The sequence below is a fragment of the Passer domesticus genome, chromosome 1 (genome assembly GCF_036417665.1).
Source record: "Passer domesticus isolate bPasDom1 chromosome 1, bPasDom1.hap1, whole genome shotgun sequence".
Classification (NCBI taxonomy): domain Eukaryota; kingdom Metazoa; phylum Chordata; class Aves; order Passeriformes; family Passeridae; genus Passer; species Passer domesticus.
Window position 1 is genome coordinate 138,013,529 of NC_087474.1, and position 275,826 is coordinate 138,289,354.

Here is a 275,826-nt window from a genome sequence, read left to right on the forward strand (position 1 = left end):
CTTTATTAATTTTTCATATTGCCATGGATTCAAGTCTGCTTGGGGAAATACCAGTCGTACACAATGCATTTCCCTGCAGGGTCCTGTGGTGGGAGGAGGGAGTGGAGAAGAGGGGGAGGCTTTCTGTTATTTCTCAGTAAGATTTTCAAAGTGCCTGAGTACACTCACAAGTGTATAAAACTGTGCAGCTTGTGCATAATCAGTTTGAGTGCCTGAGTGCTGGCCTGTGGGGCCTCTCTCCCTGCCTGAAGCATCATTCCAAAAGCTTGGGTTCTTTTCTAGGTCATGATCAATTTTATATATTGGATTACATGTTGGATAATGCTGGTGCATTAAAAAAAAAAAGTAAAAATCACCTTTAAAATTACAAATATTAGACAAAAGTTTTTTTCTCCCTGGAAAGTGCAGTGCTTTAATGCTGTGCAAAAAGAGCACAGGCAAGGGGCTTAATAAAGAACAAGGGAGATTCTGGTATACAGAGCTGAGTGCTCTTGGCATGCTGTGGAGAGTCTTCCAGTGTGTGTGACCAGCTTTCCTTTCCAGGAATCTTGGGAACATGTGACATGGTGTGATGTGGCTCTGTAATCTGCTCACAACATCAAAGGTGGATCCAGCTCCATGAACAGTTTTTGCACTGGTTCTTTGACAAGGGAGAGATCTGCCTTGCATTCCCTGGACTCGGCTCCTCCCAGAGCATCACACCCCTGTCCTGCACATTTCCACATTTCTCAGGGCTCAGATAAGGTCACCAAATGTTTCTTTATTTGTTTATCCCTTTCTTCACTCTCAGGTCCTCTCAGGCCCAGATATTGAGATCTGTGATCTCAAGGAGTGTGAGCCTGGAAAGAAGCAAAGTCAAAAACCTGAATTTTGCAAGAGCAAACTTCCAGCTCTTTAAGGAGTTGGTGAATAAGATTCACTGGGAAACTGTCCTTAAGGACAGAGGTGATGACCAGTGCTGGCAGCTCTTGAAGGCCCCTTTTCTGAGAGTGCCAGAGTGCTCTTCCAGTGCATTGGAAATCAAGCAAGGCAGGCCAGAAACTGACATGGATTTGCTCCTCAGTCTGAGGAGTAAGAAAGAAATGCACTGCAGTGGAAGCAGAGACAGGTGACCTGGGGAGAGTACAGGGACACAGTTCACATGTCTAGGAATGGGGTCAGGACAGCCAAGGCAAAGCTGGAACAGGACTTGGCAAGAGATGTAAGGAATTACAAGAAGGGATTCCATAAGGGCATAGGTCAGAAAAGAAAAGGCCAAGGAGAGTGTAGCCCCTGTGATAAGCAAGAAGGGTGACACTGATATGGAGAAGGCTGAGGCAGTCAATGAGTTCTGTGTCTCAGTCTTCACTGACAGTCAGGCTTCCCACTTCTCTCAAGTCCCTGATCCTTTGGGTGGGTAGGGGGAGTGAAGCCCCACCCTCTATAAGTGAAGAGCAGTTCAGGATCACTTGGTGAGTCTGAGTAGCCATAATAGCTATGTGACCTGAGGAGATACATCCCAGGGCCCTGAAGGAACTGGTCAATGTTGTTGCTAAACTACTCTCCATCATATTTGAAAAGTCATGGTGGTCAGGTGAAGTCCTTGGTGACCAGAAAACTGGACACATCACTCCCATTTTTAAAAATGGGAAAAAGGAAGATCCAGGGAACTATAGACCAGCTGATCCTGGGAACAGCATGGTGCAGAACCTGCTAGAAGATCTGCTAAAGCACATAAAAGACAAGGAGGTGTCAGCCAGCACATCTCTACTGAGAGAAAATCATTCCTGACCAGTCTGGTGGCCTGTGTTGGAGTGATGGCAAGAGTTGATAAGAGAAGTCCAAAATACATCAGTTATCTAGTCTTCTGTTAGGCCTTTGGTATGGTCCAACATGATTTCTTTATCTCCAGATTGAAGAGACATGGATTTGATGGGTGGACCATTCAGTGGATAAGGAATTGGCTGGATAAATGCAGGCAGACAGTTGTGATCAATGGCTTTATGTCTAGGTGGAGACCAGCAATGAGTTGTGTCCCTCAGGTCTTTGGACCAGTGCTCTTCAATGTCTTCATCAGTGGCACAGGCAGTGAGGTCAAGTGCACCTTCATCATGTTTGCAGATGACCTGAAGCTGAGCAGTACAGATGGCACAAAAGAAGGACAGGGTCACTTCCATGGGGACCTGGACAGACTTGAGAAGTGGCCCATGAGAACTTCCTGAAATTCAATGAGTCCAAGTGCAAAGTGCTGCACCTGGTTCAGAGCAATCCCAGATACAAGGACAGATAGGAAAAAGTCATTGAGATCAGTCCTACAGCAAAGGACTTGGATACTCCCAGGGATGAAAGCTGGGCATGAACTAAGAGTGTGCTCTCATAGCCCAGAAAGCTGACTGCATCCTGGGCTACCTCAAAGGAGGCATGGCCAGCACATCAAGGGAGGCAGTTCTCCCCCTCTACCCTGCCCCACGAGGTCACCACCTGGAGTACAGCTGAAAAGAAAGATATGGACCTGTTAGAGTGGGTCTAGAGAAGGGCCATGAGTATGGTCAGAGGAATAGAGTACCTCTACTACAAAGACAGGCTCATGTTCTGCCTCAGCAGGTCAGAGATAGTAAAAAATTGGAGAACCCAGAGAAGGCACAGTGCTTTGGGCACCTGAAGTGCTGCCTGCCTCCCTTGCAGCCCTGCTCCAAGTCCAAATGGCCTTTAATGCTGCTTTTCCATGAATCTGAAGGAAGTAACCTTATCAAAGCCTTACCACAGGACTCTGCAGTGTATGTCCTACTTGGATTCCCTACACTTCTTCTGAGAAAGAAATATCACTTAAAAATTGTTAGCAAAAGGAAGATGGCATGGCAGGGCAATGAGATGGCACAGGAGGGTGAATGCCAGAGTGCAGGATTCAGCTTTAACACGCATGGAGGTGTGGGAGGGAACCACCAGCTGCCACAGGGCAACTTATCCTGGAGGGTTATTCAGGGTTCTCTGAGATGCCATGCACTCTGTAAGTATAGATACCCCCCTGGCCCCAAAGTAAATATGTATCTGTAAAAATACTGCACATTTCATAGGTGACATTGCTGAAAGGAACCATGCCTGTCAGTGTTGTGCTGTGTTTGGGTAGCCCAGAGACCTGAGAGATGCTGCACAGCCTGCTCTGTGACGGGCTTTGTGGCAAGATCTTTAAATGTCCTGGCCTCTCCATGCTGATATTTAAAGGGCAGTTGTATTCTGAAAAGTTATCTTCATAGGCATAGTGAAAATTTGTCTTTCTAATCATCAAATTTGCCTAGCTAACAACAGAATATGTTAATTTCCAGATGTGCCAGTTCAGGGTAAGTTCAGCAGAGAGAGCCAGAGCAGCTTTTTCTGTGTCCTCAGTAGTAAGGTCTGCGTAACAAAAGGCTTCCAATTCTGCAAATGTGACTGGAGTAGAAATGTGCCATCTTGGGTGAAGAAGTTCTGCAGCCTTAGCTGGCATAAAATGTAGCAAATCCTTATTTTAGTGAGTGAATTCCCCAGATGTGCTTGGGAACAAGTCAACTGACTACAAAAGATCTATTTATCCATCATGACTATTTAGAGTAAAACTGCACTTTGAAGTTTGGTAGGCACTTTCGCAATAGAGGGGTTTGCCCTGATGTCCTTGGCCAAAAATAGTGGCTTATTTTTGTCCTGCTAACACATGCCAGCTGGCTGCCACCCTCCATTCCTGACGCAGCTGCATTTCAGTTCTGCTGTTTGTGTAAAGTTTGTGCAGTGTGATTTAGGGTCCTTTGGGATGAAATGTACTATGTAAATATAAACTCTTCTTTCCAATGTCTTTCTGTAGCCATTGAGGGCCTAATTCATCCCACCATGCAGAGGTTTACACCAAGACTTGGCCAAACAGATGCAGATCCCAGCATTGTCTGGCACCTAGTGGGTTCAGTCTCTGGAGGAAGCTCCCATGAGTGGCTTCTGGAAACACCACAGTGCTGCTCAGTGTCCCAGCACTCAGCCCCAGCTTGGCCCAGGCTTTGGAAGATCTGAGTGGGAGACTCTTTTGAAGACAAGGGTTTAGTTTGGCATTTTACTACATAACCTTGTTTGCTAGCAGACTGGAATCTGGATTTGGAGTTTTGCATACTCCTTCACACTAGGCTGTAGGATGGTTTGGATCCATGTCATTAATTCACCAATACAGATGAGCAAGTGATAAGGAATAGGGTGTGCTGCAGCCATCTAAGTGCTTCTCTTGCAAGGTGAGATATCCCCATAACTGGGAATAATGTGCAAATATATTGCTTTCACAAAGAAATAAGCCCTGCTGAGGAATTGAGAGAACTGTGAATCTGGTCCAGTTTGATTATATCTTGCCATCTCTTGACAAGTATGGGCCTATCCCAGACTATATGCAACACATATCCATAATTCACAGTACACAATACCAAATGCAACATTTGCAACATAGCAAAGCAGATGATCTGCAAGATATAGCTGCCTATTTAAATAGAGTCCTGAATATTTATCCATAAGAATCTCCATGTCACTTCAGCTGTAGAGAGAGTGGAAAAATGTGGGCAAAAAAACCCCCAACAAATTAAAGGCAAAGTTTGGAAGTCCAGGATGGAAAACACAGGGGTCTAGGATCACATGCCAGCCATAGCCTCCCAACAGTTTAGTTAGGGATGTTCAGCATCCCCTGACTGCAGCAGAAATGACATTGAATAACAAGAGATTTCCCATAGATTTTAGAAGCTACAAAACATGGAGCAGACTTCATGTGCCTTAACAGCAGGTGAGGTTGAAATTTCACCTGTGCCCAGCCAGCACCAGCTTCTGCCAGCCCAGGCAGAGCCTGTGACATGAAATCACATCCCCATATTTGTGAGTTGATAAGCAGAATAGTTTCCAGACTTCCAGCTATACCTCCTGCAGATGATTCAACTCAGGTGAATGTCTCTGCCTCCAAGAGCAACAGTGTGGGGCAAACCTGAAAGTGGGTCTATTTCCCCACAAGTCTCTCTCCTTTTCAATGAATTCAGTTTTCACATGTGCAAGAGCAGCAGCACATACTCTCAGGCTAAGCCTTTCATGTGCACTTAGAATTGGCACTGCAGCCACACAAGGGGCAGGGAAGGGGAGCTGCCTCAGACAGAGACTGCTGAGGATCTCCTTGTCAAAACTCAAACACAAAAGGACACTTGTGGACTTCTGTCCCAGGCAAGAAACATTACAAAAAGAAGGAATTTGCTATGCCTGGTGTGAAATGCTGATCATTGCTCATTAGAGCAGGGAATTGAGGTCTGCTCTGCCAGTCCTCCTTGCTTCTGGGAACACCTTGGTCACCCACAAAGCTCCTTGTAAGCATTGGGACACCATTTTGAAGATGACTAGACACCTTTTTCAGACAGGCTACTAGGACTTCACAAAGTGGGTGGGAATACTGCTCCAAGAATTAAAACCTGGAGCTGCTGAATTTACAACAACCAGCAAGACTAACCTGAACATTGAAAAGGCAGAGTAAATATAATCCAGATCTCCAGGCCAGAGATGCCATCCTGCTGCATTTATGGGGCGATGAGCCCACTCCAGCAGAACCTGTCCCCCTCCTGGAGATGGACTCACTTGTCTGAAGGCAGAGGAGACCATGCCCATCAAACCTGGATCAACCCCATCCCCAACTCCACCTGCTGTCAAATCCCACCAAAGCCCATGTAATCACCTTTTGCAGTTTCCTTGAGCCCAACTGGATTTCCATTGGGTTCCCACAGTATGTGCTGGAAGGTGAGATCTGCTCCCTATGCTATTCTCAACAGTGCCTCTTGTTTTCCCCTTGCAAATTCAGAGAAAGAGGGAAATTATTTGATTTCTTCAAAGGTGCCCAGGACTGTTTGAGGATATCTGATCCCAGGGAAGAAGATGGAAATGTTCTGTACCCTTTCCCATTTTTCTCTGTATCTCCATGCCCATTACTGTTGCACCAATCTTAGAGAATATTAGTTAAAAAGGAATTGCAAAGGAATTTTCAGAGGAGATTAGGAGAGTATTTTGGGTCCAAATGAGCTCAGAATCAGTGAGGAGCAGAGACTGTCTGCAATGGTGATGCTCACAGACCTCCAGGGCTGGGGTGACTATGACCCCCGTGCTGGTCCTTTGGTTTTAATCTGGCACTGTGAAATGTCAACCTGTCCTTCAGCAAAAACAAAATAAAGTGTTGCCAGAACCCTGTCATATCCAGAGAGAGATGAAAGACTGTACTGCAGAATTACCTGTGCCTTGCTGCTACAGAGGTTGCTGCTTCACTCACGGTGAGCACATCACCATCACCAAAATAAGGAACTGGTGCCAACATAACACATTTTTACCAAGTGCCCAAGAGGGAATGATCTCTTTTAAAAAACCCCTCTTCCTCTCCCAGGAGCAATCCTAGCTCATTTTTTGTCTCCAGGATTCCCTCTCCTCCTTACACTCACAATGTTTTTACCTTTTTTTTTCCCCTGTTTGGCAAAGAAAAGTTGTTAATCCTCAGGGGAGTTACAGGGCAGCAGACGATGTACCAGAGGCTGCCGAAGGGGCAGTGGTGTGTAGTTTGCCTGTCTCTGGTGTCAGCTGGGTTTGGGATGAGTCAGGAAGATAAGTTAGGTAACAAACAAGTGGGAGAGCTAATAGACCATGGCAAGGGTGCGTCCGCTGCTGACTCAGAGACCTAATCAATGCCTTATCATTTCTCGCGCCCTCCAGCTCCAGCATCAAACCTCCAAGGGTTCTCATCAGGGGATTAATTCCTCCTTCTCATCTTCATCAGGAGCATGCACTTGAGCCCTCTGCGTGGGAAATGGACACATCTTCTCCATGTGGCAGAAACACCCAGCCATTGATTACACCCATCAGCTAATGGATGGACACATATCCCAGCCAGTTGTACCTAAGTACAGAAGGCAGATTTATTATCCTCAGTTGCAAGCACTATCAGGAGCCCAAGGAATTATTAGATATATTTTAAAATAGAATAAAGAGAATAAAGGGAAATGGAAGCTCAAAGGAAGAAGTTCGGACATCCTGAAGACAAAAAGCAGAGGAACTTAGGAGGATGCATATTATGCTTAAACACAAGTCCATTAGAGGCAGCTGAGTCCCATGTCAGAGAATAAGATCTTGAATATCAGAATAAGATAAGATTTCTCTTGCTGTCATTCTATGAGAGCTATGAAGAGTCACCTGAAGATCCATTGTGAAGACTGGAAGTCATGTTGTCAAATGACTTGTCCTGAGAAGAAAGACACAGCATGAATTCTAGCCCAGTGCTGTGCACATGAGCCTTGTTGTCTGGAAGGGAGCCATACTGCAGGACTCCAGCACCAGGCTCGAGCAGGGCCCTCTTTGGCTCCTTGGTGGCACACACCAGCACCTCCTAAGGCTCTTGTCTTGTCCTTGTCTTTTTCCTCACCTGCTCTCTGTGGCTCTTCACTCTGGGCAGGGTTATGGTGGTTGCTGATTGCTGCTGGTCATTTCAGACAGACTTTTTAGCTCCCTCAATGTTTCTGACCCTGCCCCATCCTGGACGTGGCTATAAATTATGTTCCTTCTTCCCATCTTGTCCCAGCTTTTGTTCTATTTTCTCTCCCTCTCCCTCAGTCTCCAAAGTGCTTGGCATATGTCTTTCATCTACCTGGTGTGGGCTCCATGGGATGCAATGGGCACAGCAGCTAATTAGTGACTGATGGGTTTTAAATTTAACCTCATGGTGCAGCCATGCCTTGAATGTAAATAGGGCACGTGCTTTTGGGTGAACATGTGGGGTCCTTTGAGAGCACTTCAGAGGAGACCAACCTGCTGCTCAGGCCAGGTGAGAGCTCTGCAAAAAACCTCTGAAATACTCAGAAGACTTAATGTGTGCTACTCACACACTGCTTTGAAAACTTCCCTCAGTGCTCAACTATTTGCAGCAGCAGAATTGCATGAAAATGTGAAAAGTGAAAAATTCACTATGAATCTTTAGAAAGTGATCTATAGGCAAATTTGGAGGAGTTGGTGAAGCTTTTAGATGACATCCATTTCTGACCCTCCTCTGGCCCTATTTACTAAAAGAAATTGAGTTTGAACAAAGGGAGTAAAATCAAGGAAAAGATGCTTCTAAAGTGAAGCTATTAACAATAAATAAAATGAGAAAACAAATCAGAATAAAGTAAGTGCATCAAGATGATCTCAATAATCTCAACACAAAACCAGTTAATCCTTATAAGCATTAAGAGAGGCTCTTCAGGAAGCAGCTGTCCCTTTGGTTACAAACACACTAGAGTCAATTTAGCATAGAAACTGGAGCTGCTTAAATAGTTTACTTTTGAGACATTACTATCTAATGTTCACATCACAGAGCCAGTTATAAAGCTCCCATCTTAGATTTCTGTTCTCACATAGAAGGTAACCCTTTCCTCCCCTCTGCTGGCAGATTCCAACCCATGACAGATTTCAACAGAACAACTCTAATAAACAGACTTTTGATAGGTCATATTAGCCAGAAACTATGTGGTGCAACGGCAAGGGCCTTTTTAGCACAAAATATTTTTTCTTTATGTGTCAATATTTCAATCTAAAATATTTTCTGCAGAGTACAGATTTTAGGGACAGACACATGCACACAGCAATGCTTTTATGGCATAGAGTGAAGTCTAAGAAAGTCCAGAAATTTCCCAGACATCAAACACAAACAGCAAACATCAATAAAGAAGCCAATTCCCAGAGGACTGGGCCTGGAGCTGCAGTTGTGGACGCAGCAGATGTCCTGTTGGCTCAATGCTTCGCCTGCACAGATCTTGTCTGGGCACTAGCTGGGAAGCAGGAGGCAGAGACAACATAATCAGCAGAGTTTTGACAATGTCTCTTTAAAACAACTGCGTTTGGGGGAACTGGAGAGCCAGTCTTCTCTCAACAGGCTCATTGACATTAAAGGTGAGATATCCCAGACTGGTCCTTTGGGTTCATGAACTTTGCTTACTTGGCCTGGTGACACCTCCCACCCCTGGCTGCAAGCAAATCTGCTGCAAGGAGTGATTTGGAGTTACCCCAGATCTGAACTCAGTAAGTGGCAGGTTTGGGAAAAGTCCCATTTATGTCCACAGAATAAAAAGCACTTGGTGCCTTATAGAGAAGACACTGTATGTCTGCAAACGTTTCCCTAAGCCTTCATTTCCCTCCCTCTCCCCTGTTTTGTAAGTAAAAAAAATTAACATGCAAGATGTTTCCTGAAGATTTTGGCATAGTCTTATCTGGATAAAAGGTCTCATGATGACTCTGTTGCCAACTTATAGAAATTTCAACACAAAACTATTCTATAAAAATAGCCGCTTGCCAGGGTTCGTTTGTTTTCATCCCAACCACTGCTTGACATTCCCTCATCTGCAAAAATAAACATGTACAATTTATTACTTCTGTCATAATTTTTCTCCTAAAGAAGGCAACTTACAGTCAGCGTTCTATTTTGGAAATAAGCTAGAAGTCAAGCAGTTTGTCTCTTGTACACTTTGAGAGTAGCAAAACTTGCTAGTTATTTCTTTGCTGACTTAGCCTCTGAGCAGTGCTGGGCATGCTGCCTGAAGCTTCCACAGCTGATTCCTAAACCTCTTGTACCCCACCAAGAACAGAAGGAGTGGCCTTGGGGTTTCCAAGGGGCTGGGATCTTTCCACCATCCCCTGAGGAGACTGAAGGGCAAGGGACAGGGAGCTGGGGCTGAGCCCTGAGAGCTCTGTCCAAGGGTTTGCTCCCTGTCCCTGAGCACAGCCCTGCTGATGGGCACTGAGCAGCAGTGAGACAGGGTCACCCTGTGCCCCATTTTGAGGGAAAAGCAGAGGGAGAGAACAGAGCCGTCATGTTTCCCCCTCCACAGCTGGCTGCCCTTCTTTCCCACATTTTGGAGAAGCAGTGATGATAGCACCACTCCAATACTGTCCTTATACTACAAAGTAATAAAAATGTTTATTCTGTGCTCTGCAATCCTACGTTTTTGGCTTTGCCCTGCAGGATAGAATCCTTGTTTCTCATCCAGACAGCGTGGAATCGGAGGCTGAACAATTCAGTGAGTGTTTTCTATCCTCCATCACAGACTTGTTTTGTGACAAGGAAAAGATGTCCAGAGCTACAGAGAAGTGCCCAGTTGGCTCATCCTTTGAAAACCAGACCCTAAACTTCCTGGGCCCAAACTCTCCATCTCCAGTTAGTGAAAGAAACACTTCCCTGTGTCCTGTTGAGAAAAGTATTCAGAACTGAGGAGCACTTGGTGGCGGGGACAGATGCTCCCTGTAACCTGGGCTTTACTGCCTTAGAGTGTCTGAGCGCTCTTGGTGGGTCAGGACCAGCCACACTGGTGGACACTGAGCCCCTGCTGCCACTCTGGCTTGGTGGGGGCACGGGGAGCTGAGGCTTTGGCTGGGTGAAGCAAAGGCTGGAGGTGAGCTTCACCCAGGGCTCGTGACAGCCCCAGCAAGAGGAGGCAGGCCTGAGGCTTCCTCACACCAAAGAGGAGGGAAAGAGAAGATTCAGACCCAGTTGCCTGGTATAAATGTTAAAGGGATTTTGCATGCTTATATTTTTTCCTCAGAGAAAAATTATGCAGCTTTGGGTTGCCATGGTTTCTGGTTTCCCTGGTTACCTCTCAGTATGGAGTAGGGAATGAGAGATGAGAAGAGGGAAGGAGGAGCCAAAAAGACAGGGGCCAATTACAAAGATCCTGAGCAAGGCAGATGATGTCAGCAGGCCTTTTTTCCCGGGAAAAAGAACAAAAAGAATGGATGTTTCTCGGCAAGGATGGTGGCTGTGTTTTGTACCCTTTGATGTCTTATAATTCAAAAGGCAGAGAAGATTTTACAACAAAATGAATCCCCAGTGATTAAAAAACTACAGCCCAGTGTTTAGTACCTCCTTAAACTTAGAAGCAAGAGGATCACTGGTGAGAGAACCATGATGGAAAATAAGAAATCGCAGCAATGGGAGTACCTGGGACCATGTGCAGATTGGCAGGCAAGGCCAGGCTGCTGGTAATGGCTTTTGCAATGGACCATTGCAGCCAGGCAGGAGAAAAGTGTTGATGCAACTCCAGCTCCAGAGAGCTCCTGCACAGCACTCCTGGCCAGGGGGACCTGCAGAGCCTCATGTGGATCATCCCCTTCCAAAAATTAACAGGACAATGTATGCCAGAAAGGCTTCCTTACACGGCCGAGTCCCCAGTCCTCAGTGAAAGTCCCATACTGTTTTCAAGTGGTCAAGCTTTGAGTAAGAACTAAACCAAGCCTGTGTAAACCCTCTTTATACAACCACATGTTTCAGTGGTTGGACAAGAAATCCAATCTGATCCCAGTGGCAGGGTGCCAATAATCCTCTCACCTTTCTCTTAATATCCTGTGACTCAGTGATATATGTCAGGCCATTTAAACCCCAGCAGCAGAGTTCAGGTGCTGTGCCAATTATACTGAGTGGATGGGGAGATATGCTAGTTGAACAAGAAATAGGTCAGAGGAACGATTTAGCTAATAAATTATATTAATGAAAAGTTCTTTTGGGAGCTGTTTGGTTTGTAGTTCTGCGGAGCAGAAGAGGGTCAGCAGGAGCAAAGAGAAAAATGGGAGGACCTGGCAGTAGATCTCAGTAGAGCAATGAAGGGGCAACAAAGAAGATGGGAAATAGGATGAATGGAGCACGTCTGGTCCTTGTGGCAGAGACCCTGCTATAATGGCACTGAACAGTCTCCACAGGGCACAGAGGTGCTTGGGCTAGCTTGTGTTGGGGACAAGACTGCTGCCCTAACTGAGCTTCTCTGCCCAGGTCAAAATGAACAGTTTCTCATCAAGGCTACTTAGTTGGGATTCAGTGTCTAACCAGCACAAGCACTATTGGCCTCCAGCCCAGGCAGTGGCTCACTCAGCACTGGGCATCTTTGTACAGCACTTCATTCACCCCATAGAAACATCTACACCCCTGTCCAAAATCTGCTCATGTCAGGTCTTTCCAGTGCTGGGCTTTGAATCAAATCCAAGTCTGGTGTCTAGATAGAGAGTCAGAAAAAACTGAATTCACTGCCAGGAGCACACAGAATCCTTAGGCTGCCTTCATTACCAGCTCACTTTGAAATGATTCCTAAGGACTACTTTGTTGGATTCTAATTGATGGGGTTTGGAAGTGCAGGGGAGAGTTTCTCTGCAGAGTCCTGTGGCTGCATGTGTTCTACCTGTAGATAAATCAAGACAAAACACACCTTCCAAAGATACTAACGGCAATCTATTGACTGATTGTTCTATAGGACAATACTGCATGTTGGGAAAAAATTACAAAAATAAGTAAACAAGGTATCTTTGGAGTTTTGTTTCTGTTAGTAATAACAGAGATAGCTTCAAAGTTAAGTTGTCATCACTGCAAATGAAGGCATAGAGATTAGTGACATCTAATTTTAGGTGTTTTGAAGTTAGATGACTGTTGGCAGCCAGGGGCATTGAGAGGAGGGCAGCCAGGACTGCACACCTTGGAGCTGTCTCTCCCAGGCACCTCTTGTAGGATGGGATAAAGCCTCTCATAGTGCTGCTGTTTCTTTCCACCATTTTCAGACAAAGCCCAGCAAACTGATTTTAGTTATCTGACTGCTGAGTGCACCATGTCAGACGTACAAGGTTCCCCTGTACTTTTGTGATGGCTGTTGACAAAGTAGCTTCCCCTGTCCCCAGAGCTCCTGCTGACTATGCCCAAGCCTGAAACTCCTCCTGGCAGCCAAGGACAAAACTGATGCTGGCAGGAGATGGGCAGAGAAAGGAACACCTCCCTACAGAGAAGACATTTTGGATTTCTGGTTTCTCATTTCTCTCTGCCATACAGCATTCAGTATACAAAGTTTATTGCATATTGTTGGTGAATTTAATTTAGGGCTGAGGCTGAGTGAACAACAGAAACAGAGCGTTCATCAGAGCATTTATTTTTGTAGTGAGATTTGAAGAAGTAGTTTGAAAAATAATCTTCAGCATTCATGAGCTGTTATAAATTGGTTCTTTTATGTATTAGAGACAAGGCAATAAATGCCAAAGGGGATTTACTGGTTATTGCTGCTCTGATAAAAGGGTCATTAAGAGTTGTAAAAGCCTAAACGATAATGGGGAGATGTTGTAAATGCTGTAAGTGAATAGAATGAAAGAACATGATATACCCATCAGCTGAGGTCACTTCCTAATAGTTTATAACCCTCTTCCAAACACTGAAGAGAAATCTGGGTTTGTCCAGCCAGGCAACCGAAAATTCCCATCAGTCACCCCAGGCTGAGCTCCTGGATCTTCCTAAGCAGCAGCTGACTGACAAGCATCCTGAAAAAGCCCAGGCCTGCAGAGTGAGTCTCTGTACCATGTGGGGACTGCTCTCTGAAAGGACAAGTATGGGGCACAGGGGTGTGTCATATGTGGTACAGCACCAGGGGCTCTTTCGAGAAAGGCCCCAAAACAGTCGTGGGGAAGAACAGACCTACATGCCCCAAATCCTCACCTCTGATGCAGACAAGCCTCATCCTCCTCTTAACCAGCAGGTCTGCCAGCTATTTGCTTTATCTGCCCTGCACACAGCATCTAACCGATAAGTCCCATCAAAATTTAAATGTGAAAATAATTTTAAAATGAACACCATCAATTCCCACAGCTTATTATTAGCAGAGCTGCTGAAAGCATCTGTTATTAAGGCCTTCAGCATGTCCCTTAGGAGCCTTGTTTTCTGTTGTTTATGATTTTGTCAAACTTGAACTGAAAATGTTCATTCTGAATCTCTGTCTCCTGCTGAATTACTGTGGAACATTTCAGACAGAACAGTACAGCTGTGAGGCTGGAGGAAAAGACATAATTTTTTCTGGGTTAAAGTAAGACACTAGTGACTTTTTCTTTGAGGAAGGCTAATTTCTCTGTACTCAGAAGTCTGTCATGATAGCATGAGTTCCTTTCAATAATCTGCTTTTCTGCAATTTCACAGGTAAATCAGGGAAATCTGGTGAATTATATTCTTCAGCAGTTAAAAAAATCAGCAGTACATGACATCTGATTTCCTGGGTGTGCTCCAGCCCAAGGTGGCCATGACCTTACCTGCAGTTACAGGAGAGAATGTCAGTCCAGCAAGGCCTAGATGTCAGATCTAAGGGGAGATTGTAATTTTAGGTCTCTAATACAAGCTGTGAATGTAGCCATAAAGAAGTTGGCCATCATGAATGCAGAGCTGTGAGAGATGTAGGGCCTGATTTAAGAATATAGGTGTTATAAGTTGTGGGAAGAGGGAGAGGAGGTTTACATCAGGGCAAGAAATTGTGGATGGAGGTGGAGAGTCAGTGCTGGAGGCTTTGAATTTGCTGGTGAGTTGGGTGGGCTTCTCTGCAGCAGCACCTGAGGGAACTGCCCTTGGTTTGTCCTCCCCACTCCCTTGTGTGGGTAAAACACCCCCTCTCCTACCCCTTGGGAGTGTTATTGCAATTGTCAGGTCAAACATCTGCAGATGGGAAATGCTGAGGACTCTGCACATCTTCTATTTTGCTGAGCTGCTCCAGCAATACAATCATATGAAAAATCCTGAGTAAGAGTAAGTAGCTGTCTCTAAAGCAGGGTTTGAAGAGTGTACACTAACCAAGGGCTGGGCACACTCAGCACAGAGTAAACAAACAGCTCATCCTGAGCACCAGAGCAGGAGAAAACATCAGTGGGTGATCACGTGGCTAGAGGTAAATGTATCATAAATCATTTGCTACCAGGAAGCAAATGTCAGTTGAGTAAGTATCCTAATTCTGGCATTTCTTAAATTTTCAGTGTTTGCCTTTGTAACCTAATCATGCCTTTGGCTTCTGTGATACATTTGATATCACTGCATATTGAGACACTGCAAACTGTCTCTGACCTAGTAAGTGAGGCACGTCGCATTTATTCCCATAACAAGACTTGAGCAGGCACACTGCAGTCCTGTTCTCTGCAGCAGATGAGCTAAGGCGCTTGGCATTTCACCTGGCCTGAATTCCCCCAGACCAGCCAAGGCTCCTTCTGACACCTGATGGAATGCAGAAACTCTGTGGAGCCCGCCCAGCTTGGTTGGTAACTTGTTAGTGTGCTCTGGGAGGTACTGTAAGTACCTTGAAATATCCATTTCACACACGTAAACTAATCTGAAGAGGATTAAAAGATTGGTTGGCATTTGAGCAAACAAGAAGGACAGTTTTTTTCCTAGGGGGATTGGGATCTATGAGTTGTCTTTTATTTGGCAGGACAGACAACTTTCAGATATTAAAATACATCTTGAAAATACTTCTAAACCCTTATTTTAATCCAAAGAGAACCGTTGTTGGCTATACCTGGTTTTAAAATATTTTCATGTTTTGGTCAGGAGCAAGTACAATGATAAGAAATAAATAATTGCTGAACATCACATGAAATGAGAAGTTATTCTTTGAATTATTTACAGAACACTCACAAATAAGGAATTTGTGTAGAGAAAATAGGGACAACTATGCATACACAATAGGGAAGAAGTTTATCAATAAAACAGTATGAACAACTATAAATTGTAAACAATTGTAAACAACATTTTAAAAACAAGTAACAATATCAGAGGTTTCTCAGACAAATATCTTCAAGTAATTGACTAATTATGACATTAGTCAGAAAAACATCAGACCAGTCCCAGCCCAGCAAATTATCAGCATCCTCAGACAGGATAGCCTCATTTCCAGGGCACCAACAGGAACAGCCAAACAAGTTGGTTCTGTTTTACATTTAATTTTTGCTTTCTTGTTGTTATAAATTGTATGCTGTGGTTTTGGTTTTCAGTGCTTATGGTTACATTACTTACAAGCAGCATGACTGTAACTTCATCCAAGAAAATGATTGTGGATTTATTTACAAGATATTAATTTACACTTGTGTAATTGAGTAGAGAATTCTCCTCCAACCTGTATGTTCTCACCTGGCATTCTTCCTGTTTGCTTGCTTTTAATTACTTCTAATATGCATACTAATGCTCCTAATAACTTGGCTCATGAAATCTACACCTTCAGCGGGCTTTTAATTTACAGCTTGAGTGGTATTGTTTTAATTCTCGTCTTTCTAATACCAAAGCAGCTACTGATGCTTCAGATGTGATCGGAGGATTCAAACATTCCTTGGGTGTGCAATGGGATGCTCGTTGCTATACCAGTACCTTTCCTGGAGTGAGCCTGGAACACACACAGGACAACCCTGCACTTGTAGTGGTCAGCACTTCATCCACTGACAAGCCCTGAGCGTCCTTCTGCACAAAGGAACCTTGTTCCAACCCCTGTTCTCTTTCTCAGTTCTGCTTCTTGACTGCCGTGTACCTTTCCTTTTCCACACTTAATCTCACAGCCTTCACAGAAAGCCATCTGCCACCTCTAGCCCAAACCCGGCCGTGATTTCTGTTTGTTCCTTTACCCACGTGGCAGTCTGGCTCTCACAGCTCACAGCAGAGCAGGAGCCTCCCATGCACCAAGGAACCTCTCATTCAGGCATTGGCTTAGAGGGCACAAGCGTAACACAATGGGAACACTTTTGCTTTCATGGTTTCATCTTTCCAAGTTTCTATCTAATCATGAAGGCTGGGAATTTGCTTGCATTTCTTTTTTTTTTTTTTTTAAACAGAAGGCAAATCAGAAGTAAAACAGATTATTCACCAGGCTCAAGACTTCAGGAATGTGAGTTAAAAGCAAAGCATAAAATGAATATAATGCTTTAGAAGTCAAGAGAAGCAGAACGACTGCAAAGAATAATTTGTGGATTACTTTTATTGTGTTGCACAGTAAATAATAAAAGTAAATAAATTCTGAGGTCACATAGCAAATAATGATTGTGACAGATAATCTACACTGTAAAAAGTTCTAGGTTTGGCCCAGATTTTTAAATATAAACCAGTTTTCTGAGAAACAATGTTTCATATACATGCAGTTTAAAAGTTCTTTAACTCTGTTGTACTATGTGGAGTAAATAAAAATCAAGCTCTGTATTTACATACACTAAATGTGCGCAGTAATGCGTTTTGAGAGTTAATAATGCATGAAGAGTGCTCAGGGTAGAGGTGGAAGCTTGGCCTCTGGTTGCTGAAAACTTCTCAGATGCAAAAGGGGTCATGCAGATTTAACTGTTACCTGAGAACTTCTTCTGGGGTTTGCTGGTTTGTTGTTTAAAAATAAAAAACTTTTTTAAAAAGGTTTATAGAATGCAAAGTTAGAGAGAGGTTCCAAGTGAAACAAATACCAGCTTAAAGAAAAATTACACACCAATTTAACAAATTTATATTTATTTACCTTCTATATTAAATATATTGTAATAAAATAAATCTCTTAAAAATAAACTACTGAGATGTTCATAGAAGATTTGTGAACTTCTTCATCAACAACATACTAGACAATCTATGCTGTATAATCTCCTTTGTCCCCTATGTTCCTTTGCCCAATGTACCCTTGACCAGCAATCTGTTCTTGCTGGTGTTAAGTATTTTTCTCCCTTTCTAAACCCCGAAGTTGTGCTCCTCAGGCACAATTCATGTGGTTCCTCACACCTTTCCCAGCCAGCTCTCTCAGAACGGGGTGAATGGCCCAGGAGACTCCTCTCTCTCTTCATTTGCTCAGCTGGAGCCGGGAAGAGCTGGAGCAGCACACAGGCACTCCTCTCAAGATAGGAGAGAGGAATCCTACCCCTTCTCCCAGTCACTCACATTTCCTGGTTTTCCCAGGATTAAACAGTGCTGAACTGTTTAGCCCCAGAGGAAAAAGGAGGAAACAGAACAACAAAGGAGAAATCTGATTCCAACGGGAGCTGTTGATGGAAAGCATTTAGGCAGAGCTTCAAAAGAGAGGCAGAAATACTCACTTGTGTCTCACTTCAAGTGACACACATCAACAAAGCAGTGTAGAGGCAAAGGGATCTGCTGACCTTCAGAGCAGATCTTCCATGGGAAACACATTTTCTGATTTGGCTCAGGTATGTCAGGAGTCATTAAATCAGGAAATTACAGAACTGGAGGCTGGTGCTATTGGGAATCAGAAGCGAGCACAAAAATGGATGAATTCTGTACTGATCAATTTAATAAAAAATAGTGGCAGTTTGAGAGCTGACAAGCAATCAAACAAGATCAAAGTTCTCCCACAATGGCTGGCATCAGATGGAGCATGGTGTTTGCTAGGTGGGAAAGGCTGCCCTGCCCTTCTCCAGCAGGAACATGTTTGTGGACAAATATATTAATTCAAGGTCCCAAATGACTTCAGTATTTCAGGCCACTAGCCTGATCCTCAGCTCCTATTGAAGCTTTGTTTATCAGTGCTAACAACCTGTTTCGCAAGGCCAGCCTTTATTTTGGCTGACATACTGTATTCCCAAAGGCTGATGTAACATGGGTCACAAATGTCTGGTGACAAATCTCTTCCATCCTCTCTAATTTCCATGTGAAACCCACTTGCATGTATCCCAGATTATATACAGTCAAGCAAGGAGATGGTGTCTTGGCACAAGCACGTTTAAATCCCCCAGGTGCAAGGAAGGAGAAACAAAGATTCATTACAGTAATAAACTTTCAGCCTTCTAGGGATGAGGTCAAATGAGAGCAGCAGAGCACTGGCTAACGGGAAAGCAGATCTTATGTACAAGGGAGCTACCAATAAGCCTTCTGACACGTGTCTGTTGTGTAGGGTCCATTGAGGGAAAATACCTACCTTATCACTGAACATTTCACAGGGCAAGAAATGTTCATTGGACAGTGTTGCATGCGCAGGATTTTTTTTTTTTTTGGTCTAAATTATCTTTGATAGCTTATTTACCTTTTAGCCTGGTCAGCAAGTAGTGAGTTCTGTCAATCTGTATGTTTACTCCAAAGGAAAAACACTGTATCATTTTGGCACTTAGCAATTTTGTATTTACTGAAAATCCTTTCTTTGTAATGATGGAAATTCAGTGTTTAGGGTAGGAACTGTTCACTGGAATCAAGCCTGGAAAATGCAAGGGTGCATGCCAGAATGCTGCCCACTTCTTTAGAGTCAATGAAAATATGCATTCTCATTAATACACTACCACACATTAGTATGGTTTTTACAGACAAAAAGCTGCTTCTGAAAATGACAAAGCAAACTGAAAAGTGCCACTAATATCTAGGTTGCAACATGTTGCCAGAACATTCCTGAGAAACAGGAGCCTCCTGGGAGCAGTGTAGGTGGCATGCACTCACTTTGGAGCCCCAACGTTTATACCAAACTGCATTTCCTTGCCACTGCGCATGCCAGAGCCTGCCTTAATTTAGACTTTGCCCTCATAAGAACCTGAACTCCCTCCACTGCTCCCTATTGCAGGCACAAGCTACAGCCAGAATCTCCCAGGACTGGTCTCAAAAGCCTCTTTCCCCTTCACTCGGTTCAGCAGAATTTCATGACATATACATTAACTTGGATTTAATTTGATACTTCTCCAAATGCCAACTGTGAAAACAGGGCTGAGGAGGAGGTGGGAAGAAAACTCCACAAGCAAGTGTGATACCTGCAGGCCAATAGTTCCATTAACCTTTCCAGGGAAAGACAGGCACTCTTGTTTTCTAGCAGTCTATCAGTTTTCTCCCTATTTATATATGTACTCTTTGTCTAGGTCATAAAGTGTCTAAATGAAAATTTATTGCAGGGACCGGCTATTGATTTGCAATCCTGCACATCTGGAAGACATGGCCCTAAAAGAATGTCCATTCTTTGAACTAATGAAAATTTAAACTCTAGCATAACAGAAATTGTTTCAGAATAAAATTACCTGACATTTTGAATGAACACCATCGATGAACACTGTGTTTGTTTTATAGGTAAATCCTCTTTACAAAATACACCAGAGAAGTTTCAGTGATATTTGTGGGGCTGATTGAATTCAGTGAAGCCACACTGGAGGGTTACAGCAATTAATTACACCCTCCCAAGTATATTGCAGAGAATGGTTACATGACAGCTGCTTCGCAGGGTCCCTGATGTCAATGGGATGGGTACTACAGTAGACTCTTAAAGATCCAGAATTCTTTCTGTGAATGAAACCAGCTAGTCCATGACTGAGCAATTTGAGTAAACTCTCCCTCTGGGAGGGAATCCAGGTTTCTCCCTCTGTCACTTTGTGTTTCATTCAGTCATATCTCTGCCAAAACCACAGAGTTCAAGGACTAAGCGTAAATTTCCTGTCAATTCCTGTCCAAGTCATTGCTGCTGACATCCTGACTCGCTGAAGAGGAAGATGTTATCTACCTTTGTCAACAAACATCACTCTTCTTGCAGTTCCTAGGGCAGGACCAACTCTTCACCTGTAAGGTCAGAGTTATGTAAAGTTGGGAAGGATATTTAACAAATTACTCTAACATGACGTACACAGGAAAAAAACAGTGCAGCCAGCTAAGGCCAACCACAAAGCCTGGTTTCCTCAGATTCTCCCATCACAAGAACCATGTAAACATTTGGCACTTTCACTAGCACTGTGCACCAACATGTAGACTCTTTGATCATCTGAACTGTACATAAATCAATTTCTCCATGAGTTTCTTAATGATAGATCTTGCACCTACCTACCTACCATCCAGGCTGTTTTATATGTGCAGATTGCACTGGCATCAACTCAAAACAATGCAGATTTACAAGGAAGCAAAGAATCTGCTGCTGTTTTGAGATTCATAGAATATTCTGAAGTTGAATAGACTCAAGAGTCCAACACTTGAGTAAATGATCCATCAGGGGGGATTGAACCCACAATCTTGGTGTTATTGTACCACACTCTAATCAACTGAGCTAATATCAGAAAGATGACTGTACTTTGATCAAATGTCAAATGTAACCACCTTTTGCTTGAGCAAAGCTATAATTTTTCTTCCCTCCCTCCACCTGCCAATGCATATTTCTTCTGGTGCAAGTATTGCAATAATGTATTACAGCAACAGTCACTATAACAGTGGTGATATCACTAATAATAATTATCTTGAACTAATATAGTACTTTTCTTCTGGAGATCACACTGTGCTTTAAAATTATCAAAGCTGCCATCTCCTCTGGAGCTTCCATCTGAGTGAAAGAAACTCAGATCCCTGCCTAGCCAGCTCCTCTCTCAGGACATTGCTCCTTTTGTGAATTGCTCTCAATCTAAGCAAGAAGGTTTCATCCAAAGCTGAATGAGCTAACAAGCTAGAGGAGGTACCAGAAGTGGTACAATGACACCTACTAAGAGCTGAGCATAAATTTGCTGCATTCTACACCCAAGGTTTGACCGACTTGATGTATAACAGATGGTGGGACAGCTCAAGAAGAAATAAACAACTGCAAAAATGAGGCCAAGGCAAGTGACATAAAGGGAAGGAGGGGAATACTTCACATGGAAGAACAAAAGAGTCAAATCATGGTTTGTATGCTTAGATCTGTTACCCCAACTGATAAAAATGCATCTGTCAAGAAGTCTGCAAACAAGTTAGTGACATTCTAGTAACACTATGAGATTTGACAAGTGGAGTAAATCATTCCACTTCTTCAGACAACCCAATTTTATCACTGCATCTATCGCTCATCTTCATTAATTACTATTGAAATTGCAGGCAGTAATCCATTTACCATAGAACAAGCAGGAAACTGAGTATTCAAAGTATGATGAATCAGTGCTTTAACTAGCCAAAACATGACAGGCAAAGCTTGCTGCCGTCACTGGTGATTCCCCAAGAAAAGCATTTATGTAACTGTACAGTTATCCATAATTACACAGTGACAGGCATCCTGCTCACACATTAGGTGTGTTTGTTCTCTGCATTTTTCATAGTGCCCTGTGTCTCATAAAAGCAGTTATACAGACTAATACAAGTGCCAGTAAAATTAATCATTTCAAATGGGGCTGTTCAACTCAGACAACTCCAGGCTTGGAAAGCATCAGCTCTGGAAATGAAGTCAAAGCCTGGCAATGCTGGCTGGGATTGAAGAAAAGCTCAGGAAACAGAACTGCCCTTCCTGGAGGAATCACACTTCTCTGTAACAAACAGCCTGGCTTATGTTTGCTCCTTGCAAAATTACAGCTCGGATTATCAGAGTTGCTTCAGAGTCTAGAATCTGCATCCCAGATGGAAGTTGCACCCTTCCATCCCTTGCCAAGTATAGTCCCATCCACTTCTTTTTCTGCTGTCTAGGAAATCCTAGCAGACATGCAGTAGTTTGGTAACAGCTAATCTGCCTGGTCAGAATGCATTTTGCCTGTGCTGGAGTAGTTTCTACTCGCTCCAGTGAAAAGCAGCACCAGCTGCTTCAGCCCAAGATGTTTTAATAACACTAGATGCAGCTTTTGAGAAGGGATCTCATGTCTGCTTAGTGTTTGGGCTATGACTTGTATTACTGATTTATAATCTTCAAGTATCAGGCCAAATTGCTTCCTGCTTAAAGTTGGAAACCCATCAAAAGCAGTGACATCGCCCTTTCTTCTGCCAGCTGTAACATGGTCAGACAAGAATGTGGGGCTAGGACTGCTGGTTGCTATGTTGGGATAGGAGATGTGCCTGACTAGTGTATTTACTAAGGCATTAACACACATTAAAGATCATATTGCTCCACTTCTCTGAAAAATACTTATATAAAAAAGGCCAGCACAATATTCCAAGAGCAATTTCCTAGATGTAATCAGTCATTCCTGCTGATGTCAGTAGCAGGGATGGGGTTTCAGTGACTCCAGTCATGCTAGGCCTGCCCTTCAGGGACAACACAGTGCCTGAAAAGAGACCTGAATTCTGGTGCTTGCTTTGCAGCAGCTGAAATGTTTGCTAAGCCCTCACGATGAGCACCTGTGTGATGACACCAACTCTCTGCCATCACTCAAGGGATGCCACTGGAAGCTGGGGAATGTGCTGCTCCTGGTCAAGCAGCTGATGAACGGTGAGGATGCTGCATGGGGAGGCAAGGGATGAGGCTGCCTTTCCATGCTGGCAGGACAGGCTGTGTGGGGAGCAGCACCTTCACCCTCAGAAATGCAGCCCAAACAGCTGGGCACCAAAGACAAAAGAGCCTCCAGACTCTGAAATGTTTAAAGGGGGATGTTTAAAAAACCAAACAACTTCAAACTCAGGAAGAGGGAGAAAGGGGAAATACAGCTCTGACCAATCATAGAGAAAACAAGCATAGCTCTAACCCAGCAGAAATGAGAGTGAAATCAAAGATGTGGGCAGCAAGGATTGTCGTCATTAGCAATAAAAAAATCCAAATTGCAGTTTAGTAAGAGCTGACCAATATACTAGGTGGCAAAGTGTGAGTCAAAGCAAGTGCAGGGCTGTGAGTCATCCACCTCAAAGGGCTTTATCCTCGGATAAAAGTCAAAGAGACAGCTCAGGGAGAAAAAAGGGGTGTAGGAAAGGACAGAGACAATAGCAGAGCAGCAGGCCTCCTCACAGAGCAGAGGCCATGTGCAGGGCAAGGCAGCTATCAGCCAGTTATTCTCCCTTACTGTTATTTCTGTATGTGTCACAAATACAGGGGTCAGCCTCCTGCTCTGGGGAACTTCACCTGCAGCACAAACAAGAACTAGAGCAAGAGCAGAAAGAGGGAAGTGGTACAGAAAGCAAGTCATATCACTAAGGGTGTGTGTTTGTGTGTGTGTGTGTGTGTGTTTAAATGAACAAACATTTATCAAGATTTTTCTCCTGCAGTCCATTTACCATGACTTTATTACTGATACAGGGCTCTGCAGGAGCAATACAGCAATTAGTCAGCTGACTAATGGCTTGGTCTTATAAAGTAAGATGAAAAGCAAGAAACTAAATTACAGGTCAGATAAAGGCAACTGTGATATGGATCAATGCCATTTAAGAGGGTGAAAACACAAAGAAGGAAGTCTTTCAGGTGGGATGGAGAGAGGCAAAAAGGGGATGGAGAAGATGATGAGATGGCTAGAAGGACGTAGAAGAGAAAGTGTACAGGATGAGAGGCTGTCGAGCATCACACACATCCAAGCACAGGGTGACATGAGTTAGTTCTAGATGACAGGAAAGCACAAGGAGTGACAGGAAGAAGCAAAGAAAATGAATATGCAGGATCTCATGCTGCTTCAAGGACAGTAAATACAAGAGGCAGGTAGAAAGAACAGGAAGATAGTCATGGCAATCATATCTGTAGTGTCTTCCATCTGCAGAGGAACACTGTTTAAAGAAATTCCAAAGGCATCAGGACAGATCAAACCACGGATTTACCACCAGAGGACTGAACCTAAGAGAGAACTGAGCCAAAACATGTTTCCATGCCCCCAGCTCAGTTTCAGAGTGCAAATCTAAATCAGCTTCCTCGATTTAATGTGTATTTTCCATGTTTTGCAATACAGCAGATGACAACAGAACCTGGCTCACTTATATCCTAGGCAAGGCAGGCGTGAGCTGAAGCAATCAAAACCACTGGAAGCTGTGCTGAAATAACAAAGGAAAAGTGGGAAAAAAATCCCAAAGGTTCTATATATTTTGAGTAATTTCATTTTCTTAGGACTTAAGTCCAGTTTTAAGTAATGCTTCCACATTATCATTATCCCTCAATATCCCCTCACTTATTTCCTTGCAAGTCCCTGTATCAGGTGGGAGAGCACATCTTTTCAACTTTCAGCAAAATTTTGGTCTCACGAACACTTTTGTAGGCACTACTTTTTTATACTTTGACAGAAGATATACAACTTTGGAAAGGGAAGGATTGAAATAATTAAAATAAGCACAAGCTCTGGATACTGACTGATACAGAACCATAAGTTAGCAGCCTGAAAATTAACCCTACAAAAGGCTGAAATTAGGAGAATGGGTGAAATATCCACAGTCGTTACCTGACTATTGAAACATTACAGATATTTTTAGGCATGGGATCTTTAACATACAAAAATATAAACTGGTTTGTTTACAAATAAACCACATTTTTTAAAAATTCTGTGTAATGACAAACATGTCTAGTATTAATGCATTATACTAAGATCTGTGTCTGTCTCCTGTCAACAATCTCTCCAGGAGAGAAAGAATGATTGTTAAACTGGAAAGCATCAGTACCATGAACTTGTAAATAAAAAGGAAAATTATGTCTGCAAGGCTTAGAAATAATTAAACAGAGTACAAATGCCACCATGCAGCTACATGATGCATGTTTGTACAGAGAAAGCTTAGAAAAAGAACACAACATCCCTGTATTTATTCATTCTAATGTATTACAGCACAATGTTTAGGCCACATAATAAGCTGTCAAATTAAATAACTTTCATATAATATCACTTGAAGAAAGCATTTTGGAAGATTGAAGTGCAACAGTAATAACATTTTCAACATTACTTGAACAATCATTTCAGCATGTTCACTGGAAGAAAGAAACTTGCATGAAAAATTATTTTTGATTCTCCCACCTTCAAAGGTGCAATTTTTTTCCTTAGGAAAAAAGGAAAATTGAGTGAGCAGGCTGGATTTTTCACTTCTTTGCTAACTGTGCATGTAAATAACTTGATAAGCATTTATAATTTTACTGAAATCAAGGTGTGGGATGATCCATATTGGAGCATCAGAAGAAAACTTAATTTGCACAATAAATGCAACAAAGTACACTATAAAACGGCAGGTATAAAAAAGGCTTACGAAAAACCATCTAGAGCACAACTGAGCAATTGTTTATTTTATGCCTGTCCATGTACTGATGGTCTGAACACAAACATTTAAAACAATTACTGTTCTTTTCATTGCAATGATTATGGTTACTTATTCCAGTAACTTTAAAAAACCCTACACTACAAACAAACTCAGATCAAACACGATGCATTAGAAATGCAATGGATAATTTGTGGATCATTAAAAACATAAGCAACTCCTGTCACTATCCAATAAATCAACAACTGCTGAAGTATTTTACATTTTATTAAAAATCCAGGAAACTTAAAAATCCCATTTTACACTCCAACAGGACACACATATTGGTTTAGCTTTTCCTTGCAGCTGCCAGACAAGGAACCAGTTTTCCAGGAGGTGCTCGGCCACTGGCCTGACAGCAGGTCAGGAGACATGCAGCCTCCAAGGGGCAATTCCCACAAACCTCCAAGGGACAATGCCCATAAACCTCTTCCACAGAAGAGTTAGCAGCTCTGTAATCCCAGAATCAATTAGGTTTGAAAAGGCCTCTGAGATCATCGAGGCCAATCTCTGACCCAACACCACCACATCAACCAGACCCTGGCACAAAGTGCCACGTCCAGTCCTTCCTTAAACACCTCCAGGGACAGCGACTCCCCCACTTCCCTGGGCAGCCCGTTCTAATGTCTAACCAGCCTTTCTGTGAAAAACTTCCTCCAGATGTCCAACCTAAACCTCCTCTGGCACAGCCTGAGGCCATGGCCTCTCGCCCTACCTCCGGCTGCCCAGGCAAAGACGCTCCCCTGGCTACAACCTCCTCACAGGTAAGCGTAGAGAGCCACAAGGTCACCCCGAGCCTCCTCGGTCCAAGCTCTCTGCAGAGGCCCGGTCCCCCCGGAGCGGCACGAACGGCGGCCGCGCTGCCCGGGAGGTGCCGCCCCGGGGGCTGCGGGCCGGGCCGGGCGGCGGGAGCGCGGAGCCCCCGCGGGGGAGCCCCGACGCCGCCCCGGTGCGCCCCTGCACGGTCGCTGTGCCCCGGTACGTCCGCTGTGCCCCGGTGCGCCGCCGCTCGGCTCCGGCCGCCCCCCGCGCTCCGCAGCCGCAGTTCCGGCGGCGGGAGGAAGCGCGGGGCCGCTCCGCTCCGCTCCGCTCGCCGGGGGATGCGGGAGCGCTCCCGCCCCCGCGGCCGGCGGGAGGCGGGCGGCGGCGCGGGCGGGGCGGACGCGTCGCCCCGCAGAGAGCGGCGGGGGGAGCCAGCGGCGGGCTGCGGGCACAGGCCGGCGATGGAGGAAGGTGAGGGGCGGCTCCTCAGGCCGCGGAGCCGGAGCCGGGCCGAGGCGGTCGGGCCAGGCCGCTGGCTCGGGCCGGCGGTGCGGCCGCCCCTCGCGGTTTGTGCCAGGGCACGGACGGAGGTGAAGCGCTGGGCTGCAGGACACAGGCGGCCTCCCGGGCCCGGCCCAGCCCGAGGCAGCCCGTCCTCTGCAGCCCCTGGAGGGAGGCCCGGCCGGTCTCTAGGGGACGCGGGGTCTTTTTCTCTTCCCTCGCCTGGCATTGTCTCTGGGCAGAGCGCCCGGGGCAGCATCTGTGGGCTCCATGGATGCTCCGTGAGTGTACTTTCTCTTTGGCATCCTTCCGTATGTTTTAGTCAGTCTTCTTTCTCGTTTCGATAAGTATTAGAGAGCATCCAAAAGAGGGCTACGAAGGTGGTGAAAGGCCTTGAGGGGAAGCTGTGTGAGGAGCACCTGAAGTCACTTGGTTTGTTCAGCCTGGAGAAGGCTGACGAGGTCTCCAGCTTGCTCAGGAGGGGAAGAGGAGGGGCAGACACTGATCTCTTCTGTGCTGACAGTGACAGGACCCGAGGGAATGGGCTGAAGCTGCGCATCGAGGGGTTTAGGTTGGTAATTAGGAAGGTTCTTTACCCAGAGGGTGCTTGGGCACTGGAACAGGCTCCCAAGGGAATGAATGCAGCACTAAGCCTGACAGAGTTCAAGAAGCACTTTGACAGGGCTCTCAGGCACATTGAGGTGTCCTGTGCAGGGTTGAGAACTGGGCTTGGATCATCCTTGCAGGTACCTTCCAACTCAGTGTATTCTGCGATTCTGTTTCACTTTTAGCCCCTGCACAAGCAATTTTCTCCATGTCTTTTCAGTGCAAACCCCCTTTGTAGGGGGTATGAGATGGCATTTTCTTGGAGAAATCAGCAGAAACAAAACTGTTAATAGGTACCCCTAAAAATGCCGGAGTAGAACAAGCATATGCAAATGTGTCCCATGGCATGTTCCAGCCTCCCAGCTGTTCTCAGCAGGGGTACTTTCTGAGTTGCACGGTTTCTGTATATTTAGGAGTCTCCAGTTGCTTCTCCTCCATAACTGTTTCCGTATTCTCATGAATCCGTGCAAACTCTTGGTTTACAGAACATTCTTTGGGTAGGAGTGTTCTGCGTGAAGGTGATGTGCAGTGAGCTGGTTCTTTTTAGCCTGACTCATTAGGTTTATTTGAGAACTTTTTGTATTAGAAAAGGTGAATCACTGCTCTCTATTCAGTGTGTTTGTGCACTTCACTAACTAGTAGATGTCTGGCATGTTTCTGTTGGTCATCCTCTTTTCTAGACTGAGGCATCTTCAGTTTGCTTCCTTGTTCCTTGTATGGAAGCCATTGCACAACTTAAATCACCCTCATGGCCCTTCTCTAAATGTTTCCCAGCTCTATCTTACCCTTCTTTAGATGAGAAGGCAAAAATCACAGAGAGTGCTCAATTAGTAGGTGAAAAGTAGATGAGTGTAGTGGCACAAAGTAGGAATGAGTTATGTTTTTCTGCAGTAGAAGTACAAAAATAAGTGGAATGTATGTTTTCTGAACAAGAACTTGTTTGAACTGAGGACTTACATGGAACTGAAAAGCAGATGAATTATATGCTGGATAGAGAGTTACTAGAGGCTGTGTCATCAGTTCAAAATTCTAGATAATTCTTATTGTTACCTTGTTTGACTTTCATATCACTCTGAAGGATTCATTGAAGTGAAAACAGAATTTTTTCTTGTTTGTGGCAGCAGCAAGAAACAGAAGTAATGCACTCGCATCTTTTTGTGATATTGCTTTGGGGTGGAATATGTAGAGCAGTCTTCAAAACTGAGGTGAAGATCTTTTGCTGATTGAGATGTTGTTTCAGAAGTAGAATTTTAAACTGTTCCTTCTTTGGGAGCTTTCTCTTACTGCTGTTAATGCTATGCTTTATAAGTTTGTTACACTTCTGCTGTGATTCACTTCTCTGCCAGAGAAGCAAAGGCCTTTTCCTCCAGTGTTCTCAGTGTTGTTGCTTTGATCATACCTAGAATGACAGGGGCACTCAGTTGTCCTTCCAAGCACATATCTGCCCACTTTTGTGATCTAGGGTTTTCTTCTGCTGTGTTTTATTTTGCATGGTACAAATTATTTTAAACTGCAGTGCACTTGGTGTTTGCATTGCTGATAGACTTCTCATATACGTGTCATGAAGACATGCTGGTATACATTTCATTTTGGATTGACATGAAGATAAATGTGATACTAAACACCCTAAACCTTGTGGTGTTTAGAATCTTTCCAGTTCTTGTCTTGTTTAAGAAGGTAGACATTTTCTGTTCATTCTGTGAAAAATGTTACCATTGAGATCAGAGTGATTTATAATTTGCTCTGTTAACACACTGGTGTCCTGATACAGGCAGACATCATTTTAACCATTTCTATTTCTATCTCTAGTTTCTAACTTTTAGATTTAATAGCCAGGAATTAAAAGCAGACTGAATTAGAATTGAAGTCATTAATATACAACCAGAGTACTTAAAAGCTTTGTTCTGGGGTGTGAAGATTGACGCATCAAGTTTGAAGTTGGATGGATTTATGAAGGAGCTGTTTTAAGTCCAGAGGAAAACTGGTGGCTGCCAAATTTCAAGCAATGTTGGACAGTAGGTCGAATGGGAGAGCTAAAAATTCTGGAGCATGAATTACAGTTAAACCTTTTCATTGCACTTCCAGAATGACATAAATGTTGTGGGGTATCTTTAATATAGGAATTATAAAATACTTTTTGTAATGAGTCTTTTGGTATTCACAGACCTGCAGACTGTGAATTAGCCTCATTGCCTTTCAGACTGTAAAATAAATGGACCAGGACTTCAAACTGCTGCTGCTCACAAAAAAGTGAACAGAAGCCCTTGGTGTTGTGGTGTGAACTATGTGGCTGAGCAAACTGGGCTTTAAAATTATGTGTTAGACTAAATATTCATAAATTGCTTAGTTCCAGTAGATCCAAAAGCAGGAAAAAAAGTTATATTACATTTGCTTTATAAAAGCCTTTGCCAAATAAATAATAGGCATCTCAATTTAAAAGTAATGGGCTAGCCCAATTTTTGTATTACACTGCTATAGCAGCAAAAAAAAAAAACAGGATGAGGAATTGGTACCAGTTTCTCCCAGTGTCTGCATTAAATTTATCTAAACTACTGATTTCCTTCATTTGTGTTCACCAAATGGAACAAACCAGTTAGCTTCCAGTTTGGGTTCTGGGTAGTCCCAGAGTATGGCCTCAAGAGAATACTGTTGTTTTTTCTAAGGAATAACATAAGAATTGATTTCTGTAGTGTTACATTGTTATTTTAGTTGGGCATATGACATACTTTAATTGAGCCTTTGTCAAATATGTCTTCCATGGGATTGAATCAGTAGCAGTAACTGGGTGCTACCTGCTGCTGTGTGGATTTCCCAGTGTGATTTTATGTATTGTGTTGCAATAACTTGAAAAAAATGTCTTCAGGGGCAGCAGACCTGCGACAGAGAAAGAAACAAAACTGCACAGAATCTGACAAAATGGCTCCAGAGGAGAGAAACAAAGAAAATTCAAAGCTGGGAAGGTCGCCAAAATGTAAGCTACAGAATTTTTAGCTGACTTTTGATTGTTTTTTCATTATTCTCTTACATTTTATGGGAAGATATTTGTAGCATGGTAATGTATAACAGACTTACTTTGAATTAGGGTTTTGAATATTTCAAGGGAAAACAGGCATGCACACTGGAGTTCTTTAATAATGACATTTTATGCGTTGGAGAGTGAAATGGTAGTCTTGGACTGTTTCAGGCTTGGGGAGGTAGAGGCAGGGGAGTTAAAAATTTACTATTACTGTTTGCATACAAATAATATTTTTATTGCTCCTGGAATGATGTTCTGGTTGGAAGCTGATATGCATGAAGTAATGGTACTGAATCAAGAGCAGACAAAAAGTCCTTACAGCTTTTCAAGAACAGAAGTAAAATTAGGTATAATTTTAGGCAAGTGCTCACCAAGCTACCAAAAGCTTTTGTGTTAAAAGTACATACTAACTCAAGGGAGCTACAGGTGAAGTAAACACCCTTTGAATGAGTTTGGTAAAATTCAGATTAATTTGTTCTTATATTCAAAAACAGAATGGAAAACAGAACGTCTCAGAAATTATGTTAGATGTGCTATGCCGCCTCTGTCTGTTAATGTCTTTTAGAAGTTTGTGGTGTTTTGGGTAGAATCTAGAGTTTGCTCTATTTATCTGGAAGAGGCTTTTCCTTCTTGGAATTCATTTGACAACAAAGCTTGCTGGATAAAATTTGCAGTGTAGTGTGTTGAGTATTTTGTCTGAAGGTCCTGTGAAGCAATGATAACAACTGGGAAAGAAAACTACAGGACAGGAGTAACAAACCAGTTTTCAATGTATCTGTGCTGCTGATGGTATGATAATTCTCATGCCAGTGAGGTCGCTTGTTGTTCAGAAATAAGAGTCATGTGTAGGATGTACTGTTTGTTTCTCAATCCTCTGGACTATTTTGTGCATTTTCAGATATGTTAATCCAGCGTTTTGCAAAGCTTTTCTTTGGCTGTCTGGCGGCAGTCACCAGCGGAATGATGTATGCTGTGTACCTCTCCACATATCATGAACGGAAATTCTGGTTTTCCAGCAGGCAGGTAAAGATAAACTACTGAAACAAAAGCCAAATTGTGTCCTTGAAATCAAATCTGATCCATGTCATGTTGAAACTACTTGCAGTCCTGTGTCCTTCTACTGAGGCTTCTGTCTTTGAAACTGGTTCATTTTTTTTGGTCTTCTTTATTTTCTTTTTGTTTCCTCCTGCTAACAGTTGTCGTGGCTTGTCATGCTCTTGTATGTTTTTCCATACTACCCTTCATCCTTAAAATACCTTTCTAAAATATAGAAAAATAACTGAAGCATACTGGGATTGCAGAAGCTAATCAACAGGAATATGTGTTGGGCTTTTTGGATTTTTTTTTTTTGTGTTTGGATTTTGGTGGGGTTTTTTGTGTTTTATGGTTGGTTGGTTTGGTTTTGTTTTCTTAAGAACTCCATTATTAAGTGAAGTATAGAAAGTTGAATGAAATTTGGGTTTGTGAATATGAAAAGATCCTGTGGATTTTGTGCTGACTTATAGTGTGGATTTGAGTTGCTCTGATTCCAAGCATGTTTGCTAAGTTACAGAGAACATTATATACCTGATAGAAATGCTGTGAAGATTAATGTTTTGTGGAATATTTTGAAGATGTACAATGAAGTCATAACCATGTACTGTGTTACAAAACTGGTCTATCTAAAAATATATTGTCTTCTCTGGAAGGAGATTGCAGGTGATTAATATATATTTTTTTTCTAGGAACTTGAAAGAGAAATTACATTTCAGGGTGACAGTGCCATTTATTACTCATTCTATAAAGAACTGCTAAAGGCTCCTTCCTTTGAAAGAGGTACAAAATTCATTTGTTTTATTAGCTTTGAAGAGTCCTGTTCACTTTGAAGACAGTAAAAAACTCCTGCAGACTGGGGAGACTAATTTTATTCTCTTATGGAGGTATATTGGTCATATTAATTAAAAACCACACACTGTTCTAATTTTTCAGTGCCTTTTCAACAACAGTATTTAACTACCCTGTATTCCAGCAGATTGCCTTTAATCAATACTCTAGGATAGGGTTAATATTACTCTTATTATGCCCTGTGTCAAAGTTATCATTGGGTTTGCCTGTGTCACAATAGTGGATTTTCCTGCCATATAAATGTAATTTATGTTGAATTTGGGAATGAGGGATGAAAATTACTGTTTTCCATCCTCTGTCAAAAGACAGAGCAGTTTCTGTCACAAGCTGATCAGTTCCATCCTGTCCCTGCCAGAAGTTTTTAATCTTGTCAGCTGCGATGGGTAGATGCTGATGAGCACTGAGTGGTGGGGACAGAAAGGAACAGGAAGGAGAACAGATTGGATGACAATGATCTTCCTTTGTGCTCCTGCTCTTTACCCTGCACTGGCTCTGGGGCTCTCTGACCCTGGGTCCCTGAACCAAAAGGAAACTAAAGCAGTGAAAAGAAGAAGGAGCACTTCCACGCTTGTTCAGGGAGTTCAGAATGCACTGCACTAGCATGGGGCTGGAACTCAGGAGAGAGGAGGATGAGCTGCCCTAACTTGCAGTGGTCAACCACTGAATTAGTTCTGTCCCTTTGTGAAACCTCACTGAAGCCAGTAAAACTAAACTTTGTGATTAGTGTTTTATTGGTTGAAGAGTTTCTCAGCTGAAGTGCAGCACATCAGCAATATCTGAGGTCTTTGGTACACTCAGTGCCTCATGTCCTCTGGGGATATTGCCCATGCTGTGAGTGGATGGACTGCATGCCTTATTCAGGGATGCTGTCTCTGCAAACAGGTAGACTCATGTCTGCAAGGCATTACAAGGCATCCAGTCTTCAAGAGGGTACTACAGCTGTGCTGAACCCAGTTGTAAGTCCTGAAAGACCTGGTTTGGCCTACAGGGAACCAGCTGCAGACCATACACCAAGATATGCTCAGAGCTGGAAACAGTTGTCTGGTTTGACTGTTGCATTGTTTTTGAGGCTTTTGTTCTCCCCTATATCTTGATTTGGGTTGTTTTTGCTCTTCCCTCTATTGTTCTAAGTATTGACAAGTCTTTTCTTTATTTATAACATTTTGGAATGGTCTTGGAATGATCAATTTTAACCCCATAGAAAGGCACATTGTGTTTGGTGAAGGATTCTTAGAAATCTCAGAAATGCAGAGCTGAAGGGGGTGATGAGGCTGTCATACCTGATGTCCTTCTGGAGACAGGTTTAATACATCCTGCTCATCCCTGTTAGATCTGTCTCACTCCTTAAGGTCTTCCTGTGAAGGTGATCTATAGGTGTGTAGTTCCAGGACTGCATCAGACTGTTACTGAAAAGTCAGATTATAAATTCTGGGCCTTCTATTTAAAGACTAGATAAAAAAAAGGGTAATAACTTTCTAGCTAGATCAATAGGTGGAATGATATCTAACTCAGAAGTTTCTTCTTCCTTTTAAAATTGGTGTGGTGAATCAGTCAGTAGCTTTAATGATCAAATCTTATTCTCCCTGCCTTTGAATACACTTCAGTCTCTCTTAGGAACAGCAGTAGTAAATGATTCCAGGAATATTTTTTTTTTGTCTGTAGGTGTTTATGAATTGACACACAACAATAAGACAGTATCACTGAAGACCATAAATGCTGTCCAGCAAATGACTTTGTACCCAGAGTTGATTGCCAGTGTTTTATATCAAGCATCTGGTAGCGAAGTATGTGCATTTTTCCTATTTTCTGTACTTGCATTTTGGTTGTGTCTGTGTGTGTGTATGAGACTTTCTGTGCTGTATCCAACTAATACATACATTTTTTGTTGAATGAGTTGAGCTAAGGCTCTCACCAGGTCCAGATTCTCCTCAATTCTGATCAGTCTCTGGCATAGGATTTTTGGGGTTTAACACTAAGCAGTAACTTCTTCTGTTATTCTTTACTTCTACAGACTGCTTAGAAATGTCAGGAGTATCTGTGCTATCCATTGAAAACAGGAGAGTTAGTTCCCTCTTTTGGAGTACAGAAGTCTGTTATAGTGGTACCTGTCTGCCCATTCTCATAGGGAAAACCACTTCTGTAGATTAACCTTTTGTCAGTTTCCACTTTACTCAGGCTTTGTTCTGCTTATGCTGTGTACTTGTGACCTCTCTCATTATCTTTCCTTTTTTATTATTTACTTATTTTGGAACCATTTTTGCCACATCTTTACTTCTTCAAGTTCTTCTCTTTTATAACTTCTCCTAGTAGTCCTCTGAACTTTATATCCCATTGCAGCATAGATTGTTAAATCTGACACATAGAGTGTTCAAGCTAAAACAAATTCAAAAATCATGGCACTGGCAAGCTGAGTCCTGAAGTGTGCACTTAATTCACACTGCTTTGTTCTTCCCCATGTTTTATAAAAGCATGCCCAGTACTTTTCTAAAATAGGAGGCGTCTCTTACCTGTTTGTAAAGCACCTAGCACATTGTTAGCAGTAACAAATTGTAAATAGTAATAATTTCCAGCTTCAGCTCAGTTGCCACTATGTCTCTTCATTTTTATTTGTAATTTCAGGAAGTTATTGAACCAGTGTATTTCTACATTGGTATAGTTTTTGGACTGCAGGGAATTTATGTGACTGCATTGTTTGTAACCAGTTGGGTTATGAGTGGGACTTGGCTGGCAGGAATGCTGACTGTAGCATGGTTCATTATTAACAGGTAAGAAAAACATCTTTATACAATCTAGTTTGTCAATAAGGAATTTTAAAATATTAGTGGATTGAAGTGATTTTAATTAGTGGATTGAAATGCTTCTATTAAGCTTTGTGTTCTCACTGTGAGAACAAAATCTTATGGTGAATAGAAAACATTTCCAAGAGCTTAATTGATTCTCATGATGTTTGTTTTTTTTTTTAATGGAAAGGCCTCCTGTTGTCCAAACCATCCACATTACCAGCTGAACTGACTTGATGTATGTGTGTGAATACAGGAGTATTCACACACAATTTCATTTTTCAAAAATATTCCTCAGAAGGTTTGGTTTTGTGCTGATGAAGGATGAAGACAAATGTTCAAAACAGAGCTGTGCTCTCTGGCCAGCTCTAAATGTTGTGGCAGTTGTGTGGTAGCATAGAAAGAAATTATCAAGTGCATTTTTTTTGTAAAGAATATTTGATTTTTTTTAAGTCTTCTTTTTGTAGTGGGTTTTTCTGCAAATTGGAATTTTCTTAGATGATCTTAATATCAAGACTTTTTTATTTTAAAACAATTCACTTGGAATTCCCCTTCCCCCTATGAAGTGCCACAATAATAGGGAGCCTCATTTGGGCAATGAAAACATATGTTCATGCTCTTGGTTTGTCACCATGGAGCTTTGGGGCTTTCTGAGGACTTGAGAGCACTTGAAATAAAAGAACTATAGGGCAAAATGTTAGAGATATACCTTTAAAGTTGAACTGTTGGGAAGCATCTTCTAGGAGTGTGAAGTCGTCATGACAGAATCTGTGATTAGAAGCTGAAAATACTGTTCATCAAGCTGGTGTGAACAGTCAAAAATAGGAAAAATGGTGAATAGATCTGTAATTTTTTTCAGCAGTGAATAAGATTAAACAGTGTCAACAAAATGAGAGGTTTAGTAGTTAAAAAAGCTCCAAGTATGCCTCTGTAAGAGGCTTCAGAGGAAAAAATGAAAGGTAATGCTTTTAAATACCTAAATGATAAAGGAGCTTGAGGTTCCTTTTTAAAGGCATAGTAGACACAAAGCAGACTCTGTACCTCTGAGACTGATATCTTTGATCACATTTGAAAGTGTAGCTTGTGTTTCTGAGTCACTTTAGCACTTTTAAAAACTTTCACCTACACCTCTAATTGTGTGGATACTGTCAAGTCATTCCATGAGAAAACCCTGCATGCTCCCCATCCGTCTTTAATCTCTTGTTTTGCTGGGCAGAATTTTTCCCTGTAGACAAAATATTTGCTGCTGCTGCTTGAGGGAGCACCAGTTTATATCCTAAGTATGTTGTACTCAACTACCTAAATCACTTGTTTAAAACATATTGTATGAGAACTGAAAGGAATCTTTTCTCTCAGCTGTGAGCTGATTTTCATTGCAGGTCAGAAAAAGCTCGAGGCAGATGCTTTTTGGCTTCAGTCCTGTAAATGTCAGCTAACATGAAAACCTGCTAAATGAATGAGTAAAGATTGGGCCTTCCATGCTGTTAATAAATTTGTGAACTGTATCAGCAGCAAAATTGTGTCAGTGTTACTTTGCAGCAAAATCAGGAAAAGTTTGCTTGCAAGGCCACATTTACAACTAGAAGTGGCATTTAGGCTTTCCTTGATATTTTTGTACAAATATTTTAATATTTCTGTTTCTTTGTACTTTATTCTAGGACAGACACAACAAGAATTGATTATTCCATACCATCAAGAGAAAATTGGGCTTTGCCGTATTTTGCATGTCAAGTGGCAGCTCTCACAGGCTATTTAAAAAAGAACCTAAACTGTTCTGCTGAGGTAAAGCAAAATTAGTTTCTTAATAAAGAGCTGTGGACAAAACTGTACTCTAGGTTAGTTACTTCTGCTATTGTTGCCCTTCTGGGCAGAAAACAGTAGAAGTTTTGTTTCTTCTTTTCAAAAGAGCCAGTTGGATTTCACCTAGGCATGTGCAGTTTTTGCTAAACAACTTGTGCCCTACCTTGTTATGCCCCCAGGAGGGTTCAGAGAGAACAGTGTGGTAATGGGCCCTGTGCTGCTTGGTTTTGAATAAACCTAGGCAGAATTTTTCTCATGTAAACTGTTTTTCTTGAAAAAGGTTGTTGTTACTTTCTTACCCTGACTCTGTCTTAAAAATACTTCATCTGATTGGCTTGAAATGTTTTTGAATATTTCAGTAATCTGAAAGTTAAGCACGTCTGCAGTCAGTATTTTAATTATTTCCCAGGACAATAATTAATTTCTGTAGTTTATGTTATAATGACCTCTCAATTACTTGGTGACAGACATGCATGGGTACAAAATTAATGCTTTTTCTTTTCTTTTTTCCTTCTAGAAGTTTTGTTATCTTTTGGTGAATGCCTCAACATATACCTTCATGATGATGTGGGAATACAGTCATTATCTCCTGTTTGTCCAGGCTGTTTCTCTTTTCCTGCTAGACAGCTTTGCCCTAGCACAGACAGAGAAGGTACTGGAATTTTTCAGCCTACTGACAGTTGGGGATTTACAGGCAGCCTTTGAGGTGTCTGCCATTCATACTGCTCAGGAGCTCCAGAGGGCACAAGGCTGAGAGATGAGTGTCTTGTAGCCTGGGCCCAGCTGAAGTGCATGTGATACCCATCAGAAGAATAAAACAACTTTAAACTGAGTCTCTTCTGGAGTGCTGTTTTTGGGATAGAAGCTAAACAAAGCTTCTGAGACCTGAAACATCCTTGGAGAGCTAAAACAGTGATGAATGATACTCCTCTGCTTTGGGCTAGCTGCCTCTTTTCTTTCTCCTATTCACAGCAGGGTGGGCAGACCAAAGAAGGGCTTTGTTGGCTCTGTGCAGTTAAAGGGCTCATTTTCACCCTCAGTGGCCTGTCCTGCACTGCTTTCGCAATAGATAGACTAGACAGATGTTGAAGGCAAATTGATTTTTGAATACAAGAAAGTATTTAAATTTATTCTGCAAAATGGTTCTTAGAAATGTTGCAACAAGGTGGTTTTATTCTGCCTGCTGCAGTTGTATATATGCTTCTTTGTACATGCATGCCTTTTGATTTTGTTAGATATCAAACTGCATGCAATTCTAATTCTCCACCTCTTCTTTCAGTTTCTTTTTATTCTGTTCCTAAGCAGTGGGAAATGTTTGATCTATTGTAGTTCAAAGCAGAGTGTATAAGGCAGAAAATGGGTGTTTTTGTAAAAAACTTAAGAATCAAGAATCAAGGTTTATAACACCTGCTTGTCAAGTAGTAAATAACAGCAAGTGTAGATAGCAGTCATTATTGATTCCTGAGACAGATTAATGAACAAGTTATTTTGAGGGCAAGGAAAACACCTGTTTACACGTGATCTCTGTCACAAACTCTGTGTTCTTACTGGTGCCTTGTACTTACTGCTTCATGCTGCATCACAGGGGGATGTTACTGAATGGGGAGACCTTGTAAAATACTCCTGTTTCTGGCATTTTTACAGAATTCTTGTGAAGTAATTGTCCATTAGATACCAAGGCTAACCAGAATAATTTTCATGTGCAATGCTTTCCAGAGCCAAATGGTGCCCTGCTAGATTCATGAGTTGAAGGATTGAAATCAATTAATCCCTGATTAAGAGAGGAAGTGAGCTATCTACTGATCTAAAAACTAGGATTTATATCCTAGTTTTATTTTATTGTTTATTTTTTTCTTCAACAGGTGCACGAGGTATACAGAATCTACCTGTTTTCTGTCATTGTGGGGTACCTTCTGCAGTTTGAAAATTCAGCCTTACTAGTGTCACCATTACTGAGTCTTGTGGTAGCTTTAATGCTCTCCAAATCCCTTCAGGTAAGTAGACTTTCTTCTAACCCTGAGTGTGGTTTTAAAATTTAAACTGAACTCCAAAAATTATACAGAATTCTTTAAATATTTTTGCAGATGAATATGAAAAAAAGCACATTTGTGTCAAGATTGCTGAAAATAATGTATATTTATTTGGTACTTACAGTAGCAGTGACACTAAACTTCTTATTAAAGGTAAGATTCCTCTAAAAAGTGATTTTAATTTCAGAATCTAAATTAAAAGTCGCAGATACATCTTGAAAAAATTTTGTAAAATGTTTTGTAAAATGTAAATTATCTTATTGATATGACAGTTCATAGCTTAATTCGTAGTTAGTATGTAACAATTCAAACAGCTTCATCTTGTTGGGGTTTTGGTCTTCTGGGTTGATACAGTATAGAAATACTCTTTAAAAGATGCTTTATCTCTTTTATAAATATGGGATTTGTTATAACTTGAATGGCCTCCACAGACTAGTCTGAATATTAAAACAATATTCTTGTGCACGGTGACACAATAGCCAGGAGCAAGTATGAGTGGTCTTAGGGTAGATACTGCTTTTCATTTACATTTCAAGTAGAACATGGGGACAGAGGCTTTCCCTTTGTGTAGGGGTCAGTTAGGAGTTGAGATGACACAGTGGGATTTTAGCCTGGTCTTGTATTTTGATTAGGAATTCCCTCTTGCTGGCCTTTCACACATATTATTGTGTTTTTCTTCTATGCCTCAAACTCACCATGGTTGTGTTAATTAACAGTATTAACTTAAAAGTAAAGAAACTACTGAGGCCTAGAAGGCTTGAAAGAATGCTCACATGTAATTATTTTCCTGTGCAATTTAGAATGACTAGCCTTGTTGTATCTCCAGGAAAATAAAATCCAACCTTGAAAAATATGTGTTAAATTACAGTTATGAGTAAGTTGCAGAACTTTAGGCAGCTCAGACAGTCTGTGTGAAGATTACAAATGCTCATGACTTCTGCTCAGCTGCTGTCCTATTTTCTAGCGGAGCCAAGTGCAGCACTCTTGGGCTTGCTTGGGAGTAAGTCTGGGTCTGTTTTTCATGATCCTTTTGCACTGCTCAGTAGTCTTTTGACAACTTATTGGCAGCTTTTCACTTGCCCTCCTGGTGTGGTATGGGAGTGGAATAAGAGAATAATATTCTCAAGGAAACCCTAAATGTAGATTTATTGAAGGTTTACAATGCTATACCAGTATACCTTAGTTAGCACGCTTAATCCATTTTGTTAGTTTTAACTAAGTCTTGAATAGTTGATTGTCACCTGACATTTTGTAATCTGAATGACTATGTGAAAACTGCTTCCAGCTTTTTGTGTGATTTTTCTCTGCTAAATTAATTTTCAGATGTTCATTCCTCATAAAGAAAATGAGCATTTGCTGAAGTTCATTGAAGTAAAACTTGGCTTAAACACAACTAAGTAAGTTTATTTAAACTCTTTACACCTCCCAAGATATTAAAACTTTTGAAGCTGCTCTGAGAAGTGTAACATTTCAGTGGCTTGTGAGAGTTTTATAGAGGAGCTAGGGAAATAGTTTAGTTATTTGTTGTCTGGTTTTAAGATTGAAGTAAAAAAATATGCACATACAGCATTTACTTAGGGTATTGAGGTTTCTGAGGCACTTCAGTATTTTTCATGCCTTAGGGTGAAAGCATTTAATGGATTTTTGTTCTTTTATGATGTTGAAGAGTGAAAACTTTCTGTATCCTGTCTAGTGTTTCCAATAAGACTTGAAAGCAAAGATAATAGGGTAAAGGTGGCAGTATGAGCTTTTTATAGCCTGGAAAAAAGGCTCTGGAAAGAGTCATGAACTATTGATACTATCTCAAAAGAGGCTTGGCTTGTGGCTACCGCCGATATTCCCTGTATGTTTTGGAAGAAATTAGGACAAGGGACATCTTAAAAGTCAGAGGGAATTATGATTCTAAAATAAACATTAGTATCTGTAAAAGAGTTGGATGTTGCACTACAAGAAGATGTCATGGCAACAGATTTTCTGGAAAACTTCCAATGGAGTGTTAGTAAGGACTGACACACTCCTGGACCCAAGCCAAGACTTGCAATTCTGTGCAGGAATTGGAACTCTCTCTGAAGAACTGCATCTTTCTTACAAAACCCTACTTCACAACCTTTCAGGGGAACAAGTGGAAAATGGCATCACACCCAACTGAAACTGTTGAGGAACTTTTGGAAGACAGATGTTTTTTACGATGCATTGTTTATCACACACTCATACTCATTCTTAAGAGTGTTTTGCAGGAAAAGAAAGGACTCCTGGTCAGGATTTCAGTTTATTCAGCTCCCAGGTATTAATGGATTTCCCTCTTTTTCCCCCTGGGCCTTGCTAAATATCACTTTTCAGACTGTCAGACTCTGCAATGAAGCCAGAGATTGAGACAAACTGGGTGCATTTACGCCTGGAACACTGTGTAACTGTGTATTGGAATTATGACTTGCAGCACAAGAGCTTCAAGATCAGTCTTTTAAGACCAGTTTGGACATGCCCAGCTGTTAATCTTTAAACTGATTCTGTCTAATTGAAAGTGGTTCTGTCCTCTAGTCTTCCCTTGGGAGAAAATGAAAGAGGGAGGGAAGCAAAACAAAGTAAGACAAGAATGCATTCACAGGCACCACATGCTGCACCAGTTCCAGCTGACAATACACACTGACAGTGCTTCTGAGCAGAGTGTGTTATCTTCCTGCTTGCTAACTGAGAAAGAAGAATGATGAAGTGGCTTCAGCTACAGAACTAGAATTTCAACATTAAGGATTTTATTCCTGGCTGTGTCTCAGGCTTCTTTGTGATCTCAGATGACCACTTTCCTTTCTTCGTCCTTGTTTGGAATGAGGACAAGCATACCTTCTTGCATCAATATCTCTGAAATCTTAATCCACCGTGACAACAAGATTCCTTTGGGCCCCATAATGGAGTTATGTGGGAGATTGGGCTTTTGTGATATAAAGGATTCGTAGTCTGGTCTCTTCAGATCGCAGATACTTTTTGGGAAGATAGACTTTTGACAGTTACCTTAAAGAGTATTTGTAAAGCAGTTTCAAATGATAAAAAGATAACGTCAAAGATGAATTTCAAGTAGTTTCCTATGACATGAATAGGTTAAACTGCAATTGTTTTGTGCTGGATTGTTGGGTTTTTTCCTAATCTATGGGGTATTATTACTGTTTTTAATGGAATGTTTTTGCCTTACTAGGAATTTTACAATGAATTGGCTCCTTTGTCAAGAATCTCTTCAGGCACCCTCCCAAGACTTTTTTTTGCGACTAACACAATCATCACTGTTGCCTTTTTATATTTTAGTATTAATTATCTGCCTTTTTTCTGTAACTCAGGTCATTTTTAGGAGAATTTGGTAAGTAACTTGTTTATGTGAAAAGTAAGTTAAAAATAAAAGGTTTCCTGGATGCCTCAGGGAATGGTTTGTTGCTCCAAAGTTTGTTTTACTATTGAACTTGTCAGGGTGTGAGCACCAGTGGGAAGGCCCACCAGAGCCTCCTCAAGAAAAGTCCTTTAGTGAGGAGGTTCTTGAGCATCCCTCCTGTCAGGACAGGGAGTTGTCATTGGTTTGTTTCCCTGCAGGTGCAATTCCTGCTGAGCTCTGGCTAGTGTTTGCTGATGTGTTTATGTCTTCCCACTGACAGAGAAAGATGCTTTATCTGTAATTCTCCTTCCAACAGCAAAGTTATCTAATTGTTGCTAGAATTTGGTTTTCTGTTTTGGATTTGGGGTTTTTGTTTTTTTTCCAAGTTTACATGTTGAGAAGGATGAGATGAGTGGAGCTGAGAGGGCTTTGGATTTCTAATGCTTCACTGTTGGTTTTTTAAAACATTTGTTTACTGTGATAAAGTCCACTAGCCTTTGCTGCTTGGAACAGAACTGAAGTAAAACGGACTCAATTAGTTTTAGTTCCACAGTGATTCACAGTTCCCTCAAGAGAAGGGGTAGTGGAACTGTCTTTGTAAAAAGACTAAGAATACCAACAATATAGATCCTAGCATAACTTGTCTTGGAAATTCAGTGGTTAGGAAATTATCTCTTCCTGGTAGGAGATGAATGGTGTAACTTCTCAGATACTGGAACAAATTTCTCACTTGTCTGCAGCAAAAATCAATAGATTTATTTCAAGGATGAAGGCTTCTAACAGATAAAGATTATGCTGCTGTAAATGAAAATGTTTGTCAGGTTGGACGTGTGATAGGATATTCAGAGCAAATTTCTTATTGTTTGCCAGTGGTTGAAGTAACTATTTATTACTTTGTAATGAGCAGTGACTACATTATGTCCAACACCTTTTTAAAGAAAATCTTAAAAGAAACCTTTTCCTTTCTCTTTTTAAATTTTTGAATCATTTAATAATCTCAAAATATTTTTTCTCATTTTCATAAGGAAGCTTATTATAAAAATGTAAACAGAAATCACATCATGATAGAAGGAATTGTTGTCTATTCTGTGCCTTGCTATGTTAGTAGAAAACCTTTCACTGCAAGATTTTGGCTATGATTTTTATTTATTATATATAATTAGAATTTATAATAATGTGACTAAAAGCTACTTTTGTTGTCTTTGTTGTACACACATTCCATACACAATTATCATCCTACAGATTCCATAATTCTTTACCATGCTAATGGGATGAAGGAATTTAAAATGCATGTTCAGCATGATTTGTCTAAATGTTTGTAGAGTGTACATGCTCTTAAATTAGACTGTCTCTTGGTGCTGGATTACCTTAAAGTAAGATTTGTGGTCATAAGCAGTGATCCCATTGTATTAATTGACAGCCATTGCTCCAGAGAGGTTGCAATCTAAATCAAGGGACAGTGGGTACTGACAGATCATTGATCAAGTACAAAAAGCAAGCAAATAGTGCAGCAATATTATATGCTGTGATATGGAATTATCTCAGTGCACTGCTGACTCAAAAGTATTTTTATTGGCACCTTTTCCTGGGATAATATCTGAATTAAGTGATGTCTCATTTTCTCCAACTGCAGTGGTGAACCACTGAAAGAGACAGTTAAACTTGAGGATGGTCGAATTGGAGAGAGGCCAGAAATAGTTTATCATGTAATTCACACAATTTTGCTGGGTTGTCTAGCGATGTGTTTGGAAGGGTAAGTCTGATTTTGATGTATCTCTTTTGAAAGCAATAGAGTTCCTTACTGGACATGATGCACTGTTTACTCCTTTAAAATCACCCTTTTTCAGAAATAATGTTGGCATATAGTGATGCTACTTAGGAGCAGTCAAAGATAATTTTCATTATAAGTTGCATATGGTTATATGAACACTTGTACTTGGTCTCTTTAACTTCCAAGCCTTAATGCAGCCACGATCCAAGATATTAATTGAATCACATTTTAATCACTTTCTTTATGGTATATAAGTGTAGAGCTGTGCTGCAATTATTTTTAGCAAGAATACGTGTAGTGTTTTGATGAACAGAATAGTGCTGGAATATTGGGACATGGAAGATTTCTTATCCATCTTCTTGTGTGTAGGCTACCACAAAGTGTACTTTTGCTTGACACATAAAAGCAGTAGCAGAACCAATTTCAAAAGTATTGTGTTAGTCCTTAAAGCTGGAGAAGCTGATGTTTAGAAGATGTTGTTGTTCTAATCTTGTTTCTCAGCTTAATCAGCTTGACGATGTCAGGTTGTGTTTTTATTAGGCTCCTCATCCTAAAATCTAAGTATTCACAAATATTCCTTAAAGTGAGCAGACTGTTGTCTTGTTCTGTAGTTTTTCTAAGTTAACTAGTCTACCCTTAAGAGTTAATTAAATATTTTCCTTTCCTTTCCTTTCTTCTGGAAGTCCCTAATAGAACATTGTCTGTACACCTTAGCTGATTAGCTGCTTTTTATTCCTTGTTGGCTGGAAAACCAGCCAAGTGACTTTACCATTCTCTTTGTTTTTCTTTCATCCTCCCCTGAACTCTGTGAAGGATTTTGTCATCTTTTACCTTGGATCTTGCTCCTCCATCTCACAGCAGATAATCAGGTGCCAGCTCTTCTGCTAGAGATTTCCTTGGTTTACCCTCCAGTACCATCAAAGCTGACCTCAGATTGTTTGAACATCCAGACTGTGTCTGACATAAGAAAGAGATCTGAATGTTTTTATAATAGTTTGAGTACAGAAGCATACACAGGGTCCCAACTAAGTTATTGCAGTGTTTTTCAGAATGAAATATCTATGGACACCTTATGTTTGTATGCTTGCTGCATTTGGTGTGTGTTCTCCTGAACTTTGGATGACGCTTTTCAAGTGGCTTCGACTGAAAGCTGTGCACCCAATACTGCTGGTGAGTTGCTGTTGCCAAAGTCTTGGAAAATCCAGCTAGCAAGTATATAGCTTTGCAAACAAGAAGTACCTAAAACCCATGAAAGAATTAATGAAAACAGCAGGTTGTTCTGTGAGCAGTGGATTGCATATGGTCTGCTTTTTCTGTCTTTTCTTCTTAGTATCACTTGTTCTCAGGTACCTGGTGATAAAGTTGCATTCACACTACAGTCTTTTCTCATAAAAAAGCACAGCTGTCTTCATCTCCCTTTCACTCTTCTCAATTTCTTTTAGCAAATATTTGAGACCTCAATCTCTCTTTCATATCTAGTTGGGATTGGTCAAGAAGGTCATGCACTTTTTAGGAGGAATGCAGGAGAAAGAGAACTGGTGCACAGGGAAGGCATAAGCTTTGTTTCACTGAGAAATGGGTCTTAAAATGGTGTAGTAAGGTGAATTTAACTGCTAAGAGTAAAACTGCTTCATAAGAAATGGTAAGTTGAATTGTTTTTTATAAGATTAGTTGATGTATGGCCATTATAGAGAAGTGTGACTCAAGATAAGCTTGTGTTAAAGAGCAAACGACTCCCCTACTTCCAACCCTAGCTTTATTCTCAATATGATAAGAGTTGCTTTCTGTGATTTAGCAGCTTTGTGCATTGGTTTTACTAATAAAATAGGAATAGGATATTGCTTATCCTAAATTCAAGAGGCTTATAGAAATAAATATACTTAGAGGTTCATTATGTTTCCTGTGGAAATACCATACAGTGCTATATCAGAAACATTGACTGTGTTCTTTCAGTCAAGGGGTAACAATATGTTCAGGTACATGGTAAGCACATTCTTTTATATACTTCATGTTTTCTGTGATGTCGACCTGCTTTTTTGCTATTGATATAGTAGATGTGTTAGTAGCTTAATATCAAAGGAATGCCTTGTGTGCATTCCTTACCAAATGTTTTCTGTACCATAGAACCTATTTTCTCCTTCTTGCAAAGCAAAAATTGTATCAGCTAGAATGATGGTATGCTGAGAGATAGGTTTCTGTGTCTTGCATATCAATAATGCTAATCTGAACAAGGTCAGAGGTTTGAAATGCTTGTTTTTTTCCTTTCTCATAGCATTTGAATGCGAGGTGTTTACCTTCTTCTGTTCCCTATGTCATGTGCACATGGTATCATTGTTACTTGGGAAGTAATTAACTGTCCCTAGAATTTATGGTAAAGTTTTTATGAGTCACATGAAGCCTTCCATGCTAAATTAGGCATGGAAGTTTTTTGCCTGGTAGAAAACAGTTTCACCTACTGTCATTCTTAAGGTTTCAGGCATAAATATTGCTCACTGTATGAGCAGAATCAACGACACCTCAATGCTGGAAAAGGTGCATAATCCATTTTCTCTAACGTGTACTTTCTAGGCTCTTATTCTGAGTATGGCAGTTCCCACTATAATTGGATTCAGCTTGTGGAAAGAGGTAAGAAAAGTACCTTTGTGGAGTTTTCTTTTTATGTAGGCACATTATGAGTCAAAATGATCAGCAAATATGATGAAATGTACTCAGTGAAATTAAATATATCTGATGAAATTGAAGCTGTCATTCATTGAAAATATCTTTAATTAAAAGAAAAACACTTCAATTTTTTGGTATAAGGTATTTGACAATTTAATTTTTTAATGATCGCTTATTGTAATTAAATTTAAATGAAGACTTTATTATATTCAGCTGTTAAGCTTTGGATGTATCAACTGACTCAGCAAAGAAAATACTTCCAAATGAAAACTCAGTATATTGAAAACTATGTTGCCTCAATCTTAGTTTTAGTGAAAAGGAGTAAAGTTAGATGAAGTAAAATAACAGGAGGCCATATGCAAATAAACTGAAAAGTTCCCATCAAATTATAATGGAGTTAAATTCTTTGTGCAGACCATTGTGTCGAGGTGTGTACCTATTACAATACAGGGAAGAAAAGACACAGATGTTTCCATATTTAAAATGAATACTTAGTTCTTTATTGCAAGTCACAGACAGACTGGGGGTAGAGTATTTGGAAATTATTTTCTAAGCTTCTGTGAGTGCAAAAAGTATGTGAAACGTCTCATGAAGTGTAATCCTCTGCTATACTGGCACAGCTTTAAAATAGTTTGGATAGTCTGAAAATTCATATATAGAAGCTGGTCTTGCCCAACAGTATTTTAATGGATTTTGTAACATCTATCTTACATTGCAACCTAATTTTCTATTGTAGCCTGACTTTTTACACGTTTTTGATGGAGCAATGGATACTGTTTGTAAAAAAAGCTAGAGTTGCTCAAAAGAGTTATGAAATCTATTACAATAGAGGAAACTAATTTAGTTATTAACCAAGTAATTCCTTTCCAGATTATTTTAATGAAAGCAGTGTGGGGTTTTAGACTCTAGAGGGCTTCATCCATTGCTGATCCAGCTTCTGCTTTTAAGCAATGGTGAACAGTTTGTTCTCCAGGCTCATAACTCATCCCTGAGGTTGGGAATGTTGATTGGAAGTAACAGAGCAGCAAAATTGCCTTGAGACTCCTAATCTGTTACCATGGCTATAAAAGGCCAACTTATAGCTCGGCATCTTTTTGCTTGGCTGCCTTCTGACTGTGTCTGGCATAGTCCCTCCTCTGATTAAGTTTTCCAGGTGCTGTGATTGATGAGTGAGGCAGGTTCTCCTTGGGGTGGCAGTAGCAGTTCCTCTTTCCATCACTCTGTTCTGGGAATAGTTCCAGTGTATTTGTAACAGCAGTGCTGTTTGTCCCTGACACAAACCTATGGCAGCTGCTCTTATGCTGCTTGTAGACTGCTGTCACTTGACAGCTGAGTTGTCCAGTTGGACAATGGGGGTGGAAAGTCCTCAGTTAAAGGCAGGCTCCCACTTGTAACTGTCTGTCCACTGTGGCTGTCCCAAAGTAAGTTGTCTCTTTAATCTGGCTGAACCTCTAAACTTTGTTCTTTTCCAAAAGAGCTGACATCCAGTAACTTTCACTTAGCATTTACAACAGCATGTACATGTACCTGTTCCAGCCCCTCAAGGCTGGCCAGTTTCCAGCCATGGCCTTTTCAGATAAATGCACCAAATGGCTCAAGGACTTACAAAATGTCCCATCTTAATAAAGAAGGACCTCAAACTTGACAGGGTAGGGAAGCCATGATGCAGGGTTGCAAGCTGGCCTGGTTTGAAAGAGGTGGCATTCAATCTCAGAGAATCCCTCCTTTTCCCAAAATGTTTTTCAAGAGCCTAAACTGAGATGTCCCACTTCATGCAATGTAATGTGCTCTTCTTCACTGCAGTGATTGAAGTCAGAAGCAAATCTGGGCCCGTTACCAAGGTCTTCTAGGAAATTTCTTCCCTCCTGTCTTCCTTGCATAACACCTTTCCATCAAGTCACAATAGTCCAATCATTCCTGCTCAAGCAGATTTACCATGAGGGATTTATCATCTTCTTGGTTCAGTGCCCTTATTTGTAGACATTTGCATATGACCACCTGAACTATGGTTTTGATGCATTTAGGGCCACTTGATGTTGATGAATGTTATTGCTGCTACTTATTTATTTATTTTAATTATAAGTATTCTAATGAAATAGAGAGAAAGATGAGAACTTCTGTTTAACATACTTATTTTGGAGAGGGTCTCCTGCTGTCAGGTAAGTAAATGGAAGCTGAGTTTTGCAAAATATTCGAGCAAAAGTAGCAGTCAGGGGGAAAACTGTTGAAACCCATTTCTGTTGTGTCACTTAAGGCCTTAATGTAATGAGATGCTCTATAGATAATTTTTAAACTGTAAGTAACCAAAAACATTTCCATCAGTTTTTCCCTAGAATAATGACAGAGCTTACAGAACTGCAAGAATTCTATGATCCTGATACAGTAGAACTTATGACATGGATAAAGTAAGCATGAAATCCAACATTTCTATTTTACTGCTTTTTGTAAGGGTATTTTTATCTCAGCAGTTTGTACAGCTACCTCTGTCAAGCTGGGTTTTCCCTTGGTAATTATTCAGTGATGCATGGGGGAAGAAGTTTTGTATTTTAAGTTTGGTATTGTTCCCATAAAAGAAACAGGAGTTTATCATGGATTACAAGAGAAGATCCTGGAACACAGAAGCAAGTCATGTTTAATGTCATTGCAGACCTAGTTTCCAAATAGAGGTGGAGATCTTAGATCTTGCTAACATTTCATTAGATTACAGGATTCATGTAGATTGTAATGCCAGTGGTGGACAAAAACCTGCAATGTTATGTGCCTGAGCCAGTAAAATGAATTGCCTGAATGTGAGGATTTAGAGACTTTTGTCAGGATACATGTGTTATTCAGACTTCCCCTTTGACCACAGTGGCTATGGAGCTACCTTATACAGCTCATACTGAACATATACACAGCTAATACCAAGTCATTTTCACAGATTTATTTGCCTTACCAATAAAGGTTTCAGAATTGCATTCTGCCTCATTCAATTTAACTTCAAGCTGTGTCATTATATGCTTTTCTGAAAATTAGATCCCTTGTGTTCAGATAACTTAGCTTTACCTGTATTTTTTTAGAATATTGCTTTCTGTATTTATGTAGTCTTTAATGTCAACCTGTTTGTCTTCACAAAAGGTAAGGCTGGTAATTAGTGTTGCAGCCAATTTCTTCTTGCTGTTGTAGTAGTGTATGTTGTTTGTCACTGCTGTAGCTCTTCAAGGCAGCAAGTGGAATAATGCCAAGTACCTAATGGCTTTTATGTTAGCCTGCATATACTTCAAGTGCGTAATTAATCATGGTGAATTTCATTGAGATTCACTCAGCTACGAGCAATTTGACTACCCTTATCTGTAGCAGCTGTTCTTATTTTTAAGGAAAATAAAGATTTTTTTTTTCTCATGGATATACTTAAGTTATCCACATTGAAATTTTAATTCAATGTCATTATTACAGTATATTTTCTCAGTCTTCTCTCTGATAATATGAACTTAATTTGAATTTTCTCTACAGAAGTTGCTAAAGTCTGTAATATAGTGTGACAATGACTGTATTCTTTCACTATTACAGAAATACAAATAGTAAAAAAATTATACCAAACCCAGAAACATGATTACTGTAGACATTATTCTGTATGCTGACATTATTTTCTCATAGATGATGAAATACATGATCAGAGCTTACATATGAAATACATAATAGAGATCAAGTTACAACAGTCACAGATCATTCCCTTACAATCATGTTGTTTCTCCTTCTACCTACCCTCTCTCCCAAGCTTGTTTTGTCACGAGTTGGCAACCATTCAGAAAAGCAGGACTTGGATCCATTCCAGCACCACTCTGAATGGTGCTCTGTGGATTGCAAGGAGGGGAGAACAACCATCAGCCCTTGCCCCAGCAGGAACCCCTCCTCTCAAACTCTGATTGCTGCAGGTCTGTGCTTTCCCTGGCCAGGAAAGTACTGCCACAGCAACACCATCAGCAACTGTAATGAGACCCCAATGATATCCTCACCTACTCCAGTTCATTCTGCAGCACCCTCACAGATGCTACAGTGTATGAAGTTGTTCTGTTGAGTGCATCCAGTACTCAGAGTGTGTGTTGGTGTTGCTTTTGCAGGCGCCAGGCTCCTGTGGCTGCAGTGTTTGCAGGCAGCCCACAGCTCATGGGTGTGATTAAGCTCTGCACAGGATGGATGGTGTCGAGCCTGCCTTTGTATAATGATGATGATCTTCTGAAAAGAAATGAGAATGTAAGTATCCAATTCCATAAATGTGACATCTCACAGGAACTGTCTTCCTCTTCACCCAAATGTGATGTAAAAAAAGTTTAATGTATTAGAAGGGAGGAAGACACAGAAGTCCAGTGGACATGGAAGGGATTATCAAGTATATTATCAGTGCTTCACTCTGCACAGAAACAAATATCAGAATATTGTTTCTGAAGACTTTTCAGGCCTCTTGGAATATGTAAGATGAGAACTTGCCATCATCAGAGACAAATACTTCCCATTCAGCTGGCCATTGTCTCACTGTTTTGGAGATTTCAAAACCAAACTTATTTATAGCTTGATGTGTACATATAGTTTGTCATTGCAGATAGGTCATTGTTGGGGAGTGTATGTGTCCCAGTATTTAAGGTATCACTGATTCTTGCATTGCATGAACATGTTTTCTTAATTTATAGATTTATCAGATCTATTCCAAGAGGTCAGCAGAAGATATTTATAAGATACTCACATCTTACAAAGCCAACTTTCTGGTTATTGAAGATTCAATTTGCAATGAAGTGGGACCTGTAAGAGGATGTAGAGTTAAAGATCTGTTGGATATTGCTAATGGTCATGTAAGTATTGGTGAGAAAAAATAAATACTTGAATGCATAAATAATTAAATTGAAAATAAATCTTATAATGCTGGTCTTATTTTTCTCATTGTAATTGACATATAGACAAAGACTCAGGTTTTAAAAGTGATCAGTTAAGTTTTGGATTGTCTGTTTCTTAAACTTGTCATCTTACCTAATACTAATAACTGCTCTAATCCCTCCTAACAGGAGTATCTTGCTGTGCTGCTTTTCTGACAATCATTAAATACCATTTAACTATATAGAAATGATCAAGACTGACACCTGAATAGGTTGTCACAAAAGCAGTGAAGTCCTGCCTCAGAAGGCATTCTTTACTAGCTTTGAAGATGAAATTCTAGAATGAATAAACTGAGTTCTTCTAAAACTCTGGCTGGGATGAGGACCAGCCTGCCATTTAGTTCAGTACAGAGTGGTTGGTTCTGATGAGGGTGCAAGTCTATTCAGTTCAGCCTTGCAGATAGGTCAGCACACCAACAGATAGTTTAAACCACATCTGCTAGAAAGATTGGTTGAATAAACTGCACCATGAATGCTGCTTCAGTCATTGATGTGTTCTGTCTCTTTGGATGTTGGTAGTGCTGCTCTTGCTGCTTAAGTAGGGAGTAAGATGGGGTTTAATAAGGTGATCTCACTGTCACTTGTTCTTTGGCTTCCTGGAAATCCAGCAAAAATTTTGGTTTTAGAAAGGCAGGAAGCGGCCTTAAACTCACTTAGAGTTTCATTGCTTATTCTCAAGTCAATAGGAAAGAGGGAGTCACCTCTCAGCAATATAGGAGTGCTATGTTATTAGGGGATTACTCTATATTTCCCCAGAAATCTACAGCTGGTGTCAGTTTCACTTCTAGGTTTCATAACTACTTTATCCATGAAGGATATTGTCTCCATTTTTCTATTAACTTCCTTACCATTGCTGAAATCTTCTTATTTCTTTCCTAGTCTTGCAGCTAAAGTCATGTATGCTGTGATTATTCCAGGATATATCCAATATACTGTACCATAACTAAGTGTGTGTGTCTGAATAACCTCCATGCATGTTACCTCAGTTTCTTCTCAGATCTGTGTTTGCATGAGTGAGTTCCTGTTTCCTCTTCACACTTAGGATCTCCACTGGAGCAATTAACCACAATTTCTGGATTCCATGCCCTCATACCCCTGCATCTCTCATCTCCATGCTTCCTGCATGCTTCTCTCTCGTACATAAGCTTGATAATCCTTCTTGTGGTTTTTGTTGTGGTTTTTGTTGTTGTTGTTGTTTTGGGGGGAGTGGTTGGTTTGGGTATATTTGGGTATTTTTCAGAAAACTGACATAATTTGTTCTGTAAAGTTAATAAAGTGTATTGTCTCAGGAAGCTTTAAACAAATCTCTCAGTTTGCTTGCTAACAAAATTTGTTTAAGCTGTATTGGTAGATTATCAAGATACTCCAAAGTAGAGGAAGCTAGTGAATACAAAATTGGAGACTGCAATGCAGCGTTTACTTACTCCCAAAGTAGGTGAGACAGTGGACAGACAGTGTGTTGACAGGTCTGTGGATGTGTTTTGAATTGCTGTGTTTAAGAAGATAAGTACTACTTTACAGCTTGTGCTACATCCTGTAGTCCTAGTCCAATATCTTGTTTCTGACACTGGCTGAGAGCATAGGTTTACTGATAGGGAAGGACAAATGTTTCCCAGCAGTCTGTTGCCCTAGGACTGTAGCTCAGGGCAATTATCTTTGTGTTTGGAAGCCACTGGTGGATTTTTGTTCATGAGTTTGTTCTACCATGTTTTTTTTAAAACCATGTAAATTTGTGGCATCAGAAGGAATAATGAAGGGATTTCTTTAGGGATATCAGACAGTAGATCCTAGAAAGCAGTTTGCTTCCAAGTCACTTGATTGGAATTTGTTGGGAGATGTGTGTGTCTTTGGTCTTTATTAGGTATGTCAAACTTACTTGGCCTGGGAAAGGTAATGGAGATTTTAGTTTTCTTCTTACTGGTGTGCCCTGTGCAGATCAGGTTTGAACTACTGGGTAAAATGGGCATGTGCATAATTTCCACTGCTGTTGTTCTTTATAATGTGAATGAAATACACTGGTTTTAATGTCTGCTATCTTGACAAAGGGATTAATTCACAAAGGCTTTTTTAGGTGGATAAACAAATTACAGGGGAACGTGTTTTCAGTTTATTGGAACTGTACAATGTGGAAATTAAATGTCTATCATAAATGAAATTTACAGAATACAAAAGTTAATTAAATGTACAGAATTACATTCTGTAACCACTTATCTTCAGTACTGTAATTAGGTCTTTTTGTTTCTGACAGGTGGTTTGTGAGGAAGGTGACAACTATGCCTACTCAAAATATGGACGATTTTGTCATGAAATCAAAATGAACTATTCTCCATATGTGAATTATTTCACTCGAGTATACTGGAATAGATCCTACTTTGTATATAGAATCAACACTGTGATATCCTTCCAGTCCTGAAAAAGCATGCAAGCTTCTTTCTGAGGATTGATTGTGAATGAATTTCAGTTGGAAAAGTTCCTTTTGAGCAAGGAAGTCTATTTTTGCAGATAGATGTGCACACATGCAGTGTACTGACAACTTTACCAAACTGAAATTCTTTGATCTACAGATCAGCTGACACTTACACCATCCTTGAAGGAAACGGGAACATTTATCAGTTTTACAGTCTCTACAATGTGCTACAGTCTTCCATGTTTTTACATTTTTCTTCCCATTAGAAATCATCTTAATCTTCATGTAAATGAGATTTCTAATTTTAGTATTAGAAAGTTGATATGCGTAGACTTCAGTAAATACAGAAAAATTATTTAAAGAGCTTGTTTAAGTCATATAGCTTTTAATTTTTAGCAAGAAAGCAATCATTATCCCAAGTCTTTTCAAGTAAGTATTTGGTTTTTTTGTTTGGGGTTGCTTTTTGTTTTATTTTAATTCTTCCTGTCTTCCATTTCTGTGTTTCTCAAACACACATTTATACATCTTATGTGTAGCTATATAGTTTGTATAAATCAAATAAGGAAGATTTTACTTAAACAACACTTCCATAGATTAAGGCACTGATCTCTACATTGTTGTCTCTGTTGTCTACAGAGGCATGTTGGTGGAAATGCTAGGAATTAGACCTAGCAATAGGAGCTGACAAGCTCAGATCTTCAGTTTGGAAAGAATTTGTCTTCAGCATTTCTCCACACTTAAGTGTTTATGTGTGTATGCATAAGTGTGTCTTTCTTAGCAGCCACCAGAATGGGCCAGTATATCACAGTATGCCACACTTGTTTTCAGGCAAGTGTAGCAGGACAGCCAGGTTTGCTACTGAGACTTCTGCACTTCAGTTTCACCACCTGTGTGTGTGCTGGTGCGTGTGTGTGTGTGGGCAGATGGGTGATACTCATTTCATTCAACTTATTATGCAATAGCTATGTTATATAGTGCCATAACTGTCATTTAAAACACTCTAATCACCACCATTAATAAATAATGGTACAGGTGTTCATAGCTATTTTTATATCAATTATGCAAATACACAGGTCTTTGAAAATTTGGCAGTTTTGCTTCCCTCTAAAATTTGTTATATGCCCTTTGCCTCTGCAACTCCTTTTCTTAACAAATTATCTGTTCATCCTGTTTGTTGCTGGCTGATAGACTTTCAAGAAAATCAATGATGTTTTAATTACAGCTCTGGGCCTAAACTTATTGTTGAGAATGGAAACTCCAATAAAAAGTAAAAGTAGCATTGCTTAATGTAGATGTAACTGGACAAAAAGCCAGGACTAAGTTTTGGAAGAAGTTGCTCACCCCATAGGAGTTGTCTGCAGTTACAAATTAATGGAACACCTGGCCCAGAGACCAGTCCATCAGGTATGTGGGAATGATTCTTTGGAGCCCAGATGTCTTTAATAAAAGATCTGGCAAAATAGGATGAATGCTCAGCTGAAAAATCTGCAAACCATTCTGCAAGTGGAAGCTGCAAAACAATCCTTACTGCAAATCGGAGATTTTAACTCTGAAGTTGTTAGGAACTGCAGCATGTTGTTGTATGTGCATGATTCTTTTCTGCTCTGTGCAGATAAACTTGCTTATTTTACACTGACATGTAGTGCTGAGATTTTTTAAAACTTGTTATCACTTTTGGAGTGATTTAAAAGAAAAAAGCTTTATTGTTGTAAAAGCTAACATGTCTGTAATCTGTTTTTTACTTTCAGTTATATTTTTAGGCCTATGAGTCTTGACAGAATGTTAAATCATGCATTTTATTTGAAACCAACATTCAGATAAATCCATCAAATATATGGGGTGTTGTCACTGAGAGAACATTTTTCCATATAACTGAGTTACAAGTTATAAGTAAATATTCCTTCTGGGCATACAGGCATCATGTTGGGGATAGTGTGTACCTGTGTGTCTGCAGAGTGCAGGCTGCATGTATTTGCTTGTGCACAAATGCATGTTTTACTGCACTGGGCTGTTTCAGACTGCTCAGTTGCCATATACCAACCAACACAAGCTTGTGTATTAACTTGAGCTATGGCAGGCCTGCAGGAGCCCCCTCTGCATGTGTGGATATAGATGTAATATTTGGAAGTAAGTATACAATTCCTTTTCCAATTTAGGTTTGTTTGAATCCCTGTCAAGGAATTATGTGTCTGTGTGTTGGTCATTTAATCTCTTGAAGTTAGTGATTCATGAATATCACTTCATATCAGCAATAAGGCATTCCAGGGGCAAACTTCAGGGTTACAGCTGTACTTGGGTAGATGAAGTTGCAGAACTTCTGGCTTCATGCCTTGGATTGCCATGCTGAGATGTAACGTTCAACTGTCCTTGGCTGCGTGTTGTGTTTTACTGCAATGTTGTGTGTGTTGCCATGTAGAACATAGTTTGAACACATACATGTAGAGCACACATATTAAGAAAACCACAAATGAGGCCACCCTCACATCTAAGCAAAACTGTCTTGTAGCACATTGGCCTTTATACATGTTTGAATGAATGAGTTGAACTTTATTTGAACTGTGACATAGTTACTGTTATTAATTTTGTCAAAGTTTGTAAGATGTATTATTGATACTTCAATTGATTCTGTTTTAGGAGAATCATTTAAGATTTTTACCTTGCTTTTTATATTAGAGAAAATTATATTGCAGCACCATTGGCACAGCAGCCTTAAGTAACAGAAGGAGCCTTTTATTTGGAAGAACATTGTGGTTGTTCCTGTAAAAAGGCATAATTAAAGCAAGTGACTGGAATAATCATATCTTACAAAGAAAGTGAATTAATTTCTTATCCAGCCATGGACTAGCAAAAATACTGTCTAAACTCCAGCTTCTGTGAAAAATAATAAGTTCCAGTAATGATAATAAGATATCCCTTAGTGGGACAATAGTGCATAATTACACCAGACTTGTGCAGACAACCCTGGCTTGGTTTTCAACCAGATCACAGGTTTAACTCCCTGAAAGGGTTGTGGGAAAGTTTTACAAATTTTGATCTGCTTTGCTGTAGATGTTGCAATTCAGTTGAAACATGTGCCTTGCAAGCTTTTATTAAACAAAAACCTCAATTCATTTCTTTTTGTGAAGATTTTTTTTTAAATTCCTGTCCCTCTGATTTCTAGAGATTCTGTTGTGTCTTACTATGCCAGCCTCCAAGGATGCCCAAGTGGTGCAGCTGGGATATGTTCCAGTCATCTAACAGCTGTTCACTGGGAAGAATGAGAATTTGAATAACAATTTGTGTGACTTTTCTGCTGGCTTATTTCCTCCTTCACATTTCCACTTTCTGATATACTTGATCTTAGTAAATGCAAAAAGATTACCTTGAAAAAATAAATTAGTATAGTATTTTCAGGCACCCACCTGTTATCCTTAGACTGGTGTATCAAAGTTTGACCAACGACAGCTAAACTAACATACACAGTTTTGTCTTAATCCTAAAAAAATGCTCTTTCACTTCCTGAATTACCACATACTTGAACTCAGATTTGACAGGAGATGGTCGAGGCTAAGGAAAGGTATTTCTGAGCATAAACTTCTATTCATATTATTTAAAAAACATTGATTTCATTTCTTCCAAAGTAAATGGAAATACAGTTTAATACAACACAATCTTAAATACATTTTCCATGGGGGTGGGGAATAAGGAGAAGAGACAAATGTGGAAGAAAGAGGGCCAAAAGGTTTCACAGGCATTGAAAATTCTTCCAACTATTTGCTCTGGTGGCATTACTATATACTGAAAGGTAGAGGCTAGGGACCAGGTCTTGTTCTTACCACCTTATTTTCACTAAGTCATCTTCAAGTGTCCAGACCTTGTGTCATTCCATCAGCTTTTCCATGCAATTCACATGAAAAGGAGCTGCAAGATGAGGTTGCAGGGATTGTAAGGTATCCTTGAAATACTTCTTAAAACCTCATATAACCTGTCCTTCAACCAAAACTCCAACAGGAGAAGGTGTAGGCTGTGCTTGTGAATGTGTGGGCGTGTGCACACATGATGTGTTTGCATTTGTAGGTGTCTGCTTTACTGTTGTGTTTTGGAGATGGAATGAGGAACTGCTCTTATCACTAATGGTGATTGAATTTGTAAGTCTGGTAAATATTGATGGGCAGGTGGACTCTGGAGTACTGTATTGGAGATGAAAGAGAAGCAGAACTTTATTCCAACACAAGCAATATTTCATGTGAAATAATACCTCAGCATGAATCTGCATAATCATGCTTTAATACTCTTTTTTAAACCTAACTGTAGAGGGGAAAAAAGTGGGAATTCTAAGACATGCCTTGTGTGTTATCTTAATCTTTTCTACTTCATCATTACAGCTAAAAAAAACACCATTATGTTGCTGCACTCTATGCCAAATGCAGAGCTAGTGATGCCTAAAGGTCTTCTGAATTGTTTTGTACCTCAACAATGTGTTTAAATGTAATTAATCTGGCAATGGTTTTGGTTTCAGCACAGTTAAATGTATGTATTTCTGCCTTTCAAGTGATGTTTAGGGTTACCTATTTATTTGATGGGACAGAAGGTTTAATGCCTTTCAAAAATTCAAACTTGTTTACTTCACTAATGCAGAGGAATTATTGGTGGTGCTTTACTTGTTAACAGTGATGTTCAGCAGTAACGTATGTGGCATATGGACTTATCTATGTGCAGCTATTTAATAACAAGTCTAAGGAATACAATTCCTGTTATCCTGTTTGTTGTCTTGGACAGTTTTGTATCAAAATGATGTATACATAATAAATATTTTTCTCTTGTAACAAATTCTTTTTCTGTAGAAAAAATATTAATAAAAGCCAAGTCCAGAAAGTATGGATTGTTTGGGGCACAAACCATTTTATCCTGTCAGGATGACTGTGCAGCATGGCTCAAAAGTGTGTCTTGACAGGCAGCATAAACAGTCTTGCAGCTCTTGAGGACAAGCAGCCTGCTCAGACTGGATCCATATGTCGTGCTGACTGTGGCTGCTTGTTGAGACATACTTGTGTGAGGATGAACAGCAAAATGTGAGCTGCTTCATATGGAATTATTGAACTCTGTGACTTTCTCCCTAAAGATCTTCCTACAGCAAGCACGTCACCTGGAAATAAAGTGCTATGCAATGTCAAATGCTTACTGATTTAATTTTTTTAAACCTATTAATGTATTATCTGCCTTGAATTTTTGCAGATCATGATTACATATTTTGGAGCTCTCTATTGTTTTATGCAATATTATTAGTAGGAATCTTTGAATGATTAGTTTGTAATAATTTAGCATGTAATGATACAAAATCTTGATTTGTTTTTTTTTTTTAGTTAAATTCTAAAGACAGTACAAATACCCTACAGAGCACTTCTCCAAAACCAGATCATTTAGAACCTGAAAAAATTATGTATTTACATCTTTAATATATAATGATTCTGAGTTTGAGCATTTGTCAGACTGCTTTGCTTTAGACTGGCTCATCAGGAGATGAGCTGATGTTGAAGTGTCCAAGTTTAGCCATTCAAGCAACCAGGCTTTGTAGTTGCTTAGCTCAAAGGGGAATGGAACTTCCTGGCAGCAGGAAATTCATGTTGGTATCTGTGTACTCTTCTGTGCCTTTATGCAAAACTGAGACTGTGGTTACTAGCTGTGAAACAGAACATTCTATTACATATAATAGAATTTGTATTGGTATAAGTCTATAAATAGGTGTTTTATATGAGTCTGTATCTCTGTACAAAATACATATTCTGTTTATGTTCAATGATTCAGAGGTGTTAGGTAGAAGTAGTGTTGGTTTGGATTATTTTCTACCTAAATAGTGGTTCTGGAATATGTTTGTAGACCTAGTTTCCCAGATTTTCCAATTTTTGCAGTGACCCAGCCTATCATACTTGAACCCCTGTATGCTTTCAGGTTGCTTAGGTAGTAAGTGGACATTTTTTAATGGTGATGAGATGCATCTTGTTATGGATTAAACTGCCTATATACAATATACCAATATTAAGCAATCCTGAGTACTACAGAGCTATTCAGTAGGTTGTAACACACCATCAGTGCATTTACTTTCAGAACCTTGATCAGCTTTACAATGCATTGGCATTTCTGTTGTTTCAGTTACACTGTACTGTCTGCTGTCAAGCCATGACTCCTGCTGGTGCTGTACTGACTGGTAATGGAAAGACCTAAAACATGTTGAGACTGACTTTATTTTTAAACTGCATTGAATACCAGAGTATTCTGTGAGGTGAGGGTGAATGTAAAGTGATGCCTTAAGCTATTCCCTCTGAAGCAAGTTGAAAAAGGACAGGTAAGAATGCAGCTCCGTTCTTCACTGGCTCGTGTTTCCCTCTCTGTGAGACTCTGAGCACAGAGGCTGTGTTCTCCCTGGAGTAGCTGCTGGGTGCCCCTGGTTTCCATGGCTGATCTTACCTCAGTTCTGGGCAGTAAGACAAAATCACTGCAGCAGAAGTGACTAAACTATTTAAGCAGTTTTGGAAAGGTACATTAAAATCAAGCCTGTTTTTAATTTCATTACAAAAACCTCTTTCTGAAACACATGTAGTTCTGAAACACTAATGGTCATTTTTAGCTATTTCAGCTTTGTTAGCACATGGATAAATGCTGCTCCTTTCTTGTTTCCTTTTTTTTTTTTCTTTTTTCTCCCAAATTGGCCCATTTTATGACAATCTGAGCTGTAGTCCAATCTGCTGGCTGCATTCCAGGGGCTTGTCCCAGCTGTGAGGGAGGAAAGCCCTGGAAGGCTGTTGGGCTTGCTGATGTTTTGGCCTCAGAGTGGCAGTACTTAGATTTAGTGATTGCAGTTCACAGTACTCAGTTCACTAGATCAGCTTTGCTTAAGAAGAACCCTAAAACTAAATTTCACTATGATTGTTTGGCAATAGAAGCTGGCACTGTTCTGAAGATATCTGTGTTGGTTTGGACAATATCTAAGGAGGTTATTTATTTGTATTTATTTCTTGTCTATATGGTTTCCTATCGAAGCCAAGAGCCATCTCCACTATCTTTATTGAGAAGTCCTCTTGGATTAACACTGGATCAGGCTCTGTGGATTCTGCTTCAGCTTTGCAGGAGAGACAAGTTCTTTTAGAAAACACAGCTACACTCAACTGTGTTTGCATTTCTTTAAATGGTAGGGTAGGATCTGTGGCCACACGTATCTGTACATCTGTTTTGTTGTCATAAAGGTTTGGTGTAATTGGGTGTCGAAAATAACACAGTTGTGCTACTGAGTATCCACAAGGTGAGTTTCGCTCTGGTTCTGTTCTGTGAGGTGCCCTAAATTCTGGCAGTGGGAGTGACATGCAGGAGAAGCCTGAATTTCCATTGCCAAAATGCTGTGTTAATGTAATAGAAATACATTAAATTCATAGGTGTTCATAGAGTGGGAGGGAATACTGTGAATAAAATAGTAGTTTATATCTGCATCTAAGTGCTTGAATAGAAGAGAATAGAAAAGGTAGTGTGTTCTGCAATGTAGGCTAAAAATGGGAAATTGATTTTGAGGGGATTTAATTTGCTTGTTGAAAGTTGTGTAAGGATGCAGCACACTTCAGAAGAGGGAATGCTGTGCTGTGTCTCCATACAGAGCTAAGCTTGTCCTAAACTGAATGCTTGTTTACATGGTCTAGCTAGCTCATTAAGTGTTTTAAATTAATGAGCCTTCTAGTGCCTTTGTGAAGGAAAGAATTATGGCACAAAGAGCAACCATAGCATACTCAAAGCTTGCTACAGCACATTAACCAGGCATGGATCTCTGGATGCTTTCTTTCATGTTGTTACTGGTCAACCATTCTGTAAAACTCTGATTTTACTTTCTGCCTTCCCAGTCTGAAGTCTTGTATTGTGCCAGATTTTAGAAGCTATCATCCCTTCACCTTGAGGGGGTAAAAAAAATAAAGGTTAACAGCTTCTAATAATGGGATGTGATCTCCCAGCAACTACCTCTCCTTAAAACTGGTAATTCCCTGGGTGGCACAGGTGCAGATCTAGTGGTTGCTTGTCACCTTTGACTGTTGCCTGTAATATTTGACTAAAGACGAGTGAAATGGATTCTGGCTTTCTTGAGCAGAGCTTCACGTCCAGCCTAGATATGTCACCTCTGAAGTTACAACACAGCTGGCAACACCCCTTCCTTCCTAACAACCTTCTGGTAAAACTAGCAAGCCTGTTCGAAGCAGGAAGAGGGAGCATTTCTGATGGAACACCACCTAACACAGTTTGACCAGCTGGATGTGGAGGCTCCACAAAAGGCTGTTCCTGAGCTGTTACTATGTGAAGGGAGATAATAATAAACTCTTGTTCTTGTTTATTAACAAGAACATGCTGCTGGGAACTGGTGCTTGGAGTGATGAGAAAAGGGGTGCTGTTTGCTTTGATGAGCAGTGGTTGGCACTGGAGTGGTCTGGCTTGTATTCACACTTCCATTGATCACAGACTAACCACAGCCATGAGTTCCATGCCCAGATGGTTTTATGCATATTTAGTGGGACTGATGTGTTTGCTCAGTATGGTCAGAAGGACCATTTCTCTCAACAACAGCATGCATTGTTCTTGTCCCAAAAATATTGCATCTGTCCTGAAGGAGCAGCAGCCTGAATGTGCACTTCTGAGAGGCTGTGCTTCCAAGACAAACCCAGCTTATGACAGAGAAGTGTGTCTGCTGGGTGAGAACTACTCTTATGATTCAAGTGTCCCAAGGTCCGTCCTCCTTTATGCAACAGTGGTTTTTTCCTCTGTTTCTTTTATGGTGGTTCCTGTAGCTTGACTGAGTGGATTTTTTTCATGCAGGCTCAGGAGAGGGCTGGAGATTGCCCATTTTCCCCCAGGTCACCCCCTCCAGGGAGTGTAGTTCATCCTGTAGTGTCTGCTCAGCTTGCAGGAGACCTGGAGAGGGAGCAGCTGGATGCATGTGGTGGTTTGCCCCCGCTGAATGCCAGGCACCCACCAAAGCTGCTCTGTCACTCCTCTCTGCAACTGGACAGAGGAGAGAAAACACAACATAAAGTTCACGAGTCGAAACAGGGACAGGGAGAGATCATTCACAGATGACCCTCACGAGCAATGTGAAATGGGGAAAGACGAGGAATTTGCCAAGCAACATTGAGCGCTGTACCACAGAACAGGGGAAGGCGAGGCACTTGCACCTCGGCGCTGCGCGCTTTGCCACGGGCGGGCTCCCCGCTCGACACGCGGGGCGGGCTCGGTCCGTCCCCGCCCTCGGCCGTGAGTGGCCGCGGGCCGGGCCGGGCTGCCCGTGCCGCGTGTGCCCGCGGCGGGAGCGGGGCAGAGCCGGGCTGCGCTCCGCTCGGCGGGATGGGCAGGAGCGGCGGCGGGATGCTCCCGCTCCTGCTGCTGCTGCCGCTGCTCGGCGGGGCGGCGGGGCCGGGCTGCCCCCGCCTGCTGCGCTTCTCCGGGCAGGTGCCCGAGAACAGCCCGGCGGGGACGCGGGTGCGGGGTTTGCGGGTGCCGCTGCGGAGGCTGCTGGGCCCCGGGGAGCCGGCCGGGGAGTGGGCGCTGGAAGGCGACGGCGCCTCCCGCTTCTCCCTGCAGCGGCGGCCCGGCGGCGGCGGGGGGCTGCTGCTTCTCCGCACCGCCGAGCCGCTGGACCGGGAGACGCAGCCCGAGTACGGGCTCCGGCTGCGGCGGCGGGCGGGACGTTCCCCCCGGGAGGCGCTGCTGCGGGTCCGGGTCCTGGACCGCAACGACCACCGGCCGCGAATGCCGCCGGCGCGGCCGCTGGAGGTGGACGAGCTGGTCCCGCTGGGCACGGAGGTGGCCCGGCTCCGCGCCTCGGACGGCGACGAGGGCGCCAACGCGCGCCTCACCTACCGGCCCTGGCCGCCGGGCGCCGGCAGCCGCCTGCTCTTCGTGGTGCCCCGCAGCGGGCAGGTGCTGACCGTGGGCTCGCTGCTGGGGCTGCGCCGGCTCCGCCTCTGCGTGGCGGCTCTGGACCACGGGCGGCCGCGGCCGCTGCGCAGCCCCGCGCGGTGCCTGCGCCTGGCCGTGCGCGGGCGGGGGGCGGCGGGCGGCGCGGGCCGGCGGCGGGAGCCGCGCTCGCTGCCGCCCCCGGGGCCCGGGGCCCGGCGCTACACGGCCCGGCTGCCCCCCGGGGCGCGGGTGGGCGACACCGTCTTCACCGTCCCGAGGAGCCGAGAGCCGGCGGCGGGCGGCTGGTTCGAGCTGGCCTCTCCCGGTGCCGCCGCCCCCGTGGGGGTCGACAGGACGTCGGGGCGGCTCTACCTGCGGCGGGAGCTGCGAGCGGGCGGCCGGGTGGAGGTGCTGGTCAAGGTGCACCGCGGCGGCGGAGGAGGTAGCGGTGCGGGAGGGGACGGGGAGGGCGACGGGATGGGGTCGGTTCTCCCCGCGGCGCTGCCGCGAGTGGGTCGGGATGGCCACGGAAGGAACGGATGGGCACGAAGGGCTGCCCCGAGGGAGGGGGATGCTGGCCAGGCACGGCCGTGCCGGGCATTTGCCATTCGAGGAGGTGAAGCCGCGGTGATGCTGCCCTCCGTGGGGCGCGCAGAGCGGGAGCTCGGTGGGTGGCGTGGGAATGTGCCGGCTCTTCCCCGGTACCGCCCGCAGAGCTTCTGCCTCTTGCCTTTGAAGGAGCAGCTGGAAATGTAGGGAATGGTGTTTTGCTTATGTAGTCTTGTAAGGAATTGCTGTCACAATTTGTGGGGCCAGAGGCGTCTGCTCAGGGGTTAGCGAGCAATTAGGGCCCGGTAAAGAAGGGGCCATGCCACAACAGACAGCTGGTTTCATAGTGGGGGCAGCTAGCAGGGAGCCTCTCCTGCCGCTCTGGTTCTGCTGGAAGGAGCTGGGAAGGAAGAGGTGATGCTGTCCTGGGTGGGCACTTACAGACGGGCAGCTGCAGCCCACCCTGAACAGCACCGAATGATGCTGGGAGTCAGCCACAGCACGGGCGGAGCAGCACACGGGAAGGGAAAGGACTCGTTACAAAATAGATGTCAATGAGCCTAGGACAAGAAAAAGAAAAAAAAATCTGAATCAGGAATCCTAGGAGTTGGTGTAGAGAACTAAATGGAGATACTGTAGTTATATGTCAACAGTTCATATTCTGATGTGTATGTTTTTCCTCACAAGACAGAAAAGAGAATGGCTAGACTTCTAGCCATTGAACGATAAACTTCTTAAACCACATTAGGCTTGAGGTGTGTTATGGTTGCAAGAGCCATTCCTTCCATGTGTTACTTTCATCTTAAAGTAAGATTTAAAGTAAGCGTTTGTAAGTGTGGCTGAGGTCCCTAATAACATAACTGGTTATCATTTGCTTGGGTTTTTTTGTTTTGTATTGTTTGCTTTCTTTTCTTCGATGCTTGCAACTAAAAGAGGGAATACTTACCAATTTACATCAATGAATTTTACAGTCTAGTGCTCAGGAAATGTGAAACATAGAGCTGGGGGCAAAACAAGTGTGTTGAATCATGCCGGGGGCTGTGATCTTCCCCAGACTGCTGTGTGCACTCTGCGAGCCCAGAGCTGCCTGCCTGAGAAACTTACTCTTGCACGAATGGGATGTGTTCTGCAAGTGACAAACGTTTAACATTAGAAAAACTCTGCACAGTATTTCCAGCTACTAACTTTAAACAAATCACCTGATGTTTAAAGTAGAACTTCTCATTCAAGCTAAAGATGGAGCTGGAGAGGGGACACACAGCCTGACTGTCTTGCTAATTTATAATGAAAGCAAATAACCTTGTGAACAGTGTCCAACATATGATTGTGTTGTCCTCTCCAATCTGGTGCACATCATGTTTTTACCACTGTCTGTGTGCTAATAATGTATTGACAACAGATGAGCCTCAGGGAGAAAGGAATTCAATGATCAAGTGGGACAAGGTCATTTAGGCACTCCTTTAAGCTACTTTGAAAACCAAAACTCTCTCATAACTTTGTAAAATAACAAACTTGGGATATTTTTCTGTCTGCTTATTTTACAAAAGTATGGTGAAATGGTGAAAGGATTTGAGCATCCATTTTTTTAATCTGAAGAGACCTGGTGAACTGTCAAAAGTCAAACAGAATTGACTTTGGTCTGTTCCTCATTTCTCCTCATGTCTCTTACTAAATGTAATTAAAAATCACTCACAAAGTAATCAATATTATGGAACATGTGCCAAACTTTTAATAACCTTTTTAATTGAAAAACAAAGCTATCAGACCTTTATTAATTGCCATCTCTTATGTAAAAAACATGAATGGACTTAGGCATTTCACAGGTGCTCCTTCTCCAGGGAAGTGTGTGTCTTGGGGTTTTGGATGCATTTGCCTTTTTTTTTTTTTTTTAAGAAAAAAACAGCTTTTTAAAAAAGAAGCTTTAAAAAAATCAAACAGTAGGTCAGATAGTCACTTAGAGCACAGTTTCCTGCAACAGTAGTCCTAGGAAGACAAGGTATTTCTGGGTGCAGTTGAAATACTGAAATAAACTGAGTGCAGAGTACAGTAACCTTCTGAATCTTCCCAGTTGCTCAGTAGCACACAGAGCAGTGATAGGGAGGGAGCTGCCATCTGTTTTGTGGGGACCCTGTAGCAGGCACTGTGCAAACACAGCTGTTCTCCCCTGGAATATACACGTGCTACGTGGACTGTGCGTCGTAAAGATGTTGGCCCAACTTCTGTGGCTTGTCTTACTTACCTACACAGAGCAGTTTGCATCTTCTTTAGGAATCTGGCAGCCTCCATCTGTCTGTCAAAGCCTTGCTGTTCTGGGCTCTGTGCATGGACAGTTGTGGATTGGACCTGGATTTTAAACAAGAAGTCCCCCCTCTCCTAGATTGCTTTCTTCAATTCACCATTGTTTACACTTTTTGGACCTGAAGCTGCAAAGGTGTCCTTGGTTCTCAGGCTGGAAAAGGATTGTTTTTTCTGACTAAACTGTGAGGAGAACTTGCTAACATTTATATGAAATTCACAGTTACGCACTAAAGCAGTACAGAATCTGAGAAGTATGAAAGCTAAATCTTAGGGCATCAATACAAAGGTATGAGTTGCAGACCAACATTTCTCATCCAGATTTTCTTTTGGGACATTTCACATCTGGAAACACTGACTGCACCATCAGAACAGTGTGTGGCTGGAGCATGGAAAGGCTGGGGGTGGTGAGGAAGAGTTGAAGCTCCCTTTCTCTTCCATGTCTGCCTCTGTTCATGCACACCTACAAGCACCTACACAGGTTCTCATCCTTCTCATACTAACTTAGGGTGGGATGTGCAGATGCTGTTTCCTCTTCTGCCCTCTCTGATGCTGGCAATACCTACTGGTGCACACTGTGTAGAAGTTTGAGGTTTATGACTTTGTCTATCATGCTTCAAAAAGCAATTTCTTACTTCTGTTCTCCAACTCTACAGGACTTTTAGCTCTCTCTTTGGTTTGGTTTGGAGTATTTTCTGGTGTTTTGTTTTGTTTGTTTGGTTTGGGGTTTTTTTGTTTGTTTGTTTTGATTTTGGTTTGTTTGTTTCTTTAAATTTAAGAGCCTGCCACAAAGGGCTTACAGGGTGCACACTGCTTGGCTTGGAATAGTGAGACCCAGTGGGAGATGTCCATGTTCCTGCACACACTCACACTGCAGATACACCCCACGTGCTGTCTAATTGAAAGCAACTGTGGAATAAGTCATTCCATTATCTACAGAGGGTAATTTTGTTTGGCAACAGTAGGAACTCAAAAAAAAACATGGCAAGAAAAAAACTCTTCCCCTCCAATGTGTCTGCAGTGCTCTGAAGGGTTAAAGGGATGCCTCAAGACATCAGAGAGGGTGAACACTCACTGGAGTGAGTAAAACAGTCACAAGGCTGTTCAGTATTTTCCTGCCTTTGGAGGTGAGATGGAAATCTCATTCCCTGCCCCCTTTCAGGTGGGATAACAACTGTTTACTACTGCAAGTGAATTCCTAGGAGATGGATCTTAACCCTGACTGAGGAGGCTGTAGCATAGTGCGGTTCCTTCAGTGCAGTGTCTTATGGTAGAATATGATCAGTGTTGAACTCTTATGATTCAGTGGAAGCAAACTGCATTTTAAAAAGACATGTCAGGTCTTGACATTCCTGTAAATGCTGCACATGGAAGGAATATGTGGTTTGAGTCCCTTCTACTTTCTTAAGAAATTTCCATGGGATGCCTGCTGGGAAGGGAAACATTTCAATCCATGTAATTGTAAAAGCTGACAAGTAATTAATGTATGTTGCTGGCTGTGATTTCAAAACAAGACGTAGGTTAGGTTTGGGGTGGGTTGGGGTTTTTTTGGGGTTTTTTTGGTTTTTTTTGGGTTTTTGGTTGGTTTTTTTTTTTGTTTGTTTGTTTGTTTGGTTTTTTTTTTGTTGCTGTTGCTGGTGGGGTTTTTTTTTTGGCATGTTTGTTTGGTTTTGGTTTTTTGTTTTATTTTGGGGTTGTTGTTGTTGTTGTTTTTTAACAGAGCCAGAAATGTCCCACTGCTTCCTGGCAACTCTTGACCTTTTTATAACATAAGTCTCACTCCAGAAACAGAAACTTGACTTGATCGGTATTGAGGTCACATTATATGTTGGTTTTTTTGTTTTTTTTTTTTTCTGGGGTGAGGGGGGTGTTTCCTCCTGATATCAGACTGATTAAAACCATCTGTGGATGCCATTTGTGTGCCTCCCGATTCAGGTACAGACAGAAGAAGTTTGCTTCACTTGACCCATGAAACCACTTTAATGGCCAGGGCTCACTGGATGAAAGAGCAAGCTCTGGGATGAAGGTTATTACTTTACCATGTCTGCAAATATCTTTGGAAAAACCTTGCTGTGGAAAAAAAAAAAAGTTAACATACATAATGATCCAGAGTCTATAAATTAGTCTTCAGAATGTCTGACAAAGTCATTCATTATGAGAAGCCTACGACAAGCTTTAAACTGAAGAGGTAAATGTAAAGCTTATGTTACAAGTATTCTTGTAAGTTACACAAGCTATTTAAACCTCTGAGAAAACCTCTATCATAACAAATATGAGAGAAAAGCAGTGGGAGACCTTAAAAATAGAACACTCAACTCTTTATTCTTAAGATTAGCATCTTGAATCCTTTTATACAGACTATGATTTAGTATTTCTGAGTTTTCATTACATTTCAACAGCAGGAAGGCATTTAAAAATCTGGGTTTAGACCCAGATCAAAGCTGCACCATGCCAGACACAGCCCTGCATGCTCCTGGTGCTGCCTCACGCTCCAGGAGTGCCCAGCAGTGTTTGATTTTCATTTACTGGCAGCAGCTGGCTCACCTGGGGCTGCCTTTACACACCTGCTTTGCACATGGGAAGCCCAAAATTCCCACATGCCGTGTTTGCAGAGGCACTTTGTGCTCTCCTCCCCAGCGAGCAGAGGCTTCAGGGCTGTTTTGGGGCAGGCACTGGGGGTTCCTTGCTGCAGCAGTCAGACCTTGGCTGCTGCAGTACTGCAGCTTGAGCACTGAGGTTGGTTTGCTGGTGGAAATTGCCCAAAATTTAAGAAAATATAGGGCAGAAAGTTTAAGAAAAGCCTTTAAAAACCTGACCTGAGGAAACAGGCTGATGGAAAGGACTTGGAATTCTGCTCCTGTCATGAATGTGTCTGATGGAATGCCCTAAAAGCAGTGTTGATGACAACAAAGTGAGGAGCCATTGGTTCCTGTGGGTGGCTGAGCAAACCCTGTGTGTGGCACAGACCCTGACCTGTGAGAGAAGCAGCCAAGGGCCGTGCCTGTGGAAGAGGATCTGTTTAGAAATCTGGCATATAAGGAGAACTGGAAGGGAATCCAGCAGCTTTACCTTTTCATTTCTTAGGGCACAGCAGAGCAGCAGCAGCTGCTGCTCCAAGCCCCCTCTGGGTGCTGCTGGGTCTGAGCTGCTTCCCACAGCTGCAAAGGGGTAAAGCTAATATTGCTACAATGCTTTTTGGCATCTTTTTGTACATACCAAACACATTTGCTGTCCTAAAATGATTGTATTTTGCTGGTGACATTAAGTGTTTGGAAAGAAGCTAATGGACTCTTAAGTGTGGTCATAGGAGCAGCTCTTACTGCATGAAGCCTCAGCAAGCAACTTTTTATTTTAAAAATGTTTGAAAAACCTTCAGGGAGAAGAGACTTAATTATGTTAAAGGACAAGTGATAAATGCCTGTAGTTTTTCCACAGGAAAACTGAACATCAAAGCAAAGTGACTCCTAACCACCGAAGGACTCAGACTCTGCTACAGCCTCTCAGGAAAAAAAAAATTGTCCCACACAAACTACTTTAACCTTAATAAGTGCCACTTCAGTGAGGAAGAGCAAATGCTGTGCTGGGTAGGATGACAAGACATGATTGTAGTGTGTCTTACTGCACTTTCCTTCTTTAAAAGCCATAAAAAATCCCCCAAATGCCCTCTGTGCTGTTGACTCCTCAGCTACTCTGACTACATTGGTGTGATCTGACTTCCTCATCAACTGATGTGCCTGCAAATAATTATTTTTTGTATAGTATTTAATAACATTTTTGCTGAGGACTAGTCAGCTGTTAACATGGCACACTAATAAAAACTTATGTGTAATTCTGCTATATAGAAGCTTTTGAGATCCTGTAAATTATTGTTCCTCCTGCCTTCTCTGTGGTGCTGCGTTTCTAATTCCCCTGGTTGTGTGGTAGGGAGCAGCTCTTGGCAGATGCAGTAGATTTAAGGGTTGAGGCAGAAATGCTGCTCCTATAATCGCAGGTCTGAGAGTGCTTCAGACAACAGACAACACAAAAGTAAAACAGATTTTAAAAACTAGAGGAGAACGCCACAGGCAAAATGATGTGATAGCAGTAAAAATATGATGGATTCGGAAATCCTGTTCCTATAACTGCCTGAAGCTTTTCCTGTGGTGTACAGTTGTCTGCCTGAGGAAATGTTCTTTGCTGCCTAACAATTGCTGAGGTTCTCAGAGACCCCATGTGGCAGAGGTACCCACTGTAGCTGTGCATTCACACAGGAGGTGAGAGATTGGCTGAAGATGTTTCTTTGCTGTCCATGAGTGCAGTGGCACCTGCAGCTGCCTCTTAGCTCCATGGTCCCACTGGGTGAGTCCAGAGGCAGGACTGAGAAAAGCAAAACTTTGCCTCCTAAAATATGTGAGGGTGTGTATACACAGAAAATGAGTCCCAGTGCTGGTGAATATTAAGAAATATGTAATAGATATAATGCAAAATGATCTCTGCAGGCAGATTTTTCAAGCTTGGTGGTTGTGGTTAACTGAGGAGAGAAAACTGAAATTAGCAAAGCTTTAGCTGAGGCAGTTGGCACTGTCACATTGCCCAGGTACACTGTGGCTGGGGGCTCTTTGTCCCAAGCTGCTGCAGTGGTTTGTGGACTTCCAAAGGAATAAAGAGGCCTGTTTGCATAGCTGATGGTGAGGCTGTTACTGTGCCTGCAGGACACAGTACTCACTGCTTGGTCCAACACGAGTCCATTCAGTGCCCTAGTGTGTTGCAAAGGAATATGATACTCCTGGGCATTGTACCCAAACCTTAGGAGTATTTGTGAGACACCAAATCTGTTAATTAATGAAAGCATCACACTCAGGAATCTCTCATTAATGTTTGAGGTGGAGCTGACCCATCACGTTCATGACAGCAGACTAGCTGGACTAAAGGTGCTCCCATGCAACTTTTCTTAAGGGAGTTGGAGAAATTAATCAAAGTAAGCCTTCATTTTGAAGGGGAGATCTGTGTTGTGAAGGCTGTCCCTGCTGTAAGAGCTTCGTCTGCACTTCTCCCAGTGGGGGTGACAGCCATGCTGTAGATGGGGCAGAGGCATGAGTATCGTAGGTGTTGCTGACTGGATTAGTCCTCAAGACCAAGTTAAAGCTGCTTTCTCTTCTCCTTTACCTCATACCTTTATTGGGGGTGCTCATCTTCTGGCCAGCTGCTGATGTTCAAGCTTGTAGGAATAATTTACCCTCAGATTCAAAAGCCCTTGGGCAGGACAGAGTGGCACAGTGGACAGCATGACTGTGTAAATATCACTAATGATATCATTAAAATGCAGAAAAAAGGCATTTCTGAAAGTGATTATGAACTCTGGTTAAAGATCAAGTACTGCCACAAGAAATTTGGTTTAAGTTTAAATATGCCCAAGTAGATTGTATCTATGGTTCTGAAGATGCCAGGGGGGTTTCAGCGTTTAACCATTTCTCAGGTGTGGATTTCCTGGCTATGGTTCCATAGTGAGCCAAAGCTGCTGATGTCCTGCCCTGCCCTGAGGGCTGGTGGTGTGTCCTGGCAGCACAAAGAGGGGATTCTAGCCACCCCACCTTGGTGTCCTATTTCAGGCTGGGTACTGCAGACACTTCTTCGCTTATCACACTCTCTTTTCAATTCAAATTATTCTTTTTGCCTGAGGGGATAGAAACAAAACATAAACTATCATTTTTAATGCACATTTTTAGTTTTTAATTTTCCAGCATTAGTTCCCTCAAACCCACATCAGCCAGCACAGCTCTAATCCTAATCTTAGGAAAAGGCATTCTCTTCTCTTGTGTTTCTTCTTAGGGTGAGGGAGGAAACTAAATGATCAAAGGAGTGAAATTGATACAGGCTTGCAAGAGTAGCCACTTACATTTTCAAAACCCTTTCCAGTTCTTTCTTTGCTTTCATATTATTGTCCAAGGAAGGTGTGGGTGTGTGTGCTCTGATCTGCTGAAGAGTGTTAAGCCCTCCAAGACACTAATTTAGCATCTCTTCATTCCCCTCACTCTTGCACTTGCTACATCCTAACATTTTTACTTAACATGCCCTTAACTGATTGACATCCCTTTTGTTTACATCCCTTTTTGAGATGTAAACAGGAGGTAAAGCTGAATCCTTGGGGATACACCAATACCTCCAGGAAAATCAGCACTCCTTAATATTCTCCTCCAGACTGATCTTGCCAAGACTCTTTCCAGTGTGTGGTGCAGAGGCCAGACTATCCTCTTGATAGTCTGGTTTCCTCATTTCCTTCCTTGCAGTGGATAATTCATATTGATAAAATTGAGTGAACTGCAGCATCACTGGGTGGTGCTGCATTTTGATTTAATAGGATGCTGTGGTTGTGTCAGGAACAAAATAAACCACTATTGATTTCAGAGGCTTGATCTGTTAATGCCTTTGCAGCTATGACAGCTGAAAACCCAAAGCATTCCTGGGGAAAAACTCTACTTTGTCAAGGTTGGTTTTGTTTCACTGACTTGTTTCAAGCCAGTGTGATAATTTTACACAGTATCTGATTGCCATGTGTTTGTAACACCTTAAAATCCTTGAATTTCTCACACCTGGTGTGTGTGCAAAGGGGAGTGACCAGAACAGAAATGTCCCTACTCATAGTGCTGCTTCTGAGCAGCTCTTTCTGGATGATAGGGGAAATTAGTGCTGTTTGACTGACCTCCTTTAGTCTCCAGACCATGTTCAATGCTGCTTTTTAGGGTTTTGGATTTGAATTGGTAAAATCTGCTCTTTGTAACTACCTTTACTTCCATTTATGCCTTGCTAGAATTAGAGCTCTGATCTATATAGATATAACCTGGACTTTTTTTTCAGCATGCTTGCAGGTTGCTTCAATTTAAATTTTGTTTACTTGCATGGAGAAAACAGTTTCAAGTCTGAAAATCTGAAATAAATGCTGAGGGCCTGAAGGAGTGAGCCAGGTCTCAGCTGCAGGAAGATATTCCACCCCATAGCTGAAGTTTATTAACCCTGCTGCTGTACTACAGCCCTCCAGGTCTGGCTTCATCCCATGTTTTTCCTTTCATGCATGGTACTGGATGTTTCTAGACTGCCATTCACTCCTTTTCTCCCTTCTTACCCTTAAGCAAACAGCAAAGATAAAACATGAAGCCCAAAGAATGTTTGTGTTAGAAGTTCCTTGAAGCTGCAGGGGAATGAGTGACATGTGGACATATATGCCTCAAAAATCAATGAGATGCACAAGCTGAAGGGCAGGGAGATTAAAGTGTGATGGAAAGGATTTAACAGTCTTGCTGGTTCCATGCCCCTGCCTAGAGGCAACTTTTGTCAACAAAGTGATTGCCAGCAGATATTTGTCTAGTCAGGTCTTAAAGATGTCAGTGGTGGAGGCTGTCTCACTTCTCTGGCCACTATCAAGGGCTCCATTGTCCTTACAATTAAAACCTGCTGAGGGATTCCAGCCCAACATCTAAGGCCAGTCTTTTCCTTTGGAATGAGAGTTAGTTATTTTTTGGTTTGCAGGTTACGGAACAGCTGACTGACTTCATACTTCAGTCCTTAAGTCTCTTACATCACTGTTTGCATGCCTCTTGCAGTCTCCTGAAAATCTCCAGGTCTTTTAACCTCTCTTGGAGGGCATTATTTCTGGTTATTCTCTTGGCTTTTCTCTGGACATTTACCAGCTGGTCCATGTCTTTCTTGAAATCCAGCCCCTAGAACTTCATTTCACTGGATTGCCCAGGGAGGTTTTGGAGTCTCCCTCCTTGGAGACATTCAGAAGCCTTGAGGACATTTTTCTGAGCAGCCAGCTCTAGGTAGCCCAGCTTGAGCTGAGTGGTTGGACCAGATGATCCCCAGAGGTCCTGCCACCCTCACCCGTCCCATGAGTCTGTGATCTGAGGCTTTGCTGAGTGTCACAATTTTACCAAGGTTCAGTGAGGGCTGAGCACGAGCCAGTGTGTGCCCAGGTGGCCAAGAAGGCCAATGCCATCCTGGCCTGTGTCAGCAACAGCATGGCCAGCAGGAGCAGGGCAGGGATCCTCACGCTGCACTCAGCAATGGTGAAGCCACACTTCCAGTCCTGTGTCCAGTTCTGGGCCCCTCAGCACAAGGACATTGAGGGGCTGGAGTGTGTCCAGAGAAGGGCAACAGAGCTGGGAAGGGTCTGGAACACAAGTCCTGTGAGGAATGGCTGAGGAGCTGGGGTGTTTAGCCTGGAGAAAAGGAGCCTCAGGGTGATTTTATTGCTCTCTGCAAGTGCCTGAAAGGAGGCTGTAGCCAGGAGGGGCTCGGTCTTCTCTCCCAAGTAACAAGTGATAGCACGAGAGAAAATGGCCCCAAGCTGTGCCAGGGGAGGGTTAGATTCGATATTAGGGAAAAAAATTCCTCCAGAAAGGGCTGCCAAGCATTAGAACAGGCTGTCCAGGGAAGTGGTTGAGTCACCATCCCTGGAGGTATTTGAAAGACATGTGGATGTTTTATGGTTTCATGGAATTGTAGAATTCTTGAAGTTTGAAAAGACCCTTAAGATGATCAAGTCTGACTGCCAACCTAACATGAGCACCATGTGCACCATTAAATCATGTCCTCAAGTGCCATGTCCACATGGCTTTTCAACATTGCCAGGGATGGTGAATCCCATGTTTAGTTGTAAAGTTAACAGTACCAGGTTAGTGGCTGGACTTGATGATCTTAGAGTCTTTTCCAACCTCAAATCTTCTATGTTTCTATTTAAATACACCTTTCATAGAGAGGGAAGGTGAAGTGTTTGTAAAAGTCCTGAAAATTATGGCTAATTTGAACGACACTAATGTTTTCCCCATCATGCTGTCCTGAACTCAGTGAAATTTGTTCCCTTGTCTGTCTTTTTTAAAACATAAATCTCTGGTTTACTGTTGACTTTGGGGATTTTACAATATCTACAGCAGGATTAGGACCTCATTATTGATTGGTACTTAACAATTGGATCACCTACACAGAGCAATATTAGGAATAATCTGTATAATTATAATTTCTTGAATCATTCTCCAGGTTTCACTAAATGGGAAAAATACTTGGCTAGATATTCAATCTCTGCAGAAATTAGAACTGCCTGATTTAGACCACTAAGTGAACAAAAATATCTTTAAATGCTCATGCCTACAAGTTTTCATCACTTTACTATCAAAATAACACAGTCTGTAACTGACTGAATTAGAACATCTATTTGTCAATTCTCCTTCTTGGCCATAGATAAAATAGCAACTGCTCCAGCTGCTCTTATGAGCTATTAACTCCTGCTGTGGGTTGTGCCTTGTCCTACACAGCAATACAGAGGAAAAAAAAAGTGAACCAATGTTCTCCTGTATGTAGTGCTGGTGCATGAGAAAACCAGAAACCATGTAATCTAAGAAAACTAAGGAAACCATGTCTTAAATGATTTTAAATACTTTAAAACCCCACAAAACTTCAGTTAAGTTTTTTCCTTCCTGGGAATGATTATCTCTGGGAAATTTGCCCAGTGTGTATTTTTACTGTGGGGTAAGGCTGCTTGTAGGTACAGGTCTGGTGTGTCAGGAAATATCTATCTGTGGGTAGTCTTTTATTTAGTATCACACTTCTGAGACACACACCTAAAATTGTGTGGAATTTTTTGCTTACTTCTTGCTTTTGGTGCTGGTTTTGTCCACGTGCTCCTGTCTGCTTCCATCTTGTGTGAAATGGCCTTCTTGAAGGCAGAGATGAAGGGTTTCCTGTATGAGACACACACACCTGGGTGGGTGTTTCATTTTGTAGTGGTGGAGCCCTTAACAGACCTGCAGCCTCAGTGCAGTTTGTTGAAGTACGTGATCATATTTTAACAGGCAGAAAACATGCATTTCTCCTATGTATCTTTCTACCTACCCCCTTTCTACATGTAGTTTCTCTTTTTATTCAACTTTATTCTTTAATTTGAAGTCGAATCTTAAGGCTGCTTTTAGAACACAAATGTGTGGCTGCGTTTCCCTTCACAGAGAGAACTGTGAACAACTTCCCAAGGATATTTTCTGGGAATCGCAGTGAGGAACCTCAGAGAAAGAAAAAACAATTATTATCTTAATTGCTGAGCCTGTGTTTGTGCACAAGTGAAATACATTGTAGAAGATTGTTTACCTAAAAAAATTAGTAATTAAATTCTAGTATAAGTGCTTTAATTCATTAACCAATTGAATCCATGTGTGTGTGTCAGGACTGTCAGCTGACAGTCATGAGATTTTGTAAAGCTGAGTGCTTGTACAATTTCAGTTTAAATGTAGTGTAATATAATATAGAATAACATAGTATAATAAAGTAATTAATTAGCCTTCTGATATAAATGGAGTTCTCCTCATCATTTCTCCCTGCCATGGGGGTCGCTTTGAATCCTATACAAATGTGCTTAGGAAAATTTCTTCAAGAAGCCCATATATGCCTTTAGCATCTGTTAGTTGCTGTGGATTAAAAAGGCTTGAATAAAGGTCTCCCTAGAGGTACAAAATACTGTGATTAAATCTCTACATGTCCTTTGCAGTGGAAGCTTCCTTCTAAGTTTGTTTACAGATGCTAATGGGTAAGATCTTAACATTCCTGACTAAAGCTGGTGACCAAGCTGTCTAGAAGTCCGTGTGTCTCTTGCAGATGATGACTGGTACCTCTGCCACGTGACTCTCCTTGCCCCAGAAGAGGAGCTGCTGTCCTGGGCCATGTACCCGTACCCGTACCTGGCGCGCGTCGACCCCGACGCGCGCAAAGGCGCTCTCATCTACCAGCTGGTGGCACGTGGCAGCGGCCCTGGGAACACCACCGCTGGCATAACTTACACACTCATTGCAGGTAGGGCCAGGCTGAAACAGTAAACGTGAGATTCTGTTCAGTTCCAGATGTTTCTTACCAAGTTTCCAACTTCATGGGTAGATTTTTCCCTTGGGGAATCCTTAATGATACAGCAAGTAGCAGCTGGAAATGCTGTAAGTAAAAGTTATGTGGATGGGAGTCTTTCTTGCTGCCATTTTCTTTGCTTATTTTGAAATTGATGGCAGCTTTGCTTTTAGCTTAATGCTCCATTTCTTACTCCTTCTTGTCTCTTTTACACTGCTGGTCAGCAAAACAGTGTGAGTGAAAGATGAGGTGGACAACTGGAAAGGTAAAAAGTAGTGATGCAAGGACAGAGGTGGATGAGTTGAGGATGGCTTACGTTGAAATGGTGAAGTGGAAGTGTTCTTGGTGTGGGGCATGTCTCAGACCAGCTCTGTGCATGTGTTGATAGGTGGTGAAGAGCGATTCCGAGTGGATAAGGACACTGGCATGATCATGACCACTGGCCTGCCTTTGACGTGGAACAAGGAGTATGTGGTTACTGTGGAAGCCTCTGATGGGCACGGCAACAAAAGCCCCTACGCCTCCGTTTCCATCCTGGCCGGCTCTCGACCTCCACAGTTCACCAACATGTCCTACAGCGTGTTTGTCCCTGAAAACACTCCAGCAGGAGAAAAGTGAGTTGTACTTGGTTAGGTGACTCCCTGCACTCTGAGGGGAGCTTCACAGAGCACAATAGGGTGAAACTTTTGTGGTTTTGCTTCTTAGGGCCATGCATATGCATTTGTGTATCACACTTTAAAAATAATGTTGTGTTTTCTAAAAGAAATTATACCTCTTTTGATGCTTCTCCAGTCTGACATGAGTCTCCATGTGTCACATATAGTCTGGGACACTGGAATTATTTTAATGCTTTTGGGGTTTTAGTGCATTGCATCATGAATTAGAACAGCCAAACTACTGGCTATGCATCTCCTGGTGATTTAAACAAATGCTTGGAAAACAGTCTTTTAATTAACCAGATCTGGAGTTGTTTGTGTCCTGTTTGACATGTATTTAAATTTCTAGAAAGGCAAGTCACTGCCAGACTCTTGAGATAACAGCAGCAGTGTGAAGTACAAATAGATAAAGCTCAGTCTCCAAGGGGCTCTGCTGTTGCATGAAGAGTGGCTAAGCCAAGCCACAGTGGGGAGATGCTCTGGGTTTATTGTCACTGTTCAGCTGCTTGAGAGCAGAATGGGCTTTAAGACCTCTAAGGAGCAGGTGGAACAGTGCCATAAAGCCTCTGAGGAGCAGGAAACCTCAAAATAAACTGATGACCTAGGAAAAATTGCTGGAAATGTGCCACTAATCCTTAAGAAAGACTGAATGAGAAGGAGGAGGGAAATTTCTCTACTTCCCAGGAGCTTTCAGTGAGATGAGCTAAAAGTGTATTATGCTGGTGAAAGACTGGTGTGAGAGGTAGAGCTTCAAAACATAAGTCACAGTAGGGAGGCAAACATTCCTTTGATGTCCTGCCAAGGTGGACAGCAGCATCTGGAAAGCCCTATGCTCCATGGGTTTCCCATCCATGTCTAAACCCATTTCTTTTCTAAATATACAACTACAAAGAAACTCAGAAGTATAGTAAGTAACTTATTTCTGAATAACTGAGAAACTGGGGGTAAACCAGTAACTGCTGTCAAGTATTTAAAAAGCTACAATAGAGAAGAAAAAATGTTTTAGTGTTAGTGGGGGTTGAAATGGGTTCTTATTTCAGCATTGCTATATCAGTGAATACATTTGGTGAGAGAAGGTAGATGAGCTCCCTGTAGCAAAAGAGGTTTCCAGTCTGAATACAAAACTGAGCCAAGCATGGACAGAGAGTGAGCAAGACACCTTTCCTCATCCTGTCCTCTTCTTCTAGGTGCTGAGGGGACAGCTTTTGTTGTTATTGTTTTGAAGCAAAGGTTTGTTCTCTCATTCTTTGCAGAGTAGCAGTTGTTGAGGCTGTTTCTTTCCAGAGCCAGCCTCTTTCCTACACTCTGCTGACAAACCCCTCGGGGCTCTTCCGGGTGAGGCAAGAGAGTGGAGAGCTCAGCCTGACCCACCCCGTGGACTACGAGAGCGAGCACCACCTCTACCACCTCCTTCTGAAAGCCATGGAGGTTGAGAGCACTCTCAGCAGTGTGACTGAGGTACACCAATCTCTTCATGTCCTATCCATGGTCTGCAATCCCTTGGTCAGGAAGCAGTTACAGAGGGATAGCCCAGGACACCCGTGAGGATGCTGGGCAGGGAGGAGCCTTGTAGTACAGGCAGAAATCTGGGCTCTGACTGGGTTCACATCTAGGCTCTGCAAGTACCTCTTGTTACTAGTTTTTGGCTTGGAGTCCCATCTTGGGAGTGGAGGAGAAAATACTTCTCTGTGTTACAGGAGTAGTGTGAGAAGAATAGCATCAGAGGTGTAAGGATGGGACAGCAGCAAAAGCACTGGCTGCCACTGCAGTGTACAGAAGGAGGTGCTCTTTCAGCAGTGTAGAAGCTAAAATCTGAAATAAATGGGCAGGAGATCTTTCTCCTTTTTAATGCCTTTATTAAGAAGAATCAGCTCAGGTGGGGAGAAACTGACGGGTCGTGCCCACGCCGCCGCTGCTCCCAGGTGTGGCACGGAGAAGGAGGATGATGCAGCTTTGTCCGCTGGTCTGCAGGCAGAGCTGGGGATTCTGTCCTCACGGGAGAGTAGCAGATTCCTGGTTTTTTGTCTAACACCCTGGGGCGTCTCTTTAATCAACATCTTTTGAGGTTAGGGTGAGAAGCAAAAAGGATCTAAGCAGGTACTGGACTAGGCTCCCATCCTTAGACGTCACTTAGGTCACTTGTTGGCTCGTAATTTTAGGGGTTTTCCTGGGAAAACTGTAAAAATTCGGGGCGCAATGCATTTCTCATCTGCATACTGGCTCTGATGTCACTCCTATTCTCTTCACCTGGAGGGTCTGTCCTGGTGTCCCTCCCTGGCAAGCGGCCAGCATCAGGGGGACAATGGTTAATCACCAGCCATTAAGAGGTAATTGAAGAACTCCTCTTTAGCAGTGAAACTAACTTACAGCAACTGGTCTGACTTGTTTTTAACTCTGCAACCTAAAAAAAATATAGATAACTTTCTATTCATAACAAAATCCACTCTCAATGTGTCCTTTTTCCTCAGGTCATGGTCCATATCACTGATGAAAACGACTGTTCTCCTGAATTCCAGCGCTCCATTTACAGCAGAGACAATGTTCCTGAAACCATTCCTGTTGGCACGTCTCTTCTGCAAGGTGGGGACCCTCCTGTCACCTCTCATTTCAGTCTTGCCACAGACCTGCTGGTTTGTTACCTTTCCATGTTCTGGCCATGAGGAAGTGCTGTCTTCCACAGGCACTGCCTTGGTAAGATGCTGATGGCAGCTTTCCTGGAAGCTTTCCTGTGGATGACTTGTAGTTATCCTGGAAGTAGAGCTGTGTGTGATGTGAGTGTCTGCAGGTGAGGATCACTGTACTCTGCCCAGGGAGAGATCCTGTGGTATCAAAGGGCAGTTAAAGCAGCTGAGAGGAAGTGGCTTAATCTCCTTTAAATGTTGTGGTGTCTTTTAACTCATCTTTTTGTGTCCCAGAAGCAGCTGCAATTAGTTTTACTTTTCTTAATATGTTAAGAAAAAAAACCCAAAAACCTGGGCTTTTTTAAATGGGCAGCTAGTTTTGTCAAATAGGCATTAATGCTGTATAACTGACTTGCAAAGTGTTAAAGGAAAAGTATTTTGAAAGTCTGTGAACTTATATTTAAGGCTGTGGCTTGCCAGTAATCATCCCATGTTTGTTGTTTTTAACATGGCCATGTGTCACTTGCATATAAACCTTGACTGCACAGGTGACATTTTTAGAGGCTAAAATAGTATGCTAATAAAAGCCTTCAGGGGGCATGAACCCTGAGAAATGAGTATGTGCCAAGGCAAGACTTAGCAAAAAGATGAAAATGTAAATTTCCCAAAGCTGGAGCTGAGCTCTGCAGGTTGCAGAGGTGATAAGAAGTTTAGCTTCCCTTGTGTAAGGGGCTGCAGGGCCTGCTTTCTCTAAACATTTGCTAAGAGAGTTCAGAGCTTATCATACTTAATTTTTAGATTTAATTGCCCTTGTGAAGAAAGAAATTGATCAGAAATAACCAAATCCTAAAATTCCTAACCATGTGATTTTCCTTAAAGACGTGAGTATTCTTCTGTCCAGAGGACTTGTAAAGCTCATCAAAAATCCACTTGTGGGGGAAGAAACATGTGCCCCATGTCCAAAGCAAGCAGAATGTCAAAGCTGTGCAATTGCATCCCACATTGTTGTCTTGCCACATGGTGTACATTTCAAAAGTAATAGCCATCTTAGAAAAGAAAATGTGAGGTGGAAGTATAGTGACAGTCGGTGGAAATGGGTGTGTGAAGACTCACTTGCTGTGGAAGGGCTGAGCAGGGTTGTTAGTGGCTGCAAGGGAGCCATACCTTGTGCAGGATAAGACCTGTGCCACTAACTCTGACTGCCAAGGTGAGTATCTCAGGAAAAAATGATAAAGAACTCCTACCCCCACTGTAGCTCCTTGAGGGGTGGGGTGTTGCAGTCTCAGAACGACCCACAAACAAAAGTAAATGCAAATATGAGACAGCTTTTCCCATTCTGAACATGCCTGTAGCTGTTTGTGGCAGTGAAAAAGGTGGTGTGATAAATGCTTTTGTTACAACTGTGGATGTGAGAATGAAGGTTTCATTTTTCAGCTGCTTTTATTTAGCACACTCAAGGTCTGGAGCCCAGAGGGTGCTCTCAGAAAGACCCTCAGCCTTCAGTTGCATCGCTGTGCCAGCAGAACAAGGCTTGGAGCTGTAGCTGGCAGCTCAGCCAGCTTTAGAGCCAGAGTTAGCTTGCACTAAGCTAGTTCAGAACCTGTGCAAAGCCAGCACAGAGCTGCTTGTGGCTGGCATATGATCCTTAAAATAGCCTTTGCAATGCACACCAGTTTCCAGGGTGGAATGAAATGGAGAGGAATAGAATTCCCAGGTGCTATTGTGAAGTAAGGCATGTTTCTGTCATGTACAAGTAAGTACCACATTCCCTATTTGCCAGGAAACATCTGGGGGAAAAGAAGCATATCGTTAAGCACATAGAGTGTATTTCTGTGAATGGTTAAATGCCTCACTAATGGCTGTAGATTAAATCTGATTTTTTCAAATCAAAAAAGTTTTTCACGTTCTGCATGCCTTTCTAAAAACAATACTTAACCACTATATTTGACAGACTTAAATCACTGTCATTTTAGTCTTTGAGTTTTTAATGTATTTTGTCTGTCAGTGCAGCAAGAGAGCGATTAACTCTAAAGCCCTTGATTTTGTAGTCTGTAAAACAAACATGTATTCACAGCACAATTTGGAGAGATTTTAAACAAAATGTTACAACCACTCTAAATATCCTTGTAAACAAAAACAAGTAACTTTCCACAGGCAGATGCAGTTGAAATTTTTTGCAGCTAAGTTCTTCAGTGTACTTTTGAAATAATTCTCTGCTCCTTTCCTATTTTGAGTTAGTATTCTGATAGAGACAGGTTGTTTCTGCCACCCACCCCTCTGTGGGTGATGCTGCAGCTGTTTGCTGGGGTGTCCATGCGCTGCAATCACTGTTCTGCTTCCACAAGGCTGTGTGCTACCACGGTGGCTGCATCTGGATCCTATTGGTAGAACAAGGAGTTTGTTTATTACCAGTGTGGGTATGATGTGAAGCCTCATTGTTAGGCTAGAAAAATTGCAAGGTAATTGGGGAGGTGAGCTTCTGCTTTTAAAAATCACTTTTGATGCTTTGTTGTGCTGGTTTGCTGCTCCTGAGCAGATGGGACACTCAATGTACTGAATAAACACTTACTGGGGAGGAATGTTTAATCACTCTTCGTACCTTGAAGCACCAGGTAATTGAAAAGTACATAACTAGCTGGGAGCTAATTAAATTTGAACATGGCATTCCTGGAAAGCGTGAGGAACCAGTTTATGACTGATAATGTTAACCAACGTGCATACTGATTATGTGCTAATTACCAGTGTTGACTGCTATTTGTACAAAGCATTTTGTGCAGTGCTGAGATCACAGCTCTCTTGCAAATTCATCTGGCTGAGATCACTCAGGCTGGGTTGGAGCAGAGGGAAGAGTTTGTTTTGATTTTTCACTCCCAGCCTCCTTGCTAAGCTCCCAGACTGTAACCACAAAAAATAACAACAACAATAAAACAAAAACAAAACAACAAAAAAACCACCCCAAAACCATTTTATGGATGAAACTGATTTAAGTGATGCCTGTTCTCAAAAATGAACAAAAAACCAGAACTGGCTTGGTGGCAAACAGCATAACCAAACCTCCTCTGCAGTATGACTATTCTGTTAAATGTGTTCTCTAACAGTGCTGGCAACAGACTGCGACTCTGGCTCCAACTCTGAGATCTCTTACTTCATCCAGAGCACTGATTTTTCCATCACACGTCACGGGGTCATCAATTCTAACCAGAGGCTGAACTTTGAGCGAGCCAACCACATGTACGAGTTTGTGGTGATCGCTGTGGACAGAGGACACCCCCCTCGCACGGGGACGGCGTCCGTGCGCATTCGGATGGCCAACGTCAACGACGAGGCGCCCGTCTTCTCCCAGGCCGTGTAAGGCACCCCGAGCCCCTGCTTTGCTTTTAAAAGATGCTGCTCTGACATGTAACCTTGATAGCACTGGGCCAAATGGTCACTTGTTGTTTTGTGCGACTAAGTACCAGTGAAATTGAAGGGTAATTTCTATACGGAAAGGCTTTAGGAGTTGGACTTTCATTTCTAGATTGTATATAAAAAAACTACATCATTTGTGATACCAGTATATTGATTTTATAGAGAGAGAACAGAATTAATCAAAGACCTACCTATACAGGGAATGATTTTGACTGTGTTGACTCCTACATCTCCAAGCGATTACCCACGTATAAATAGATGACAAATAAATATGGTAGTCAGCAAACTACTACTAAAATTTAATTTTAGCCTCAACAGATTTTATCATGAGCCCCTCCTTGTTTAAGATTCCATTTTCTCTCCTGTCCTCAATCAAGACAATTTCTATTCTTCACACAACTTTGAAGTATGAACATATTTTAAATACAAAACATACATATATTCATTTACAAAATTAAATACTTTTTTGCATTAGTCTCTCTAGTATCTGATGCTTTCCATTAATATATAGGGGCATAAGAAACACTGCATGGCAGATACTAGTCCTTTTTCTCAACTTTAGTAGCTATATGATCCTGTTTCACAGTACAGTGTATTATGGTTCATATTGTTATCCTCCAAAAGATCCTTCAAAATTATGTACACTGAAAGCACAGGATTACAATCCTAAAATAAGTACCAAATGGTGAACAGAGAAGACCGAAGTCATATCTTGAGCCAATTTAAGACTCCATGGTTGCATGCCCAAAGCTTTTAAAAACCATTCATAATGAGTTCATACTGTTGCTGATGGTTAACACGGTGATGGTGATTCTGATACTTGTGTGCTGCCATTGCTCCCTTGTTCCATCAGTTACAGGACTTTCCTTTCGGAAGATGCCGGTCCCGGCACCCTGGTGGCTGCTGTTCGGGCAGAGGACCCTGATGGAGATGGGCTGCTTTATCTGATCACAGGAGGCAATGAGGAGGGCAACTTTGAGCTGGATAGCCAGAAAGGTAAGGAAAGAGGATTTAGAACTCAGTTATTTACTAATCTCTACTGACTCTGCTCCACCTGTGTGTCAAGAACCATAAGAAAGCACCATATTTGTATTATCTGCAAATGGGGATGCTTTGTATCAGTGAGGATTAGTTCTTTGATATGATGGTTGTTCTTCAACTATCAGCCAAAACTTGGGGTCCTGGTCCACGCCTGTGCAGACTAAGATGATAAATTCCTGTGCTTTGCAATCAAAATACAAACTGAGCCAGCAATACAGTGATGGAGAAATGTGATACTCACTTGACTTTGTGTGTTTACAGAGTAAATTAACATGACACTTTATGCTTCCAAATTCAGGTATCATTAAACTCCGCAGAAACCCACCACCCAGACTGAAAGGGCCACAGTACACCCTGAATGTCACTGCAATAGATGACAATGCCTCGGGGGGACCCACTCCTCTCAGCAGTTTTGCTGAGGTAATTGTAGGAGTTAATGACATCAATAACAACAAGCCTGTCTTTAGAGAGGTAAGATGTTTTTCTGCAGATATTCTTTCCCCATCTAAGTTATATCTGGGGTAGTAGAATCTCCATAGCTACTCTTGGCTGCTGGTGGGCTGAAGGGTCTGTGTGTGCACAGCAGAATGAACTTGTAAGTGAACAGAAGACAGCTCTCTTCCTAGAGGAAGTGTAAAATCTTCATCCCCCTTTTTCCTTCCTCTCCCTTAGAGACTGATTTCTTTGTGTGCATAAGTAATAGTAGTGATTTCCTTCCAAGTTTTTCCCAGACCTGCTGAAAAAAATATTGACACAGTGCAGCAGATTCACGTGACTCTGTGTAATATTTAGGGTCAGATGTTTGGGTGTGTTTTTAGTGCGCTTACTACAGTGACAGCAGCTGGGTTCTGGAGAACCAGCCTCCAGGCACGCGTGTGCTGCAGGTGGAAGCCTATGATGCAGACCTTGGCATCAATGGAGAGGTGAAGTATGGGCTCATGCACCGAGATGGAGCTTCCCTAGGCTTCAGCATTGACCCAGACACAGGTCAGTACCTCAGGTTACTGAGAAAAAATGAAAATTATACACTGTATTGTAATGAAAATGCCATTGTTTCAGTATGTTCTTGTGGGCTCATGCTTAACCATGTAACTGCAGGGTTAGCTGTGAACAGATAGGATAAACACTGGAAAATGCTCAGGGTATGTAAATACCCAAGCACATAGATTAGATTAGATTAGATTAGATTAGATTAGATTAGATTAGATTTAATGAAGGTTGTAGTGATTCAAATCATAGTACCATAGAATGGTTTGGGTTGGAAAAGACCTAAAAGATTATTTATTTCCAACACCCCTGCTGTGGGCAGGGACACCTTCCACTAGACCAGCTTGCCCAATGCCCCATCCACCCTGGCCTTGAACACTTCCAGGGATGGGGCTTCCACAGCTTCTCTGGGCAACCTGTGTTGGGCAGTGCCTCACCACCCTCACAGTAAAGAATTTCTTCCTAATCTAAACCTGTTCTCCCTCAGTTTAAAGCCATTACCCCTTGTCCTATCACTACATGCCCACAGCTACCCTCTCCAGCTCCTGTGTAAACCACCTTTGGGTACTGGAAGGTGCTGTAAGGTCTCCCTGGAACATTCTCTTCTGCAGACTGAAAAATCCCAGCTCAGTCTGTGTTCACAGGAGAGGTTTCCAACCCTCTGATCATCTTCATGTCCCTCTTCTGGATTCACTCCAACAGATCCACATCCTTCCTGTATCGGGGATCCCAAATGCAAATTAAATAGGGAAACAAATCCCAATTCAATAAGATAAAAATGTGTTCTCTATCACTTACCTTCCTATTTGGATCAAGGGTAGCTATAAAAATGCAGAGCAGAAAATGAGATTTTTACAAGTAAAGTTTATTCTTCCCTATGATGTGGCCACAGTTTATTTCTCATCTCATGCACAACTAGGAGATCCAGTGCACTGCAGGCAAAACTCTCATACCAGAACAGAGCAATGATATCTTTACATACTATTTATTTCAAATGAAAATGTTATGTGGTTGTTGGTTTTTCTATAGTCAAAATAGGAAAATGGGATATTGTTATGTCCAGGACTGTGCAGGAGATTGGAAAGGACTACAACAGAGCTGAAGAACTCTGAGCATAGGAGAGAAATAGGTCTAGAAGTAGCCTCAAGAAGGCCAGTTTGAAATCTGCTAACCAGAAGAAAATAGCTGAGGTAGGGAGAGCTTTGATTAGTAGGGAGGAAAACCTGAAAATTTGGAGAAAATTGTTTGATTTATCCACTATATGATTTTACCCAATTTTAATCCGTTCAATGAGACATCCTCCAACTCCTGTAGCAGAGGTTACTTTGGTCATATCACTTGTGTCTTGTGTGGTGTGACTCTTCCTCAAAGGAATAATGAGCTGATTCAGTTACTGGGACTATGACTGGAGTAAACCTGGAGAGGCCCTTCAGTGAGAAGGAGAAAAAGTCCTTCTGTGCTCCATGAGCCAGGAGATAGCAAGATACCCAGACCAAGCTACTTATCAGGGCAGCAGGAAAAAGGTGGCATGAGGCATGTGAGGAGAGGAGAGACAAGAGAAGTGGAGTTGCTCTAGTCCAAGACACGCGTGAGGCATGTGAGGAGAGGAGAGACAAGAGAAGTGGAGTTGCTCTAGTCCAAGACACGCGTTGCAGGGTCGGTGAGGATCCAGCTTCACGGCTGTGTTGCTCTCTGCAAATTCAGTCCTGAGGCTGTGCCAGGCAGCACAGGAGTGTCTGTGTTCGCAGGAGTCATCACCACCACGCGGAGTTTTGACCGGGAGAAGCAGAGGGAGTACACCCTGTGTGTCACTGCCACCGACCGGGCGCGGGAGCCGCTGATCGGCGTGTGCCAGCTCACCGTCCTCATCGCCGACGCCAACGACAATGATCCCACGTTTGAGAACAGCCGCTATCAGTGTGAGCGCTGCTTGACTGCCCGTGCCACCACTGCCGCGTGGATCTCCTTAGAGGGTCACTCCTTGTAGCAGTGGTTAGCTAGGTGACCGATCTTCCTTTGTGCCCCACTAAGCCAGTTACTGCTTAACCCATCATCAGTGGAAATGTGCAGAATTAACCAGTGCTCTTTACTCATTGCAGTTCTCTTAAAAACATTGACATATTTCACTCCTACAGATGAGGCAGATGTAATCCCTTCTCTTGATAGCTTTTCTCTGCCCAGCTTTTTTCTGCACTGAATTTTTATTTGATGTCCCAAAACAGAACATGACATCCTAGCTGGCAAATCATCAACCCTGACCAGAAGTACAATTGTCATCTGTGTCTTTGTAGCACAGTATCTCTGAATAGACTGAAGTGGCATTTATGTCTTGTCAAACAGCACAGAATCCTTGGTTTCTAGGCTGCCTTTGGCTGGGAGCCAATGCCTGCTGTGTCTGTCCTGCTGAGCTAGCTTTTCCCATTTGACCTGGTGACATTCCCTTTTTCATCCCCACATGATATGCTTTACATCAGTCTTTTGTTTAATTTGACTTGAAGCTTCTCCAGTAGAATCCTGCATTTCATTACACTTGGACTCTCCACATTTCATGTCATTCACAAATCATGGGTATAATCTCTAGTTGTTGGACTGGAACAGGTCCTTCCTTGCATAATTGCTTGAAAATGGGGGAAAAAAAATTGTTGCTGATGCATCTGCCAACAACTTAATTCTGGAGTTTTTTTGCCACTTGTGTGGAAATGTAGTGGAGGGCAAAGCAATGACCAATGCCTTATTAAAATGATAAGAAAATTGTCTTTAACATCACAGATGCCAGCATTTTAGAAGGATTCAAAAATAAGTTGGATGTTTTATATTTTAGGACTTTAACAAGAAGTGACCTGCGTGGAAATATGCTAAATATACATCCACACTTCAGAGTAATGTACAAAGGCAGAAGGAAAATTGTGTTGAACCTTTTAAAGTACCTTGTAGTGTGTATTTAAGTGCCAAATTCATTAAAATCTGTAGATTTGGAATAGCTATTTCTATAGTCTTACCAGTGTCTTCTGCAAACCTGGCCAAAGCAGCACTAAGTTGAGTAGGAATGATCTTTCTGGAGAGAAATATTTTTGAGCAGAGCAGACAATCCCTGAGGTAGAGGTAATGTTTGTGCAAAGATGAACCTTTCTATTCTACCATCACACGTCCTTCAGGTGAAACTGCCCAGGATTCCTCTTTTTCAAAAGCTGTGAAGCTGAGAGGTTACATTTGTAATTATGATGGCTTCAGCACTTTGAGGAACAGGCAGATTTTTTTTCTTTTTTCATGAACAGAGGGTATTGGCAAAGGTTCTGAAGCAAAGGCAGCTTTTTGAGATGGCAAACCTGCAGACAACGAGGTCATGTTATGCCTAGCACTTTCCCAGCATCTCTACATAAGTAATCAATGCTTGAACGTCACAGAATTAAAAATAGCTTCTTCCCCAACAAGATCAAAGGCCATTAGTCATAGGTTTCTATTCATCCTGGAAACTGCTGGTTCTTTACTCTCAGCACTAGGATGTTGGTTAAATTCCTGATTTAGCCATGTATCTTATCATCTGTCTGCAAAATAGACACTAAAGAAATGCTAAACTCTAGTAGGGATGGTACAGTAAACATTAAAGTTGTGTCAGAAGCAAGCAAAGCACATGAAATGAGAGACTACCACCCTTCCAAGTAACTTTGGGTTTTTTTATTACAATGCAATTTAACAGAGTTTGGCTGTTAAAGACAGCATAAATACACACACACACCACACAAAAGCATAAACACAAAAAAGGAAAATTTACAATATTTTATGGCAGTAAATTCAATTTTCATTAATCTATCTTAGTGCTGGTAAATCTCTTGTGAGATTAGCTTTGTCTGTTACTGACATACCAAACACAAGAATCCCAGGACAATTAAATGGCACAGGGACAAGTGAAACCAATTAAATCTCAAATTACTGCTCATGGAGCAAATGGTTGCTGTTGTTTAAAGTTGTTCTGCTCCACTACTACACACTGTAGACATTAAAGGAGAAGACCTAAACAGAAAACATGACTGCTCCATAAGTAGTGTGCAGTTCTGATTATCCCACATCAAAAATGCTAAAGGACACATATATAAAGGGAGATCAAATATATGAAATATTTTCTGAACAAGACATGAATTAACAGACTGATTGGGTTGCCCAAACCCAACTGCAACAGCCTTCCCACTGTCAGTTTTAATACACTGAGCTGGTGGAGACTTAATACAAGGAAACAGCTCAAAAGCACAATCAGACAAGCACATGTAGCTACTTGGAAGAGGAATTGGGACTGGATGGCTGAGGATAGAGGGAAGAGCTGGACCAAAAATCAGTGTAAGGTAAAGATGAGTGTGGAAGAAAGACAGCTGGCAGGGATGAAACTGTGCCTCACAGAGTGGAGGGGAATAGGAAATGACTGCTCCTGATTTCCCATCATTTTGTTGGTGCCCCTTCCAGAAATCAGGCTTTAGGAAGACAAAATTAATTATTCTTCTGTGCAGTGGGCTCTTCAAATGCATGACTTTGCCACCAGATTTTTAGGTGGCAATTATGTGAGCAGGTTCAAAGAAGGATTGGTCTCTCTATAACTACAGGCAGAAAGACACACCTCTGACACAGGTGGATTTCTGGGAACAGGGAGTGAAACCTAAGGAAAGAGACGTACATAAAATAATCATTGCCCTTGCTCTGGGCAGCTTTTCCAAAACACTGGGGGGTTGGAGGCATGTTTTCTGTGACCTGAGTCTTTATGCTTTGCAATTACCCTAGTGCCTCCCACTGAGAGTGCTGCTGGTACCACTCATATTCCAGATTAATTCAATTCACACAGAATTCCCTTTGACACCGACCTGCTTTTATCATCAGCTGAGCCCAGCAGGCTGGGCTGATCTGAAGCAGGGGGCTCGAGAGCTGCTGTGGGGCTTGCCAGTGCCACCATGGAGCAGCACCAGTGCTGGCAGCAGCAGTGTCAGTAAATCTGCACCACCAGCAGCTCACTTGACAACCCAGCGTGGCAGGGGAGAGGGAAGGGGAAGCTAAAAGAGGACTATAGACACTGTTGGTGACAATACTTTATAACCTGCTTCAGTACAGAAACATTTAATCTCCCCTGAAGGGAACAATGATGTTTTACAGGGCTATTTATTTACAAATATAGCCTGCTAAACCAGAGCAGATCTGTTAACAGTATCTTTGTCTTTTCAAAGACTTCCTTAGCGAAGACACTCCAGTGGGGATGAGTTTCCTCCGAGTTGCAGCTCATGACAGTGACCAGGGTGTGAATGCTGCTGTCACGTACTCAATGTTAGAGCATCAGCTGGAATACTTCCAGATCAACCCCAGCACAGGCTGGGTGTATGTGAATTGCCCACTACCCCAGGTAATGTGAGACTCCAACCTCTCAAATCCATTGCAGAGGGTTAATTGCAATCTCTTGCTTTGTACAAAATAGTTTTCAAGTATCCTCTGCCTTTGTCTCCCAGGCAATGCGCATCAGCCGCTATATTGTAGCCACAGATGGAGGGAACAGAAGCAGCACGGTGGAGCTGACAGTGACTGTCACCAGTGCCCTGAGCCAGCCACCCCGGTGGGAGCAGAGCACATACTGGGTAACCATCCCTGAAAACACCCTTCGTGACACCAGGATTGTGGTATGTTAAAGCTTGATTGCTTCCCTCCCTCTTCACTTCCACTTCTCCCTCTGTTATGCTCTCAGTCAGAAGTTCATGGGTGCCTGCTCTGCAGCCTGACTGCATTGCACTATGCCCTTATGAGCCTTCACTGCTATGTACCCATTAACGTTTGTCAGGTGTACCTGTCACAGAATAGGCTGGCATTTCAGCTGGCAGCAGTTTTCCCAGTGAATTCTTGCAGTAATGGCCCTCAAGGTGTGCTCCCACAGGAGCAAGACTTGTGCACTGCCAGAGAAGGAAATTCTTGTGTGTTCCCTCCAAGAGCCAGCTCCTCACTCCTCCGTCCTCATCCTCAGTGGGCTGTGCTATCTGCTTGTGTCTTTTTTAAAGCTTTTCTAAATTTAGCACAAGAGCATGGAGTGACATAGTTTGCTTTGGACTCTTGTAACTCAAACCAATTCCTTTTTAACCCACAGAGACTTAGTCTTTAAGGACAGAAGACTTAGTCTTCTACATATTGTGACATAATTCCTGCCTTCCTCCTCCTGCATGTAATATTGAAGCACTTGGATACAATTTAGGGTTTGAGTTTTTCTTCTGTAACTTGCTGGGTAAAATGTACAACTCAGTGGAGAAATGGCGTCCTTATGGATCAGTTTTGCTTTGGAAGAAGGAGAGAGGAGGGATTTCCTGTAGCTGTGCTGCAGTTCTGGCTTGGCACATTTACAGGCAGATAAATTTCTTGTTGATTTAACACCTGCATCAAACCTAGATATTGTAAAATAACACTCAGCTCTGTAAATGTTTCTATTTTGTCTGTTACCTGAGTCATACAGGTGTGTATGTTCTTGGAGAACATACATGTGTGTATGTTTCTGCCATCAAACTCAACATGTAACACTTCCAAGCCCGTGCTTCATGAATGTATGTGGTGGCTCTTTTCTTCTTCAGACCATCAAAGCCACATCCCCTCTTGGTGATCCCAGGGTTACGTATAACCTGGAGGAGGGTCAAGTTCCAGAGACTAACATGCCAGTTCGTTTCTATCTGAAGCCAAACAGAGCTGATGGATCTGCTTCTCTTCTAGTCGCTGAACCACTTGACTTTGAGACTACTAAGTTTTTCACCCTGACAGTCCGGGCACAAAACGTAGCAATGACTCCTTTAGCTTCCTTTGCCACTGTTTGTGTGAATATAACAGGTAAGCTTTGCTGCGGCTCAGAAAAATATTCTCATTACTTTTAGTATAATGCCACGCATTAAGGTAACAGCCGTGAAATGCCAAGCCACCTCAGAATGCTTTGTACATTTCTATAGTGTAAAAAGTTCTGCAGTCATTAAACAGGTCTGTCTGAGACAATTCGTAAGTGCAACTATCAAATGTGGAGATGTGATAGTGCAAAAATAGTCTGTTTGAATGTTTAGGCAGCACTGTGCCTGGTTCTGTAAAGGTAATTAGAAGGATTTTCTTTCGAAAGGAGGAGAAATCTAGCACTTGTTCCCAAGCTATTGAAAGGAGATGAGTATTACTGGAAATAGTCTGCTATAGAAAGAGATACAGCTTAGATAAGCTGGGTTTGTGTAGGCTATCTGTTTAGGGTTTTTATTACATTCATATTTTCCATTGTATAATGAGGTTACATCTAAAGAAATCAAATTGCAAGGATCCTTATGATAAGTGCAATTTTCAAAAATTTGATCCAAACCTCCTTATAGTAGAATCTTTCATAAGGCTCTGTTCCAGATGATCCACATAAACTATAAATCTGATATTAATCACTGCTTTTTTGCAGGATTAGTGGAGTTACTTTTGTTAGGCAGATATTCAGATGAAAATATGAATAAATGAAGTCTCCAGCAAAAACATTTTTCTTCCCCACCACCATGGAAATGAAAATGGGGTAGTAATTTGAAAGGGAATCCAACTTTCCTGCTTCACTTTATGCTACCATTGTCCTGTATTTCACAATCCACCAATGCAAAACCCCTTCAGGCTGTAGAGCAGGGTCTGAGCCTCATTGTAGGCTATGGACCCTGTCCCAGAAGGTTTTTCCTCTAGTGCAGTTATTGGTACCAGAATTTGGCAGAAACTTCATTCTGCTCACAAGAAAAATTCCTTTCTCAGTAATTTAGCTGTGGATGAAAGCCCTCCTGGTCCTGGCATTCATGGACTTAGCATATCTCTGGTCAAATCATTAGCCACTATCTCGGCTGGCATTAGGTCAGTGTCTCCCAGAAACTTCCCAGTGTCCATAAAATGTCTTCTGACTGTTTCCATGAAAATGGGAAAACCCAGAGCAGGATTGCTTATTACTATAATCAATGTAAGTTCTTCCTCCAAGCAAAATACAACTGTGGGGAAAACACCAAAAAAACACAGTAAACAAAAAAGTTTTCAAATATATTCTTACCATGATCCTCATCACCTCCTTTTTCAGATGTCAATGACAATGTTCCATTCTTCATGTCTTCTAACTACGAGGTGTCTGTGCCAGAAGGAGCTGATGTTGGCACATCTGTGGCTCAAGTGTTAGCTATGGACTTGGATTCTGGCCTACATGGAGAGGTTTGACCTTAATCCGGTTCTTTTCCTCACAACACTCAAGTTGTAGTGCTGTAATTAGTGAGAATGTGCAGTCAGCTGATGGCAGGGTAATGAGCCACCAGCAGTTCTTATAGCACTTGTCATACATTTGTCCATCTTATGGCTGTGTGCATCTCATGGGATGCAGGCAGAGACGATGTGGTTTGTGACCTCAGGGTCCTGAAACACATCCTGATCCAGCAACCATGACAGAGCACTGCTGCATGACTCTCAGGGTTACTCCCATGACAAAACAAGTGGATGTGGCTGCAGGACATGTTTTCAAACTCCTGCCTCTTTAGCTCATTTTTTAATTGATCATCAGTGATTATTGTCAGTTATTCACAGCCTTTTAAATATGGTTGATTAAATACCATCATTGGTCAACCCAGCATTTGACCATGATAGTAATAATGACCCAACCCTAGGAAAAAGCAGAATTCTGAAGGGAATTGCTCGTTTTCTTTGCATTTTCCTGAGCCATTCTAAAAATCCTACTAGCTCTTCTGTGAAGAAACTCTGGGTAGTGGAGACTCTGGGAACTCTGCTGTTCTGGAGCTGTCATTTTTGTAGCTTCTGAAGAGCAACCTGAGTGGTAGAACAGTCTGGTGCTGCTCAGGGCATGATTTGAAGGTGGAGATGGAACTGATGTTTTTTCAGAGAATGACCTTTATTACAGGGAAAAATGAGAATAGCTTTCATTGGTGGAGGTTTTCATTTACTCAGTCTTGTTGAACAGGACCCAAATTATTAGCTGTTTGTTTGTTTGTTTTGTTGCTGTTGTTGTTGTTTTGGGGTTTTTTGTTTTGTTTTGAGACAGAAGCATAGTGGATTACTAGAAGCTGAGGAGACACCAGGGAAAATGCCAGTCCATACATTCTCTGTCCTTCTGTTATTCATGATCTTCCTCAACTGCTCTTACTCACCACTATTGGAGATTAGATACTGGGTTTAATGGGCCTTGATATCACTGGTACAGATGTTCTTCTATTTGAGAATTCTGCAGTTTTCATATCAAAATAAACAAAATACTTAGAGATGATCTGTCTTTCCTCAGAGTGTTGTTACTTTGCCGACAGAACCAGGTGGCTGCCGAGGAAGGGGGAGGTCACAGCACTTGGACATACAAATGAAAATTGAAAATGTAACCTCTTTTAACAATTTCCTTTTTAGGTTCACTACTTAATATTAAAAGATGCCAATGAAGATTATCAGTTCTTCACCACTGAACCTGAGACAGGAATTATTTACACCCAGGCATCTTTTGACAGAGAGAAAAGAGCCTCTTACTTGATTGAAGTCCAGTCTCAGGACTTATCAGAATCTGCTAGACCTGGTGTTCATGGGCAGCCCAACACAGGTAAAACTAAGAAGGAATTCTATATTGGGCTTTTTAACTTTCATAGGCTTGTCAGGTATGTGAGCTGTTTGGGATAATGCAATATTCCACCTCTGCCTCTCTGTGTGTTCCTCTTGCATCTCCTCCTTAGACACAGCCTACGTGAGGATTTTTGTCAGCGACGTGAACGACAACGCCCCGGCATTTCCTCGGTCAGTGTATGAGGTCAGCATAGATGAGGACAGGGATGTGGGAAGTCCTGTTGTGACAGCAACAGCACATGATGAAGATGAGGGTGAGTGGACCCTGCATGTCTTTTTAAGTCCTTTTTGTGTAGATGTGTGCTGGTGTGTAGGGCTGCTTCCTACATGGACAAACAACTCTCTGCATTCAGGAAACAATTCCACATTTCAAACTTTTGTAAAAGTGGGGAGAGAAGTTCTGGGTCCATGTGAGTGTTTTCTTTAATTAGGTGCTCAGGTTTGTAGTGCAAAGGTTAAGTTAGCTGGCAATGTCTTTGGGGCAGAATGAAATTAGCTGGAATCACAACACTGCTGTTTATACTCCCTCTCCAGAGCACATGCTTGCTTTTTGCTGCCTCCTGTGCTTTCAAGATCTCCCTAGGAGTCAGTTCTATTTACCACTATTGTAAAAAAATCAAATATGTGCTTTTTGGTGAGTTAGTGGGTTAAATATTCTTGTGGAAGGATCTGACAAGCAGTGGAAAGTGTGGGATGGTATGGCCAGAAATGAAGTCAGGAACAAAGGGGAAGTCAGATCTTCCATTTGGGCTCAATGGTGTAAAGCTGCCCCTGCTGTGTGTTGAGACCAGATGTGCAGAGCCAGTCCAACAGCATGTACCACTAGTCAGTCCCTGTCTTGGCATTTTGGTTACTTTTGTGAGCTGGTCCAGCTCAACTTGCTGAAGAGAAACAAATCTCTTGGTTAAAAGAAGGCAAGCTGGTGACAGAGCCCAAGCGAGAGCCAGAGGGATGTGTTGCTGGGAGCAGGTGGGAGCTGGCCGTTCCTTTCTGGGACAGTGCTGCAATGCCTGTGCCTCTTAGTGCCCATGGGGGAGGTGTAAAGAGGCCTTTGGAACAAGCTGCTACACTTGGGAGAATTTGACAAAAGCTGCTAGCAAGGGATGCTCAAGCTTTTGTTGCAAAGGCAGCCAAGTGCTTCCAAGCACTAATGTTGAGCACAGCTTTTTCACTTTCTAGCCATCCCTATTGCTCTAGTCTTGTCATCCACAGCTGACTCACAACTTAAAAAGCTGAATGTTCTTTTTGCTCCTAGCAGCTCACCTATTTAATTTAGGAAATGACTTTGTATACTGGAATGCAATGTGTTTTTCACCTTTCCAAATAAGCAAACAGGAAGCACTAAAGTATTTGTTGTTGTTCCTAAAAGTTTTTTTGTTGTTGTTCCTAAAAGTTTTGCAGCAATCAAACAGCTGCTGTTGCACAGGTGGAATTTTCTAAGATGAATCCTTGTTCAAAATAGAAGACTTCTCTTATATTTTAGCACCACCCAGTGGTTTAAAAAAAAGTTAAGGAATACTGGCATTTGAAGTGAGATGCTTAGGAAACATTGAGTAAAAATAGCTTCCTGTATTTCCATAGTATGTTACTTTTTTATTATTGGCAAATGAATGCGCAATAACTTAGAGGCACACATTTTTCTCCATTATCAATCAACAAGTGCTTGTCTGTGTCTGTAAATTATACTTGTAAATATAAATGCAAACCTAGCTTCCCATCTACCACACACAAAACCTTCAAATTACATACACAGATCATTCTGTCATTTTTTTTTTATCACACACACACACACACCACAACAGTCTTGGAAAATAAGGTTTCTCTTGGATACATGTCCATTGTGCATAGCTGGATTGAGCATTCAGAGAGTGAACAGGGGCAATTGTTTCTTTTTCGTATAGGTGCAAATGCCAAACTGAGGTATCAGATCACTTCAGGAAATGTGAAAGGGGTCTTTGATGTGGAACCTGAGATTGGAACTGTCTTCATTGCTCAGCCTCTGGATTATGAACAAGAACAGCATTATGAGCTCCGGCTTGTAGTTTCTGATGGAAAATGGGAAAACCACACTCTTATCATCATCAGTGTTGTCAATAAGAATGATGAAGCACCAGTCTTCACTCAGAATGAATACCAGGGCAGTGTCTTGGAGGAGCTCACTGATCTGCCCGTACTTGTCCTAAAGGTAAAGCAGTTTCCACAAAGCAGGGCAAAACCTGGCTTTGTGTTCAGCTCAATCCCATCCATTCACACAAATTCAAAAGGATGGTACATTTAGGGTGGGGGAGGCCTGATATTAGGACTTAGCTAGCAACTTTCTGTAAAGAATAGAATAAAGGAAACCTGATAATTTTTCATGGTGAACTTGCTCTCTTCACCTACATAAATAGCAGCTGATTTTGATCCTAAGAGTCTTTTCCAAACTGATTTTAAAATTATGTGATTTAAAGTATTGAAAAATGTGATAACTTTCTTTTACAAAGAAGATCTGGCACATTTTGAGTAACTGTATGAGCAGAGAATGGTTGGCATGTGTACTTCATGCATGTAATGGTTAAATTTATGTTACCATAAATTTACCTGTCAAAGAACAGGGACTGTTCTTTGACTCCAGCTCAATGATCTTTGTTGTTTTGCTGTTAGAGCAGATCTAGGTAGGCCCAACTAACAATCTCCCAAACAATCCCTGGATGCAAATCAGGAGCTGGGAGCTCTCTCTGGCCTATGCTGATCAGCAGCTTGGATATATGGCCTGTTTTCACAGCAGTAATCTCAGAGAGAATCAACCTCTGCTTGTCTTTGTATTCCAGCTCCAAAAATTTCACAAGAAATATTTGCTCAGCAGAACTGTTATTATTTTCACTTGATTCTTCCTACAGTTTTTTCTATTTCCAAAATATATGGGGAAGTAGAATGTATCAGTCTGTGGAAACATCCTCTTTTTGTTTCTCTGGACTGGTGTTTATTGAAAGAGTACTTGAATGACTCAAACCAACAGATGCTTGCTGTTAAAATTCACGCTCTGCACTGTAGCAGCTGCCATTGATAAGAGAGCTGTGATTTCCCTTTTTTTAACGTAAACACCTGCCTGCTGTGGCTTGTTCCAGGTTTCTGCAATGGATCCCGACCAAGCAGCAGATCAAAATGCCATTAGCTACTCCCTGCACGGACAGGGAGCCAGCAGTGAATTCAGCATCGACGAGAGCACAGGTGAGATCAGCGCACACAGAAGGTTGGACCGGGAGAAGCGATCGACGTGGCGCTTTCTCGTCCTTGCAACCGATGAGGGCGGAGAGGGCCTGACTGGCTTTGCAGATGTGATCATAGAGGTGAGGGACGTGAACGACAACGCACCCCTTTTCCTCTGTGTGTCGGATGGCTGTTTCACAGGCCACATCCCTGAGAACTCTCCGGCTGACACTCCCATCATGGAAATGACAGCAGTGGACCTCGATGACCCCAAGGCTGGTATAAATGCTGTGCTAACATACAGTATCATTCAGAACGTCAAAAACGAAATTAATTTGAACTTGTTCTCAATTGATTCAGTTAGTGGCACCATCTCTACAGTGCTTGGGTCCCTGGACCGTGAGAAGGAAGACAAATACCTAGTGGTGGTTGAGGCCAGAGATGGAGGAGGGCTCACTGGGACAGGCACCGCCACTATTTTGGTGACTGACGTGAATGATCACGCTCCAGTCTTCCTACAAAGGATTTACACAGCATTTGTCTCCGAGAATGCGAGTATTAACACTGAGGTGGCAGTGGTGTCTGCTGTGGATAGAGATGAGGGAGAAAATGCCATGGTGACATTCAGCATCGTTGATGGGGACAATGACCGCAAGTTCTCCATAGAGACAGATGAAGTCAACAACTGTGGGTTTATCCGACTACGCAAACGGGTTGACTTTGAGAAGCCTCATGAGAGGGTATTCAATTTGACTGTGAAAGCAGAGGACATGGATTTCTTCAGCATCGCTCACTGTGTGATCTATGTGGAGGACTCAAATGATCACGCTCCTGTCTTCTATCCTCAGTTCTATGAAGTGGCTGCACTTGGGGAAGATGTACCAGTTGGCACCAAAATTATTCAGGTTTCTGCTGTTGACTTGGATTCTGGCCTGAATGGGAGGTTTTCCTTCCACCTGCTAAACAAGTCTGATCCAGGTGGCCAGTTCTCTTTGGCTAGTGATGGGTGGCTGATGGTTGCAGGATTGCTGGATTATGAGACGGTGGCTCAGTACCAACTCATTGTGATTGCCACTGATATGGGACAGCCCCCTCTGACTGGCAGTGCCACTGTTTTAGTGACTCTGCAGGATGTAAATGACAATGGCCCAGAGTTTGAGGCACATTATAACCCGGTGGTCTGGGAAAACACAGCTTCTCCACAGATTGTCCAAATGAATGAGACCTCCACCCTGCTGTATGCCAAGGACAGAGACACTGCTGCGAACGGAGCCCCTTTCTCCTTCCGCCTCCTCAGCGATTTCGACAGCCTGGGCAGCTTCAGCCTGCAGGACTTCCACAACGGCAGCGCCGGGCTCACCGCACTGCGCACCTTTGACAGGGAGGTGCACAAGACGTTCTACCTGCCCATCCTGATCACAGACAGCGGCACCCCACCCATGAGCTCCACCAACACACTCACCGTGAACATCGGGGACCAAAATGACCACCCGCATTCTGCTGGCTACATGGAGTGTCTCATTTACAGCTATGATGGTAAATCACTCCCTGTTTTCTTCCAAGTGTTTGCTTCCAAGTGTGACATAAGGCCAAAAGAGGCAGCTTTAAGTTTTACAGGAGGACTCTGTCCTGTTCCACGTAAGCTGTTGGTTGAGGTGCTACTGAAGTTTCTTAAACCCCAACAGAGAACAGTAGGTATGTGGGGCACAGATCCCTGGGCCACTTGATTTGTGGAAGAAAGTGAGCCAGCCTTGAAGAAGGAGCATAACTGGCTGCTTTTCTTGGCACCTTTCTGTCAAACCTGAGTAATGGTCTCTTGGTTTCAGATACAGTTTTTCAGCAGCATTAACATGTCAGGGGAGAAAAATTTACTGAATTTCATAATGTTGCTGAGAAATTATGAGTCTGAATGCTGAGAACCTTTTTTCTCCTCCTTAAACCTTTTTCCTTCTCCAGACTGCATTGAATTTTAGTGAATACACTTAAACTGAACCCATATCTAAACTGCTAAAACATTCATCTAAATCTTCAGCTGACAGATGCTGTTATATGGGGGAATTTTCTGTGAATGCTGGCTGCATGCAGTGTGAGAGAAGCCTTCTTTCCCTTCTTGCTTTGGCAATTAGGCAGCAGTATTCTTGTGATCTGGTGTCCCCCATAATAAGCCCATCAGGAAAATAAAACACACAGGTAAAAATATTTTGGGGTGCTTGCATCCATGTTGGCTCAGGGCATTCCTTCCTCTTCTACTCTGCTCTGTGTCATATGGTTTGATACCACATTAAATAGATTGTTGTGGCACATTAGGAACTACTTCTGAGTAGATGCTGTTCACATTTATTTGTACTGAAACCTTGTGCTGCCTGTTGCGTGATTACTCCAGTTCAGCTTATTGTTAAATTGAAACCAAGTCTGTTTCTGTTTGCTGAGAAACTCCACCTGCAGCTTAAATACCAAACATTTCATTAAGCCTGAATTCCATTTTAGTTGCTTCTTTCATCGGTACATCAGTTAATTTCTGGGAGGGACTATTCTAGACCTTCGATCTTTGATTAACTAAAATATAAAGGAGACACAGAATCAAAAGGCTACTATCACATTGTATGTTACATTCATATTCTGTGGGAATCGAACACCAGGGCACCCTGTTTACTGTCTCCTGCAAAATATCCAGTGAATGTTGCCACAGTTGCCAGAGAGGTACAGTTTTCTCTCCTTGCATTCAGTTCCTCCCTTGTCAGGGTTCGTGCTGCTCCTTGTCATATGGTGAAGTCCCGCATTTATCCTTTTTGTCTATCCTTGATTCTTTACTCAGTAGGTTTATAAATTCAGATAACTGTTTTCTTCAGAAGTAAGGAGGAACCTTTCCTTCAGAAGTAAGTTTTGTAAATCCAGAAAATACTCATTTGTCATTTTTGCTGAGAGGATGCAAAACAAGCAGAATACATGCTGCGTTCCACCTCACCCTAGTCTCACCATTTACTCAAAATAAGCCTGGCCACTGTATTTTGGACATCTTCTCTATCTTGCTGTAATTTCTATCTGGCTGTAATTGCTACTGGTTTTGCCCTTTATCATCCAGTCTGCATTTTGGTTGTTTGTCCTGCCAAACACCAATCCCTGTCTAAACCACTTTGTAAGTTGGTTGGATAATACAGAAACAATAGTGAAAATTCTGAGGTGGCTTTTCTTTTTTCATTCCTATTGCTTTTCTTTGCAGTCACCTGTAGAATTAAATCTATGTAGTCATACAGCAAACATGTGACAAGCAGGGCACCATTTGGCATTTGCAAACCACAAATGCTTCTCTCTTGAGAGTGCATATCTCTCGAGAACTACCACAACTATGTTTGTAGAGGTCTTAGGCTTACGACACATGTACTCAGACCAGTACATGTTTGTGTACCTGTCAGAGGTCTGACTGTGCCTCTTGTGTGCTATGTTGTTCCAGGTATTCTCCCCACGACTGTACTGGGCCAGGTCAGTGCCCCTGATGCTGATGACTGGGATCGCAAAATCTACCAATTTGAAGGGAAAACATCAAGGTATTTGGAGAGAAAAATGGGAGTTGCATAAATTTTAATGGGAAAATTGAGCACACACAAAATGACAGCAAGTACTTACACTGACTTTTTTTTTGAAAACATGAGTGCAAAAGCATTTTGTTGGTTAGACAAAATCTTCTGTGTGCAGATCTCCAAAAGCCTTTCTGAGTGTGAGGCTGCAGTAAATAACACTGCATGCCAAACTAGTCTGCTGCCCATTGCCTCATGGGCCAGAATTGTAAATTCCTGTTCACAGTCATACCCACAATGGGTATCAGTGAGCCGCTACAGGAAACATACCTACCAACTTCTAAATTCCTTCATCCAAGCTCCTGGTGTTCCCATGTCACCACTGGTTTCAAGAGCTTTTTTATACTAGATGTATAGACTTGGGAGTGTCTGGATTGTGACTGGGGCTCAGATGTACATGTGCCACTCAGAGGTTTTGACAGAGGTGTCACTCTCAGTGAATGTATCTACACTAGGAGTTTGCGGTGTTTCCAAAGTTATGGCTATTGCAGCTTTAGTCTTCCTATGCAGTTAATACAGCCCAGCAGCAGGACAAAACCTTCATGATACAGTGGTGAAGAGTCATTAGGACCCAACAGGAGACAATGTAATAAAGTTCTGTTCTGCTCTGTCCCTTCATGAGGGAACACATCTGCTTTCTTTGATAAATAGAAAGTGGTTCAGAAAATCCATCAGTGATGATAATTAGTACCTAGCTTTTGAACTTCTCATAGCTTGTTCCTTGGCTTAACTCTTATTACAGGTACTTTATCCTTAATGATAACTCAGGTTTGCTGACTATTAAAGAAGGAACCCCTCCAGGAACATACAACATAAGAGTTAGAGTCATTGATGGAGTCTGGCCAGATGTTATCTCCACTGTAAAGGTTACAGTGAAGGAAATCAAATATGATGCCCTCCGTAATGCTGGTTCTGTACGAATAAAAGGTAAGCAATGTGCTCCAGTACAGTCTATGTCTGCAATGTTACTGCTGTGATACTTAGAATTCTCTTAGACGTAGGATGAAAATTAACAGTTTTCCAGGTAAGGGTTTGAAAATGCATTTTTGCATGGTCCTCTGACGCTGCATGTGAAGGAACATCTATGGAGAAGAAAGATAGCAAGGAAAAGTTGTCTGATTTCTATACCAAATTTAAAAAAAACCAGCAACTTATATTTCAGAAGAAAAACTTTATTTGAACAAGTGTCTGCCTGCAAATCACAAAATTCTTTCAATCTTTGTGGAAAAGTAAAAATCTTCTTTTACGTGTTTCTGATTATAAAAAATAATTTTGAAAAATAAAAATTGGAAATTAATAAAAGTCTAAAATGTTTCAGAACACACAGGTTTAGAAGAAGTAAGCACAGAAAATTTCAGAGCCTGAAAATGAAAATACTCCTGAATTTGCAGTTGAGTCAATTTTCTGCAACCTTATGATTTATTCTGTGATGCTCCTCTCTTTTATTGCTACAACAGTTGCAAGAAATGTGTGTCAAGTTTTCAACTGCTGTTACAGGTATCACACCAGAGGAGTTCATATCCCAGACCCCTGAAAAACAAAGTAAATACTACCAGATGAAGAAGCTGCTTTCAGAAATTATCTCAGTTCAAGTGGAAAATGTTCACATTTTCAGTGTACTGAATAGCCCGAGTCCAATCCGAGGGGTTGATGTTTGGTTTGCAGTTTATGGTCCACCTTATTATAAAGCAGAAAAACTTAATGGCAATGTAGCAGCTTCCAGAGCCTGGGTAAGTATCCATCCTGTGTTTGAAACCACAGCACCTTCTTATTGTGTCTCTTCAGACACAATGGGCACACAGTAGGCACACAATGCCCATTGCCTAGTGAATGTGAACAATTAGAATGATTGAGGGAGTAATGTGTGATAGTTTTAAATAGAGAGTTTAAATCAGTAAAATCAAACAACCCTTTTGCACTTACACTAAAAGTTTCAAATACTAATGTTCTGAAAGCCAGACTCTAAATACATATTAAGTGGCCTCAACACAATATGCTTTTAGGACTGTAAACATGTTTTTCCTATTGAAAAGACTGTAAAATACTATATAAAGAATGTGTTTGGCTGTTGCCTTTCTACATGATGCCTTAATGTTTAAATTTTTAGTTCCCTAGTTGAAACTCCCAAACCAGCCAAACATTTCAAGGTTCTAGACTTAAAAAAGCAAAGTAGTAAAAGAGCCACTCTCCAGTACAAAACCAGGTTGGAAATATATGTTTAAAATGTAGTAAATTTCCTTTCCCTCGAGCAAAAAAAAACCCAACAAAACCACCAGTGAAAAGAGTGAAATTATTTGCTCTGTTGGAAACATGTTGGTGCAGACCTGTACCAACTCATTCTTGCCAGGAAAGATATTTCTTCACTATCCAGTGCCAATTCCCACTATCTTTAAGTCAGAAGTTCAGATTAAAAATATAGTTTAGATGCTGTGTAAATAATGCATCAGAACCATTAGTGATAATAAATTTATCCACTCAGTCCCTAATGAGTATTGACAGTATTTTTGCCCTTGAAATGCTTATTCATGCTGTAATTGACTTACACCAAGGTTTGGCCTTAACAGATGCCAGACTGAGCTGCCTTTGGCTGTATAGAGTGAGGCAGACATTGGAAGGAATTGGCACAGCAACCAGTTTTGAAAATAAATAAGACTTGGGCTTTCCATTGCTGTCATTAGTGAACTCAGTGGAAAAGTCAGATGAATGCAACTAATTATTCTTCTTCAGCTGGAAAGCATTCTGGACATAAATATCACCCAGGCTGGCATTGATGAATGTGTGACTGCAGACTGCACTCACAGCAGCGGATGCATCAGTAAACATGAACAGAACCACGTACCAACCATCACCACAGCTGGAAGTGTTTCACTGGTGTCTGTGACGGTCCTGAGTCATGCTGTGTGTGGCTGTGCTGCCCGGGAGAATCCTCATCTTTCCTGCTCCTCATACCAGACAAACCCTTGTCTCAACGGTGGAACATGTGTGGATACTGATTTGGGCTACAGGTTGGTAAAGCTTCATAAGGTGTGCAAAAACAGTGCAGGTAGTGCAGACTGTAAGGAGGATGAGTTGAAGCTTCAGAACCATCACTTCATGTCTTCCCACTGTAGCAAATCTAAGTTTTGTTATACTTCACACACGGGTCTTGCAAAAGAGCCTCTGTTCTCAAGTACATCTATTTTATCTTCAATATAGTTTCCAGGAAAACCTTGAACATTCCAGGCTGCACCAGTTCCATTAATGCCACCCTGCAAAATGGTCTTAGTTTGTGCAGCCTGCCTTAAACATTTTAATGCTGTTAAATGTTTTGATCACAACTCTTACACCACTTAATAACCTCTTCCCCACATTTCTTGCCTTATTTGCTTCTCTAAAAATGAGATCTCATAGATAATATAGTATGAAGATGAAAAAAAAATTTAGGACTGTACTAGCTCAGAATTAGCTTGATCCTATTCCAGAATGTGGCTTCCAGCATGTTTGCTTAAAAATAATCATCCCAATATAGGAAAGCAGAAACACTGGCCAGTGTCTTCATAGCACCCTTGGTGGGGGTGACAGGACTCAGACTGAAGCTGCAGAAGCTCCTGTCATGCTAGAGCTCTTATTGCTACTCAGGTATAATCAGACAGGGAAATTTTGCTGCCTAGAAACTCTAGGTAGGCTCTGTCACCTATCATTTGTTCAGCTCTGAGGTTTCTTTGCTTTTGCTCCATTTTCAGTAGTTTTGTGTGTCATCTTTTCCCACATCCTACCCCCATCATTCTGCTCTCAAAAGTATGAGCAATCTACAGGAATCAGAAACTAAGAAATAGGAGCCCAGCTATTTCCCTTCCTGTCCCTCTGCCCACTTCTGTTGTTCCTTTGGTTTCCCATTTACAGGTTCTGTTACTATCATACTGTGGCTACTTTTTTCTACAGAGAAAAAAACTTGGAAAGAACTCTGAGTCTCTTGTTTGATAGTGTAAAAGAAATAAACTAGCAAGTATCTTGCAATAAGAGTGAAGAGGTCCAGGTCTGTGACTGCCACACCCCACTTTTTCTGGGTGATATGACCTTCCCACCCCCTTCCTGCAGAGACTCTGATTGGACACAAGCAGAATTTCTTTCCCAATGAGAATAATCAACCATTGCATTAATCTCCCCAGAGAGGTTGGTTGGTTGGTTGGTTGGTTGGTTGGTTGGTTGGTTGGTTGGTTGGTCGGTCGGTCGGTTGGGAGGTCGTTTACCCAACAATGGACATTACCAGGATGCTAGGCCATCTTGTCTAGATCATTCTTTCACCAAGAAAAGTTGGACCAAATTATACTTGAGGCCCATTCCACCTGGCATTCTGTGATTCTGTGATTCCTTTGCTTTTCCTGTCAGCATTACAAAGTCTTCAGACAAGCTGATAACTTTGTGAAAAACAAGTTTTTCCTTTTTTATGCTGAAGATATCAGAGGTTTTCATGGGCTTTATATATTACAACAGGTCCATCATTCTGTGGAATATCCTTGCAGAGACATATTATAATTTAGACTAAATTTATATTGTGTTCATCCAAACAAGTCAAAACATTTTTGACAGAAGTTTTGCTGGTGCTTTATCTGTACTGTGGCCTAGGGAACATGGAGTCCTGTGTTCAAAGAAATGAGTCCTGTTCTCAGAAGGGAAACTTTGCATTTTCTGCTTGCATGGTGGATATCTGCTTTTATTTTTTTATTAAATAGATGCAAATGTCCTGCAAATTTTCATGGACCAGACTGCCAGCAGACAAAACACACCTTCAGAGGCCATGGCTATGCCTGGTTTCCTCCTCTTCAGCCTTGCTTTGAGAGCCGCATCTCCTTAGAGTTTATCACTGAAGTTGTTGATGGCCTCCTGTTGTACCATGGACCAGCAGCACGAGGGCAGTCTGGAGAACAGGAAAACTTCCTTGCTTTAGGTTAGCACCTTATAAAGTATTTGTGTTTATGTGTTTGTTCTACTTGATTCATAGCTTTGGGATTTTTATTTTTAAAGAGGCTCCGAAAGTTAATTTTGGAGAATAAGGAGAAAGCACAATAGTTTGCCAGTATGCCTGACTCATATATTTGTGTCACTCTTAGAAGCTGGACTTTTTTTAAGCTGTCTAAAGACCTTCTCCAACTAAGATTTAACTACAATAGCAATTTCAACTTCATTTGAATGGGAACATGGTTACTGCATATCCAATAAGAGTCTTTCCTTTGCAGAACTCTCTGGCGGTGTCCCGTCGCTGACCGTGAGCCACGGCTCTGGTGAGCTTTTCCTGCAGCTGTCACAAAAAGTTAATGTTGCAGATCGCCGCTGGCACAATATTAAAATTATAAATGATGGAAAGGCAAGTGTAAATATGGCACAGGCAGTCCTGTGTAAGCATTTACTCATGTACCTAGCATTTACTCATGTACCTAGCTATTCCTTCCAAATCCTTCCTCCCTTCTGTAGAACTCAATCAATCAATTTTCCATCATCTCTGAAATGGCAGGGGTAGAAGAGTTTGTTAGTTTGGACATCCTCTTAGTCTTGGAGCAGTGAAGCAAAACAAGGTCTGGAGAAGTCTGACACAGTTATGAAACTGGCCATGCTATTTCCTTTCTTTAGTTATCCTGCCTGCTGCTTAGACAACAGACTTGTGATAATCCAGGGGCTAAATTCTTCCTGATGTGATTGAGTGAAATATTTGTACTTTATCTGAGTGAGAAGCCATGCCTCACCAAGAGACTTTAGATGTGTAGCACAAAGGAGGTAGATGCACTTTTGTGTACAGGGAATATCTTGCTGATATAACACTGCTGAAGGCATCTGCTAGGCTCCCCCTTCTCTCCCACATAAGACAAGCTGAAGGGAGGGTCAGGATTTGGGATGCAGCCTGACAGACCTTCTGCTCTGCTAGGTTATCTCTCTGTGTTGTGATCTTGCAGAAAAGTCCAAGAATGTCCTATGCTCCCTTTACCATGCCAATGATTTGGCATGGTCATGGCAGAGTCAGATCTTTCTTTTGTGTGGCTCTTTAGTTACATGCCATAACCAATACTTTCTAGATTAGTATGTGGAGTATTTTATTATTTGAACAAAGTTTCCTGCACTGTAATTGCTAGTTATATTCTATCTTCTGCTAAGTGAAAGAAAACATGTAATTAAAATATATGCACATCTCTTGATATAATTGTTTTAAATAATGACTTTTTCTAGGAAGTGAAGCTGATTCTTGACAACTGTATGAATGTCTCAGTTAGAGACAATGGCAGTGTCACTAAGAAGGTTTCCCAAATGGATCTGTCTGCCTGTGAAGCCTCTGGAGAGATTGTGGGATCTCAAAGGTAAACAAACAAACAAAAAAAAAAATAGCAAAACAAAACAAAAACCCCACAACAAACTGTCGGGACCTACAACATTTTTGGATGCCTTGGATGTCTTAAAGCCTTGGCAGGGGCTCGGAGACCTTGGCAGGAAGCTAAAGACACTTGAAAATTCGATCTTAATTTATGGAGCAAATTGCTAATCTTATATGAAGAACTACAGGCCACAAAAGTTTAAGTAGGAATCACAAGGTGAAGGGAAAAATTTTGGAGCACTGTACAGGGGGGTTTTGTATGTTGTACAGAGATTCTGTACATGGGGGTCAGGGGTTCTAAGATGGAGGAATTTGGGCGTGCCCTGTCCTTCTTCTTTCTTCTCCTTGGCATCCATGTTCAGGATGATGTTGGCATGTGTGGATTGGTTCATAGGGAAAGTGCACTTGCCAACAAGGGCAGAAAGTATTAGAAATTAAAGGTAAATATCTAATACGTAGTTTTCACTATAAAAGAGACAACCGCCCCGTGGGCGGGAGAGAGTGCCCTTGGCTGTCTTGCTGATCAGACCTCAGCTGGACAGACAGAAAAACTTTGTAGATAAGGAGCAATAAATGCAACTCAAGACCGAAAAGCAAGAGTCCAGACTCCTTCTTCGAGAGCGCGGCCTGCCCAGAACCACCTTTTCCCGTGCTAAGGCAGAGACAACTGACAGCCGACTCCAGCAACAAACAAACAAACAAACCCAACAAAAAACAATAACAACAACAAAAAATTGAAACACAACTACTCAAAAGAGCTGCAGAAAAAGGTGGGAGTGGGGTGGTGAAATCAGTCAAGCTGTATTTTGTATGGCACTAATTCTTCCTTTCCCTCCCTCTCTCCCTCCTCTTCAGCATGGGAAAGCTCTTCAGTGGCCATCAGCCCCTGCAGCTGGGTGGAGTTAAGAAGACCTTGCCTTACCGTGACTCCCAAAGGCACTTCAGAGGGTTTGTGGGCTGCATACGCAACGTCATCGTTGACAGTAAGGTAGGGCCACAAAGATCACTTTTGGGTTTACTGCTGATAATTGTAAGCACCTGCTGTGATGGTTTGCTTTGACCTTTTCCAGGTCTATGATTTAGAGCACCCTGCAGAGTCCCTGAACAGTGCTCCTGGCTGTGTCCTTATGGATGAGATGTGTCAGAGTGGTGGGATGGCCTCCTGTGGCACCCATGGCAAATGTGTTGGTGGCTGGGATTTCTTCCGCTGTGACTGTTCCCCAGGATATGCTGGATTAGCATGTGAAAAAGGTACTGCAAGTTCTAGGGAGAAATTTGTGGTGAGGATCTGTGGGAACAGCTTCAGACACTCTGTTCCAGTGTTCAAAGTCATACTGCCACGACTTCAAACTGAATAGAATAACAACAGCATGCTGTGCTCTAGGAATGATTTAGATCTGCAAAGATGTAAAGATCCTACTAACTCTTGTTAAATAAATATAATGATACAGATGAGGGTTATGCTTTATTTTGCAGGGTAGGGAAGTGGTCAGACAGTGTTTTGTCCTTTTTGTCACCATTTTATGTCTCAATGGTGAAAGGGAAATATTCTGCCTTGTACCTTTTTCCTCTGCTCAGGCTGATCACAAAATAAAGTTTAATGAACATGTGAAACCTGTGGGCATAACTCTCTTGTTATCTTCAGACCCCATTTCCCATTTGTAAAAGGGTGACAATTGCATTTGCATCTGTCATTAGGAAGAATTGCAAGTTGAGCAATGCCCCCAGACCACAGCAGTGGGTGTATGTGGGGGCATAATATCAGGCTGCCAACAACAAATGTGTTATCCTGTACAAAGTCAGCATGAAATATGTATCAGAGAGCAAAAGCATCCTATGGTGGATAATGAAAACCTCAGCAATGTTGTAAGAAATTGGAAAATTTTAGCACAATTCAAAAACTTAGAAAATAAATTATTTAACTCTTAGTAGCCCACACCTATGTTCGGGGTACAGGGGAAATACACTTAAAGTTGTCTTTGTCCCCTATATCTTAAAATCTTCATCAGCCAAGCAGGAATCAGAAGTGAGTGACAGATGTTTATTGGGACTTCACCTGCCTCTAGGTACAAGGTACAAATGATGTGGTTGATCAGAACAGTCTGTAAAGAGCACCAGTGCATCATAACTCTGGGGGCTTTTTTTGCAACAGAATTATCCCCCTCAGTCTTGTAGTTTGAGTGAGCTACAGGTGAGGATGAGCAGCAGAGAGCAGCTAGAAATGAGTGCTTGCAAGCTAGTGTTGGATCAGCATGTTGGAATTAATGAACAGGACAATGGTGCACTACACATATCCTTTCAGCTCAATGCACCCAATTTTCCTTCTTGTATCCAGAACAATAATACCCTATGCAGGCAGCCAGACCCTCTCTTCTTTCTCCATCTGCCACACAAGACTTAAAAAGTGTGACAGTAAATTACTCAGTGGAAGCCCTGTCTGTCCAATGAGGGGGAGGACTGGAATTATAACTGGCATGGTCTAGGCCTGGAGCATTCACTGTTTAAGGTGTTCATAATGACCAAAAAATTGGTTAATATAGTTGAGCTATTTGTATTACAGACAGATATACCAGTTTACAAACATCTGCCTGGATTCAAATCCCACTCTGTTTTGCATTATTTTTAAATGTTGCTTCACAAGCCAAGCTGCTGTATTGGTTCTACCCCTCATTACTGTGGGACAAACCAAGGACTCATCAAGTAATTGTTCAAAATCTGTAAGTCATATCCTGATGTAACAGAAAAACTTTGATTGGCACCAGCTTCTTCTATATATTGGGCTACAAAATGCTGGTGTGCAGCTGGTGCTTTATGAATGACTGTGACATGCTCACACCAAGGAGCAGACAGCTGAGGACAGGAGTCACTGGAGCATCCCAGGAAAACCCATGCCTGCTCATCAGCTAGAACCTGTATCTGCAGAGACAGTGAACAAGAAAGAACAGGGTTAAGAGAAATAATGTGGGAGGGAAAACCTAGAGGAGAAAATAAAACATGCCTCAAGAAAGGAAAGAGAGAAGACAAACAGTGAAAGGAGAAGAGAGTGCAGAAATTAAGTGTCTTGATCAGTTGATGTTTCATGTCCTGGGAACCAAACTAAATGCCCCAGGATGAGCTGGGTACTCTGGATTTCTACTTGCACAACACTGACATCTGATAAGCTGTGGATGACCCAGTGTCTGTCCTGTCTGCTAACTAACTTGAACTTTATTTAGTGAAATTTCTTTTTTTCAACTAAGCCTGGCCCAAAACAGATCTAGAACTGCTGTTAGCTAATGAGACTGAAATAGGTGCCTTCTCTGCAAGAGCATCAGGGCCTGGGTAGTTTAGTGGTGTTTGATTTCCATGGAAGTGTGCAGTGCAACGTCATCAAACTCTGTGCTGGACCCTGGGTTCCTAGAGGGATGGGGAAACAAATTTCAGTGCATTTTCCCCAGTTAAAATAGTAAACATTATTACACTTAGTAATATTTTAATTATTAGTAAACACTAAATAGTTAAAAAAGTAAACACTAAATAGTTAAAATAGTAAACACTAACTTAATCTCCCTTTGTAGTTAAAAAATCCTGTGCTTTCCCTGAGGCTTTCTCTTGTGCCAACTGAAATGGGAAGTGCATATTTTCTAACAGTGGGGGTTTTAACCATGGGACTAAATTTTTGAAGGAAATATTTGATTCTTTTCTTTGGTTGTTTTTTTTGGGAGTTGTTTGGTTTTTCTATTTTTCAGATCAACATAAGCTACTTTACTGGAAAATATGCTTCAGATTTAAAAAAAAAAAAAGTGATTTGGGCACAGTGTAGGAGTGATTGGGTAGAACATATAGCTTGTAACAGCCAGACTGCAAGAGACAATGTCTAATTGTTCCTTTCCTGCCTAAATTCTGAATCCTTGATTTGTTGGTTTTCTCTTAATTGCCTTTGAAGTGGGACAGATGTTGCTTTCCATGATGCTTCATTGTATTGCCAAAATTCCTTAAGATCTAAAACTCTGACATTCAGAGCTAGTAAATTCTCAAAGAGCAGAAATCTGAAGGAGCAACCATTTCTGAGGTTTTCCCTTTGATTTTGTGTGCTGTGCTCAGTTCTTCCAGAATGGGCTTTTGGAAGGGACAGCTGGATCCATTATGAGCCAAGGAGCATCCTCAGCACTCGAAGCACGCGGATCCAGCTGCTGGTGCGCACGCGCATCTCCCACAGCACCCTTCTCAGCTTGGCCTCTGCGGATGGGAACGGATACATCCGACTGGAGGTGAGCAGAGCTGCTCTGCTTGAGCACTCTCAGTTTGTCATGGAGTACCTCAGCAAGAGAAAAACATGCAGTTTCTGATTAAAGACACTTGTTCTGTTGTGTAAGAAAGAGCAAGAATTTTCCATATGAGGGTTACTACTCTCATTTGTGCTGTCCTTCTCAGTATTACTCTTTCATGGCATAAATTCTAGTTTGCACTGCCCGTAAAATGTTCATGTGATGCATGTGAATGAAGAACATTGTTCTGCTTGTCCTGCTTGCTTTTTCCTTCGGCTTCTATCTCTCACTCTCTGTGAAACTTGTCTCTGTATTTTTATTGCTGTTGAAAAAAGCTTTGTGGACTATACCAGCCAGAGAGAGGCTAATTATTGTAATTGAAACAGGAGGGTCAGCTGGGAAGACTTAGAGGTAGATATCAGTAGGGAGGAGACTGATTAAAGAGTTCATGTGAGTTAGAAGAATGGCCTGTAAAAAAAATAGTTGATAATTCTTGCACCTGAAGTTTTCTTGTGTTAACTTTTATCTGGGAATAAAGCACTTAAAAATACGAGTGCCATTTCAATTTTAAAAACTCACATCCATTTCTTGAGGAAGGACTGTGTAATAACATTTAGAAGTGCATTTCTGTTATTAAAGGTCTTTATCATCTTCTTTTAGGTGGTTGAGGGTTTCTTTAGTGTTAACTTCAGTTTGGGGGACAAAAATCACTCTTTGAGAATGAGAACATTACGTATAAACAATGGCCAGTGGGTTCTCCTGACCATGGAGCGCTACAACAATGAATTTACCCTGCGTGTTAACGGTGGTGGAGGGGATCAAGAAGTCACCTCTGTCTTGGGTGTGAATAGATGGTTTGAAATGGATTGGGCAAGCATCGTGCTAGGAAACCGCCTTCCCAGTCATTCAGAGAGTGATTTCCAAGGTAAGTGATATGATGGATTCCTAATGGGGGGGAATTAAAGCCTGAAAGTGGCTATCTTCAAGTGTATTGGATAGTCTAAAACCCCGGTAACAATTCCCATATGGATTACTATGCCCTTCCTTTACTGGGGAATTCAATGTTCAACCCTATGTGCCATTGTATCTGGTTCTAGTAAAGACATGAGATTTCCTGTAAATATTAAAAAAATAGCACTTCAATTTTTTCATAGAATCATAGAATGGGTTGGAAGAGGTCCTAAAAATTATCTTGTTCCAAACCCTCTGGCAGGGGCACTTCTACTACATCAGGATTTCTCATGCCTCAAGCAATGTACTTATGGTGTGATCTTCACTCCTGTTTTCGTCTTGGAAGGATTTAAGGAACAGCCAACACAACTTTCAGTGGGAGGAGAAAGAATTACAAGGCAATTTGTCGTGCTCTCTCTATTTCCAGGGGTTGAGTCCTGAGACTTTGAGATTGTCATTCAACAAGAAGACAGTTTTTTCCATTCTGTTGCTTTTTATTCAGCCCCACTTTTAAGATTATATCTTAAATCTAGATTAATTTAGTGGAGCTATTCTGATTCATAGCACTGTCCTGCTGAACTGTGGTATTGGTACAGTGCAGCTCTCCTGGAGAAGTATTGACAATCTGTAGATTGACCAGAGCACAATAGACACGTGTTCTGTAGCTCACCTAAAATAAACCTGAGGAGTATAAGGATATTTTTAAACAATGTTTTAAGTTTCTTTCAATGCTCTAAGTTCTCTCACTTATATGCTGGGGCAAGGCTGAGGTGGGGAAGTCACTAACTGAACGTGCTGCTGTGCATGCTCCTGTGCTTTGTTGCAGGCTGTATGCGCGATGTCCAGCTGGATGGCCAGCCGCTCCTCGTGGAGGGCAGGAGCACGGAGTTCGGATTAATTCTGAGGCGGCAAGGGGTCACCATGGGGTGCCATTCCAGTGCCTGCAGCAGCCAGCCCTGTTACAGCCCCTTCCTTTGTGTAGACCTTTGGAGAAAATACGAGTGCCGGTATGTGAAGCTTTTGTTTTCATCCAGGGATGGCTGGGAAGGTCTTTCTTTCCACTTTTGAGCAGGCAACTTGCTTCTAACAGTGAAATTCCTTGTGGCTGCTGGCCAGAGAGAGCCATTCCGAGGACAAATTCTTCTTTCCATCTCATCTCCTGTCATGGACTAGACTTGCCTTTCTCTGCAAGTCTGATATGCAGAAAAATTACTAATTACTCCACCTTTTTTCCATGGTGAGAAGATCACCAGAAGGCCAGTGAGAAAATTAAATGTCCTTTGATAAAAGGTGGATTGCAAAAGCTTTGGTCTGTCCTCTGTATGACAATACTAATATAGTGTATATATACACTTATAGTGTATATAGACAGTGTGTATGTGTATACACACATAGATATGTACATATATGTATGTAAAATTTATATATTTTTATAAGTATATATGTATATTACAAATACAATACATATTTACATATATTTCCTGTAAAGAAGTTGAAATTAGTCATAATTTTTATGAAACAATGAGACTTTCAAAATTAGTTTGTCACAAAACTGGATTCTAAAATTGGCTCCCCAGGGCCAGAGCCAAAGCCCAACAGCAGTTATCCTACACAGTTACTTTCTTGGAGAAGATCCACTATTTAAAGAAAAAATTAAAATATTAATTAAAATATGCAAATCAAAATACAGGCATTTCTGTTTAAAAAACCCAAACATAAATACACACAGGACTGAGAGGAGGAGTCACTTGAATTCTTGGAATTCAGACGAAGTTTGGCACTTGTGAAATCTGGTGATTCTTTTGCTAGAAGAGGCTGTGAGACAGTTTTAAATGTGTGCTTGGGGACACTCCATTCTTCAGACTGGTTCTGGAAGAACAATCTGAAGTCTCTGCCATTTTTTCTGTAGAATTTTTTCTTTGGCTTGCAGAAAGAAAGTCTGTGACCTCACACTAATATCTCCAGGGCCTGTCCAATTACACACAAGAAGAAATCAATAGTAAAAGACAAGACAAGTAATTTTGAGGAGGTCAATGATATTTCTCCTCAGGGTCCAACTTTAATAAACCTACACCATGTGCTTGCTAGCTCTTTTCCTATTGATCTCAGCTGTCCATTTTCTTTCAGGGGCTTTGATTAGACCATGGATGTAGAAAAAGAGTTAGTCAGAAAGTGATGGCTCCCTCTTTTAAGGAAGAGTGAAGCTCTTCTGCATATCTTCTGGATCAGGAAACCAGAACATGTGTTCATGTTTTCCTAAGACTACTCACTAAGTTAGACTTTCAATGTGGATCTGTGGTTTGCTTGAGAATAATTAAACTTTACTTTAAAGAAACAGTAACAAACTTTGCACAAAATGACATACAGCTCCAGATGCTTTTCTTGCCTATAAGATATTATCTGCTTTGGTTGTTCAGGTGCCCAGCTGGGAAAGTAGAAGTGACTGACACCCTTACAGGGCTCAGACACTGTACCTCATCCCCTTGTGGACACTGGACCTGTAGGAATGGGGGTACCTGCGTGGCTCAATCCCAAGACAAGACTATCTGCCAGTGCCCTGAAGGTTACAAGGGAAGATGGTGTGAAATTAGCCAGGTGAAGGCTGGAAGACCTGTTGGATTAAGCTCTGGCTCTATTCTGGCAATCAGCATGTGCCTCCTTGTCTTCCTAGGTAGGAGATCATGTACCCTTTTTTCTTATTTTTAATCTTGTACCTTGTTCCACTCAATTAAGTGGGCTTTACCTTTGAGTGTTGTGATCAGTATTTCACCTTTTCTGAAGGTCACTATTTGAGGAAGCTAAGAGACAGACATCAGCACATAGTTACAGTTTACTTGCTTTGAAGACAGTTCTAGCAAAGTTAGGACTTTTCCAGAGTCACTTACTTTCAATCCTTCTTAAGTAAGAGCTTTCCATCTTTGTGTGCATCTCCGTGTGCAGCCACCTCCATTTGAAACTCCCACCTGCCCTGAGCCCTTACATTTATAGTAGGTAGGACTTACAGCTACATATGCTCTTCACATATTAGGAAGGAAGAGATCTAGAAAGTTCATGGTCGTAAAAGGCATTAAAAGTGTGGGCAGAGAGAGATGTTCACAGTCTGTCCTTTTTCAGCTGCACTTTGGCTGAAAAATTAATAATACCATAAAACTGTGTTCATGTTGATAAACTGCACTGACATCTCATAATAGCAAAGACTCCATGATTATATTACACTTGTAACCTTCATTAAAACAGTGGTTTACTTACTTTGGGTATCTTATTTACTCAGGATTGGTGAAAGGCCAGAGATTGGCCAAAATGCCTTCTATTTAAATGGATTCCTTTAGGTAAGTAAAATACCCTTTTAATGAAGTTTATGATGTAATATACATAGATTATTCTTTACATTCAAGAATTTTATTTGTTTATATATTAATAATACTCATTTCTTACCTGCAAATTTAGTTGTCAAATTAAGAGTTGATTTAATATCTCAGGAATCATATAACTACTTGTTTATCATGCAACATTCTTTGTCATATGTCATATAACAAATATGTGTCTTTATTTCTTCCAGCACTCTTGGTTTCCTACACAGTGTGGAGTCAGTGGGGAAGTTCAGGGTTTCGGAAAGGAGGAATTTACCACATTCCTGAAGAGCGTGAAAGCTGGGAGGATGTTAGAGAAAATGTCTTCAATTATAATGAAGAAGGAGGTGGAGAACGTGACCAGGTATGATGCAGCTTCAATCCAGCTTTGCAAATCCAACATCTCCTCACTTTCCTTTCCCAGACCTTCTAGTTAACTTACTTTCAAACTGGTTTTTTTCTTTTTCTTTTTCTTTCTTTTTCTTTTTCTTTTTCTTTTCTTTTTCTTTTTCTTTTTCTTTTTCTTTTTCTTTTTCTTTTTCTTTTTCTTTTTCTTTTTCTTTTTCTTTTTCTTTTTCTTTTTCTTTTTCTTTTTCTTTTTCTTTTTCTTTTTCTTTTTTTTAACCTGAAGTCCCCTTAAGTGAGAGGCTTCTATTTCAGCCCCATCTGTACCCTTAATAATGCTGGTCATGTGTGCCCACTTTCAAGGGAGCTGCTTTGGACACATCATTGTTGATTTAGCTGAAAATTATCATACAAAAGGGATTTGGTATGATCTGAACTTAGGCCTCTGAACTAGGCATTCCCTTCTTCAGCTTGTAGAAAACTCACAGAATTCAGTCTTGTGTTGCCTTGTGTTGTAAAACATTTTTTGAATCAGTTTCCTTTTTGAGCTGTTTCTCTCTGATATTTGCATTCTCTTTGTTTCCAGAATGCTTACGATATAGACGAACTGAAGAAACCTCTCCATAAAATTCCCCGCTCCTCCTTGCGAGCAGCTGCTCCACACTCCAGGACACCAACTGGCCCAAAAAGAGACTCACTCCCAAAACATGCACATCAAAAGCAATCAATATCAGCTGCTACCAGCATCCCTGACTTCAAGGAATATGTTTCTCAAATCATACGGGATGCAGACAATGATCTAAAGAGTCTTCCAGCTGACACTATTCATTTTTACTGCTTGGAAGGGCAGTGCTCTCTAGCAGGGAGCCTTAGCTCATTAGATTCCATCAGTGGGGATGAAGATCTAAATTTTGATTGCCTCCAAGAGTGGGGGTCAAAGTTTGAGAAGCTTAAAGAACTCTATGCAGTCTCAAATGAAAATTTATAACTAGAGTTAAAAGAACTTGACACATTGTCACGATATACGGACACTACTTTTAAAAATGCCCTTTTTTATATATGTTACATCAAGTAACTTACATGATGCAAGTTTTTGGGTACAATAGCATGATATACTCACTTTTCCCAGGAGTGATAATCTGAATAATCTTTTTATATGCACTGTACAAAGTTATTTCATTATATAAGTGCAAAAACTTATAAAGCATTAATTTTCTTGAAAACTTTGGAAGGTAGGACAGCTATAGAATAGTATTATAATATCCTTTTTTATTTGTGTAGACCACAGTGACTTACTAGAATTATCCTGGATGCAAGAACTTGAATTATTTTCTCCCTAGTATTAATGTGAAACCTATCAGGCGGGTAACAATGCATAGGGCATTCTTTTTTTAAATTGAATTAATTTTAGACTGCGAAATAATTATTACCAATGTTAAATATAAAACATTTGCAATTTCTGGTTTCTTGTCAGCTTTTATTGTATCCTCCTAAACTCTGCTCTTTCATGACATGACACACACCACCTCACTTACAGGCTGCCCAACTCTGTGGGACTTTTTCTGTCTGACCCTTTTTCTAACTACCTGTACCAAGGGGAAAAGAGTAGCAAGATCCCGTCTGTGAACATGATTTTGTGACCATTTTAGACTCTTAAAAGGCAGTTATGAGATCTGGAAAAAGTTTCTCTTCAGTAAAATTTTATGTCCAACTTTGCTTTTCACATGGAACCCTTCTTCAAAGTGTGCAGCTGGAAAACAGAAGAGCTGATAGCGAGTGTGAAGACAAGCTAGAAGGGCATCCAGGCAAAAGTTGGAATTGAATTCTTTCAATCGGGACAGTCATTGTAAAAATTGGGATCCTCAAAACAGAAAGCATGGGAAACCTAGCCTCTACTCCTTTGCCTCCTCCTGCTCTCCAAAAAAAACCCTGCTTTTAGTATGGATAAAAGGGAATCAGAAGCTTCTGAAATCTGGCACTGACTTGAACACTCACCTCTGTGACCATGGGCAAATCACCTTGTTCTTTTCCTTTCTCTCTTAACCCCTCTGAAGCTGGAGCTCCCCTCTTGGGCAGCTCCCAATGCATGGGGTGATGTGTGAATGTTTATGGATGCTTACAGAGTTCTTGTAAGCTCTGAAGCACTGAGAGTTTTTTAACTGTTTTCAACTCAGTGGGATTTTTTAATTACCATGATACTCAATTTTTGGGTTTTCTTAATCAAAGTCTTAACACTTGCTTTGATTTATTATTAATGTTTTAAAATTAGATCTTTCATTACTCTTCATCATTTTACTTGGCATAAAGAATGCAAATGTAAATTAGTTTTGTACCTAGAGGGAAGATTTTGATACTATTTTGAACAAATAGTTTACATCAAAAATGGATCGAACAGAAGTACCATGTGAAGTGAATGAAACAATTTGCATTCATTTAATAAAAATATTTGTGTAAATGACACTAAATTAGTAATATTTATTAGAAAGATTTGGAGAACAAGTCACCATGAACCACTCCTTCATGCCAGAACCTCATATGGCTGGGCACTGATCGTTCATACGATGGCATAAAAAATAAATGTGGTAGATTTCTATAACATTTCTATAACATTTGTTACACCAAGGGATATTACATATGTGATTGCTGCAAATGAAAACTACTGAGCCACAGAACTTCAGTTAGGTGACTCTTCTAAGTTTGAATTCTTACATTTTCATGAAGTGGATATACATTTTTATTGTTCTTTATTAAGTTGCTTCTTCTGAACTTGGTATCAGGTAAAGCTTAGCATAATTATTGGTAAACTGTCTCTTCCAAAAGAGACCAATTTGAGCAATGTGCTACAAATCATGCTAACAGACTATGATCTCCCTGAGGGTTATTTTGTAATTCATATTCTGAAACTGAACATTTTACATTTGGATGCATTAAATAACTCAGGAAAGCTGAAGCAGTACTTAATTTTTTTCCCTCAAACAACTGAACACACCAAGTAACATGCACAACAGAAGATAAATTGCATTGAACTCAGGACGTGTAATGGACTTCTCTCCTCATGGAGGGTGAGAAAGAACTTTCCTCTATCTCCTTGGGTCACTTATAGCAAAATGTAGAATGCTTATAGCTGCACATGACCCAAGAGTCATGCCATTTGCCAGAAAGCATGATCCAAACACTTCTTGAACTGCCAGGCTTGGTGCTGAAACCAGTTCCCTGGGTAGTCCATTCCACTGCCCAACCACCCTCTCGGTGAAAAAGTTTTTTAGTACTGTAATATTATTGTATGTAATCATATATCTATATTGCAAACCTCCTGTGCAGCCTTTGTGAACTCTTCTCTAGTAAAATATTAGAGAAACTGACACCTTAATAACACTGGAAGCTGTTACTGCTAAGACGGACATGGAGCAAGTCCAGAGGAGGGCCATGAGGTTGATAAGAGAACAGGAGCATCCCCACTGTGGAGACAGGCTGAGAAAGTTGGAGCTGTTCAGCCTGGAGAAGAGAAGGTTGCCTTTCAGTACCTGAAGCAAACCTACAGGAAAGCTGGAGAGAGATTCTGTCAGGAACTGTAGTGACAGCACAAGGAGTGGGTACAAATGGAAAGAGGGGAAATTCAGGTTAAATATTGGGAAAAAAATTAACTGTGTGCATAAAAGCCACACTATGAAAAGCTAATATCCATAAAGGAGGCAGAGGAGTCCTATAATTTTATTCTAATAAAGGGAGAGAGTCCACTGGGTCATTCCCCTGTGGGGTCTCTCTTGAAGTTTTGGAGGACGCAGCCTCCTTTTATCCTAAACTCCTGACCATGTGTTGCCCTCTTTGTTTCCCCACTGGCTGAGGTACTGGGAAGTCACAGCCTTCCCAAACCACCTACCACATATTCCCCCAAAAACATGTATTGTCATTTTCCCCTAAAGCTGGGAAGTTCAGACCATCTGGGTTCTGTGGACCCACCAAAAGTTCAGACCATCTGGGCTCTGCAATAGACTTTGCACGAATACATTTCTCCTAATATTCTAAAGTTCAGGAATTCAAAATGTCTGGTCAAAACGCCTGGGTTCTGTCACAAACCCATGCAGCATGATGTTCCTGGAAACCCATTTAAAAGACAGCAATACCCATTTCTCCTAAATCATCTTCTCATCAAATAATTTGTAAAGACATTAGCACCCATCCTTCCTATCAGCTGTGAGGACGGTGAAACCCTGGAACAGGTTGCCCAGGGAGGTTTGGGGTGTCCCAGCCCTGGAAGTGTTCAAGGCCAGGCTGGAGGGGGCTCTGGGCAGCCTCGGGTGGGAGGTGTCTGTCCACGGCAGGAATGGTTGGGTCCAGGTCTGTTCTAACCCCTTAACGTTCTACAATTCCATGATTTAAATCTGCCTCCACGGATCAAAGTCCTAATTTCTTTACCTTTTCATGAGGCATTAGGGTGTGCATAGGCAGGGGCATGGAGGGTGAGCCATTTACCGGCCTGAGGGCTCACAGGGAGCACTGCGGGGACAGGACTGCGGTGGATGCAAAGGCATCGGGGACATGCACCGAACTAGTGACTTGGGAAGGAAAACCACCGATTCCCCAAGACTGCCAGGCTGCTCTGCCGGCCGGCAGGCCCGCCCAGCCGCGCTGCCGCTCCCCAGGGCCGCCCCACGGCGCCGCGGCGGGCGGGCCCCGCGCGGGCCGCCTCCGAGGGGGCGCGGCCGGCGGCCATCTTGTGCAGCCGTCGGTGGCTGCGGGGCCGGCTGTGAGTGCGGGGCTCCCTGCCCGGCCGCCGGCATGAGCGCGGAGGCGGCGGACCGGGAAGCCGCCACCTCCAGCCGGCCATGCACGCCGCCGCAGACGTCGTGGTTCGAGTTCGTGCTGGAGGAGGCGCTGCTGGAGCAGCACCTGCAGAAGCCCTCTCCCGGTGCGTGCCCGGCTGGCCGCCGCCTCCCCGCGGCCTCGGGCTCGGCCCGGCCCCGCTCCGCGGCCCCTCCGGGGCAGGGGCGTTCCGGGCGCTGGGGGCGGCGGTGCGGGGGCTCCGCTGCGCTGCTGGGGAGTGGGGGCAGAGGGAGCCGGGCACTGCCCGCGGCCGGGCTGCGGCATTTACCGCCGGCATTAACGCTGGTTTTCTCATTTCACCCTATCTTTCCTATTTAATGACTTCATTTCTCTGTCTTTCTTGGCCGGTAGATCGCTTTTCTTTTCGCGTATGTGAGTGTTGTGTGCGGAAGTGTGGTTTGTTTGGTGGGAGGTGCTCTCGTGCACATCATTGCAGTTGGCAGCTGGTTTTCTGCCATTGGAATTCTGCTAGAGGCAGGAGCTGAAGTCCTCCGAAGGGTTCAGTGCTGAAATTGCTCTCTGGACCTGGAATAAATAAAAATCTCATCTGATGTATTATAAGAAAGTGGCCATATTTAAAACTACTTGATACTTTGACAGGCATAAGTGCTTTTTCAGTACCCGAATTCTGCAAGGAGGTGGAGGGATCAGGAATATCTGGGCCGGTGTTGCCTCTACAAAAAGTCAATTTAAGCATAATCTATCTGAGATCTTATGCTTAGATCTATGATTAGATTTTATACTCTGTTTTGAGTATAAAATCGAATTTGACATTTGTAATGAATTAAGTAAATTGATAATACTTTATGTTTCACAAAGTTCAATGAGAGTGCAATAGCTGCGGTTTGGTCTCTTTTTTCAAAAGAGCTGAAAGGTGTTGGCTTTCTTATTGTAAGGGAGAGAGTGGTTAAAGAACAACAAAAAAAGCAATCTGAAAGTATTTTCTGAATGTATTCAGAAGTACCAGCAATTGCTTGTAAATATGCTTTATGTGCAGAGGATAGTTGCAAGTAGATGTATAGTTTTTATATCTTGTCATTTCATTAGGCATAATTTATTTTCACAAAATGAAAGTATCAAAACATAATTAATACAAAATAGTGAAAATAAATAGAAGTGTGAGAGTGTGGTTACCATGGTCAGGTGAACTTTAGTGTTAAACAAAGATATGTTGATAGTCTGATTTGAGTCAGCACATGCAGGGCACCATTTGGGATTAGAGTCTACCAGGTAACAGTGTCAGCACTATAAACACCAAGGATGAAAGAACCATGTTCATAGCTGGGGGAAAAAAATAATTTCTGGGCTTATAAAGAATTTGAGGAGTGACTGGTTTTTTTTGCAGACCCACCACCTGTGCAGCTGATTGTCCAGTTCTTGGAACAAGCTTCAAAACCATCAGTGAATGAACAGAACCAAGTCCAGCCACCACCTGATAACAAAAGAAACCGCATTCTAAAACTTCTTGCTCTCAAAGTTGCTGCTCATCTGAAGTGGGATTTGGATGTATTAGAAAAAAGGTATAGTCTTCATGCTAAGTTTACTAAATATGCATCTTCATGCTAAGTTTACTAAATTGAAGTGGCTTGAGATATTTATTTTAAAAAATGGAAGTCTGTCTTGCTCCCTTTTGGGTGTGATAATTGAAATCTAGTTTTATTTTAGCTGTAAGTTAGAAAACTGTTTTGATAAAGGCAGTGTGTCTGAATGAATCACCAGTGTTTAGAGAGGAAAAATAGCATGTGTTAGACATTAAGATATGTACATGTTAGATTCATAAAGATGAATTTGAGGTCATGTTTTCTTCAGTGACAAAACTAGTGTGAGTTTCCTCAGTCTGACATGCTTGAAATTGGAGGTCTTGCTCCAGTGTTGTTGATGTGAATAACTCCATGTATCTGTGAACTAGGTCACTGAAATGGCTGTGGTTGAAATAGGCAAACCCCAGCTTTGCATTTTTCCTTTGGAAATTTCAGCTGAAAAATGGTCTGATGAGCTAGAGCAGTTGAGAACTGCTTCACTTTGACAGGTATTCATGTTAGGGAGCTGCACTTCACAGAACTTCACAGGTATGGTTGGAAAGAACCACAGTGGGTCGTGTGATCCAACCTCCCTACTCCAGCAGGGTCATCCCAAAACACAGTACTGTGTCCAGGTGATTCCTGTTTACACTTGGCTTCCTGTTTGCCCTTAGGTAATGGCAGAAGTTCCTTATTCATTCACACAGGTCTCTTGCCCCCTTTATCTGTGATTTAATGGAAAAGCTTAAGGGGACAATAATTGCCCTGGTTCTAACTTGCAAGGAATTGTAGAATCATTTAGGCTGGCAAGGAGCTTTAAGATCACTGAGGCCAGCTGTTAATTTGACACTGCCAAGCCTACCACTGAGCCATGTCCGTAAGTGCCACATCTGTATATAATTTAAATACCTTCAGGGTAGGATGGTGACTCAACCCTTTCCCTGGGCAGCTTGTTCCAATGACTGACCACCAATGTGGCAAAAAACTTTTCATAAAATTCAATCTAAACCTCCCCTGGCACAACTTGAGGCCATTTCCTTTCATCCTGTCACTTGCCTGGGAGAAGAGACTGACCACCTACTTGCTACAACCTCCTTTTGGGAAGTTGTAGAGAGCAGTAAGGTCTCCTCTGAGCCTTCTTTTCTTCTGGCTAAACACCTCCAGTTCCTTCAGCCACTGCTGGTAGAATGCTTCTGATAGAACATAAGATCTAAAATTGGTTAAACACAAGTCCTGGCTTCAGCTGCTAGAAGTGAATTTCACTGGTTGTTTTCAGTACTTGCTGCAAAGAATGCAAGTTTTTCACAAGATCAAAGGTACTTTTGGCCCTAGCTGATCTTATTTAAAATAGTCCAAATTAGTAATAGTATTTCAGCTGTGTTAAATTGTACCACAAAAACTTGGGGCAGTGCAGTCCAGCCTGCATGTCTTCTCATTTTATTAAGGAGAGTTCTGTCCCAGCTAATGTATCTTGTACACCACTATCCAAAAAGTTCCTAGTCTTAACTTCACTTTATGTGAGTGAAATGTCATTTGTGATGGAAATGGGGTTGCTTACCTTCAGGGAGTATGATCTGGGGCAGCTTTGAAAGAATTTCTTATTAGCTGGGTTGTGCTGTTACAAGTGACTGGATTATTCTGGTACAGTGCCTGTGTGGGTAGTGCAGTGGTGCAGAGTAGCAGTTCAGCTGTCAGGGCATCTGGGCTACTGCTTGGGCTTAATTTATGCAGCTAATACTGGTAACTGCTTTACATACCTGATCTCAAATGCTGAATAAACATCCATGTGACTTTGTGTGCTGAATAGTACTTAACAGTATTCAGTAACCAGTACTGAATAGTAGTGTACATTGTTTAACATTCCATAAGGAGATTACTCTGTGAAGTATCTGATTCTGTCTTCTATTTTTTATAGCTTGTCTGTTCCTGTATTGAACATGCTATTGAATGAGCTTCTGTGTATCAGCAAAGTTCCCCCAGGAACTAAACATGTGGATGTAGATCTGTCCAGCTTACCCCCAACCACTGCAATGGCAATACTTCTCTACAACAGATGGTAAACTACTACATGGCAATAGTATAAAACCATTTTACAGCAAAGCAGTGTTTTCTTCTGTCTGTATAATTGTATGTAGAAGGCAAAAGAATCCTAAAGTACTGATAAGTATTGGGATCTGTTGCTAGGTTATAGTGACAGAGCTGAGTGTGAAAAGCTATTTTAGAGCTGGTTTTCTTCTCTAAAAAAATAGTCAAGATAGTTAAGTTTGAACTCTTATAAAAATCTTCATCTTTCAGTGTTTTATAGACATAAGAGCATTTCTTAGCTGCTAGATGTGCTCTTGAGTAAAGGATGTGTTCTAATGGTGTAATGCTTTTGAAATGGTAAACTGCTATTATCAAGAGGCCTGTAGTCTGCTTATTACACTTCTGAGGCTAATACCATTCTTTGCTTATTTTTTTTCCCCTGGTAGGGCCATAAGGACCATCGTTCAAAGTAGTTTTCCTGTAAAGCAAGTGAAACCTGGTCCACCACAGTTAAATGTGTAAGTTACAGATGTAATTAATTTGGATGTCATAGGTCAGGAATGTCATTTCTAAGTGGATTAAATCATGTTAATAACATACAGTTTCTTAAAGTGTCTAGTTGTTACGTGGAAAACTTGGATTTGTTTGAAGTATATTCTCACTTTACTGTCAGACACACTTGATACATATACTTGTCTGTTGTTTCACTCTGTCAGTGTTATAATCTCTGTGACTTTGTCATGGTATGAAAATCATGAGAGGAAGAGAGATGACAATTTGCCTTGGCAGAATGCTTATGCTCTAGTTTAGATGGGGTACATTTCTTGCATTCTTTTGCATCCCTAACTTACAGTAGCTTGCTTAATATGGTTGTTTTATTACACCAGTTGGAAGCATTGTGTATGATAACCTTAGAAATAATGAATTATTTGCTTCATTAGGCAATAATTTGTAATGTAAAATCAGTTTTGCATTTTGCCTTCTAGAAGCTGTGAGGCTTTAGTAACAACTTGTCCGTGAATTTTATGTTACAGATTTCTCCAAAAGTTGCAGTATCTAAGTGGTGCTTTTCATATGTTTTATGTTAATTTTACACTTAAGCATTATACCATACGTGTTAGAGACAGTCTGTTAAATATGTTGATTGAACATACTCCTCTTCCTTCTCCTTATTTTACTGTAGATCTTCTATTGTCCTATATGTATCAGAGTCTGATCCTGAATTAAAAAAAAATCTGTATTAATCTATATTTCAAATAATTGAAAATAATTGAACTTCTAATTTTTACATAAACATGTGAACACACTTCTGTCCCTGGCATGTTTGGGAAGATTTAAGTGTGGAAGCTTCATGGGACTTGAGGCTGTGGAAGCTTTCTTCATATTATTGTGTTGCTGTTGAATTGGTATTAGCAATCTGATCTTTAAAAAGCCAATGATAACTTTGCAGCTTTTTGTTTTATTGAACCACATTCTCATACAAAACTATCTTTTCATTATAAAGTTCTGTATTTCAGATATAGATAGATAAGAGCAGTCAGTGGTCCTGCATTATGATGTTCAAAATGTAGTTAAGCAAAATCAAGCATGAATGAGTTATTGTGATCTAGAATGTGAAATAAAATAATGTGCAGATATGCCTTATAACTGAACTCTTGACCTCTTGTGTCTAACTTGCAGTATGAATCATATTCAGCAAGAAAAGGAACTAACTGAAAATATTTTGAAAGTGGTGAGACTCTTTTCTCTTTATATTTTTGCTCGAATTTACATGAAAATATGAATTTCTTTATTGTACAAGAAATACAAAAGCCAATTCTACACTGTATAGAATTTTTAAATGACTTTTTTTAAAAACTATCCTTTTACTGAGCTGTTAAAAATGTAGCATTAACTTAAACCCAGAGTTAAGCTCAAGATCAAGAGGTTAATTCTTTTAATGTATTTGAACTATTACAGTTGAAGGAACAGGCTGCTGATTCCATCCTGGTCCTGGAAGGAGCACTTAAATTAAACAAAGATCTTTATGTCCATACTATAAGAACTCTGGATTTATTGGCCATGGAACCTGGTATGGTGAATGGAGAAACTGAGAGTTCCACAGCTGGGCTGAAAATCAGTGCAGAGGAGATACAGTGCCAGGTAGCTCACATTTTGTACTAAAGCTTTCAGTTCATATCTGTTTATTTAGAAAAAGTGTTAAGTAATAAGTTTGAGGTAAATCACAGGTTTTTTTCTATTAATGTTCCCTGTGTTGTTTTGGGATTAGTTTTTTTGTCTGTTGGTTTCTTTTGTAATGCAATGAAATAATACTGGCTTCATTTTTACATTAATAGAACTTTTTTTAATCATTGTAACCATTGTTACTTCCCACTAACCTCTCACTTTTGCCCTCTCAATCCCCTGAAATAACCCATTATATGACAAGGACAGCTTACTGCATTGTTTTCAATGATTATGGAGAAATCATGATTTCATTTTGTAATGCTTGTGCAGAATCATTCAGACTGAGATTGCAGTTAAAGGGGAGGCAATTGAAGTATGTGGGGTAAGGTGTGCAGAGTATGTTGGTAAATTAGATAAAAGTAGGAATAGTTTAAAGTACATGCAAACATTTGAGCTGAAATACTTCATCTTGACTGGAACATGATGTCCAAGACTGTGTGTTTGATATCAGTGCTGTTTGCAGGTTTGCTATGATTTGGGTGCAATCTATTTCCAACAAGGATCTACAAATGCAGCTGTTCATGAAAAGGCTAAGGAAAAGTTTTTCAAAACAAAGGAGTTGATTGCAAAGGTAACAAGTGTTCTTTTAGCATGTGTATTCAACTCTTCTGTAAAAAACCTTGCCTAAATGATGGCTTCCTTCTTTAGCAGTTTAATAACTCTTAATGGTACACAGAGTTTTAAAATAAACTTTCTGAAGTTTTGAGAGTAATTTTTCCCCTGTTGTGCCAGTTTGAAATTCTCTTAATCGATTGCAGTATATTGCTGCTTTGTTCTACATTTTGTAATGAATAGTCTTTTACACAAATTGTATTGATGCAGAAAATGCAGGAATAACATCTCCAGTGCTAATAGTAACTCAACTGAACAGTACATCCTGTGTCCATGGTGATGATGGGTTTTTGAGGAAGGTAACCATATAGCACTTCCCTTTTTTTTAATCTAACTTACCCTTGGAAATCAGATTGTCTATGTTCTAACCTTTCAAAAAAGTACATCTTTATTTATAAGTATGGTATGCTTCTTTTTTTATCTTGCTTTGTATTCATATTTCCAAAATCACGGAACTCCAATTTTTATTTAAATGAAGTGTGTACATGTGCATTCTTTTGCTGTTATTTGTGGAAACTGTGAGTCTCTATTTCTGAATTAAGCATATATTTCATCATACTTCAGCTACTAAGATCTGCTATAACTCTTACTTTTCAGAATGGCTCATCGTCACTTCATTTTACCATAGATGAAGAACGGTTGGCTGGGTATTGTCAAGCTTGTCAAGTTCTTACCTCATCTTCTGATGATGCATCTCAACAGGCAACTCCATACAGCCAAATCCACAGCTGTATGAAATCTGGCAAATACCAGGTAGAATGCCTAAACAAACCCATATATATTTGAGGGGTGTTTTTCATTCTTTGTGGAGGATTCCATTTTAACTGGTATGGATTTTAAGAAATGTTAAATGGCAATTTAACCATTTACATACTGATTTAAGTCCTGTGTGTTTAGGGATGTAACATAATCTGGTATATATTAGATTAAAATATCTTGGATTCCATACAGTGGTAAATAATTCCTGCTGGCTGAGATAAGGGCTTTTCAGGTAGACTCTAATTCTTTGGGTTTCAGGGATTGTTGCTACTTAGATGTGCAAGTTTGTTTTGGTTTTTTCTTTGATTTTTCTGATGATAAAGAACTTCTTTTGTTACTTGATTCCTTTTTGATCAATGAATTTTAGCATTAAATATGGATATGAGCTGCTTCTCTTAGTTTCCTCATTTTTACTAGATAAAATAATTTTCTGTCTGGTTCTTTTGCATTATGCATTGACTATTCCAACTGTTTCTGTTACAGGACTTAGTGAAGATATTCCTTGAAGATAACCTAACCCTCAGTTTACCTGAACAGTTCAGACAATCAGTGCTGAGAGAACTCTTCCAAAAAGCTCAGCAAGGGTGAGACATTAAATAATGATAATTGTTCAATGATGATGAAGAGTAGTTTTCATTTATTATGTTTTTTGTGGAAAGTATGTGAAATCTTTAACAACAAACTACTTAAATCCAGGAAACTTCAGCCTTCATTTCTGTTAGCAGTAGTCTAAACTATATTTTACATCACACTACAGCTCCTTGGTTGTATCTCACTGTAGCCATAGGTGGAAAAAATGTAATGAACATTAACAGTTGATTTTATCACTTGAGGTTTTAAAAAAAATTTTTCCACCTGCTGTGATACCGCTCTTCGTGTGTCAGAGCTATCCTGTTATCTTCAGTTTTGTGTTCATGCAGGAATGATGCTCTGGATGAAGTCTGTTTCAAAGTCTGCGTGTGCAACACAGTCTGTGATGTATTACAAGGTCGAATAATTGATATTCAGTTTTGCCAACTGTTCCTGAAGCCCAGCAAAGAGAAAATAGACTTCCTTCTTGAGGTAAAACATTAATCTAAAATTGCAAGCAAAAATGATATTTAGTGAGAGATTTCTTTCCTTGCATAATATTATTGCAAGTGATGCTCTGCTTTCTGAAGCAGGGAAAGGTAACTTCTCAAACATTATTCAGTTTGTTTGCAGTTAGTACAGCTCCACTCAGTGATCAGTTCTGCATCTCTTGTTGATAGCTCTGTTTCCATCTGCAGGGAGGATCCAGTGGTGAGCTGTTGCTTCAGGTTGTATTTGAAATCGCTGCTATTCCTGACTTTAAATTATATAGAGATATTGCTGAATATTTGTTCTAGTGGAACAAAGAATCAAATTCTCCAAGACAGAGAGAATGAGTAGAAAAAGTATCTGTGGAAGAGGACCACTTTTCCCTTATCAGCTTTGTTGTAGAAATTAGCATGTGGTAAAGTGATCCTGAGTTACTGTTACATATGAGACCTACACTGTTACCCTTAGTGAAGCTTTTTAGGAAACTGATATTGCCTAAACTAAACTTAATCCTTTTATTGCTTTGCCGTTATTTGAATGTCTTTTATTAATTTGAGCCTAATTATTTTGCTTGTCTCTTCAAAATTAAATTAAAATTATGTGGAAAATTAAATGATGGTACTCTCTATTGCAGAGTAAAGTCCTGTCCATGCAAGTAAAAGCTTACATCAACTGCTCATATTGGGATAGAAACATACTTCTAAAAAAAATTATTGCAAGCTGACAAATTCAACTATCTAGTTATTTTTCAACTGCTGGTTTAAAAAAAAAACCCAAGTCCTAGTGAATCTTATAATTTTGCACTTAGAAATACTTCATTTTTAAACTCATGTGCTAAATGATCTTGTGTGCACTCAATGGCAGTGCTTCTGTATACCAGAGGAGTAGGAAAAAAAGAATGTGGATTTTGTCTGACAGAAGATGACAGTTGTCTGAAACATCCTGTCTTGTGTACAGGTTGAAGGATCCATATGTGATGGCAGTAGCTTTTATCAGGTTTACTTCAGAGACAGTGTTATTTCGCTCAGTTGTACTGAGATTTCTTTATCAAGCTTTGTCAGTCAAATCTTATCTTTCTTTGGCTTACAAGAAACCCTTGAGAGCTGGTCTCAAGGAGAGTAGTATACTGTGCTTTAGAGTAACTTAGTCATGACAGCATTACAGAACAAACAGAGCAAAACAGAGATACTGGCTTGATTCCAGATGAATTAGTGTAACCACCCAGCAATGCTGCACTTGGTTCCCACCCAACAGCGCTTGAGCAGATTCAAAAATTGCTCTACAAAGTAAAAACAACTGACAGGCCAAAAGAGTTGGAATTGTTCAGTATGGAGAAGCCAAGGTTCCAAGGGGACCTTGGAGCACCTCCAGGTTCCTAAAGGGGACTAGAAGAAAGTTTTTTGCATTTTGTTGTGGGACAGGACAAGGGTAATAGGTTCAAACTCAAAATGGTAGATTAAATATTACAGAGAAATCCTTTACAGTGAGGGTGGTGAGGCATTTGAACAGGTTCCTGAGAGAAGCTGTGGATGCTCCATCCCTGGAAGTGTTCAAGGCCAGGCTGCATGGTGCTTTGAGCAATCTGGTCTAGTGAAAGGTGTCCTGCCCATGGCAGGCTTTTAGAATTGGATGATCTTTAAGGTCTCTTCCAACTGAAACCATTCCCTGATTATATAACTTTGTTGCCTCACTTGAGATGGAGGTTTACTGGCTGTTACTACTTGTGAAACAGAAAGCTGGTCATTAACACTGGCTGTAACTAAATATTATAAATGTGCTAGGGGGCTGCTTAGTTATTTTCTGCTTTCTTTTCCAGGTTTGTTCAGGGTCAATAAACTTGGAAAGTGCTTCTGAAGAATTGAAGAGAAGAATGGCAGCGTTTCTCAAGTATGTACCCATATTAAGATAACATGAACTTGCACTTTGTAAGCAATGTAATACAGCACAATAAATATTTCAAGAAGTTATAACTGGAAGAATAAGCACTTTTTTCCTGCTTATGTACTAACATTTTTATTTGTTTAGAAACTTGTGTTTGGGCATGGAAGATCTTCAGTTTGTCTTCATGATTTCATCTCATGAGCTTTTCATAAAACTGCTGAAAGATGATGAACGGAAGCTGCTCATTGACCAAATGCGGAAGAGATCTCCTCGAATCAATCTGTGCACAAAACCTGTGACTTCTTTTTATGATATCCCAGGTAATTTTCACAGCATTTTCATTAACTTATGAGCAGACAGTGCCCTGTTTCCATGATGAAAACCTTGAGGTTACAAAGTGCAGGTCTGTTCTCAAAAAAGTTTGAAATGTTTTTAGAGAGAGTACTTCCTGTTAGTTGGTGCGTGTCCTGCTTGTTCAAGAAGGTGCCTGCTACTTGCTTGTATCTCAAGTGAGTGTAATAGATAAAATCAAATGAGTATGTCCTAGGTGACAGAGTGAGAGAGTATGGCATCAGTTTGAACAAAATGTGGCTGTGGCAGCTGTTCCCAGAAAGGGAGCCCTGCCTCTGGACTTAATGCTTACATGATTGTGTGGTAAGCTAGACCAGGAGTGCCATCTGAATGAAGTTTTTAACCTACCAGAGTAAACCAGAGATCTTTTCAACCAGTTAAATTCCCCAGTACAGCTGGCTGTCTGTGCAGCTGCACAAGTCAAAGCTAACAAGAGGTGCCAGATGATGGCTGGAGCTGGAAAGGCCTTACCTTTTCTGCTCTAATGCAGTCCTGCAGTAACTTAAGCCAGTTAAGACAATGTGTATTTTCACTAGAGCAGCATAGGAACACACTTCTAATGAAGATGTTGAATCTATTGCTTTGCTATAGCAAGAGTGCTCAGAGCTGCTGGAGTGAGGAAGGGGACTTGCAAGCAGCCCTTTAGGTCAGGGTGAAGGTAGCACAAGGTGCTTGTGAAAGGGCACAAAAGGATGGCTGGACCTATGGAAGCATGATATATCTGCTGTTCTGTGTTCTGATTGAAGTGTTATATATACTAAAGAATTGCAAGTATCTACGTTGAGAATAAATGTGCTGGAGACGTGGTTGCTTTTCTTCTAGCTTCAGCAAGTGTCAATATTGGCCAGCTTGAACATCAGCTCATACTGTCAGTGGATCCTTGGAGGATTCGCCAGATCTTAATCGAGTTGCATGGTATGACCTCAGAACGCCAGTTCTGGACAATTTCTAATAAGGTAACTTAGCTCTGTAACTCAAGGACTGGTTAGGTATCATACTGCAGTGAGCAACAGACATTTTCTCATAGGTCCTCAGGGTGATTTATCTTTTCCTTCTCTGTGTAGTGGTGGTTTAATAAGAATGAGGATGAGTATCTTAACTCACATTCTATGTGAAGAGTATTACAACAAAACCTTTGTCTTAAGGAATTACTGGCTGTATCACAAGCTTTCCTTATGAGAAAAGATGTTTTTGTAGCTTGTGCTTTTTGTATTCTGACTAGATAGCAATATTGTTTTAGCTTAAATTTCTGTCATTAGAAGGTGGGAACAGGAGAGAGGAAGACTTTGTTTAAATAAATATTTATTGTCCCTTTTGTTTTGTTCCTCCCCCTAATTATTGCATATTCAGAGCGTGAACAATGGGTACTTGGGTGTTTTTATTGTATTTCTAAATGAGCCATACATTCCTTGTGATTAGATGTAAAGACAGGAATTGGCAGTCATTTTCAATATTTGGGGTTTGTTTGTGTTGTTTTAAGCAGTGATGTGAATTCTAAAACTTGTTTCTGTGCAAATATCCTATGCATTTCTCTCCCAGTGGGAAGTACCAAATGTTTACGGCAGTGTTATTTTAGGAATCAAAGACAGTCTGACTAGGGATTTGGTCTACATCCTGATGGCAAAGGGATTACACTGCTGTGCCATTAAGGTGAGCAAGTCATCTGAGCTTATGGGTTGGTTTGGACAATTGAATCTGAACAAAATGGAAAATTTTAAAGGCCCTTTTTTAGAAAAAGATCTGAAAAATTGGGTGGTGAGGGAGATGTTGTAACAAGCTCCATGTGTTGTGTAATGGATAAGTATTTCTGTCTCAAAGTTTCACCAGCAGAGAAAGATAATGGCTTTCCAGTGAGTTGGGCCTGGAGATAATTTCATTCATATAAAGTTATGATTATGTTGTTCTAGATCATGTGGGATCTACATCCAGTGATGATTTGGTTTACTGATACAAAGTGCTGTTCTTTTGAATAAGTGTTTTACATAAGGAATTTATTGGAATGCTGTTCTATTTTCCTTGTAATTGACAAAAATTGCTAAACTGCAGCTAAAACAAAATTGTACCAAGCATACCAGTAGTTGGCTCTAGAATGTTTTTACTTAAACTCCTTGTTTCGTTTTCAAAAGATTTGGAACTCTTAAGCTTAATAGCAAGTCCAAAGGACTCATAAGTAGACAGTGTGAGAGATGCTTGAGCAGTGCTGATGCTGATGGATGCTGAGGCTGGTTCAGCCAAGACAGAGCTGAATGTACTTTAGCTTGTAGTGTTTCCCCTTATGAATTTGTTAGGAGTCATTAATACATTTAATTTTTATTGCAGGATTTTGTCCATGCAAAACAGCTTTTTTCTGCTTGTTTGGAGCTCGTGACAGAGTTTTCTCCAAAGCTCCGTCAGGTTATGCTGAATGAAATGCTGCTTTTGGACATTTACACTCACGAAGCTGGAGCTGGTGTTTCTGGAGAGCGTCCTCCTTCTGATCTTATAAGCCGAGTCCGAGGATATTTGGAAATGAGAGTACCTGGTAAGTACATTACTGTCTTTCTGAGGATGCAGTGAAGCACAGACCTTGAGAGAAGGGGAAAAATCCACAGCAAAATAAAACAACTTTGTGTTGCAGATTAAACACATAGGTGTGTAAGTGGAAAAACAACAGTGATTTTGATGCTGGTTTTAGTAAGTCTTTAGAAGTTTCATTAGTTTTTAGAAGTTGGAAGTGAGCATGATGTCTGTCTGCTGCTAAACATTGACAGTTTCTGTTCAGTGCCACTTAAAGGACTTGAACATCTCTGCACTTCTGCCTGAAGGGTTTTGCTAGTTGTTAAAGCTTTCTCGTGGTTTCACAATGAGAGTAACATGGTACTGTTGTGATTAGGTGAAACCCTTATTTCTCCTAATTTCTAGAGTTGAGGTCTCTCGTCGGACTAAGCATTGTATTTTCCTGTAATAGCTGTGGAACAAAAACAGCTGGTTAGAGGGAATGGGATGTGCTTATTTTCATACAATACCATCTTACAACACTGTATTCTCAAAAATAAAAAGTTAAAGAATCCCTTTCCTTTTAGATATTCCTCTTCGACAAGTTATAGCTGAAGAATGTGTTGCCTTCCTGTTAAACTGGTGTGAGAACGAGTATTTGACCATGCAAGTTCCATTACCTCTGGTTCAAACTAATCCTTATGTGAAGGTAACGAGTGCTCAGTCTCAAGGCTTTCTCAGACTGTAATTTACATTTTTTATTGAAGTACTTTGTACTTTTCAAAGCAAGTACCCTTCTGCTCAAGAGTGTGGGGCTTTGTGGCTGTAATGAATTAAGTATGGGCTAGAACATAGTAGGGCTAAGCAACAAGGATGTTTAGCACTTGATAAAAAGCATGGAAGCTGCGCTGCAGGAGCACGTGAAATCTTGGCCCTTGTTGGCTGCCAGGTTGGTTCTATCAGGCGTGTGTGGTTATGATCCATGATTGAAACGCTGTAGCACTTCCTAAAGGACTCTCAGCTGGAATTCAGCCTAGGTTTATGTAGGAGGTATGAGAAGTGTGCAGATCTCTGTTTTCAAGTCTGGCTTATTTTCTGTTCCTAAGATACTTGTGTTCCAAATGCACTGTAAGAGCGCTGTTCTTTTTCCCAACGCTGGTGTTGAATTTTTGGAGACATTCAAGCCTTGCCTTCCTTGAAACTTTGTTTTCAAAATTGTTTTGCAGCAATGTTTCTCCTTCACAGTTAGGCCATGGAGCACAAGGCAGGTTGTACTACAGAACAGGTTCATTTTTACCCTGCTCTGCTTACCTGTGATACTTCCTAATTTCTGTTCTGAGGTTCAGCTTTTTTGTGTAACATTGTGCCAGTTTCAGTTAAGATTAATTGATATATGGAAGTTAACTGAGTTCTAAAGAGCCAGTCTTTGTAAAACCATATTTTATGTGGGTTAGGTTTTATGTAAAATATAAGTTTGTTTTTTGGAGCTTGTAATAATGAAATAAGCACCAAGAGAGCTAATAAATGGAAAAATGCTCTGTTTAATTCCTGTTTTCCAGCTTCTTTATCAGTGTTCTCTGCTGCAAAATTTAGTCACATTCCTTTGTAGTTCATAATTTAAAATCACTTGCTGAGCCATTTTAAATGCCAGTAATTCCTTTGCTGCAGATGATATTCAGAGAAGCCTTAGTTCCTGTATTTTTTCTGTTGTGTTGCATAGTTGGGCCAGTTGCTGGCTGCTACATGCAAGGAACTGCCAGGTCCCAAAGAAAGCAGACGCACAGCTAAAGATCTCTGGGAAGTCGTTGTACAAATCTGCAGTGTATCCAACCAGCACAAACGTGGCAATGATGGAAGAGTGAGTTTGATAAAGCACAGGGAGTCTACACTGGGTATTATGTACAGGTATGGTTTCTAAAATTATTTTTGAAGATGTCTTGAATGGTTTGTTTGATCCCATGTTCTCATCAAAAATTGTCTGGATTCCACTATCAGAGTGATGGCAGCAGCTAAAGATCCGAGTAAAAATCCTGTCCACTGTGGGAGTTGGGTATTAGGGATGTGCTGGCTTTCCTTTTCAGAGGCAGGAGTGTGTGGGAGGCAGCTTTCCATACAGAAACTGAAGCATATATGGCTCCCATTATAACCAGTGCAGTAAAGTCAATGGCGTCTAGAGAGAGGGCAGTTGAGCTGATGGGCTGGAGGTGTCTGCTTTGCAGCAAATGGAATTATTCTGTATCAGTTTTATACTTTTATAGCTGTATCAAGCACATAGCTCACAGCATGGGTATCTATACTTAGCTTTGTTTCTGAGTCTAAAGCTAAATGTTACTCAGTCTTGAAATGAAATTCTAATTCGGCTAAACTGCAAAGAGTAAGAAAATCAAATTACTCTGGTCAAGAGTCGTGTGTGTCAGACACCTTGGCAGCTTTAGGCTCAAATGACAGATTCAGGACTCTGATTTGTCCAGTGTTCTTGGCCTGTTCTGAAGTCTAAACCTACGTTGTCTGATATGGTACAGTTTGGCATGTGTGACTGTACTGAACAGCTTTCCACATTAAAACCTCAGGAAAGGTGCCTCAGTCAAACCTCTGCCTGTGCCTTTGCCTTGAGCTAATCAGTTTAACGTGTGCTAAAGGGCAGCTGCATTTGCTTACGCTGCTGTGGGGCAGCTGTAAGGGGGTACCAACGTGCTGCAGATTCCAGTTGTGTACTCTGGCAAGGAAAAGGAGTACAGGTGTGGACTCCAGGTTACTGAACTTTCCTGATCCCTCTGATTCAAACAAAAAGGGCAAGTAAAGAGCAGTGACCCTGTTGTTATTATGGAAAAGAAGTAGGGAAAACTTTTCCAAAGGTTGTCCTTGTCTGGATTGTCTTAGGGTGACAATTTCTGATGTTCATTACAAGGAACCTGAAGTGCATTTTAAGTGATCATTGTGTACCCTCTTCTGTGAGTGAGTTGGCCATTGTTGCAAACCTAGCTTTGGAATTGCAGTACACTTCAATTGGTTTCCCCTTTAGAGTCAGTAGTTGACTTCTGTGATTTTCATGCCTTTTATAGTTTGATAGAAGAACATATTCTTACTTAACCTGTTTTTAGTGTAAAATTTGCTAGTAACTGTATTAAAAGTGAATGGGCTGGTTGAACATTTTCATTTACATGCCCTACATTTGTAAACTTAGAGGTGAAATGGTATTTTAGCAGGTGAAGAATTTGCTCTACTGACTCTTGTTTTAGGTGTGCATATATTCTTTATTGTGGATGATTACTTACATGGGTATTTTTGTCCCTAATTTAGGAGTGAATTGTTGTCCTTCATCAAAAAGCTTCGGGTAAGTCACAGTGGTGTTGAAAATACATTTGCAGCCAAAACATCTGGACTTTGTGTTAAATTCCAGAAAACCTAATGGTTATATGGGTGTCTTGTATGGCTGGAAAAGTCTGAGTTTGCTATACCTGGCACACAGCAGTGTGGAGTAGCTTGTAAAAAAATTACCCTGAATTCTGATGGAGATCTGTTTACATTGGGAGTGTATTTTATTGCAGCTGTCACGAAGCAAAGCATTCCTTTTGGAGGGAGACAGAAGCTGCTACATGCATCATACTAAGCAGCAGAAGTAAGAAGGAGGGAAATTGTTTATAGCTTCTGGGTTTGTAAATGCATAGAAAGTTGTAGTAAACCTAGCTTAAGTTCAAGGTTAGGTAGTAATCACAGAAACAACGTAAAGATGTGTAAAACAAAAGTAAAGTGTGTATCCAAGGAGTTAGTCAGGAACATCTGAAGTAATTAAGAACTATCTGCAGAAACATTCTTGCAGTATCCTTGTGTTGCAGATCTCTTAACAAAATATTGTCCTAATTCAGTAGGAAATTAGAATGAGTGCATAACTTCTTACATAGTTTTAAAGCTTAGGGAAGAATGTGGAGTTTTGTCAGTTCATGAGAATATTTTTCTTTTCCCCCACAGGAACCATTGGTTCTAACTACAATATTGTCCCTGTTTGTCAAACTTCATAATGTTCGGGTCAGTATATATCATCAGTCTTTCCTGGTTTTCTTGAAATGTTTCTTGTTGTGATTTCTCATACCATCTATCTTCTCTTAGGAAGACATTGTGAATGATATTGCAGCAGAACACATTTCTATCTGGCCCTCATCCATCCCCAAGTAAGACGATGATAAAAAACACTTTTTCCACATAATTGTATGTAATGGGTTTGGTCCCAGTTACTGTTAGTGTGATTTTTCCATGTAAAGGCATTGCTGCCCCCATTCTGTCTCTGGGAAGGTTGGTTTGAGGACAATGGAGAGTTTTGTTCCTAGTTGGATGGTCCTGGTGAAGATATGAGAAAGAAGAAAGAGGAGAAGAAAAAAATTGGGGTTTTTTAATCTGTGTGCTTTACTGAACTATACGTTCACTATATGTGACCTATATAATACTTTAATATGAAATCACTAATATTTTTTGAGATGTATTTGAATAATAGCCAAAATAGGAAGTAGAAAATGGTATGTGTTGATTGATTTATTCTGACTGGATTGAACTTTATTTCTCCACTGAAATCTAGAGGTTCTGTGGGGTGGGATCTCAGAATCTGGTTTAGTTCTGGCTTTTTGTTCAAGCCTGTGAAGGCTGTATTTGTTCAGTCAGATTTACTGTATTGTAACAACAGAAGTCTTAGTCAACAGGAAATCCCTTCTGGAGTTAGTTATGCTTCACGCTTATGGCAAGGTGATTTGGACTTCAACTAGAAGGGAAATCAAGTTAATGGTTAAAAAACCAAAGCAGTAAGTTAGGAGTTCTTTTTCTTTCTTTTTTCTTTTAGTCTTCAATCAGTGGACTTTGAAGCTGTAGCTATTACAGTAAAAGAGCTGGTCAGCTATGCCTTGACTATCAATGCAAACAACCATTTCTGGTTAATTATTCAGGCAGATATTTATTTTGGTAAGTGAAACCAATGTCTGTGTTTAACGTGTGTAGAGGAACCTTGCTGCTCTGAGATGTGTTTAACAGCCCTCCTTGTATTTCCTTCTGTGAAAAGAAGTTTAAGTGATGTATGAGGTTAAAATCTTCAGATGCAGGGGTGTAGGTGGATTTGTCTGGGAAGGTGTCTAAGCCCACAGATAGCCTGAGCTGCTTATAGGTCATGCAGACTTGCTTTTAGGGTAAGGGAAACTTCTACAGTTACCCTTAACTTCACTCTTCTAGTGCACTTGGTCCTTGGGTGATGTAATTGTGCAAAACCATGGCACTTCAGTGTTTTATAAGTGAATGGAAAGTTGTGAATAGTGGTTGTTTTTAAATGTGGAGATCAACTTCAGTGGAGCACAAGATGAGCAGAGTGGAGAGGACCTGTATTTTATATAGGGAAGTATCAAGGGTATGTAACTGAGGAAGCAGGAGGGTTTGTAAATGAGGAATAGCTACAGCTTTATCAGCCTTGGGGTAAGAGGAGGAGTCTTAATCCAGTGTTCAGTGCTGTCATGTTACATGTGGGAGAGTGATTCAGGGTTATAAACCTGTTTTCCGGCGTTTATTGCCTGTACAAAGTGCAGCAGCATCTCAGAAGGAGGACATTTATGTAGGGAGCCTCAAAGCCAAGTGACAGGTGTGTGAAAGAGCAGTGGTTGGAGCAGTGGCAGTGGTCTGTGTTCCAGCAGCCATGGGCAAGCAGGCTGCTCCTGCCACAGAGCCCCAGGAGGCTGCTGCCTTCTCCGAAGCTCTGGAAGGGCTTACTGGGAGTAGAAGTAGTGCTGAGCCATGAGGGTGCTTTTCACTCACACCAACTCCTTCACTACCCTGCGTGTGCTAAGCTCACTGAAGACAAACTTCCTCTCTAAGGTTGATGGATTCAAGATCAACTACCTGAAAAAATAAAAAGTAATCTCCAAAAGGCAGAAATTTGCCTGTGATGCTAGTTTCTCTGTTTGTGTGGTTTTTTCCATTAACCACTCTGTAACCACTTTATGTATCCATGCTTTTTAAACAATGAAACACGAGTCATTTTCCCAGTAGAACTCAGTTATGAGATATGCATCTGAATAATTCTATAAACAATTGATCTGAGTATTAAATAACTGCTGTGTTTACTTTTGAAACCTTATTTTGCCTTTTTCCCTTGGCAGCAACTAATCAGTATTCAGCAGCCCTTCACTATTACCTACAGGCAGGAGCTGTATGCTCGGACTTCTTTAATAAGATGGTGCCACCAGATGTGTACACAGACCAGGTGAGCTGAAGTGGGATTTGCCAGTCTCTTTGGATTCAGTCAGCATCCTGATTCTATGTAGAGACTGAACTGTGCAGCACACACACTTTCCTGTAGCATGTGAGGTGTTGTATCTTGGTGCATTTAGGAACACATGTCCTCGTGAGTCATTTTTCTTTTTTGGCTTGTTGCTTGAAAGCCACAGAAAATCGGAGACTTCTCCTTTGGTGAATCACAGAAGGCTTTTCTGTTAGTTCTTAGAGCCTGCAGAGCTCTGGGCTGGGAAAGCACTGTGGGACACCAGTGGAGTGGAGAGCAAATGGAAAAGGCCAGAGCACAATCCCTGTGTGGTGTGAGCACCCCCAGCTGATCCCTGCTGGGCAGGGCTGGGGGCTCAGGACAGTGCAGCAGCCCTGCCCCACCAGCAGTGCTCCAGCTGCCAGATAAAAACATCTGGCTCCCACTCTGCTGGAATCTCTATAGTGATGAAGGCTCAGTTCATCAGTGCATGTGCTAAAGCCTGGCAGTTTCTAGGGGGCAGAAGACTGTAAATAGCTATTTTAGCTATTTACAGCTGGTCCCTTGAATTAAAAAAGAAAACAATAATAAAAATTGCAGTTTGTGTTCCAAAACAAGTATTTCAAAATATGTTTTGTTTTTAACCTTTCTGTAGGTGATAAAAAGAATGATCAAGTGTTGCTCTTTACTCAATTGTCACACCCAGGTAAGAGGTGAAATATGGCATTAACTAAAACATTTGCTTATAAATAGTTATATAGGGGATAAATTTTCAAGAGACTGAATTCAATGTGCCTTGGAAATGCAATCTGCAGTAGAGTAGGTTTTGTTACCTTTACTTCTAGAACGGTTATAGGACTAAAATTAATGAATAAATAAACACATACTTGGAAATGTAAAAAGTAGAAATGGTCTGGGGGTGTTTTGTCCTACTTTTCTGTGATAATCTAGACTTTTTTTTTTTAAGAGAGAAGGTATTTGTGGGGTGGTGTTGGGAACCTGGCTTTTTCACAACTGGAAGTGCTATTGCTGATCCATGGGGTCAGTCATTCTTCAAGAAGGAACAAAGTTTGTACTGGGCTCTGCTTTAAAAGCTTTTGAATGCGTTTGGAAACCTGGAAGCCAAGTTACTCCCTTCTGATCTGAGTAAATCTTGCTACTTGTAGCTCTTGCTGCTATTGAGGTCAGAATGATCTGTGTTCAGGTGCTCAGAACTTGCTTGCCCTGGAAATAAGGTCTAGGTTAGGGTCTAGAAAAGGAATGGAATGAACAAGGCAGCGTGTGGAAGGTTTGGTTGTGGGGAAATAAGGCTGTTAGAATCACTGAGTCTTTCCTTACAGGTAGCTATTTTGTGCCAGTTCCTCAGAGAAGTAGACTATAAAACTGCTTTTAAGGCACTGCAGGAACAGAACAGGTACGTGTTACAACAAAGTTTATAGAGGATTAAAGACAGTATGTGACTCTGTCAGTTAACCTGCCTTGTCTTTCAGTCACGATGCCATGGATTCTTACTATGAATACATCTGGGATGTCACCATCTTGGAGTACTTGACATGTATCCTTTTGCTGAATACCACACACATACTGCATGTTGACAGCTGGGAAAAAGTCCTTTCCCTATCCCAGTGACTTTTCTTGACTCATCCTCAGATCTCCACCACAAAAGGGGCGAGACAGACAAGCGGCAGATTGCAGTAAGTTAACCCAGGGTGCTGGCATTGCTTCAGTCTTTCCCTCCCTGAAATCACCTCTGAAAAGGTGGTTTCAGTTCCAGTTTTTAATTTTGTCACACAATTCTTTTAGAATCCGGGTGCTTACGAAAAGTTGTGGCTGAAGGGGTGGGGATGGCAGGGCATACAGAAATAAATACAGAAATAAAGCACCCATGGAACTAGTGCTGAAAGTGCCTTGAAATGAAGCAGCTCTACTGGAAGGCCTCATGCTGGTTGTGTCTCCTCTTTTGTTTCAAGATAAAAGCCATTGGCCAGACAGAGCTGAACGCCAGCAATCCCGAGGAAGTCCTACAGCTTGCTGCTCAGAGAAGGAAAAAGAAGTTTCTTCAAGCAATGGCAAAACTTTACTTTTAGGCTAATGCTGGGAAGACTATTACAAAATGTGTAAAAGTGAAAAAAAATCTTTCAAGACTTTATTATTTTTAAAATACATTTAAATTTTTGTACAACATTTACAGTCTAGTATCTTTCTTCTTAGAAATAGATGAAATCTTACAATAAACCCCTTATTTTTACAAACTGTACAGAAGGCTGGAAGCAACTGCAGCTAGTTCCACAATGGCTTGTTTGAGAAGACATTAATTCAAGTTTGTGAAGGTGTGAGTGTAATGTGGATGTGGGTGGCACTCGATGCTCTAGTGCAGCGTCGTGGGCTGCTCAGTGTAATGTAACACTTGTCCCTGGGTGTGCAGCACAGATTGGAGCATCATGAAAGAGGGAAGAGGAATGATACCCTTCTTTCCCAGTACTGCCCTTCATCACAGAAGTGACTCAGAGGTAGTGAATATTCTGAGGAAAACAGTAGTTAATGCTGTTTATAAACACTGCTGCCATACAGCTCCACAGTTTAAAATACTGGTCCTATGACGGGAGTGGTTGTAGAGTACCTGCGGCTCCCTTTACTCCATACCTTCTCCAGTTCTCATGCTTTTCTCTTGTTTAAGTGGGTGGCTGGGGACTGTACTTCTTCCAGTTAGGGTTGCTGCAGCAGCAGCAGCAGGTTCTTCGCTGGTACTGTTACCTGAGGTCAGTGGGACACTAAAACTGAAGTTCATGGCAGGCCTAAAGGGCCTTGAATACATCAGCCTCCTGTGGAGCCGGGGTTTGATACCAGGCTGGCTGCACCGTCCTGCACGCGCAGAGTGGTTTCAGAGAGGTGAACTGCTGACCCACGGGCCTCTGGAATACTGCACTGACACGAGTGAGCTCTGACCTTACCAGGAAAAGGGCCAAGAGGAGGGAATACGTACAAGCTGTCAATACTCTCCTGCTTGTGTAACCCACATTAAAGCAAGTCTGCCATGTAAGCTGAATGGACAAATCTTGCTACCCAGCCCTATTTAAAAATGTTCTTGAAAGTCATAAGTTAAGAATTCAGTTCTCACCATTAATTCATGTCAGAATGGACCAAAGTGGTCCAGGCTCTTGTGACAGCAGGGTGCAATGCTCAGCTGAGCTCTTTCTGTCAAGTCTGTAGGAGGATGCTGGTCTCAGTTTCCATCTGCTGTGTCATTTACTGCCCAAATCTTTAATAGCAGTAATGAGCATGAGTCACCTTTAGTGTGGTCTTGTTCTGAAGCACCAAGTCCTGTTGCTGAATCTGTTCATGACAATTGACTGTATTTCATTTCTTCTCTGTGCTTTTGGGAGGGGTTATTATTCCTCCTGTTGACACAGGTGATAACTGCCCTGGGGCAGTAGACACTGCTGCACTGTTAACTTCTTCCTGTGTTTTGGGGCAAGAAGACGACAGTTAATACCTGTGACAAGGTCTCCTTTTTTGTGGCAGGAGGAGGCAGCAGTGCCTCCTCACACCACTCACACAATTCAAGCACTTAAGAGTCAGGATACTGACAAAACCAAGGTGACATTGCATAACAAAGTTACAAACAGCTCTACAGTACTGGTAATGCAAGTGTTTGCTTACAGCCTGGGAGTGCTGGGGTAAAGCACGTGTTGATTATATCATCACTGGTGCTTGCTTGGGCACTCACTCACCGAGGTGAGCCAGGCCTGGTGTGAGCAGGGAGGTGCTTTGGCCACTCAAAGCTGCCTCAGGACAAGGGATGTGTAAAGAGCTCTCAGCTGCCCAAACTGCACATCCACAAACCACTTACCAGCATGTCCAGGTAATTTGTGTGGGTCTGGATATTGTGTCGATCTTCCGCTGCAACCTTCTTGAAGTTCTTCAGCTTCACAGGGACCTTCTTTGCCACATTCACAAAAGGAACCATCCATTGTACACACTCTGAAATGCTGTCCCAGTCTAAGCCTGAAGGGTAGAACACCAGAATATATTTAGAAATCATGAAGGAGTTGCACAGTGTTCCCATATGGCCATGAGTTAAAAAACACAATAAATAATACTGCAGATAAAAATTCAGAAACATCCTCCCAGAAACAGCCAACATTTCCCATTGCTTGTTACTTAAAAGCGTGGTGGCTGGAGGGTGAATGGAGGTCACAAGGGTTGTTGCTGCTTTCCAGGGGAGCCTGAAGTGACTTGTGGCTTGAACACAAGATGTGGGTCATGCTATAAAAACACACTGGGTGTTGCTGACAGACATGCATGACAGCTTGAGAACTACAATTCAGGAGAAAAAGTGGCCAAAGATATAGCTAATGATCCCCCAAACACCTGGCAGTCTTAGAGCAAATATTAGCCCAAAAGCAAGAACAATATTTCAATTCCTTAGCAAAAGCTGCACTGCTGGTATTGCCTTCTTCGGAGTCTTTGTACCATCTGAAACAGTGGTAGGAAGTGAAATTAGAAGGAAAAGAAGCACACAGAACAAATCTTAGTATCCATGTAGATTTTGGTCTTTGCAGCTTGGTAAACCAATACCATCTTAAGCAGATTTGGGTCTGTGACAGCTTCTAGAATTCCCTGCCCAACAAGGCCAAGCTTTGCAGAGGCATCTTACCTGAAGCTTTCTTAACTATTTCGATTGAGGTATAGTGGCAGAGCGCTGCAGCAGCTAGTGTTCTGTACTGGAAGTCCAAAGAATTCACATCCAGAATACACAGGTCTAAAAGCTGAGGACATGAAGAGTAACAAATGTTAACAAGCTGACACTTCAGCATGATCCTCTCAGAGAGGGCTATGCACACAGCAGTCCTCCTACAGCCTCTGCCCCAGCACAGGGCTGAGCTCCAGGAAGGTGTTGCTTCAATTTAAACACTGCCTGGTGCAGTATTTACACCACTGAGCTACCCAGCTTCAGCAAGCCTCTCTGAGGCTGGGCACAACACATGCCCATACAAACAGAACCACAGCTCTTCCAAAATAGTCAAAACACTCCCCAGGCTGCCTTCTTGGCAATTACACAGAAACACTGTGAAGAGCAGCACAGGTAAAAACAGCCTAGAATCTGAAATTATCCACCTTCCTCTCAGAGCTGTCACCACTGTTTACAGAATGGTGGAGTAACTGAAGAAATAAAATGGATTTTTTATTTTTCCAGTGTACAGAAAAGTCTATAAGTATGTGAAAGCAGGGAGACAAGAAACACGGGGGTAATTGTCCTCAAAACTGAATTTCTTTGGTGGAGTCAAACTTGCACATTCCTTAACAAAGTAACAGGTAAGGGGGAAACAAGGGAAGAGTCAGGACAAAGTGGCTTTCAGGGTGTAATGTTCAGCAGTGCTTGCCACTGCCCCAAGAACCATCTTCCAGCATTTTACTACCTACCTGGGCTATTTGAATGAATTTTTCCTGAGAATACTGAGGTAGCAGCACTTTCGGAACATCCTTCAGAGCATCCACTTGAAGATAGAGGTTCAGCCAAGAGACAATTGTCACTGGACAGAGTTCCCATTTTAAAGCCTGCAAATATTTAACAAACAGTTAAGTGCCTTAAACCATTCAAGAATAGTTTTGTGCTCTGATTTCTTCCTATACCTCTCCTGAGGTTACTGCACTATACCCTTAAAAGACACTAAAAATTACTTACAATTTCAAGTACAAATATTCTTTTTAGGTTGCATTCTCACTGCTTTTTAAAAGGCTGTGCTAGGATCAGCACAAATCTGTATCCTTTTACCTATGCAGTCAGATTTTATATGTATTCTCCATTCAGAAGCTGGGAAATTAATATTTCCTCAAGCTTTTGGGCTAGCTGTGTGAACCTGCAGCTCATATCTGTTAAGGAAAAACAAATGTATAGAGTCCTGTGCTGGTGAAGATAGATCCTTTCCAACACAGGAGCACCAAGCAGCGTGAAGTGTTTGCCTGTCTCTCCAGAAGCCCCTGTTCCTGGACAGCAGGGGAGGTTGGCAAGTGCAGTACATTACAGTGACAGCCTTCCAGCCTGTCTGTGGCTGGTTGCACTGCTGAGAGCTTTTACCTTCACACAAGCATGAGAAACCTGCCCTTTTCTACCAGTCAGGGATTGCATCCCAGCTGGGGTGTCAGAGGTCCACACACACCCAACAAAGGCTTCACTATTGTGCAGAAACAGGGACAGGTTCCTCTTTCTAAGCAAATAAGTGACATTAAAACACAAGGCTCAGCTGGAGGGTCTTTCACCCACCACTTACAAACACAGCAACTTATTACCTTTAACATAATAAGTTCCATTCTCACAATATCTTCTTCACTGCAAGCACCATCGGTGACGTAAGCGAATTCCTGTATTTTAGGAGCGTAGATTTCCTTTAAAGGGAGGGAAAATGAAGGTGAGTATATATATATATATATATATCTCTATATCATAGTTCTAAGGAAGGTTGAGCAGATACTGGGAAATACTTTTCTGTCCATATTGACATGTTAACATTTCTTATGTTACAAGAGTGCTTTTTTCATTATATGAACTGACATGAAACTTACAGGATAAGGAGATGACATATAACCTATTTGGGTTTTAGTATCTGTTGTACAATACAATGGACTTATTGCAACTCTTTGAGCTTTTGGGAAAATAAATGCTAACCAAGCAATCTGAACACCTTTTCATTTATAGATCTTTCTACTCAGCCATTCCAATGCTGTAAAAACATACATCATCCCAATTCTCCTACAGATGGATGACTGCTACAGGTTAACTGCATAAATTTAAAAAAATAAAAATACAAAGAGAAAAGCTAAAAAAATTAGAGACAAACCCACAACCAGCCACAGCAACTGTCAAAATCCATGGTGCAGAGATGGTCAAGGAAATTTGGTAGGCCAGTCATGCCAGCTGAGGCCAGCCATAGTTTGGGAAGTAGAAGAGAGCTTGCCAGCAAAACTGCCTCCCTTCCAGCTGGCTCTGCAACCACCATGGCCCCACGCACTTCCTTAGGACAGGGGACTGCTTGTGGTGTACAACTTTGCTTTGGGAACCACAGTGAGATCTGGGTAACAACTGAATCCCAAGTTTTCCTGTCAGTCTAGCCCACTATGCATTATCCAAAGGTATGCTCTTGGCCCATGGATGCAGCACACAATGTAAGGTATCACCATTGCTGCACTTCAGACTCACACTCCACTAAATGGAGGATACTGTAAGGGTATCAGCCTGATGCACAGGCAGTTTGAGACTTGGGCTTGGTTTTGTTCAAGTCCCACACCCATTCCTGAGATTGTTTGCCAGCTGCTGTATATTTGGAAAAAGACAAGACAAAACTACTTCTAGCACATTTGCATGCCTTTTAAGTTTATGTGGTCTCCTTCCCTGCTGCTGGAGAAAGGGAGGACAAAAACTACTCTGAGAGACTGACAAATGCACAACTGAAGGAAAAGAAAAAAATTTCCCTTCTGACTTTCAGCATTGTACATACACCCCCAAGTTCAAAAGATTCAGACATGAAATAATTGTTAGCACTGTCTTTTTAGTTACTCCAAATTCAATATCCTCCTCCCTGTAACAGAGCTTCTTACCTCAAGTTTGGAGGCAATAAATAATGAGGTAATTCCTATGAGCTGAAGCATGCTCTTGTTAATGTTCTTTTGTGTCAACATGAATCTATCAAAGAAGTCTTGAGCTAGGTAGAAGGTTTCCCGGTGGAGTGCATACACCTCACACACCTACAACAGAGGAAAAAAACAAAAGTTTGCTGTTACAAAACTCTGTGTACACACACTGGAGTATTCAAGCTTTAATAGCAAAATGCAGGCTCATCTTTTGCACACACAAAGCTTCACATACCAAGGTATGGTATGATGCAGTGGTTAGCATGGGATTGGAAAAGGTATTTCCCATGCTCCCACCTAAATGTGAATTGCCTATGATGTACTAACAGACTTTCAAGAAATACTTTTTCCAAATTAAATAGTAACCATTTCTCCACTAAAAGAAGAAAGCCTGTTGAGGAAAAAAAAAACCCAACAAAACAGCAACACCTACACACATTAATTACCTAGATTAAGAATACTCTCAAGCCTCAAGCTGAAGTCAAATCCCTGCTGAATTCCCAGTAGGTCTGTCCCAGGGCAGAGCCACTAAAAAATCAAAATCTTTGGCTCTACAGCAGAGAAGCCTGGAAGCTCCTGCTGGAGGGGGCTGTGCTGGCAGGCCAGGAGCACTGCCTGCAGCCCCTCAGGCACACCAACAGCCTCACTAAGCAGGAACAAAACTGCAGGAGCCGCCATCTGCTCCATCCCATTGCTGCTTTCCCTGGCAGGGAGAACTTTTAATACTCGCATTGTATCAAAGTGTTTCAAATGCCAGTTCAACAAAAAAAAGAAAGGAGAGTGCCCAGACCTGGAGATCTTAGACTGAGCCCTACTTTTTCATCTAATCTCTAATTGAACTGGGAGGGGCTACCACATATCCAGCTCATCTGCAACTCCATGCCCTTTCACAACTAGAAAGCAGTTAGGTATCTATTAATTACTTACAATCTACATGCAGTAAAGAACAAGAATATCCAAGAAATAGATCCCAGCCACTTCATTATTTTATTTGGATACAAAGTCAGAATAAAACCTCGCTACTAAAAGCTATTTCCCAAGATAAGGCTGGAAGCTCATTAGCAAATTAAAGGCCTTCCTGACCACCAAAAATGCAACTGATTGACAGAAATAGCACAGCCCCACTCTTTTAAACCTGATAATTGATGTTACTCTGATACTATTAACGACTACTCCAAAGAAGATTCAGAACTAAAACTGCAGAGACCAGGCCTGCCCATAAATAAATGGCAGAGTTTCTATAGAAGTGTATTTCCCAAACATAACACTTGGCCATGTTAAGCAGTATCTGTTATAATGTTACAGAAGGTTATTAGGAACTACTGAAGAGGTCTCAGAGTTGCTGGGATTTAAATCCACTCTGCCATATAGAACCACTGAGCTGGACAAAAGCAATGCCCTTGTTGATATTTTTGTTAGGAAGTTGCATGATTTCCTAATTCAAGATTAAAAAAAAAGCAACAAATTAATTTAATGGTGACATGTAAATTCCACATTAGAGGAACTAATGAAGCACACAATTGGAATAGTTTTTTTATTCAGAGTGTATAAAAAAATCTTTCATTTTTCTTGAATTTCCTTGCTAATATATGATTTATTTGTAACCTTTTCACATAAGAAGCTGTCTGTATGAAGAACCTTTACCTGTCAGCCACTGATATAGTCTGCTCTCTTCCTATGATAAAAGTGAAAATTCGCTATGAAATCGGAAAATAGCATCATGGGCTGACACTCAAGAGCTCTTGACATGGTCAGGGTCATAAATCCTCAACAGATGCAGTTTTCTCAAGGCTTAGATACAGTCTACTCCACAAGTTAGAGATCCATAAATTCAATACAAATGTCTCAAAACCAGATTTCTCTCCCTTGCAGGATGTAGGGTCCCATGAACAAAAGTTAAACGCTGCTGCTTACTGTCCTAGGGGGGAATGTTCAGTGCCTCCTGCCTGGGAAGGCCTGGATGTAGCTCATCAAGCTCAAAAGCAGTCACTTGGTCTGTTTTTTATAACTGTACATGCTCCTATTAGATCTTCACAGGCATAACACATGGCAAAGTAAGTAAAGATACACACCTCTAAGAGCCAGTCTAGCAGTATCGATCTCATGTGAGGTTGCAAACTAGAATGCAGTGATGTGAAGTGTTTGCAGTGAGCATATCTGTTTTCCTTTGTCAGGATGTTGAGCCAGACATCTTTGGAATTTCCCCAGCTATGGAATAAAGTTACACAAAGGATTATAAAGTATATACACAATTCACAAAAAACAGAAACAAAAAAACAAACCACATTATCATTTACAGACATTCAAAAACAAAAATTCCACATACTCTAAGATCCTTACAGTAATTGGAAAACTGCAGGAATATTTGGAACATTTTACATCACCACAACAGCAGCTCACCAAGATCACCAACAAGCCCAGTTCTACAGAACAGGCAGTAAAACTGAACATGTGCCTCTCAAAGCTGCATGTGCAACTTGAGTTCCCTATCTTGCCTGGTTTGGTAGCTGTTCAGAGAGCAAGATAAAACCCTCCCCCTAAAAAAGGACAATATACTCCTCCTCAAGAAACACAAAACATACATAAGTTGCCCAGTTTAGCTTGAGAAAAACTGGAGATAGCGTTTAAAAGTCACTCATCCATCCCTTAATTTTCTAGCTTACTCCAAGGCTCAGAAGCATGCTATTTAGAGAAAAATGTGTTCTTCTTTAATGCTAACTTATAATTTATAAGTGCTCCAATCTGTTTGGGAAGATGATGCCTATATGATCAATATGGCTTTATTTGTAACTGTTACTATCAATCCATACGGGCTTTTTCTTAGATGCATGTCTCATCCTGCAGGTACTAAGCATGTTAACCAATGAAATTATAATTTCCTACTGAAATTTTTGGAGTCATATATTTACCTTTCCCCAAGCAGAAGCAGAGAGACAGAGCTGATCACCGATATTTCCTACACATTTTAACCCAGGTCAGTTTCATTCTGTTGCCCTCATAAGTTAGAAGCTGGGGAGATATTTGCCTGTTTAATTCACAGCTCTCTCCATTTAAGCAGACAGGCATTGAGAAATTAGTTATGATCATCTTACAGCAGTTAGGGAAGGATGGAGAATGCAGGAGATGTAAATTATCCTCTAATTCAGCTAATGGGAAAGGATGGAGCTCAGCTTTACCAGATGCCTGCCAACAACAGGATCAAACACCTTGCATGGAACTCTGTATCTGAACAGGGATTTGAGGTAAAGCATCACCTGGCAGCATCTTGAAGTTCTGATCCAGTTTGGGCCAGCACAAAAAAATCACCAGCTATAGAAAGGTTCTCTTAGTTCTGCTTCTCTTGTCATTCACCTTGGTAGAAGTCTTCCTTAACACATTGCAGTAAATTTACCACCTCTTTCCTTAAACCCCAGGCTGATACAAACAGCAACTGAATACTTATCTACACACCCTAATCCAAGCTATCTCTCTGCAGAAGGGCAACTGTCTAGAACAGTGACTGCACCAAGCACACTGCATTGCATTAGCCAGCTACCTGCACAGTGATATTGCCACAAGTTTATTTCAACATTCTTAAGTTCTTTAAGAAAATTTTGTTCAATATTTTTAACTACTCAGTTCCAAAAGCACTGGAAGAAGTTTAGTTTAACTATTATATGCCTCTTAACCAGTTAGTGTCCAGTGTTAAGTTATAAAAGGACTGCTCTGGAAGGTGAAAACTGTCTGGTGTGTTTATACGATCAGGGAAAAAAAATATACAAACAACCAAACCCAAGACCTTCTGTCTTTTGCTTGTACACCAAATCTTTTGTGAGATGAGGACTCAAGCAGAGGTATGTATTACATAAGCGCATAAAACAGATTTTATTAGAATAGTTCAGACATTAACAATTACTGCACCTATTAAACTTACTTGAGTTCTGGCAAAGGTGATGGATTTATGAAGAGGTTCCTGAATCTGTATTTTTTGAATCTTGAGAAGTCAGTGGTTACTGACTCTTTGTGAGGTGTTTCAATAATTATGCAAGGTGAGATGCCTCCTGTTATCGTGGGGGGCCAACAACTCTGCAAAATAAAGTATCTTTTAAATACTGAGTTTACTATGAGAGCGAGAAAGGTGAGGAGTAGATTACAGTAACAGCAACAATATATTTAATGCACATTAGTCTTTCTAGATCTCAGCATTGATTCAAGTACTGAAAACCAAGAAAGAAAAAAAAATGCCAACGAAACCTTCCATAGTCAAGACAGAACATATATAAATAAATTGCATGCAGTTTATGAAGCCACAAGTAACCTACCCATTGCTTGAAAAGCTCAGTTACAGCACAAAACCAAGCTTTCTACTCGGTTTTGTACTAAGCTATCTACTTATCTATTCAGAGGGAAAAGAAAGGAGGGGGTGGAGGTTTTACTGTCTCTCAGTGGAAATTCAGCAACTTGTTATCTTCCAGTTTAGTGCTCCAGAGAGGAGCCACCCATCTCGGCTCCAGAGCTAGATACCCACTGAGCAAGCAGCAGCTGCGAACTCTCTCTCAGCTTGCCAATGCCCAATATGGGATGCAATGACTCAAAATGAGAAGTCTGCAAAGGTATTCCCACAGAAAGCCTCAGAGAAGGAATTCTAGACGACTTCAGTTAACTGTAACTTGTTTCACTAATGCATTTGGTTGTATGTAACCAATGGGAGTAAGGAGGTATCAAATCCTGGAGCACAGGCAATGCTGTAATGGCTGACAGCCTTCAAAATGGTGTCACAGAACTTCAATTATTCCCTGTGGAGTTGAGAGGGAATCCCATTCACAAAAAATGGTAACACCTGTCCTTGGACACAGAAGCTTTTCCTATACAGCTGACTTGCAAGATAAGCTACACAGGATTCCTTAGTATACCTGAACTTGTTTCTAGCCAGACTGAAATACCCCAAGAGTGAAGTCATATACTCCAGCAGAACTGACCTTAATGCACACAACCAAGAGAAAAGGAAGGTCCTACACCTCTCTTCTCCCCTGTGGCTGCCCAAGTTCCACCGCAATACTTGTCAGACCCTCTGCTGGGTTGATTTAACTCACTACCCTGGCAGAACTTTAGCTTATTTTCTAATGCCAAATTAGCAAGATGAACCTGCCTACTGCTTTGTTCAAAGAATGGAGCAAGGCAGGGGATGGAGTGCACAGGCAGCTATGAAGGAAGAAGAGACAGGGAAGCAGGATTCCCCCCTTTTAGCAAATTTCTAACACTTAACACTTCAGTTTCACCCCAGGTACAGCTGATGTACTTATGCGGCATATTTCCCTACTCAAGATTTACAAAGACAACTTCACAATCAGAAGAGTTTTGCTTCACCATAGCTGTTAGTCTCATTTACTTCACACACAGAATAATTACAAACAATATGGTTTGAAAGAGAGTTATGATATTTTACTAATCTGCTTTACAGTAGAAAACCATAAGGTCTGCCAGTTTTAAGAGCTTCCTGTGTTAGTGAAAACACATTCCTAAACTGATTTAAATAATCAAAAGAAGTGTTAAATGAAAGTAAAGATGGCCTGCATGGTTATGAATCTTAACTAAATGGCCATGAAACCACACCTAAAGTTAAAACAAGTGCAGTGATCTTGTTTAGACTTGCCTCTAGGCCTGCTCTGTATATGGAATTGTTCTGAAATATCTGGGGTCATTCTCTTTTTTTCACCTAATCTTACTCTGCAGTGGCTTTTACATTGAAGGATCTTTTATCTGCAACCAAGTCATGTGTAAAAACAGATAAAAAGGCGCTAAGTTCCCATAGTTTCTAATATCTAAAAATACAAATTTCCCCTATTCAATACTTGCTGGTGTGGAATGCATGACTTCACACCCACCAACACAAACCAGACTCCCTTACCTAGTTTGAAATGGCATTGACAACTGAATTACCTTAATTTCATATTGATGTTTTTTTGCAATTTTTCCATCTTCTCTTTTCTTAATCTCTTGCTGAAAAGAGAGACACACATCAATACACTGACAGTGACCAGCACACCCTCCTAAAGCTCAGAAAAACTCTTGCTGCCCCTGCCCCACTTTGTAACTTGGCAAAGTAAAGATTGTTCCATCCAAACACAGTGGAGAGCTTTCAGTATCATCCAGCTTTCCAAGTTGCTCAAATTGCTCACCTCTGCTGTTCTCCTTTTTCTGGTCTGGAGATAATCTAGTGCTTGCAGTTCTTGTGGAGCTTCTTCTGGACAGGACAGTGGCTGCTGCTGTTTGGCCTGCAAACGGCTACTGTAAAGAGCAAAGAGTAAAAAGACATTAGTCACCAGGAAAGCAGCAGTTGTTAGATTAATACAGATACTCTTAGTACAATGCTAACAGCTTACCTGCGCCTTGACATCTTCTTTGGACTGTAAGATCTCTACCTGGATCAAAGTAATAGGATAAGCTCAGTTAGTGCATCCTCACAAAATTACAACCAAATTCCCTACTTTGTGTCACGAATCCATCACAAAGAGCAGCATGGTTCACACAGCTCAAACAGAAGGGCACAAGTATTCCACTGGCCTGAGGAATGCCCAAGCAGAGCGTGACTGTGGTATAGGAGCACACGCGGCTCCATGTCCTGCTGCAGGGTGCCCAGGTATGCCAGCAGTGCAGCTCAGGCTGCCTGGGGGTGGGGGCAGGGAAGCTGTAAAGGGACATTTCCCACACAAGAGGATGCGGGGAGTCCCGGGGGCTGTGACCCCTCTAGTCCCCCCACACCCTCCATTCCAGGCACCCACCCCGACACACGTTCGGACGCTGCCGCTCCCTCGGGGCGATGCCCCCACACCTGCCGGGATGGCGGGGCCGCGATGGGCCGGGCGCCGCCGCCCGCGCTCCCGCCGCGCCGGTTCCGCGCCAATTTCCAGCGAGCGGGGAGGCGGCGGCGGCGGCCTGTGCCGGGGTCAGGCTGGGCTGGGGGCACCGCCGGCGCCCGCCCTCGGCTCCCGAAGGGCCGATCCGACACCCACCGCTCCCGAGGGTGCTGAGGGGACGCGGGAGGGGCAGGACCGCCGCCCCGCCCCCCCACCCGCGCTCCCGCCCGGCGGAGAGCGCGGCTCCCTCCAAAACCTGAGGGGGAAGGAAGGGGCTGCCGGGACGGCGCCTCACGCGCGGGGACACCCACCCCCCGCCGGGACACCCCTCAGCGGGACCTCCCAGTGCAGGGACCGGGGCTGTGAGGGGATGTCCCCACAGGCACCCCGCTCCAAGGGCCAGGGCGGGCAGCCGGGTCCCGCCGGGGTGCGGCGCAGGCGGGCGGCCGGGGTCAGCCCGCCAAGCTGCTCGGCCGGCATCCCCGCCCCCAGCGCGCCGGGCTCCCTCCAAAACCGGGCAGCCCGCCTCCCGCGGGGCTCTCGGCGGTGGGGCGGGGGGCAGCCGATGGCGGGATCCCGCCGGCACCCCGGCCCACCGCATTGCTCCCTCGGGGGATGCCCGTCCGGGCCATCGCTACTCTCCGCTCCCTGCGGATGGGGTCTCCCCCGGCGACATCTCCCCCCAGGCTCCCCTCAGCCACTCTCCCTCCAAAACGCCGCCCGGGCGGGCGGGCAGCCCGCCTCACCGCTCCCGGTCACACTCCCGGCCACCGCTCCCAGTCACGGCTGCCAGTGCCCCCTTCACACCCCCAGCACCGGCACCGTGTCTGCCGGTACCGCCACCAGCACTACTATCATTACCGCCATCCTCAACACCGCCACCGCTACCATAACCATCACTACCATCATCACCGATGCCATCATAACCATCATTATTAACGCCATCATTATTATTATTACCATCGCCCGCCCAGCCAGCCCCGTACTCACCGGCGGGACCCCCGCGCACCTCCGCCGCTGCCGCCCGGGCCGCGCTGCTCAGCTGGCGCCGGCGCCAACCCGCTATATAGCGCGGCCGGGCCCGCGCTGCGCATGTGCGAGGGCGGCAGGCGGCTCCCCCGCCCGTCCCGCGCCCGCGCCCCGCTCGCCCCAGCGCCGCCCCTGCGCGGCGGGGCCGCGCCGACCCGCGCCCCGGGAACACCCCGCGGCCCGGCCCGGCCCGGCTGCTCCGGCCGCGCCGGCCGAGCGGCAGGCAGAGCCGGCAGGCAGAGCTGGCAGGCAGAGCCGGCAGGAGCGCTGCCATCGCTGCCGCCGCCCGCTGCCCCGGCACCTCTCCGCCGTCCGGCACCTCTCCGCCCCCCGGCTCCGCTGGCGGGAGGCTCCCCCGGCACCATCACCCCGCTCCGGACCGCTCCATCGGACCCCGGGCCCCGCCGAGACAGCGGCGGCTCGGCCGGCGGTCCCGCGCGCCCGGCGGGGCTCGGCCCGCCCGCCCCGGGGCGGGGCCGCCGGCGGGGCCGCCAATGGGAGCGCGCGGAGCCGCGGCAGCGTGCGGCGGCCCGGGATGTAAACACGGCCCCGCCCGCCCGCGCGCGCGGCTGTCAGCGCCCGCCGCGCCGGCCTGCCGGGCACAGCCACACCGGCCTGCCGGGCACAGCCACACCGGCCTGCCGGGCACAGCCACACCGGCCTGCCGGGCATCGCGGCACCGGCCTGCCGGGCACAGCCACACCGGCCTGCCGGGCACAGCCACACCGGCCTGCCGGGCACAGCCGCACCGGCCTGCCGGGCAACGCGGCACCGGCCTGCCGGGCAAAGCCACACCGGCCTGCCGGGCAAAGCCGCACCGGCCTGCCGGGCACAGCCGCACCGGCCTGCCGGGCAAAGCCGCACCGGCCTGCCGGGCACCGCGGCACCGGCCTGCCGGGCATCGCGGCACCGGCCTGCCGGGCACAGCCACACCGGCCTGCCGGGCACAGCCGCACCGGCCTGCCGGGCACAGCCACACCGGCCTGCCGGGCAAAGCCGCACCGGCCTGCCGGGCACAGCCGCACCGACACCCGCACCATGCACGGGGGGGCCGCCGGCAGCCGCAGGCTGTCATACATCCCACTGCACGAGGGCGGGTGGAGAGGAGGCTCAGGAATGGCCTCATCGCTCTCTGCAACCACCTGCAAGGACTTTGTAGCCTAGTTGGGATCATCCTCTTCTCCCGGGTAACAGGACCAGAGGACAGAGTCTTAGGCTGCACCAGGGGAGGTTGGGGTTGGACATTACAGAGAATTTCTTCACAGAAAAGGTGATTAGACATTGGAATGGACTGTCCAGGGAGGTGGTGGAGTCACCATCCCTGGAGGTGTTTAAGGAAAGACTGGATTTGGCACTTAGTGCCATGGTCTAGTTGACATGGTGGTGTTTGTTCAGAGGTTGGTCTCGATGATCCCAAAGGTCTTTTCCAACCTAATTATTCCTGTGATTCTGTGCCAGCTGAAGACAGGCCTCCCCCAAGCACAGCCTCCATGACACCATGTGAACAAGCCCTGTTCCCTACAGAGCAGCTTTCCACACCTTCCAGCTGCCCCTCAGGGTCCTGCCGCGTCCAAGGGCCCGCTGCAGGAGCGCCCACCCTGCAATGCCCTTCTCCAGCATTTGACGCTGAAGCTTACCCTCAGGGCCAGCACACCTCCTGTTAAGATCACTCAAGGGTTGCATGAACTTTTCTTAATACATATTCGAAAAAAAAAAATAAAAAAACAACAAAAATCCATACTACCCCAAAAGCAACCAAGCCCCACAGCACCACGTACCTAGCAATGCTGTAAGCAGACACTTTTCTTTAAAACACCCAGTGCAGGGCACCCACAGCCATTTTGCTGATAAGGAACAACTGGCACTTTCTCGCAGTGCTGAGCACATCCTGCAAAACAGCACAAAGAGAAGCCATGCCTGCCTTCGAGTAAATCCACATCATCTTTTTTCTTGTTATTTCTCTTTTCCCAAGTGTAACATTATTAGAGAGTAAGCATGGGTTTTGCCTCCAAGTATGTATTATAATAAATAAACACAATCACCAGGTGCTTATCCCTCTGGTAGCTTTGCCATTTTAAAGGGCAAGAGAAAAAGCAGTGCAGCCCACCAAGGCAGAGATGTCACAGCAGGGTCACTGACAGCAGTTTAACAGGTCCCAAGTTTTGGGCACCAAGGGCCTTCTCTCAGCTGTGTGTCCTTACAGCACCTGATCAAGTGAGGCCAACAATTCCTGCAAACCTCAAGTAAAGCACTGACTTGTGCAAGATGGACATTGCAGCCAGCCAGCCACCTCAGCTCTGCAAAATGTCTGTTCTAGACCTTGTCATGAAGAAAATCTGCTAGTTGTGGTTCAAAAGGAATGCCAACAAGCCCAAAACTCACTGTCATTTAAACAATCTTTTGTCAACTGAATATATTGCATCAGCTCATTGCAAGAAATCTGACCCACGTAATAGTTGAGGATGCCTGCAGTAGACATGCAGGTATCTCTTTTAGTTGACTTCCACTGAAATCCACCAGCAAGATGCATCCTGCTGTCTGGAAGTTCATCTGCTACTCCACTGACTACAGAGAAAAGGTGGTCCCCTGAATTTGGGCAAACTTGATCTAACTGACCTCCTGCCTTTAGCTGACTTACTGAAGTTGAAATACTACCATAGATAATTTGTTAAAAACAACTGAAACTTCAGCTAGCAAGAGAAGAGAGACAAGTTAACATTTTTCCCTAAAACACCTCTAACCTTCAGAGATGCCTGATTAGGGTTTGTTGGCAACCGGGCTCCACACAGCAAAGTGGGTTTAGTACATCAGGAATAAATTCCATGGCACATGGTGAAAGGAGAATAAAGTAAAGGGAATGGCAGCTAAAAATCGAATGGGTCAGGTTGGCCATGAATAGGTCTCAGCACAAAAACTGTAATGATTGTGCTGCTCATTTTTCTAGACCTTTTGATGTGAGGTCACCTGCCACATCATTGTGGTTTTGATTCAGTAGTGGAATATGCACCAGGTCCCATCAGTATGCCTCATCCTGCCAGCAACTTTTCCCATAAATTTTCATCAGTAAAAAAATCCCACAAAACAACTAACCAAACCAAACCCCCAGAAGCTAATGTGCAATTGAATCCTGCAGCAGACAATGAAATTATGGTTTTAATGCAAGCTAACACACTGACCTTTTGATGTGGCAATAAAGCTGAAGTGGGTTAATCCACACTGGGACATTTCCAAGTGGATTGACACATAGTACATCCTCTTTCACTGTGTGGATGCCTCCTTAGGGAGGATAAATGTAAAAGAAGATTTTTTAAGCTTCTAGAAATATACTACTGCTGAGCAGTGTTTGTGTTGGGATTTGGCAAGTCCTTTTAGATATGTAGTGGTTTTCTTTTTTTTTTGTTTTGTTTTGATTTTTTGGGGTTTTTTGCTTTGTTTTGTTTTCCAGTTATCACTTGTAGGTATATTCCAGAGAAGGTATTAAGGCCTTCCTTACAAGTTTACACACCTGAGGTTGTTTTTCTTGGTTATCTTTTTATGGATCTATTGGAAAGACCCTGGAATCTACAGAAGATCTAAAATTCACAGATCTAAAGCTATGAGGATCAATCCAATTATTGTGTTCTCAATACCACTCTTCTGCCAGAGAGTTTCTGAATCTGTTTGGTTTTCCCAAGGAAAGAAGCAGAATTTCTTTAGAACATTTGCACACAGCTCCACTGTGATCTGGGCACAAAAATAACATGGAATATCATGTCCCATATTCCTCCTACCTTGCAGTAGTATTGCTATGGTCATCTGCTTGTGCTGTCAGGCTTTGTCCTTCTCAGGCACAGCCATTTTGTCAAAGCTGTTCTGTAAGGTAGTTAGGGGAAAGGCCAGCTCTTCTGTGGATGGACTCTGTATTTAAGAGGAATTTTAAGGTTATTTATGGCTCCAGCTACATAGCCTAAACAAAGCCCCATTAAAGCTTTATACCTCCTAAAGAAAAATACTTCAGCAGGAAGTTACACCCTTCCAGAAAGGTATTTTTTTATGTTGAAGAGCATGAGACAGCTTGAAACCCTGAGGTTTAAAAACCTCTTGTTTTCTATTAGAACCTACAATATTCTACTTTCCTGCTTGTTTCATTCAGAAACCTTTTCACAGAATCACAAAATGGGCAAGGTTGGAAGGGAGCACAGAGGGTCATCTGGCCCAGCCTCCCTGCTCAAGCAGGGCCATCCCAGAGCACATGGCACAGGACTGCATCCAGACAGTTCTTGAATATCTCCAGTGAGAGAGATATTCACAACCTCTTTATTTTTAAACAAGGCATGATGCAGTTTAATATGCATAAAGGAGTATTTTTAAGGCCCTACAAGATGAAGTCATTTGGTGGATTGTTTGGTTTTGGTTTTTTTTTTTCCTGATTTGGTGGGGAGGGAACTCATATTACAGTTATTAAGAACCTGTTAGCTAAAACATAGCAGAGTAAACCTTTAGTCATAGGCAAATGAATATATCTTTCTAAGGCAAATACCAGCAACAGAGAGCATAGGCAAAGACCAGGTATTGATAAGCAGCTTGTATGACAGTCAAATCAGCTTAAGACATCCAAACTAAGAGTTTTAATTAAAATATAATAACTAAGAATTATTTTAAAAATAGAGGAAGAAAACTCAAGTAGAGATCAAGAATAAGTTACTAGTTCCCTTACAATTTACAGTGTCAAGCCTTGAACAGAATAGCATGATACAAGGATTTCCTCTTTGAATTAAGTTTTTGAAGGCACACTTTTAAAGGAGGTCGCCAGCCTTTTAAACTTACATTCAGAAGGCAGATGCTGTCACTTCACAGCAGTTAGAAAGGAAACCAATGAACCATATCCTTCTGGCTCTTGTTAGTATCCTCTTTCTCTCTTTCTTTTTGAGATCATGCACCTTTCTTATCAGAAGGAAGCTTGGAAAAAAACATTCTCTTGCGCTGAAAGCCCTTTTATGCTGAAGGCACTTTATTTGTATCCATGAGAACTCATATTCTTGTCAGAGACCCATAGGCTTTCCTGTACATAAAGATTTAAACTCCAGCTGTGAACACACCAAATTGTTTTAAAGAACAATTCTTACACTTAACCTCCTGAGCAAAGCCCACAGTCACATCCCAGTAGGGATAGTGTCTCTCCAGTGAGAAGGAGCACCTGTGGTTCATGAAGGGGCGTAGTGGTTCATGTTCAGCTGCTGTCATAGAATCATAGACTATGCCGAGAAGGAATCATCCAGATCATTGAGTCCCACTACTGGCCCTGCCCAGGACACCCCAACAATCACACTGAGTGCCTGAGAGCATTGCATCTAAACAACTCTTGAACTGTGTCAGGCTTGGTGCTGTGACACTTCCCTGAGGAGTCTGTTTCAATGTTCTCTACCCTCTGGGTGAAGAACCAGAATTTTTCTGATATCCAGCCTAAACCTCCTGACTCAGCTTCATGCTGTTCCCTTGGGTCCTGCCACTGGTCACGAGAGTGAAGAGATCAGTTCCACCCCTCTGCCTGCCCTCATGAGGATGTTGAGGTCTCCCCTCAGTCTCCTCCAGGCTGAACAAACCCACCTCAGCTGCTCCTAATAAGGGTTCTCCTACAGACCCTCCACCATCCTTATGGCACTCCTTTGGACACTCTCTAGTAGTTTAATGTCTTCTTTATGTTGTGGCGCCCAAAACTGCCCCCAGCACTTGGGGTGAGGCCTCCGCAGTGCAGAGCAGAGCAGGACAATCCCCTCCCTTGCCCTGCTGGCCATGCTGTGCCTGATGCCCCCAGGACAGGGTGGGCCCTCCTGGCTGCCAGGGCACTGCTGGCTCACATTCAACTTTCCACTGACCAGGACCCCCAGGTCCTTTCTGTGGTGCTGCTCTCCAGTCTCTCATTCCCCAGTCTGTCTTTACATTGAGTTGCCCCACCCCACGTGCAGAATATGGCACTTGTCCTTGTTAAACTACATACTGTTGGTGATTGCCCATCTCTCTAGTTGAGTTCTCTCTGTAGGGCCTCCCTGACCCCAAGGGAATCAACAGCTCCTCCCAGCTTGGTGTCCTCAATAAACTTACTTAAGGTTTCTTTAAGCACTGTGTCCAAGTTGTTAATAAAGTTGTTGAAGAGTACTGGGCTGAGGATGGGGCCCTGCAGAACCCCACGAGTGACAGGTCCCCAGCCTGGTGTCACCCCATTCACTGTAACCCCTTGTGCCTGATCCCTAGGCCAGCTGCTCACCCATTGCACGATGTGTTTATCCAGCTGTGTGCTGGACATTTTGACCAGAGGGATCCTGAGAGAGACAGTATGGAAAGCTTTGCTGAAGTCCAAAAAGGCTTTCCTAGATTAGCTGGGTTACCTTGTTACACAAGGAAATCAGGTTTGATAAGCAGATCTATTTCCTCATAAAGCTGTGCTGGCTGTGACCAATGACTGTGTTGACCTCAAAGTGTTTTTCAGTACCTCCCAGAATAATCTTTTCCATGATTTTACCAGCACTAAAGTGGGACAGACAGGTCTGTATTTTCCAGGGTTCCCCTTCTTGCCCTTCTTGAATTCGGGCCAATGTTCACCAGCTTCCAGTCAGCTGAGACCTCTCTAGATTCCCAGTTCAAAAATCATCAAGAGAGGTTTTGCAATTACGTCAGCTCATTCTTTGAGGATTCTTGGATGAATCTCATTAGGCCCTATGGATTTGTAGGGATCCAGCTGGAGGAGTAGATCCTATGCAACTTGAGGGTCAGCTGGGATTTGATCATTCTCACAGCTGTGGTCCTCCAGCTCCGAGCACTGAGACCTCCTTGGTCCATCATCTGTGTTGAAGACAGAGGAAAAGAATGCATTAAACACCTCTGCCTTGTCCATGTCCCTGTTTGGAGGTGCCCATCCTCATCCTGTAGCAGGCTGATGTTATTTCTCTTCTGCCTTTTGCCATTAATGTATTTGAAAAAACTTCTTGCTGTCCTCCACATTTCTGGCCAGCTTCAAATCCAGCTGATCTTTAGCTGCATGAATTTTCTCCCTACAGTGGCAAGCTGCATCTCTGTATTCTTCCAGGTCACCTGACCTTGCTTCCACTGGGCACACACCTTCCTTTTTTGCCTTAGACCCAAAAGAAGATCCCTGTTCACCAAGTCAGCCTTGTGCTTGGTTTCTGAATTGCTGCTCCTGTGCCCTTAGGAGGTGATGTTTAAAAAGTGACCAGCACTGACAGACCCCAGTACTACTGAAACATTTCCCAGAGGACTTTTATTACTAGCTCCCTGAGCAGCCTGAAGTCTGCTCTCCTCATGTCCAGAGTTGAGGTTTTCCTGCACTTTTTCTCCTGTCAAGAAGGATTTTAAACTCAGTGACTTTGTAGTCGCTGTGGCCAAGATGGCATTGGTCACCACATTGCTCACAAGACCCACTCTGTTGACAAGCAGCAGAACCAGGAGGACACCTTTCTGAGTCAGCTCCCTTAGTATCTGTTCCATAAAATTGTTGTCCACATCATTTAGGAATTTTCTGGCTCAGGTTGTAGTCGCTGTGTGATGCTCCCAGTTAATTTCTGGCAGGTTGAACTTCCTCATAAGGACTAGAGCAGTTAATTTGGAAGTGTCCCTTAGTTCTTCAAAGAATAATTTGCTGATGTCATCCTCCTGCCTGACAGCTCTATAGTAGACTCCCATAATGACATCCACATTGTTTGTTTGCCCCTTGATGTTTATCCAGAGTCTCTCAACTGTGCCATTGCTAACTGTGAGCTCCACATGTTCCAGCCCTTCCATTACATACAGTGCCAACCCCTTCCTTTTCTGCCATGTCTAACCCTCCCAAAGAGCCTGTAACCATCCAAACATATCAACCTGCACCCCCAGGTCTTTTCTGGCGGGCCACTTTCCAGCCACTCTTCCCCAGGCCTGTAGCACTGCCTGGGGTTATTGTGATCCAAGTGAAGGATCCAGCACTTGGCCTTGCTGTATCTCAGACTGCTGGCTCCGGCCCATCAATCATTCCTCAGCCTCACGCCATAGATAGAAGAGCTGAAATTCACTGCTAGGAGTAGACAAGGGGATACTTCTGTCCATGTCAGTCCTCCCTTTCTTGATCAAGATCTCATCTCCTTTATTTACATTGCAAAAGTTGACAGCTTTTGGCTAATAACCACATATTCCAAAAGCCTGAGGCCTCCCTTCTCTTTTCCACCTCTCTCTGCTGCTGATTCTCTGTACAGCCCCGTTTCAGGGAATCTACAATTCTTTTAGCATTCTGATAGATTTATTTTTGTGCATAATAGTATTTTTTTATTATACTACCTAAGTCACCTTGCTTGGACACAACAATTTGAAGTCTATCAAGGAAAAAATACAGACCTATGGCACAGCCCATGTCTGCAAGCTGAGATCCGACGCCTGCTCCTGGACACTAGCCTAGTTTTGTTACTCTTATCTATTTGTTGGTCTGTTTTTTGTTTGTTTTGTTTTTGGGGGGTTTTTTTGTGGGTTTTTTGGGGGTTTTTTGTTATTATTCCTTTTCCCTAGCTTACTCATGAAATTGCAATAGTTATTTGCCTTATTAAGGTATTTGAGTGTTCAGCTATCAGTCTGCCCACAGAACTTTTGAAAAAGTCAAGACTCTTCTGAAGTATTAGTTATACAGCAATAACTCCAGAACAGTATTTTCATCAAGAAAAAGCTGGCTGAAAAAGGTACCTGCTAAGTCTGAGTTCAGTCTCATTTACTCTAAGACTGACATGTCATGACCACACCGTGGGAACAACAGTGCCACAGCAGCGTCAGCATGTTCTTTTGATGAGTCATTCCTACATGTTCTAAAAAGCCCAAACCTTCCTTGCAAGTATCACTCAATAACAGTCACAATATTTTGTGGCTATAAACATGCACCAGAAGTCAATGAAACAAAGAAAGCTGATACTAAATTACTTTATGAGGAAACAGAGTAGTAATTATGACATTAAACACCGATGAAGGCACCCTATCAGAGACATACAAGGATTTATATAGAAAGAAAAATTCTCACTGTGCATTCTAGTTAAGCAAATAGTTACACTAATGTAACCCCTCATTTTTGCTTCAGCACAGAGAAGCTACAAAAACCACTAGTTTGTGGTGTTTTGGAGACTGTCCAAGCTAAATTTTAAAAGTTACGTCAGGTTTGAAATAAGCACTCCCAAAAGGAACACTATCAGCTTAACCACGTTAGGTTATCTGTATAGATACAATAATACAAACACAATTGATCAAACCTTCTCCTGAAGAATACTGTACAGCTCTCAGCATAGACTTGCTGCTTTGATAAATGTACAGGACAAGATCTACATTTCAAAGGGAAAGATTTTACTCAGTTCTTGCTCTGGGAAGATGGATGCCTTGTTGCACAAATACCTTTTCACTGCTGTCAGTTAAATAGATAATTTTATCACCCTGCTTGTTTGGTGGGTGAGAATTAAATCAACAACTACTTGTAACAACTCAGCTCATACAAATCCATGGAAGCCTGTATCCAATGTGCTGAGAGAGCTGGCTGATATAATTTCAAGGCCAATCTCCATGATCTTTGGAAAGCCACAGAGATCAAGGATCCCCAATGACTGGAGGCAAAAATCCCCACTCATTCATAGAGTTTCAGAAAAAGCCATAACAACATGGAGAAGATCACTGAGCCCATTTCTTACATTCAAGGATTTCCTGTATTTCAGCTTGCACACACTGCCTTTTTTGCTTTCACTAGGCACCACCAGAGAAGAGTCTGTCTCTGTTGCCAGTATTGCCCCCTTCAGCTGTTTATATACCTTGACAAGATCCCCTCTGACTTTTCTTCCTCAGCCTAAACATCCCAGCTCTCATCCTCTCATGGTTATTTCAGTCTCCTGGCCTCTTGCTGGACACCCTCTGGTGCAGCCATGCCCTCTCGTAGTGGGAGCTCAGCACTGGACATGCCACTCAGATGTCTCACTGGCCCAGGGAGGAGGAGCAACATCACCTCCCTCCTCCTTGCTGACAACACCCTGCCTGATGCAGCCTGGGCAGCTCCGAGTTTCTGAGCCAGCTCCTTCACCAGTTATGGCGGCATCCCATGAAACTGTGTATGCATTTTAAGCATTTCTTACCTTGAGACCTCTCATCCAAGGGTTGATCTTCATTGCTTTCACATTCCCACAGGCATCAGGGGCCTGCAGTCCTGAAGGGTGGTCCTCCCAGTAGGCACCAAGGCAGAAACATGGAGTACCTCAGCCTTCTCCACGTCCTTTGTCACATGGATTGTGGTTCCCTCCACATCCCTTGCTAAGTTCAGCTGCAGGTGACTTTGCTTTGCCTGCTCTAACCCCATCCCTGGGCATCTGCACAGGGTCTCTGCCCTGGCAGCTTTCCATACAGATTTTTTCATGATGGTGCATGGCAGTGGGGCATAAGTTGAAACAAGAGAGGTTCAGCCAAGATACAGAAAAAATCCCCCCCCCCCCCCCCCACCAATGCACATTTCATGTGGTTTTTATCTCTGTCCTGTTCACCTACAGAGTTCCTGCATGCTGCTCAGGAAAGGCAGCAGTCAGCAGAAATGTGCAGCACTGCTCAGATGCACATTACCACCTGATCAGCAATGCAAACCAAGTCCTACAGCAGCTGCTGTACTAGAGTAAGCAATGAGACACGCAGTACTTGGATCTGCCACCTGAAGAGGATGCTCAGGCATCTGGATTTTCACTAACCTGTAACATTAAAGAACAGACTGACAATTTTTAATAGGCCATTTTTTATTGAGTTAAGATCATGTTTCCCCACAGTGCGCAGAATGCACTATGAAAACAAAATACAGAAGATCACTTTAGTAAATACACACTGGTTAAGCAATGCTACCTTTTTTTGGCAAAGTGCTGTATTTTGTCTGTTTTCAGCTTGTGTTACACTATTAAAAACAAGAGCCACAGATTCTTCCATATCAAAAGGACTGCTACAAATAGAGAAGTGGCTCTGGAGAGAAGCTGCCATATATGCATAGACTGATGTACAGTATTAATCCCAACTGAAATGTCCCTTTTGAATCTTCAAGTTTGCTGTGTAGAAGGCACAGTTTAAAATGCAAATCTGTCCATTGACCAATACATATGAAAATACAATTTCAGCAAGATTCATGAATATCAATCAGTATGAGACAGTGCAAGGCCTCCACTTTTACAAGAAAAAACACACACTTTAATACAATTCAAAAAACCATATAAAAAGCCACACAGCTCACTATTAAAACAGTAAACCAAAACAAATCTAATTGCCCAATAGCTCCAGGCACAAAACAGGGCTAGACCAACATAAATACGTAAAACAAATTAACAAAAAGCCATTGATGTAGTACTATCTCACACAATAATATGGTTTCCAATATTACAAATTGAGAAGCACAGCTTTGTGCAACAAAATAGTTTATATCCTGAAAGATATAGGTTTTCATCACCAGAAAGTCATCTAGTAATGCAGTATAAAAAGATCAGTATCTCCCAATTCTAGGAGCAGTCTAAAGTTGCATTTACTTGCCTACTGAGAAGAACAGACCAAGGCTCTCATTTTAATGCCTGGGAGCCTTATACTCTCAGCTCCATCTCCCCATTAGGAGTTAAGGGATTACTTACTCCTTCCAACACAGGGAGGTGGAGACTCCATCTTCCTTCATTGCACTTTAAGAAAATTAAAGCTGAAGGAAAGTAGTTACTTTTATATAAAGAAAAGTAATACAGGAAAGCAAAGAATTTTCCTGAGCTAGAAAGTTGGCAGCGAGGATAAGGAAGTCTAAGCTAGACAAAAAGTTGGAGTGATAAAGGTAGATAATCTGAGGCAAGTAAGAATACTTGTGAACAGGTAAGAGACTGGTGAAACTACAGCTATTTGCAGATAAACCAAAGTGTTTGGACCACATGAGAATTGCTGTATGGACAGGGGCACATACTGCTAAAACAGCAGTAACAAAATATTTCTTTTGGAAAACCACAGTGTGACCAATTTTCTTTTCTTTCAGTGTCCATATGAATTCAATTTGTCAAAAAAAATCCCAAAAAACAACAAAACCCCAAAAACTAGTGTATCCAGGAAAGCACCTCTTGCTTTTGTACATTTAATTATTTTCAACATCCCTTTGTGACAATCCTAACTGCAGTGAAGCAGCACATCTGCAGTGAAACATAGGTTACAAATGCTGTTCCCTGTATGCTAAGTAGGTTCCATAACAATTCCAGCTGCAGAGCACACAACAGTTCCACTACATCAAGGTCAATTTGAATTGCTGGGGTTTTGCTTCAGTGAAATTGAAGCATCTGGCTGAATTTAAATACTTCATAGGTCTGGAACAATTCACATTATTGACCTTGTCTTATTTCAAAGACTCCTCACATGACTCCTTGTACCAACTTCTGTGTAAGGACTACTGGAAGACACAGCTGAGTGTAATGTTAACACTGTAATGCCCTAGGCACTAAACACAAGGGAAAACAGCAAGTGACATTAAGCACTGGCAGAAAGGAAGATAACTTACTTTTGGTCTCTCCCCTTCTTTCACTGAAGATTTCTGCTTCCTTAATTTCATTCCCATTTAATCCACTTCCCAGACTGATCTATCAGGGTTCAGCATACCTCTGGTTGCTGTGTAACACAGCTTTTGTTAACAGGTGAACTTTACCTGTAGTTGTAATTGGCAGCGCCTGCCAACTGGCAAAACATCTTGCTCAGTGTTCTGAAGAAAACTACTTGATAGTTTTGAATGGCTTTTCTTTCCTGTTGGCCCATGGAATTGCTATTAAGTCCTTCTGCCTCCAGTGGGCTAGGAGAACAACCATGGCTGATTGATCATTTATACACTGTTATCACTGTGTTTAGCTCAGCATCCACTTCTCCCTGCCTCACACTGCCCTTTATTCCAGTCCCCATTAACTTGGATTTCATTTTCATAGAGAAAGAGAGAAAATTAGGAGAACTCTGAATAAAAGCTTCCTTCTAGCTACTTCTGAGCTACTCTCAATCTGTGAATATGAGACAATCTAATAGCAATTTGTAGCTCAGAAATAGCTGCCCATCAGCCTGACTTCTTTGAAGAACAGTCTGCTATTGATAGTATTAAAAGAATGGCCAATCCACCACCATTCTCCATTAACTAGACTAGAGACTAAATGAGATAGGGTAGGGGAAATACATGCTTCAGAGACAGAAATAGAGAAACTCAAACTTTACCTAGTAAAACCCAGTTCAGTTCTCTGTGTTGTGCATCTGCACCTTACCCAAGGGTTCACTTTTCTTCCCACTCCACTGTGAGGTACTACATCTGTAACAGAGGTGCCATATCGTACTGCAACAATATGGGTGGGACATTTAACCCTCTTTCAATATCCACATCAAGTACCCAGCACACCTACACAGACCCCACTAACACAAGTAAGTTCAAGGAATTTAGATGAGATGTCCTTCTTGAAACAGCTCAGAGCAGCTATGTAATATCCACTGGCAGCTATAGAATTTCCTTGTCAGAAAGTAATCATATGCTGAATACAGACAGATACACAAGCTGTCAAGTACTGGTCATTAAAGCACATGGCTAACCTCAAATTTTCTAACTTCGTTTTGATTAATGCAAAATGTAACTGATTTCCATCTCAGTTAAATTTCTTTAAAATACCAACTAAGAACCCATCTATACATCAAAGTTTATAGAACAGCACACAAACTATCATACTGATAGGCTTCCAAGACATTGATATTTAACATCAACATTTAGAACTTGATGCAAGATGTTTGGAGATTTATGTGTCTTTTGAAAATAATGCAACACTAGTTACGATTGTGTTTGAGGGATTAACAATCAGCTTCAGATTGACCACACTTACCTACACATGAAAACAAAAGCAACCTAAGAAACAATTCGACCATAGATTAAAACCACAAGAACCATCAGTAATTGAACTGACGCTGGCAAGGCTGGTGAACAAACAGTCCATTGTGCTTGATTTGCCGAGAGTGGCAATCCCTGGTAAGGTTTTGGCGACGGAGACTGTTTCTGCTGAGATAGTGTCTTTCATGATGCTCTTTTATCCAGTGGGTAGGACGAAAGCTCTTGTTTTTTTCCAGAAAAGTTGAACTAGTAGCAAGAGCCGTGACATAGCAGTGAACACGCTGTCCTGTTTCATTTTGGGCCTCCTGTCTGGAAATGTAACAGGCAGGTATCAGTCACCACTGAGGTGCATTGGAAAGACAAGCAAAACAAAGGGTAGAACATGGACATCAGCATCCAGCATTTCAAAAGGGTACCCTTATTCTGCTGGACAGAGATTTGGGCTGAAGTAAGGTCAAGCCACTTACCACACTGGTAAGTAACATGTAGTGCTGCTAAATCACTTTATGTGTGAGGGCCCCAGAACAGCCTTAGGACTTTCAGCATCTTACTCTATCGTGCTCTTTCTTCCCCACACCACCTCCCTAAGCCCAAGATGCAATACAGATCAGAAATAGAAGGCAACGTGTGTCACACTGCTCCAGCTTTAGAAGACTTGGGAGTTATTTGCTAGGCAAAGTTTGGTTTAAAATCATGTTGAGCATAGGTGGTTTAGCCCGAAAAACAGAAGCACACTAACAAAAGTGCATTTCAATTGCCAGCACACAAGTAAATCCAAACAAACAATGTTCATGCAGAAGAATGGAAAGGTGGACCAGTTGTGGCACACATGAAAAATAACTTAGAAGGATTATTCCTCAACCAGCCCCCTAAATTTCATGAGCAGTGAGTCAGCAGTTTTGGCAAACCCTTGCTTCACCATGCACTAGTGAAAAACAAACCAGCAGCCTATGCAAGCAGCGACTGACATATTGAAAAAGGACTTCCCTGCTTGACAGAACAATCACTGGCATTTCCTGAAACTTCCAAAGTAAAGTTAAAAATAGCCTATCCATTTTAAAAGCAAAGCAAAACCCTAATCTGAGTGCTAGAGCTGGTGTGAGACCAGTGGCAGCAGAGTTTCTTGCCTTCTCTCTCCCTACTCAAGGCCCAATAACCAGCTGTCAACTGGCCAGTGGTGCCCAGAAAAGATGTCTGCAAGACCAGGAACTTGCCCAGGCATGAGCAAGAGGTCTCTTGGGAAGTCTGTCTTTCAACATTAGCATGACTTTATCATGAAGTCTCTTCTGGAAGAGCTTCACTTGCAATTATTGTATGATGTCTCTGCAGACATGAGTCAGGTCTGCCATGGGCACGGTACACCCTTTGTAGCCTGACTCTGGGAGGATGCAGGTGCCTGACACAAAGTTAGCTCTTCTGCCTCCTCCCACTCCATGCTGGAGGGAAATACTCCTTGTTATCAAGGGAATACTCCCTCCTTTCTTCTTTTTTTCTTATTTTAAATATCCTAATCTTGCTTCTGGATCCTTGGGTAGTTTGATATGACTGACTGAAGACTAGAGACTGCAGAACAGTCATATGTGACATGCTGGTCTTTCCCTGTTTATTCACTGGATATTGTCCTAAACCTAGCACTTGAAATACCAAGCAAAAAGTAAGTGAGTAACAAGCACAAATCAATTCACAGTGCCTTGTAAATACATTCTTTGCAGATTACACCAGTTTAATTTACATGAGGGTACCTGCAAATATGGGACTACTATTTTTCTTGTGGAGTGATCCCCTAGTGCATCCAACAGTGCTGGAGGTGGAATTGCAAGTGAAGCCTTTCTAGGGAAAGGCTATTACAGAGCCAGGAAGCCACACCACAGTTATTGCAACCTGTATTTCCTAAGTATACCCCTTAGGTAGCAAAGGGCAGCAACTGTTAATACAAACTGTTGTGGTTTTGTTATGGAAAAATATGACTAATCTGACAAATAGGGAAGTTTATACAACATCCTTTCCCTTTGAAAGGAATTTAAAATGAAAAAAGATTTCCTCCACAAAAGGAGAAAAACTGGTTTAAACTTGCTGGCTGAAAATAGTTTAGCTTTTCCCCCCCCTCTTATCAAATACCCTTCCAGCAATGGTTTGCAAACCAATGCTCTTCTATTTGTCACTAAAGTGACACTGGGATAGCAGAGGTGGTTTGAGCTAGCTAAATGGCCACATACTCTTCCAAAATGCAGCCTTTCAGTACCTTAGGTGCATTTGGTGGGCTGGCACTAGTGAGCTCCATGCACTGAGAGAACAGGGTTGATGAGACTCCATCATATTGTCAAAATGGAACTTTACAGGAGCTGTGTCTTAAGCCAGACCATCACTCCATAGACTTGCTGCTGCACTTCCAGTGTCTGTTTTGCTAGAAAGCAGAAGTGTCCTGCTCATTGTGCTACACAACCACAGCTCACAAGAAACATTAAAGGCTTCAGACCCTCAGCCCAATTATTTCAGTAATTTTTCTGCACTTAGCATTTTGGTTTGTTAAAGCAGATGTAGTTAGGCTTGATCAAGTAATCATTTGGCACAAAGGTTAGTCCTAAAACCAGTATTGCTTTGGCAGACAAGGCTCTAGAGGAAGCAGTGTTGCTAGCAGCCTGATGAAACAAAAAGCACTGTTCCAAAACAGCAGTACTTACTGTGCCAGTGTGCCTTAAGCAGCTTTTCTTGGCCCTACAATATTAAATGGCCAACCATTAAACCACTAGAGACTTCATAACAGCTTTTGAAACTTACTCCAATATCAGTGTAACCAGTGTTCCCAAATTCTGCACTTTACCTCAGCTTTACACTTAAGTCTCACCCCAGCTGCCACACAAAATACTCTGTACAAGAGCCTAGATCCTCTAACAAAGCAACAGCACAGAGTTCAGTGTGAAGAAACTTAATTACACACCAGATGAAGAGCACACCTCTAGCTTCCCCAGCCACTGAAGCAGCTTAACTGTACTGTACAACAGAAAACAGGATTCTTCTCTGGCTGAATTTACATCAGGATCCCCAGTTCAAGTGACTGAAAAGTCAGTCTCCAACTTTTGAGTGTTACTATTCACTGAAAGTTGGTATTTTAGATAAAGTGGTTTACTGTCTTTTGCTAGGGCATGTTTTACAGCCTACAGCACTCTCATGGATTCCTTCACACTCTCATTTTAAAGGTGTTGTCTGCTCTTAGTTTCCCTCAATTTAACTTAAACCAGACCCTGATACTTAACATCATAAACTGTCCTCCCCAAATAATTATACAGATCCCATGCCAATATCATCAATACTATTAGCACTATACTTCAATGTAATAGTGAGCAGCATGTCATCTCAAAGTCACTTGTTTGTTTGAACTAAAATATGGCAAGGGGCTGATCAGACAAGTCAATAGGCACCTACCTACAGCAACTCAATTGCTATACTAATTTCTTCCTGTACATCAAAGCTTACTATACTGTGATCGTTTTATTTAGTGTTATTGTTTCTAAACTTAGAAGAACTAGATGGTATGAAAAGTCAGTCTTTGTTACTAATTGGGATCCACAATTAGTAACAAAGTAACAGTAACACCCAATTATTTCAAAACCAATGAACACACGGGGTCATAATAGCAAAGAAATAACTCATTTGCATACAGCCATGTATACCATACTGGTATAGCTGCATACACCAACACCAAAGAATGGCAGTGCATGGCAAACGTGCCTCTACAACAAAACCACATGGACATATTTTTAGGAGCAAAAGCACTTAACTTCGCTAAAAGCAGAAGTTTGCAGCACAGCTTTTCACATTGAGGGGACTAAGTTATGTGGAATCTTTCAGTTTACTTTTGCTCCCCAAGCCCCTTGTGGGTAAATTTAATCCTGTCCTTATCTATCACTAGGTTGGGGAATGAAAAAAAACCCCAAAGTAGTCTCCCACCTAAATCCCAAGCCACTTCCCTGTCAGGATTATTAAAGTTCTATGCTTCAACTCACAAGGTGACTGAAAGAATACTGACTAGCAGTTATGAAAAACTCACGTAGCTGTGAAGGGGGCAAAGTGCTTTCATATCTATGTTCCTGGCTATACAGTTAACTGTCACCAGTTTACACAGGACTGGAACATACTCTGCAAGGGAGTAATAAGGCTCCATGAATATTCACTGCAGTGCCAAAATGCATACCCAGCTGTTTGCCCATGTGGCCATCTTGTGTAACATTTTTCTGAGCAGGCAGGCACCTGACCACTCTACACACTTTGTGTGGTATTCATGCTTTATTCACCTCCCCTGAAATAGGCTGGAAAATTCAGTATTAAGTGTCTCTGCTGATCAAGGAGAAACCAGATATTTTCAGCACCAGAGCTCCTTGAAAAGAGAATTCAGACATACCTGGGGCTACCTGGGCTGTGGAACTCCTCATCCCCACATCCAGTCTCACTGAGGCCGTGACAGGTATTGTGGACAGCATACACAGACATGCTGGGATGCTCTATTAACAGGTTCTCCATCGGACTGGTCTCCACTTTGATAGTGGTTAATCCACCTGCAGTAAAACACGGGGGAGGGGTAATAAACCAGCTCTCCTCCATAGGACATGACTCAAACTGGATGAAGCAAGACTCGCTGGCCTCCGGCAAGTGTTCCAAGGGAGAAGACAAACACGAGAAGACGGGCGAGCTGTCCGCGGCCGATGCTTCAACAAGGTCTGCTTCCTCCACGGAGCAATTAGTGCAAGTGTCTGCTGCAGGGGCCCATTCGTCAGTGGAGAGGAACCATGCACGTTGGTGATCACAGAAGGTCGAAAACAACAGTTGCACACAGCCAGAAATGGGATATGAGAAAAAAAATTAAAAAAAAAAGAAAAAGGAAGCTCAGTTAGCACATACACAAGTCTTTACTTTTTAAAAGCAGGGGAGGGGAAAAGGGAGCTCCCAGACAAGCCATGTCAGACATGTGAAACAACTGTTATCAGTAAAGCTATATAATTGCAAAATAAGTCAAATATATCTTATTTGTACAGGTGGTTCTGCTGAAGCCTGTGTCAGGCTTCTAAACCTGACATCATTTTTCTCACCAATTTACACAACATGTAACATTTGTTTGGAAAACACCCTACACTTTAATCCCACATTGGTTTTGCTGAGATAAAGTTTCCCCAAGCTACTGGTTTGTTCACATGGAAGTAAGACAAGCAAGAGCCAGAGCAAGACAAAGGCAGAACTTATGTCTGACAGACATCTTACCTATAAAGTCAACCAGAATCCACTCGTCATCTTCTTTCTCACTGAACTCTGGCTCTTGGCTGGACAAGCTATCAATCTCTCCCATGAGCATGTTATTTAACCTCTGGAACATTACTAAGGCAGGAACAAGACTTTGGCTGGTAGGTCTTTATATCCAAGGTTCAAGGCACAGCTCACACTACTAGCAGAGTGGCACAGACTTGAGATTAAAGTGCATAGATGCTTTATCAGCTTAGGTACAGGACATGCAAAAGCATGACTTGTAAACAGTTTACGTGAGACCTGTAAAAAATGATGACAAGCATCTTAATGACAAAACCACAGGAAACATCCCTAGGGAAACAAACTAGAAGCCCCTTGTTAGTGCAGTCTGAGGTACCAGTGAACATTTTTCCCTGGAGAGGCAGCTTCAGTGGGATTTGCCACCCCCTCCCAGCTAGATACATACAAAAAAATCCAATCCTAGGTCTCTCCTGGGAGCTGATTGCCTCTTAGACCTTCTCCCCCCCAAAAAAGGTCTGTTTAGGTGTCAGTCCCACCTTCTCCTAAGGGAGGAGGTGTACAGGACTCTTGTGTCTACATTCCCCCAGCTCCCTCCCTGTCTGAGGGACACCAAGGGCAAGGGCATGTCTCCTGCCCATGTCCCCTGCTGACAGAGGAGCCCCACGAGGGCTCCCAGGGAAGCCCAAGCAGTGTTTCTTCTCTCTTCCACCCTGACTGCAGGTTAACACAGTAGCAAGGCACATCCTGTCTTCAGGTTCAAAGTACACCATAGTTACCAGTGAGATCATTTTCACAGCAACCACCCAACTAGCCATATATCCTAAGTCTAAGGAACATGGAAAAGTATTGGATATGTTTAACTAAACCCAGTGCTTATTTCTCAATTCACTTCCCTAAATCTACATGTGATTGGTCACAGCCTGACCTCTGAATCTGGCAGTTAAGATGAAAAATACCATTAGTACCAAGTAGCTGACTGTTTAAACACCCCAGAACAGCCTTTGATATTTATGTATGAGCCAATAAATAGAAGCCATTAAAGCAGGTGAAAAAGCAAAACCTATGGGGAAAGCATTCACCAACTTAATTACAAGTTATTTTTGTCCACAAAATAAAATATAATAACAAAATAAAATATTTGAATCATCACAGCAGGTCAGAATTATTACACATTAAATACCTGTTTGATAATTAAATATTATAGAATATATCCACGTAAGACTGTATGAGTGCCTACATTCAGAAAGGGAGCAAGACACATGACAGTAGATAAACCCAGATATTAAAAGATACAACCCATAAAGAATATTATTTATATACAGGCCAGTATATCTTGCTTCACCCTAAAACTCTCAGGCCACACTAAAGAGTCATTTGGGCCTCCTGTGTCATCTTATCCCAGGAAACCAGACCCCATCACCCACTTGTTCAAGGTAAGGACAAACACCTGCTCCATGCAGCACTGCTCCTGTACACATTTATGCAGCCTCCTCCTTATTCAGACAGCACAGAAGGATAGGAGCAGAATTAAAAGTAGTCTTCAGGAGCAATATGAAAAGGTACAGTGAAACTCAAGAAGTTATGCTCAAGAGAAATGACTGACTGCAGGAAATCACAAGACTAGAAACAACAGGCTCAGCTACAATAGTGATACAGGTCTATTTTTAAGGACCACACTTGAAAATGAAACATCAGGTCTCTCCTAAAGAGAGCTACAATAATTATGAGAAGTCTAAAGAAACTCAACAAAATTTTAAAAATTGAAAAGCTTAATAGAGGGAAGGAAAAAAATTACAGCAGTGGTCAGTTATGTGAAGTAAGAGACAAACATTTATTGCCTTCTTTTATACCCAGAGCAAGCAGAAGTGGCTTTGAACTGCAGCAAAGTTCAACTTTCAGTGGTTACCAGCAGGAAACACTTTTAACCATTAAGGTCGCTAAGCCCTGGATGGGCTACCTAAGGAAATGCCAACTGCCTACAGTGCCTGAGCACCTTCTTGAGAAGGTTTGGGAGCTTCAGTTATAGGCAGAGCTTACTGTGGATAAGGAAATGAACTCTAAGTGAAAGCTTGAAGCCTGTAGTTTTCCAGTCACCTTCCACATCCTTCCCTCTCTCCTGGCACCAGGCCTATGAAAAAATGAGTTTGTTTTTTCTTTAGGCTAACTAGTAAGCCATTGTGTGGCTGCTGATCAGCACTGGCTTTCCCTGTACTCCCACACACGCGTGTTGCCTCTTTCCTAGACCAAGCCTGGAGCTACCTTCAGGCAGAGGCTGTCTGTTCTGTGCAGAGCAGAGCAAGAGGAGAGCTCACACTCCTCTAGTAAGGCTCCCGAGGCATCACAGCAACATAAAATAATTACCCTCTAACAAGTAAGAGAGAGATCACTGCTCCTGAGAATGTGAGCTAAACAAACCTCAGCTTTTGACCCACAAATGACTTTCTATAGATCAAAAGCAGTTTGTCCCATTTTTCCCTTCCCCCACCCCAAGGAGGATCCAAAAAAACATCTGAATCATTTTGTCCTGGTTTCATCTCCAGCTGGGTTTAAAACCACAGCACATTTAGAAAGTGGTTGATGCTTTGACATCCTTTTGGACCAGCGCCTTTAAAAAGGCTTGTGTGCTATTGTGCAAGGCAGACAGCAAAAGAGAAGTCAGGCTGTTTGTTATCAAGGGCCATCGTCCGGGGAGGAAAACAGGACAGAGACCGAGAGAGGCTTTCGAGTTCTCAGTCAGGAACTGTCAGCTGCAGGAAAACACAAGCCTGGGAACAACTGACTCAGCTACAGCAATGATTCAGAGGCTGTTACAGATAACGCACCGAATGAATGTCAACAATGCAGTATCGCTGCAATAAAAAAAGCATTCTTTCCTTTTTCGTATTTTTTTGTTTTGCTTCTAGCCTAGCAAAGGAGACGAGGTATGTGCTAGGCAAGAAGCAAACACAAGAGAAGCGAACCTCCCGGCCGAGGGCCGAGCGGCGGCTCCCCCGCGGCCGCCGCCAGGAGGCTCCACACGGCCGCGGCCCGAGCGGCACGGGCACGGCGCGGAGCTGCGCACCGCCCCGGCTCCGCTCCCCAGCCCGGCCGGACGGACGAGACCACCGGCCGTCCGCAGCCGGGAGAACGCCAAAAGCCCCCGGCCTCGGTGCCCTCCCGGCGGAGAGAAGCCGGGATGGGCGCACGGGAAAACGGGGACGCCGCCGCCGCTCTCCACCGCTCAGACCGCGGGGGACCACCCCACCCCGGACACGGGCGGCGCGCCCGGTGCCCGCAGCTCCCCGCACAGCGAACTCACCCGGACCGCAGCCGCCCAGCCCGCGCCCCGCCGCCTCCGCGGAGCCCTTTGTTGTCAGGGCCCGGCGCAGCTGACGGACCGGCCGCCGGCCACGCCCCCCCCGCCCCTCCGCCAATGGGCGCCGCCGCCGCCTGTCGCTAACGCACGTGACGGGCGGGCGGGGAGCGGAGGGGGCGGGGCGGAGCCGCCGGGCCCCGCCCCTCGGCCCGCCCCGCGGGTTGTGGCGGGTGGGGCGGGCAGGAGCGGGCCGTGAGGGCGGGCCATGGGAGCGAGCCGTGAGGGCTGGCCATGGGAGCGGGCTGTGACAGGGACACCGCCAGAGCAGGCTGCCCACAGCCCGTCCAACCTGGCCTCGAGCGCCTCCAGGCATGGGGCAGCCACAGCTGCTCTGGGAAACCTGTTCCAGTGCCTCACCGCCCTCACCGTGGAAAACTTTATGGTCTCCTTGGAGCCTTCTCACGGCTAAACAATCCCAACTCTCTCAGTATTCCTTCGCAGGAGAGGCGATCCATCCCTCCGGTCAGCTTGGTGTCACTCCCCTGAACTTGCTCCAGCAGGTCACAGAAGCACAGAACATTTGAGGCTGGAAGGGAGCACAGAGGGTCATCAGCTCCCTGAGCACAGGGCACAGCATTGGGTCCGGATGCTGCTTGAATATCTCCAGCGAGGGAGACTCCACCACCTCTCTGGGCAACCTGTTCCCATGCTCAGTCACCCACAGAGTAAAGAAGTTTTTCCTCATGGTCAGGTGGAACTTTTGTACATCAGTTTCTGCCATTCCCTCTTGTCTTGCTTGGCACCACCGTGAAGAGCCTGGTCCATCATCTTGACAGCCTCCCTTCAGACTGACAGATGTTGATGAGGTCCCCTCTTAGGTGCCTCCTCTTGAGGCTGAATAGCCCAACTCTCAGCCTTTCTTAATAAGAAAGATGCTCCAGTCCCTTGACTAACTTTGTAGCTGTCTGCTAGACCTGCTCCAGGAACTTCATCTCTCTCTTGTACTGAGGTCCATGTCCTTCCTGTGCTGAGGATTAGGTGTAGGACTCCAAGTGGGGGAGCACAGTACAGGAGAAGCATCACATCTCTCTCTCTCTCATCATTTATTAGGTTGAAACACCTTAGTTGTGCTGTAAAGTTATCAAATCACAGATGTAAAGCCCTAGAAAACTCATGCACTGGATCACTTACCCCATTTTTTAGGAAAAAGATAGAAAAGGCAATGAATGTAAATGAAGCACTTTTTGTTTTAGCTGATCATGTCTCAGAAAGGAATTTCCAGACAGTGAAGTTACAGTCCAGGAGAGCTGGTGTGGTTGTGCTGCACACCTTCAGCCACTTAATATAACTGAGTATATCAAATAATAGTCACTTCAGACTCCACTGACTGCTGGATGGGCACAGATCTGTGTCCTTCAGAAGATGCTGAAATGAATCACTGATATGTAGGCAAACAGCATTTTATATGCAACATGTCCTACCAATTTAGGACATTTCACAGTTTCACTTGTGCTGTGGAACTTGGTTTATTACAAAATAATAGCATTTTGTAATAAAATACTATGTGTGCAGCATGAGTGTGTTGGTTGCTAGAGTCCAGATAAACTTGATCTTCTAACCTCAATGTTTAATGATATCTTTTTTTGTCTACTTTTTTCCATTCTCTTTTTTCCCCCCCTTCATTTTCTTGTAAGGACAAAGCTTCTCTATGTAAAACAAAATAGAGAAAGTAGATTTTGGAACAGTGCTGCAAAGTGCCTTCCTGTGGCTGGGAATAGGCTGTGTGAGTTGACCCAGAGACTCCCTAGCTGTACAATTTGCAATATTTTTGCAAAAGCTTCAATTAGCTAGCGCTTGATGATACTTTTCTATGCAGAACTATCAGGTCCTGAATTAAAAGATCAACTTTATTTTTATAACATCAGCACTATCAAGGGACATAAACAAATAGTATATTTGATTAAGCTTTCAGTTTATAAGTTGAGCAAGAAATGAGAATGCTTACAAAGTCTCTTCAATTTTCAAAGATAGTGGCTTCAGGATAGAAGGGGGAGGGGAGAAGCAGCACATATCTGCAAATTCAAGATAGGCGAGACAGAAAATTAAATGTACAGAATAAATGCCCCAAAGGACTAATCTGTATTGCAAAATTACATTACATTGTGTTAGAACACGTTAATTAAAGTGATACAAACCACTTAGTGTAGACAAGAACTGTCATGTTTGGCAGCTGGGTTACCTTGGGTCAACAACAACAAAAAATGTCAAAGCCTTAGTCTTTGTTTGTACTGACTGTTATATTAAGCATTAAATGTTAATCAATTAACATAATGTATTTTTCCAGTGTAGGCAAGCCCTAGGAAAGCTTGGGTTGTATTTGAGACACAGACTCCTAATGAAGATAAAAAGTCACTGTTTATATTTTTGAAAGTCCCCTGAGAAGTAATTGCAGGAATAGAAGCTCTCTTCTTCCTGTAGTATTGCTCTCAAATTCTTCTATTTTCATTTCATTTATTTCTTAATTCTCTATTGTAACAAAATGGTGCAAACAATGAACTTGCTTATTCTTTCTCTCAAATATCATTGCTGTTGGCAGAAGAAAGGCTGTTCTGAAAGCTACTCTCTTTCTCAGCCTGGCAACCATCACACTTTTGTTCCATATCTGACAAGTACTTGAGCATATGAATGGTTTATAATGAAATAAATTATGTGTGTGGACTCAAATACCTGCTGAGCAAGAGCCCAGGTATTTAATCCTGCACTCACTGAAGTCAATGATAAATTTTCTGGTGATTGCAGTAGTGCAGGTTGTGGCCTTGGATGCTTTATCCAAAGCCTTTCAAATCAATTAGCCTTTCTATTGATTCTAATGGTTGTTAGAGCAGGCCCTCAGCAAAAGAGATGCAGTTGCTTAGGTCTGGGACTTGCTGGACAAAAAAATTTACTCAGAAACTGGCCTTCCTTTGAGGAATTTGAAATTTGTATTACAGAAAATATTCTGAAGAGATGTCTGGAGGAAGGGAAGCATTGATATTTGCAATAACATGTGCCCATGCCTGATTTATTGGTATGAGTTAGCAGCAAGCACATTGTACTTTCTGTGTACTCAGTGGCAGCTTAGTGGCCCAGCCATTGGTGCTCTGTGTGTCCTGGGAAGAGTAAACGACTGGGCAGCAGTCCCCTGTTATTTGAATTGTATTGATTTTTCAAGATCCTACACATTAATGCAAGGCATGACCTATTGTCTGGGTTCCCACTGCGATGAAATACTACAGCAGCATTTAGCAGGCACAATATGTGTCTAGCCATGGAGTAGAGAGTGACCTTCCTACCACAAGACCTGTGGGTTACAATGAGTGCATTGAGCTTACAACAAAGCACTGCCATGTGTTGTGCCTCTTGGAGAGGCCCTACTCCACAGCCGTGCCTGTTTCAAGGGTATGTGAGAAAGCAGATCTGTCTCTGTATTAGAAATACTGAATAGCAGGAGGGAGAACCACACCAAACAGAGCTTGTACATACTAAAAAAATAATCTCCCTCTAAACTTTGGACAAGATATATCCTCCAGACAAAGATAAATAAGAATTCTTTCCAAACAATGTGTAAAAACCAGCTTGATATCACTCTGAGTGATTTGCATGAACACACTCATTGTTCCCACACAGAAAAAAAACCTTGCATATCAGTACAGGAACCTCCACACCAGTCACCTTTGCTGATGTGTGCCATTGTTTTAAGGTCAGTCTAGCACAGCTACCAAAATAGAAGTTTCAGTTTAATGGTAAGTTATAAACCGATGCTCTGAACTTAACCCTGGTTAAGACGAAGTCTAAAACCTTCTGCCCTACAGTTTCCATCTGGCTGTGGCAGAATGTCTTGTGCTATATGGGAAGAAATTCTGTGTGATACTGCAAGATCACAGCTGTCAGATCGATCCTGGTCTGTCCTACTGAATGTATTATGCAGAAATAGCCTGGGTTTCTAATTAAAAAAATATCTCAAGTTTATGATTAACCACAATGAAATACTGTTCTGTTGGTTTGGATTTTTTATTTGTTTTTCCTATGAAAAAGATACTAGGTACTGTTCAAAAAAGCCCAAACTCTTCTGTCCAAATTTAGGTACAAACACTTCAAACCTGCTGTTTAAAGCATGAACAGTCTAAACAGATCCAACCCCAAAAAAGCACAGTCTGACATTTGTGTGCTTGTACAAATGTCAATCCCATTTTTGAAGTGGACTTCTAGATTTAAACATCATTCTCAACTAAAACAGGCACTTACTTTACTGCTCTTCTTCCCCTGACTTTATTTAGTGCAACAATTTCTGCAACATTGGCTTCAAGATGATAGATTGATTGTTTCTGCTATAAGTCACAAGTTTCTAATGCTATTTTCCCAAACAGCAAATTACAATTTGAGTAAGAGCAGGCCTTTCCAGACTTTTATGCAAAACAGGTGTTAGAGACCTGTTACTGTATTTCTACAGCATGAGGCAAATTCAACAATCCAATTTAGACATGACTAGAAAACTCATGATTTGGCTGAGCAAGATCCAAGGAGGCAGAAATTACTGGATACGATCCTCTAAGACAGACTGAAAAAGTTGAGGGATTCCATTTTCAGAAGAACTATTATCTTAAAACATCCAATCTGTTGCCCTTTTCAGCAGAGTGCATTTTAGGAAAAAACTCATTTTCCTTCAAAACTGTCAAAACAAAAATCTTGCTTTTTTATTGTTTGAGAGCAAAACCAGGTACAACTCTGCCTTCAAATTGCCATTGGCAGGAAGCCATTATAAATCATAGCCAGATTGAAAAAATAATGGTAAGCTTTAGCCGCACTTTTCTTCTTGTCAAAATAAAAATCCTTTCAGAAGTCAGTACAGGTTTCAGGAGTCTGGATAACTCTCTCTTTTTTTTTTTTCTAGAGCACCTTCAGTGGCAGCATTTGAATTGTTAGCTTGGGCTAAAGCATGCTGGCCATCACAGTAGGTAGTGCTGTACCACAATGGCAGCCAGCAAGAGAGCCAGAGCCAGATGCCTCTTCTTGTCATTATGGGAATGATTTTTCTCCTGAGCCCAGAGGCACTCATCAAATATTTTCCATTGGGATTGTCTGTCCTCTCTCATATTTGTCCCTTGTACTAGAAGTCCAGTGCATTTTCACTATTCTTGCCTGAACCTGTCCTCTCCTTCAGCACTCAGTAATAAAAGACTCTATTGTACCTCTGGGTACAGCCAGGAATACTCTTCTACTGTTCTCTTCTTTGCCATGTGATTAGAGAGCCTTTCCAGAAGCAAACCTCCCACCTAACACAGCCAAGCAAAGTGTTCTTAACATCCAAAGGGGAAATGACCTGTGAATTTTTGACTATGGCATTGAACATGCATTTGTTATTTATTAAATTCTTGCATGCTTCAGATGTTGATGGGTTATTACCATGGTTATTAACCCTTCTTTTTTTTTTTTTGTTCTTCATTTCAGTGGTGATGGATCATCAGCACCCCGCAGCCAATGTATAGGCAAGTCTGCTTTATCATTTAACACAGGTTGTTTCGGAGGAACTTGCCTTGGTCAAATAATTTATTTTCCTCAGCTGGATTTACCTTTTAAAGATTGTCAGATAATGTTCAGAGAGAGAATAAGCAGTGTCTATTTGTATCATATCTTTTGTTTAAAATACAGAGGAAGGACAGACAGTGTGCGAGATCACTTCCTCCTTAAATTCTCAGCTCAAAATGTGGGTTTTTTTGTGTGGCTAGCCATGCTTAAAACCCTTCCTTGAATTTTTTCTGCACAACCTCAGAGTCAGCAGACACACTGCTCACATCTCTGAGGCATTTTTAGTCTCACCAGTGATCCATTTGTTTCCTTTTGGCTCTCCCACTGATTCATATGCTTCCTAAAATAGAGCCCACTATCTTTGTTCTGTTGTGACAAGTTACAAAAGAATTAGCAGCATCAGTTTAGCACCAAGTAATATGAATCATATCATATGCTTAGATGTGCTTGGAGTTCAACTATAAGATTACATTTAAGTGTAAATTGCCATTATTTTTGAAAGATTTCTTAGTCTTTTCAGGGTACAAAGTCACACACCATAATTCTGCATTGTTATTTTTTTCAGCCATAGATGCTTCCTACAAATACTGAGCCCAGTGTTCCTCACCATAGCTCAGACCAGTCCCAATTAAAAAAAAAAAAAAAAAAAAGGCCAAATGCTTCTGAGAGAAGAACAAATAATGTCTGTTGCAATAGAGGCTGAGGTGATTGTGGTGCATAAAAAAGACATGAACTTTCCTGCACCCAGGTCTCAGGCACTGCATTTGTAACACAGCAGTCAATACTTCACAATGTCCTTAGCTTGCACATTCCAACCCCATTTTAACATGGGATATATACAAATATATTTGTATCTTTGTGTATTTAATAATTTATTTATGCAGTGCATTACAGCATGTATGCATGCTTATGTAGCTCTCACACAAGAACACCAGCACTCTGTGCCAGCTGAGTGTGGCTGAATGAATGAATAAATAACGTGGGAGGTCTTGTCTGTGGGGTTAAGCATTTCACAGGAGCCAGGTGCAAGCATCATGCCTATTGAATCTGCAGCTCAGGATCTGGTATTACAGCTATTTTTTCAGATCGCATTTCAAATTGGTCCTGCACAATAATGAATTTATGAGGTCTCAGTCTCTTCAAGATTTGTGCTAATGAAGCCTTCAGGCAAGGGACAAGTTGTCCCTTCCAGCTTGGAAAAGGTAATGTTCACAGAAAGGTTTAGCTTCCCTACACAACAATATAACTCCCCAGGCGACAGAAAAGGTTTTAGTAAAGCTTGCTAGCAAGGTCATGTTGTCCAGCCATTACAGAGAGAGCTGTAGCTCCAGATTTAGTTGCTAACCTGTTGCGTGGCTTGGGGCAGACTACGTAACTCTCCCTGAGTTCCTCATATGTAGGATGTGGTCAGGCAGCCAGGCACTCCACTGGGATGATGCAAGAGAGCTGTTTGCACTTAACCCTTTTTACTCTAGGCTGCCTAAGAACCTTTCAAATGGCTGTAAGTTGTTGGGAAGGTTCTTGGGTAAAGTGAAGTAGATCTGTTCCTGGGATATTCCTCCAGCTAACAATTCAGTAGGCGTGAGGTCCAAAACATAGAGAAAGTAAGTTAGTATTCAATTCTTAAACAAATGCACCAAAACATGACAGCATGTGACAACTTGAGAATGATGCCCTCCTAGCACCTGGTATTTCCCAGGGCTCAGCCCCAACAGCTGATGTGCTACAAATCACTTGTCTCACCTGAACCAGTGCTTCAAGGCATGATACTCAATGTATTTTAAAGATACACCTTTTATTCTGCTGCAGTGAAAGTGCTGAAGTATAAGAAATAGTTTTTAATGAAAAAAATTCTGGCTGAAGCAGAGGCTTACAGTGTCTTCCAGGGTTTTTGGAAAAACACAATGAGTGGTTGTGACGGAGTGTGGAATGTGTTGTGAGAAAACAGGCAGTTCAAGAACAGGTAAACAAAAGACTCTGAAGTTGAAAGAACACTTTTTCTCTGGGCATCTATGAATTTTAGACGTAATATCATTCAAATGTCAGCGTTTGAGTTATTAAAATGGTGTAATGAGATGTAATGGCCAGAGCTGCAAGGACAGTAAACATAACTGCGCTATTATCAGGACAAGCTGAACTTCCAATGGTGCAACAGGTCAAACACCTATAATCATAACACCGTGCCTGGAACAGGGTAAGGGGAGGCTGCACATGAACACAGTGTACCTGGGCTCTGGGACTATAATTAGAGCAACGCTGAAGATTTATAGATCCCAGGCATAAATCAGCATGATAAAGTTTAAAAAATTTGAAAGTGAGATGGAAGAAATATATAAGCTTAGCATTCAACTAAGCAATTTCACACCATTTAACTACATAGCTGGATTGTTAGTGAAAAAAAATAAGAGGCTATTTAAGAATAGGAAATCCAATATTTTATGTCTGGTCAAGAATAATCCACTGCAAAAAACACGGAGCAAATAAGTAGAGACCAGCCATGAAGAAATATTCTGGATGTTTCATACTCTTTCAAAAAAAAGCAAAACTACACACTGAGAGGTACAAATATAAATAGAGGCAATAAAATATGTGAAGCGATTCTTCCACTCTCCTCAGTATTGGCAAAGATCAACAGGAACTCAGCAAGCCTGGCTTGGGCAACCATGCTTAGGAGAGATAAAACATTCATCAAGCTACAATGGAGACCAATGTGCATGATCAGAGTTCTAGAAAAGCACAAATTACATGGGAAGACTGGGCAGACAGGGGTGCTTGCTCTAGTGAAGAGAAACTTAAGAGCAGTCTTCAAAAATAAAGATATTACAGATTAATAAGACATTCTATTGCAGCAGAAACAAGCTTTGCTTTGACTTTAGGAAAAACTTTCTAAAAATAAGGCTAGTGATGCATTAAGCAAGATTGCCTGGGGATTGTAAATCTTTTTAAAAGAGATCAGATAAAACTTAGTCAGTAATTGCAGAGATAAAATTTATCCATCTGTAAAGAGTGGGATGGTATAGATAACTTCTTGAGATACCTTTTAATCTCTATTTTCCATGTTCATCCACAAGATGAGTGTTTGTTTTTTACAGACTTGCTTGTTTATTCATGCTAGTCACTTGCTTCTTCATCTTAGAAATGGAAATCCCATTATTCAGTCCTAGTCAAGGCTGAGTTCAGGTTTTTCTTGTACTCTGTAGCAACACATTGTGACTGATCAAGGTGCAAAGACATAAAGACAAAATTTAAAACTGTGTTAAATTAATAACTATGAACAAACAATTATACCAGACTTATCATTGGCTTCAAATCAAAAGAGCTCATGAAAACAAGTCCTAAGTCATGAGTCTTGGGTAATTCAAATGGACCCTTTGACACTTCAAAGAGACTCTAATGCTTGGATGAGATGTGCAGTTTTACTGGGACAGGCAAGACGGAGTCAGGAACAAAATATTTTATCCACTCTGCAAAGCAGTTGTTCCCACTCTTTCCACGTGAGAAGCAGATCTGCCATGGTTTCACTGTGCTGCCAGCACCACTGACACTTTTAGACATATCCACATCCACTGCCAGCAACATGGAGTCCCTCTCACACAAAGGAGGTGGCAGGTGGATTTCAAGTCTGCCAAGAGTGCTCCCACTGAATTACTGGGGTCTTCACCAGGAAGGGTTGAGATAAGCTCAGCAACACAGGCCTTTTCTTCCCACCATGGATGCCTTTGGTGGATTTTTTTCCTCCAATGCTCCTACAGCAGTGGAATCAAAGCACTGAACAGCTAAGCCTTCTGCCTGTATTCTGAAAGATTTGATCAACATTTGACTATGTTTCTGTCTCGATGTAATTTTGGTTACTACTGAGAGAATTTTAGCTTGGCATCGAATTATTTAAACTCCATTACAGTGATCTTTGTTGTGACATGTTAAGGCACTTACCTCCTGAGGTAAGTGCCTTACTAAAAGGATAAAGTGCATTTATCTATTATGATTAATATTATTTTGCTAAATATGGAGGGCACTTTGACTGCCCTCCGCCAGGTTTCTACAGCAACACACATCTGCAAAGAGTCATTCTTCTAATTGTGCCAATTAGGCTTATATAAGGGTATTTCAGTGATCCAAATGCTGTGGAAAGCACAGTCTGAGGTCTGGCTGAAGACAAACCTCATGCTCCAAATGCTAACAAAATTATTTTAGACCTCCTTCTGGTGTGTCTGCATTAGTCACAGTGAGCAAGGAGCAGTGAAGCAGCTCCCTGAGCTGAGCAGGTTTGCTTTACTCTCTGAGGGAAAGAAGCACAACAGGAGACTTCTGAAATGCTTCTCTGAAACAGAGAAAAAAGTGAGCTTGCATTTTGTTTGCAAACATAATTTTGCTATCAAGAAAAGGAAATGAGAATGCAAACCCAGCTTGTAAAGGGTTAATGTGATTAATGATTAATACTTTACCTCCAAATGGTGCCAGATTAATGACTAATGCTTTGCAGCTATACAGAACTTTTTGAATAAAGCCAACCTGTGAAATAGGTTGTGTGAGAGGTGTACAGATTGGCAACAGTGAAAGTGCAGCAACTGTCTGATTGACACCTTTGACTGGAGCAATGGGAAAGCTGCAGGGCCACGTGGAAACTTTGCAGGCAACAGCAGAGTCTTTCTCATGCAAGAAAACTGCTATTTTCCACACAATAAAATTAATCTAAGAAGTTTGTAATAACTAGCTGCTTATTTTATTAGCTTTATCCTCCAAGGGTATTTTTGCAACCCAGATCATTATGTGTGAATAAGAAACACCTTGTGAAAACCTGGACTACTTGAGATGGTTGTCATTAAAACATTAGCAAAAGACACTGCCTTGCTGTTATGTGACATTATAACACCACACTTGACATGTTTTGCTGATGGTGTGACTCATCATAGGAGTTTCCTTGAGACCGGCTATTGAAACAGCATCCAATTGCAATAATTGCTGTCTGAAACCTCCTGAAACAAAGAAAATGATATCTTTAAAGTGAGACAACTATGTCTAATTACAGCCTGTGATGGTCATAAAATAACTGTCCAAACATAACAGTACAATTGTTCAAATATGCAATTACGTTAATCCAAAAGAAATTTAAAAGGTTCAAAAATCAACATGCCGACTCTTTCCAATTCTCATCTTGTGTAGCAATGGGCTTACTGGTTAGGCTGGAATATTACTTATTGTGTAGAATATGGGGATACAGTCTTTGCATACAATGTTTTCAGATTATACAGTCACAGAATCATAGATTAGCTTGAGTTGGAATGGGCCTTAAACATTATCTTGTTCCACCCCCCTGCCCTGGGCAGGAACAACTTTCTGTAGAAAAGTATAACAATGTCACTTTGAATAAAAGTTTATTCTCACTTTTTTCTTTCCCCAGAAAGTTACTGGAGGCCACAGAGTAACTCACGAGTGCATATTTATATAAGATGGACCTTGAAATGTCTTTTTGTTAAAAGGTGCTAGTGGCTTAAATAGATGACAAATCCTAATGCTACCTACATTTAAGAACTTCCTAACTCTAGGCTAAAGCACAAATCACCATGTTGGAGCAATTTTACCCTTACATCAGGCTGCCTAGTGCTGCAGCCTTTGGTTAGGAATTAGATTGTGGAACTGAATGTGAAATGACAACAGCAAAATGCACTGGCTTCCCTCTGTCAAAGAGGGGATGAGGAGGAGGCAACACAGTGTAAGAAAGCAACCAGAGAGGTTCCCCAGCTTAGCATTTCCAGAGCCAGCGCTGACCTACATTGACCTGCCTCCCAGAACTGAAGCTTTGCCATGCTGCTGCTGAAAGGATTACTTACTTCCCCATGGTTTTCAGTCGTCAATCTTCCAACCTAAAGCTCCTTTCTCCTTAAGATTCTCAATAATTGTTCTGCTTCGGCAACCAGAGAATCACCATAAATCACTTTTCTACAGTACTTTTTCCCCTTCTGTGCTCTCTCAGGGTGTTTTGTCATTGATCTTGTCTGCCCTGCAACTCTTTTCACTGTTTTAGCTGCATTTAATTAGCATGACCATTTATAATGCTCAGAACTGGAGTGTTTGTGGATTTGAAAAGAGTTGATTTCTAAAAGGTGTTTTAGAAATGCTTTGAGATTCCACATACCAGAAAAATGTGAGGAAGTGAAAAGCAGGGCAGTAGCTAGGCACCTCATTCTTCCAGCAAATGCTGTACTCTTCTAGTTATTATGGTTGGCTGATAAGGAACACTTTTGAGGGTGATTGTTTCTACTTACCACTGCAAATTTCAGTATCAAAATTCCTATGTGTACTTGTGCCCTGAAGCCCTCTACAGAAGATCCTCCTGGCTGCTGCCCAAGTGTGTCCCCTCTCCTAGGCCCCCTGGATCTGACAAATTACTTTGTCCAGGCAGAGCTGGGAGGCATTCTCTTTGAGGAGTAAGAACACCATCTGTAAGAATGCTCATGTGGATGGTTGAAAGAGTAGCATCCCACTGTGAGATGGAGAAGAACAATATGACAGGGTGGAAGCATTCTGTGTGACCTCTGAGGAACCAGGTTGAGTTTCAGAAGGGGATGTTTCAGAATTTATACCTGAGATAAAGACTAGGTAGAAAGCAGTTTGACTGGACAGTCAGGCCCAGGTTATTGATCTGAGGAACTGGAAGTGCCCAAGTTTTTGTCAAAAAAAAAAATACTTAAGACACCCAAGATCCTGGTTCTGCATGTGGCATTATCTCAGTACAGCTGGCTGCCACAGGACCTCTGGCACATCAGCATCCCTTACTCACCCCAGGAACCAGTCCCAGGAAACCTCATAGTCCCTCAGCAACCATTTTAAAATTAATAAATCCTGCACAGTCTCAGGAGCCTATGCATGTGTCTTTACATTGTATTCTGCAGTACTGTCCCTACAATTGCTCCTTATGGCCTAAACGGTATAAAATTGTCAGATCATTTAAGGTTATTTTAGTTGGGCTAGCAACCTTGCACCCTTGCACAATGGGTTTCAAAAAGAAACTTTTCAAAAAGAAGCTTGCAGGATTCGGGGCAGTCTCCTGCTACAGCCTGTTCTCACTGGGACTGCCAACACCTGCCATGAGGGTCTGGGATGTAGACAGGAAAGAGGAGGAGAGCTTAGTTTCATATCAGGAATGGGGAAGGAGACTGCCGCTGGGACAGAGAGTGAAAGTCAAGATGCAATGAATCTGTGTCCTTGTAGCTCTACAAGATTTGAACATGTTGCTGCCAGTCATTGGTTACAGGTGAGCTTCTCAAAGCATTGTCTTATCCCTGGAAACTGGCACACTGCCTGGTCTGCAACATCCTAGGAGTGTCTGTTCTGCACAGAAGGTTTTCTCTGAGCCCTTTTACAAGCTGTTACAAGGGCCTTGGAGGCAGCAAGGGTGCATTGGTTGCTGTAGCACTGCCAGCAAACCTGTAATGTTTTGCCCAGCTGCCTGGCAGCACACCCAACCGTGAATGAGTTTGGAGCCTGGTTAAAGTTCTTGGACAGTTCAGGGGTTAGGCTGAACTGACCATAATAAAAAGAGATCTCCTCAGGCCACCAGTTTTTTAAACAGCAGAAGACATCAGAAGTTCCTGGCTTGTGTGTGGTGGAATGTATCCAAATACCAAAACATGCCGTCATCCCGGACTCTGCCAGGGTAACCAGTTTATGAATCATCCTTGCTGACTGACAAGGCTCGTGCAGATCAGGTGAGGGATCCTTCCTAACTCTTGCAGACACAGACCCCATATGACAAGCAGCCAAAGGAATGTGGGTTCTAGTTCTGTCTCCTCTTTTGGTGAAATGGCATTAGGTAGATTCCCTTGCAGGCCACTCCTGATGCCAAGTTCTACACTTTACCTCATTCTAACACACAAAAGTAACAAGCCCCAGCATGCCTGCACAGGAAGCACAAGGCAGAAGAAGAACAGTAGAAGAGCAAGTGCTGCTGGTCTCATCTCTTCTTCCTCAGTTAGCAAAGCTGGACACAGGCCTGGGGATCTTTCCCAAACGGGACAGCTCTCATACCATCCTGTATCCCCGTTAATATGCAGTAGTGATGTGCCCTGTGCACTGAAAAGGCCTTTAGATGTGAACACTAAAGATGCAAGTCAGTTAAAATGACCTGGCCTAGGACCATGAATGCTCATCTCTCTCAGAGGTGACCACTGCAGACAGTACATGTGTAGCCACAGGAACTCAATGACAGGACTTCAGAAGCCCAGCTGCCAACTTTGTGCTTTAATTGCTCAATAATGGTCCCTCCTGTATGTTCCTAAAAAAGAAAACATAGGGAAATGTGGAGACCTCAGCAGAACATGATAAGGTTCTGGAACAAGGTGTTCTCTCTACTGTTGTTGCCTTGCCCAAATGCCTGAGGCCTCTCTCACCATCCTGTATCTGCTGTCACTTCTTTCCAGGTTTGTCAGAGATAAGTCCTAGTGATGCAGTTTCCCATTACTCACCTTCCCTCCTTCTGAGAGCTAGTCTGGTTTACTGGGTCCAAGCAAAGAGATATAAACAAAAGCAGTGTACACAACAAATAGACCTGCCTTCAACACAGCAGACACAACATTTAGGTCAATTTAGCTTCTGGTGAAGAAACATTCATTTGGTGAAATCATTGTTATATTTGCAGTTGACTTCATCTGCATGCCCCAAACAAGTTTGTACACCCTCAGCTTCCTCTCTTTCTTTCTCTCATCTCCTCCCAACAACTTCACAAGAATTTCAAAGAAAAGGCTGGCAACTTGTTGAAAGAACACAAAGACCCTGTCCTTGCTAGCCAGAGAAAAAGTGCTGGTACCTGTCTGTCAAGAACTTGTGGCTTTTCAGTTTGCATATTTCTTGCTAACACTGTTTATCCAGGTAGCACAGATGGGGCATATCATTTGGCAAGCTTACCCCTAAGCTTTTTACAAGGATGATAACAGGTGCAAGATAAGGGATACAGACAAAACCAGGAGTTCATTACAAATCCATTTGCATCCAAAGCAGAAGCAGAAGGACTTTCATTTATCTTAAAAGCACACACTTTGTGAATTCCATTCAAATATTCACTGTATTTGCATTTGATACTGTGTGTCACACCAGCAACATGGAACTAAACAGTGTTGGTGTGGGCTTACACTCCTGTGCAAGGGTGGCCAAGTAACTAATCTATTCTTATGGCAATATGGAAGTTTTACAATGGGTGCTGAAAAAGTAGAGACAAAATTTTGAGGAGATTACACTGTACCCCAGAGAGCAGGATTTTTGAAGGAACTCGTTAGATTAATAGCAAAGGATTCTTAAGGTCTGATGATCTTATTTTGATCCCAAAGTTGATGTTGGACAGTTATGATGCACTAAACAATTGAAAACCTGGCCTCAAGTTCTGCATCTGTGTGTTTGTGTGTTCAAAGAATGTGGCACAGCTATGGAGAGGTTCCTGATCAGAAACAGTCAGTAACCTACAGCAAGGAGAGGGATGAAGTTGATTAGCTGAAGCTATTCCTTATTCTGAACTACTCTCTGTAGAAGTCCTATTTTAATCTGTTGTCTCAAAAGAGATGAGACTAACCTAACAAAATACAGGTATCAAAAAGTTGCATAAGGTGCATGCAGTCCAAATCAGAAGTAATTGGAAGTCAGTAATATCTGGCTTTTACTTGATAGTGAACATAAAGTGTGTTGATAGATCCATCTGTTTCATGGGAGTATACCTGGATCCCAAGTAAAAACCCAGGAGGTTTGGGAATATCAGATGAGCAGCCATTCCTATTGAGTGCAGTGGCATATGCCCACAGCTGGCAAAGGTGGCAGTGGATAAGGAAAATTTGCTGTTTCCTTCCCCTCTGCAGGACAGTCGCTCCAGCCCAGTCCTGCAGCACAAAGCCAAGGAAGCTTGCAGTGGTTCTCACTCTCTGTAAACCACTGAGACCTCTGTCTCCCACTGTGTTTAGCATACCACCTTGTACAACCTCATTTGTGCTCGAAACTGGGAAGTGAAAGAGCACAATAATAACAAGAAATAAACAAAGGCTAAGCAGCAATTCATCTACAGAGAAACATACCAAAAATTAAAAATGCAGCAGCCAACGAAGATGAAACCCCTTCACTGCAATGTCCTTTGGGACAGCTTTTCATCTACTTCATAATTAAAGACTGAGATGTTTAAAGCATGAAGAATAGGGAAAATATGTTTTAAAGTGGCCCAGTATTTATTAGCACACACATTAATGTATTATTCTTTGGCCAGGACTTAAATGACTGTCATTAAAACTAATTTTCTTAGTGCTCTCCTTAAACAAAGATTTTTGGTTGAATACTTTTAGTAGTTCAGGTAAAAATAACTGCATATGCCTGTTCACTGGGGCATGGAATTTGACAGGAAACACTATTGTTAGTACACACGGATTTTTCCTTAACTCTGATATTGGAATTAATCCAGGATCATTCAGAAAAGGAAAATGAGAGAGAGGGAATATATCCTTGGCCGTGTGAGTGTAGAGAACTGTCAGATCACCACTTGCTCTCGTCTCTAGAGGGATCCCAGTGACTGCCCCCCATATCCCAGTTAGCACCCCAACCTCCAGTCACTGGATATTCTGGGGGAGGCCTCTCTCCTCCCTGCTCTGTTCTCCTCTGCATGAAGACTTTTGTGTCTACATCACTATATGTAGACTTCCTGAACTGCAGCCTCTGTTTGGGCAATGGGACAGCTGAGGGGCTCTTGTCTCATTTCTCTGTTGACAAATGGAATCTGGATGTTCTTGTAACAAGAGGGTTGTAACTGAGCATTATTTCCTTGACACAGAACTTGAGGGGTTTTTTTCCATAAATGCCAGGTTAGAGTAATAACTGAACTATCTCTGCCTAAACCAGCCATTGCCCTCACTAGCACTGCTGCCCAAGGATTTCAGAGTTCTCTCTGAGGAGACAGTGGGACAAAATATTCAGTAAGAAGTACACATCAGAGAGGTGGTCACCTTTCAGCTTCTGAGAAAAAGGTGGTGGAATGTGCTTTTTAACACAGATAATGAAAATAAGTTTGGAGATGACTCTTACAAAGCTTCAATTTTCATCTACAGTGTTAAAAACTTACTAAAACATTAAGCCAAATTGTTACTCCTACTGAGCTGGTGGCACAAAAAGCTAACTTACTAGAATCTATACAGTCTTGAGGAAGATTTTCAATAGTTACACATGACACTTAAAATATTTGTTTAAAGAAAAAAAGAAGTAAGTACTTTAATAAGAACAGTAAAGGTACAGAACAATAAGAAACAAATGACTGAGAACAAGGTCAGGATTAATATTTTACATAAACAACTGGTTTCTTCCTTTCTTACTATGAGTTTAAATCAGTTTAGCACCCTTTTTGTTCAGGGACTAAAAAAAAAAAAGTTAATATTTTATAAGATTTATTTATAATACCCTTGAGGTTTAGAGTATGTTTATGTAACCCTTCTGCCAGGAATTGGCAGCAGCTGAAAGAGCTGGATTCGTTTATCTAGGGGTTCTCCCAGAAAATTTAAACAACAGCAGTTTCAGCCTCCACCCAAAGCTAAATGACCTTCTTTGGGTGCCCTGACAAACAATAAATCCTGCTCAAGGCATAGCAAGGGTTTAAAACAAGGTTCAGAGTTTCAAGACAGAGAGAACTTTAGACATGAGAAAAAGGGAAGAAGAAAGGCTCAGAGTAAGCCCACAAGGGCCATTAATCAATAAAATAAATAATGTTAAAGTGTGATCCCTAACCTCCTTCTCTTCCTCATCTCTGTGACACGGAATAAAGGCTTGCTCTGATTTCCAAATAGATGCCTTGTGCCTTGAACATCACTGCCCACTCAAAACTCTCCCTGTATTTGCTGCATGGCTTCACTTTGCAGCTGAGCTAATGCACACATGTATCACTGCCCACAACCCAGGACAGCCCGCCCTCTCCCCAGCCCACAGCCCCGTGCTCAGCTGACCACGCCGTGAACTAACTGAAGGCACCAAACTGCCAGGAAACAACTCATGAAAAAGGAAAGTGAGCAGTGGATGTGTCTCTGCCTGTTTAACTCCCTGTACTATAAAATGAAGACCAAAGTTGGCACCAAGGAAGAGGATGGCACGGCTGGGATAGAAAGAAGAGCCAGACTGCTGTTGTGCCTCTTCTTGCAAGAGCTAGATTGAGTTACTAATAGTTACTAATAGGCTGGGCTAGTGGAGTTTTAAGATGAAACTGCTTTTAAGCATAGTGCCTTTTTTTGTATGAATCTGCTGTCTTATCCTCATATAGGCCAAACTTTGAGGAAGCTGCTCTGTCCATGACTACATGGCTAATGGAGCCATTCTGTCTCTAGTTAAAATCCAGTTAAAATCTGTGTGGTGAGGAAGTCCTCTGCCAGCTAAGAGGAGGAAATAGGGCTTCTGCTGCAAAGCTTAAACACATTTTACCAAGGATGGAGCCCTGGGGTTAATTTTGTTGCCTGGGCAGAACAGCTCTGCCTTTCTGCCTCACACAGCACACCAGCCTGAGGCTTTTCCCAGTCCCACAGCCACTCCTATGCCACACTGACCAAAACAGGGAGGCTTTTACAATTCAGCTTCCTTGACTTTTTTGGGCACCAGGTTTAAAAATTTAATCACAGAATAAATTAGGTTGGAAAAGACCTCTGAGATCACCAAGCCAAATCTGACCAAAAACCATGTCAACTAGATCAAGGCATTAAGTGCCATGTCCAATCTTTCCTTAAATATCTCCATGGACACTTCTCTGGGCATCCCATTCCAATGTCTAATCACTCTGTGAAGAAATTCTTCCTAATGTGCAGCCTAAACCTCCTCTCTCACAGCTTATGCCAATTTCCTCTTGTTGTGTCACTTGTCACCTGGGAGGCCAACCCCACCTGGCTGCACCTCCTCTCAGGCACTTGCATGGAGCATTAAGGTCCCCTTTGAGCTTCCTTTTTCTCCAGGCTAAACACCTTCAGCTCCCTCAGCTGCTCCTCACAGGACTTGTGCTCCAGACCCTTCCCCAGCTCTGTTGCTCTTCTCTGGACACGCTCCAGCCCCTCAATGTCCTTCTTGTCCTGAGACAGAACTGGACACAGCACTTGAGGCCTCATCAGTGCCCAGTACTCTCACTGCCCCGGTCCTGCTGGCCACACATTGCTCATGGATGCCAGGATGCCACTGGCCTTCCTGCCCACCCGGACACACGCTGGCTGATATTCAGCCAGCTGCCGCCCAACGCCCCGAGGTCCTTTTCTGCTGGGCCTTTTCCAGCCGCCGTGCCGGAGGGGCGGCGGGGCTCGCCCTGAGGGGGAGGCGCTGGCGGCCGAGGCGGGCGGGCCCGTGCCGGCGCCATTGGCGGCGCGCAGAGGCCGCGGGCGCCCCCTGCCGGCGCGGCGGGGCCATGGCGGGCGGCATGGCGGGCGGCATGGCGCGGGCAGCGCTGCGGCGCGCCGGCCTCCAGCACCGCCTGGCGCGGCCGCCGGCGCTCGGCGGGAGGGCGGCGGCGGCGGGCTGGAGCGGCCCGGCGGCCGGAGGAGCGGTGCAGTACTGCGCCGAGCTGGTGCGGTGAGTGCCCGCCGCGGGGGGCTGCAGGCGCGGGGGTGCGCGCTCCGCGGAGCGGCGCGGCCAGCCCGGCCTGCGAAAGCTCGGCAGCGCTTCCCACGCGGCGGGAACGCTGACGAGCTCCCGGAAAGGATGACTGGGATTGCGCAGGCCGCACTCGGGCTCTCCTGGCCCCGAAAATAGCCCGAGAGGCCGGTGGGACCACGCCGTGTCGGGAGCGTGGAAACCAGGCGCATGTTCAGGCGGCGTGCGTGATCCGGCCTGCACACAGAACCACTGGTTAGCCTGTGTTGGAAGGACCTTCGGAGATAGCCAGTCCAAGCCCCCGCCCAGGCAGGGTCACCCGGAGCAGGTTGCACAGGAAGGTGTGGAAGGTGTCCCGGTGGGGGTTGAGCGTGTCGTGAGGGACGCGCCGCCGCCTTCCCGGGCACATTCCCCCGCAGTACCTCCCTCCTCCCCCCTTCATGGCTTCAGAGTACGGAACGTTCTTGTTCCCTTGTATCGGTGTTTTGGAGAGCGAAATCACCGAAGTGGATGTTTAAAAACATTGGGTATTTTCAGATCTTGGCTGCTGAGAACTAGCCATGCTTTCTGAGCACTCCCTGGAAAAACGGGATAAAGCAGAGGACATCTGACAGCTGGAGCAGCTCAGTGCCTTCTCTGTCCTGTACGCAAGAGGAAGGCTGTGTTTCCAAAACATCCTTTTTTTTTGTCAAACCCAAAATGCTCCAAGAGGAGCAGAGTGCAGTCAGACACTTCCAGGTCAGGTCACTTCCTTCGTGGATTCTGGGCCATAAACAATGTGTAGGGCCCCTTGGCTGCTTTGGAGCTCCCAGCAATTCAGTTCTTTGTAAAGTAAGATGTTAAACAAGTCTCTTAGTAAAGACCTTGGTAACTTTTCTTTGGATACTGTTTTTCCAGATGATTGACAAAAGCTGGGAGAAGGTTTCCATGTGTGCATAGAAAGAGTGGAACAGGATTATCTTCTCCAAGCTGGTGCTTGCAAAATGACAGAAAGGTGTGTGTGGTCTGCAGTAATGTCTGAGGTAGGAAAGCTAAGGGAAAGTAATGGGACAACCTCAAATGTTCAGTGCAGCACCAAGAAGCTGACCTGTACAGATGCACCAGAATGCACAGCCACATTGCATTTTTCATGATTTTCAAAATGCAGCTTTCTTTTCCTAGTTATTCTACCCAGGATTCATTTCCCTGATACTCAGGAGACCAGAGGCTGTGTGTACAGCCAATATACAGGTAAAGTTAACATCTGCAGGTGAAATGTTTCCGGTAACAAGCAACTCTGAACAGAATAGTTAGGTTCCAATGAGATGGTTGAATTAAAACTTTTTTTTAATATGTATTTTTGTTAAATGATAAAAGGGCTAATTAGAAAAACACACAAGCATTCAAAATAGTAAAATGAAAGGTGGTTATGCTTTCGGCATTATTTAATTGAAGCTGCTGTTCCCAGTAGTTCAGTTATTGCATGGAAATAATAACTATAAAAAATAAGTGGAAGGAATTATTATTTAAACAAAATAAAACACTTGGGGCTATGCAAGTGTCAGCAACTCCCTAGTTCTGAATTTGAGTCTCCAGCACATTAGGAAATACAGATGAGTTGTGCTTTAGTAATGTGTATTTGTTTTTACGATATGGAAGATGCCCTTTCTCTTTGGTCTTCCTTTTTCTGTTGAACAGCTAAATTCACTTCAAGCTATTTGACTAAAAAAATGTTTTCCTTATAGGTATGTTTTATGTCTTTAACTGTCAAGGTCTCAAAGACAAGCTGGTGGATTGATAGCTTTATTGTAAATTCATTATATGGAAAGTCCAGTTATGACCATTACTAATTTTTCTTCTGTCTGTGGGTTCATATATAAGCTTATACTTATTTGAAAAACCTCAGCTTATTTATCAAAAAACTCAATACCTGACTTATGGTCATTTCCTCCTTTCTACATCCCTTACACTCATACATGAAGAAGGTTGGGGTGGAACATGATCTACAGCAATATCAATTTTATTTTACTGAGGCTTAATGGTTTTGTGCACTAAATTTTTAGGCTTGGAATAATTGAAAAAAAAATCAACCAAAACCCCACCACGTCAACAGCATTACCAGAGGGCAGACAATTTTCTCTATTGTGTTGCTGAGTACTTTGTATAACATATGTCTTTGTTTCATTTCTGAAAGTAGAGTGTTGTGTGAACAACACAGACAGACTGGAACTGGGAAAATGTGGCTGTAAACCATGCAGCTCTGTCTAGGGTGGACAGTACTGAGTATTTCTGTAATTAGTCTTGCAAAAAATATTAGTTTTTGAGCTGGTAATACTTTTTAAAAAGTGTCTTAACTGAGGGAGGTTTAATGTATCTGTTCTGTAATAATGAAGGTGTCCTATAAAGCCTACTACAGCTCAAAAATTAATTTTTTTTGGTTGATATTTCTGTATTTGTATCAAGGTCTAAAAGAATCTGGCAACAGTTGTGGAAATGAAGCATTGGCTAGTTTTCAGCTGCTGTGTATTGTAGGGTTAAGCATCTCTGTTAAACTTCACTTCTTTTTTGTTTGATGCTAAAAGTAGCAACCCTAATAACATAATAATAATTGGGTTTAGTTTGGCTTTCTATTTTAAGATCATATTCAAAAGAAATACGAGTACATGCAAGAACAGCAAACTTAATGAAAATGAGTGCATGTGTTTTCCTTGACAACCTGCTTCTCCACTCTCCAGGCCAAACTTGGGAGTTCGTTGTGTTCTAAGGAAGAATCAGGTTTCAGGTTTATCAGAAAGTACACACAAATGTTGTTCAAAACAAGCAGTTTAGCTTTTCAGAGGTGGTCAGGTGTTTTTGTCAGCTGGAGTGATTTTTTAGTTCATGATTCTGAGCACTGTGTTTTTAATTTCGTGGCACACCCACGTGGCCAGACGAAAGCACATCACTCTGGGTTGGCAAGGAGTTACCTGCAGCGAAACTGCCAACTCCCGGAGGTTTTATGCTTTGAATCTAGTTGCCAGTAAACAAAAACTTAATGGTTAAGCAAGCACTCTTCTGCCAAGCTCCAAAGCACAGTCTTCTAAAGAAATGTGGTTTCGTGTTTGGAGCAGAAATCTGCAAGTCGGACAATCTGGATTCTATTTGCAGTTCTGCCACAGCTTTGCTCCATGCCTTTAGCCAGATACCTGGAGATGTGGATTTCAGAGGTGCACTGAGAGTCCAAGCAGCCTGCACTCTCTCTTGGAGTTGGTCTTACTTTAAAACAAGCCTAAAAGCTGGTACTTTTGCAAAGTCAGAGTTTTGAGCTATAACTTACTGTGACTTTTTGAGGAGTTCAGTGCTAAGGAATAGCACACCAAATTGACTTAGAGCTATAAATATGTGCATTTTGATTCTTTTATAGGAAGCGTGACTATGAAGGGTTTCTGTGTTCTCTGCTGCTGCCTGCGGAATCTCGAACCTCTGCTTTTGCCTTGAGAGCCTTCAATGTGGAACTGGCTCAGGCAGGTATTAAAATACATTTGTGAACTCTGGAAATTTAAATAACAATTTTGATATTCTCAGTTACACTTGTAAGTATTCTTTCTATAGTAGGTAGTGTTTTGTCAAGGTTAACTTTTATACAGTCAAGGGCCATGAATAAATAGTGCAGTACAAACCTCCAGTTTTGAATGGCTCATGGAAATTACCCAGCCTGCCCTATTGTTTTGTTTGTGTTATAATTTTTATGACTTTTTCTTTATGCATTTTAAAATCGAGTTATAGCAAACAGGCAGTGGTTCTTGATATTGTTATGTGATTGCATCTAAATCCTGGCTGCACGTGTGGTTAATGCCTAAAGTGCAGCTAAATCCCAGCTGTAAAAGGTTGGTCAAAAAATGCAATGCTATAATCAGGACCAAGTCTTTGTTGGCAGAAGCGAGGTGATGAAAAGCTGCAGGAGGGAAGTTAGTTGTTAGAGAGTTGTGGGAGAGGAGTGGCTGCAGTCTGTCCAATTTGCAAGGTGCCCAGAAACTGCCAGTGCAACCAGGAAAGTTGGCAGTGCTTGCCAGAAAGGCGTGATGAGGAAATGAGCTGACCAGGCAAAACCCCTGAGCAGCTTCTGTAGGCTGTGCTTCTGGCAGCCCATGGTGTGCACTCCCTCACTGCTGTCACCACTGCTTTTATTCCTTCAGGGAAGAAAACTAAAGTCAGGGTTGCCCAGCACTTAATCTCTGTGGGTTTTAAAATCAGGTTGTGGTGAAGATTTCACGTTTACTCTATGCAGTTCCTAAGCTTTATGAGGAATAAATGTCAATTCAGAACTGAGCTCTTTCTCTGCTGAGTTTGACTTTGTCCTGTGCCTGTCTTTTCAGCATAGACCAAGTGTTTTAAAAGACACTGAATTTCACTCCAGATGTATCCTTTCCAGATTAAAGACTCCATAACTCAGAAGACGACAGGTTTGATGCGGATGCAGTTCTGGAGGGACGCTGTGGAGGACATATACGGCGATAACCCACCACATCAGCCCGTTGCTACAGAACTGTGGAGGGTAAAATACACCTTTCTTGTCCTAAAATTTGCTTTAATATTACTGTGGGAAGTAATGTCAGTGTTTTGTGTGTGCTGTGCTGCATCTGTTCTAGCTGACAACACCGTTTCAGCACAAGTCCAGAACACAGCACCATAAAAGTGCTGTGAAGAAAATTAACTATCCCAGCCCAAATCAGTACAGTATTCAGACAGAAGTCATTCTGATTCTGGGATACCAGTTGCAGCCCTCTCCAGTAGCTAAGACTGCCAGAGGTACTCCCTTCTCACAAAACAGAAAATTGGTTTTGAAGTGGAAGTAGAATGGTCTTTGGTGAGACTTCACCTCAGTTGTGATTCCTATAAAGGAAGACCAATACAATACAATCCAAACAAAACTACTTGCAAAATAAGATGATGAAAAATAATTCAGAAAGTATTTTTAGGAGCTCTGATAGCTCTAAGCACTGCAGAGCACTGTAGTGAACTAACAATTCCATATAACTTGGTGACTTTTGCAGTCAGGATAGGATTTTATTTCCATATTTCAGCAAATACCCCAAGAGTGACCTGTTCAAAGCCCATGACGTCACAAATGTCCAAGAATGTCATTGCAATTCTTAGAAAAAAGGATTTGGAAAGACACCTGAACTCACAAGTATTGCTGAGCTGTTAATAGAATTAACATGTCTTTGCACAGCATATTCTATGTATATTCCTTTGTTGCTGTTGAGTTTATATGAGGACAATGTGATTTTCCAGAATAAATTTAAGTTATAATATTTAAATGTGTTCCTGAAGTTTTGTATATCCCAGAATACTTGCATTTGGGTTCCAAATTTTTATGCACTAGTAAAGTAGATAAATAGCCTTTAATAATATTTCTAGAATTATTAATAGCTCAGCTTTTGGTGACTTTAATATAAACTTACACAGCAACTGTATAATGTGTGATCTTTTCAGTCTATTTTAAACATATGAAAAGTGAGACCTAATTCTCTGTTCATTTCTGTGGAAGAAGCCAATTTTTCAAACTTCAAAGAAATGAGGACCCATGTGTTTGAATGAAGTAATGGATGTAATGTACAAAGTGGGTCATTGAGCATAGTTGAGTTTGGTCCTTTAAGTCTTGACCTGTTAGTATTCCAAGGATTTTATTTACAAAATGTTACATGAGGTGAACAAGTGAGATGAAAACCCGACATTTGTAATTATAATTTAAATGTGCTTTTTCATCTAGCAAGTACTGTCTCAAGCAGAATTTATAGAATCAACAAGATCTGGTCTTGTCAAACCTTGAAAAAATATTTACTAATATGATGGATGTAAAGGAGAAGTTGAAAGTGAGCAATGAGAAATCTGCCCTGTAAATTTTATTTATAGATGTTTTTACATGTGATTGTAGCCTTTCTGAAAACGTGTTCTGAAAATTTCAGTGTGGAAGAGGATTGAAGGTAAGTTGATAGAATGAAGTGGCTCAGGAAGGATGTCAAATATAAGACAAGAACCAAAAGAAGAATGTTACTGTGCAATATTTTTTAAACAAATGCCTAATATTAATTGTATTGCTTTGTTAGCATTCTGTCTTTGCAGTACATATCGGTATGTTGTGCTGATATTTTCTTGAGAATTTACGGGGGAAATATTCTTATTGCTGGACTCTGGAGGAAACTCTCTTCTTTTTGGAAAGTGAACATAGTAATCTGCATATATTTTGTGGGAACATATGACTCCAAGAATAAATTAATTTCATAAACATTTTTAAAGAAATGCTTTTAGTTTGCTGGCTTGATGTCTGGTATTTATTTTCTGTTTGCAGCAACTTGCTGTAAATGCCAGTTGAAATTTTTTTTTATTTTAAGAACATTCTCATTTTGCACTGACTTGCCTCTTTGATTTAATCCAGTGAATACAATTCTTGTATTAAATACTTAAAATGTATTTCAGCCTTCAGTATCAGTACTACCATCACTTTGTATACATTAACAAGGAGGTTTTATTTCATAATTTTCAGGCTGTCAAGAGGCATAACTTGACTAAAATGTGGTTCATGAAGATCATAGATGAAAGAGTAAGTATTTACCCTTCAGAGTCTGATTCTACTTTTAGTAATATTTGGGTTTTCTTTTCCTTATTTTTATAGGTTTGTGTGTAAAACAGAAGCTTATGTAATTTTCCAGACAGTAGTATTTCTCTTTAAAAATACTGCTACATTTTTAAAAGTTCTTCATTGATGCTGCTTGTCATAATTTCTCTTCTTTCTGCCAAAATGGCTAATAGAATCCTTTGTTTATTTTTGTCTTAAATTGATGTCGTTTGTGAGTTCATGTGGGTATAAAATCTCAAAAATCAAATTACTAATCTGAGCCCTTCTGCCACATTTTCATGCTACGCCTTATCATGGCTGTGGAGTTTTTTCTAAGCAGTGGTGTAAACTGTAGCATTCAAATCATATGAAGTTTAAAATAGCCACCTTTTTTTCCTGGAAAAGACAAGGTTAAGAACATCACTGGTACAGTAATGTTGCTACAAACTCTGACACAAGGACAAGAATGAAAAGCAGAGTGCAGGAATCTCCTAATTTTGCTGCTAAAGTAAGTGTCTCATGAAGCTATAAATTGAGCAAATTGATGGTCAGTTACTTGCAGAGGGTCATTGCTATGAAAGACTTGAGACTTTCTTAATGTTAAGATTTTTTAGTCTTTAAGAGTGGTATGTTTCAACCACAGAAACTGCTAGGACAGGAGGATGCTGGAGGATGTTATAGTTTTGGGTGTATTTTATTATCTTGGGTGTATTATTTGTTAGCGCCACTAAGTTGTTCAGAGGGCTGGAGCACCTCTCCTGTGAAGATAAGCTGAGAGATTTGGAGCTGTTGATTCTGGGGAAGAGAAGGCTCTGGAGCCTTCTTAGAGCACCTTCAGTACCTAGAAGGGCCTTACAAGAGCTGGAGAGGGACTTTTGATGAGGGCATGTAGTGATAGGCCAAGGGAGAATGGCCTTGAGATGAAGAAGGGTAGGTTTAGATTAGATCTGAGAAAGAAATAGTTTACTGTGGGGATGGTGAGACACTGGAACAGGTTGCACAAAGCGGTTGTGAACTCTTAATGAGGTGTTCAGAGGTTGGGTGGACCTCTGAGCAACCTGGTCTGGTAGAAGGTTTCCATGTCCATGACAGAGGACTTGGAGCTAGATGACCTTTAAAATCCCTCTTAACCCAAACCACTCTATAATTCTATGAATCTACATTTTTATGTGACTTTAACACTTCTCTGCATTTCATAGGTTTATTTTATGTTTTTAAAAAATACATTCCTGTTTATCTAAATTTCACTCTGCTCCAGATGCAAATTAAATCTTGACAACCCTACAATGCAAGAATGCCATATGATGTTTTGGTTTTGCTGTTTCCTTTCTTATGGAGAATTCTGATTTTATATTATTACAGAAAGTTATATTTGCTCCTTGGCTGCAGTTGAGCATAGTTATTTTTTAGGCTTGCTGGAGGCTTTAATGACTGCTTCTATCTGAGTTTATACTCTCTCTCTCTGTCTCTCAGTTTTGTCCTTTTGTGTTTCCAGTGGTGCATTGGATTGACAGGACTGTAGTAATAAGCCTGTACGAACAGCAGTTGTGTTTGTGTTCTCCTGAAGCTCTGTGTTTATATTCCAGGAGAAGAATTTGGATGATAGGCCATACCGTAACATCCAGGAGCTGGAAACATACGCTGAGAACACTCAGAGTGCTCTCTTGTACCTCACCTTGGAAACACTGGGTAAGTGTTTTTCCCTTTCTGGGTTTTGCTGATGACTCATTAGTGCAACTACAATATTTACTGATATTTCAAAAAGCCCTTTCTTTTCCTACTGGAGTTTAATTTCAGTAAAAGTTGTCCTAGATAGAACTTCAGATATCTTTTGGATGCTGAACCATAAATGTGGAATTGCACTGCAGCTGTCCTAGAACTCTGTGCTTTCCTTGGAAGCTGCTCAGTGCAGAGCTCACTGTAGTGCAGTTTCCTACTGTTCTTTGTTGCTTTATTTTCTCTGTTCTCGCTCCTCTTACAGAATGCAGAAAATTCAGCTCCTCACTGTGTTTCAATTATCCTACTTGTCAAAATACTGTAGGTGTCCTGCAGCTGTTGTTCTATACTGCAGTGATGGACACTGGTGATCTTGAAACAGCCAACTCCCCAACCTATAAACTTCTTTTGGTGATGTTGTAAGTTTTGGTCTGAATCCTCTCCTCTTCCTAGAAGTAGGTTTACTATCAGTAATTGAAGAGCTAGAAAAAAATGCAACAAAGATGATCCCTGTGATCAGAAGCTACTGTCTGTGTCATGTCTAATGTAAGAACCACAGATTGGGAAAGAACTGTTCATTTGTAGTGAAAAAAGGGTAATTTTCCTTTAGGTATCTGTTGCATTATAGAAGTATTTCCAATATGAGCTCAGATGTAAAAAAAAGGTGAAAATTATGGTGATAATGATTATTTAGTGTTTAGTATTGTAGTAGCAATATTTTCCTCTTGCTTGTCAGACTAATCTGATGAAAGGCAAGTACTGATGTTAAAAGTTTAAAAAAATAGAAAAATGAGAAGTAAAAAGAGAGAGATGGTGAGTACATTCTTCTTTGAAAGAACTGAGGAACTTATTTCTTAACATCTGATGTTTGCTTCCTCAGTAGGAAATTAGTGAAATGTTGCAAATATCTTTCTGAACCTCTTATTGAAGAATGTAGTACCATGAGAAATGCCAGTGTGGTCCATTCTGAGAAATCCTGAATAAGTTCAGTCATGCTTGGATCACTCACTCCTCGTACAAATCAGATAAAGCTGTTTCTGAAAATCTGTGTAGAAACTCTGGGTATTCTAATTGTTCTCTTGTCATACTTAACTTCTCTTAAATATACAAATGTAACAAAATATCTAAGCAAAAGTCTCCTTCACTGCATATTAAACAGTTAACTTTTGTTATTTATTTTTCCCCACAAATTGAGAAACTCATCAAATACAGCCCCTTTCTTGGTGTTACCCATCAGCAGTGTTTTCTAGACTGGGTGGACCTGGTTTCATTTAGGTCATGTTTGCTAAATTTCTTTTGCTATTTAAGACTCCTTATTCCTGTTGAATCTCTCCTGGTGTGTGCTCTCCCAGTACTAGTACTGCTGTATTCTTGCTGGTTTCAGGTTATTCCTTTTGTCAAGCTCATTTTGACTGGGAATCCTGTCATCTGAAGCCCTGGTACTTCCTCTCAACTCCTGTAATTTAAAAATACTAATATTTGTGCTCTCTAATTACCTAAGTAGTTAGTAAATATTGTCCATTGATTCCTCCAAGCCACACTTTGCTTTCTGCTGCCATTGCCAAAATCAGTCCCTGTAGTGTGTGTACAGTCACTCTTTCACAGAGAATTCTGAGACCCACTGAAACCCAGACAGGCTTCTGCAGTGAATCTTCTACCCCCAGTGTTATTTCCAGATGTCACTTAGGTTTCATTGGTCTGTAATTGCTGTATCCTCATTTCTTTCTTTGTAGAATGCTGCTTCTGTTAAGAATTTTTATAAATTTTCATTTAAATTTTCATTTTATCTCAGCTCAGGTTTATAGTCAGTCTAAGCCAAGCTTGTATGGTCTTGTCATGAAGAGCGATGGTGCTGCTCTGCCCCACTCATCTCCCTCTCTCAGTTCTCACAGTTTTGTGACTGTGCAGTAACTAACATTAGTTTTCTGTTGTTTTGGTGGTCTGATTCAGTTTGCCTCATTGCTGCTGACAGAGAAGGGAGGGGATAGAAATACGGGTTTGGGGGGTGAAGCATGGGATCATTCTCTTTGACTTCACTACACTGATGAATCAGCTGCAGCTAATCATGAAACCACGTTGTAAGTATTAATGCTTGTCAGGAATCTCACTCTTGAATGACTTTTTGTGGCAGGAAAAGCAGTTCTTGGAATACTGTTATCCTGGGAGAGGATATGCCAATGAAAGTGAGTTTGTGTACCAGTGTGTTATAACTGAATAGGTGCTGCTCTGCTAAGGATACCCTTTGCAGATACTGTAACAAGAGACATCTTGCTCCTGAATGTGGAAATGAATGGATTTTCCTGCTGTTTTGCACCTCTGAGATGAGATCTCAAGGCAGTTTATGCACATGGACAGTTCTGTCAGGGACCAATGCACATAGCTTTCATAAAGCATGACTGTGATACACATCAGAGAAGGCCATACCCCTCAAAAGGCCTGACTGCATGTTTCTAAACATACTGTTTCTGCCATTCTAGGTGTGAGGGACATCCATGCTGACCATGCAGCCAGCCACATTGGGAAAGCACAAGGCATAGTTACCTGTTTAAGAGCAACTCCATATCACTGTACAAGACAAAAGGTCTTTCTTCCCATGGACATTTGTATGTTGGTAAGAGAAGCAAATAGTCTGGAACTGAACAGTGTAGTTTTACTAACTCTGTTTCTCAAGGTTAGTTATGAGATCCTAATTTATTATGCCAGAAAGAAATGGTATGTTTTTTCTTTATTTTTACTCATTCTGCTGTGGCCTGCTGATTGTCACAGTTTTATTATCTTTTGGGAAGTGAGAGGAGTGACCTTCAAAAAACTCTAGATTTCTCTTAGGGGTTTGTTTGTTATTATTAAATGTATTAATATTTTAGGTTTCAGGAATTTTTCCAATAATGTATAAAAATGCACGTACGGAATGGGTTCTGGGGGTTTGTGTTTTAGGATTGGGTGTGGGGGTTTTTTTCTTGTTTTTTTTTTTTTTTTCCTATTCTGTCACCATAAAGGAAGCACTGTGAGAAATTTTACTTTGAATAATCTTCTTTGTGCTTCTCTTTATTAACTTTTCATAATGTGCTGGTGGTTTTTGGGATTTTTTTTCCTGTTCCATATTTTACAGTTATAGGCCTATATTCCATACATTTCTGTAGGAGATGGTATAGCCCTCCAATTTAAACTGTACATCGCATTTGCACTGGAATTTAGCAGATATTTCAGTTTAGGTAAAATGGGGTTGAAGCTCACATTTTTTCATTAATGTTCCCTGGGTTAATCTGTAGGCATCTCAGCTGTTAGTCCTTCATTTCCAGTCTTTATTTTTAAATGTTAATGCTGTTCTTTTTCAACTTAACCAAAATGTATACAATTATGGTGATGCCTAAGGTGATTGTGTTAGTATTTTCTGAATATAATTTTAATACAGTTAAAAATTTGGATTGGAAATTTAGTAATGTAGGTAGCTGCAAAAAATGATACTAAGATACTAATATAGGTCAGATACTAAAAATACTAATATAGGTCAGGGTTCTAAGACTGCAGAAAGGAATTGCACTCTCCTTTCAGCCCTTCTGGGACTGTGTGTTATGGGAGGCCTTCCAAGTTTTCAGCTTTTCAAAGACAGCCTGAAAATTCAGTCATTCCTTGCCATTGAAGGTGTTCTGCAGTGAAACTGTAAAAACAGCTTGCATCCCTTCTGTGCAGACAATCTTGTAAGCATTTCAGCTGCTGGCAAGACCTGTGGAGTTCTCCTGAGTCTCCTTTGACACCTTCTGCCCACCTTCATAGAGCTCTCACATGTCTCAGTGTGGTTCAGAGGAGTGGGCAGCTGGAGCAGTTCTGAATATGCCATATTCTGTCTTAACATTGGTTGCTGTAGTCAAGGAATGAGTTTGGAGTTGGCTTTTTGGGGTTTGGAAGGGCTTTTTTTGGTGCTTCTGGGGTTGGTTGGTTGGTTTTTGGAGATGGCTTTGTTTGGTGTTTTGTTGGTTGTTGGTTTTTTGTGAGCCTGGGATGTGCATACCAATCCCAAGATTCAAAGGCCAGCATGGCTTTTGTCGTAGCTGTTATTGGATTTCTTATCCTTAAGATTGATTCTTGGATTATGGTTTTAAAAATTGTCTGTCTAAATTGATCTAAGTCCCCCAGACTTTGAAATCTGTCTGTATCTTACTCACTCGAAAATCTTAGGAAACAAACTTGTGCAGAGAGTCTGTACTAATTGTTCTCTTCATTGTCTTGATTTTTTCCAAGTGACTGACCAAAAGAAAGGGAATTAAAAAATGAGAGAGCAGTGGTAGAGCACTTAAGCTGTTTTAATCTTTAGTCCTTAGCTTCATTGCCGGGACAGGTTTTTGAAAAGCAAAAATGGAAACTTGATATTTTTAGAGGGTTTTTTCTGTTTTTTGATTTTGGTTTTCCTTCCTATGTCTAGCATGGAGTTTCACAAGAGGATTTCATAAGAGGCAAGCAAGAGAAAAATGTGAGAGATGTAATCTATGACATCGCCAGCCAGGCCCATATTCACCTAGAACATGTGAGATTCTTTTCCTTTTATTTATTTAAATAAACGTAGCTGATGCTAGTCTTCACAAAGCATTTGTTGTTAGAAGACTTAAAGCTGCATACTTAATTTAAAATATTTTGCCCTTTTTTATTTTGAGAGATTACATTAAAAAAATCCCACCACATTAAAGATTCAAATATATTATAACTGCTTCTGTATGAATATTATCTTTATGTGCAGGAGACAGTTTACTCACAGCCAAGTCCAATTTCATAGATATAAATGCTGCCTAAAAGAATTAGTACTGGAAGAGAAACTTTAAGTAGAGTTTTATAGATGTGCCAGCATGGGATGAGCACCATAGTAAGAACATCTGCATACAGTATTTCCCAGTGGAATGGCTGCCAGGAAAACAGAGCATGTTGCCTTTAACTGCTGGTTAGTGTGTGTGGGAGGGGGATTCATTCCCTGACATGACCAGCCATGCCCAAAGCTATGTTGAGAAAGGTGCTTTCTGCTTATTTCTTTTCTGGCATGCAGCCAAGTCAATTAGGAAAGTCTGTTTGGTTGGAACAGTGGATGATGGGCCCTGAAGAACTGCAGAGTCCTACTCTTTTTTCTTTCATGCTTTTATTCTAGCTGCATTATGAGATGCTTGCCTAGTGCACAGGACAAAAGCAGAAGAATATTTTATTGGCAATGCTTTGTCTTCCTCTGGCTGGAAAACAAAGAGCTACAAAGAGTTTCTTAGGTCTACAAGTACATGTACACTTTCAGTATTGCCCCCAGTGGTTCCAGTCGAGGTAGTCTGGAAAGATACCACTTCAGAGTCAAGAAATGCCAGATTTATCTCTGCATTTGCACCATTAATATAATCCTCAATTACAGTTTTACCTGTGATCACAGTATCTTATGCAATCGAAATAGGAAAGCCCTTCATCTTTTTTTCTGAAAGTCAAATGTGGCATCCCTGGTTTGTTCAGTCAGTGCCTACTGAGCTGATTGATGTTTTTGTTTTTTGTTAATAATGTGAATATGTTATAACAGCCCTCCAGTACCTAAAGGGAGCCTACGAGAAAGCCAGAGGGACTTTTTACAAGGACATTAAGGACAAGGGGAGATTGCTTTAAACTGAATGACAGCAGGTTTAGATTAGATGTTAGGAAGAAATTCTTCCCTGTGAGTGTGGTGGGACACTGGCACAGATTGCCCAGAGAAGCTGTAGATGCCCTATCCCTGGAAGTATCCAAGGGCAGGTTGGATGGGGATTTGAGCAGCCTGGTCTAGTGGGAAGTGTCCCTGCCCATAGCAGGAGGGTTGGAACCAGATGATCCCTTCCAGCCCAAACCATTCTATGATTCTTTGTACCCTTTGGCTTTATTTTCCATACACTAATTATAATTAATATTTAAAGTATTCCTGTTCATATTGTTTAACCTGATGTCTCAGTTTTTGTGGTCACATGCCCAAGAAAACTGTTTACTTCATTTAGAAAGAGGGAAAAGTACAACATCAAAACTGTCCATTATCTTTGTTCAAGCTGAAATGTTTTGATTTTTTTTTTTATTCTGCACCCTTCAACCCATAATGTACAGTGTATAAAACCCATTGCCTTTTGGCTAAGAAAAATGTCAAGTGCGTGGCCCGAAATGCCTCATATCAGGGATGGGAGGCATGGAAAATGAGTAATGTGTATTTATGGTCCACATACTCAAATTTGGTTGCTGGTATTGTATTAAAACTTTGGGATAGAAGCAGGAAGAGAATTTGGTTCTTCAGAACCTTTCAGGTAATTGATAATTCATAGTGCATTGGTTCCTTTGTTCCCAACATGGGCCTACCAACTTCTGAAGAGAACAGCTCTCCTTTCTTCCCACTCCATTCCTAGAGCCCTGCCCATGTTATGCACTGAGAGGGTCCTGTGGAAAGTATGCAGTGTGGTCATGTAATTGGAGACTAAAGAGAAAAGTATAAATACAAGGAAACCAGATTAGGGCAGCATTAGCATTTTATTCAACTGACTGTTGATCCTGGCACTCCTCCCATTTTCTTCCCCCTTTGTATGTTTTTTAATGGGTGGGTTGTATCACCTTAATTAAAATTTTAAAACAGTTCCTCTCTGAATACTTGCTTCTAGTCTCCCATCTTCAGTGAATTGTTGACAGTGCAGGAACTGTAGAGTGTTCAAACCACTTGAACTGGCCATAGCTGGCACCAGTAACAGAATGTTGGCCTCCTCCATAATCAGATGGTCTCTGTTAATGCAAGGACAAGGATACTTTCTGCCTAATGGATGAAATGGGCTTTTGCTGGCAGCATTTGCTGGGTATTTCAGGACCTTAGGTGAATCTAATGGGCTGGTGCCTTTACATGCCTCTGTTCTGCAGTATAAAATCACCATTTTGTTTTGCCTGAGGGTCTTCACAGCCACTTACCCTTTGTTTTAGCTGGGATTACAGGGCAGGGTAAAGTTCAAACCTGCAGTGAGGTTTCAGCTATCTCAGCATTTGTTACACAAACCATGTATTTTAGAGGATGAGGGTAACAATTACCACCCCCATTTCACAGCCAGAAGACACGTAAATCTGAAATGCTGATGGAGTCTCAGCCATGTTACATGAAGCATATTGTAGTAGTGTGGCCCTTAATCTTGAGAAAAAAATTTCTGGAGTATTGGTCAGGTCTTCCTGACACTGCAACTGCTGACCAGCAGGTGGCAAAATATGATAATGAAGATTGCAGTTTTCCTTAGGAATTGTGTGTTTTATCAGCATAAAAGCATGTAACAAAATGCTCTGTCAGTCCCCCAAAGTGTTCCCTTTGAAAGCCTACAAATACATTTATAAATTCTCCCTCTTTCTCTTCAGCACCCCTTCCCCAATTCCTTTGGTGAAAAAGGGTCTCCCTTTTGACTTTTTGCATTTGTCTCTGTTGTCCTACATCATTGTGGGACTCAGTTTATCAAGGGAGATAAAATGCTTTCTGAATGACATGTGACCCATTCTGGGTTGAGAAGGTCAAACAAGACTACTTTATTTTTTCATCTTGCAATTAATAATAGAAGGGCAGAGCATTGGATCAGGGCAGAACATTTTTCTATTTTAGAAATAGATATACACAAGTGTTATGATATCTCAAAATTTTAAAATAATTTGTCTTCTGAAAAGATTGATCATTTTTTCCTCCTAAACTTTCAGGCTCATTTTCTCAGTTGTCTGAAAGGTCTGTGAAAAATGAAACTTTACAAACTCACACATTCTTGCCTCTATTTATAGAGAGTTAGTTTGTTTCAGCCTGTAAAAAAAGGCAAAACAAGAAGGGATTTTGTTTTTATAGACAGGCATTACAGGAAGACTTGTTCAGCTCTGTTAGATGTACTGACTTGAATATGAGTTTAAACTGTTGATTTAATACAGCCATGCTTTAGATTTTTATATGTAGATACTGAGGAACTGAGATAATTTCAATGTCTCAGATAAATAACCAAAGGATTTACAACTGGATTCCTGGGACTGATGGCAACATTGAACCAAAAAGATGCACTCAGAAAAATGCATTTCTGGTCTTCCATCATTTCTGTATATTGGGGGAAACAAAAAAAAAGTAAAAAAAAAAAAAAAAAAAAGAAATTAAACTGTATTTACTAAACCAAATGCAATTTGGGACTTTGTTGGAAGAAGGCATGCTAATTTACCTTGGTTTATAGTATGTAGTCTTGAGGTCTGTCAAATCAGTAAGTATTTTTGCAAGCCTCTGCCAGTATTACGTACTTTTGTGTAACTACTTTTGTACACAGCTTTCATGGAATGAAATGTTGCAGTTTTAGGATGTCAAAATAAAAAGGGATAACCCTGGTAATAGAGTGTGCTGCCTCTAAACATTATATACAGTACTTGATGTTTAATCAGGAATGTTAAATTCTTCTGATAAGTACTTTTTTTGTGTTTTGTTTTTCTCTCCCACCTTACCCCATTTACTTTTAGGCTAGATCTTTCAGTAAGAAAGTTCCTGTGAAGGCGTATCCTGCTTTTTTCTGTACGGTGGGTGTGATCTCACTCTTTAAGTGATGGACTTATTGCTGTGCTGATGCATTTGTGAAGAGTATTCAAATTAAGCATGGTCAACTACCACTTCACGTGTCTTATTTTGGGAGGATGTAATATCTAAAACTCATAGAAATCATAATGTGTGCCTGACTGTAGAACCTTAGAGTTTTGATCAACACTTCTAATCCTTCTCTTTTAACTACATCATTCCACCCAAGATGTCTTTATTCATAGACTGCTGTTCTAATGCAAGAGCCCCAAATCCTGTCTATTTTCATAATTTGGTGTTTGGTCTACTAAAAGATAATGCTTCTCTTCACAAAACTTGACTTTTTTATATGCTTGGAATGTGATGATTTCACTACCATTTAATAGCACAGGCAAACTATCAAGCCTTTTTTGCAGTTTCTTATTTGGTTTCTTGTATTGCTTTTAAAACTTAATGCCTAATTATTTGTGTGCACCATGTGTATTAAGGCTTTTTCTTCTTTTCTAGGTTGCTTTAGATGATTATTTATATAACATGCGGAAAGTGGACTTCAATATATTTCATCCAAGCTTACAAAAGAAGAGTACATTATTACCATTGTATTTGTATATTAGATCTTGGAAAAAAACATATTAAAGCTTGTTTGGTTATTTTACTATGGATTCAGAGTGCTGAGTTTTTTTCTTTAATGTCTTAACTTGCTAGAATTGCGAAGTGTCTGACTTCACACTTCTGCAAAATGCAGTTCCAGGGAAACAGCAGATGCACATGAACTGTAGCTGTCAGCTTGCTGGCAGTAGCTAAGTTTCTTCTTGGAATATTAGGCTGATATCTCTTTTTCACTTGTCTGCCAAGTCATATGTCCTTGTCTGAGATTGCTTTTCTTGTCTTTCCTGTAATAACAGCAGTATGACAGAATTCTTGGACAAATGCTGTGCTAATGGATACTTCTGACAGTTCTGATTCTTTGCCGAGGAAAGGAAATAGAAAAAAGACTGCTTTGTTTGTTCCCAAAAGCAGTTACAGTAAATGCCCTATAAATCAGCTAAGTAGTTCTATTTAGTGCAAGGAGCAGGCTTCCTGCAAGTAGTGATGATGCTTCAGAGTTGGAAGAAAGAGCATGTATATTTGAATGCAAGAAAACTGTCAGGAAAAGCTCTAGCAGAAATTATTTAACTGTGTGTTGAGATTGAGCACTGAAGTGACTATAGGTAGTGGGATGGTGGGACAGCTTTGCAACCAGGGAAGAGAGCCCATACATTAATATGTATGCATTAGCATGGATAAAACAAAATACATGTCTCTGGTGTTTTCACTCTGCTCTTGCTTTGGCTGTGTCTTCCTCCTGGCCTCATCTCTGTTGTTGCCCACAGCTGTCATTGCACTGTGGGCTCGACTGCCCCTTTGTTCAGTATTCAGCACATCTTTCAGGACATACTCCTGTGTGGCTTCCCTGAATTCCTCTTCTTTGGTACTGTGAAAACATTGCTGAATGTTTCAGGTAATTTTAATCCTCTCTCTCTCTAAAGGTACTGGTCTGAGTTTTTTTGAGGGAAATTACTAGTAGCTTTGTACTCAGCATCTGTTAGGATCAAGGTAAGTATTTCTGTTTGATTTGTTTTATGGTAAAATAATGCTTCCTAACATTCAGCTTGTTCAAATTGCACAAATCCGGTAGTTTGTTCTGCCTTCATCCTTGTTCTCGTAAATAGCTGCTTTTCCTAGAGATTTGTTTTTCTTAAATCAGGGTTAATCATCCCAGATGCTTGGCTGTATAACAACATCCTGTATTTTTGTGTAAAATGCTACATAATGAATTTCTGTGAACAAGATTCGTGGGTTTTTTTATCACAAACTGTCAGCATGGTAGAAATCTTAGGAACCTGACATTAAGTTCTTCATTTGGTGATCTTGCTTTACATGTTTGAAATTGGTTTGTGATACAGATCTTGGTTAATCTGCAGTTTTTTATTCCTGAGTAAGACATTTCTCTTTGAATTTGTTCAGCTCAGGATCCTGCTTTCTGTATTACTAGAGGTGGAATAATCAAGGTGATACAAACCAAGAAGAATCAGTATGTACTGCATTGGGAGCATACTGGCTGTTTTCTTAATGTAAAATCTTTACAGTTTCTGCCCACTCACTTTTCAGGTCAGCTGCAGCATCATATCACTGGTGTTTCTGAATGTGGCAGAGAGGTCTGGTGAAAAGAAAATGTTTAATTCCTATGCAGGCACTGCAGCTCTTTGTGCCAAATGAAGAGCAAAGGCTTAGGCTCTGTTGCTGCTACCAGGCCAGCTGCACATTCCCTCTGTTTATTTTGTGATCTGGAGCAAGCATTACAAACGCCTCTTTCTGCACTTGGTGATGTTTTGTTCCAAATGTGCTGAGTCAGGACAGTTGAGGCAGACCTGTCTGTCCTCTCAAAAGGAATCACTCTCCTGTAAAGTCTTCTCTCAGGCAACTAGCGACAAGATAAGAGGGCACAGCCTTAAGCTGTGCCAGGGGAGGTTTAGGCTGGACATCAGGAGGAATTTCTTTGTGGAAATAGTTGTTAAACATTGGAACAGGCTTCCCAGGGAAGCGGTGGCATCATCATCCCTGGAATTGTTCAAGAAACGACGGGATGTGGCACTTAGTGCTGTGGTTTCATTTACAAGGTGGAGATCAGTCAAAGGTTTGACTCAGTCTCAGGTTTTTTACAACCTAAAAAAGTCACCTGATTCTGTAGTTCTGTAATATTTCCTTTCTCATCATGGCAGGTAAACAGCAGCCTCCTCTGCCTTGACCATCCTCCAGCTCTTCAACATAGCAATTTCCCAAATTTTCTTCATAGCAATATCCTCTGTAGGCAGGTCCTTCTCCAATCCATGCAAAGCTGTAGCTAGATGCATTCTTGACCCCTTCCCCAGTATAGCTTGGGATGGCAGCTTCTTTCCTACAGGGGACTGGGGTAACCCTTGTAACACTGCAATTCTGTGTATGCACAGTTCTAACACTGGATTTGAAAGAATTTGAGAAAAGCAAGTATTAGTATTTTGTTCAGGATGAACTTTTGGTCACTAAACTTCAGGTTTAAAGTCAGCACTGCTGAAATCAGTCCTTTTCTGGTTCCTATACATAAAAGCATGCAAACAGCAAAATCCAAAACAACCCCACCCCAATCCATCAAAAAACTGCTAAGACATTAATAGCTAACATTACTAGGAGGTTATTTTAAAATGTAAAATAGCCCTTTTATATTAAAAATTAGGAAGAGAAACCAGTCTCCTAAAATGTAGTTCACTAAAAGCAAGAGGAACAGTCTACACCAGCTGTGGAAACAAGTCATAGTCCACTACAGGTTGAATTCTTTCACAAGCTAAATATCCCTCCCATAATTGTTTGAATTGGCATTAACAACCAAGTGAATTTGCAACTGTACAAGTATCAAGAAAATGTCCCACTTTAGTATTAACAAAATTGAAATCAGACTAACTCTGAGCTCAGGGTAATCCAAAAATGCTCCCCATGTGTAAATTTTCTTTGTTTTCCCATCACATCTCATGATTCTCCATCCACCTGAGAATATCTTGCATGAGCCATTTGTACCCGCAAATCTGCAGTGACACAAATGTCTTAAGTCAGGATTTCTCTTTATTTGGAATACAGTATCAGTGAAGTATTCCATACCTGGAATAGGTATGTCTGCAAAAACAGAGAGAACTGTCACCATTTTTTCACTAGGAAATGTTTGACTTTTACTTCCTGGCAAAAGTCACAGCTCCATAAAAATGAGAAACTTTTACATATATATATATATATATATATATATATATATATATATAAAATAATGCAATAGGGAAAAATGTCATGTTGCCATTACAGCACTGTACAGTAGAACTCCAAGTAATTTAGGTTAGGAAAAACATCTTGCATTGCAAACTTTAGAACATAATTATTCTATTTCACATGTGACTCTGGGTCCACATTGCTTGAAGTACAGCTTTTTTACCTTACACTCTTTATTACTGGGAAGCTACTCTGGAAAAATGAAAGCCAAGAGATTATTTTTCAATTAGGTACTGTTTGAAAACCAAACTATAGAGTCAAAAAAATACCAGCTGCTGAAAAACATTAGTTTGGCCAGCATAACTAGAGGGGCAGCAGCATTATGGAAGAAACTGCTGATGTGGGAGAGTAACAATGAATTCAAGAAAGCTAAAACCTAATAAATACTGTAAGAATCCTTGGGGAGAAAAAAGGAGCTGAAAGTCCAGTTTGACTTTCACTTGCTGTTTGAACCTGCATCTTCAGAAGTTTGAGCTCTTTGGCAGTCTGACATTTCCCTCTCCTTGCTTAGGTGTGACTGTTTAGGAGATGTGATACTCTTATTTCTGGAAGGAGGCTTAGCCACAAGGATTACACTCTCATTTTTTGACCCATTTTTCAGTTGTCTTTTTGACATTTTAATGTTCTTTCACATGAATATACTGGGAGGATGCAAACTAAACTTTCCTGGGAAAAGAAGGAAGAACACAGTTATCTGTACTACTTATATTGAGCTAAAAAGGAAATTCTGACTCATTGAGGCAAGTTACTCTGTAATTCTCCTGTCTCAGCTAACAGCAGGTAACGAACCACTTCTACACCAAGAAGTAGCTCTCAGGAAAAAAAAAAAAAAAAAAAAAAAAACCAAAAAAAAACCCAACAAATCAAACCAGCTTTTACAGCTAAAGCTCCCTTCCCACACTCTTTCCTTGTGCACACTTTGAGCTCAATAGCCATTGAAAATTATTGTGGCAAAGCCTTTCATAAAAACTTAGTGTTTCATGAAAAAAAACAACAAAAAAACCCCTTAATTTCAAAATTAATTCAGTGACCAGCCTCCAAAAGCCCATCTATAACATGATGAGGAAAAAGCAGAGGTACTTAATGCCACAGTCTTTAACAGTAAGACCAGCAGCCCTCAGGGTACCCAGCCTACTGAGTTGGAAGAAGGGAACTGTGTTCTTCTTTTTTTTCCAAGGAATTTTCTCCCTGGCAACATACAACATTTCACTGGATGCTGTCTAAGATTGATGAGAAAAAAGATTGAGCATTAATTACAGGTACAGTAAAATAGTTTAATATATCCTGATAGTGCTGATACCTCACACAGGTGTTTTAGGAATCTGTTGAGCATCATCCCTCTCTGTCACCTCCCTACAAACCTGAGGGCCCCAGGTTGGATTTGACACCTGAGGTGCAGAGAAACTTGCAATGGGGTGTGCAGGAAGTGGAGGGGTTGGTGATGAAATTGTTTTTACATGCATTTGAGCATGTACTGCAGTCAGTTTTTATTTCTCACAGGGGTAGTTGCCATCCATTTGCATTCATGATACGCTACAGTACTGCCTGGTGCTGCAGGAAATAGTCTTCTAGAATTTCTTCCATGGATGATTCCACCATAGGAGTGGGTACCTAACTTTGGTATAGGCAAGGTAAGGTATATCTAAGGGAAAAGAGGGGGAAAATTTAATAATATCATTAAATTGTGAATGTGACTGTTATCTGGGCTTTGAGATGAGAAGTACACTTGGTCATATTTGCACAAGAATTTGCTGGAGTCATGCCCTTCTGATTTTCCTGGGATAGAAACCTCATTAAACTGTATGAAATAATTAGAAAATCTTTGAAAGCAATTCTGTTCCTTCTCATGTCACCCATATCAAAGCACAGATATCTCTTCTGCCTTTTTTCCTCCCTCATTTATTTACTTTCTTTTCCAGCCTCTGATTGGCATCTCTCCTTTGTCCTCTGAAGACTCATTCAGGGCCAGTGTTAACCTGCAGTCTTTCAGTTTAAATTTGCATTTCTAACAGAAACAGTAACATAAAATATTTGTACTGGTTCACTCTAGGGAAAATAAAAAACATGTCTATCTTCTTTTTTGCCCCATGGTGATTTTGCTCCTGTTTTCCAGGTGCTTCTTTTCAACGAACTCACCAACTGCCCCATGTCAGACACTCATCTCCTGCTATACCATAATTATGTTCTTCTTACTAAGTCCTAAATGCCTTTCAGGAAATTTGGCTCCCCAACAGAAATGGTGTTGATGTCTGACAAGATCTGACAGTTGAGTCAGGGTCTTGGCACACGTCTGCCTCTCTGCTATCAGCAGACTATGTAAAATCATGGTGAAGGATGGGACAAAGTAATAATGAAAAAATCCACATTGTTTGATTACACATAATACTCTGATGGATTATTTTTCTGCTCTTGGCTACGGCATAATGGAAACACAGTGACAGTTCTGTTCAATTGAAGTTCAGAATCTCACCCCTAGACATTCATCCTAGAGATAATTGGAAACAATTTGCCTCAGACCTGCAGAACAGTGTATCTTTTTGGACTTATTAAACAGGAATTTTAGGGTTTTCAGTGGTTTTCCTTTGCAGACAGACTACCTTGACTTGTTCCTGAAAGCAATTTTGGCCTCTGATCATAAACTGAATTGATACAATTTCTTGCATTAATAGCAAACATATCAAACCCTCCTATTAGAAAGCCAATGCAATTCAGGGAAAAACAAAACATCAGAAAAATAAAACGAAAAACCAAAACAAATGCACCTTCAAGTCACAAGTGCTTCCTTTTGGCATACTGTGGTCTTTTCAAAGTTTTCAAATAGCTGCATGCAAAGAAAGGTTTGAGTTATTTATGCTTCCTTTGCTCACCTGAACTGCTAACTTTGTCCTTTCTTTCACAGTAGCTGCTTTTTGATTACTTAGACACACAGAAGCTTGTCTGTTTGGTTTTTGTGTTTAGTTTTATCTAATTCTGCATGATTTGTATTGTTTTACCTTGTAGGGTCTACCTACTAGGCAAAAATCACAAGAGTAGCAAAAATCCCATGTTTGTTTCACAGTATTTCCTTCATGGAAATATTCTTTGGGATGCCCTTTGCTTTTTTATTATTATTATTATTTACTTAAAGCTAGTTTTTAATGTCTAATGGTGCCCTTACATGAAACTAGACTGTATAAATGGTGGCACTTAGAGAATAATGCATGTGCTGTGATGTCTTGAGAACCTTACATGCTACAAGAATTGTGGTGTTCAGTGTGTGTGAGACAGTGCACACATGTGGCCAGAAAATCAGGTCAGTGTCTGTCTCTGGGACACCTTTATATGACTGCAGTTGTCTGGAGGAATTGATAATTAAAACCCATCCCATGTCCATTGAGCTGCATGAAGTATTGAACACCAATTGAAGAGATTTCTTCTCAAAATACATATTTTTCTCACATTCTCCCAAATCAGGGAAAAGGAATTTAGCAGTATTTACTTAGAAGTCACTTACAGATTGGATATAAGATAATTAAAACATTATTAATATATTTTATATAACCATAGGACTTACTTGTGTACTCCATTTCATTGGCTGGTAACTGATTAACTGAGAAAAGAAGACTGAATGTTTCTGTTGGCTGAAATAATAATGTTACTACAGTTCTACCATGAACTTTTTGCTTGGAGTGATGGTCTTTATTTCCAGTCTTTAGCTGTATTAAATACATAAGCTGAGAAGTTACTTTACATTTTCTGCTTAGGTCAGATCCAGGCCCCTTCAGTTGCTGGTCCCTGCTGAGCCTGCTGTGTCAGACTTGTAGTTACCAACACAGAGAAAGGACTTTTTATTTTCATGGTTCTGGGTTCTGATGTGTTTTTTTTTTCCCCAACAAATATGTAGATGGCTGAATAAATGGTCCTAACATCATTGAGAGAGATGGTGAATTCCTAGAGCCTTTGAGGCATAGGAGCCAGCCCTATCTGTAACCTCTATGACATGACACTTTTCCAGGACTGTAAACTTAATGCAAGTGAAATGAATGATAAATTCATTTTTTAAATGCCTGCAGTTTTAGCAAATAATAAATACATCCCATCTCTCATCCTCTCACAGTAGTCTCCTCTTGATGAACCATTTTATACCATTTACTGGCCTGAATTCTTGACTTCTCTCCTAGCCAGTAATTTCACCCAGAAGTTAGTGGCTGAGGTAATTTGATAGAAAATTGGACTGTCACTATTTCTTTAAGCAAAGGTGTTCTGAAGACAGGCTGGGGAGGGTTAGAAATACAAAAAGCCGCCAATTAAGTGGCAGTAAATGAGAAGGTGTTTGAGCTGCAGAGCTCTGTCAGTTGTCTCTGTATGATTTTCCAAGGATCCTCAACCAACAACCTGGTGAGGTGTTGTGAGCACACAACATTGTCCTGCAATTGAACCTGCAAGTTCAGGCCAACAACAGTAACAGCAAAGAAAATTCATTTCTAGCTGTCAAAATTTATTTTTTCTACTCTAACCTTTGTTAGTTCATGTAGTGACCATGTGCAGAAGGAAAATTGTTGCCTCCTTCTTCTGGTGATATGGCTACAGAGAGAGATTTGGCCTTCAAAAATGTCAGTGTTTAGTTTAATTTGGAGTGCTTTGAAATGTGGTTTATTCATTAACCTGGAGATTGGTGACTCTTCACTGTTCCATAGAGTGGAAAAGTGACTGGTTGAAACATTAGATCCAGCCAGCTCAACATCTTCAAAGGTTACACCAGTGAAATCCCCAAACCAGATAGTATTCACCCATTAATTATAGATGAGAGTTTATAGTGGATTGTAACCCCCCAAACATTCTTACTTTTGGGGGTTAAAAACTAATTCATCAGCACTGCTCTAATTATTGACAGTATTGGAAGAGTGTTTCCTCCAATCTGAGGAACATCTCTCTCTGCTGAAAAGACAAAGGGACCTTTTCAGTGAGCAAATCTGCAGATTGGGGATATAAAAGACACACAAATACTGAAGTCTTTCTCTTGAGCTTCTATAACATTTCTGTTGTGAGTATTCTGATCAGTCAGAGTCATCCTCAGTAACACACAGTGCAGTGAGCACACAGATTTGGACAGTAAACATTAAAAATGGGTGTCAGGTACCAGCAGAGGCCAGTATACACCAGTTGGAATCCATCAACAGGTCTGGTAGATCATAGGCTACAAGGGGTGGAAGCAGACTGATCTTTCTGGTGTGTTCTACACTCACAAAGCAGCAGCTGTCCTGCCTTCCAGCAGAACCTTTCACGTGTTGTCAGGTGTTATGTCAGCAGCTGAGAGAAGTTTTGGTGTAAACACATGCAGAGGCAAAAAAAGAACCCAGACCAAATTTGGGAAGAAAAATCCCGGTGAAATGGTGACTGTTTGAATTAATGTAATTTATTTTGTGTGTGCAGATAAATGTAGCCTCAGCCTTTGGAGAGTCAAGCTGCAAGGCAGAGCAGCAGTGCCAGCTCTGGAGAGTCAAGGCAGCAAGAAAAAGAGAAAGAAAAAGGAGCAGCAGCAGCACAGGAAGCAACACATTGGAAATGGAAGAGAACTGGAAAAGAGCCAAAATCACAAACACGAGAAAAAACAAAAGAAGCAAAAAAGATGATCAACAGTGAAATATTGTCAGTTTATAGAATGACAGATGATTAAAAAATTACTTAATTTCTCATTCATTTCTTGCATCCCTGGAGATGTGTGCTAGTTTTGGACATGCAGATCCATAGGACACACAAACCCATCAAGACATGGGTGTGTTCTGACTGGACTTGACACCAAGGGACACATAGCCAGTGCATGGGGACACCCAGGAAACACACATCCCTCTGGCATCAGTCCAGCATTTACTGATTGAGGCAGGGACACAGTGGTGGAACAGGGCTGGTTGAGTTGGGGGCAGGTCTCAGGAATGCTGGTTCAGCAGGCACAGGGTGCTGGGATGAGCTTGCCAGGGTATGCTCCCCAAAGGGGTGTGTATATGGGGGGATGGCAGCAGGTTGGGATGTAGCATGGGATTACAGGGTCCCTGGGTTGGAATCAACATCCTTGGAGAAGCTCCTGTGTTACCTTGTGTCTCCCTGTTGCCTTCAGTCTGTCCCAGTCATTCCAGGACCATTCCATAATGGCTTTTTAATGCCATGCACTGTCTCTTCTTGTGGACAGGGAGAACAGGAATTGTCCCTGTCCAGGGACAGCTGGGGCTGGAGCACCTTGATCTAATTTCCAGCTTCTAGTGCTGGTTTTAGTCTTTGCTGTGTCTTCTCATGTGCTGCCTGAACATGACAGGATGGGACTGGAGCCTCGAGGAGGCTGCAGGGACACCCCCAACTCAGACCACCCTTGTTTCTCCAGGCTTGCCCCTGGAGCAGGCTTCGAGTCCCAAGAGACACAGAGTGCTGGTGTGGGAAAGCTGGGTTGAGTGCACATCTTTATGGAAGATATTGTGGGAATCAGAAATCCAGAAGCTGAAGAAAATTTGCAGGTGAGCTCCTGGAAGACACAAAGATGGGGCTCAGCAGGAAGTTCTGTGTGGCACCACTGCAGGAATAGGGTGTGCCACACAGGAGTGTGACTGCACAGGAGTGTGTGACTGCACAGGAGTGTGTGACTACACAGGAGTGTAGTCAGAGGCACTGAGGAGTGTAGGACAATTAAATTGCTTCTGATTTCTGCAAAGAGCTTGAGCACGCAAGCAAGAATGGACCCAAAACCAAGGCACTGCAACCATTGCAATGGTGGTGCTCCTCCATATTGAAATGGCTCTGCCAGAATGGAATCTTCTTCCACTGAAGAGTCCTTCCTGCTCCACATTTTACATCTCTTGGGCAGCTTGGAAGGATGGAAAACCAGCAGTGACTTTGGGAACAGCTGCGAATTTCCCCTAGAAAGCTTTCAGAGCAGGCTCAGTGTAGCACAGCAAACAGGTTGGCTTGCTGTCATGTGCCATATTCTGACTCCCAGGGAAGATCATTTCTTGCTTCCTGTGGCTCCTGAAGTGCATCTGAAAGCTCTGCCTGGAGATTAATGCACCTGGCATTTAAACGTGGGATCGTTTGATGTTTGGCTTTTTTCCTTCCTTGAAAATTTTTGTTAACTACACATATTTCACCAACACAGTTCTTTATAGCACAGCCAGCTCTTCAAGAAAGTTTTCCAAAGTCTTCAGGGTCGAGTCTCATGTGTGACTTATGAAAATCCCTTTTCTTGCCTGAAAACAAAAGAGTTGCACTTTAGTTTGCTGTAAGTTTTCTCTTAAAAAAACCCACAATCCCCCCCCGCCCCAAGCCCTTACCCCAACACAAATACTTTTCCTATCTGCTAAGTATTTTAAAGGTCAGTTATTAATACAATCTTTGCATCTTCAAGTGGGGAAAGTTAATAATTCTCAACTTGTTACATTAAACACTTGCTATGGGTTGCAGTGAAATAAAAAGCATGTACACTTTCCATCAAAAGTGAGTTTTCATAAGTGTGAGATCTAATGATCATAAGGAAAAATTCGTACTAAAAACCTTATCTGAAAACTTAGATTTTTCATCAAATTGTCACCATGAAATTTTGCTAAATTGTAGAGAGTCTCAGTTTATTAAATTAGCTTTTCTGCCATTTCATTCACAGAAAACAGTCCTAGCACTCCATTCCAAGTTGCTACAGGTACTACCAAAACCACGTCTGGCCACCCCAGTAAAAGCAGTCTCCAGACAGCTCTCTGGTGTCCAAGCTGGACACTGCTGATGGAGACTTGCCCTGCTCTGGGATGCTGCCTTGTAACATGGGTTTGTTATAAAGATGGACTTTGCCTCCTAAGCACTAAGGCTGAGTTGAAGTTCTGACCTCTTTGTTTGGAAAGTTGAAGTGGAATTCTCACACAAAGTGTCCAGGTCTTTGTAAAGCAGGATCCACAGATTCCAGTCTGCTGATGGCTCTGATTACTGCATTGCTACTTTTCAGGTTAAATGAAGGTGTCACAGTGACACCAAGTTAAATAGGATGCAGTCTTCTTTTCACAAAGATCAAGCACCTTCTATACAGATACAAGACATGTCCCACCTATGGACCTGGTCTTGTTTGCTGGACCATACAGGAGCAAGAGCATCGATCTCATCCAGGAAAACAACTGAAGGTCCCATCTGGTAGACCTACAAAGAAAGCACAGGAACACTGGCATCAGGAAAACAGCACTGTTTGAAAGGGAAAAGACATGAAAAACATTGTGGTTACAAGAACACTGGAACTGGTTAGTTTGGGATTTTTTTGAGGGGGATGGTGGTGCTTTGCAAACCTTTCTTGTTTGCATTATTAATATTTCCCAATACATCCCAAGATTTCCAGTCTCCCAAAACCCCACTGGAAAAGGAAACCCTGACAGTCCCATTTCTGTGGAAGGGGAAGGAGCTGACAAAACATGATAAAATTTCTTCTTGACCACAGAGAATTAGTTACAACTCAGACAGAACATGTGGCACATTTCAGCCATACCTGTTCAAATAATAAACGAAACTGTCATTCATATTCTCCTACCCATTCACTCAGGCAGTTGACACCATTTCTCATAAAAAGATTACTTCCCCATTACCCTGGCTACATTCATTAGCACTGCACAAGCTACCAGTGTCTTTCCAGTCCCTGGTGTACCATAGAATAGGAAATCTCTGCAATTAAAAAAAAAAAACAAACACGTAAGAAAAAATCATAATGGAAAAGTGCCTATTATAACCCCCATCCCTAAACCACACAGCTCAGCTCTCCTCAGCAAAACACTTCATGGATAACACAGTGGTAACAGCTAAAGTGTGAGAAAAGATAAAAAGGGTTCCTACACAATACAATGAGGCAGCAAATGAAATTCATAAAGAGGATAATGTGTATGTACAAAACATTGAGAAAAGAAGGACACATCCCAGAAGGACACATCCAAAAGCTCTGACATACCAGCAGGGGTGGTTACAACACAGTGGAGCCAAACAAACTTCCAGTGCAGAAGCTGAGTCCAGGATAACTTACAAATCACCAGTTCTGCATGTTCATTCTTGTTTTCACAAAAGGCAAGATTTGAGAGTAAAGCATTTAATTACCCCTTAAATAGCCTTAAATTTCTGGGTTTGGTCTCCCTTTGTGGGTGATAAAAAAGAAGCAATCTAAAGCTGGGAAAGTATTCTGCATTTCTGCATTTCCATCAGCTAGAAAAGCCAAGATGTTGCTCTTTCAAAATGAATTTCATTTAATAAAGAAGCAAAAGACAAAGATTTTCTTTTCATTGTTTGTAATACTTTTAAAAGTTCCTGAAAGCAAAGCATTTAAAATCCCATTTCAATATACCATAACTGAATTTTGCTGACCAAGAATATATGTTAATAATTAAATCTCCAATAATTTCATTTTGTAACACAGAACTCAGCTGTTACTCATCTGTAAAAAGTGGACAAATTCTTATTCTAGCCCAAGCACAACAAGCACTGCAAGCTTCTAGTTACAAGTTTTATCATTTGTAAAAGTGATGCTTGAGTGTTTGAAAAAAAACAGTGTTTGTGGGAGAGAAGTAGACTTTCAAGAAGAAAACTACAGTTGACTACCAGTAGGCAATTCACTGTACATGAAACTCTAAAGGAAAAAGTCTCCAACTCCAGCTTTTAAAGGCAAGACACCTTTAAAGGTGTCTAATCTTGCCTCACAGGAAATCTCCAAACCTACATATATGCTTGTTTCTATCAATTTTTTCTAATATTACTTTTTCATTTTCTTAAAACTTTTTACTACTGCTAAAAAAACCTCATTCAACAGTTCTGAAAATTTTGGAGCATTTTTATATGTTAAAGAAAGCTACAACCTCAATATGGTTCCATCAGAATTTCGATGTCAGCACAAAGGAAACGTTCACAGCAATTTTCAAACTGCTGGAGAAAAACCTGTAAGCCAAGGGAGTTGTAGACAGCCCATTATTGGAAGCTTTCATAAATAGTGTAAATGTCTCACTGACATGATGAAGTAAAAATCCTTACTGAAACAACTATTTGCCTTGCCTCAACATCAGACAGATTTGCTTCAGTTTTCATGTGATCCCTGTGAATATTTGAAGTGAAAATGCAAGCCCTGATACAGCTGTGTGCAAACAGTGTCCATAAAAAATCATAAAGCAGCTCAGGAAGCCCAGTATGAGACATGAGTTGCAGCATATCACTGCTATTTCATATTTTCTGAAGCTATTTCCTCCACCCTTAAAGCACAGCTCTGGCATAACTGACAGTAAGATTATAATTAGAGAGCAAACATAAATGTCACTTTAGACTACACTATGCTTTGGAAGAAGTTTTTTTTCAATTAAAATTACAAATAAATAATCACTCTATGTGAAATAGTAAAATAAATTAGTGTCTACTTCTTCCACACCCCATGATTTTCCATCCTTTGCCTTCTATGCATCTTCTCTGTACAGCCAGCTTTTTGCAAGATTGTTTCTACACTACTAAGATAAAAAATTGAAATGTAAGAGCAAGGATAGATGAACACAAAAAACCCCATTGAAACTGGCACACATGATCAGTATGACATTTTGATGTAGTGAACACAAAGCAAGAATCACAGGCATTTAGCCAAGTTTTTGAAAACTACTTAAAAATTAGGTCAAATGTTTACTTTTTTTAGAGATACTTAGGAATAAGTGTTTGAGGATTTGCAAACTGACTGTTTTCAGGTTTATTTTCCCCTCTTGCTAAACAGAGTAAAAAAAATCCCATTCAGTAGGAAAAAAAGAGTTCTGAAGATATAGGAAGATAACAAAAAACAATTATGGCAGGCTTTCACAGCATGATAACATTAAGTCACTTTTAGTTCCTAGCCTTCCTCAGACAACTTGTTACTTATTACTTAGATTACTTATTCTGCTCTTAACCCGAGTTAAGGTCTTGTGCTGATTTTCCGTGACTACATATGGTAGAAAAAGCATCTCACTGCTCTTAGTTACACTTCACAAACCTTTCAGAAAACAATGTCAGTTTGCACTTCATGGTGAGACTTAAAACACAGACACACAGGCAAAAACACTAGGACTGCTTCTCTTTGCCTGTATCCAGCTTTCTGCTGCATCTTAACTCGACTGGGTGTTACAAAATTATTTGTAAGCATGAAAGAAAATTTAATTAACCATGAAGCTGCTTCTGATGCCAAGAAAATTGATTTAGACGACAAGTTAAATCTACAGAAATTTACAACACAAAGAGATCTTTTTGGTTCACAAGAACCATCCCATCCCAAAAAGATCCTCTGGTGTGAAGATCTCTCTGCAACTGGCAGTAGCAAAATGAAGACACTTGTGGCCAATTTAAATATTGGCTGTGCCAGAATTCCTTACACATGAAGCACCTGCCAAATACACCCTGCTGCACACACTCTGAGATTTGTGGCTTAAGCCACAAGAACCTGTTTCCAAAAACTCATGCTAAACAGTTTGGCCCACGCCTTATATAAATCAGTGCATTAAGAGTAATTACATGACAGCTCAGGCTGACACACTGGATGGATTTCAGGGAGAAGTGATCCGATTGTCATGCTGTAGGATGCTCAGAGCTCCCTGTCCTGCTCCCTTTCCTGTGTGCCTCCTCCACAGCAGGAGAAACCCAGCTCAGTGATGTGGCCCTTGCCTGTGTCCCTGTCTGAGCTGGGACAGAAAATTCAGCCAAAAGTCAGAAAGTTCAGCAGTTTCATGATTACTACTGGGAAGCCCCACTACCTATTTTTAATCCCCAGAAAAGCCAACCACATTATTGCTCAATAATGTGAAATTTGAAAAACAAAACTGCCATATTACATATAAGTGAAATTTTCTTGGGGGAAAAAAAAAAAGAAAAAAGAAAAAGAAAAGAAGACCATTGGGCCGTTTTCCAGCACACACTTTGGCATCAGAGCGACACCATCGAAGTTGATGGTGCTGTACCCTGTTACCTCTCCTTGCTCCACAGCTCTTCAGAACCTTCCCAGCCACCCTTTCCCCCTGACAGCATCCATCAACAGGTTGAAATCCTAGGGGATCAGGTGAGCTGCCGAGCAGCCGGCTAGATTTGGAAAATACTGCTCTGGATGACTCGATGTGTACACACAAACAATCCTGACACAGAAGGTGGAAGGGGCTCCTGGTGTTGACAGTGTTTCTGGTGGGAGCCCTTCTGCCATAGCTTCTCCAGGCTGACCAGCACCTCTTCAGCCTGAGACATGTCACTAATTCCCTTCCGTGTGCTGCGTAGAGAGAGGTGCTTAAAAACGTGTCCATCCTGAATTACCTCTGGGCGAGTATACTTAGAGCCACGGGCGCGAGCACAAACCCGCGACTGTCCACAAAGAACGTCTCTTAAAAAAACAAAAACAAAACAACAACAACAACAACAATAAAAAAAAAAACAATAAAAAAAAAAAAAACAGGAGGCAGCCGTCCTGCCGGGAGTACCCCTCCTCCGCGAGGTGCCACTCCCGGGTCGGGATGAGCCGGGCCGAGCCGCTCCCGCCCGCTCAGGGCGGCTCTGAGGGCAGCCCGCGGCTCGGGCGCTATCCCTTCCCGCCCAAGATGGCGGCGGCCCCGCCCCGCCGGGCGGTGTCCCGGAGCCCGTCCCCCGGCGCGGGGTGTATGACCGCGGCCGTGCGGCGGATAGGGCAGGCGGCGGCCGGAGCGGGGTGTACCGGGTGAGCAGCGCCGTCCGGCCGTGTTACGGGCGGCCAGGGAGCGGCTTAAGTCGGGGCCGGCTGGGGAGCGAGAGGAAAACTTTCCTTGCGGAGCCCGGGACTCCGGCCGCTCTCCCGCGGCCATGTTGGGAACCGGGGGCTGCCCGGGGGGGGGAAGGAGCTCCCCGGTGGGAGGCGGCGCTGGGCTCCGCTGTCCCGCCGCGGGGCTGGGGCAGCGCCGCGTCCTGCCCGCAGGGAGGGAGGGAGGCGGCGGGGCGGCAGGACCTGGGGAAGGAAGCGGCGGCGGCGGGCGCTGGCTTGTCCCAGGGCACTGAGGGAGTTGGGGGTCTCGGAAACGAGTTCGTCATCGGGAAAGGGGAGAAACAGCAACGGCGGCGGCCCCGCGGCGTTACGTAAGTGCCGAAACTCCTGGGCTCGTGACTCCGCCAGGCGCCTTGAGGCGGCGGGACGGGCGGAGGGCGCTTCCTGCCCGGCGGGGCGCGCTCCCCCGACCCCTCGCGCGCCCGGTGAAACTCCGTGTCGTTCTCGGAGCGAGTCGCCTGAAAAGTGTTTACACTGCTGTGAAAAAACAGCGGAACCGCGAGTCGTGCGGCTGCGAGCATAAGGTGCCTTTTTTTTTTGTCTTTATGAAAGTCGCCTGTTTTGAGGGGAATGTAACTGGTGTGCCAGAGATACGTATGGCTCATAAGCTGTTTTCTGAAAGTAGCTCGAGAAAAGGCAGCTGCATGTTTTTCCTCTCGCCTCATTCGAAATACTTATGTTCATAGGCACCGATGTTTATAAATGGCAAAACTGCTCATCACGGCAAGAAAGCGATGGGTGAGTCTGCTGAGCAGCACGTCCTGGCATCGGCTTTGTCCCTGCTGAGGGAAACAGCTGTAACTCGAGTTTTGACGTGAAGCATCAGTACAGTGGCTGTTGATAACCAAAAGGACCTTTTATATTCTTTACCAGAGGTCGAGGATTGTCTTTTGGCTCGGTTGATGCAAATGGTTCCAGAAGCATCATTAAGTTCTAATTCAGGCTGTCCTCAGGCTGTGCTAAGAGTTACTGAAAGGGTTGATGCTTATTTGAGAAACACTATACGTGAAGCTTCAATGTGCCTAACAGCTTAAGGTCAGATGAGGTTAATACAGTAGGCAAAGTGACTCTAAAACCCGACCCACAACACAGGAATCTGTTTCAGAACTGAGACTGCAAATTCCCCTTTCTCTCCTGAAATAAGGAGAACTTAAATATTCCGATCTTAAGTTCTGATACTTGTATATTGAATTATTTTAGGGATGCCTGTCTGAAAGAAGGGAAGTATTTAAAGACAGCGGTGTAATCGGTGCTGAGATCCTGCAGATTAGTTGCTTTGTGTGCAGTCATCAGCATGCAGAATGGAATCGGTTCTTTAGCTCAGAAGGCAGTGCTCTTGCTTTTAGCCTCTAATCTAAATACTGTTGACTAATCCCAGTGGGTAATAAGAATCCCAGTGTTGTTAAATGTCTTTTATATGAGCTCAGTTTCTTAAATAATACTTTCCCAAGAGTTTCAGTGCCACCAATTTTGTTGAAAACAACAGTGAAAGTGAAGTGTTGTGTGCCCGAGTCCCAAATTCTTCCTTCTGAATGCAAATCAGCTGTGTGCTGTTTGGTGTGTCTGAGTTTTGCTCTACATGGAAGCCCACATAGAGGAAGTCCCTTAAATGCTAAATGAAAGCTGGCGTGTAGAATTTTTTAGCTGGAGGAGCTGGTTCAGTTTCCTCTGTTGTATTCTGTAGAAAGAGAGTAGCATCTTTCTACCCGAAAAGCAAGTTTTCGTTAGATGCAGTGATGAAATAATTTTTCAGTTAGAGCTTTGTCCTCTCTCCCTTATATCAAGGGCTGAGCTTTAGCTGTAGTAATTAGACATGTCCCCAGAGTGACAGAAGGATCTATCCTTAGTATCCTAAAGCCCTTTAGTTTACAACTGTTATCATTGGAAAAATGTTTGCTATATTCAAAAGGTATGGTGAGTTTTAAGTTTCACTGCTGTGGTTAGTGGATGCAGCATAGTTTCAGAGCAGTAAAGAAATGGACCTGCAGTTTCAGGTGAGGCACGATGTGACAGAGCATTGCCAAAAGCCCCATGAGAGCAATTATGGCAGAGTACAAACACTGGTTTCATACACTTACAGCATTTTTAGTGGCTTGTCTTCATCAAGGAGGGCTAGAAGTGTTTAAGTGAAAGCTGAGGGTCAAGGCATGGCACATAGATAAGGCAGAGTTGAATTTTTAAGTACTTGCAGACCTGATTTTATGAAAATGGATGTGAGAAAATGTTGGGAGTGGTGTCCTGGCAAACAAAATGGCATGCTAGTTTTTTGTTCTTAAAGTACACCTACTAATGGGTGATGTCAAATAAGGAAATCCCAGTATTAACAACTAATATGATTCTTAGATGATGATAGGTAAGAAGTACAAATTCTTGATTTTGTACTAGGAAATGAAACCTTATTCTGTACAGCTTCAAAATGTAAAGGTACATTTGTGACTTATTTTGAGCTGTGTTAATATTGAAGCTTACTTTTTCCATTTAATTTTTGGGTTTTCTTAAAGTCATAGATCATGATTATATATGTATATTTTACTGCTTTCATGAAGTAATTCAGTGTTTGGATGAAAGTATGATATTCCAAAAGAGAATACATACAGGCAAATATGGATTTCTGAAATAGAAGCACATATTTAAAACTTCCTCCTTAATGCTGCAAGTGCCAAGTTTGCTGTTGTAGGATAACTTTTGTCTTCATGATTCATTGGAGGACTTGTTTTTATAGTTGAGGGGGGTGAAAAACTACTCTATAGATAGGTGTGGTAGAATATGTTTGCTAAAGATTATTTTATTGTTGTTGTGAACAGCAAGATATGAATATGTTAGCAAGTAGAGTCCTGCAAATTCAGGGCTACAAGAGTAGTCTGGTTGAAATAAATGAGTCTTTACACGAGAAGTGGCTTGATTGAGACTTGTAGGACAAAGATTCTCCTTTTATGAAAATAAATATTATTGTGCAGAAGTGTTATTGAAGAGTACTGCATGTTTTTCATCCTGCCACCTTAATGCTACACAGTCAAAAATGCACAGATGTTGACTTTAGTTGCATACATAGGTAAGAGTACTGCTTCTCTGGACAAAATCACATTTTGATTTTTTTTTTTGTTCATTTGGTTGGGATTTTTTTTAGCTTATTAGTGATTGTAAATAATTTAAGGATTTTAAAAGTGAAATGGAAGGGAGTGACTTTCTATTTTTTCTCTTTGCATCATTTTATTTTACGGTAAAACAGTGTTAAGTGTATTGTGTATGTAATTTAGTGGGATTTTGGCATTTGTCAGGCATTTGTCATGTGCCAAAAGAAGAAAAAAAAAACAGTTGAAAGTTAAGGATTTCAAATACAGGAATGTTGTTGCTGCATCAGTCTGCCCTCCCAATCCCCAATGTAATGGGGGTTGTAAGAATGTGGGTGAATGTAATAAGATGACATGCAAGCAGTTATTTACTGTGTTGAGAGGCAACCTCTTGAGAAATTTTACTGATTCAAATAGACACAGGGGGCTGTTAAATAGGATCTTTATATCAGCAGCTTTAGCTTTTTTTAAGTGCTTCTTGTGCCTCCAGCATATCATCTAGAGGTAACTGTTTTGCTTTTAAGTGCTTAGTATGCCTTCTGAAAAAGGAAAAGTTACAGCATGTTCTTTAACATCTGCATTTCTAAAGTGTACACATAATTTGCTAACCAAATTACCAGTGTACCATACACGCAGCCATGCAGGTTGCCAGCATCTTCCCTGTGCAGGTTAACTTCAGTGCAAACCTTTGTGCAGTTTTCCAATTGTCCTCTGTATAGTCTGTACTCCAGTTGCTTTCCGTATAACTAAAATAAATCAAACACATCTGACAGTCAGTGAAAGGGAAAAGGGCCAGTGAATGCATTTCCCAGGAAGGCCATCACCTACAGTAAGCTGCTGTGATTAAGGGGTTCTTTCAGGAAATAATTCCTTGGTTTTACCCTTCTTCTGCTTTAAATTTCTCCTGCCTTAGCTGTCAATACTTGGTAATGTAAAACTTCTGAGAGTGATTTTCAGTGTACTTCTGTTCTGAAAGCTGTGTGTGGCAGTGATTAGTTCCCCCTCCACCCTTCCCTCTGATCTAGGTTAACAGCATAGAGGCAAGTGAACTGCCCTTGTAACACACAGGTTATGTTTGAAAAGCTGGTTACATTGAAGGTTGACAAATTTTATTTATGGTATCATTGTTATAGCTTTTCTTTTGGTTTTTATTAATGGCTGGTAGATGTCAGTTTTCTAGACCTTTATAATTCATCCATGTTTCAGCAGGTAGCAGCATTTGGTGTAAGAAAGGTCTTGCGTCCCTTGCTCAGAAAGAGAATTCAGCCCTTGCCATATTGGCTTATGTGTTCTTAAATAATGCTGGATAAAGATATTTTAAATGCTGCTAGGGATCAGCAGTGACAGGTCCATGATTGCAGCACTTCAGTGTTGTCAAGCTTTCTGAAAATCACATGTAATTTGATTCCAAGCCCTAAGCTGTATTTGCCTGCCTGTGCCTCTGGGATCTCCTGGTGCCAGCCCTGCACATGGTTCCTGGGGTATGAGCCATTTTTGGTACACATTTGGGCAACTTGTTTCAGTGGTTTTAAATAGTAGGGAAAGGATTCCCTGCAAGCAGTCATACTTGTCCTTAGTCCGTTCTTGCTGGTGGACTAGTGCAGAAGTTCCTTGGAGCTTTTTCTAATTAAGGAATTAAGAATTTGGAAGAGTTCTATATATATATATGTCTGTATATTCTGGTTTTCCTACTATAGTATTGAAAATGTACTCCAGCAGTGTTTTGTCTGATCCTGTTAGGTCAGCAATCAGCTGCCTGACCTCCTGAAAGTATTTCTACAGTATAATATATTATTTGGGTTACCTCTTAAAGTAGAAATTTCTTAGCTTAGGTGGGTCAGGAGCAGGAGAAAGTTGAGGTGATTGCACCTGCTTAGAGGAGAGAAGGTTGGGTGTTGTTACTTGGCTTGTCTTGTTCAGTTTTGTGGAAATGCTTAAAATAACTGAGCTGATTAAAGAAGCCTCTCTGTGCAGCTTCTTTTCCTATGACAGGATTTAAAGAACACGTGCAGGTGAAAAAAATTGATATAATAAAAATAAAATAGCAATGATGTTATGTTGCTGTGCTTGTAAATTGTGAGACTTTATGGGAAAACTTTGCTCTCTTTTAAAACATGGCTTGCTAGAAGTGAAAGTCCTTTTGTGTTGTAGTACTTTGTAGAAAATTAATGGATCTCATCAGGCTCTGACTACTTGGTAACTCTCTAGTTTGGTCATGCTGTGAATTATTACCTGTCCTCTAGCCCTTGTTTGACTGTTAGTGAAGTCAATGACTTCCCTCATAATGGTAATAAAAGTGAACTGAAGAAAACTTACAACAGATAGCTTTTTTTTTTTTTAACACTGTCTTGTTTAAGTACCTGTGCATAATAAAAACACGTGAGCCACTGAACAGGCTGGTGTGTCACAGGTTTGCATTTTTGGGGGGGAAAAAAAAAGGAAAAATAAATTCTGTGAACTTGATGTAGGCCTTTGGAACATGTAGCTGGTCTGGTAGCTCTCAGGTGCTGAAACAAGCAGGTGCCCTGAGATCCAGGAGGTGCTATTTTTAATGCATACTTGTGTCTTACAGATTTCTGTGAATGTTCTGTACTTGTCAGTTAAAGTTGCTGCAAGAAGCATGCTGAAAAATACAGTTTATTTCAGTCACTGGAAGCCAATCCCCTTTTTCACATAGACTGAGAGGTCTGGGTAGCCATTTACAAGTTACCTCCATGTGTGCTGTAATAATCCATAACAACAACAAACCGCACAGCCAATCTGGTTTTGGAAAATTGCTTGCGAGATGGATTTGGCAATAGTTCTTGTGGAACAGCTGCATCTGCATCTGTGTTTTTCTATACTAATGATGCTGTGTCCCCTCCTCAAAAGAATTTAAATGGGTCTTTTCTAAAACTGAAAATGTTGATGCAGTGGGTTTTCTTTGTTATGCTGGGTTGACAAAGGTCAAGTAGGCTCTAGCTTGCTCAGAAAGTGGTCAGGTCCTTTTGGCTGCTTTTTTTTTTTTTTTTTTTTTAAATGTCTCTCACCCAATGTCCATTTAATGTTAAGTGTGTATGTCAAGTATTTGCTAGCCCAGCTGTGCGGGTGTGTGCCCGGTGCTGCCGAAGTGGCTGTCCCCAGCTCGGCTGTTCCTTGGAAAGCGCTGTGTCGATGGGAGGGGCGCAGCCGGCCTGTGTCCAGGCAGCCTGGGAGGGAGGGCTGAGTCCCTCTGCCAAACCCCAGAGTAACTTTTTGTGGGAGAGGCTCTCCAAACAGCTAAACAGTTGGAGTAGGGAAACGTTACATTGTAAACAGAAAAATACATCCCAGTGCTTGGTATCGCTGCCCGGTCAAGTGACCCAGCGGATGGGGTTTGTCTCTCTTCTTGAGGTGGAGCAGGATCCCAGGCTGCTGTCCTTTGCCCTCGACTCTTCAGGCACATTTCGAAGGTGCTGATCTGTTGTGTTTCTTCTGATGTCTTTTATCTACTTAGAACTGTGGAAAACTTCAGAACGAACTTCAGCTTTTTTGAACTTCAGCTCTGTGGAAATTGATTTTGAAACTCTGCTCTGGTGTATGTCCCCAGTGCTTTGGTTAAAATGAAAGATGCAGTTTGCTAGCACCAGAAGTTAAGCTAAACCACTGATAGTGCTCTTAAATACGTGCAAACAGCAAGTCAAAATACTAAGGTGTTTTCCCATGACAACAAAAACTTGATCTGAATACTGGACATTTTTAGTCAGTTGTTTGTTAATTAATTTTAAAGGGCACACTTGTGTTATGTAGTTTATTAATACCTAATTTTTAGATATACAAAATATCAGCCTTTTTACTTCTCCCTGTTTTAGTATGCTGACAGCTGCAAGTATTCGCTGTGCCTGCAGTTGCCTGGATCTTGCTTTTTGTGCTTTGAAAGACAAGTTTGTCAAAGTTGAGCACTGTTCATGGTGGATCAGGCCTGCCTGTTCATCTCTGCAGAATTCAAGCTTTCAGGGTTTTTGGCTGTGTGCTGTGGCTTGGGTTTGTTTCTTTTTTTTTTTTTTTTTTTTTTTTTTTTTTTTTGTGTGTGTGTGTATATTTTGGTTGGTTACTTTTGTAAGAATTCCTTTAATTCTAGCTATTTCACATGCTCATGCTGACAACCTTCTCTTTCACATCTTGAACAGTGTTAAGAATTTCTTCATCTAAATGTGGCAGCACCTCAGCTCCCAAAGTGCTGCTCAGAGCCATGTAAGCCTGTGTAGGTGCTTGGGAAATGCTCAGTTTATCAAGAGATGGGTAGGGACACAGAGAAGTTAGTTTAGATAGCTGCTCTGTTTGCTCCAACCCCTGACTGCCAGGTGGGGGATGAAGAATTATGTGTTTCTTCCCAGCAGCAGCTCTGTCTCTATCATGCCAGAAGACAAAAACAGTACCAGCTACCATGGTTTATTGTAAATAGACTCCTGACAGTGGTAATAAGCAGCTGACTTCATTAAAAAGTTGGACCTCTTACAAGAATGTTCCTTCTGGACTTCTGCAGTGAGGTATCTTCTCTCCTAAGAGGCGTTCAGGGATAACTTCTGGTGCTGCAGGGGACAGAAGGGAAATACAACCCCTTCCAATTGGTCTAGGAGTGCATTGAGGCCTCCTGATTATGAACTTCCCTGTGGTACAAACCCTTTAGTAGTGCTTGCATTTCCATCTTTCATGTTTTCTCAAGCAGGAGAAAACAGTGGGAGCAGCTTTGAACTCAGTAATTCTGGATTTGTCTGTTTCTTTCATGGGTGCCACATGTTTCTTGCTTGGAGCAGGGGTGCTGCTGTTCCTGCACGTGGCTTTATGGCCAAGGAGGTTCCTCTCATCCTTCATGCAGGGCAGGTTTGAAACAGGCCAGACATGTCTGGTGGGACAGCCCTCTTCCGCATGCCTTTATTTTCTTTGTGTCTCCTCTATGATTACTTGGAATTATAACTCTTCTGGATGTGGGAGGTGGACTTTCTGTTTACAAGCAGGTTAAGTGGGTGTTCTATTTCCAGCTGAGGTTTATGGTGTTAAATACCAAACCTTGTGTGCAGCTGAGGTGCAGAACTTAGGTGGTTTTGCCTGCATACAGCAGCTCAAGGAGTGTGGTGGTGTTTGTTCAGCAGAGTAGCCTGGATAGTAAAACAGAATTGCTCTGCTCTTACTCTGCTAATACATATGCTGCCTGGCAAAATAAATAGTCTTTTGCTAAAAATAGCTTTCTGTAACCAAATGAGCTTCTGAGTGGGTTAGGGAATATAAAGTCATGCATCTTGAAAGATGTCCCTAGAAATGATCTCTATCCTGAAGATAGAATTGGCCTATCTAGGCAATCTTAACTCAGGACTTCCTAACTCATTTGGATAATGCAAACTTGAAAAGCCATGCACTTGCTGTGCAGGTGTGATAATAAAGTGAGGTTTTTGGTTGTTGTTATACGTTTAGAATTATTTACATTATATGAGCAATTATTACACAACTGGTGAACTAAAGTGAAAGAGCAGTCCTTGCTTGTAAGATAGAAATCAGATTATACAAAAATTAACTGTAATTTGTAGAAAGGATTACTAAACTATAAGATGTCAGCCAGTTTAAAAAAGAATTTTCACACTGTACTTTCCAGAAGAATTTTAGTAGGATTTGCTTTGTGACAATCATGTGCAGAAGTTAAAAACAAAACAGTTAATTATAGTTTGTATGAACTGTCATATGGTCCATTATAGTAATTATAGGTTTATGATGACATCCAACCAGACAAATGCATGGATTTGCTTTCATGACTTTCATGATGTAGTTGTACATGACTATATGCTGGACTCAGAAATAATCTGAAGGTTTCTAAAGTTTTGTCAAGGCCGAGTATTCACAGGCTGCAGAGTATGAAGTAATGTGGTTGCTGTTAACATATTTCCGGCATGGTTTCTGTGGTTGATGCCACAGCATTGGCCAGCAGGTTGAGACAAATGAAGGGTTAAGATTGCTGGGTCATACTGGATATACCAGTAAGGGGGTGAGTTAGCTAATCTGTGTTTCCCCACGCTGCAGCCATTGCTCCACAGGCTTGCACAATGCAGGAAGATGGGGGGGAAGAAAAAAAAATGCATTCATATAGAAAATCCTAAAAATCATGAGAACCATAAAATAAGACTTGGGAGAGGTCCCCAGTAACACCCTCTTTCCTGCCAGTGTGCTACTGATTGCTGCTTACTCTGTTTCTTTATAGTGTTCAGAATAAAATGTTGCAAGCATCTTTGCATCTGTAATCTGAAGCAGCCTTGGTGTTGCCATCATCTGTTCTAGTGTTTTAATCTTGCAGGTTTTTTGCCTTTATTAAATACCAGTATTTATTAAGGATGTGAGGAAAGGTTTGAAGATTCAGTAGCTTACATTGCCATAAGGAAAAGGTTGTTTGGGCTTTTTTTTTGTCTGTAAATCAAGTCAAAGTTTCTGTCCCATTATCAGTACCTTTCAGAACGCTGCAGCCATTAACCAGGTCAGTCAAAATTGATTATCTGGATAAAGACTATGCTGAAGTTCAGTGGGATTTTATTGCCTCATTTCCTGCTATCATCTCTACCTTGATAAAGTCTCTTTAATATCTCTGGTCTCTTTTCTTTTCAGTATTGCGATGAAGCTTTTTTGTTGCACTTGGTACATCTTTGATATATTATCAGGGTTATCCTCTAGGTCCTTACCAGTTGGTTATGATAAGGATAGCAAGACTGTTTGTTAAATACAGAAGTTTGGGGAATACTTTTTTGAAGAGAATGGTTAAGAGAACTGCTTGTTAGAAGGCTGTATTTCTCTTTAAGTGATAATTGTTGTCTTATGTTTTAAATAGCATCCACCTAGCTCCAGCACAGGACAGGCATTTAGTTGTTGCTGTTTTGTCAGCTTTTAGCAGTGATAAGACCTTTAGAAAACATTTGTCATACCCGTATCTCCTATCTACGTAGTATTTTTGTGGGTGCATTTCTTTTTATTTCACTTAACTTTATGCTCAAATTGGTCTTTTTACTATTTAATAAAAAGCAACTGCTGGATAATGCAAATATATAATTAACATTAAAAAAAGCCATCAATTAATTGTTACAGATGTATTTAAATAACTTTAGATAATTGAATGAAATACAAATAGATTAAAAATGGGCTGATGAATGCTTAACTCTAATTTTCCTCAGTATTTTATTTAAATACATTCTAAATTATAGAAATAAAGTTTAATTAAATGCTTCTTTCTATATTATGTTTAATCCAGCTGTTGTTGTTGGCCCTACCTGTTAAGAACCATAAAGGTGGCTTGTGCATGAATGCTTGGATTCTGATTACAGCTGATGAGATCTAAGTCCATAGAAAATGTAATTTTGTCAGCCAGGACAAGTGTCATCCTTCTCTGGATGTACTGGAGGATGCAGGGTAGGAGGTGTAACTAGTGAGGCTGAAGTAAGATTTAAAACATGCTGATTTGTCTTCTCACTTGTATCAGATCTGCTGTGCCTGTTTTTAGTTCAGCAATTTTCCACGCTAAAACAATTTTCAGTGTATTAACATGGATAAGTTTCCTTAAACAGGTTGCACTTCAGAAATTTACACTTGTGTTTTACTTGGCAGTAGTGCAAAATGTCAAATGTTGCTCTTAAGAGCAATATATATATATATAATATTGATAGAGGTCACCATATTGTATAACAGTATTGAGATGGCTTTATAGCTGGAAGTTTGTCCACAAAAAGTAGTGATACTGCTGTTTCTGACAGAGCTTTAAGTGAGGGATGTATGAGGGCTCTGGGTGACTTAATTGTTTATGCAACTGTAGCTCAAATTAGCCTGTCTTTCTTGCATAGATAAAGTGCAAGAGGAAAATTGTATGAGTCTGATGTGATGATCTAATATATAATAATTATTTGAGACTTGTTACTAAAATGCTTCCATGTAACTAAATGACTGATTCTGCCTGATGAACTCTTTTCAGGAAGAGTGATATTTTCCTCTGTGAATCCAAATAATGAGTCATCTTACAAACCATTTAATGCACATTAGATATCTGGTCTGCAGATAGTTCTTGGCTGTCTTTGGTTTACAATTTACTTATTTCTGTCTTGAAAAAAATGTTTTTGCTTTTCTGTACCTTTCATATATGTTTAATTTGTGTGATTTAAGTATAATGAAGCAAAATTAATTTCTGTTTGAAATTTGTTTTATTCAGAACCTTCAAGTTGTGGAGTCAAACATGATAAAACCTGTAACTTTTGCCTGCTATTAAGAGATTTAGACACTTTTATGAAGCATGTATGTTACCTTTAGGTAAGAAGGAGAATTGGCTAATTTGAACATATGTGGTGCAGCATAGTTGCTGGTGTTGTATGTGCAGGTGTGAGAACAAGGGCTCTCTATCACAACTGGATAATTATTTAGAAGTTATTGGGTGGCAGGGTATAATGTGCTTTGATTTAGATCTGCTGTTTTTGCCTTTTCTGTCTTTATTCCTTTTTGTACTTCTCAATTTCTGACTCTTCTATTCCCTACGTTTGCTTCAGTGCACCCACATCTAGATCTCACCTGGCCATTCTGATGGTGTGGCTTGTGACACTTTTTTATTGGACTTGGGTTACTGAATCTAGCTTTAAAACATCCAGGATCTTGCTGCAACTTTAGGACTGGATGGACCTCTTTATGATTAACTCTGAGCTCTTGTGCCTTTTACAGCAGCTTAAATATGCTTCTTTTTCTTTAAATCTATCACCTTAACTGAGTATCCATAGGAATGGATAAACTGCCTGTGTCCTGATACCATGGCTGTGAGGAATACAGACTGCCTGGTTTGTATTAATGCAGTGTGTTAAATGTAGTTGTTAACAGCCTCTAATAGCTAATTGCAAAGATGATGATAGATGAACTGATAATTATAACAAGGCCAGTAATATTTTTCTCCCTTGAAGCAGTGTTGAAGAAAAATAATGCTAAAAATTAGATGCTTATTAATTAACAGTTGCTAGCAGGGACTGTACACTGGACTTGATTTGTTCTTGCTCAAGCCAGAAGTAATGGAACACTGCCAGTTCTGCTCTCTTGCTGAAGAAGCTTGGGAATTTGGGTTGTGTCTCTCCTGCACACCCTCTGTGCCTGCCCTACAGCCTGAAGGGAGTACAGGTGGTGGTAGCATGCACTGAGCTGGGCTGAGGAAATGTTTTTGTGCTGAGCTGTATGCAGTGTGCCTCACTGTGCCACAGCAGCTTTTTCATCTCATTTCTCCCCTCTAGTACCTTTGTTGTTTGTGGTTCTGCTTATGGTGCTAATGCTAACTGCTACAGTGCTAATGTACTGGTAGTGAATTGGGTGTAACTGGGTCAGTCAGGGTTGCATTCTTTTTGGTTGACTCCTTGTGTCTATCTTCAGCTGCAGCAATTCTGTGCAGTTTAGTCTGGCCACTATCACAAGCAGAGCTAGCATATGAAATAAACATTCTATTTCAAATGAGACCTGTAGAAGCATTGAGTCCTGGGACGTCATTGGTTTGGTCTCCAGGATACAGTGGCAGAAAGAAAAAATTATGTGGAAAGTGACTTGTCAGTGCACAGCAACCCTAATAGAATTATTTTCCTGCTGCAGTAGTTTGGAATGTTAATAACTGTAGTAAGTGTGTGACTTCCTCAACACAGATTGTTTTAGGTAAGTGCATAACTTGTTAGTTCTTTAAAAGTTTCACTGATGTCTTTTGTTTGATCACATTGAAGGTGGTTGTTCTCACCAACAGGATACAAGTGTAAAATTTGTGTTGGAGCAAGAAGATCTTGATAGCAGAATTGTTCTTTCTCTAGAAGCTTCTTGTGAATAAAAGTGGAAATAAGAGTCAAAAACAGTTCTTTTTATTGTGGAATAGTTGGGGCTTTCTGTGTCATGAAATATTTTGTCACCTTTAAATAGCATATTATGCCATGGAAATGAAAGCCTTTGCCCAGCATTTTCAACATGAAAGGTACTAAGTGTGTGTGTAAGAGGGACAAACTGAAGGTATTGCAGCATTTTGAGAGTTGAGATTTATTTATTTGGAAAGGCTGCTAAACCATGTCTATAAAGTAACTCTTTGTAGCTCCTTTTCTTACAAAGTGATCTGCTTTTGGTTTGTTTTGGGGCAGGTTTTGTAATGTTTTGACTAGCTGCTAGTATTGTGCTGCCTCTGGACACAGCACATGAATCTGATGTCTGTGAGGACCATCAGTCCATCACAAATGGAGTCCCCCTTGCATAAAGGCCTCAGGACTTTTAGGAGTTTGTGTGCCAGAAGTGTGAAATTAGTCACATATGATAGAAGTCTGGATGATTTCACAGCATCCATAAGCTGAGACTATGTGTAAGACACTCTCCCCTTAAGTGGAGCTGTCTAGCCTTTTATTTCGAATCTTGTAGTTCTGGTTTATTCCTCACTTGCTTGAGGAAGGATTTGGGTATGTTTTCAGCAATTTGCCTTCAATCAGGAATCGCTTTGTTTGATCAGGTCTTGACATCCTGCATCTTCAGGGCTCTAATCCAGTATCTACTTCTCATGTGGCCAACAGTAGAAACTTCAGAATAAAGTTTAGCTGGAAGAGAGGAGGATATTGCCACCCAGTTCCAGAGCATGATGATCTGCTGTATCTTACAATAGATCTGAATATGCTTTAAGACAATAATGTAATTTTTAAAGACTGCTAATTGATAACTTTGCGTTTGGACTGTGACATCCTGGGGTTAAAGGTTCCTTTGTGTGTCTAGACAATATTTAATTTAAATCTCCTTGGTCAGTGTGCTCATGAGAAGAAGAGGTGCACTTCTTGTAACTTCAGCTCCTGTCAGTTAGGGATGTCTTCTCTTGTATTTCTGTTCTTGTCACATTTCATGATTATTTGTAACCAGGATGTATTTTGGGTAGTTTCCCATCCATTTCTGAACTTAATTCCTTTCTTAGAAAAGGCTAGTGAAGGTGTATGAGCATTAGTGTGCATAGGATTTCAGATGGATTTTTAATTTCTAGTTCTTGAAAACTCAAGAGAAAAATATCTGAATGCTTATTCTAAAAAGTCCAGTCTGTTAGTGTGGGAAGATACAATTAATGCCTTGGAAAGGTGGAATTGGCAGCAGCAGTCTCTGGCATTTATGGCCTTGAGGCTGGCAGGTGGGAATGTTTATCCATCACAGAAAAAAGTTTCAATCTAGAAGAGTTGCAATTTATCTCGTCTTTTGTAATAGTCTTTAACTTTCCCAGGATTCTTGTTTAAGGTCCCGTTAGTGACTATTTTCACAACAAGCTCAAAATAGTCTCAGGCAGAAGTTCTGGAGCCGTGTCTCTTGATTTCAAGCCATGATGATTATTAAATGATCCTGGCTGGAGCTGTTTGCTCTGAAACTGTCCTAGGGAACAGTTAATTAAAACCTTTAGGTTTTTTCTGCCCTTGTTTTCCTCTCCCTGTGACTTGTATTTTGAAAGCTTTCGCAGTGGCCTTGAACTGAGTTTGCTGTTTGTTGGCGGGGAGTGCAGAGGCTTAGTTGGAGCTGTGGGGCAGCGACTGCTTCCTACAGGTGGCTGTGACTTCACACCGAGAGCTCGCTCCACTGAAACCCTTCAGTGTGGTTGTGTTTGTGGGGGTGGGAGTCGTGTTCCCCCTGCGGACTTCCAAAAGCATTTTACTTGCTGTAACTTGCAGATAATTTGTATAAATGTGTGAGTATGTAAGTGGTGCATATTGATTTGTACCTGCAGAAAAGTGTGTTTTCTGGGCTGTTCACTTTGCATTCTGGTGACTGATGTCCTTTCCCACTTCATGGGGAGCATGGGATTACTAAATAACTTTAGACTGACCCTGTGACTGAGGCCTTGATTTTTAAGTTTGAAGGGCTGTCGGTTCAGTTTTGATGCCTGCAAAGGCTGTTGATTTCTCTTATGTTGTTAAATGGGAATGGTTATGTGGCAGTTAATGGCAATTCACTGTCATTCCAGATCCTGGGCTTCAGCATTCAGGCACCTGAATTTCATTTTGGAGCCTAGGACAGCAGCAAGTACACATAAAAAAGCTCCTAGTTTCTTTTCCATTCCCTTCTTATTACTTTTTACTTGGCAGTTTGTATTTTGTCTTCACCTTCTGCAGACCAATTTTTTTTTGTATTTGGTGGCCTTTTATAATTCTCCTAACCATAAAAGGAGTTAATGCAATACTCATGTATTGTAACTAATGCTGTGAGGCATGTAAAGAAAATTCAAAAACAGCGCTGAGAAATAACTTTTAGAGGTTCTTCTGTCTTGAGTGTCAGACTTCAAGATAATGTGTGCAGAGCTTAAATAAGGTAGTTCTATCTGTGCAAGCTCACTTGTCAAAATACTTTAGTGTAAAACTAATTACACTTTCAAAGCAGTAACTTGCAATAAAATGTATGTGATCACAGGTAACATACTTATTTAGATGAGGCCTGGTGAGATGTTTCATCCCTGCTTTCTAAGGAAGTATCTGTGCTTTGATTCATAGGAGGAAGATTGCCTGGATCAGGTTGTAGCAGAGCGATGGAGTCTGAGTAGCATCAAGTCTGAGCCCTGTTTGGGCCCAGTTTCCTCTCAGTTGTAGGCTGATGCTGTGTATTGATGGCAAGCAGTGCAGATTAAAGAAGTAGGTGATGTAGAGGACTTCCCAGCCTGGGATTGTGTTGTGAAGCACAGGTAGAAGGCACTGGAGTATTTGCTGCTCTACTCTTCTTCACCATTCAAAGCCGTGGCTGCAGCAAGGGGTGTTGTGAGCATCAGCCCTGTGTGAGGCATGGGGGGCTGAGAAGTCTGTCTGTAGTACTTGCCTCTGCCAGATGCCTCACTGCTCCATCAAGCAAGCAGTTCAGGTTCATGGCTGTACTCACAAGAAGTTTGAAGGGAGCAGATCTGGATTGGGCTGGCAGGATTTGCCTTTGCCAGACTTCTGTCTGGGAAACTCTGGGGCAAAAGAGGCTAAAGAGTGGTTTGCCAAGGTATGAATCACTATAGTGACTTCTTAATTTTAGTTCCCTGTTGGGTGCCTTAGCTATCTCATGCAAGAAAAAAATCTTATTTGCAACTTGGGGAACTGCAAGATGGGGCTTTAATCTGTAATTGGAGCATACAGTTCATTAGTGCTTCCTGAAATAAAAAGTAATCTTTTTTAAACTTTGAGCTAGTGCAGGTCACTTAGTCTTTCTCAGGAGCAAATGTGAGCTGTGTGGCTTATCCTCTGTGTAGGTTGCCTGAATGTGATGGATGCAGATGTGGTTCATGTAGGTGAGGAGGGAGGGACTGTGGGACTCCTGCAAAATGAAGACAGAAGCAAGCAGGTGATGAGCCACCAGCCATGACTCACTCCCTGTTTCTGGCTCAAGAGTTTGCCATGAAAGCAGATGTAGTGGGGGGTGCAAGCTGTGGCCTGTACAAAATGTTTCCAGCAGGTAGATTCATGGTTTTGGCCCATGATTTGAGGTTTACATACTGGAAAAAAAAAGAGCAGTAGTGAGCTAGCTTGGGGAGTGTGGTTTCCTATGTGAACAGCAATTATATAATTTGTTTGTTGTGTTAAAACTAATGTGGGTCTCCAGGCTGCTCAGTTAACTTGATGTTTTTGTAGCAGTAGAATTTGAAATGATGGATGATACTTCCTGTTGCTCTCTGGAGTAGGAGCATGAGGATATACAGAGAAATACGAGCATTAAACCAGGATGCAGTAGCCTTACTAGAGAGGAGCTAGTTTGTTGCTGGAGGCTCCCAAATGCAGTGCTGTAGGTGCTGTCTGTGTGATAAAGATAGCTGTCAGCTGCATAGAACATTTTTGCTTTTGGAAAAAAGACTAATCTGTTACTAAAAATTCTTAGGTGTTAATACTTACTTAAATCTAGCCCAAGTCAATGCCTCTCAGCCAGCAGGTCCTGTTAGATATTTTAAGAAATGTGGGGTTGGTACCTTCCTTGGGGAAGGCTGCTTGCTGTTGAATTCAGTCCTCTTCTAATAACAAACCTTTTTTTCTGCTTTTAGGATACTTGTGAAAGATGGTGGATCGCTTGGCAAACAGCGAGGCAAATACTAGAAGAATAAGTATAGTGGAAAACTGCTTTGGAGCAGCTGGTCAACCCCTGACTATTCCTGGCCGTGTTCTGATTGGAGAGGGAGTCCTAACAAAACTGTGCAGGAAGAAGCCCAAAGCAAGGCAGTTCTTCCTGTTCAATGACATTCTTGTTTATGGTAACATCGTCATCCAGAAGAAGAAGTACAACAAACAGCACATAATCCCACTGGAAAACGTCACTATTGATTCCATCCAGGATGAGGGGGACTTACGGAATGGGTGGCTTATCAAGACGCCAACAAAGTCTTTTGCGGTTTATGCTGCCACCGCTACAGAGAAGTCGGAGTGGATGAACCACATAAATAAGTGTGTTTCTGATTTGCTTTCCAAAAGCGGGAAGACCCCTAGCAACGACCACGCGGCCGTGTGGGTACCGGACTCGGAAGCCGCGGTGTGCATGCGCTGTCAGAAGGCCAAGTTCACGCCCGTCAACCGCCGGCACCACTGCCGCAAGTGCGGCTTCGTCGTGTGCGGGCCCTGCTCGGAAAAGAGGTTCCTGCTCCCCAGCCAGTCCTCCAAGCCAGTGAGAATCTGCGACTTCTGCTACGATCTCCTTTCTACGGGGGAGATGGCTGCTTGTCAGTCCACTAGGTCAGACTCCTACAGCCAGTCGCCTAAGTCGTCTTTAAACAATGTATCTGATGATGACGATGATGAAGACAGTAGCGACTAAGGACCAAATGTTTTTCCGTGTGTTGCAAGTTGTGTTTCAAACCATATGGAGCTGCTTTTGGGGAAGTCTGTAGTGAGGTTCCTCAGAGAAATCCTGTTCTAGCCATGAAATATGCCTGAATATCTTCAACTGCAATGTGCCTCGATCTATGAATTCTCTAGAAAATAGTTGTTTTTTTTCTCCTCTGCAGGGATAGACTGGTGCAAATGTTATTAGAATATTTTCCAACTTCATTTACTTGAGTTATGTCTAGGTTAGACTTTCATGGAAGATTGGAGAATGAAATGTACTTTCTTAATTTAACAATGCATACTTTCTAATGTTTCACATTGGTATGTTATGTGGGGTTTTTTAGAACTAGGGAGGAAAACTGTGAGCATGCACGGGATGGTGATGTTTTTGTTAATCATATAGACTGTCTTATTTTTCTAGCCATGGTATATAATTACAAGGTCGTCCAATGCACAAACCTAAATGTCACAAAACTTGGGAACTCTTGTTTTGCTGTTACTTATGACTTCCTATGCCAAGCAGTGCCTTGTACCAATTGTGCTGATTCAGGAAGAAACAAACCTATTTTATGTCTGTATTTGCCTAAATGCTGGTATCTGAGAGATTGTTGGTGCTATTGAAAATAACTGCTGTGTTCAAAGTGGAGCTTTGACAAGGTCATAACTGCATCCCATGTTGGATGATGGATACCCAAATGTTACATCCTCACCTGTGCAGGCAAGCCTGGAGACTCTGCAGATTCCCACAGGCTTCAGCAGCTTCCTCCTTGCAGAAGTTGTGTTGTAGGTTGGGATCTTGAGATGAGAAAGTTCAGGAGATTCTTCATGGGGATTTATATACTTTATTTTCAGAACACTTTCTAAGTTTCAAATTTGGCAAATGCATACTGAAATTTTAGTTGGGTGATACAGCATTTGGGTGTGCTAGCCTACATATTTTTGGAAGTAATTCCCAAAGATGTCACAAATTTTTTTCTTAAAACACTGGTGAGAGTACTGGGTTTTTTCCTTCCCCCCAGGAGTTTTATTGGCTTGTTTAAAAATAACCTTATATTTTGAACAAGAAGCCTGCAAGTATCCTTGTAAAACTGGCTTTCCTTTTTACACAGCTGACCTCAGGATAAATGTGGGATGCAAGTTCTTTTTATAAATGTATATCCAGGACCAAGAAAGATGCATTTAAGGACTATCATGAAATTGTCAGTGCAGAAAATGTCTCTATCATAGTGTTCACTTTAATTTCTTGAATATAGAAGTGTCATGTTTCCATATAACTGCAGAATTTACACTTGCAAAGACATGTTAAACCCCCAGCTATATGTTTCTGTATTTTTATAATGGGAACCTCAATTTTGAAGCAGAAAAACCTCTTTGAAATAGTTGTATGGATATAGTAGCAACTGACTTTATGCAAAAAAATGTTAAACTTTTGTGTCTATAAATGACAATTTCTGCACTGTTTGCCTTGGTTGGCAATAATTGGGTTAAGTATTTATTGAATAAACAATCAATGCTGCATGTTGCACTAGTCTCCCATTCTGTATGCTGGAAGTGTCAGTCATATTTTTTTATAAAATTTAGCAGAGTACTTCAGAGCTGTATCCCTCCATGAGATTTCTGGTAGCTAAAGATGCACTTAGCATCTATAGAGAGGCACTCTACATTCATACTTTGCAAGACATTGCTTCAGGTGAAAATTGCATCAGTATTTTTAGCTTAGACATAAGGCTCAAAATAAGGTTTTCTTTAGAAGCACTGAGGAGTATTTATTCTACTTGGAAATAAATACACAAAGGGAAAAACACTTTGATACAGACTTGGGACCAGGAAGATTCTGTAAAATTGCCAGATTGTATATATTGAAAAATAGTGGAAATAAAGAGTTGCATATACTTTTTCCTTGAAAGGTGAGGGAAAATGGGCTGTTCTGAGAAGGCACTTTGCTTTAATAGTGCTGACTTTTTGTACCTTTTGGTATTTCTGTTTTGGGAGTGGAGACTTGCTAGCTTCAGTTTTTCTATGGATTCAAAGTACAAACCTCCCTCGTACAAGCCTTCCAATGACTAACAATCATTTTCTTCCTTATCCAATTGTTTCCTCTTTCTCAAGCTGTCAAATATTAACTGGTCTTATTAAAGAGTCCATCTCCTTGTGTACTTTCCCCTTGGTTTCCATATGTTTTGCTTTTCATCACCTTTTAGTGGTGGGAAAAGGGTTTCTGAGAGTTAGATCACATCCTGTATTTTGAGAATGTACTTGTACCTACTTCATATATCTTTTTATCTGTGAATGAAACTTGCACTGACCCCTGAAGCTGTAACCAAACCAATGCGTGTGTGTGGGATTTTTCATCTGAAATTGTTGTATATGGTCCAAGCTTTTTAAAAAAGCATTAAAAAATGTGTTTTATGGAAATATTCCTCAGTGATATTTGTTTAAAACTTTACAAAATGCTCTGAACATTGACTTCTCTTGTAGTTAAAACTTCCTGAAAGGGCTCATTTCATACTTTGTAATCTTATCCTGTCAAGTTACTTTATTTACAAATACATGGTGTAGCTTCAAACCTGTGTTTAATTTTCTTTAACTGTGGGCCTTCAGAGGTGAGAGAAAACAGGGCAGCTGGTTTTTATACTGGTATGTAGTTTAGCAGCAAGTTTATTCGCTGTCAGGAGATACCAATAAACTGGGAGCATAACCCTACCGAAGGAGTTTTAAGACTAATTTTGAAATAAGTGTGGTTATGGATTTAGAAGCCACTTAGGCACTTCAGGAATGATTTAAAAGAAGTATGGCCTAGCGTGTTGCAAAGTTTGGGTTTTGTTGGACTGGTGTTGGTTGCTGGAACTGACAGTTCCAGTCACTGAAGAGGCTGGGGGCCCCTGCACTTGGAGTGGCCCAGCTCCAGCTCTGCAGGTCTCTGTTCTTGGTCCTGTCAGACCACCCCTGGGGACAGGACTTCTTGGGGTATCAAACAGGAGAGGAACGTGGTACTTTTCCCAAAACTTCTGCACTCTCCAGATCATATGTGTGAGCAGTCTTTGTATTTTATGTACTTTTTTTGTTTCTGGTGGTTTTAACATTTTTTTTTTCCAAATTCAATTAAATAAAAGCAACAGGGGGAATGTCTCTTGCAAGGCTCTGCAGTCAGTTTCTGCTTTGTTGAAGATTCTGTATTGGAAAAATAAGTGTTTGCTGTAGCTGAGTTCACATTTTGAACACTGTTTACTAGTACTTCATAGTTCATTTGCTGGAAATATTAAAGGAAAGGGAAAAGTCTTTCTTTTGAAGATTTTAATTGAACACTACTAATTTTAGCTTTTGCACCTAAACTGCTGTTGAGATAGTTTCAGCTGTTCTCTGTTCAGATTCGATGCAGCTGAATTTGCTGTAGCTGTAATCTGGGAGTCAAGCACTGCTACTCAGTTGAAACAAAGTTTAACAAAATGGGGGAGTGGATTAATGAGTGCTGAGTGTGCAGTGGGGCTTTTAAAGTCCTGTCTCTAACAGGCAGATTATGAAAATCACATTCAGAAACCTTGTATTTATGTGAGGCTTTTCCCCCAGGGGACACGCTTTAGCTAATCTCTTAATGCAAATGAAAAGGTTGGTTGTCGCAGTTGCTGGTTAATGTTTGTGTGGAAGCAGATTATGGATTGTATTGGGATTATTGTATTTTCCTGTAAGCTCTGAACTGAGAGAAGCATGCCTGGTTCTGTTTGCAGATAGAGTCAGAAAAGAGTTAAGAGTGTTGCTGTCCCCCCTTCTCCCTCCAATTGCAAATTATTGTAGTAAATATTGGAAAATCTTTTGGCTCTCTGTTGCATTTCATTTGATGAAATCTGAGCTACTTGTTTGTGCCTGCAGCCGGTCTCTTGCCAGAGCTGCCTCCCGTGACTCATCGGGTCTCTCCTGGTGCTGGGAAGAATCTCTGCTCTGTTCCCTTGCTGTGATGGAGCTGGGAGCTGCTCGGGAGCACAGCTCTGGCTCTGCTGTACTGCACCGACCTGAACATTCTCTGAAACCCATTCATCAGTAAGAAATTTGAACCTCACTCTTTGGAATAGAGACTAGTTGCTATATAAATTTTTAATTGTCTGTGAAATACTACATGTGCCCAGAGTAAAAACCAAAATGTTTCAAATGTACTTGGACACATTTAGGATAAAAATTAACAGAGTGAATCAGTTGAGTTGACAAATAATATGCTAAGGAGCAGAAGGCTTCTTAGTGACTTAGTGCATCTAACTGGTCCTGTCTAAGTGAACGAATGTGTCCCTTGGGATGAAGTTTTACATTTATGAAACTCACAGTTACTTGTACATAGTATTTTTAGAAGCTCCATCTCAGGTTAATTTCTGCACGTGTAGAAGGCTGATACAAAACAGCAAAAGAAGCAGCAGCAAAGTAAGGTGATGCCAAGAGGCCTGATTGCACTCACAGCCTCCCCCCCTGCCCTGTTCAGGGTCATTCTCAGTTACACAGGAGGTAACTGGATGTAAGAACTTCTCTAAAAGGAGCTTCCTTTACAAATCCTTTTAGACAAGATGATACCCTCAGACTAAATAATTGTTCAGGCAGAAAGCAGGAGATTATTTTATTCAAATATTCTGAGGCATAATGCTAATGAGTTCAAGGGCTTAAATCTTTTCAACAGTCAGATCTTCAAGAGCATTTGTTGACCTTTCTTAGGTAGTCTTTTTTGCTGATGAAAAGTAGACGTGGTCAGCTCTATTACAGGTGTGAGTGTCTTGCTGCTGATTCATTTTAGCATCTGGCTGCTAGACTTACTATTTAGATTTTTGTCTCCAAAAGCTGTTGCCTTTATGCAAATTTAACCATAGGCTGTGTTGTAATGAGAGTTAGGGCTTGCTGGCTATTTTATTTATAGACCTGGTGCTACTGTTGAGCACTTCTAACCTCTGGGCTTGTATCAGATTTGCATAGCATCAGCAGTCTCTGAGAAATGTGTCCAGCAGCAAGGGAAGGGAATGTGCTTTGTCTGTTGGAAATAGCAGTCAGTTCCTTCTGGTACCTGTTTGCCCCACTCCAGGCTTGTGCACTCTCCAGAATGATAACTCCAAAATGAGTTGGGATATCTGCTTCCATCTGTGTAAATATATAGGTAATTTCCTTCCTTCCCCACCTGGCTTGCTGCATACTTGCTTTATCAGGGTATTGCCCTGGAAGATAAATGGCTGAGGGCTGATCCTGCCTCTCCGGTGGGACTGGGATGGCTGAGTGCTCCTGTGGTGTTACAGCAGGTTGTGGGATGTGTACACTGTGCTGGGAATGAGGAAGACAACAGAGCTAAGGGCTTCACTGGCAAAACAAACACTGTCTGTAAGGGAAGACCTGGCCTCTCAGTCTACTGAGAGCATGTAAAATGCTGTGGTGCTTGCTGCCAGATGCAGAGGGAAAGGCAACCAGCTTCAGTGGGAATGGGCATTGGAGAGTCTGCAGTCTGGAAGCTCAAGTTACTATTAAAAGAAAAAAAAAGTCTGTAATAGGTCTATGAAAGTATTACTTGTTTGCTTCTGACATGGAAGTTACTTAAAATAACTTGACTTTTTGAATAGATGGGCTTTAAGGTTGGAAAGATCAGCCTGGCTTTTAAATAAGTGTTGTGTAATGTTCTTAACAGTGCTGAAACAAGAGCATGAGGGGAGGAGCACATGAAAAAGTCTATTTTGAATACTATTCTCTTTGGCTTTTAGTGATGCATATAGTTTGTCTCACATGAGACAATTGGAAGCAGAGGAAATTTATCTTCTGTTGACGTATCTCCTCATTCACATGTTACTTCCTTTGATGGAAGTTAAATGTGGTAAATCCAAGAAAATCTCATCTCTCTGTGAATAAACTAATCTATCTGACTTGTTGCAGGGAATATTTAATGCAAATCAGTGAGCACAGTGCAGGTCTCTCATTCCTAAAACAGTCTTGATGTGCTGCATACCGTTGGCTTCAAGGTTTACAGGTGCTGACAGCAGGTCTTGAGCAGCACGAGTACAGTGTTAACAACTTTGTCACCCTTTTCCAAGGGACAGGAACAATTTGGGAAGGAAAAAGTTATTGCTGTTGCTGGTCAACATGTAGAAATTAATGCTGGCAAGTTCAGTGTGTGATTCTTAGTGGCGGCAAATGCCTGAGGATCCTTTGATGTAGTTTGGAGACAAGTACCTTCCTGCTATGCTGTCTCAAAACCACACATGGGGAAGGAACATGCCTCATCTGAGGTGCCCTGTGCTTGTGTGCCCTGGGAGAGGGAGCCCAGCACTGCTGGGTGCTCTACAGCAGCTCTCCAAAAATGCAGTGAACCCTTGCTGCCCCGCTGTGCCCCTGCAGTCCTCACCTGAGCGGGCTGGGTAACGCAGAGCTGGTGAGGGGGTGCAGGGAGGATCACCCCGGGATGCAGGTGGGGTTGGTGAAGTTTGCAGTTGGAGTACAGCAAGTGCAGAGACTGCAGTCTGTGTGGAGCACAAGTGTGAGCATGCCTGGTGCCTGTCGCTTGGCTCTGTCGGGTGGGTGCGGCTCAGCAATGGATACCTGGCACCAGAGCTGCTGGCTGAGAAGCTTTATCTGCAGTTTCTGTCTTGGATCTGGTGTTCTTTGTTGGTACCCGTGTTAAGAGGCTGTTTTGGTTGTCAGGAGAGCGTCAGGCAGCTGTCCTGCTTGTGCAAGTGTCAGTGCTGGTGTACAGGTGACTAATGCCTGGTGCCAGCTTCTGCCCTGCTGTGTTTCTGGCTGCTGCTGTTCACCCCAGCACACAGTGGCAACCTGAGTGGGGTTAAAAGGAAGCTTGTTGGTCCACAGAATAAATACAGCACAACTGCTGGCGGGAGCAAGGGACCAACAGTGCCACGCAAGGTCTCTTCTGCTCCTCTGTCCTGTGTGCTGTTAGACCAGTGACATGAGGCCAGGACTGACCCAACTCCTTGGCTGAAGAAAAATCTGTGACCTATTCTCTTGGTCTTGTTGTACCTCTGTTAACTGGGAGGAGAAGGAACACGGTGTCTGTCTGCTGCTTCCTGTGGGAAGTCATGGGACAGCTGAGGCTGGTAGGGCCTCTGGAGGTTGTCTGAACTAACCCCCTGCTCAGCAGGGGCGGCTGGGGCTGGTTGCCCAGGAATGTGTCCTGGTGGCTTTTTAATATCCCCAAGGATGGAAACTACACCATCTCTCTGGGCAATGTATTCCAGTGCTCAGTTGCCCTCACAGTGAAAAATTGTTTCCTGACATTCAGAGAGAACCTCCTGTGTTTCATGGTGTGCCCACTGCCTCTGGTCCTGTCACTGGGCACTGCTGGAAAGAGCCTGGCTCCCTCCTCATTGTACCCTCCTTTCAGGTATTTATATACATTGATAAGGTTCTCCTTGAGCCTGCTCTTCTCCAGGCTGAGCTTTTCCAGCTCACTCAGCCTTTCTTCATAGGAGAGATGCTCCAGTCCCTTAACAATCCTCATGGCCCTTCATTGGATTCTCTCTGGTGTGTGCATGTCTCTTTTCTACTAGAGAGCCCACAGCTGGGCTGGATTCAGGTGTAGCCTCACTAGGGCCAAGTAAAGGGGAGGAATCACCTCTCTCCATTTGCTGGCAATTTTTCCTCATGCAGCTGAAGATACTGTTTGCTGCCTTTGCTGCAAGGGCATATTTTACCTCGTAGAAATTGGATCATGAATTACTGGGCACATCTATAAACTTCTGCTCACTTAATTTTTTTTATTTCAGGTTTGCTGGTCCCACCTGTGTAGTTCTGTTCCTTCTTCCCACCCCCCCCCCAACCAAAAAAAAAACCCCAAACCCAACTTGTATTTTTATGTGTTTTGAAAGAGGAAGGAGAAGATTTTAAAAGTTGCTGGTATTTTCTTTATTTGTACCCAGATTTTTTGCACAAGGATGTTTACCCTGTTGCCACCCCTTTGCTCTGCCATGCATTCTCACCCATGTGTCTAGGTGGGAGAAGGGGAGAACTCTACCAAACCTTTTAAATACTTCTCTGTTTTCTAGCAGAAGAGCTGACACTGTTTTGATTTGGTCTTCCCTGCACAGTGTGAGGATTTGATTTGCTCCAGCCAGGAGTTCCCATGCCAAAAATCTTGGCTGTGTTTGGGATGGTTACATCCCCGCTGACGCATGGCCGCTGCCACACCTGTGGGCCTGCCTGTGACTAAAATAGCCCGTCTGTGGGCGTTGGCTCCATGACAGCCTGTGGCAGTGGCAGCAGGACTTCCCTCTCCTCAGTGTGTTTGTCCTCAATGCCCAGAGCAGCTTCGTGCAGGCAGAGGTGTGGGAGCTGCTGCACTTCCAGCCGTGCGGAAGGTGGGCAGAGATGTGGTGCTCGGAGCATGAAACCACCAAGCGAAAGTGGGATGGGCATCGGCCTTGGCGCTCAACACTCGGGGTGCCCTGGGGGAGAAGAAGCGTGTCCTGGGGCAGGTGACACCCGGCTGGGAGCAGGGAGGCTGGGAAGGTGAGGAGCAGGAACAGGGAGGCGAGGACAGGGACAAGGAGGTGAAGAGCAGGGACAAGGAGGTGAGGAGCAGGGACAGGGAGGAGGTGAGGAGCAGGGACGGGGAAATGAGGAGCTGGGACAGGGAGGCAAAGAGCAGGGATGGGGAGGTGAGGAGCTGGACCGGGGAGGTGAGGAGCAGGGAGCGGTGCTTCTCCGCCTCTGTGAGGCAGCACCCCACCCCGGCTCTTACAGAAACCCTTACAGAAGCCCTGCATCCCTGCTGAGATAAGGGCTTCTTTGTTGCTTCACTTCGTAGGAATGCTGAAACCTGCCTTCTCTAACAAGTCTGGAAGAAAAAAGGGCAGATAAAGTAGAAGAGAAATATGAGTCACAGAGAAACAACTGGTTCAGGGCAATTCAAAAGAAGCTCAAGGCAGGGTTTGGAGACTGCTGTGCTGTTTTCCCCTTGACTTGCTTTCTCTGCTGTGTGCAGTTTTTTCTGCTCTTCAACCAGAGGTTTGGTAATCAAGCTTGACCTCACATTTTCCACAGAAGCAGCACTCTTGGCTCTCTCAAGGGGAGGGAGGACAGTGCTGGGGGTCTGGGTAGAAACCCAGCTCTGCCATGCTTGTGCACTGGGAGCACCCTCAACACTGATGTGGCTCCAGGAAGGTTGCAGCAGACTCCTCTTTGCCCGAGTTCTTCACTGTACATAGTGCATGACCCGTACAATGCTGCTATCTGGATGTTAAGAGCTGTATTTTGTGGGTATTGGGATGTGGGGAGCAGGCAGTGGGTACCTGTTAGTGACCAAGCAACCAAGGCTGTCTTTATGCATGGAAAAGTCAAAGCAGAACTACAGGTAAGCTTTTCATGCCGGGACAGGAAGGGGAGCTGAACCAAGGTTAAATAATAAATAAATGCTGCAGGTTGGATTTTCCTCTCACAATTTGTGTAACTGTTTGTGCTGGGAACTGCAGAGGCCGTGGTGGGGATGGAGAGGGTTTCCCATGCTGTGCCTGCCTTGCAGCTAGTGGCTGCCAGGGCTGTTTTAGCAGGTGGATGTAAGGGTGCAGCTTATGCTCTGCAAAGCTCCAGCTGGGCTAAATCCCTCCTGCGTCAGAGCCTGCCTGTCTCCAGACAGCATCTGCAGTGGCCGTGTCACCGGATTGGGCATGGGCCACTGCCAGGGATATGGTGTGTTCAGTAGAGCCTAGTTCACAGTGCAGTGTGCTATGCAGCCTTCCAGAAAGCTATTCAGGGCCCTCAGAAAGCTTCCCCAAATCTTTGAGTCCTCTGCTCTGCTCAGATTCATCCCTCTGTCAAAGATGCCATTGATCTCCCCTTCCTCTCTCTGCAGGTCCCTGTGCCTTTGCTCGGCACTGTCAATAACTTGAGCTGTGCTTGGTGGATTTCCAGTGCTTGGTTTAAGAGCTAGGTGGGGTAACAGGTGCTGCATGAGCTGCTCTGGGCAGCCCCTGTGAAGGAGGGAGCTCCCTGGCAATGGCACCACAGCTACTTTCTGTCCTTTCCTGTGCCAAGGCTGTGCAGAGCTGCTTCGATGCGCTTCACTGAGGAGAAGGCATGAACCTCCTTGTAACTGTGAGGGAGGGTAGCTCCTCCAACCCAGGGAACAACCACAGATAAAGGAACACTTGAATCTGATACAACAATGGAGGCTTCTTCCAAAGGGGTTCACAATAGAGCACTCGTGAAAGAAAATTGCTGCTCTTTTCTCTCTCCCTAGCATGCTGTGGTGGAAACCAGGAAAGGTACCGAGGGGAAAGGAAAGGCAGCCAGTTTCTGCTGTTTGCCTGTAAACTGAGGACAAAGAGGAAAACCTCAGTTTTTAGGTGCTGCCAATTGGTTTTGCAAAACAATTCTTAGTACAAGTAACAATCAAAGCCCTTTTAAGGAGCTGTTATCCTTGTGGGTCCAACATCAAACTAATGTGAACACAGATGCACAATTCACTGGGAATCTTACATGTCTTTTACAACCTTAATGATTCTCTGAAACTCATGAATATGAGCTCCCCCCTGATAAAATGCTTAGGGTAAGTGGCCGTCAGTTGTTGTCTGTCCCTTGGGGAAGCTGTTTGGTGACCTGGTGTTACCAGGGGATGCCAAGCTGTTAGTGACACCTGGCTCTGGCCTGTGTTTCTCCACCAGGCACTGTGGTCACTAATACTTGGTGGGCATCCAAGCCTGTGCTTAAGCAGCGTGTGGTTACTTTTTGGGTTTTGTGTCTCAAGTTTCAACTCTTCACAGACAAGAAATTTTAAGATGTCATTCGTGTTTTGGATTTGCTGCTTGCAACAAAGGACTGCTCCAAACAGAGCAGCAGTGCTCAGCCCCAAACATGTGCCATTCACAGGTCTGGGTTTCTCATGCTTATAAGTCAAAGTTTGCACACCTCAAGAAAAGTCAAGTAACTTTCCAGCCGTCCCAAAGCACTTTGCAGAGTGTGCTGGGTATTGTTTTCCTGAGGATGGGGACATCAATGAAGTTATGACTTGTGCAATGTCAGGCTGAGGGCTGGACACAAACCTTTTCTGTTGTCTTGCATGCAGATGTCTTGCATGATGGACTGTGTCCCTCCTTTGGTAAAATGATGCCAGCAGTGGGAGAAGAAGAGTTTGCCTCCCCTTACCAGGAGCCACTACCTTGCCCTGCAGAAGCAGCTCCCATACCCATGGTGGTATACAGAAACAGTTGGACATGAGCTTCTGCTTGGTCCTCAGGTGACATCCTACCTGGGGCTGGCACTCAGTTTTGCAGAATCCACAACCTTTGCAGGATCCAGGAAAGAGGATGTATCCCATATTCCTTCTTTCCTCCTCTGTTTTAAGCCTGGGCTTTTCAGCCATGGTCTCTCTAAAGATTTTCTTTAATCTGAGTCTGTATGAATGTGGCCCTTGGACTTGGTGGGGAAGGACAGGAGATGGCATCCACCTCCTCTCCTGGCCAGAGACAGCTCAGGCAGCCCATGCTGCCATGCCAATGAACTGGGTTGGAGGGCAGAACTAAAGAGCAAGTGCAAAAGAGGAGCCAGAGCTCAGCAGGCATCTGGCTCTTTCCCAGCACATTACCATGGTATGCAGTGGCGCAGCTGCCTCGCCTGTTTTTTGTAAAGTGCAAAACTGGTAGCTGCTTATTTATCTCATGAGCTGAGGGAAGTGCTAAGAGAGCAATCTTTTCCCCTGCAGGCTGCATGTGTGGGTTTTTGCTTTTAACAGGGAGAGAAGAAAGATTTAAAGCTATTTGATCTGCAATCTAGCTCTGAGTTGGTTGAATATTTATTCAGCTGTACATGCAGTTAGTTATTGAAAGTCTTATCGTGGAAGCAAATCAGACAGGAGGCTCATGGTTCAAACCCAGGAGGCACCCAGACATGGAGAACGTCACAAAGAGACCATGCCACACAATGAGCAGAGAAACCTGCTCATTACCATGAGCTCACCTACATCAGGCTTTCCGTGGAGCAAAGGGCAGCTCATGGTGCACAGCCACTGTGTCCTCCGGGCCCTTTCTGTGTGGAGCCCTCCAGCTTGCGGGCACCGAGACCAGCCCTGTGCTGCCAGAGCCCCTGGTTGCTGTGGGAAGCTGCTCCACACAGGGAAAGAGAAATGTTGCACGTGTTTCTGAAATGCTGTGACTGCCCAAAGTAGGAGCTTTACAGAAGCCCTGTAGATGGGCAGCTGTGTGAGCCAGCAGAGATGGGGTTCTGTTGTGGGGTTCCCTGATGCCTGCTGCAAGCTGGCTTCCTTTCTCAGCCTATTCTGCCATGAGGGTGATGGCAAGATTTTTATTTACTGTTTCTATCTTCACAAGACTTCTGCAGGCTTCAAGGCTTCTAATTTTCTTTTTCTTTCCTCATTATGTTAAAATATGGTGGGCAGATACAAAACCTGTTTAAGCATGTTAAACAGGAGAGAAGGATTGCTTTCCTCAGATGACCTGGCTAAAATTCCAGTTCTGAGTCTTGCAGCACAAACTGGATAAGAAACCAAGAATGAGCAGAGCTCTTGGAGAAGGCAAGAATTTGGCTGGAAGCCATGCATGGGGAGACCCCCAACAGCAGTGTGAATTCATTTTTGGGTATGATATAGTGCTGTTTACTGACACAGAGCAGGGCTGGATGCTGTCTGCAGGTGGGCAGGACGGTGCTGTATTTACCCAGGGTGAGGGTAGTGTGCTGCTTCAGCAATGCCTCCCAAAAGCAGCAGGGAGTGAATGACATGGCTGGTTAATAATTTTCTTCTCAACCAGATTCTGTCCCACTCATGTTTTACTGTCTTTTTTGGGGGGTTGGTAAGACTACACAGCATACCTCTTCAGCAGAGAAGTCAGGATGGTTAATTTGCTCTGGAAATTAACCATCAGAAGAGGAACCCACAGAAGAGGAACCCTTTTGCTAGCTATTAGAATGGCAGCTGCCTGCAGAGTGCCATGAAAAAGGTGCTACTGGCTCTTGATATATATGGTATTTTATTAAAGCTCCAACTTCCCAGAGTAATATGAAGTACATCAAAATGTCAGGTTTCATTATGCAGTTAGTGGTTTGGGAGGAAAACTGAAACACAACCCTAAAGGCTGCTAGTCTGAAGGAGAAGCTAAGTGCATTGTATGTAAATTCTTGGTTTTTAAGCATTGAATTCTGACCTTTACATTCTTGAGAGTTGGCAGCTCTGTGCAAAGTGGTGTGCTGCTCCTGCTTTTTATCTTTTGTTTGGCAGCTTTGGTGTATTTCCTGGTTAAGCCACGGTGTAGCTTAATGGCTTAGGGGCTTTGATGTGCTTTCCAAAGCCTGATACCACTGCCTTGGGTGCATCTCCACTCTCTACCTCTTGGTTCTCCCTGCATCAATTCCTCACCCTTCGCCTCCTATAGCAAATAGTACAATGGCCTAAAAGTACAAACCCTTTAAGCAAGGTAGCCCCCTCTCCTTATTAATTTAGGAGGATCTTTCATTGCCAAAGCTCTGTCAGTGAAGAGCTGGGGCTAGCCTGGGCAAACCCAGCCTCTCATTCCAGGTGTGATTGCTGCTGGAGGCACTGCCTGGGCTCCTGCCAAGGTCCAGAAAAGTGTCAGCTGCTGTCTGCTTGGATGGAAACAGGGAAGAGCCGTGAGCCTGCAATATAGCACCTAAATTTGCAAGGCAAGAGTTACAGGAGTGCTCACAAGGCTGTCATCTGCACTGCTGAGTACTGGCAGCCACATCTAGGGGTGATGGCTTACCCTGCAATGCTGCAGGGAGGGAGGGGAAGACAGCTGGGGAAGGGGCTGCAAAGGAAACGCAGGGAGAGAAAGGCCTAGAAGCAAGACAAGACAGAAGAGAGAAAGATAGATCAGAAAACAATAAAGTAAAATGGATTAGAAAAAAGAAGAACCAGAATTTGAGATGGGGTCAGGCTGGTCTAGGATAACTCTTGTCCTTCTGGACATTTCTTTTGATGGGGTACATGCCAGTGTCTGGCCAACCGTGGGCCAGGAGCTGCTGCTGGGACCAAGCCCTTTGCTGGTGAGGTGATGACAGAGAGGGGTAGTTTGGGATGGGTCTGGAGTGGACAAGGATTTACTGATGGGCACAGCCCAGCCCCTGGGGATGAAAGGTGCAGGAGAGGGGAGAAAGCACTGCCAACCCCTTGGAGAGGCCAAAATTGCCTTCATGCCACCATCTGTGGGATAATGTGCCAATGAGTTCTCTGGCCAAGCAAATTATCTGCTGCAAAAACTTGGCTCACAGAAGAGGTTGCAGGGGTGAGTTGTCTCCAGAGTTTACAACAGAATAGCAGGAAAATGTGGTAGAAATTGCTTAGGGGTTTTGGTTTTTGTAGCCTTTCACACTCCAAAATCACCTATTTCACCCCTCAGCACAGGGCTATCCCTAGTCTTGTACTGCCAACAGAGAAAATTGGGCTTTAGATTACATCTGCAGCTGGAAAAGGGGGGAGATGCCCAAGAATAATGAATGTGAAATTAGCTGCATCTTGGAGAAAGAATCTGGGTCTACATTAGTGTGTGATAAGCTTGTCCCCACCCACTTTAAAACTACCAGTTGTGTTTGTAGTTTGCTTTTGAGGTATTTTTTAAACATGAAGACATGGTTGCTGGTGGTGTGGCAGAATGTAGGGAATCAAAATATAATTTTTAACATCTAGACCTGACTTAGCCTCATGTTTAGGGGTCTGATCACTAATGAAAGGCAAGCTGGTGCATGGCTAAATACCCAACAATTCAGCACCCTTGAGTGTCTACAGCCTGTTTTGCACAGCTCCTTGTCCAGGTTTTGAGTAGGGAGGTAAGAAGCAAAATAACTTCTTGAGGCCATGGAGCAACTGACCTTCAATGAGGTAAAGCTACATGTGGGTTATCATGCCCTAGCAGTCCTCTACCTGATTGCAATCTTCCTGAAGTTACAAGGAGTATTGACTGCATAAAACCAAGGATCTGGCTCCAAAAAGTGTCATCTTTCATGGCACATCTTCCAAAGTGCTGGAGAGCTGCAAACAGCAGCTCCTTGGGAACAGTCCCCACATGCTGCCTCTGGGTAGTGGCGACACCTCATGAGACTGAACATGGGAAGGGTCAGGTCTTCACTTGGCCTTGACTGGGAGCCCAAAACCCAAATCTTTCTCTTCTTCTTAGCTATTAGCTATTATTAACTGATAGGTTTAGCAGAAGCTTAGCATCTTTAGCCATAAGGAGGTACTTGGCAAGCTCTTTTGCATCCCCTACGGACAAGTGCCCTCTGTCCTTGCCCTCACTGGGATAAACACTTTCAAATTAGAGGGACTCTGACAAATTCCCTCCCTGTTCCTGTAAGCAATTTCCACCCCGTGGATGAGTGTGTTGCCTTACAGGATTTGGGTGTGCTGGCAAAAGTGGGATGGAAATCTCAGCCCTGGCTTCCTCTCCCAGCCTTGCCCTTTCTCTGGCTAACAAGGCAAGCCCCCTCCTCAGGCATCCTGGTGTGAGTCAGCAGAGCCCACACAGCCTTCATAAGCCAGGTTTTAACTTAATTCCTGCCTTGCTGAGGGGAAATAAGCACAAAGCTCAACTGTCAGTGCTCTCTGACCTGGGGATCCTGCCAATCTCTTCCAGCCCTTTTCCTTAGCTTCCCAGTTTGAAATCCTGGGTCTGGGTTGGAGTCCTCAGTGCTGCTGTGCCAGTCCCTGCTGCAGGTCTGGCCTCGTGAGAACCCCAGAAGCAGGGGGTGCCTGTGTGAGCTGGAGCAGCTGTAAGCATGATGCATAAGCAAGGTCACAGTGTAATTTGGTTTCCTGAGCCTGCACTGTGTTTTAGGGAAAGGCCTATGAACACATCCCTGGGCTTCAGGTGCTGTGTAATGCACCTGAGCTGCACAGCATTCAGTAGATGTTTGCTCCATCCGGTTTTCCTTTGATGAAACAAAAGGACTGTTTGTGGTGATTAGGGCTGTGTCATAACCAGCCTGGCCTATTTGTAAATTGTCATGTCTCTAACCTGAAGCCTGTGCCAAGGGAAGCAGATGCTCATGGCTGCTGTGCTGGGAAGGTGACTGGAACTCCAGGACACCTGGTAGGGCAGCAATAAACCATCTTTTATTAGCTACTGTGAAAACAGGTTCTCCCATCTAAATCCTGGCCAGATTACAAGCAGCATGATTAATTAGTACCAGTTAATGTGCCCATCATAACTACTTCAAGGGAAATTACTAGGAATCACAAAGGCACTCTTCATTTAGATATTATTCATTTATTTTAACTTGCCGAAAGTGGGCAGGTGGGAAGGAATGCAGGAAGTAAACACGATTAGCTGTAATTGGCAAGGCTCCATGGCTTCATGCAGGGGATGCCCCTGGATGCCAGGGCATGTCCTGTGCTCTCAGCATGAAGGAAGTGGTAATTTTAAATATTACAGCCATCAGGCTGGGCACGTGTGACGCGGGGGCTGAGGGCTGGAGCTGCCTGGGCAGTTGCATGGTGCCAGAGGGCCAGCTCACACCACCCTTCCCTAAGCACTTTGGGGTGAGAGATCCCCTTTAATGAGGGAAATAAGGTCCCCCATCTTGGTTTCAGGCCTCTCTGGGCTGAACTCATTTTGGACAAATGTCAAAGGCTCATCTAATTTTATTTTTGTTTCCAAACATGCAGACTTTCCTCCCCAGTGTTATCCCCTCCAAGTCGCATTAACACAACAAAAATCAGTTCTGCAGCTCTCAGAGGGCAGCTCACCCGTGGCACCACCACTCTACAGATGCTTTGCAGAACTTCTGAGCATGCCAAAGTGGCTCTTTTAATATTTACACTGGCAATACCCTACACCAGCAGAGGCACAAGCCTTATAAAAGCATTGGGGCAGTGGCTCAGTGGTGAGTGGCCACTGGTGGGGATGAAGGGCAGGTCCTGCAAGCTCAGAGGAATGTCCCTTGCTCACCAGGTCTTTACTTACCCAGCAAATGGGAATCACAATACAGCACCTTGAATTCTTCTTGCACCCAGCTCCACCCTGCCCCGTGCCTGAGGCTCAAGCAAAACACTGCAGAAGCTGAGGCCTTAATGGACCTCAGATGGGTTTGAGGCTGAAGCCACAGAAATGGTGCTTTTTGAAAGTCTTCCTGAGAGAAGAAAACCAAATAAATACTAATTTTTTCTTTTGCTACAGTAATTTCCCTGATGAATAAAAGCAGTGCTTGTGTCTGTGAGCAGAGCAGCTGAAATGTCAAGGACTGGCACAGTCAGTACCTGGGGGGCTAAACCTGCTTCAAAACCACTCTGAAGTACATAGATTTGGGTACAGATGTGTGTTATCCTTCTGTGGGCTGCACAGGGGGAAGCTGCCAAGCTGGAGGCATCCACAGAGGCACAGGAATGACATCTGGAACCCTGGGATTTGAAAATAGGCTGGGAATGTGGGGATGTTTGCTCAGGTGTCTCCTGCTAAGCCTGCTACTCTGAAAGAGGCATTGATGATCAGCCCCAGCCACAAGTGGGGTCTGATCCAGCCCAGCAGGTGGTTTTCCCCAGTTCCATGACACCTCACCCACGGTGGATTTTGGTCTGGCAAGGCAGGCAGCATCTATTAGAGAAGGGCACTTCAGGCCCCACAGTGTCATTTTCACAGAATCACAGAATAATGGGATTGGAAGAGACCTCCAAGATCATCAAGTCCAACCTATGTCCTAACACCTCAACTCAGAATCTAGATTATAGCACCAAGTGCCATGTCCAGCCTTTTTTTAAACCCATCCAGAGATGGTGATTCTACCACCTCTCTGGGAAGAGCATTCCAGTACTTTATTACTCTTTCAGTGAAAATTTTTTTCCTAATATCCAACCTATACCTTCCCTGATGTAGCTTGAGACTGTGTCCTCTGGTTCCGTCAGTTGCTGCCTGGTGGAAGAGACCAACCCCCACCCATCTAAAACCTCCCTTCAAGAAGTTGCAGAGAACAATAAGGTCACTTGACATGGAAAGTATCTTTTTAACCTTGTTTGGTGGGACAGACAGAACTTGTGCTTTGCCCTTCTGCAGCTCCACAAGCAAATGGAGGTAGCTGAAGCTTCTTGATGTCTGGGATATGGAAGGGAGGCACCTCTGGACTTTTGCTCCTGTACAGCACAACCCTGCATATGCTGGGGTAATGTTCTTTGCTTGCAGTGTGTTTCCAGCTGCTGGAATGAGGAAAGGGAGTGCCAAGGAGGACAGAAGAAATAGGTTCCTTATTTTGCCTAATGTGCTTTCCTGTACCTAAGTTCTTTCAGGGAGCTGGAGAACAGCAGCTGTGCTATTAGTTGCCCATACCCCTTCCCAGTTTCTGATAGCCACTGAAATAGAAACACACAGCTAATGCAGGAGGAAACAGCATGAACCTTTGTCTCTTGCCTCCTGAGCGAGGGCTGGATAATCCTCCAGATCTCACTGCTGATGCCATGAAGTGTGGCAGTTGAAAAATGGCAGGAAGGGGAATAAGAGGCTCAAAGCCTGCCCCTACAAATGGAGAGCCCTGCCTGGGGTGGGAGGAGGGCTGAGAGTCTTGAGGAGGTGCTGTGGGACAGTCAGCCCTTGCTCACCCCAAGCACTTCAAGGTTCCACAGGCTTCTCCCAAGCTGCTGCTGTGGACATGAAGGAGCTCCTCCTCTGGCCAGTGTTGTTGGCATAGTGGTTTCTTCCAAGGGCATTAATGTCACCCTTTGCCATGCTGTATCTGTCACTGTCCCTTGTGGGTTCCTTGGCACAAATATCTGTCCCCATCACTCCCTGTGTTTCCCCTAAAAACACAAATGGGTCCTGCATTTCCCAAACACACTTTAAGCTCTTCTCTGCTGTGTGCTGCCTTCTCCAGCTTCTTCACCAGTCATACTCCACCTCCCGTTGAGTACTCACTGCTAGTCATGCCTTGTGCTCCTCAGTGTCACCTTTCCTCATCACAGCATCTCTGATTCCCCCCACCAAGTGCCTGTGGTTGAAAGGGGAGTGGCAGTGACAGCACAACTCCTGACAGGTCATTTCTGTGTTAAATAAGCAGTCTCTCATCTGCCTTAATGCCAGTCTACTCTGACAGCAAGAGAAAGGTTTGTGAGCTTCAGGCATCTCACTGTCCAGAGGAAACATCTACACACTGATATCTGCTATTATAGACGTGATCCTCTTCCATTTTAAGTGCATGATTCTTTAAATTAATGTAAAAGAACTGCAGCAATAGCTGAGCTCCTTGCTCCAGGTTCTATCTTTTATGAGAGAGCTAATTACTGGTTTGGTAAAAGGACATATAAGTACACAAACATTCCAAAATTTCTTTCTTCACAGATTTTTCTCTCTATATTTCCCTTATTCCTTAGCTACAATTGAGCACATCAATTGATTTGGCTATAACTGAAGTATTTGGAGTGGTGGTTGTTTAACATGTTGTTAGATCACTAATTTAAAAGCAGGTAAAGACAATGAAATTGCACTTGATGCAACTTTCTTTCTTCTGCAAAAACAGATCCTTAAAAAAGAAACCAAATTAAAAAAGTGGTGAGTGTACAGGAAATGAACGGACATTTCAGTGGCCAAAAGTTATCTGTAATTATAAAAAAATATCTAAAAGAAATCTATTTACATTTCAAGGTTAAACACTTCAAGGAGGACAACTCTGTTGGGAATGGTTCTGCCAGTCTGGAATATGATTAGATACTGTGATTACTATAATTTAAAAATGTGGTTTAAAGGATGAAAAGGGGGGAAACCTCTGTGAATCTTTCTCCTTCCCACCATGTGTCACTACCCCAGCATTTACTTCTGAGAGGATCTGAAGAGTGCATTTTTATACAGTAACAATAATTCTATAAAAAAATCAGTGTGGATGCAGATTTTAAACTCTTCAGCCTCAATGATTTGTATTTTAGCTGTGGCAACTACTGAAATCACACAGGCAAAATCTTCCCTGAGGAGCCAGCTTGGTTCAGCTCCCACCTGCCAGCAAGGCTGAGGGTTCTTTGTAAAACCAAACCTCAGCCATGTGGGGACATTCCTGTGTGCAGGATCACATGTGTTGACAGGGGACAGTGGGAATGGCAGTGCCATGGGTGCCTTGTGTGTGCTGGGGGTTGGTCACCCAGGTTTTCAGCTGGGCAGAGACGCTCTGGAAGTCACAGCAGCAGATCTGATCACCTGGGTTTGGCAGAGGGGAGGTGGCAAGAGGCTGTGATTTTTCAAACTTATTTTTGAAGGCTGTGACATGGAGAGAATAAGTGGAGGGATGGGATCCCACTTTGCAGCTACACCCCTGAGTGCCCTGCCACATCTCCTCTGCTCCATGCTGCAGGACCGTCAGTCAGGTCACTCCCAAGGCGTCGTGGTCTGAGGGACAGGTGGGTTTCATCCCCAGGTTTAGCTCTCTGCTTATTTAGCTAACTAAAGAAACTGGTTGTTTTTTTATCTTTTAAAATTTGTCATTTGCCCAGACACTTTCCAGTACTTATCCAAGAGGAATCCAAACCTGCTGCCAAATTGCTTATCTCAGCTGTTTTTTGTGATGTGTATGAATGTGGAGGAGGCACACACCAAAAGCCACTGGAACAAGCAATGGTGGAGGCAGGTATGAAAGACACTTGTTTAAAATGCAAGTGCACAATGTTTTGCAAAAGCTTCAATTAGGTTAATTGTTCCTGTTGAATTAATGCAATCCTACATTTAGATAAGCTCCTGAGGTATGACTCTTAAACTAGTTTCTTGGGAGACTATCAAAGTCTGGCTGACTGTTCTTATTTCTGGCTCTCTAATTCTAGACAGTGCTGAAAGGGATGATCATCTCAGCTGGTTTGATGGAACCACCACAGTCTAAAACAAGTAAAGGCACTGTCAGCTTGTTCCCCAGCACATGTTAAACCAGTCTTAGTGGGAAGCTCTCCTACAGCCAGCTTGCCTTGCCTAGTTATAGCATGTTTGACTGCTCAGACACACAATCAGTTTAGGGGAACACACCAGCCATGCATCTTTACATTGCCTTTAATCAGTAACAAAGGAAGACCTTTTGTGGTGTGCAATTTGAAGGTTAAGGTTGTCCTGTATGCCATATACAAGGCAGCTCTGCAAGGGCAGAGTGCATTACAGGCCCTATGCAGGCAGCAGCATCTTAAAATCCATTCTCAGGTTGTGAAGCACACAGAGGTATGTCCTTTGAGGTATCTCTCAACTGAAACAAAACTAGTGGATTTAGTTCAAATGGCATTTGTGTATGTGCTATTACCTAAATCCAGACTCAAGATCCCCAAGGAAAACCTGGAATAATCCAGTTGAAGGGTGTATTTGAAGTGGAGCCTCCTGTTGGTGTGTGGCCTTGCCTGTGCTCTCACAGGAAGGGATGCCTCTGGCAGGATGAACCAGCTGTGGCAGCTGTCACCCCGGTTCACACGGCCTGACCCCAGCTGGAGATCAGGCTCTACGTGACTTAGGAACACACCACAGTTTTTTCCATGGCACAGCAGCAACTGCTGTGTGCTGTACTTTGAAGAGTGGGTTGAAAGGATTGCTGTCAACAAGCAGCACTGTGTGGGGAGCATTCCCCTGCTGTGATGTGGAAGGATTTAGGTACGTAACTCCTGACGCAGCCGCATCATAGACACAATAAACTGCTTTTGCATCAGTCCCTAATACTTTATCCATCTGCCTTCCCTGGAAAGCAATGCTCAGCTCTGTGGAGAGCTGCAACACCTGCAACCTGTGGGGTGAGCAGGGTCAGTCTGGAGCTGCGCCCTCCAAGCACTGGGTGTGGATGTGGTGGAGAGTGAATGCTGAACCCCTTCTTGAATGCCTCCCTCCACAGCCACAGCTGCCCTGCAAGCCAGTTTGGTCCTTTCAAGAGAACTGCTGCACTCCTCAGTGGGAATTTCTGTATTTAAAAGAAATTGCAATTTCTCTAATCCTTCTGTCAAGGCCTCAGCAGTGACCAGGAGTGTGCTTGATCCCTGCCCAGCCACCAAGTGGTTTCATCCTTTAATTCAGGTTAATGCTCCAAAGAAGTACTGTACTTATCCTTATTACACAACCACAGTCTGGAGGCATTTCAGGGCTGCCATACCTTATTTTAGCATCAACTCCTCTTAAAACTATTAAGTTCCTGATGCTGTTTGCATCATGTTGATTTATTTTATGAATCAAAGGAAGATAATTTCTTAAGGCGGTAAGGTGTAAAAACCTGTGTCATAAGACTGTGGCTGTAGCATATTCTCTTAATTTTTTTGCTTTCCTTGCTAAGAGGTGAATTTTTTTTAAATAACTAGCAGTTTATTGAGAGATTTAAAAAAGTATGCTATGCATGTGAGTACTCATTGTCGGAACTCCCCAAAGTTCTAAAAAAGTGCAGCCTGACTCCTCCATCTCATCTTCCTCTGCTTTCTGGCTGCTGACAAGCCTTCCTCAAGCACAGTGCACTTGTGGCTTCACAGACGCCTTCTTCTTTCATGGTAGAGTCCCAGATCCCTACTAGCAGTGTGGGATTTAGGAGAGGAGGAGGTGTGGAAGGGCCTTCATCTCACAGGAACCATCCTCCATCTCCTTCCCCTTTCAAACTCACTGCTACTCTTTTTGGCAGCAACCACTGAGGAGCTCCTGCTAGGAGCCCCTTCCTTTGTATTTAAGGTGCATGGAAAAAAATGGAGCCCCTTGATTGGCAGGGTGGGTTGGTGCCATAAATTAAAATTTCTTAGAGTATAATTAGCAGAGTGAGGGGAGCTCCTCAGGTGTGCCTTTCCAGGGAGCAGGCTCACTCACCCCTACCTGGATGGCAGCAACTTACGTGATGATGTTTGTCCACAAATATGTTAATGGTCTATAGTTTACACACAAGAGCTGAATCAGAATATGCTACGGTGGAAAGATTTTCCTGAAAATACCTTTGCGTTTCAAGAAGAATTTGGCTCTGTATTTTGAAAAACACAACAGCTGTGGCTGTCCCAGTTGTGGCCATACTCTCAGACCTTTCTTTCAATCTGCAAACCCACACTATTTATTTTTTCCCCAGCAGTAGTTTCCAGCACAGAAAAATTTAAGGCTGCTGACAACAGAATTGCTTTTCTTAGCTACCCTTCTCAGACCTATTTGATGTGGCCTGTGACCTCCTGGGGCCCAAGGCCCAAGGCCCCACAGCTCCAGACTGCACACCCCAGAGAATTACTCAGTCTCCTTCAAAATTTAGAAGGATGGCTGTCAAACGCAACAGTTGAATTGGCTAGATTTATTGAGAAACTAAATTTACTTCCTCAAAGTTTGCTTTGCAAGCATGCCCTAAGCTTTTCCCAGGCCATTTGGACAGAGATAAGGACTTTTCTGGAGGATAAATAAGCATAGTTTTAAGTCCATAAAGAAAACAACAGCCAACAGGAGCCAAAAAAAGTGCGGGAAGCAATGTTTTATTTTAAAATGTTTGAAGCATGTATGTGTTCAGTTAAAGCAAGACTGTCAAAAATACCATCAAGTGCCTAAAGCCCACTGTGATTTTAGCTTATTGCAGCTCTCCCGTGTTCTCCCACGTATTTCTCTTCTTGGCTAGGACACAGGCCAACCCATCAGCCAGCAGGGAGAGAAGGGTGCTCCTTCCCTTCCTCCTGGGACTCACTGGGCAGCTGGCATGGAACACGTGGTGTCACTTTCTTTGATGTACCCTGTAGCCAGCTCCCCTGCAGACAGGAGGGGCATTTCTTGTAGCAACCTGCCCCTGGGTTCAGCCTGAGCTTCCTGTAGGGGTAGTCCTGTCTCAAGGCAGAAGGTGATGCCTTGCAGCCCTATGTTACTGTAATTTACTTGAGCATGGCTATAGAAAAAGGACAGTATTTAATTCCAGACAAGTTAATGAACTCTCCTTTTCAGCCCTTAGTTCTTTAAAAAGCAGGAGAGGAAATATGAGTAACCTGCAACATCTGACAGAAAAGGAAAGTAGCTGCTTCATTCTTTTATGGCCTGTTACCCTATTGAACCATGACGTGAGAATGTGTTGGGATAAACCTGATGAGGTGCTCTCTGCCAGGAGGTGCCATTAGGCTGCTTGTTTTTCCCCTACTTAAAGGTGTCATTTGCCTTATGATGGATCCTGAAAACACCCAAGGTAACCACATGCCCAGCACTGGCTGAGAACCCAGAGTAGAGAACTGTTATTGCAAAGTCTGCCAACTGATTTGACATCTGGGAATTATCCAGTTTACAAACATATACTTTATAAAGAAGTAGTGTTCTTCAGGTTTGAGGAAGGATTTGCAACATACCACAGAGATAAAACTCTTTTGCAAAACTAGAATGATTAAGATTTTGGCTTACCCTAGCAACCCTGGTGTGGAGCACCTGGCTGGATACTCTGGTGCTAGGACTGCTGACAGCTGTGTCACCACATCCTCCTGTGCTCCTGAGATGTGTGGTACCCACGTTCAGTGAGCAGAACAAATAGACCCCAATATCCTCTTGACTTGAATTATTTTAGCCATTCAAATCCAGAATGTCATCTTTGCAATGACTCAGGACAGATTGCTTTGTTGCTGCTCAGGGCATGGGTAGACTCTTTTATACCACTCTCCTTTTTCATAGTTTGTTTCTAGCCTTCCTCACTAGAATGAAAATAAATATAAATCTAGCATGGAGGATGGGGAAAGTGAAAGGGAAAAGAAAAAGGAAAAGGAAAGGCAAAGATATTTCAGACACATGTGTGAAGATGCAACTAAAAGACTGCTTTAAACTACCTCCAGGTCTCAATCTTAGCCAAAATAATTTCTCAGTATACTTTGGGGAAGACATAAGAAATGAGAGTCATCATTCACACAAAAACCACTGGGGAGGAGCCTAGCATTTTGTGCCACTTCAGCCACTGAGGAGCACATACTGATGGAATGGTGCTTTGCTGTGCTGTAGACTCAGAGCAGATGGATTTCCCAAAATACAGACACACATAAATCAAAAGCAAAAATGACATCGTATGTTAATGAGAAACTAATTACACTGCAAATAGTGTTTCGAAGCCATGTATCTGCCACTTGTAAACAAGGCATCTCACTGACCCAAAGCACTTAAGACAATGCAGCAACAGCTTTTATTTCTGAAGAGGCGGAACCAGAGCTGTGCCAGCACTGATATAAAATCTGTAATATAAAAATTAAACCAGACATTGCAGTGCATGTTCAGATTCAGGAAAGGCTTATATTCCTTTATGGCTAGTAAGACCAATAATAACTCTTACTATGACAAAGTTTTTATTTTAAAAAATAAATTAAATAAAACCCCCCACACATCCTTGTACTTCAGCATGCAGATTAATCTCTTCCTTCAAGTGCTAGTAAACCAGACTGAATGAGACTGTAGTCCACAAAGCATTATTTTGGACAAGTGGTCCCCAGATATAATCCCTTCCTAATCCCATCTGCACGTGTAAGATTGTACTCTGATTACAATGAAGAGAATGGTCTTCCCAGGAAGGGCCAGGCAGCTATCACAGGCTGCTGGAGTAATTTATACACTTTTTCTTATCAGCATCCTGAGCAGCCCGCTCTGCCTAGATAAGGAGTTTGATGCTAAATTCAGCCTTCCTGTCTCTGGTAACTGCTTCCCCCTTCCTGTGAATGCTGTTTACATCAGGGCA

At 42.1% G+C, this 275,826-nt stretch overlaps 9 protein-coding genes and 3 long non-coding RNA genes across 38 annotated transcripts; 7 read left to right on the forward strand and 5 right to left on the reverse strand.

The window, feature by feature from the left end:
* Window positions 1–16,738: 16,738 nt before the first annotated feature.
* On the reverse strand, window positions 16,739–26,641 carry LOC135282298 (uncharacterized). The gene is made up of 2 exons (XR_010348549.1): window positions 26,343–26,641; window positions 16,739–24,388 (listed from the first exon to the last, which is right to left on the reverse strand). It is a non-coding gene; the product is annotated as an uncharacterized LOC135282298 (long non-coding RNA).
* A 32-nt stretch (window positions 26,642–26,673) lies between these two features.
* On the forward strand, window positions 26,674–59,261 carry DPY19L4 (dpy-19 like 4). Of its 2 annotated transcripts, none has more exons than XM_064391914.1 (19): window positions 26,674–26,860; window positions 30,360–30,467; window positions 31,411–31,535; window positions 32,237–32,327; window positions 34,059–34,180; window positions 35,016–35,161; window positions 36,835–36,958; window positions 37,494–37,628; window positions 38,839–38,970; window positions 39,061–39,159; window positions 40,330–40,403; window positions 42,194–42,352; window positions 43,995–44,114; window positions 45,182–45,302; window positions 46,701–46,757; window positions 49,116–49,198; window positions 50,894–51,026; window positions 51,461–51,619; window positions 53,949–59,261. In XM_064391914.1, exons 1-19 carry the CDS (start codon window positions 26,728–26,730, stop codon window positions 54,111–54,113), a joined length of 2,286 nt encoding a protein of 761 aa, XP_064247984.1. In that variant the 5' UTR covers window positions 26,674–26,727; the 3' UTR covers window positions 54,114–59,261. The 2 variants fall into 2 exon arrangements, with proteins under 2 accessions (XP_064247984.1, XP_064247991.1); XM_064391921.1 differs by lacking the exon at window positions 26,674–26,860 and adding an exon at window positions 26,876–27,171.
* A 4,130-nt stretch (window positions 59,262–63,391) lies between these two features.
* LOC135282303 (neural-cadherin-like) lies at window positions 63,392–119,475 on the forward strand. Of its 5 annotated transcripts, none has more exons than XM_064391940.1 (33): window positions 63,392–64,452; window positions 77,472–77,666; window positions 78,100–78,325; window positions 79,621–79,825; window positions 80,836–80,947; window positions 84,087–84,336; window positions 85,250–85,392; window positions 85,736–85,908; window positions 86,256–86,424; window positions 88,173–88,343; window positions 91,629–91,801; window positions 91,905–92,072; window positions 93,006–93,255; window positions 94,493–94,620; window positions 95,812–95,998; window positions 96,129–96,272; window positions 97,920–98,203; window positions 99,126–100,743; window positions 102,659–102,752; window positions 103,525–103,709; window positions 104,280–104,512; window positions 105,510–105,787; window positions 107,495–107,709; window positions 107,999–108,130; window positions 108,985–109,108; window positions 109,978–110,110; window positions 110,193–110,373; window positions 113,206–113,372; window positions 114,030–114,294; window positions 115,147–115,327; window positions 116,738–116,991; window positions 117,880–118,034; window positions 118,602–119,475. In XM_064391940.1, the coding sequence occupies exons 1-33, from the start codon at window positions 63,456–63,458 to the stop codon at window positions 119,001–119,003; spliced, it is 8,592 nt and encodes a 2,863-aa protein (XP_064248010.1). In that variant the 5' UTR covers window positions 63,392–63,455; the 3' UTR covers window positions 119,004–119,475. The 5 variants fall into 5 exon arrangements, 4 of the variants coding, with proteins under 4 accessions (XP_064248010.1, XP_064248025.1, XP_064248017.1 ...); XM_064391955.1 differs by lacking the exon at window positions 118,602–119,475 and adding an exon at window positions 117,592–117,649 and having other exon boundaries at window positions 117,880–118,016; XM_064391947.1 differs by lacking the exon at window positions 88,173–88,343.
* A 2,860-nt stretch (window positions 119,476–122,335) lies between these two features.
* On the forward strand, window positions 122,336–144,160 carry INTS8 (integrator complex subunit 8). Of its 2 annotated transcripts, none has more exons than XM_064391983.1 (27): window positions 122,336–122,353; window positions 124,185–124,359; window positions 126,275–126,415; window positions 126,831–126,902; window positions 128,065–128,116; window positions 128,344–128,526; window positions 129,074–129,181; window positions 129,820–129,975; window positions 130,465–130,565; window positions 130,902–131,043; window positions 132,857–132,927; window positions 133,066–133,241; window positions 134,095–134,228; window positions 134,812–134,922; window positions 135,592–135,793; window positions 136,335–136,456; window positions 137,468–137,652; window positions 139,048–139,081; window positions 139,717–139,773; window positions 139,855–139,916; window positions 140,576–140,694; window positions 141,876–141,979; window positions 142,632–142,682; window positions 143,317–143,390; window positions 143,467–143,531; window positions 143,627–143,670; window positions 143,947–144,160. In XM_064391983.1, the coding sequence occupies exons 3-27, from the start codon at window positions 126,297–126,299 to the stop codon at window positions 144,061–144,063; spliced, it is 2,661 nt and encodes an 886-aa protein (XP_064248053.1). In that variant the 5' UTR covers window positions 122,336–122,353; window positions 124,185–124,359; window positions 126,275–126,296; the 3' UTR covers window positions 144,064–144,160. The 2 variants fall into 2 exon arrangements, with proteins under 2 accessions (XP_064248053.1, XP_064248047.1); XM_064391977.1 differs by lacking the exon at window positions 122,336–122,353 and adding an exon at window positions 122,716–122,924.
* On the reverse strand, window positions 144,095–157,753 carry CCNE2 (cyclin E2). Its single transcript, XM_064391993.1, has 12 exons — window positions 157,432–157,753; window positions 155,968–156,006; window positions 155,764–155,872; window positions 155,525–155,584; window positions 153,519–153,670; window positions 151,678–151,813; window positions 149,573–149,719; window positions 148,268–148,363; window positions 147,401–147,535; window positions 146,634–146,745; window positions 145,827–145,981; window positions 144,095–145,435 (listed from the first exon to the last, which is right to left on the reverse strand). Exons 2-12 carry the CDS (start codon window positions 155,979–155,981, stop codon window positions 145,334–145,336), a joined length of 1,218 nt encoding a protein of 405 aa, XP_064248063.1. The 5' UTR covers window positions 155,982–156,006; window positions 157,432–157,753; the 3' UTR covers window positions 144,095–145,333.
* A 10,462-nt stretch (window positions 157,754–168,215) lies between these two features.
* Window positions 168,216–180,010, reverse strand: TP53INP1 (tumor protein p53 inducible nuclear protein 1). 4 transcript variants are annotated; one of them, XM_064392023.1, is made up of 5 exons: window positions 179,901–180,010; window positions 176,600–176,881; window positions 175,746–176,097; window positions 174,028–174,061; window positions 171,494–171,655 (listed from the first exon to the last, which is right to left on the reverse strand). In XM_064392023.1, exons 2-5 carry the CDS (start codon window positions 176,709–176,711, stop codon window positions 171,638–171,640), a joined length of 516 nt encoding a protein of 171 aa, XP_064248093.1. In that variant the 5' UTR covers window positions 176,712–176,881; window positions 179,901–180,010; the 3' UTR covers window positions 171,494–171,637. The 4 variants fall into 4 exon arrangements, with proteins under 4 accessions (XP_064248076.1, XP_064248087.1, XP_064248093.1 ...); XM_064392032.1 differs by having other exon boundaries at window positions 175,746–176,094; window positions 179,901–180,001; XM_064392006.1 differs by lacking the exon at window positions 174,028–174,061 and having other exon boundaries at window positions 168,216–171,655.
* On the forward strand, window positions 178,551–180,153 carry LOC135306579 (proline-rich protein 2-like). The gene is made up of 2 exons (XM_064431189.1): window positions 178,551–178,607; window positions 179,506–180,153. Exons 1-2 carry the CDS (start codon window positions 178,551–178,553, stop codon window positions 180,151–180,153), a joined length of 705 nt encoding a protein of 234 aa, XP_064287259.1.
* Window positions 180,154–198,840: 18,687 nt separating this feature from the next.
* NDUFAF6 (NADH:ubiquinone oxidoreductase complex assembly factor 6) lies at window positions 198,841–216,516 on the forward strand. Of its 10 annotated transcripts, none has more exons than XM_064392076.1 (10): window positions 198,904–199,013; window positions 199,932–200,056; window positions 202,417–202,520; window positions 203,425–203,547; window positions 205,540–205,596; window positions 207,198–207,300; window positions 209,805–209,938; window positions 211,748–211,849; window positions 215,803–215,859; window positions 216,362–216,516. In XM_064392076.1, exons 3-10 carry the CDS (start codon window positions 202,500–202,502, stop codon window positions 216,488–216,490), a joined length of 726 nt encoding a protein of 241 aa, XP_064248146.1. In that variant the 5' UTR covers window positions 198,904–199,013; window positions 199,932–200,056; window positions 202,417–202,499; the 3' UTR covers window positions 216,491–216,516. The 10 variants fall into 10 exon arrangements, with proteins under 10 accessions (XP_064248114.1, XP_064248124.1, XP_064248137.1 ...); XM_064392096.1 differs by having other exon boundaries at window positions 199,932–200,028; XM_064392117.1 differs by having other exon boundaries at window positions 198,911–199,013; window positions 202,417–202,516.
* Window positions 215,784–220,472, reverse strand: LOC135282399 (uncharacterized). Its single transcript, XR_010348595.1, has 2 exons — window positions 219,333–220,472; window positions 215,784–218,852 (listed from the first exon to the last, which is right to left on the reverse strand). It is a non-coding gene; the product is annotated as an uncharacterized LOC135282399 (long non-coding RNA).
* Window positions 220,473–220,531: 59 nt separating this feature from the next.
* LOC135282395 (uncharacterized) lies at window positions 220,532–225,264 on the forward strand. Its single transcript, XR_010348593.1, has 2 exons — window positions 220,532–221,316; window positions 225,098–225,264. It is a non-coding gene; the product is annotated as an uncharacterized LOC135282395 (long non-coding RNA).
* Window positions 225,265–226,485: 1,221 nt separating this feature from the next.
* LOC135307209 (uncharacterized) lies at window positions 226,486–233,104 on the reverse strand. The gene is made up of 4 exons (XM_064431973.1): window positions 232,623–233,104; window positions 228,265–228,340; window positions 227,739–227,827; window positions 226,486–226,896 (listed from the first exon to the last, which is right to left on the reverse strand). The coding sequence occupies exons 1-4, from the start codon at window positions 233,102–233,104 to the stop codon at window positions 226,875–226,877; spliced, it is 669 nt and encodes a 222-aa protein (XP_064288043.1). The 3' UTR covers window positions 226,486–226,874.
* On the forward strand, window positions 232,246–252,850 carry PLEKHF2 (pleckstrin homology and FYVE domain containing 2). 9 transcript variants are annotated; one of them, XM_064392168.1, is made up of 3 exons: window positions 232,283–232,358; window positions 233,126–233,177; window positions 249,510–252,850. In XM_064392168.1, the coding sequence occupies exon 3, from the start codon at window positions 249,524–249,526 to the stop codon at window positions 250,271–250,273; it is 750 nt and encodes a 249-aa protein (XP_064248238.1). In that variant the 5' UTR covers window positions 232,283–232,358; window positions 233,126–233,177; window positions 249,510–249,523; the 3' UTR covers window positions 250,274–252,850. The 9 variants fall into 9 exon arrangements, with proteins under 9 accessions (XP_064248220.1, XP_064248238.1, XP_064248229.1 ...); XM_064392150.1 differs by lacking the exon at window positions 233,126–233,177 and having other exon boundaries at window positions 232,246–232,358; XM_064392159.1 differs by lacking the exons at window positions 232,283–232,358; window positions 233,126–233,177 and adding an exon at window positions 232,612–232,750.
* The last annotated feature ends 22,976 nt before the right edge of the window (window positions 252,851–275,826 follow it).

Bases quoted from the DNA above. Each gene is read 5' to 3' on its own strand.
- LOC135307209 (XM_064431973.1), bottom strand. From the start codon at position 233,104: ATGAGGCGAGAGGAAAAACATGCAGCTGCCTTTTCTCGAGCTACTTTC. The intron at 227,828-228,264 runs GTAATGGGGAAG...CTTTCTTTGTAG, and splicing joins TGCTAATGAATGTAGCCAGG to GTCTACCAGATGGGACCTTC. The intron at 226,897-227,738 runs GTGGGACATGTC...TTTTGTTTTCAG, and splicing joins AAACAAGACCAGGTCCATAG to GCAAGAAAAGGGATTTTCAT.
- TP53INP1 (XM_064392006.1), bottom strand. From the start codon at position 176,711: ATGTTCCAGAGGTTAAATAACATGCTCATGGGAGAGATTGATAGCTTG. The intron at 176,098-176,599 runs GTAAGATGTCTG...GGGCCCCTGCAG, and splicing joins GATTCTGGTTGACTTTATAG to CAGACACTTGCACTAATTGC. The intron at 171,656-175,745 runs GTATGTCTGAAT...TTACATTTCCAG, and splicing joins CACAGCCCAGGTAGCCCCAG to ACAGGAGGCCCAAAATGAAA.
- CCNE2 (XM_064391993.1), bottom strand. The intron at 153,671-155,524 runs GTAATTCAGTTG...TTTATTTTGCAG, and splicing joins AACATCAATATGAAATTAAG to AGTTGTTGGCCCCCCACGAT. The intron at 149,720-151,677 runs GTGTGTATCTTT...CCTCTGTTGTAG, and splicing joins TGCTAGACTGGCTCTTAGAG to GTGTGTGAGGTGTATGCACT.
- DPY19L4 (XM_064391914.1), top strand. From the start codon at position 26,728: ATGCGGGAGCGCTCCCGCCCCCGCGGCCGGCGGGAGGCGGGCGGCGGC. The intron at 35,162-36,834 runs GTAAGAAAAACA...ACTTTATTCTAG, and splicing joins GCATGGTTCATTATTAACAG to GACAGACACAACAAGAATTG. The intron at 46,758-49,115 runs GTAAGAAAAGTA...CATTTCCATCAG, and splicing joins GATTCAGCTTGTGGAAAGAG to TTTTTCCCTAGAATAATGAC.
- INTS8 (XM_064391977.1), top strand. From the start codon at position 122,795: ATGAGCGCGGAGGCGGCGGACCGGGAAGCCGCCACCTCCAGCCGGCCA. The intron at 122,925-124,184 runs GTGCGTGCCCGG...TTTTTTTTGCAG, and splicing joins CCTGCAGAAGCCCTCTCCCG to ACCCACCACCTGTGCAGCTG. The intron at 128,117-128,343 runs GTGAGACTCTTT...GAACTATTACAG, and splicing joins CTGAAAATATTTTGAAAGTG to TTGAAGGAACAGGCTGCTGA.
- LOC135306579 (XM_064431189.1), top strand. From the start codon at position 178,551: ATGGGCTACCTAAGGAAATGCCAACTGCCTACAGTGCCTGAGCACCTT. The intron at 178,608-179,505 runs GTTTGGGAGCTT...TTTTGCTTCTAG, and splicing joins CTGAGCACCTTCTTGAGAAG to CCTAGCAAAGGAGACGAGGT.
- PLEKHF2 (XM_064392150.1), top strand. From the start codon at position 249,524: ATGGTGGATCGCTTGGCAAACAGCGAGGCAAATACTAGAAGAATAAGT.
- NDUFAF6 (XM_064392044.1), top strand. From the start codon at position 198,850: ATGGCGGGCGGCATGGCGGGCGGCATGGCGCGGGCAGCGCTGCGGCGC. The intron at 202,517-203,424 runs GCAGGTATTAAA...TATCCTTTCCAG, and splicing joins TCAATGTGGAACTGGCTCAG to ATTAAAGACTCCATAACTCA. The intron at 209,939-211,747 runs GTAAGAGAAGCA...TCCTATGTCTAG, and splicing joins CCATGGACATTTGTATGTTG to CATGGAGTTTCACAAGAGGA.
- LOC135282303 (XM_064391940.1), top strand. From the start codon at position 63,456: ATGGGCAGGAGCGGCGGCGGGATGCTCCCGCTCCTGCTGCTGCTGCCG. The intron at 85,393-85,735 runs GTAAGGAAAGAG...TTCCAAATTCAG, and splicing joins TGAGCTGGATAGCCAGAAAG to GTATCATTAAACTCCGCAGA. The intron at 98,204-99,125 runs GTAAAGCAGTTT...GGCTTGTTCCAG, and splicing joins TGCCCGTACTTGTCCTAAAG to GTTTCTGCAATGGATCCCGA.